Below are 288,358 nucleotides of genomic sequence, written 5' to 3' on the forward strand. Positions count from 1 at the left end.
GACTGCAGCCTCTTCCCTTTTTACCTTGCCACTTGTCAGTGTGCTCCCTTTCACACCTTCTTGTATGATCTAAACGTATTTTCCTTACACTTGGACGCTTCGAAATAATTAAAAACTAACGTTTTAAATGTTTGTAGTTTTCTCACTATCATCCATCCTTTCTTACGAGTGTATTAGTTTTATTCCTCCGTGAATCATGTTTTGCTGTAAACGGTTTGCCTTGGTGAATGTCAGAATTTGTGTATGTGTGAGGATGTGTCTCTTGTCTGTTGGCTGTGTACGTAATGAAACTAGCTTACTGTGTTGGAAGGACTTCAGTATTGCAGATCGATCGTCAGACTCGATTTACACTGAAGAGCCAAAGAAACTGGTACACCTGCCTAATACTGTGTAGGGCCACAACACGACGTCACATGGACTCGACTAATATCTGAAGCAGTGCTGGAGGGAACTGACACCATGAATCCTGCAGGGCTGTCCATAAATCCGTAAGAGATCGAGGAGGTGGAGATCTCTTCTGAACAGCACGCTGCAAGGCATCCCTGATATGCTCAATTATGTTCATGTCTGCGGAGTTTGGTGGCCAATGAAAGTGTTTAAACTCATAAGAGTGTTCCTGGAGCCTCTCTGTAGCAATTCTGTACCTGTGGGGTGTCGCACTGTCCTGCTGGAATTGTCAAATGCACAATGGACATCAATGGATGCAAGTGATCAGACAGGATACTAACGTACGTGTCACCTGTCAGAGTCGTATCTAGACGTACCAGGGTTCCCATATCACTCCAGCTGCACAGGCCCCACTCCATTACAGAACCTTTACCACCTTGCACAGTCCCCTGCTGACATGCAAGGGCCATGGATTTATGAGGTTGTCTCCACACACGTACACGTCCATCCCCTCGATACAATTTGAAACGAGACTCGTCCGACCAGGCAACATGTTTTCGGCCATCAACAGTCCAATGTCGGTGTTGACGGGCTCAGACGAGGCGTAAAGCTTTGTATCGTGCAGTCATCGAGGGTACAAGAATGGGTCTTCGGCTCAGAAAGCCCGTATCGACGATGTTTCATTGAATGGTATGCACGCTGATACTTGTTGATGGCCTAGCACTGAAATCTGCAGAAATTTGCGGAAGGGTTGCTCTTCTTTCACACTGAATGATTCTCTTCGGTCATCGTTGGTCCCTTTCTTGCAGAGTCTTTTTCCGGTCGCAGCGATGTCGGGGATTTGATGTTTTACTAGATTCCTAATATTCACAGTACACTCGTGAAATGGTCGTACTGGAGAGTCGCCACTTTATTGCTACCTCAGACATACTGTGCTCCATTGCTTTGCGCCGACTACAGCACCATGTTCAAACTCAGTTAAATCTTGATAACCTACCATTGTAGCAGGAGTAACCGATGTAGCTACAGCGCCAGATACTTGCTGTCTTATATAGGCGTTGCTCACCGCAGTGCCATATTCTGCCTGTTTACATATCTCTGTATTTCAGAACGCATGCCTATACCAGCTTCCTTGACGCTTCAATGTATATTTGGTAACTATTTGTATGGATTTGGTGGACCGCAGTAGCGCACTGTTTACGGCCCGTCATGCGTGGCAGTCACCTCCCATGTGCCTCCTGCCTCAAAGGGAACAGTCAACATGCTGTTACCACATTCACCGGGTTTCTGAAACTTACACAGACTGACACTTCTACGGAGAGGGAATGTGCTGACATTTGTACGGAGCCCACGACACTGTAGGTAGTTGGCAGTGTGTTCCAGATGTAGGATACACCGGCCTGTCCACTGCTACCTATTCTGGGGAATGCCAAAGCCCATTTCCTGCATAAAGTTCCCTTTCCCTGCACCAGTTCGTGGTTTACGTGGCTTTCTCCCAGAGTTTAGTACTGCAGTTGACCTTTAACTGGCAAGTAGTATTACGTGTTTTAGTGCTAAGTTAATGGCGTTCACCGAGATCACCAAAGTGAAGCCTTTACAGATTGACAACGTGCGTCAGTATACAGTGGACTATACAAACAAACAAGAAACGACAGTCTGGCGTGGTGTAAACTTAAAAAAGATTGAATGCAATGGAAGACTATCCTCAAAAAACAACACATTTTCTGGGGAAGGTAGCCATGTTTGTATTCCAGATAAAGCAGCAAATTAAGTGCGAAAACATTTTGTCAGCACTAAGAAGCGGGCAAAAGAAACAGATACCTTAGTTTCATCCGTTTACGTTGAGGAAGTAGGGCAGCTCTTCAATCGAGGCTACGACCGAGTAACACTGTTACCATCGCACACGAGTGCGAAACAATTCTTACATCGCATTAGGCGAAGATATATGGGAAATACACAGGATATCACCGATTCTGCAGGAACATTCTTCCAAGAAAATTATTTACTGATGAATGATGGTAGCGGTTTTTTTCTTGCAGATGATAACAGGGGACCGAATGACAGAATACTGGTGTTTGCCAGCAAAAAGGGAAAAGTTTGTTAATCACACTGCGAATCATTCTTTGTAGATGGAACGTTCAAGAGTTCGAGCAAGCAATTTGGACAGTCGTTTGTACTCCACGCCGACCGTAATAGTTCTTGGGAGGGAACAAACACCATTCCAGTCGTTAACGCTCTGCTGTCAAATAGAAAGGGAGAAACATATGAAAGATTTTTTTAACTATTATACCTAACGCGCCTGGATGGAACCCTGCATCTATGATGATTGACCTATCGTCCAAGCAACTCTGGAACAGAGATTAGTGGTTGCAATTATCATTTTAATCGATGTTTGTGGAAGCAAGTTCAGTGTTGTGACCTCGTTCCAGCCTATAAGGAAAACAGGGAAATACACTTTACATAAGAATGTGTTCTGATTTAGCAGCTCTAGATTACTTCCTCCAAAAATTTCATTCAAGTGGTTAATATATATAATAAAAACGTTGGCACTGATCTGAAAAAAAAACAAAGTTATGGTAAATGGATTTTAACATTTTATCAAAAAATTAATGTTACTACAAGACACAGACCATTTAAAATTCACCGACATCATGACGTTTTCCTTTCTTGCTTATATGAGGTTCCTTCTTGTAATTTCAAAATCAGGGTAGCCTTTTTCTTGAATTTTCTGAGTAAAAGTTACTCACAACCTTCTTGAGGAGGTGTAGTGGTAGGGATACTTGATTGTATTTCCTTGGAGCTTGTTAATTGTACTGAACACGACTTCGGCGTATTCCCTAAATTTATATTTACAGAGTCAACAAGCAAAGTAATTGATTTCCAACGACTGGCTGCTAATTGCGTCGCTCCAGTTTCCCTGGAAATCTTGCAACGTGCTTTTCTCAGTTTGAGTTCATGCCAAATTCGGAGAAAAGATGGTTCTCTTTGATGGTGATAGAAATCAAAAATTATCTTTGGCATCCTTTGGTGTGCCACAGCCTCTTACACAGTCCGTATTTCAAATGTTTCTTATATGTACATGTAATATGGATACAGCAAAATCGTTTTGGGATCTAAGTTTAAACACTCCAAAGATATGAAATGGCCATTATATATATATATATATATATATATATATATATATATATATATATATATATATATATATATATATTTTTTTAAATTGAAGTTTTAGGGTGGTGTTCCCCCTTAAAATGGAGAGCAGCTTTTTTAAAGGAATGAAAAGTAGGACGTTGCCGAATTAGGAACTTCAAAGCGGTCAGACGCATTAACATCAACGTATCTGTGCAGGATACCTAGTCTTTATGTTTATTGTATGCGATGGTGTCTTCATACGTTTAGTGTTCTATTAATGTGCTTCAAAACTTTGAACACAAAGAAAAAATTCAGTTTACAACAACATTACTACAGATTTCATGCAAAGGATTAAGGACACTTGGAAGGCGAACAGCGAGAAGCCGATGCGCAAAAATTTTGAAAAATTTAAAAAACGCTTCTGAGCGATATGACTCAAGAAAGTATTCATCAGATGGGAAAAGCGAAATAAACGTCTCAATAATTTTCCCAAAATTTCGCTATTAAAATACAGTTTTGTTTTCAGGAGGAACAAAATGTTCAAATGTGTATGAAATCTTATGGGACTTAACTGCTAAGGTCATCAGACCCTAAGCTTACACACTAGTTAACCTAAATTATCCTAAGGACAAACACACACACCTCCGCCGGGACCAGCCGCACAGTTCATGACTGCAGCACCTGAGACCGCTCGGCTAATCCAGCGCTGCATCAGGAGGAACACTCAACGAATGAATCAACAGTTAGATCAAGTTACCATACTTCTTTTCAGCTTGCAAAGGGTTGTGCAGTTTCTCTGATTTTCGGGTTATATTGACAGTGTGTAAACTCGGCTAAAGCTACAACTTGTACACATACACTGTGAGGTTTGCGCGATTAGTTTCATCGCAAAATTAGTCTCGTAGATTTCTATCTCCCCATTGTAAATTTTCACAACTTTGCAAGTCTGTAGCTACGATTATGTCGCTGTTTAGACTCACATGTACAAGCTGCTTTTGTTACGCAGTGAAGAGAACGAAATCCATCCACAGAACCTCACTGGCGGACTTCAGCTTAAGAGCTAATCTCCGAATTAGCATTACTCTAAAAGTGGTACGAAACATTGATCCTTTAGTGAAAAGCAAAGTAAGTTACACTCATTGACATTGTGTGTTTTATGTTTAACGTTTAAACAGAATGGTAACCAAATGCAAAGTTGTCCTTTTAAATTTATGTCATCATAACGCTGCAACAGTCATAAGAAATACAATGTATCTTACTTAGCTGCCACCCGTCGTTTTTGCATCATTAAAATATATAGAGAAGTTGAATTTCATTATCAGTTCTCATTACGTTGAATTTCATTGTCATTTCTCATTAATACAATAGGCTTAAAAAATTTGCCACGAAACACGTTAACGAGCCAGCCTGAAGCAATATATGGTTACTCACTGCTGCGGTGTGAACGCCAGCCAGTTCCATGCAATATACCATTACTGATTTATGTGAAGACCAACACTAAGGACCTATTTACCTGAACCACTTGTTTGATACATTTCACACTATATCCGTTGCGCAACAGTTCTTAGTTCAGTATCTGAGGTCATCGAGGAGCGATCTGTCTTTCAATAGTCTAACTGATGCAGATCCTTATAGCAGCCACAGGGCTCGTGTCCTGTAGCTCGGTTGGCGTTTCGCAACTGTTGAGTGTATGAAGAACTCTGTTTATTTAATTAGTACCACTTCAGAATCAACATTTTACCAGAGCATTCAACTTGGCGAATAAAATAAACCTGCATCGTTTCTGTTAGGAGGTTCGTTGATGTTGAAGATGATACAGACCACTAAAAATTTGTTCCTCATTTAACAGACGTCGGCCAAATTATGTTCACAGTACGAACACTTTTAACAAAAGGAAACTATATTTACCCAGCATAGATTTGAAAACTAAAGAGAAAGATAATGCTGCAATAATTGATGTTTTTAATGCCGTAGTAGGATCCCATACAGGCAATGAGACAATAGTAAATTTAGCTTTCGGGAAACAAATGAAAGATGAAAATTTGATAGATTTCTGCAGTGAGGATGATATGTTTATTATAAACAAAATATTTGAAGTTCCTGTTAGAAGGCTGTAAACATAGGAGTCACCATTCAAAAGACGATTTCAGATTAGATTATATACTAATGAAGCAAAGTTACAGGAATTCGATAAAATCGTACCACAGTTAATCGGGTCCACACACAGATGTGACCATACACTTGTGTTAGCCAGGTGCAACGTTAGATTTAAAAGGAGACCTGTAATAAAGAAAGGGAGAATAGAAGGATTGAAAGAAGAAAGAATTGGGATGGCTTTTGAAGAAAGAACCAAGTAAAATAGCTAATGGAAGTGGTGAGTCAATACAGTGGAATAATATCAAGATGGGATAATTGAAGCAATAAATGAGGCTTTAGAAAAAAGGAAACTGGAACCCACAAGACCTTGATTGACGGAAGAAATACTACACCTAGTTCAGGGAAGGAATAAGCTCAGGAAGGAAAACAATGTGGATGCCCACAAAAGAATTAAATATCACATCACAATCAAATGCATAGAAGGAAAAGAGAAACGGACAAAAACATCGCTGAAGAGATAGAAGAAGGTCAGAAAAATGGAAAACAGGATCCAGTTTATAAGAAAATTAGAGCCCTTCACTACAAACCGAGAACGAAATCAGTAGTAGTTAAAAGTAAAGGAGGAATGTTATTGGCAGACAATGAAGAGATATGTGCTCGTTGGGTAGAATACACAGAAGAACTGTGTAATGATAAGGGCTTCAAGAATGAAAGTAATCTAATAAAAGACATCACTGAGTGTGAAAGAGAAGTGCAAAGTCCTTCAATCATTAGACATCAAATGGAGTTGACTAGATAGAAAAATGATTAGTCAACTGTATCAGAACCAAAGCAAAAAAGTAAACATTAATAACGTAGGGAAAGAGGCCAAGATTTAAAAAAAGGAGTTAGGTAAAGATATCCACTCTATCCAAATTTATTTAATGTGTTCATTGAGGAAGCTATTCAGAGCATGAAGGAGAAGAAACAGCGAATAAAAGTCCGTGGTGAGAGGATACCATTGTATAAGATTTGCTGATGGCATTCTAATAGTTGCAGACTTCGAAAAAGAAATGAGTAATATACTGAAAGTTCTATCAGTCTTAAACTATGGAAGTTAAAAGTGAAGAAATGGAAAACAAGGTAATGGTTTATGAAAAATATAGGAGAAGTTAAAACCGATATAAAAGTCAATAAGGTCACAGAAATGAGCGGGTGAAACAACTTTGTCACTTCGTTAGTATAGTCTCAGCAGGGATTTTTAACTAAGAAAAACATTTTTACTAGGAATATTAATATACACTGACGAAAAACATCCGAAAACCAAGAAGGAGTTGTGTGAGATAAACCAAAGTTGGTAGGCGTGTTTCTACATCTGAAAGACGACCTCTGTTTTAATTTCGGGCCAGTCGCATTAGACTGCCGCTAGTAGCGCCACTATGAGGATTCAAATCAGGGTTGCTTGAAATATGTCCTGTAAAGGTCGTGGGCGTTAGTTGTCTTTGAGGATGGATGTAGTGAGATGTTAATGCGACGAAGCCATTGACAGCTCACCAATTTTGAATGAGGTTATGTAATACCGCTAAGAGAAGCTGCGTGTTCCTTCTGCGATATTGCAGAAAGACTTGGCAGGAATAGAGCCACTGTATATGATTGGCGGCAGCGGCGGTTACGGGAAGGTACGTTCGCAACAAGACCGAGCTCCAACCGACAACGAGGCGCTACGTAGTGGGAAGACCATCGTGTTCGGTGTACGGTTCTGTTGCATCGTCTGGTTTTCAGACAACTCAAATCTGTACTAATTACATGAAGCGGAGACTTACTTTATGTCACAAGGTCTCGAAACGTAAAACGTTACTGCAAGACGATGCTGTATCCTGGCACCTTCAGATAACTATGAATACCTGAGTGGATCGCGAGGGACACCTTTATGCAGTTACCATGTGATGTGCAGCCTTTCAAACAGAAGTGCCCGCCATTCCCCTATCGCTTTCATTGAGAAACTCATGAGGAATATGCAGTAGTTCCAACCTGCCATAAGTACAATTCAATCATTGTGTCAAATAGACCTTCTTTGGGTACTTCAGCAAAAAGTCTCTTCGTCGGCTTCTTATCTGGGAATAAGAAGACGGTGAAGAGACTTCGTACATGAGCAGCTGCACCACCTAGACCTTACAGGCTACCTAAAGTCCACAAAGAAGGAATGCCATTCTGTCTAATTGTTAGCAACATTGTCGCACCAACATATGTATTAGCGAAACAATTGACAGTCCCTATGTGGGAAAATGCCAGCACCACATACATAATTCGGAGCATTTCATCCAGCAGCTCCACAACTACTGACTGGGTCAAGAAGACCTCATGGTGAGCTTCGACGTGGAATCTCTCTTTACGAAGGTACCCCCAAGAGACTCCCTATCCCTCATGGCAGAAAAGTTTAGGCCAGCACTGACGAAACAATTTGAATTGGTGATTACATCGATCTACTTTCAGTTCGACGGAAATTACTGCGAACAAACCGACTGAGTAGCGATGGGGTGCCCCGCTATCATCAGTGGCGACCAATACGTTTATGGAGGCATTTGAAGAAGAAATCCTGGAGTCGTCAGTTTACAATATGCAGATAATACGTTTGTAATCTGGCCGCACAGATGACACCAACTACATGATTTCCTGCAACACTTGAATTCGCTGCATCAGAATATCAAGTTCATATGAAAATAGAAGAAAACAAGCAACTTCCATTTCTGGATGTGTTCGTCAAGCGACGACCGGATGGCACACTAGGACACAACGTCTACTAAAAACCAACATATACAGATATGTACTTCCATGCTTCTACCTGTTATGCCCCTTCTCAACTAGGTGCCTTAATCACAGTAGTCCACAGAGCACGCGAAAGATCATTGTAGCAGCCGAATTATAGCACCTACAGGCCGTGCTCTGTACAAATGGTTACAGATACCGCCAGATACTACATGCCTTCAGATCGAAGAAACCGACACCACAGCCTGCTGAGAATGAAGAGAAATCTGTTGCGACGGCTATTATCCCATACGTTGGGAACACGCCAGCAAAAATTGGAAGAATACTCCGGAAATTTAAGGTGAAGTCTGTGTTCCGCCCACCAGCCAAGAAAAAATCCTTGTTGGGCTCAGTCAAGGGTGACCGAGGACTACGGAATCCGGGAGTCTACCGCATCCCCTTGCCAGTACGGGAAAATGTGTGTAGGCCAGACTATCCGGGCCGGCCATTGTGGCCGAGCGGTTCTAGGCGCTTCAGTCCGGAACCGCGCTGTTGCTACGGTCGCAGGTTCGAATCCTGTCTCGGGCATGGATGTGTGTGCTGTCCTTAGGTTAGTTAGGTTTACGTAGTTCTAAGTTCTAGAGGTTCAAAATGGTTCAAATGGCTCTGAGCACTATGGGACTCAACTGCTGAGGTCATTAGTCCCCTAGAACTTAGAACTAGTTAAACCTAACTAACCTAAGGACATCACAAACATCCATGCCCGAGGCAGGATTCGAACCTGCGACCGTAGCAGCCTTGCGGTTCCAGACTGCAGCGCCTTTAACCGCACGGCCACTTCGGCCGGCTAAGTTCTAGAGGACTGATGATCTCAGATGTTCAGTCCCGTAGTGCTCAGAGCCATTTGAACCAGCCAGACTATCCGGACGGTACACGGACAACAAGCAACCGACAGTCTCCTGTGGCAGACCACTGCATCTCGCACGGACATGCAACAATGCAGCACCTACTGGGACTATATTCTAAAAGAATAGGAATCCGACTACATGACGAGAAATAAATAAAGACAGTTATTTTCAATTAAGCACGTCTTGGACCCAGCCTTGAGCACGGTCAACATAGCGGCAACCTTCGTGGAAATCCGCTCCCGTCACGGAAATTGAAGAAGACGAGGACGCACTGTTGTCACGCCGGCATAAACCAGTTTTCCGGCGACGATGGCATCGCTGCTGAAGACTCTGGATCGAGCCCAGACGCTGTACTTTTCACTCTCCCCCCCCCCTCACGTGCCCCTCTCCCCCCCCCCCCTCCCGCACCCCATCGCAACAGGTTTGCGGTTTGCGCCTGGAGTCAGCCGGCTACAAAAGCTTAAGTCCTACTCCTTCTTTAAATTATGTTCTGTATATTCAGAATAAGAAAAATTATATTAAGTTATTAATTGTATGAATCCAAATAAAGAAAAATGTTAAGAAATAAAACCGCAAAACTATGGCCCCTATGCCGAGAAACACATAAAATCGGCTATATAATATAGATTTATACAGTGTTTTTCTTTAAAAATTATTCACACTCACATCTTAGCATAAGTCACTTTTCTCCCGGGATATTTATGACGTTGTAAATTTGTTCTTATGTTAGTCTGTTTTATGTTTATAAAATCTAATCCAAGCCATAAAATTATGCTTTTCCTAATACTAATCACAGCTTTATATCCCTGTCAAATATTTGTGTCTGAAATATAACGAATACTCCGTCAGCATATCTATTGCATAATAATAATAACTTTCTCACTCTAGCCAATCAATCCACTTAACATATATAATAAAGCATATTATAGAATTGGAACGTGCACACCATAAGAGCACATCTATTCAGTCATCAGTCTTCAATCGCAGAGAATGATCCTGTAAATGTTCTTCTTTTTCTTTCGTTCAATGAATAGACAGTTCGCCTGTTCTGTTCGAAAAAGAAGTTCACGTCAGCCTTCTATAAATTGTTCCGACCGACAGATTATACAACTAATTGTAATCGAACACTGCATGCAACCCATGGGATAATCCTACTACAAAGATGCATTTGTGAGAAAGGTGAGAGAAGACAGCTGGACGAGTTGACCGCAAAACATGGGTCGTAAGTATCTCGCGCATGTCTGTGACGAACCGAAGAGAATCATCTGCAGCACTCCACTTACAGCACAATGGCAGCAGTGCCTCTGCCTTGTCTCCACCATTCGCATGCATCTTCTGCACCAAGCAATGTGTGCACACATTCTTTCGTTCAAGATGTATGAATATCGTCATTTATGATGGGTATCATTTCGGTCTACACTTTAACGATGACCATATGATAGTGAGGCGATCCACTCCTCAGCAACTTCACTGAGGATATACGAAGGGCGTTCAGTAAGTAATGTAACATATTGTTTTCTGAAAGCAGATTGGTTTTATTCAGGATGCCAATTCACCATATTATTCCCCACTCTTCTGGCTGCAAAACCCTGTTTTTCAACATAGTCTCCGTTCAATGCGACGGCCTTAAGCCACCTTACTGTGAGGGTTTCTATGCCCGCATTGTACTACTCTATTGGTTCACGTTAGACCCAACGTCTTGCTGCATCAAAAAATCTCCCCGTCATCCACGTACTGCTTCCCACGGAGTGCACCCTTCTTTGGGCCAAAGAGATGGAAATCAAAAGGTGCAAGGTCTGGGCTGTAGGGTGCATGAGGAAGAACAGTCCAGTGAAGATTTATAAGGTCCTCTCGGGTGCGCAGTACTGCCAACAAAGACGTCAAATTAAGCAGCGGGAGGTTTGATTGTGATACGTCGATAATCTCGAATGAGAGTGTCCGCACGTTCCAACACTGCAGGAGTCACGTCTGTGTGCGGCCAGCCGGCACGAGGGAGATCGGACAGGCTAGTGCGAGCTTGTTGCGACGATGACATGTGCCTTGTCCAACGACTTACCGTACTTTCGTTTACTGCCATGTCTCCACAGACATTCTGCAAGCGTCTACGATTATCTACGATGCTCTGGTTCTCCGCCAAAAGAAACTCAGAGATAGCTCTGTGCTTGGAACGCACCTCCGTTACAGACGCCATTTTGAAGGCTACGTATAGCACTACCACTTATCGAAACTTCATGAAACTATAGGGGCTGAAGTATGCATTTTTTAATCGCTACTAGCCGAGAAAAAAAGGTGTTGCATTACTTAATAAACATCCATCCTATTATGCAATGTCTTCCTCAGATAAACAGGTTGTTGGGTTACGCAGTTCTGAATGCTACTATCGTTGTGTTACATTAATAATGCCATGTAACATGGTTTTTTCACAAGTTTATTACGAAAGTGTGTGTTAAAAAAAAGAAAGGAAAGAACGCCAGATATTAACGTCCTGTCCATTTCGACTAGTTGGAGATACAACACTAGCTTGGAATTGAAGAGAGTGGACAAAGGAACCGAAAGTGGTCTCGTTTAAGGAGTCATAGTGATTTCCCTCTAGACTTATTTGGGAAAACTACTTCTTTTCTAGCCGAGCCGGGTAGCCGAACGGTTTGGAGCGTCGTATCACGGTCCGCACGGCTCCCTCCGTCGGAGGTTCGAGTCCTCCCTCGGGCATGGGTGTTTGTGTTGTCCTTAGTGTAAGTTAGTTTAAGTTAGATCAAGTAGTGCATAAGCTTAGGGACCTACGACCTCTACAGTTTGGTCCCATAAGACCTTACCACAAATTTCCAAATGTTTCTTCTTTTCTATACCAAACATATCGCTGTTTCTTTGAGCTTGTAAGACGGTCGGTATAAAAACATCCGAAGACGTTAGGAATTTCGTAAGGTTGGAAGTGTCTAGTGTCACTTGTCTGGCAACCGATACTTTTGAACTGTATCATACACAGGATATCTGCCACGTCAAGTGGCCGCCAGGTTTGAGGCGCCATGTCACGGATTGCGCAGCCCCTCTCGCCGGAGGTTCGAGTCCTCCCTCGGGCATGGGCGTGCGTATTGTTCTTACCATAAGTTAGTTTAAGTTGTGTGTAAGTGCAGGGACCGATGACCTCAGGAGGTTGGTCCCTTAGCAAGTCACACACACACAGGATATCTGGGTTTCCTTTGCTCAGCGAAACATTCACATTATGTTTCAATCGCTACATCATATACACTACTGGCCATTAAAATTGCTACACCAAGAAGAAATGCAGATGATAAACGGGTATTCATTGGACAAATATATTATACCAGAACTGATATGTGATTACATTTTCAAGCAATTTGGATGCATAGATCCTGAGAAATCAGTACCCAGAACAACCACCTCTGGCCGTAATAACGGCCTTGATACGCCTGGGCATTGAGTCAAACAGAGCTTGGATGGTGTGTACAGGTACAGCTGCCCATGCAGTTTCAACACGATACCACAGTTCATCAAGAGTAGTGACAGGCGTATTGTGACGAGCCAGTTGCTCGGCCACTAATGACTAGACGTTTTCAGTTGGTGAGAGATCTGGAGAATATGCTGGAAAGGGCAGCAGTTGAACATTTTCTGTATCCAGAAAGGCCCGTAAGGGTCCTGCAACATGCGGTCGTGCATTATCCTTCTGAAATGTAGGGTTTCGCAGAGATAGAATTAAGGGTAGAGCCAGGGTCGTAACACATCTGAAATGTAACGTCCACTGTTGAAAGTGGTGACCGAGACGTGTAACCAATGGCACCCCAAAGCATCACGCCAGGTGATATGCCAGTATGGCTATGACGAATACACGCTTCCAATGTGCGTTCACCGCGATGTCGCTAAACACGGATGCGACCATCATGATGTAAACAGAACCTGGATTCATCCGAAAAAATGACGTTTTGCTATTTGTGCACCCAGGTTCGTCGTTGAGTACACCATCGCAGGCGCTCCTGTCTGTGATGCAGTGTCAAGGGTAACCGCAGCCATGGTCTCCGAGCTGATAGTCCATGCTGCTGCAAACGTCGTCGAACTGTTCGTACAGATGGTCGTTGTCTTGCAAACGACCCCATCTGTTGACTCATGGATCGAGACGTGGCTGCACGATCCATTACAGCCATGCAGATAAGATGCGTCATCTCGACTGCTAGTGATATGAGGTCGTTGGGATCCAGCACGACACTCCGTATTACCCTCCTGAACCCACCGATTCCATATTCTGCTAACAGTCATTGGATCTCGACCAACGCGAGCAGCAGTATCGCGATACGATAAACCGCAATCACGATAGGCTACAATCCGACCATTATCAAAGTCGGAAACGTGATGGTACGCATTTCTCCTCCTTACACGAGGCATCACAAGAACGTTTCATCAGGCAACGCCGGTCAACTTCTGTTTGTGTATGAGAAATCGGTTGGAAACTTTCCTCATGTCAGCACGTTGTAGGTGTCGCCACCGGCGCCAACCTTGTGTGAATGCTCAGAAAAGCTAATCATTTGCATATCATAGCATCTTCTTCCTGTCGGTTAAATTTCGCGTCTGTAGCACGTCATCTTCGTGGTGTAGCAATTTTAATGGCCAGTAATGTAGCTTTATTGAATATGGAAGATTCACTGTCGTTTTGTGTCACTATAGGCCAGACGTATATTTCCAACTACAATGAAGGACAAAACTGTGAAAACACAAAAATACAACTCATTAACATGCATAATAAAGTGTGAGAAGACCGTTTTCAAGGTAATCTTATATCACTCTTCCTGCAAAATAGCGACATTTTCAGGTAACGATGATGGAGGTGGATCGCAATCATGCACCCTTATTTTCAAAATAGACGACAATGTGTCAATAATTTTGAGAGCTGCTGACTATGATGATCAGGGGATATTCATTGTCGTGCTCACAAAACCAGTTCTGGACGATGCGAGCTTTACGAACAGCACTTCTGTCGTCTTCAAATGGTTCTGAGCACAATGGAACTTAACTTCTGAGGTCATCAGTCCCCTAGAACTTAGAACTACTTAAACCTAACTAACCTAAGGACATCACACACATCCATGCCCGGGGCAGGAGTCGAACCTGCGACAGTAGCGGTCGCGCGGTTCCAGACTGTAGCGCCTAGAACCGCTCGGCCACCCTGGCCGGCCGTCTGTCGTCTTGAAACACAGCATCGTCATCGCGAAACTAACATTTTACCATGAATGGACCTGATCAGCGAAAATGGTCACGTAATCCTTGACTAATGCTACCTTGCAGAGTGCCCATGAGGCCCACGGAGTACTACGACACGGCTGCCCAAATCATCACCGAACGCCCGCCGTGTTTCACTCCGGGGGCGTAAACTCGGATAGAAGATGGACACGGCGCGCAACAGTACTCATGCGACCAAACGACATTCTTAGATTTCTCCGTAGTCTAAGTTTCATAGTTTCAGCAACTCGTTTTCCGGTTACGGGCGTTTGCATCACTGATGTGTGGTTTTCAAATTCCAGTTCGCTACGCAATTCCATGCTTATGGAGCTCCCTTCGTGTTGCTTGGTGCTGAGAGGGTTCGTGAGTGCGACATTCAATGCTGCAGTGACTTTTGCAGCTGTCCTCCTCTTATTCTTTGTCACAATCCTCTTCAATGACCGTCTGTGCCCATCAATCAACATACACCTCCGTCCGCGCTGTGACTCAACGGATGATTCATTATTGAAGATATTCAGCCCAGTTGTCAATCTTGTGATTATTGTGGTAATAATAACGAGACTGATTGACTGATTTAGGAGGAGGGGGCGGGTTATGGGACTAAACGGAAATCACACGATTGACAACTGGACTGAATATCCTCAATACCGCTTGAATAACAGTTGTATGATGGCTTTACATAAGTTATCCTTAACGAATGATGTTGTTCTGTTTTCCCTGTGTCCATTATAAACCTTCGACGCGAAGGCCCTTGAAATACCGAACACCAGGTACATAATGCACTCTCAACTACACAGAACTCTGTTCTGACCACGACTGACACTTACAACGTATTTACGACATTGCAAAGGTGCCGTTCATAGTCAAATGAACAGCGTAATGTGCAGGCTTGAGTAGTGTCTGCATTTATGTTCAATAATGCATTGATAGTGTCTCGCCGGCCGGAGTGGCCGAGCGGTTCTAGGCGCTACAGTCTGGAACCGCGCGATCGCTATGTTCGCAGGTTCGAATCCTGCCTCGGGCATGGATGTGTGTGATGTCCTTAGGCTAGTTAGCTTTAAGTAGTTCTAAGTTCTAGGGAACTGATGACCTCAGAAGTTAAGTCCCATAGTGCTCAGAGCCATTTGATAGTGTCGCCATATTTTTGTCCAACCTCTGTAATTCTTTACCATGTTGATCGTTTCTTATTTTCCAATTTAGTAGAACGATTTCGTAGTTTACGATTGTCTTGTAAGCGGGCAACACATTCAGAAGCTTGTGAACAAATATTGCGGAGCCTTCACAGCCAGTGTTGTTATACATAGAAACTATTGCTGTATGCTTTTCCAATTCTCATAGATATTGGGGATTTATCCTCGTTTCATCCCTGACTTTCTTCTCACAGTCAACGTGTCGGCAACGTTTGAAAGTTATTTATTTATAGGAAAAAATCTAGTTTCACTGATCTTCAGCTGTCAGCTTAAAACGTCCTTCTGCCACTGGCTGGGAGAGCCAATTCTTAAGGTCATAGGAAATGCAAGTGCATGAAATTCCCAATAGAACCATAATTAGTAAGAAACTGTGATGTTAAAAATAGAGTTGCTCTCTACCAACACTATGGTCCGGCAGTTTTGGTACGCTACGAAAATGGTAGGATTAACGCTAGTTCTGGGAGCATCGGTGGGGAAATAAACATAAATGAATTTGTATGAGATAAAATGGGAACCAACGACTTCTCTCCGTTTTCTTTTTGTTTATTTGGTGTTTGTTTTGCACATAACTAGAACCGCACATCATTCAGTGTTGGTCCATTGTGTATTTCATATCGTTACAGACCGTAAAGTACGTTTTATAAATAATAAAAATTAGTTGATCGCGTAACTTCTGCGCTTTTGTATAACGAAAACAATTAATTTTCATGCAAGAACAGCTTACATGCATAAACATAAAAAATATATGTAATTATTGCTGTGACTTTGTGCCCGATAGAACGTTCTTCGCCGGCCGCTATGGCCAAGCGGTTCTGGACTCTTCAGTCCGGAACGGCGCTGCTGCTACGGTCGCAGGCTTTAATCCTGCCTCGGGCATGGACGTGTGTGATGTCCTTAGGTTAGTTAAGTTTAAGTAGTTCTAGGTGTAGGGCACTGATGACCTCAGGTGTTAAGTCCCGTAATGCTTAGAGCCATTTAGAACGTTCTTCATCGTGATCAAAGGCAAGAGTTTCTTGTTAATATTGATAAATGCGAAAGTTATTTATAAATAACAGAAACATGTTTTACATAAGTTCGCCAAAATATTGAAGCGATGTCTGGTATATTTTTGTCTTGTGGTTTTTTTATTTTACCTTTTTTTTGGGGAAATTGCGCTTTCTAGCGCTATATGAAAAAAATTAAATGATCGTATGACATTGATGGCCAGGAGCCCTCCCCCCCCCCCCCCCCTCCTCCCCTTGGGAATTTCGGCTACCGAGTTTCAGGTTTTATCAGTTGACGCCACACTGGGTGACTTGCGTGTCTATGATGATGAAGTGATGATGATGAGGACAACAGAACACCCACTCCCAGAGCGAAGTAAATCTCCGACCCAGGTGGGAATCGAAGCTGGACTCCCTGCATGGTAGTCATATGTGCTAACCACTTTTTTTGCGATCTTATTTTGTTCTATATTGTTCGTTGAATTTGTTCGGGGCGAATGTCCGGTGACAGCCGTGCAGGTTGTTCGTTGATCTGTTCACTCCCTTTTTTTTATTGCAGAACACGCTGAGCTACCGTGCTTGCATCACTCAGCTAAGGGAGTGGACTGTATAATAAAGTTAGTTAGTTGGTTACGTGTTCCACTGACCAATCTCACGGTAACCGTTATGATATGGAACGTGTCATGTGCGTAAGAAATGCACAAATGAATCAAGGTCATTAAAATAACTTAAAATTTTTGTTACCTATCCGATTCCCTTAAAGGGCACAAAACGCATATGTTATACCTATAGATTTATTTATTCCTATTCAAGAATTCATCTGTGGTATAGAAGGCGTCGTCAAAGAGATACGATTTCAATTTATTTTTGAAACTATTACTCCTGTCTGTCAGACATTTTATTTCATCTAGTAATTTATCGAAAAGTTTCACAGCAGCATTTTTTACCCCTGTCTGTGGCAAAGATAGGTTAAGTAGTCTTTCTTTCTTCTGGTATTGTAATCATGAATGTCACTGTTGTTTTTAAACTGGTCAATGTCGTTGAGAACAAATTTCATTACTGAGTAAATTTACTGTGAGGCTGTTGTAAGAATTCCTAACCTTTTAAACAGCTGCCTATAGGGTGTGAAACCAAGACCCGCACGCATTATTCTAACCACTTTCTTCTGAGCAGTGAATACTTTTTACCTGAGTGTTGTCCACCTGCATAGCTGGGTGGCACCTTGCTCGCCTCCTGTGCAAGTGGGCCTGGGTTCGATTCAAAGGCTGTGTTGGAGATTTTATGCGCTAGGGGACTGGGTGTTGTGTTTTTACGCAAGAGTTGAGTTACCCCAAAATTGTACTGTTTTCTTTATTTTTATTACAAAATTCCTCTTTTTCACGTTACAAATCAACGATTATCGAATAAACCTGAATTAGACGTTGACAGTTTCAGTTTTGGTACAAAAAAAATGTCGTGTGACGAGGGCCTCCCGTCGGGTAGACCGCTCGCCTGGTGCAAGTGTTTCGATGTGACGCCACTTCGGCGACTTGCGCGTCGATGGGGATGAAATGATGATGATTAGGCCAACACAACACCCAGTCCCTGAGCCGGGAATCGAACCCGGGCCCTCAGGATTGACAATCTGTCGCGCTAACGACTCAGCTACCGGGGGCGGACGGTTTTGGTGTGAATACTGTTTATTCTTAAGTAACAGTCAGGAGAATTACTATATAAAAAACTAATATTCCGTAGGTTACCCAGCCATTTCCTCAGTCAGTTTCTGGATAGTTCGCCGGAGGAGGAGGAGGATATTGGTGTTTAACGTCCCGTCGACAACGAGGTCATTAGAGACGGAGCACAAGCTTGGATTAGGGAAGGATGGGGAAGGAAGTCGGCCGTGCCCTTTCAAAGGAACCATCCCGGCATTTGACTGGAGTGATCTAGGGAAATCACAGAAAGCCTAAATCAGGATGGGCGGACGCGGGATTGAACCGTCGTCCTCCCGAATGCGAGTCCAGTGGATAGTTCACCGCTTCCAGCTTTTAGGGAAATCTAATTAACACTGATCGCATATGTAAAGCAAGCGATCTTTATCAAGTAGGCCTAACGCCCAAGAGATATGTAAGACACCCAACGTACAGGTAACATGGGTACGAATTTAACTGAGCAAAGCTACTAGGAAAGCTACACTCCTGGCCATTAAAATTGCTACACCAAGAAGAAATGCATATGATAAACGGGTATTCATTGGACAAATATATTATACCAGAACTGATATGTGATTACATTTTCAAGCAATTTGGATGCATAGATCCTGAGAAATCAGTACCCAGAACAACCACCTCTGGCCGTAATAACGGCCTTGATACGCCTGGGCATTGAGTCAAACAGAGCTTGGATGACGTATGCAGGTACAGCTGCCCACAGTTCATCAAGAGTAGTGACTGGCGTATTGTGACGAGCCAGTTGCTCGGCCACTAATGACCAGACGTTTTCAGTTGGTGAGAGATCTGGAGAATGTGCTGGCCAGGAAAGCAGTCGGACATTTTCTGTATCCAGAAAGGCCCATACAGGACCTGCAACATGCGGTCGTGTATTATCTTGCCGAAATGTAGGGTTTCGCAGGGATCGAATGAAGGGTAGAGCCACGGGTCGTAAAACATCTGAAATGTAACGTCCACTGTTCAAAGTGCTGTCAATGCGAACAAGAGGTGACCGAGACGTGTAACCAATGGCACGCCATACCATCAACCCGGGTGATACGCCAGTATGGCGATGACGAATACACGCTTCCAATGTGCGTTCACCGCGATGTCGCCAAACACGGTTGCGACCACCATGATGCTGTAAACAGATCCTGGATTCATCCGAAAAAATGACGTTTTGCTATTCGTGCACCCAGGTTCGTCGTCGAGTACACCATCGCAGGCGCTCCTGTCTGTGATGCAGTGTCAAGGGTAACCGCAGCCACGGTCTCCGAGCTGATCGTGCATGCTGCTGCAAACGTCGTCGAACTGTTCGTGTAGATGGTTGTTGTCTTGCAAACGACCCCATCTGTTGACTCGGGGATCGAGACGTGGCTGCACGATCCGTTACAGCCATGCGGATAAGATGGCTGTCATCTCGACTGCTAGTGATACGAGGCCGTTGGGATCCAGCACGGCGTTCCGTATTACCCTCGACCAACACGAGCAGCAATGTCGTGATACGATAAACCGCAATCGCGATAGGTTACAATCTGACCTTTGTCAAAGTCGGAAACGTGATGGTACGCATTTCTACTCCTTACACGAGGCATCACAACAACGTTTCACCAGGCAACGCCGGTCAACTGCTGTTTGTGTATGAGAAATCGGTTGGAAGCTTTCCTCATGTCAGCACGTTGTAGGTGTCGCCACCGGCGCCACTCTTGTGTGAATGCTCTGAAAAGCTAATCATTTGTATATCACAGCATCTTCTTCGTGTCGTTTAAATTTCGCTTGTGTAGTCCGTCATCTTCGTGGTGCAGCAATTTTAATGGCCTGTAGGGTACCATAGTCTACGCTTAGTAGCCTACGGTATTTTTACAACTCTAGTTACAAACGATCTTCGGAGTTACTTTTAGTGTAAAGAGTCACTGTTTTCTATTGCTGCTTCAGTACTTTCTACCGGTTTACGAGTGCTGTCTGTTAGCGGTTGTAGGAGGAACGACTATGTTGTGGCTGCAGGGGCTGCCGGCCACGTGAAGTCTGACTGCTGCAGGGCGAGCGAAAAATTGGCAGAGGCGCTGGGGAAGCCTGTGAGGTGCGTGTGTGTGGCGCCGGGTCAGCCAAGGTGGGGGCCGACTACCCGGGGGTCCCGCGGCAGTAGGCAGTAGGTACTGCGCAGCCACCGCCGCAACTCGCCATTCGAGAGCACCGCGCTGTCTCCACTCCACATCTGCTGTGTCTAACCTACGGTACGTATCACAGAAATTGCCTAGCTACTCAATAAATAACGTAACATTCCAGCTACCAATTTTGGAGTCACTACTCGAGCGGTTTTTGCAGTGTCCTATGGCGTTCGTGTGAAACCTATTCCGGACTGACGCCCCGCGAAAGTCAGTTGACCTATCGATGTATTGTTATGAAACTAGGACTTTGCTTGTGATAATCTGCAGTTGTGACCGCTACTTCTCAGAAAGTATCTCTTCACCTGCCCCACTTTTACATGTTTATTTATTCTACATTGTACTACTATTCTACAATAGGATGTATTTTCTCACTACAGATCTATTCCTACATCCAAATCAGTTCACCGCAAAACTGGGCAACTGTGTGTCTTATACAGGGTGTTTCAGAATTCGTGTTACAAACTCCTAGAGGTTGTAGAGTGGACTTAGCAGATCAAGTTTTACGTAGGACTCCATGTCCGGAAACGTCATCCAACGCTACAGAGTGTCAAAGTTATAGGCACCGGCATCTGTAAATGTATGTATAGGGTGTCCGGAAATTTCCGTTACAAACTTGTATGACTTCTCAAGAGGGCCGGCCTCGGTGGTCTAGCGGTTCTAGGCGCTCAGTCCAGAACCGCGCGACTGCTACGGTCGCAGGTTCGAATCCTGCCTCGGGCATGGATGTTTGTGATGTCCTTAGGTTAGTTAGGTTTAAGTAGTTCTAAGTTCTAGGGGACTGATGACCTTAGAAGTTAAGTCCCATAGTGCTCAGAGCCATTTGAACCATTTTTCTCAAGAGGAAGAAGTACTTAATATTTTGAATAGAGATCCGTGTCCAGAAACGTACCGTTTCCGTTATAAGACGGTTTCTGTCCAGATGTTTAACTCATTCTTTTCTGCTCGAGGAATTGAAGTAGACGTGTCGCAGTTCAGTTATTAACAATTCGAAAGGAAACATAATGAAACATTCATTTACCACTTAAGCACATTTGTTTGTATTAACACTTAAACATTATGTGTTTAAATTATTCCAAAACAAAAGAGAACCCAGCATACAGCAGGCGTAGAACATAATGTTCAAAACAGTTCGAAAGGAAACATAACGAAACAGCCATTTATCACTTAAGCAAGTTTGATTGTATTAACACTTAAACATTGTTTAAATTGTTTCAAAACAAATGAGAACTCAGCATACACCACGTGTAGAACATAATGTTCAAAACAATTCGAAAGGAAACATAACGAAACAGCCATTTACCACTTCAGCACATTTGTTTGTATTAACTCTCAAACATTACATGTTTAAATTGTTCCAAAACAAAAGAGAACCCAGCATATAGCACGTGTAGAACATAATGTTCAAAACAATTCGAAAGGAAACATAACGAAACAGCCATTTACCACTTCAGCACATTTGTTTGTATTAACTCTCAAACATTACATGTTTAAATTGTTCCAAAACAAAAGAGAACCCAGCATACAGCACGTGTAGAACATAATGTTCAAAACAGTTCGAAAGGAAACATAACGAAACAACCATTTATCACTTAAGCACGTTTGTTTGTATTAACACTTAAACATTACGTGTTTACAATATTCCAAAACAAAGCAGAACCCAGCGTGCTGCAAGTACAGAGCGTAATGTTCAAGTGTTAGTACAGACAAATCTGCTTAAGTGATAAATGGATGTTTCGTTACATTTCCTTTCGAATTGTTACCCAATACTTATACTGCATCACGCCTAATTCATTCCTCCTGCAGAAGTGGATGAATTAAACATCTGAACAGGAATCGTCGTAGAACGGAAAGGTGACGTTTCCGGGCATGGATTCCTATTCAAAATATTCTGTACTCACTCCCCTCTACAAAGTCCTAGAAATTTGTAACGGTAATCCTGTATGTACAGGATGAATCCGTAATGATGTTACAAAATTTCAGAGGTGATGATGAAAGATAAATATATCAGTTTAAGGTAAGGGTTCCCGTATCAGAAACGAACGAGCCGAAAGTTATAAGTGAAAACCATTCTGATACTTCTGACAGACATGTACCGGTACTGTTGTTGCTAAGCTTGCAGGGTTGGCAACTTTCAGAGGTGGTGATATGGACCAAAACAAAATATCTAGTAAACATGGGCTCTAAAATGGATACCTTAATAGCTATGAGTACTTGTTCAATAAAGAAGATGTGTTTCACACTAGTGAAGATGAAAAAGTGCTCATAGCTCCTCAGGTTTGCATTTTAGAGTCCATGTTTACTAGACTTTTTTTCTTGCCGTGTTCCGTACTACCACTTCAGAAATTTACATACCCTACATTCTTAGCATCAATAGTACTGGTACATGTATTCCAAAGTCGGAGGTATCAGATTGATTTTCGCTTGTAGCTATCGACTCGATCGTTTCCGAACCAAGGACCCTTACCTCAATCTGATACATTTATTCGTCTCCGACGTCCTTGAAAGACTGTAACATCATCACGGAATCCCCTTGAATGTACATACATTTACAGACCCCCGCGCCTACAACTTTGAAGCTCTGTAGCATCGTCGGATGACGTTTCCGGACATGGGTTCCTATGTAAAACTTGGTCTACTAATTTCCCTCTACAACCTATAGAAGTGCGTAACATGATTTGTAAAGCACTCTGTATATTACTTTGTAACAATAGCACGCTGTGGTATTTTATTCTTAAATGCTGTAATTGGGGTCAAAATTCAACATACAGTTCCAATATAGTGAGCTAATGAGCAGTGCTACAATTAGCGATGGGAGCTACAAGCACAAGCGTTACACTTGAGTGGTCACAAAACCATTTTGTTTATGGATTTTTTGGATGCTTTCTCCTACTGCCGATAAAAATGAAGAACTGAGTAACTGATGGTAAGATAACATAAGTAAGTTACATGTGCAGACCACTGTGTATAATATTTAAATTTTACAAAAATTTTCCACAGTCACTGGAAAGGGGAAAAATTATTTCCATAGATTATAGGGGTAGCTTTGTGACAGCACACATACCTGCAGAAACAAGTGTAACGGGTTAAACTGTAGAAAACAAGTCTCGTTAATTTAATTAGGGACATTTGGAACGGTTTAGTTAAAAAGACAAAGTTTTATTTCGCATTATAACTTCGTTTATAAATGTAACACGCACTTGTTCAGAATGTAGTATTAAATGTGTCACGAATTCGTTTCTTCGTACCACTGAACTTGTAAGTGTCTGACAGTTTGAAGCAACTGCCTAGATTGTGTTAAATGCAAATTTTGTGACCTATTTATTTATCACATGGTTCAACTGATCAGATGCATAAATAAGTATATAAAAGTTTCGTTTAATCACCTTACTTATGCAGTTAAGTTTTTTCAGTTTTATTTTGTTCCAGTGAGGATAGGTCTATGATTTTCTATACGTAGACTGAAGCAACGAGAGGAAATGTGTGCCAATGTCGGGGATCGAATCCGGATGCGGCAATTTTTTTTGGTTTTGTTTTTCTTTTTATGGATAGGGCCTCCCTTGCACTCTGCAAGGGTGCCTTCTTCGGCGAGCTTCACTGCTTTATGTAAATTAACATATAGATATCATCTTCCGACAAAGGATGATCATAATCTTTCCACCTTTAGAGCAATGAAAACAAAATCATGAAATAAATGAAATGAAATTGTAGATGTTCCTCATGGTTCATGTTCCGTGACGGAAGTTCCTTGTGGTGAAATAAACCTTCTTGATATATAGTGGAACAGAAAGTGTATTTCTTCATGAATCAGACTTGAGAAATGAATATCTTGACTACTGTTCCTTTTCTCAAAACCAAATAAAGAACGAAGGACAAAACCACAACGTGCAGCAAATGGACGAATTGACAGTTCGGCAGTAGAGTTTAAAGCCTGTAGCCTTACTTTGTAGGCAAACAAAAAAATAAAACAGTCACTGGCTGCTGCAAAAAAGTAATAGTCGTTCTCGAAGTACTTAGTCACTAACAAAATAATTGTCTTCTAAATCGGAAGCACCCGATGGAAATATTGAAAACAAATTAGCTGAACTTGGCATCAGACATCCTCACTGACACTTAAAATTAAAAGTTCATCCCCAGAGGTTACACCCTGTTGTAAAATCAAATAAAAATGTACCTTAAGATTAAGGAAATAAAAGTTTCTTCCAGCTGTTCTGCAGGTCCGGTCTTAGGCAGTGTCATTCAATACACAAGCCGCCTAGCCCCAACACACAAGGAGACATGCATTGGAATATCCACAACACCAAGCAAGTCCATAACACTCCTGAGACAAGGCTTCCTAAGTCTGTTTTCAGTTAGTGCTCTTCTAACCAAAGTTACATAACGAAAATATGCAGTTCATGGAGTGTAGGAAAGTAAATAAGGACTTCAGGCAGCACAGTAAATCACGAAATCACATTAAATGAAAAGAAAAGTTAACACAAAAAAAGGGGTAGAACAAGTAAAGTCATAGTCCAGTATCACCATACGCTTTTTGCAATGTTATCTTCAGGATATTGGCAAACGTGTCACTATGTTTCTGTCGTGTTTGTTCCTTTCCATGTTCGTTCCACAAATACACCAGGAAATCCAATTTATCAGCCATTTTTAAGGAAAATATTGCGTAAATTGTATATCCTACAATCCAGGTCGTGGCATTTTTCAGTGTTCGGGGATAGGGATTCCATTGTGATATGATGGCGTCTGACACCGTAATGTGATTCACAGCAACTCTGTTTATCAATCGCAGCATGTCCCTTGCAGTGCCCCAGATGATACGAAATTTGCGGCACGCAAAGCGATCTTCAATTGCGTTCTCTTCACCACACACTCACAGTCACTGGATCGGAGTAGGAGAATTGAGGAAAGTTTGGGTTTGTTGGAATAGTGCGATTGTCGACCTTGTACCACGTTGTGCGCACACTCACAGTTAGAACCTTGGAGGCTAGGTTTTGCCACACATTGTTCCACTTGTGTTGTGGCAGTCGCAACTCCCATTTATACCGAATTGGAGATCCACGAAGTGGATGTTGCGGCTCAGGTCACTATTTAGAAGGTAGCTAGTGTCGAGGTAAAACCGAAGGGCAGAGTTTAGTGCAGAGGGGATGCTGCTGATTTGGATGGGGACTGTGGTGTCACCGCCAGACACCACACTTGCTAGGTGGTAGCCGCTAGTATACGTCGGACCCGCGTGTCGCCACTGTCAGTGATTGCAGACCGAGCGCCACCACACGGCAGGTCTAGAGACACTTCCTAGCACTCGCCCCAGTTGTACAGCCGACTTTGCTAGAGATGGTTCACTGACAAATTACGCTCTTATTTGCCGAGACGATAGTTAGCATAGCCTTCAGCTACGTCATTTGCTACGACCTAGCAAGGCGCCATTATCATTTGCTATTTATCTTGTGATGCATGTACCGTCAGACCGATGTTCACCAATTATGGATTAAAGTTAAGTATTCCAGCAGCTACGTATTATTTTTACTAGACTCAACTCCTTTAACTGTTCCAGACCTCACGCCAGCCTGCGTGAGCTTAAACGCGTGCCTTTCGGCTACCGGTAATAGTGGCTTGGCTGTCTTGCCAAGTCACAACAGGGACATCCAGTGATTGTGACTCGATATTACAGAATATTTTTCAATCACTCATTTGGTGCGTTTGATGAAAAGCGCCGCATATTTGGCTTGGAAATCTATTAACCCCAGCCCGCCATCTTCATGACTCAGTTACAAGTTTGCACAGAGACCTTGAAAATTTGCCCCCCCCTCCCCCCCCCCCCCCCCCACCCAACATCCAATATACGGCCTGTTTAATCGTGCATGCTATTTGTTTGGGTACTGGCAGAACTTGAGCCAGATACCAGGCCTTCGCTAGGATGTAAATGTTAATGATCTCCACCTTTTCGTGAAGATCCATGGCCCTGACCGAAGATTTCTGCCTACCGCTCTGATTGTATGCAGAGAGGTACGACAGTTGAGCGCCTCCTTTGTCTGCAGGTAAAAAATGAAATGATAGTATGGCATTATTGGCCGGGAGGCCCCATCCGGGGAAGTTCGACCGCCTAGTGCAAGTCTTATTTCAGTCGACGCCACATTGGGCGACTTGCTTGTCGGTGATGAGGATGATATGATGATGAGGACAACACAACACCTAGTCCACGAGCGGAGAAAATCTCCAAGCGGGCCGGGAATCGAACCCGGGCCCACTTGCTTGGTAGGTAAACACGGTACCACTCAGCTAAGCAAGCGGACTGTCTGCAAGTTAAGAGACATGACGACTCCGAGGACTTCGTGCTGTCTCTAGTCACAGAACCAGTTCCGCTGAATATTCCACCCGGGACGCGTGAAGGGGAGTAACACTGTCTTCTTGGGATTGACAATCACTCCGGTTGCCTTCTCGTACTGGCGAGCCTGTCCACATTTGCTCGCTGTTCCATGAAAACTCCGAGGTCATCAGCATAAGCCCTGCAAATCAGCTGGTCGTTGCCTATTGCGACCCCACGGCAATCGTTGGGCGTATGTCGGAGGAGTGGGTCTAATGCTATGGCGCACAAAGCCATTGACACTGGGCGTCCTTGCCGTACTGACGCGCTAGTAACTAAGCCACTGTGGCGGAGCGGCTCGCAAAAATGTGTCAAGGACACCGTGCTGGCCTAGCCGCCGTCGCGCGCGGAGCTCGCCGCGAGTGGGGCGCATCGTCGGCCATATATCCATTTAGCTTCTGAGTACGACATAGCCATCCAGCTATGGAAGCTCAGAGTAGGAAGTCTACGATGATGTTTTCGTTTCTGTTCGGATATGACAGGCCGAAAGTGTTTGAACTCGACGATTGGTTGTTCGAAAAGATAAGTTTACAAGATGATGACGTTCACGGTTTGACGTATGATTTACTTGGTAATGCAGCGTATGTTAAAGTGCGAGACGCTGAAACATGTACCCGGATTATGGCAAAAACAGGCGATTTCCAGAACTTTCTTCGTTCCAGTGGCGAATCTAGTTCAACTGCGACTAGCTATGCTGGTTTAGGGGTTGCGATCTGTGCGTGTATTCAACCTCCTTTTGAACTGAAGTTCGATCTCATCAAACAAGCGTTGACGTCTTATGGCACGGTTTTGCAGATTATGAGAAATGGACGGGCAACAAACATTTCACTGTTGACAATGGTGTGCGAAATGTTAAAACTGATCTTCATGAGCATATCCCGTCGTATATTATGGTTCAAGTCTTCAAAGCCTTAGATGTTTATGTTTTCCAACGGAGGACTTGCGTAGTATTTGGACCCACTGATCATCTTAAGGCAACGAGCTCCCGTGTTAAATCTTTACGGAGGGAAAACCAGGCATCCACCTCCGTGGGCGAACTCCGACATCAACAAAAACCGACGTATGCGCAGACTTTGTCAGCCCCATTGCAGGAAACCGGGAATTGGCAGGATCCTGACATATTGCGTTGAGGAGAAAATGAAGAGAATTAGGACTCAGCTGCACATTGGGTGATGACGAACGATTAGAGTCCAACGGTTACCCTGCCAAAATGTTCAAATCAGGTCTCTGCAGGAGAGACTAATCTCAAGACATTAGACGAAAGCTAGACATTTGTAAAGGAAAGTATTGCGGTTGTGAAACATCCCGAGGTACCATTAGGCGGCAATCCATATGATGTTCCACTGAGCGACATGCTAGCTGACTAGGACACATACTAAAACAACCCAATTTTCAACGACCGGTCTGATCATCCAATATCAAGTAAGGACAATTCGAAAAAATCGTGTAAACAAACGAAATGGCCTCCTAGAATACAAAGTCAGGAAGAGGCACAAGAATTAGAAAGGAAAAGGACACACACCAGAGAAATGCTTAAGAAATCTCAACAGGAGAAACGTTAGTGGCTGATGCAACGAGGATAATGGCTCCCATTCAGGATGGGGATGTTCATGTGCACAGTCACATGAACACAATGGTGTTCGCAACTTCCCCGTCTCTTCGGGATCCGAGCATGCTTTGGTCGGAAGATACTGAGCAATAGGAAGCATTTATATGCAGACCTACAAGCTGGCTACAATCAATGTCTCCCGGATAAGTTCGGTGGTAAAGTTACTGTGTTTGAAGGATTATCTTTATGTCGCTGATACATATGTTTCCATGTTACAAGAGGTTGTAGCAACTGAAGTAGCGGAAATAACAGGTTGCGAAACCATGGTCAACATCCTAAATGAAGGAGGAGCAGCAATTTTTTTCAAAGAGGGTATCGGACGTCGAGCTCAAGATATTTTAGAGACGGATCGGGGTATATGCGCCAGATAGGACTAACGAAAGACAGCATATAGGTAGCTTTTATCGGAACTGGATAGTTGAAATGCTAGCGAACGTTGAGGCCGCCACCATGCTTGCCGGAAATTTTAACTGTGTGCTGCGCTGTGAAGACCAGGCGCCTAATTTTAACTCGTGTCAAGAGCTACAAACATTGGTGAATGAATTAGAACCGCAAGACACCTGGACTTAGTTGAATGCCCACCATACCGGTTATAGTTATGTCAGTAGCACATCAGCAAGCAAGTTAGACAGAATCTGTGCTGCCAAAGAATTCATGCGCAATATCGATGACAGAGATATGACCTATCAGCTTCTACGACCATTGTGCATACCATATATTTCACTCAGGTAATCCGACAAAATCTTTTCGTGGCCGTGGAGTATGGCAACTTAAGATCTCACTATTGAAGGAAGCTGAATATAAGCACTAGATCATACCAACTTGGCAGAAATGCTTACGCTCCCAAACTAAGTATCGGGAGTGAATAATTTGGTGGACCGAACATGCAAAACCTTTCATTCGTAAATGCATTGTACAGTATGCAAAGGTCCAAGCGTAATGGCATAAACAAACTTCTCCTGTTTGCAACACCTTTGTAAACAACCAGATGGCCTTTCGGCTAATATAATCAAGTTGAAACGCTTTTAAGTCGAATGTAATCGCTCTAGTCCAGCAGCGTCTGGACAGGGTGCGTAGCGAGCCCGAGGTAAGGACGATCTTATGCCGGAACGTACGTATTAATACCACGTAAAAAGGGAGACAATCAGAGGGAAACAGAGAATAATAACCGCGCTGGCGGACGATGGAAGAGGAGAACACACTATTCAGACCGCCATAAAACAATATATACGAAGTATTATAGGGGTACCTACGCTGGAACGCAAATAGATAGATCGGACCAACTTGGTAGAAATGCTTACGCTCCCAAACTAAGTATCGGGAGTGAATAATATGGTGGACCGAATATGCAAAACTTTACGACGGGAATTCGTGAGGAGGACATTGCCAGTCTAATCGAACATATAACCCAGGACGAAATAAAAACCATAATTAACGACGCTACGAGGAACAAGTCAGCATGTCCCGATGGCCTCCAGGTCGACGAGTTATGAACCAACAAGGCGTTACGTGCTACATTTGCGGAGGGAATGATTGTAAATAACCGATGATGATGATGACTAGTGTTTTAGGGCGCACAACAGCGACCAAATAACCGAGCAGCAAGAGGATCCATGATTTACGACCACTCACTTTACTCAACGCTGACTTTAAAATTCTCACTCGTATTCTGAATAGATGGTTGAAGCCCCTCCTGAAAAATGTCATATGTCGTTACCAAACGAGTGCAGTAAAAGGAGTACAGGAACGTAATAGACATCACTTTGGTAAATGACAGTAGTCTTTCCTTATTGTTTTTAGACTTTGATGAAGCCTTTGATAGGATCAATCATGGCTTCTTACTCAGCACCACGCAGAAAATGGGTTTCAACGACCACTTTATAACTGTCATACGTAAATGTATCGGTGGTGCTTTCTCAAGGGTTAAAATCAATGAACAACTGACTGAAGCATCTCCAATTCAACAATCAATACATCAAGGATGCCCCCTGTCTATTATGACATTATATTCGATCGCGGTGGAATCTTTGCTTTATACACGGCACCACAAGTTGAGAGGACTACGGGTCTTCAGTACTAAGACAGTCTGTCACGGTTATGCTGATGACATTATTTCGAACAGTGACGTCGATGAAGTGCGACGTGTGATAAACCAATACTCACGATCCTCTGGCACAAAACTGAATCCTCAAAAATCCAAAATAATGCATCTTGGTTCTTACAATAGTGCAGTAGGTGCGCATTGGTTAGATGTAACTCAAGAGAGACGCCAACACGGGTTGTGTTTAGGGACGAATCCCAAGCTCATGGCTATGAACAATTGGGAGCGGAAATTTAATATCATCAGAGCCCTGCTGAAGCAACATAACGCCCGATCCTTAGATCGTTTACGGAAAGCTCAGTTTATAAATATATATAATTAGCAAAATATATCATGCTGCAGCAGCGTTACCGATACCGCACCTCGTTGCACAGAAAATACTAGCAGCTGCGTGTTCGTATGTGTGGAAACAACATATCTTCAACGTACTCTTCCACAAGACGACTTTGCACAGGCGCAAGGAGGAACTCGAATTAAAGACGTTACATCTAGATGTGACGCACTGTTTCTAACTCATGCTTTCACACTAACACGTGCCACTAAGGCAGGCATTACGAAACTTCAATTCCTCTCGTTAGATCCTGGGGAGAGAAACGCTCCCGTTGATGCAGCACATATAGATGCCAGCCTAGATTACGTCCGAAAGTACTATGTCGATTGGAGCTATCTAAGACTTCCTCCAGCACAATGCAATACTAGAACCGTCTATGATTATATTACTAGAAATAATCTTCACAACCCAACTGAGGTAAAATATCCTGCGAAAAACTGGATGAACATTTGGATAAATATCAACAATAAAACTCTACCAACTAAAGTCAGTGCCATATAGCATGACGTCGTATACGAAACGATGCCCACAGCGGAACGATTGTACAAAAACAAATTGAGACCGTCTCCATACTACGACAAACGTCAGCGTGTAGAAACTGTATTATGTGAAAATAAAATCAGAATTTGGAACTGGACTAGGAAGAAGTTAGCATTTATCAAAAGAACCACAGAAAATCATATACCAATAGACTGAAGCTTTACAACCCGACTGGAAATGTTACCCGTCCGCAAAGAATAACAGTTATTCGTGGCTTCTGCGACAGTTTGTGTTTTACGTGTTAACAGACAAAACGTCTAACTTAGAAGAGTGCACGTTTTATATTGCAGAAGAACATTTTGAAGTTGCAAAAGAATAATAAATATGATTTATTTCAAAACTTTTTATCTTTTGCTTTATGTGGGATACTATAAGGAGGACAGTTTTGCTAATTGGAAGCGGAATACTTATTCTTTCCTCTTCTATTATTACTCTGGAAATCTTCTTCTACTATTCACCGATTAAAACTCATCTATATAACTTCAGTCACATTTTGCTAATGACGATTCAAAAATTATCTATATAATTGTTGCCACGTTCTGCTAATGACCAATCAAAAACAATCTATACAATAAAATGAAATTTAAAATTTGATCTTACCTTTCCATATATTTTAATATTTTTTATTTTGTTTTGCTTACTATTTTATTTCTTACTTTTTTCTAACTCTCCTCAAATACACACATAAATATACAGTCATAGCACATGAAATTATTATTCCGTTTATTCCATGTTTAGCTTTATTCTTTGAATAATTTAATACTTTCGCAAATATCAAATTGTCAAATCAACAAGACAGCATATGTGAACCAACACGAATAGATAACACAGATTTATGAACGATACCACTTCAATACTTATGGATAGTTTTCTCTTGCAGAATCACGAAATCATTTGAGAATGGTCTAGAAGACTGAAACTAGTTGTGAATTATTAAAATTATTACAGGTAAAGTGGAAAATGCCACCTTCTTTTAGTAACTTCATTGCTGTGGTACCCACTATGAAGAAAAGATGGTAGGTTCGAGGCTCGCCGTAGGCGTAGATGTGGCTTTCAATGTTCATCATATACAGAGTGTTTCATAATGACATTTTAAAAATTTTGGGATGGGTTTCTTACACCAAAACAAGAAAAAAAAGTCCAGTAAACATGATAGATAGTGTCGGAAGTTCCTTGCGGCTTTTCGTGGATGATGCTGTAGTATACAGAGAAGTTGCAGCATTAGAAAATTGTAGCGAAATGCCGGAAGATCTGCAGCGGATAGGCACTTGGTGCAGGGAGTGGAAACTGACCCTTAACATAGATAAATGTAATGTATTGCGAATACATAGAAAGAAGGATCCTTTATTGTATGATTATATGACAGCGGAACAAACACTGGTAGCAGTTACTTCTATAAAATACACTCCTGGAAATGGAAAAAAGAACACATTGACACCGGTGTGTCAGACCCACCATACTTGCTCCGGACACTGCGAGAGGGCTGTACAAGCAATGATCACACGCACGGCACAGCGGACACACCAGGAACCGCGGTGTTGGCCGTCGAATGGCGCTAGCTGCGCAGCATTTGTGCACCGCCGCCGTCAGTGTCAGCCAGTTTGCCGTGGCATACGGAGCTCCATCGCAGTCTTTAACACTGGTAGCATGCCGCGACAGCGTGGACGTGAACCGTATGTGCAGTTGACGGACTTTGAGCGAAGGCGTATAGTGGGCATGCGGGAGGCCGGGTGGACGTACCGCCGAATTGCTCAACACGTGGGGCGTGAGGTCTCCACAGTACATCGATGTTGTCGCCAGTGGTCGGCGGAAGGTGCACGTGCCCGTCGACCTGGGACCGGACCGCAGCGTCGCACGGATGCACGCCAAGACCGTAGGATCCTACGCAGTGCCGTAGGGGACCGCACCGCCACTTCCCAGCAAATTAGGGACACTGTTGCTCCTGGGGTATCGGCGAGGACCATTCGCAACCGTCTCCATGAAGCTGGGCTACGGTCCCGCACACCGTTAGGCCGTCTTCCGCTCACGCCCCAACATCGTGCAGCCCGCCTCCAGTGGTGTCGCGACAGGCGTGAATGGAGGGACGAATGGAGACGTGTCGTCTTCAGTGATGAGAGTCGCTTCTGCCTTGGTGCCAATGATGGTCGTATGCGTGTTTGGCGCCGTGCAGGTGAGCGCCACAATCAGGACTGCATACGACTGAGGCACACAGGGCCAACACCCGGCATCATGGTGTGGGGAGCGATCTCCTACACTGGCCGTACACCACTGGTGATCGTCGAGGGGACACTGAATAGTGCACGGTACATCCAAACCGTCATCGAACCCATCGTTCTACCATTCCTAGACCGGCAAGGGAACTTGCTGTTCCAACAGGACAATGCACGTCCGCATGTATCCCGTGCCACCCAACGTGCTCTAGAAGGTGTAAGTCAACTACCCTGGCCAGCAAGATCTCCGGATCTGTCCCCCATTGAGCATGTTTGGGACTGGATGAAGCTTCGTCTCACACGGTCTGCACGTCCAGCACGAACGCTGGTCCAACTGGGGCGCCAGGTGGAAATGGCATGGCAAGCCGTTCCACAGGACTACATCCAGCATCTCTACGATCGTCTCCATGGGAGAATAGCAGCCTGCATTGCTGCGAAAGGTGGATATACACTGTACTAGTGCCGACATTGTGCATGCTCTGTTGCCTGTGTCTATGTGCCTGTGGTTCTGTCAGTGTGATCATGTGATGTATCTGACCCCAGGAATGTGTCAATACAGTTTCCCCTTCCTGGGACAATGAATTCACGGTGTTCTTATTTCAATTTCCAGGAGTGTATCTGGGAGTATGCGTGCGGAACGATTTGAAGTGGCATGATCAATTAAAATTAATTGTTGGTAAGGCGGGTACCAGGTTGAGATTCATTGGGAGAGTTCTTAGAAAATGTAGTCCATCAACAAAGGAGGTGGCTTACAAAACACTCGTTCGACCTATACTTGAGTATTGCTCATCGCCGGCCGGAGTGGCCGAGTGGTTCTAGGCGCTTCAGTCTGGAACTGCGGGACCGCTACGGTCGCAGGTTCGAATCCTGCCTCGGGCATGGATGTGTGTGATGTCCTTAGGTTAGTTAGGTTTAAGTAGTTCTAAGTCTAGGGGACTGATGACCTCAGATGTTAAGTCCCGTAGTGCTCAGAGCCATATTGCTCATCAGTGTGGGTTCCCTACCAGGTCGGGTTGACAGAGGAGATAGAGAAGATCCAAAGAAGAGCGGCGCGTTTTGTCACATGGTTATTTGGTAAGCGTGATAGCGTTACGGAGATGTTTAGCAAACTCAAGTGGCAGACTCTGCAAGAGAGGCGCTCTGCATCGCGGTGTAGCTTGCTGTCCAGGTTTCGAGAGGGTGCGTTTCTGGATGAGGTATCGAATGTATTGCTTCCCTCTACTTATACCTCCCGAGGAGATCACGAATATAAAATTAGAGAGATTCGAGCGCGCACGGAGGCTTTCCGGCAGTCGTTCTTCCCGCGAACCATACGCGACTGGAACAGGAAAGGGAGGTAATGACAGTGGCACGTAAAGTGCCCTCCGCCACACACCGTTGGGTGGCTTGCGGAGTATAAATGTAGCTGTAGATGTAGATGTAGATGAGCACCTGTTCCTCGTCGGTACTGCGAAACACATCCCTTCTACTGCAAGCTCTGTGCTTTGCATGTTCTGGGAGGAGGTAGTGTGGAAAAAAAAGAAAGGATGCCCAGTTAATATCGGTTCTAAAGTGCATAATTTAAGGCTACGAACACTTGTTTAAGATGTGTTTCAAAGTAGCCAAGAAGAACCAGCCCTCATAGCTCTGAAGGTATGCACTTCAGAGCCCATGTATGCTGTACTTATCCTTTCTTGTTTTGGTACGTACTGGCTCCTCCCAACACATGGAAAGGAAAGAGCTTGCGGTAGAAGAGATGTGTCTTGCAGTTTTGAACATGAACAAGTACACATAGCTTTTAAGATGTGCGTTTTAGAGTCCATGTTTACTGGACTCAATTTCTTGTTTTGGTGTAAGGAACCTGTCTCCAAATTTTTAAACGACCTTCTGAAACACCCTGTATATGATATCCGATATTGTTATTTGGCAACAGATATGCGTAATATTGTCCGCTCTAAATTTGTAATGTAGCGATGTGTGAGGGTCTATGGATATTTATAATAGCATCGGAGAAAAGATGGATATCCCGCCACCGTAGTGTATGGTATGGCGCTCGATCCTGCATTACTCGGTCTGAACCCTGATATTAGTAGAAATTGTTACTGAAACTATTTCGTCATCAAGTGAGGGTGTACAATTCTTGTTCACCACACTATGCCCCGATGTTCTCGGTTACATCTTAAGAACTCTGCTCGGTGCCTCATGGAATGAGGGCATGAAGCACTCTTGATCGGAAAGTTCAACCCGGTGGTCCTCTCGAGTGTTCGGGACAAGCAGGCTTCGAGTCGGCAGCGCGTTTCACCTTCTCCCTTCACTTTGCCGTCAACACTGCAAACACTACCCAGCCACGCTCACGCACCATACTCGCCTACAGTAAGGAGTTTCACTTCGCACCGTGCAACGAAATAAAGACAGTAGGTACAAATACAGAATCTTCCCCGGTTTAGGAGACTTAACCCCTTGCGGGATCAGCCAACTCTGCCGTGCATCATGTATGTTATTTCTTCGAGTGGTCCTGCAGGTTGCTGATTCTAAAACCTTTTCACATTTTTCTCTCTCAATTGCACTTTCTATATGATACCCGTATCGCAACAGAACCTTTGCATAAAAATATTATTCATTCTGTATGTTACTTATTTTCAGTTATGACGCTGCTGTATTAACGCATTATTGGACTTGAACTTAGGACCAGTCATTTTGATTTCAGTTTTTTTATAATTTTTATGAGTGTTTAAAACTGATTTCAGGGATGTTTCCACCAGTAAGATCAAGATGGGTTTCCTCCTATGTCTTCGAGAAGAAGGAGCGAGTAGTCCTTCACTTATTACGTCAATGATGGCTGGGCACTAAAGCGAAACAATAGGTAGATGCGTTTGCGAGTAATTTGTACAGTATCACATCCATTAAACGTGTTAAATATTGCAATAGGAAGGAAGGAAGATTAGGGTTTAATGTTCCGTCGACATTGAGGTCATCAGAGACAAGAGCACAAGCTCTGATTTTTCAAGGTTGGGGAAGAATATCGGCCTTGCCCTTTCAAAGGAACCATCCCGGGATTTCCTTGGAGTGATTTAGGGATATCGTGGAAAACCTGAATCAAGAAGGCTGGAAGCGGATCTGAAAAGTCGTGCTCCCGAAAGCGAGTCCAGTGTGTTAATCACTGAACCACCTCGCCCGGTTTAATTACTGAAGAATCGGTACTACACCTTGAAATCGTAGGTCATAAAGGTTTGTTTCAGCAGGCGAAAACTGATATCAGGATAACTAAAAAGATTAAAGACCACAGGAACTTTTCTTGCGCTCCTCTTGAAGATTATGTAATTTCATCTTACTTGAATGAACAAAGATGGGATGATGACAACATAATAAGTGACCTTCGGATACCGAATTATTTACATTGTTGCAGATCCTCCGACCCATAAACCGCCGATAATTATATCCCGCAGGGTACGGAAACTGTTGTGTAGCTAATTACTTTATTGCTGTTTTTACACGTGTTGACTTAAGACTATTCCGGTAGAAGTTATTGTCTAACTATGGGTAAATCGTCATACTGTTGTATTACATTAATATCGACTCACATCAGTAGCTCACCAGAGATATTAGAGCAGAGATAGAAAAAAAAGAAGGAAGCATGGGGTCTTATGCCCCATCAAAATAGAGCTCATCAAAAATGGAACAGCAGCAGAGGCTGATGAGAAGCTCGGATTAGACAAGATTGGGAAGGAAATCGGTGGTGCACCATTTGAGGGAAACATCCGAGGATTCATGTTAAAAAGTTTATTGGAGCTACGGAAAACCTAAATATGGACGATTGGATGGGAGTTTGTACTCCGTACCTCCCGAAATGAATCTAGTGCATTAACAACTGCACCATCTCATCCATTGATATACTTGATGTATGCTCCTCCAGAACACACTTCGGTCTCTTGAACACTGCATCATATTGTTCAGCAAAACAGGTTGGTAATGTTATGCACTTTGAAACAAACACATCAGACACGGATTCCCATTATGATACGACTTAACATTTGGAGCCACCTCAACGACGTCGTATAATAAAAAAAAAATCAAGAAATTTATGAGGGTATTAGATAAAAAGTTAAATGTGAAACGTCCCCTTTGAACAATTTATATATGAGACTGTGCTTATTCTGACACACAATATTTTTAGCGCAACGCAATCTGACTATCAAAGATCCCTGCAAAAGAATGGCCCTGACTAACATTAAACTATACCTTTCACAAATCACTTACCTCACAAAAATCTTCGCTGCTCAAGCTACTGCAATACAGCGAGCGCCACTACTGCCAGCTAAATAAAAGATTCAAACTATGGAAGGCACTAACTACTGATAGGGATAGTTAGCAAATGAAAGATATTAATAGAGAACAAACAATGTATTTACCTTAATATCATCACAAGTCATAATATATATATCAGTTCATGACAAATTACAAATCTCCGCCATCTCTCTCCCCACATCCACCACTGCTGGCGGCTCACCTCCAACTGCGCAACGCTACGCGCTGTTCACAGCCAGCTGCCTAACACTACAATGGCGAGTATTACAACAATGCAAAGCAGCCACAGACTGCACACAGCACAGCCAGTGATTTTCATATTGAGCGCTACGTAACGTTGCCAATAAGAAAACATAAACAGCCTACTTACATACTGAAAACATAAACAGCTTACTTACATAGCCCCCATGCTCCCCACAAAAAATTTTACAAATTTTTTTTTTTGGGCAGTGGCCAATAATGATTTGATAAAATTTTTCATAATTACAATAACAAAGAAATCAAATGCACACACTTATTGATACAATGTTGGTCAAAAGCTAAAATTGTCTCACAGTCCATAAAGACAGTCCTAATCGTACATAACAGGAGAATAGCAGTGTTTTTCTCAAAGTCTGAGCAGTAAAAGAAAATGCACACGGAAGTAGTGGATTTCCATGGAGTCTTGAAGAAGCAGTGTTGTCCTCCCAACGGAAAGACAGTGCTGACTCTTGACATGCATACAGGTAATGGGCCACAACAGAGCAAACCCACAGCAGAGTCAGTCGTAGTTTGGAAGAATATTGGTAGGTAGGTCATCACAGAACAGACCCACTGTAGTCCTGGTAGAGATTACGGTATTGGTGGGCCACCAGAGGTGCAGACCCACTGCAGTCCTTGTAGAAATAATGGTATTGGTAGGTCATCATAGATGCAGACCCACTGTAGTCCTTGTAGAGATAATGGTATTGGTGGGCCACCAGAGGTGCAGACCCACTGTAGTCCTGGTATAGACGGCCAGCAGCCATCCGTTGCGACTGTGCAGGTGCACAATCACCATCGAAGATTCTTGCAGAGAATATAGCAAGTCCATAAACCACCACTTGTGCACTCAGAAAGTTTTTCTTTTAATTGTCCTTAGAACCAGCAATGCTGTTATCCAGTCCCTTGCTGAATTACCAACACACGTGCAAACACTATCAGTCCCTACTTCTCACATATTGTCCATGTACTATGACCAACAGAAACGTGTGCAGTGAAATGTTACTTAATTTGAAGAACTGGTAACAATTACAATTTGGTAACATAAAAATACAATAACAAAGGTACAAAATACATCATTAAAGAACATAATAATACAGATAACATTTGTATAAAAATGAATCGAAATAACATATACATCAATGTTACCGGAATTATGACATGAGTACATACATAAAAGATCAGAATAACTTGCGAAACATCAACTTCACACATGAGCATTTAAACAGAATGAATAATGTCTAATATCTTTACAAAGTAAATAACATATTATTAATGCCAATTATATTTGAGGATAACAGTATTCCTCATCATAGTGAATGTAGCTTAATATTAAAAGAAGAAAAAAATTCTATGAAACTACACAGAGACAGGAAGAAAACAAATACACAAGGGTACACAAACACGTACTGGGATAACACAAAAGGAAAGGACAGGGTTCGTTTTCAGTGTAACATTTGGTACTGCAGTCCAACCTAAAACTTCATATATCTTTCCTTTTATTTCATCCGTTGTTTCCACCAAAAAAATTCTATCTAAGCATGCTTTCTGTATTTAAATGTTCACACATTTCGTACCTCAACATTTATTTCCAAGAAAATCCTACCTAAACCTGTTTTCTCAATGCATTTCTTCCAATTCATCGCAACTCATTCTCTTAGAGGCTACCCCCTCTTAAGCTAACTTAAATCTACTGAGCTCAGATGCTAAACTAAGGGACGAGGCAATGCAGCATCACATAACAAATCAACACAAACAGCAATGCAAAAAAATGCAAATTGGCAAAGCTAGCAGCATAAATGAGCAAAAGTCAAATTCAATAACACTATGCCTGGCAAACAGCAGCAACTTATACCTAAACATGACATAGCGCAAGCAGAAAAAATATTACACTAAAATGGCCATGTCTAATACCTATGTCACATCTTAACATTAGAGTGATGCATCACAAAAACTTACGCTAGTAGATAAGTTACCAAATCGTAAAAAAATTATTTATGCAATTCCTGTGAAGGGAAATTTCTTTTTGTGCTCCCTCATTTGTTTTGGATGGATCATAAAATTATTTACTGGATCTGTAGGCATAAAATATTTATATTAGTACATATATTAAATTTTATTTTAACCATTGCTGCAGTGCAGCTAGAAACTTGATATTAAACAAAATGTGTAAATAAATACATAAAGCAAGCCATATGGCATTTTTCTTAACTAGCAAGACAATAGCTGTGAAATGTTTCTCATCGTTTCATTAGGCATTTCAGTAAATATCATAAATTACGAGCTCCACAGTATGCTTTCAACAAGGAGATGTCAGTAGCGCGTACAATGGCCTTCCCTTTCTTTTTTTTTCTACCTGTGCCACTGAAAAGGGCTCGCAATAATGGCTTTTTCTCCAGGCATCTGACACAGCTGGGTGCCCACGACGCATTACGTGCAGGTGGTCACTTAACTTTCTTATGGAAATATTTACCGCTAAAGTGACAGTCTGATATAAAAATATTTCACAGGTCAAGAATTTGCGTTACAAATCTGTAGAAACAACATGCTATTGATATAACAGTGTCCAAAAAAATTTTCGTCTGCATTGTAATACATTCACGCATATACACACACATTTCATAACTCTTAAAGTACGTTTCTTGGTTTCCAACATCCTTTTCATAAATCAGAGTCCCTAACCACTATTCATTATTCCTTACCTTATTATACATATACATATTCGTCGACACTTCTTCAATATTTCATCCTGAGAAACATGTAGCATAATCAAATTCCTCATATACGGTATCATCATCTTATTGATCATAAACATACCTCAACAGCATAATACACATCGTCGTCGTAATAATAACATCATAACACCTCAGTCAAATCTCAAAAACGTCGTAGCTTTCTGCAATAATATCAAAACCTAAAAAAATTCTCTGCTCATGTCAAAAGTGTCAGCTTCCTCAAACGTACTTTAAAAATCATGATCTCATACCAAATACATCATTCAAAGCTCTCATAGTATCACAATGGTTCCGAAAAAATATGAAGAGTTCACACAGTACAGACAAAATACAATTTCGTAAGTGTGAAGTTATCCAACGGTGTAATTACGTAAACATCTGTCACTGATATAGTAAAATAAATGTTTGTCTCTCTCAGTTACATGATCAGATAGCTGTGTAATTTGTGTGTTAGAGAAATATGGTACCGATGTGTAAAGTTGTATAAGCAAATACCATATTAGCTAGGGTTCCTTGTGGTTGCCACACACATGGTACACAAAGTAGACGTGTACCCCCCCTGAGGATTAATGTAATTATACCCTCAGGTGTTACAGATTACAGGAATAGAATGAAATATATCACGGAAAACTTTCTTTGTAATTCAAAAATCTTGAAAAATAAATGGCTTAAGTACAAAATCTCTCAAATGCGTGTCCTGTAGCGCTAAATGTGCGTCTTGCTGTAAGATAATTCTGTGGAACTGTCGTAGTTATCGTCCTCTGTAAGCAAAGTTCTGCTAAAGTCAATGTACTTACCTCATGATACACAAAAGTGAAATGCTTTACGTATAGATATCTTAGTTATTACGCTTATTGCCGTGATGAGGAAAGTACTGTACAGTAACGTATTGTTATGCCACGAAAAAGGCTGTCTCATTGTTGCTATACCACAAAAGTTACTACTAAAACATGTTTTTCTTCCTAGAAGAATTCAGAAAACTGTGCAGATATAAAACAGATACACCGCAAAAGTAACATTGTAAATTGTCACTCATTAGTAGCGTCGTGATAAAAATCGTGTAGCTGTCACATAAACTAACCTCTGTGTCATCTGGTATCTCTCAGAAAGTACTTTAAATCCGGAATGTATTTTCAAGTAAACCAAAATGTTGCATTAAAATCTCATTAGCAGTACTGGTAAATGTTCTAATCGTACAACTAACAAGCAAGAATGTACACACACAATTACACTGTGTCGTCTGTTCGCAATAACAATGCATTCGTCATTTCTGTTTAAATAAGTTTTCTTGGTTCTTGATTGGATATTTAACTTCAAACATTGTTGTATGTTAACAGTTTCTAAAGCATACTAGTAACGTGAAGTGAAACGTTATATGACAAAGACAAAGTTAAAAAGCAGATTATCTTTCAATAAACGGTTTTACATGTGGAATGTGGTGTAAACCTTTACTCTTCATAGTACTCAGAGTTTGAACTTGAATGCAATTGTCAGGCGGTATACGTCGGTAAAGAATACTGGAGTTTTTCTCAAGGTTAGCGTCTACGTTATTTTTCTCTGAGCCACCTGGCGCACGCGGCTGCCTGCTGTGCGAGTCATTGTCTGTCTCTTTGTTGGCGCGCGTCGTTATTGGGATTAGGAGACCTAACTTCTACAAATTCACCGTGACGAGAGGGCCCTGCTCTGTTTGAATCCCGCCAGTTCTGATGCAATTCAGGTCTGTCGTTACGATCATATCGTCTGTCGTCATGTCGGTAGATTCCATAGTTTCTTTCTTGTCGGTCACATGGTGGAGAATTTCTCCCTGAATCGTAACTGCGCGCTGGTCCGTTGCGTCTAAAGTTATTCTGTCTCCCTTGATAGTATTTATTTTGGTTCCCGTATTGTCTGTTTATCTTATTGTCTCTGTGATAGTCATTACCACGGAGAGGTGATCTTTCCCTGTAGTTATTACTACTCTGCCAACGGTTGTCATACGGGTGGTGTCTGTTTTGGTCACGATTTGTGTTGTGAGAATAGCCTTGTCGTGTCCAGTTATTGTTTCTGTCGTCACGGAATTGTGACGTATGTGACCTGTAGTGATTGTTTTCCTGTTTTCGCATCCGGCGACTGTCAGTGTCAATTTCTAATTCTTGTAAGAGTCCCTGAAATGCTTCAATGTCGTCTTTGCAACGTCCTGCCAAAATAATATGTCGTAAATGTTCAGGCAGTTTGATTAAGCAAATGCGGATGAGTTCTGAGGGGCTGTATGGGTTTGAAAGATACTGATTCTTATGCAACATGTCTTCAAAATATTTCATAAGACTGGAAAATTCAGATTGTTCGAAACGTTTCATCATTATGATGCTATGTTTTACACGGTCTTGTGTGGCTTGAGACCAATATGCTGAGAGGAAGGCATGGTAAAACTCTCCTTCACTGTGGCAATCGTGAATTACCGATCGCATTCTTACAGCTGGTTCATTCTCCAAGTAGCCACACATAAATTCTAATCTGTGTTCTAACGACCAGTTGGGAGGAAAACAATGAGAGAATTGATGGAGCCATGCTTGTGGATGAATGTCGTTGCCAGAATTCTTAAATGTTTTGAATTTACGTGTAGTAATGAACAGCTTATAGTCAAAATCGTCATGTCGGCGAGTCGCATGTCGGTCATTGTTACTTCGTTTCGGCGGTTCCATCTCAAAATCCAATGCGCCTTGCCAATTTCTTTCACAATTTCCGAAGTGCCCTGTGTTGTTATTTTGTGTCTGTTCCGTATTTGTATGTCCCTCTTCCCGTATTGGGGCGCGAGTGTCCTCTGAAATACGTAATTCTTGTACTACTTGTGCCAACTGATCTTGCACTTCCCGGATTTCTCTTTTGTACTGTGTATTGATTTGATTTTGATTTTGTTTGAATTTTCTAATTTGTTCATACTCTTCTGTGTCAGTGAAGGCTACAGGTGTTGTGTCATTCAGATCATCATCTACCTTTGTAGATAAGTTAGTGAACTGATCTGAAAGTTCGGCTACTTTATCCGATAGTGAAATCATTTCCTCTGTATGTTTTTCTGAACCAAGTTTCAGAGTGTCCATTTGTGTTGCAATCGTCTCTACTGTGACCTTTAAGTTTTCCTGAGTTTTTGCAAGTTGCGTAACCGAATCGGTAGATGCAACTGAGTCAATTTTAGCTTGCAAGGTGTTGTGATTTTCATGAAAAATAGTTTGCAGTTCTTTTATGGCTGCTTCATGATTCTGTAATGCATTTTCATGCCGCGAAAAAATAGGTTGGAAATGCTCACAAATTTGTGATTTTACGTCATTACAGACTTTTTGACATTTCGATTCAATGTTATGTAACTCACTAGTTAAATCTTCACGTGTTTGTTCAAGTGTGGTGTCTAACTTTTGAAGATTTTGTTCCATTGTGTCTAACTTTTTGAGATTTTGTTCCACTGTGTCTAACTGTTGCTGTGTTTGTCTCTGATTTTGTTCCATTTGTTGCATTAATTGCAATAACAATGCACTGGTGTCTGAAACATGTTCCTCAGTGCTTTTCGGCAGTGAATTTACACCGGAAACATTCACATTTTGACAAGCAGAAAATGTGTCTTGACTTATTTGAGAAAACGGTGAGGATCCAAAACCTGAATCTACAGTATTTGCGAGATCGTATCGTGTCATTTCGGCTTCCTGAGGCGAGCTATTGCCGACCGATCGATCGATAATGCTTCCCTCTTCACTAATTGTTTCACTGTCCACGCCATTGTTTGACGCCCGCTCCATTTCCCTGTGCACAGTTACCAAATTACTACTTTGAACATTAGTAAATTCATTACTCGGTGGCGCTAACACACTACTTTCATTTTCACTGTCATTTCTCAGTTTACTTTGGAGCCTAGTATTACGTTTTTCACACGCCATTATTGTCACAGTATTTCACACGACAACACAGAAAAACACAATTTGAAGAGCAAAAATAAGAGAACACATTAACATCACTGAAAATAATATCTAGTTAATTACAGCTGCGAAATACTTGGTGCAAATCTATATGCATGCCACAACTGTTTTACTGTACAACAATGAAAGACTGCAACTACAAAGGAGATTTTCTCTACAATTACGCGCTAGCAATAAACAAAATCTACACTAATTACACAAACTACAAGAAAAAATCAGAAGATTCCAGTGAGGTATCCTAGGCTAAGGGTCGCCATATGAAACGTCCCCTTTGAACAATTTATATATGAGACTGTGCTTATACTGACACACAATATTTTTAGCGCAACGCAATCTGACTATCAAAGATCCCTGCAAAAGAATGGCCCTGACTAACATTAAACTATACCTTTCACAAATCACTTACCTCACAAAAATCTTCGCTGCTCAAGCTACTGCAATACAGCGAGCGCCGCTACTGCCAGCTAAATAAAAGATTCAAACTATGGAAGGCACTAACTACTGATAGGGATAGTTAGCAAATGAAAGATATTAATAGAGAACAAACAATGTATTTACCTTAATATCATCACAAGTCATAATGTATATATTAGTTCATGACAAATTACAAATCTCCGCCATCTCTCTCCCCACATCCACCACTGCTGGCGGCTCACCTCCAACTGCGCAACGCTACGCGCTGTTCACAGCCAGCTGCCTAACACTACAATGGCGAGTATTACAACAATGCAAAGCAGCCACAGACTGCACACAGCACAGCCAGTGATTTTCATATTGAGCGCTACGTAACGTTGCCAATAAGAAAACATAAACAGCCTACTTACATAGTGAAAACATAAACAGCTTACTTACAAATGTACTGAGTCAGTGACAATTGATTTTTAGTTGAAGCTTGTGGCATAATCGGTCGATACATTTGTAAAATGAATCTTGTTGAATTGCACGAGTGTACGAGTGTTCGCGACGGGTGATGACAACTTGACGCTTGCAAATATAAATCAGTATGAGTGGGCTTACGACAAACTGAACGCCCCAGAGAGCCTCATTCTTTCGTCTAAGACATTCAAGAAAGGCAGACTACCATTTCTCCATTTCCATAGTCAACCAAATGTTGTTACGAATGGAGCTGAGGTGGTGAAGAAACTCCATCAATTTATCTTCTCCAGGAAGCCACACTATGAAGGTATCGACCACATACTTCCAAAATACAGTTACTTTATTGGCAGCTGACTCAAGCGCTCTCTCTCTTCGAAATCCTCCATAAAAATGTTGGCCACCAAGGGAGACAGACGGCTGCCCGTGGCGACGCATTGAGTCCGTTCAGAATATTCTTGGTTGAATATAAGATAGGTTGAGGATAGAGCATGCTGAAACGAAGCAGTGATTTCCACCTGAAACTTTTTGCCAATTAGTACCAAAGAATCAATGTGACGGTCCTTTGTAAAAAGTGGTACCACATCAAAGCTAACCAAATGATCAGAACTGCTTAGACGGAGAGCCCCAGTCTATTGATTAAGTCAGCAGCGTTACGGATGTGATGTCGACATTTTCCCACCAACAGTCTCAGCAAAGAAGCGAGATTTTTGGCTAAATCATATGTAGGCGCTCCAATGATGCTTGTTATTGGACGTAATGGAACCCCTTTCCTTATGAATTTTTGAATGACCGTAGAGTCTTGGTGGTACAGAATCATGTGGTCATAAACTCTCGATGATCTCTTCAGGTGAGGAGGAGAAACTCATTAGCGTAGAGGTTTTCCGTTGTACACGTCCTGCAGGGTCGTAATCAATCCTCCTATAGGTTAAGTCACTTAGCGGACCATACATCTTACCATCATACACACTACGAGGTAACAAAACCGTTGCATTACCTTTGTCGTCCTTCAGTACCACTACATCAGCGTCCTCTCGTATATTTCGTAGTGCAGCCCCTCTTGCAGAGGTTAAGTTACTACGTTGAGAAGGAGCTTTCGAAAGAACATTAAAAGTTTCCCTTCTTATTTCTTCTGCAGCATCCAAAGGAAGGCGTTGTACGGCTTCTTCAACACCCACACAGAACTAATTAAAGGCAGAGTTCTAGGTTTAGGTATGAAATTGAGCCCCTTGCTTAATACGGACAGCGTCGCATCGGTCAATTTTTCTCCGTGAAATTGACAACGGAACATCGTGAAGTTACGTCTTGCGACGATGACCCCTGTGGCAACAGATGATCAAATTTTGACATCTGCCGTAAACTTGCATCCTTATGGATCCAACCGAACTTGAGCAAAGCCATCCATCAACTCAATTCCATGATACAGAAGAGCGATGTGCTGCAACCTTTAGATGTAACTGGTACAGTTCTTCTGAAATGGCATCTAGTCTTCGTCTTGTCTAGCAAAGAAGAGGAGAACACGCCAGCAAAATCTTTAGATTTTCTTCCTTTTGCGGGCAATGCTTCGTTTAAAATAGCAAGAATCCTCTGTAAATTTCAGGCGAAAAAGATTTTCCGTCCACCATCTAAGACTGCAGACCTTTTGAGATCGGTGAAGCATACTTTGTTATTTAGGATGACCGGGATTTACAAAACACCTTGTAAGTGTGGTATGGCTTACGTAGGACAGACACAGGCACTGTGAAAGAACGCTTCACCGAATATCAACGTTGCATTCTCCTTTTTGCAACCAAGCAAATCCGCCACTGTCGAACACTGTGCTTCCATTAGACATTCAATGGAGTATGATAGAACTATGGTTCTGATCACAGCAACATTTATTTGGGACTCCATTATTAAAGAATTGGTGGAAATATGCCTGGCGGAAAATCTGACGAACCGTGATAGCGGCTACCAGTTGGACAGTGCGTGGAATCCCATCATCTCAATGACAGGGTGCGCAGAGTATAGCTGAGTTCCGCGGTTCCACCAGCGAGGGTGCTGCCGCCGGTAAGTGTTGTCCGTCTATAACCTCGAATTTTGACGCATGCCTGAAACACTCGCAGCTCGCTATAAATGGCGGCACGGAGGAAGTCTTCATCAATCTTCGAGGGCTCACCTGAAATTGACCGGCTGGTGTACAGTCGAAATGTTATGCGTTGACTTTAACATTTAATTCGACGGGAAAATTTTAAAATTCACATCGGTATCAACTTTGTTTTTTCGTCTCGTACTATAATCATTTGTGCTGCTAATATCATGCACGTCAACAAGGCAAAGCCAATCGCGTTAACACCCTTCGATGTCTGACAACTAGTCTCGGAGAAATTAAAATGCACTGAAGAGCCAAAGATACTGGTTCAAGCACTCGTATTCATATACAGATATATGTAAACAGGCAGAATACGGCGCTGCGGTCAGCAACGCCTATATAACAAGTGTCTGGCGCAGTTGTTAGATCGGTTACGGTTGCTGCAATGGCGGGTTATCAAGATTTAAGTGAGTTTCAACGTGGTGTTACAGTCGGTGCAAGAGCGATGGGTCACAGCATCTCCGAGGTAGCGATGAAGTGGGGATTTTCAGGTTCGACCGTTTCACGAGTGAAACGTGAACATCAGGAATCCGGTAAAACATCAAATCTCCGACATCGCTGCGGTCGGAAAAAGATCCTGCAGGAACGGAACCAACGACGACTGAAGAGACTCGTTCAACGTGACAGAAGTGCAACCCTTCCGCAAATTGCTGCAGATTTCAAAGCTGGGTCATCAGAAAGTGTCAGCGTCGCGCAAACCATTCAACGAAACATCATCAATACGAGCTTTCGGACCCGAAGGCCCACTCGTGCGTGTACCCTTGATGACAGCACGACACAAAGCCTTACGCCACTCCTGCGCCCGTCAACACCGACATTGGACTGTTGATGACTGGAAACATGTTGCCTGGTCGGAGGAATCGTTTGAATTTGTATCGAGCGGATGGACGTGTATGGGTATGGAGACAACCTCATGAATCCATGGACCCTGCGTGTCTGCAGGGGACTGTTCAAGCTGCTGCAGGCTCTGTAATGGTGTGGGGTGTATGCAGTTGGAGTGATGTGGGACCCCTGATACGTCTAAATATGACACGTGACACGTATGTAAGCATCCTGTCTGATGACCTGCGTCCATTCCTGTCCATTGTGCATTCCGGCGGACGTGGTCAATTCCAGCTGGAGAATGCGACATCCCACACGTCCAGAATTGCTACAGAGTGGCTCCAGGAACACTCTTCTGGGTTTAAACACTTTCGCTGGCCACCAAAGTCCCCAAACATGAACATTATTGAGCATATCTGGGATTCCTTCTAACGTGCTATTTAGAAGAGATCTCTACCCCCTCGTACTCTTATGGATTTATGGACAGCCCTGCAGGATTCATGGTGTCAGTTCCCTCCAGCACTACTTCAGACATTAGTCGAGACCATGCCACGTCGTGTTGCGACACTTCGGCGTGCTCGTGGGGACCCTACACGATATTAGGCAGGTGGACCAGTTTCTTTGGCTATTCAGTGCATTAGAACATTGGTTTATCTGTTTTGCGCAGCAAACGGAGCGCTGTCGTATACAGAAGTTCTTATGCGGAACGATTGCATTCGATTGATTGGACGCTTTAACTTGTCGCCGCTGAAAAGGCCTAATCAACAATTCATAGCAGTTGTGAATTTTTTTATTTGAAACCGACACTAATCATACTTGATAGTGTAGGAAAAGATAAATCGTCACTTACCGTAAAGAAGATTTTTTTAATGGACGTATAGTTCCGCAAAGAAGACACGTTAACTTGTAGACAGACGCAATTAAAAGACACTTACATAAAGCTTTCGGCCACAGGCAAAAGAGTGGCACACATCATTCAGACACACGGCGAGCACACCTTACGGGCACATGACAACAAACTCCGGCAACTCGGTCTGGAATGCTGATGGCTTGTGAATGGTGTGCGCTTCTCTTTTGCTGATGAAGGCTTTAGCCGAAAGCTTTATGTAAGTGTCTTAATTGTGTCTGTCTGCAAGTTAACGTGCCTACTTTACGGTAAGTAGCAATGTATCATTTCCTACATTGTTGATATTCCCATCCTGATTTCCCATTGTCTGAATAATCACACTTGGTTAAATGTGGTTGAACCAATAATACAACAACTGAGAGGCAAAGGACACAGCAACTAAGGAACAGTCATGAGTTAACTATAATAACAATTATGCTTTTGTATCTGGAAGATAGGTGAATAATACAGACTGAATGGATTTATAAAACAGGAAACTGAGTAAAAAGATCATTAAACAATAAATTTGCATGAAATAAAATATTAGTATTTTGAGATGTACACTTACATTGAAAAATTATATCAGAAACAGCAGCGAAAAAAAATGACAAAAGAAAGTGTTCAGAAACGCTTCCATAAAATTCTGTTTAAATCATCAATCTTTCAAAATGTGCACCGTCTACTGCTGCAAGCTTTATCAGTCGCTGGTTCGAGGATTTACTGGGCAGACTGAAGAGATTCCTTTGTTATCGTTGCTCTCTGTAATAGTGCAGTATCTTAAATCCTCTTATGATTCCGGAACCCATGAACAGTTTTCACCTATGCGTTTACCACAGAAGAAATAGCCAGTCCCATTTCAGACGAATGTGCACACAAACTGATAACGCCTTCACGTTATATGTACCGACCAGGACAGAGCTGGGTGAGCGCTTTCCTAGCCACAGCAGACAGTAAGTATTGTGCTGGTACCACATTCATCTACTAATTGTAAGTGGTACTTCCTCTAGGAGAGTCGGTAGCACTTCGGTAAGAAACTCTGCGTCACTGTTACTACGTTTCTTCAGTCAATGAAGAAAAATTGCATAATCTTCAATAATTTCACACCAAAAGTTCACACTCAACGTCTTTTTTTGTTCAAACTGCTTCAGCCAATGCGAATTCCAACGGTCTAATGATGTAATGTCTTACTTCCAACGTCCTATGACGTGAAATATCAATTCCTCGATCAAGAAAATAATTTGAAGGAAGAACCTATTGTCCTTGTGTCGCTTCAGAACCAGATGGCAAGATTCCCTGTGTCCTCTGAAATCCCGCTGATTAATCTGCTGATGATGTGACATGATACTGATGGAACCTTTTGGCACGTAAAATTCGAGCAATTACGGATTGAATTATTCCAGAGGCTTTTCTCTGGACTGTATCTTGTGAATTATGAGCAAAGAATGCCAGAAGATCTATTTAGTTCAGTTAAGTGCCCCTCCCAGTAACTCATTTTGGACATTCAGAGAGTTATTCTTGGTGGACATGGAAATGAAGTGTCATGCTTCTTGACAGAGCGTAGGGGAACGATGCGGGAGACCCGCACCGTCGTACTAGGCAAGGTCCTAATGGAGGTGGTTTGCCGTTGCGTCCCTTCGACCGTAATGTGGATGAATGATGAAAAAGAAGACGACACAACAACACCTAGTCATCTCGGGTCAGGTGAAAATCCATGACGCCGCCGGGAATCGAACCCGGGATCCCATGCTCTGGGAGCTAGAACACTATCTAATTTCTCTTGGTCTGTGATAAACATTTTTAATTAATTAATTAATTAATTAATTTTTTAACGTGATCTGATTAGGGCCACAAGGCCTTCTCTTACATCAGACCAGGGTTTCAAACATTCAGTATCTATTACGTCATACTTTCCTACGAAGTAACAATTTTAATATACCAACTAGTGTTAAAATAACTGTCTCAAAGTTGAAGTGGGAGTAAATTACGAGCATACTGACTATGAACTACAAAGTCAATAATGGAATTACTTGTGCGACTGCAGCTGCAACCACAAATAGTGATAACAATGATAATGATAATGGCAACAATTACGACATTAATAACAATAATGATATTGATAGATGTAAGAAGAATTAATAGGTCTACAAAATAGATGTTTTCTGAAGCAGCGAGTTCTGGGAAAAGGAAATTTAAGGAGACTACATCGGCGAAGAATACTGGGAAATATGGGAGGACAATTTGGAAAGAGGGCACAAGGGTAACGAGTGTGTTCAGGGACAACGATAATCTTATTGTTGCTTTAATGGATATGCGACTGCCTGTCTTCTGAAGCTGAGAGTGTGTTTCAGTTCTCTAAAATAATACGGTAGGTTATTTCAGAGTCGGGTTCCTGCTACTCAGAAGGATTCCGAGAAGGTAGCTGGACAATGGAGTGGGAGAGAAAGGATTTTGCTCTGATGAGAACGGGGGTTTCTGCCGTGTTGTTCAGACAAGAGCGTTAAGGTGGAGGAGGGGTATGAGAACAGTGTTCATTGATTAGACAGTAGAGAAGATACAGGGTATGGAAATCTCTGCGCTTGTCTGCCTGCAGCCCGGACAGCTGTGCATATGATAGTGAAATGTGATAAGGTATTCATAACCAGTTTTAGGTGCCGTGAGCTTTCCTGAGAAAAGCCATGCAGGCCAATTTAGATTTTCATCTATTATTACTCCTAAACTCTACGAACTTGCAGCATGCCACAGGTGAAAAATAGATCCGCAACTTGTCTTATAATTGAAATAAATTGCTGTAGCAGCGACATAAGTTGCATTGAGAAGTATCTTATTTCCTTATTTCTTGATGGAGATTAGTTTCGGACACCTCTGTCCATTTTCAAATTACCCGTGTCGTGAGTGTGACAAATACAGGCAATAGCCTATATACAAATCTCCTGCTGCAGTGATGATCAACGACGCTAGCAGACGCAGCTATAGTCCCCCGTTTCTGCGCACGCTGAGTGTGCGACATACTCGGAAATATAGACTTCCACACTCGGCACAGTCTATTGATCACTGATGTCACAGACACGCTCGCGTTGTGGTTGGTTGCTGATTAACACGCAAGCATGAAAGGCGCACACATTTCGAATAGTCGATTTTGACCAGAAAGTCCCTCATGTAAATGGGGCTTACACCACCGATTGTCCGAAGTGGCTCTGTGGAGCGACGTGACGTTCTTTCGTCAAACACTTGTGATCGGCCTGTCCGGTGGTTTACTCCATTGAACATTCTGTCTCTGTAACACTGGAGATCCACCGCAGACGCCGTTGTCCGCGGAAACCCAAATTCACCAATTGCACCGGTTATCATCCCACGCAGAAAGTCGGCTGAATCGCAACGTGTTGCCGTGTTTACTACACTGCTGTCTATGACAGACTTCTCAGGTATCGTGTTTACGCTCTCGCCGCACGCCCCACCTAACCTAACATTCGGGTGACGAACAAGGCACAGCTGCAAATGAGACAACGTGTTACGTGACTTTTCACCACTCAGTTAAAAAAAAGATTTTGTATTTGTCGTTGGTTTCTTCTAGTTTGCGCAAAAATTCTCCTTATCTTTGACGGTGCTGCGTCGCGCACGAAGATCATCGGTCCGCCTGAAGCTTACGTGAAATACTTCTGGTGTGAATGTTGTGTAGAAACGGCAATGAACCAGGCCCTTCTTTTGACTTCTTCAACGGCTGTTTCTTTCTCAGAATGCCACGCAAGACCCCCTGTTTGGACCACAACCTCATTGATTGTTTAAAATTGGATTTCTTATAATGAAAGGCGCACTGTAACCGATTTTTTTTTCAGATACGATTACCATGCTGTGGTGCCGTTGTAATATTTCTCGCAATGCAGCCTTCATATTGAGCTACGAGAAGCTCACCTTAGAGCAGCTGAGAAGTCAGCAGTGACAAGATGACATCATGTGGTTTGAGGTACCGATGACAAATGGTTTGTTAGGTACCGGTAGCCCGTGCAGTTAGCCGGGCGGTCTAACGCACTGCCTTCCGAGCGGGAAGGCGTGACGGTCCCCGGCACGAATCCGCCCGGCGGATTAGTGTGGAGGTCCGGTGTGCCAGCCAGTCTGTGGATGGTCTTTAAGGCAGTTTTCCATCTGCCTCAGCGAACTCGGGCTGGTTCCCCTTATTGCGCCTCAGTTACCCTATGTTTGCGATTGCAGCGCAAACACTATCTCCATGTACGCGTACACCATAAATACTGTACCACCCAAACATTTGGGGTTACACTCATCTGGCGTGTGACGTTCCTGGGGAGGAGGAGGAGGGGGGGGGGGGGTCCACTGGGGGCCGAACCGCACAATAACCCTGGGTTCGATGTGGGGCGGCTTTGGGGTGAGTGGACTGCTGTAGCCTGTTGTGGGGTTGTGACCCACTGAGGGCTACTACGGGAACGAAGCCTCTCCGTCGTTTCTAGGTCCCCAGTTCAAAACAATACAATACAATAGATACGGGTATCGTGAGGAACACCGCCTAAATTGTGGTCCTTCTCCGCGATTGGCTGCTGCGTTCGGAAGTTGCGCGCCAAAATGATATTCTTCTATTATTAATATTAGACAAACTAAACAGCGTATCTACTTACATTTTAAATTAAAGCATCTCTCACTAGCGTGCTGTTCTTCCATTGTTTCACAAGTGTCAATAAAAAAATGGCTCTAAGCACTATGGGACTTAACATCTGAGGTCATCAGTCCCCTAGAACTTAGAACTACTTAAACCTAACTAACCTAAGGACATCACACACATCCATGGCCGAGGCAGGATTCAAACCTGCGACCGTAGCAGCAGCGCGATTCCGGACTGAAGCGCCTAGTACCGCTCGGTCACAACTTGAGAAGTTTTCGAGCTAAGGGGCTTACCACATATACACGTTTATATCTCCCTCCCTTTATCTTTCAACTTGCCGTACATGGCATCCCTTGCTGGAATAATCTTTGAAATCGAAGTGCTTTGGAATTATGAGGCTAGATTTTAGTGATGCGGTTTTCCGATATCAGTGATTTCTGTGAATGCTACTTTTCAGTATCTGTTATTCTTAACTGTGATTTGTCGCAGTTAAGAGTCGCAGTTAAGGAACCTAGGTCGCGTATCCCTCCGCCACTGCTATTTCTGCGATTTCTGCTTCTTCCGCGATTTCTGCGACTTCTGCTACTTCTGTGACTTCTGCTACTTCTGTGATTTCTGTGACTTCTGCTACTTCTGCGATTTCTGCGACTTACCACCGTATGAAAAAGCTACATCTGTCCACACAGAAAATTGCATCTCAACAAACTTGTCATTGGTAAGTATGTTTTACGTTTGTTCTTCCGTTGGCTTTAATTTTGTATTAAAGAAACAACTGTGAGAATATTAATAGTGTAATTAATATGTAAGTAGCCATACAGTACCGTAATAGTTCGTGTTTAGAAAATGAATTCTAACATATTGTTATGTTCCCAGGTACCCGAACTACATTTCAGTTAGTAAAGTAATAACTCAAAATATCATTGTCAGCGGATCTGGAGAAATTGCCACTGCGTCTTTAGACCGTTTTCGTCAAACGAGAGGTTAGTTTCTAAGTATTTCGATGGACTTAATTATTTAAGTGAGATCGTTCTTGCAAATGTGAAATATACCCCATTGAGTGGCTTTCATTACAGCAAATATTAGCAATCTACTCTGTCAATTATATTGCTTGTAATTAGTGATAGCAAAAATTGTTTAATAATCCTTGTGATTTTGCAGACACAGTTCTGGTTGCTGTACGTATCTATCCACATCAAGGCTGTTGGGAGAGACTCGTGAAAATTCAAGAGAGCTCTTAGAGGATTTGCAGTTTAAAAGTGACATTATTGCGAAATAAGTGTGCAGATGAGTGATTAAACTGTGTTTTATTGAAGTTGTTGTGCGATTTTAAAGGAATAATAAATGTTAAATACAGTGAGTGAATAATGAAAATCTCATTTTCCAAATGTTAAGCCGTCCTATACCCGCCCTAAACACTTGTTGGAGAGTGACATGCCGCCCCCCCCCCTTTCTTTCTCCACAATCTTGGAGTGACACTGACCTGTAACATATCCCGAAGTCTACAATTGCATTTTGAGGCTGTTGATACGAAAGTGGGAAGTACAGATCTTACAGTTAAATCAGGAATAGCTTAAGTGCATTACTTGAAAGTAACACAGGAAAAGCTTACTTATGTAGGTGGTGGTAGTGTCAGCAAAAAGTTCTTGTGTATGAAGTTGCCATGTAGAACACCAGGAGTAAAACTTTTCTCCCGAGTCTTGAACTGTGTCGGAACAAAAGTGAGGCATTCATATGACACAATAATACTGTTTTTATTTCACTACACTTACACAGGTGTCTGAGTTCTGCTGTGTTAACATTGCAAAGTCCTGTAGGCATGTGGAGTATTAACCAAAACCGTCATATTGGAAGCAGAATCAAACACATTTGTTACGTTACTTGATATTTTCAGGAGAAAAAGGCAATGTTGCTTCTTATTAATATAATACATTCAGAATCACAGCTGTGTTTGACCAACCATAACTGAAGCTGAATGTGCATGTCGTCATATAATATGAAGGGCTTACTTCAATAGTGGTACAAGTCAATTACCTCCACTTTTCTGTCTATAATGCTTCTGAAATTAATGATCCAAACAAACATAAATAAAGGTTCATCTCTAGCAAGAAGCCATATGCTTGAATATTTCAGGTATCTCAACTGCAGATTTTTCAGCACTCATTTAAATTTACGACTCTGTATCTCAAAATGAACAAAAGTGGACTTGTACCACTATTGAAATAAGCCCTTCATATGCAGTATTATGCACACAGTCACACACAGCACGTCGATCTCGTGAGGCACAAGGCTCTCATAACGAAGTACGTACGTCGGTCAACAGATGGCACTAGGATAAGAATGTTAACTGCGCTTTTTAGTTGCTACTTGCGACTCTTAGTTGCGATTTGTCACAGAAATCGCAGTTTGACTCGGTAGCGAATAGCGTAGTATGAACTTTGCTCAACAGATGGCACTGCTAACTGCGCTTTTTAGTTGCTATTTGCGCCTCTTAGTTGCGACTTGTCACGGAAATCGCAGTTAGACTCGATAGCGTGTCGCAGAGATGAGCGTAGTACGAACTTTGGTCAACAGATGGCACTGTTAACTGCGCTTTTTAGTTGCTACTTGCGACTTCTAGCCGCGATTTGTCATTGAAATCGCAGAAAGCAGTACGGAATTCGGCCAACAGATGGCTCACGTCGTTGAATGTGAAATGCTACTTGCGACTGCTAACTGTGACTGAAATCGCAGTTAGATTTTGTAAAATTGTTATTGTGATATCTGTGACTTCTCAATCACTGTGATTTCTAACAGATTCGCGATTTCCTGCCCACCACTACTAGATTTTATTAGCGAGAGCTGTGAATTGTAACCGACCAGCGAAATATGTAAGGACTGTGACACGTGTGAACTGTGAACGACCAGAGAACTGCATGACAATTGTGATTGGTAGGCTTTGAACATTGAACTTTTTTTGAACTTTAGTTGAACTATAATATCTGATGCTGCAAAATCAAATTCATCGTTACAGTGAAAGTTCTGAGGTATAGGAAGTGCTGAAGTGCTATGAAAATAAAAGTTAACGTTTTGTGCGTGGCCCATGGGACTACGTTAAAATTCGTCACTTCAAATTCTTCATGCTACGAGTCGGCGCAGCGTGCAGAGCAGGGTACAAAGCAGCCACAGACAACAGGTGCGGCGATAGCAAGCAGCGGCCGGCGCATTTAGCAACACAGGGAGCGTTTGAAGCTCCAGCTGCAGCACACCACAACAGCGGAGTTGCAACCAGCGGTGCAGCCCGTAGCTACGAGAATCAGCGGCAGTACGTGGTGGAAGAAAAAGTAGTGTAAGTGTTACTCTTGCATATAGCAGTCTAAGATTTGTAATTAGAGTACTAGTATTAGTATAATATCTGGAGAATAGGAAGTAAGATACGCTCTCAGAAGTACAGGAGTTCAGTCTCACAGTGGTAGTGACGATCCAGTGGGTCGGATGCAAATAAATGGTAGTGAAGACAGATATCGGTTTAATGATACGTCAAATTTAGTCACAAATAACGCAAGTGAAAATGTAAATTCAAACTTTGGTGATGAATCCGAAATAGTAAATACAATACAACCAATAATCTCATTGAGAATTCTGAAGTAGCCATGAATGATTTCATTGGGAATGTAAGATTAACTAATAATGAAAACACTGAAAATGTAGATTTAGTGGGAAACAGTAGCAATGTATGTGGTACATAGTCAAAATGAAATGATGGATTGAAATGACGATTCCAGGGAAAATGACTCTGACGTCGACATTACTAACGAGCCAACAGATGAGTTACATACATTAAGTCATGGTACAGCATCAGCTGACACTTTACCAATCAGGATATAAGGTCTATGCTAAAATTAATTTTACAAGAACAAAGAGAGGCACAAAAAGGATATAAGGAGAAATTAAGAAAAGCAAAAAAAGAATACAAAGGTGAATTAAGAAAATTAAATTTGCGAGAACAAAAGGAAAATAAGGAGAAATTAAGTAAAACTAAAAATAAAATAGATAAAGGGTTCACATTATCGCTAAGTTCGATGCTCTGAAACAAAATCTTGAAGCTAAAGCTGAGGGAGTTGCAAAGAGATGGATCATGAAACAAAAGAATGGCGTAAAAAATTAGAAGTTTGTAAGACAGCAATGACTCAAAAGTTCGACCACGAAATCAAAAAGTTAGATAAGAATTTGCAGGACCAAAGTGAGAATACAAACGGCAATTAATGACATTAGTAATGTAAGACAAGAGCAAAGCAAAGCAAAGTTATCACGAATAATATAAAAAGTATCAAAAACGACCATGGAATATTTAATCGTAATATTTCACATGTAAAATCCTCTTGTAAAGGCAACACAGTTGCGATTCAGAGCAAACTGAGAGAAAGTACTTCATGAGATGTAAGACAAAATAGAAAATGAAGTTAAACAAAAAGTACAAGAAAGAAAGGTCTTACTCATGTAAGTGACATAGCAAATTTCGCTAATGCATTTAAATTCCATCATTTATCTAGTAAGGGAACTATACAGCTAGTAGCCTTTATTAGAGAGTTCGAGAGCATCATTCCTAAAAACATGTTTTAACAACAAAAAATCGAATTCGTGGCCAGTAGGTCAAAAGGAAAAGCTAAATCACGGGGAACAGGGGTGACTAACACATGCAAAACGTATAAAGAATTTGTTCAAGCATTCTTGAATCAAGACTGGTCTTGGAGCACGCAAAACAGCGAAAGGTGAAGTATTTGTAGACAGAAGGGTTGATAGTGAAAATGTCATTAGAACGCAAATGGTTAGGAGTAAGGTACTATATGATCCTTTACCGAAGTTCAATGGCGTCAAGATATCAATAAACATAGTCTTGACAGCCAGCTTCTCTCATAGGCCGCTAGCAAAAAATGGTCAAATGTATACTGTATTCGTCTGTGGGAGACAAAGTTATCAGTTCTCTAATCAGGTAGATTACGTGGTTGAATTTGAGAAATTTTTGAATGAAGGGCCTCATTCTGCCACGGAAATACTGCCACAACAATTATATATGAAATCTGAGTCAGTGACAAGAAAAAAATATTATAAATACTAACCTCAGGGGCAATAACGTTCTTTGTATTGCTAGGTAATTGGCGATTACCAGGTGCCCGAGTTAACTGACAGCATACTTCATCTTCTTATCCTGCTGTTAGTTCTTCCCCTTCTTTCATTCAGAACTAAATCTGTTTTCTTTAACGCTCCTCACTATCAAGACTAAGATGAGCAAATTTTCCTACAGGAATGTGATAATAAAGAAACAAGCTATGACACAAACAAAGTAACCCAGCAGAATAAACTACTGCTTAACATGGATGAAAAACAGACATTTACTGGAATTACGTGGACAGGCCTGAGTTTAGCAATATAGGATTACAGATACACCAGCAAGAGAAAACAGTATATAGTTACAACAAGACACAACGACCATATTAACGCACATAAAAAATATAAGGTACGTAGTGGGACAACTTTTAGATATTTACAACAACGATACATAAACCTTTTATGATTAGGAAAGCAAGAGATAACACAGATGAAATAATGCATGAAAATAAGCTGAGGCCTGCAGAAGAAGAGGGTGATGCTAAACCAGGTAAGTGAATATGAAAATATACCATAGCAGAAATTCTGGAGGCAAAAAAAAGAAAAAAATGGAAATAATTAAATGCTGTCTTGAGATGACGTACAGATTGTGTCAACATAGACATCGTTACTTTTTAGTATGAATTGAAACGGCGGCGTTTTTTCCACTGCAATGATTAATGATACACTGATAGGCGAGGAATTGTCCTGCCAAAAAGGTTACGGTTATCAGCCGACAGAAAATCCTGCCAATCATTTACAAAGACAGGAAAGAGGTAAACTGCGAGTTACAGAATAGGCGACAGAAAAGTGGGCCAATTGTGTACATAGAAAGGGAAAGCTGAAGTATTATTACTGGGCGACAGGAAAGTCGGGCAGTCATTTATGAAGAGTGAGGGAAGAAACGCAAAAGGCCACATGTAAGTCTGCCATTAAGTAGTATTTATGGGCAAAGTGGTTTACGCCAACTATTTTATTAAGTACAAGGGAGTAGACACATTGTCGACATAAGACCCAACATTGACGTGGAAATCTCATAAAACATAAACTTAGAAAATAAGGCTTAGACAGAAGGCCATGTAATATGAAGTATAGAGAGTAATAACACACACTGGTTTTAAATATGGAAGGAATGTTGAATAAAGGTCTAGCTAAGAATAAGGTAATTGGCCCCTACATTACACAAACTCACATACCGTTCGTATATGAAAGTCAGTAGAAAACACACAGTCATTACATAAATAGAGTTCCACTAGTACTTTTTGTAGCAACAGTGACACTCAAATGTAGAAGGAATGATGGCTCATAAAGCGCAATGAAGCAACGATTTGATAAATGAGGTTTTGTGCACTATGTACGAAACAAGATTCTAAAAGGTTCTCTCGATATGTCTGTGAATCGCAATTGTAAGCCTCCGTAGATAAGATTTAAAGAGCATAGCAAGTGACGCCTGCTAGCGGCGTGAGTTATTAGCGAATCAGGTCATTAGTAACAGATGGTGCGAGCAACAACAGAGCTCTTCAAGAGTGCGAATCTGCATATAGCTACAGCTGTGATCAAAACAAAATTTCTGATGTACCACTGTCGATGTAAACAGTGATGTTGTCTATAAACATCCAAACTCAAAACAATATATTACGTATCATGTATTTATATCGTAATAGTGTATGGAAACATGTTTACTTAAAATTTGTGTAAAATTATTAGGAAAGTAACTTAAGGCATTTTGTATTGTTTCATTGAATTGTACTGGAGCTGTATGCTGAGGCTGGAGATGGGAGAATGGACTGACAGTTGTGGAACTCTACACCACTTTGGAAGTCGGCGATTTCACAAAGCAAGATCACATCATGGACAACAAAATCTTGTGTTGTTTTATTTGTAACCATTTGAAGTGAACGTCTTTACGATGCATTCAAATATAATTAAGTACAGGACGCCATGGTGATGAAAAGTGAAAAGTTTAAAGAACGATTCATCGAATTTAATGGACTGCAGTGCGCCGATAGTAGTTTAAGAGCATTATAAAATTTTGTGATTGAAACTTGGCTAGGAGATAGCGGACGGCTATAGAGTATTCTGGCAGAAATAAAAGATTGTAACTAAAAAAAGACCGTCAATAACATAAAGGTGCAGAATGACGCAACTTTGAAAATCGTCACTATTTAAACAATGATGTAATTAGTATAGAAAGTGTAACTAAAGATTTATGATTTTGGGATATAAGGTGGTACACGAATTTATTGAGGGTAAGAGTCAGTTATTTCTAATTACAAATTAATTAAATCTATGATTACAAATGTTGATTAATAATCTGAGAATGAAAAAAATATAAAGTAGACTGTGTTTTTGAAAAACGCGAACGAAATACAAGTATTGTGGAATGATATGGCTCTTGAGAGATGATAACTAAAAATTGACAAAAATTGGAATAAAAATTTGTTTATTTCCAAAATTGATTGTTGTCTGCGAGAACATCCCAATTTTTCGAAATCTCAGAAGGAGGGGGAGGTGTAATATTTCTGGCTTTGGAGCTATCATATTTAGCTACTAGAAGCTATTCTTAGAGCAATTGAGAAGGCAGCAGTGGCAAGATGACGTAATGTGGTGTAAGGTAGCGATGACAGATGGTTTCTTAGGTATGGGGATCGTGAGAAAGACCGCCTAAATTGTGCTCCTTCTCTGCAAATGGCTGCTGCGTTTGGAGGTTGGGCGCACAAATTGATAATCTTCTGTTATTAATATTAGACAAACTAAACAGCGTATTTACTTGCATTTCAAATTAAAGCATCTCTCAATAGCGTGCCATCCTTCCGTTATTTCACGACTATTAATAACCAGCAGAATAATAAACAACTGCTAAACGAAAAGGTAGACGAAGCTCGTCGGTGATCCTCGGATCGCGCCTAACTTGGATGGAGGACGAAGTGGTTCGGCTGTAAGATCAGAGCTGGTTCGGCAGTCTCGGAAGACAGACATGTTGTCTGCCTCGGTCGGTATCAGTTAAGGCTTTATTAGTAATTTCTGGTCATTTGGACATGTAGCTGAGAACAGTGTCATAGTAATTACGGAAATACTCAGTTCATTATTTTGTTGAAGAATGGAAATTATTTGTGACTCTAAAGTGGAATGTAATTGTGCAGTTTCTCTTGTTTTGCTAATTAAAAACAAGTGGCATCCCGTATAAACAAAGCAATGGGAAATTTAATTATTTGGAAAACATTTGTTCCTCGCTAACAGTTTATTGCAGGCTCAAGATAACGGATTCACGACCTACGAGCTGTTTTTTGCGCAACTGTAGAAGACTGCGGGTTGGTGAACATATATTAGAACTTATACATTCCACTCAGGGCGGTGGCAGCAAATAGGCACCTCGCGTATACTGTACTCGTAGTACCTATGAGATCAGTGACACCTCATATATGATGACACAGACATTTTCGAGGGAACGGGTTTATCATATACGCACGTATATGTCTCCCCCTCTCTCTCCCTCTCCTTGCTGTTTTGAAATACGACTACTACGAAGAGAGAACCGGAAACAGAGAGAATAACCAAACTGTTTTTACACAGCAGTAAACGTCAACGAATTGTAGCATCTATCTTGAGAGCTTTTAATGATGTCTGTTGCAGCAGGTGACGAAACATGCGGTAGAAAATTGTGCCTAAAACCACGGCTCCCAAAAGCCGTGGCTTATTATTTAGTTCTCCAGTGCGGCTTTTATTTACTCAGTTTCAGCAGAGCCACCGCAGGTTACGTCACACACCAGCAGCCTACTGTGTTGTACGAAGTTTTTACCAGTAAGACCTGCTGCTTGTTCTCGATTTCCAACTGGAAGATACGAATCACCTGATGATGTTTTTGAATGTGCCTCATGAATTCGTTACTCTAAACTTTAGAATATGCATAATGAGAGATTGAAACGTATTCGTTCACTTGACGTTTGTCCAGAAAATTTGTTCAAACAAGAATATACTCTGAAAATTTGAGAATCCGTTGTAAGTCTCTCTTACATGGGTGAACAAATAGCATCTGAATCGGGACTGGTTAGTTTTACCAGTCCCCCATCCCATAATCTCCGTCCGTGCTTCAGTAAACACTCTTGGGAACGGTAGAGGAACATTGTTTCCTTTAGAGAAGGAAGAAGTTGTTTACAAGAACTGAGTCGTGATGGTAGTGCATCTTTACGTAGGAGGTGATCGTGTGTTGATGCGAAATACTCGTTAGCGTTCAATTTCTGGAGTAATACAATACGTTAGTTTCTCATCATAAACAGACAAGGGGGATCTATGACTAACTGTCCCCTTCCTGCATTCAAAGGGGACTGAGGCAAATTTCAGGATGCAATTAAATCCATAAATAAGCCCTAGAATGAAACCATGACAACTGAAATTACAAGACCAGGACAGATGAGAACATTTCTCTAAAACAAAAAACAAAACAAAAAAACTATTCTTAGAAATATTTCTACAGCAGTTGGCTACATACGTCTAGGTTATAATAACGGGTCTGCTATGAAGCTATTGCCAAATTGAAAAAGTGGAAGAAATTCCCAACTGAATGAAACATTTGCTAATTCAACAGAAATCTGAAAAAGACAGCTGCATACAAGAACATAACGGCCCCATTATTTGCCTTATTGTTTGTTTGTATATGATTTATCCTTTGTAATGCCGGAATCACTCACAAATTTCATTCTAATTGTGGGAAACGTGATACAGTTGTGTGGTCTCAAAAATATGTGATACCTGTTTGGAGCACATGTCTGCTTGAAGTAGAGGTTAAAGCTATGATGAGAAATAAAAGTTATCTAAAAAATAACACTTACTAAACACGATCATACGCCAGAGCCAAGAAACTAGTCAACAATATACAATCTCTAACATCAACTCGTCCACGAAAAAGTCTGCAGTTAATGTATTTGAAAGAAGACGGAGAAGAAAAGTATCTTAAGTAACTTCTTTCGTTGTAGAAGTACATACCACTAAGATGACCCTGGTGATAGACTATTTTAACCCCACAAGTCTTCACCGAGCGAGATGGCACAGTGATTAAGACACTCGATTCGTATTCGGGAGGACGATGGTTTAAATCTGCGCCCAGCCATCCACATTTAGATTTTTAGAGATTTCTCAAAATTTCTTAAGGATAATGCCCGGACGGTTCCATTGAACGGGAACGGCCGTCTTTCTTCACCATTGTTTCCCTATCCGAGTTTGAGCTCCGTTCCCGATAACCTCATCGTCGATGGGACGTTAAACCCTAATCTTGCGCCGGCCGCGGTGGTCTTGCGGTTCTAGGCGCTGCAGTCCGGAACGGCGGGACTGCTACGGTCGCAGGTTCGAATCCTGCCTCGGGCATGGATGTGTGTGATGTCTTTAGGTTAGTCAGGTTTAAGTAGTTCTAAGTTCTACGGGACTGATGACCTAAGATGTTAAGTCCCATAGTGCTCAGAGCCATTTGAACCTAATCTTGCTTTTCAATTCCATACGTCATCCGACGATATACAGCCTCATAAAAAACGAATTTGCTCAATCCTGCGTCTTCTTCATCCCAGTACAAATAGAGAACTGTGTAGAAGCAGAATGTGAAAACAGATGGACAGGAATAATTGCAGAGACTAGGAAGCCAGAAATAAAAAAAAAACATGTATCACAAACGTCCATCATTCAGAAAGAACAGAGAGAAGGTGAACAGTGCTTGAGAAACTGGACTTGTATGCAGGATGAACAGATTTTACACCTCCGTCTGCTCATCGTGATACAGATTTTCTGTGGTTTACCTAAATCAAATAATGCGAAGGCTCTGATAATTTCTTCGAAACGTCCACAGTCAATAGCCTTCTCCTATCTTTATTCAGTCTGAAGTAATGGTCTGTTTCCAATGAGCACGATATCGACAGATCATAACTTTCTTCTTTCAGAAATTGAAGCTGTTATCAGGTTAAATGATCTTGTCATTGCAGTCCTTGCCCAGCCTTCTTGAACTCCTCACCATAATGGAAAGAGAAAGAAAGAAAGAACGGTCGCTAATGGAAGACTCCTGCACTACAGTGAAATACGCTGTAAGTAAAATAAATTTCTTAGCTACCTGAAGGTTAGTTTAAAAAGCAGTGCTTTACTTTGCACGGTCAAATTGCAGACAGTATGCCATTACCTTCCTCCGACCGTTGGACTGTCTTACACAACAAGTTATACGAGGACCTACAGTTAAGCGCGGGGTCTTAACTGTGGAGCAGCTCGGCAATTTTCAAATTATAAAATGGTTGTCAGAAGTGAAAAAAGGGATGAGTGACATACAGGAATCCTTTGATTTTCTGCGGTTCAAATCTCAGGCCCCACTGGGCCAAAATCTCCTGTGCTGGGAATTTCCGCCAGCCGCTGTGGCCGAGCGGTTCTAGGCGCTTCAGTCTGGAACAGCGCCGCTGCTACGGTCGCAGGTTCGAATCCTGCCTCGGGCATGGATGTGTGTGAAGTTCTTAGGTTAGTTAGGTTTAAGTAGTTCTAAGTCTAGGGGACTGATGACTTCAGATGTTAAGTCCCATAGTGCTTAGAGCCATTTTTTTGGGTATTTTCTTGAGGAAGAAATATTTGAAAAACCAAAGAAACTCTTCTTGTGGAACAGAAATACCACAGGAAAATTACCTTCTTCGAAGCTAACGACAAATCATAGTGTAATCTACTATGGTCACGAAGTGAATATAGATGTGAAACTGTTATGTATAATATATTTCAACAGAACAACCGTTCAGATTCATACATCGCTAAAATAAACAAATGAAAGATATTAATTTCTTTCTTGATCTCGTTCATTTGGCAGCGCCTTATTTCGATTAATTTTGAAACTGTCTTTTAGGATGCCGTCAGCAAGCCACCGAGCCACAACAATGGCCTAAAAACTCTCGCGAATGGACAAAGTCTCCTAGCAAGTACTTCATCTATATATATGTATCCATTCAAGAAACTCGCTTGTACCTTCGTAACATCCCGGTGCTACAGAGTTATTATCTACACAAGAGGGGTGACCTAAGTGTAGGAGGGGATAGGAGGGAAATGCAGAAATGTATATATCACTCGTTATCTTTCTCTCTGAACCTCACTCAGTCACCAGTTACTGTTGTGGGATTGCGTCATTTTATTTAACGGTCACGGCCACGAAGGTAATGAGGCATTCCTGGAGTCACAGCTCCAATAATCGTATTTCTTTATAGAAGATATTACTGCGCTAAGTATTCTATGCAAATATTCGTCTACCCATTCTTGGCATCGAGTGTTAGAGTGTGTCTTATATTCAAAAGGCATTCATTTTCTTGGTATAAGAGAGACAACGTAATTTGGAGCGGGAAATGGTCACCTTCCACCACAGTCTAGTCGTTGACGGATATTCTGAAAGGCTGACTGGTGCCTGTGCACACACATCTCATCAAAAGTATCCGGACATCTATTAGCGTACATTGGTATGAGGAGTGCCGACTCTTCGTATTTATGGCGGTTTGAATTCTGCTGGGAACACTTTAAATGACATGTCTGAACGTCTGTAGAGGAGTGGCACGTCATTCTTCCTCAAGAGCTGAAATCAGAGAAGGTTGGACGCTGGGGTCGGAGCGAAATCGACGTTCTAACTTATCCTAAAGGTGCTCCAGGCCTGTTGATTTTAAGAATGTTAATGTCCACAATTTATTGCTTCAAAAATGTTATTTTATGAAAGGGTGCAATGTCACGCTGATACAAAGAGTCACGGTCTCCGAGCTGTTTCTTTAACGTACGCAGTGCTCATCTCTGTGAAATGTGTTCATATCCTTCTACATTTAGCATTTTCTTTAGGACAGTTAGCTGTAAACACGTGGAAAAATACTAACAATTTTCATAAAATTTACGTGGCTCTAACTAAAACACGTGAATTCTTCGTAGGATGAAAATGTAGGACAATAGGAATGCTTCTTGCTGAACTGTTTGATACACAATTGATCACCTTAGTTCTCATATCGACTTTAGTACAATTTTTTGTGAATATAAGTAAATTTCTCGTTCTGTTTTCCGGTCAATGCTTGGAATCTATGCCCTGACTAATTATCTTACTTAGATACTTGAAACTTTACGTACATGTTAACAACATGTCCATCTAAAAAGCAGAATACTATCATGTCATTCCTATCACAGTTTTTTTTATTCGAGAAATATTGACATCCAATAACCAGATAGGTTACTTACCTATGACTAATCAATAAGTATTTTTCTTTCTGTTGGTAGTACGTTAGCATCTATAGTCTGCTTTACTCCAAATAGTATCCTGAAAACTCCCAAAAAATCTCAAACCTCTTGCTCAAGTACATCTTTTGTGCACAAAATAAACATTTCAGAAAGTATGACACTCAGGTAATTCAATTCAAAGCTGTATTTGATCTATGGAACATCTCTGTTGTTTCTAATACACTCCAGCTGCATAATCTTCTTGGTTTACATGTTCTTCATCTTCTCTCATCATTCCTTGTTTGTCCTTGTTATTCTTGCCTCTTTAGTTGCCTCAAAGTCACACTTCTCAGCTTTGGCCACTCTCACGGAACCAACTGTCACCAATGATTGCCTCACACTGAACCTATAATATATTCCTAGCGACTCTAGAACTCCACACCAGTACTAAAACACATTTTTGAGGCATAATAACTTTCGAGAGTGACAAAACAGCAAAAACTCGAACTATAGAAATGTTAATAAGCAAAACAAGCGAAATAATGCTCGAAAACTGAAGATGTACGAGACAAAACATAAGAAAGACTTGCACCAGGCGATCAGGTCTACCCGCTGGGAGGCCCTCGCCACACAACCTTTCATTTCATTCGGAAAGCGTATCTTCTAACAGAGCTACTAACGCGAGAAACAGTTGTATAGTATGTCTGTCCAGAATGGGAGTCTAATGACAACATTTGAAGTGTGAAAGCAATGGGAACATTGGTAGGCTGCACTCCGAGAAACCCTTAAATTGGTTTAAAATAACTTCCTGGTGACCTACTCAACTCTTTTTAACTACCATTTTGTTCAAAAAACTCTAAGCATATAACCGATTTTTTGAAGCGGATTTACAAGCAAATGACCTTAAGCGTAATATGGAGATCACTACCTAACCACGAACAACACCCCAACCATACTTCGCAGTTGTCGCTACATATGATGGGAGGTGACGGTCTACAGGCATTGGCCAAACCCAAAACGTTCCATCGGATTGCCATAGGGTATAGAGTGATTCATCACTCCACATCACTCGTTTCCAGCCATCTTCAGTCCAGTAGCGCCGCCCTTTACAACATGTCAAGCTTCGCTTAGGATTGACAACCGAAATATGTGACCTACGGGGAGTTGGTCGACCCTTGTACCGCATTTTTTCTAGGTCCCTACATACAATCATTGCCGCTGGACTGCCGCTAGCACTTTTAAACCCACGAGTGATTGCTTCCGCTAAGTTCATGGGACGGTCCATGTTCGGCGGTGCGTGTCATCTGCATTGTCTTCATTTAACTTTATTTTTTTTTCTTTGTTGTGATTTCATTTCCCTACCCAAGGCCGTCAGCGGCACAATCCACCGCTCTTCAGACTGAGTGATGTGACAGCTAATACAAGAAGAAAATGTTACATTCAAAGACGATAAAAAAGGAGGACATAAAACAGAGTAAGGGGAGGTAATGGAGGTAAAAATACACTCACATGGAGACATTTGTGTGGGGACAATTAAAAAAGTCGATATAAAGTCAAAAAACACGGTTGGCGATTCGTAGAGCACAAAAAAGACACTGAAGTCACACACACAGGTTAAAATTTGGCCACAGTAATAAAAACACTCCAGAACTACACACTTTAAACCCACTTGGAGCACACACGATGAAGAATAAAACTGCCAGGTGGGACCTGCCGAGGGAGAGGCCTGAGAGGATGGAAAAGGAGGGGAGAGCAAGGGGCAGCAGGGGAGGGGGCGGGATGAAAAGAGTAGGGGCATCAGGGTGTGCACCAAGCAAGAGACTGGTGGGGCAGGAGATGAAGTGGGAAGACAAGGCGGGAGGAGTGCAGAGACACTGAAGGGGAACACAAGAGAGGGATGGGGCGTAGGACGGGAAAGCCGCTCAGAATGGAGGGGGAGGAGAGGGAGCCCTGAGGAGGAGGCAGGAGGAAGATGGGGCTAGAATTGGTAGGAAGGTTAGATGTCAGGGCGAATTGGTTCAACTTTAGTTGTTCCTTCGTGTTTCCACTTCACAATCACATCACCAACAGTCGACTTGAGCATCTTTAGAAGGGTTAAAATGTGGCTATTGAATTTGTTACACAGGTGACGACCAATGACTAGTCTACATTTCAAGCCAATGAGCTCTCCTGATCGACCAATTCTGCTGTTACTGTTTCTCTACTCACAATATAATATTCCCCACCTCCTTTTATACTCGCAGGTTCGCCTCTCACGGCATCTAGTAGTCAATTCCACATCACATGCGAGTGTTCTGATACTTTTGATCACATGGTGTCTGTTCGGCTGAGTCTAAAAAATTAATTTAGTGTTTAGAGTAGAATAAATTGCATAATGGAAGTAACTGGCAATATGATTAACGTAACAATGAGAATTACAGCCTATTATTTGTTAGGATGAACTTTGAAGTTCTGCAATAAGATTTGGTCGTGCAGCGATAGAGAGACTCAGGTGCGGTCCAACTGTAGGCGATGTGCCAGCTTTTAGATAGCGTGGGCTGATCCCTCTAAGACCACTTGGCAATACGACATGGAGCCATGCTGCGAGTTTCTGACGTCCACAAATCATTTCTGTACTGCCGCTAACCTCTGGGACTAAGCAAGTAATGTTTCTGGGAAAACTAAAACATACATATTAAATGCCATAATGGGTAATGTAGTCCTAAGAATAATATTGTAAGAGGCTGCACAGACAATGGCGCATATTTTTACATCGCATCATTGCTGAGCTTAGGTTCAGTTTTTCAGACCTTGCAAGAAGAAATGTCATTCGGATAAGCTGCCGTCGTGGGAGGGCTGGGGGGCTGATTTAGATATCAGGAGGCACCTTGGATCGAGTAATTCAGTACCAAACAACAAATTATTTGCATGATAGTACAATTTCTGAGTTCCAGAATGTGGATCTATATGCAAAGTGTGTCTTTAAAATTTGATGAATGGTTCATTATCTACATTCTGAAGTGTATTATCACGTGTAGATGCACAGAAAAATACTGTAAAGTGTTGGGTATACTAAGCTGAGACAGATTTCTTTTCTGTGGCTAGTCGAATATAGTGACTTCGAAGACTTCTGATATAACGATGTGGAGAATCTTAAATACCAAAGATTTCCTTATGGACTGACGGAAACAGAAGATGTTACATCATGAACATCTTGACTGAAAGCTACCAGACTGTTACTCCAATATCTCCATGCTTCAACAAGCGATGTCGATTTCACTACAGAAAAAAGTCATTCCTACAATTGAAGATGAGGCATTACCAGACAACCTGCCCATGTAACATATAAATACCTGTCGAAATCTGAGAAAGGTCGAATTATTTGCAGTAGGGGAGCATTATACCGACAGTTCGCATAGACAGTTGGCAGTAGTGCAATGACTGCAAAAACAGTGTCTGGTATCACGTAGGCCTATAAGTAATACCCTACGGGCGTCAAGGTTGGTAACGGAATTGCCAGTTTCCATCAGACGCTGACAGCGGTCATACAGGATCCGGCAGACCCTGTGGAGCATGCCCACAGTGGCTTAGTACAACGAGCTCCGTCCGCTGCGACTTGGCAGAGCCTCTTCCCCATGACACCATCGTTTATGCTTAGTTCAGAAACCTTCCTGGTTGACATTGTGATAGCTGGACTCTGTTTCTTGCTGCGTTATTTGTAATTGGTCTTCATATGCTTGGAGAAATACTTACTTAAGTAAATCTTCTGTTTAATGTGTGACTTCTTCACTGATCATTTCTGCTCCTGTCCAGGTTTGCTATGACGACAATTGTCACGCCACTCTGCAGCCCAGTTCTCCTTACTATTGTGTAGGAAGTTGTACACAACAGAGTGTTGACGAGACAGACTCAAAGTGTGCCAAGAAGAGTAGACATGGGCCCTTCGAGATGAACTGCACCAAAAAAATGATCGTAGGATTGGTCGACTGGCTCTTACGAATAAACAGCTACAATCTGGGTAGACGTTAAAGCAGTGTGTCGTCAGTGGCAAAGCATCCACTAAGGCTCTAAGGCTGAGCCTACCCAAAAAATTCCAAAATAGTTCGTCGTGGCCGAATTTTATGCGATTTGATCACATACCCTCGTTTTTTTTCCATATGTGATATGGTACAATACAGCATCACCAGTCTGTCACGGTCTAACTTTCTTGGTGAGGCGTCTCTGCAATACAATTTGGAGGTGTGGCGGTGGGACTTGGAGTCCCATACCACCCTCCAACGGTGACGGTACTCATCAGTCAGGCATAAAACTTAGTCCGACATGGGCAGGGATGGTGTGAAAGTAATGGACGTAGAATGGGGTGCTTGTCCTGCCAAAGGATACATCCGTGGTGGGAGTGCCAGGCCTATCGTTAGCCGTGGTCGGAATCCCATTCCTCTAGGATGGTTAGAGGAGCCGGATGTCGATGCCAGCGGCGTGGAAATGTGGTCCCAACATGGCGTAGCTTATGGACAGTGTCCCGCAGGCACCCACTTTCTCATAGAGCCACCGCGCACATACCCTCGTAATTTTCTTCAAATATTTTACGTTTGGACTCCGTATATGCACCTGCCAGGACAATGCATCACTCCTCTATCTTTACAGTCAATAGCGACTCAGAAATTCGTGCTTGTTACGAGCATGTGCGGCAAGCCCGTTCTTTCACGCGGCAGACTGGGATTTCTACAGCATGGATACAGTTTTTAAAAGCTGGCCTTTGATTTGTTTTTACTTCTCGCCAGTAGTGTGGCGTACCCTTAGAAAAATTATGAATGACTGTGCTAGTAAACTTCTACGTTATTTGATACAAAGACGGCTGATTAAAACTGAACGTACTCCGACAGTTCTCTCTTTACTTATTCTGATCATCACTAAACTGACACACAATATTTTTTAACGCAACGCAGTCTTACTTTCAAAAATCCCTACAAAAGAATGGCCCTGACTAACAATAACCTATACCTTTCATGAATCACTTACCCCACAAAAATCTTCGTTACTCGAACTACTGCAATACAGCGAGCGCCAATACTGCTAGCTAAATAAAAGATTCTAACTACTGAAGGCACTAACTACTGATAGGCATAGTTAGCAAATGAAAGATTTTGATATAGAACAAACAATGTATTTACCTTAATAATATTCAAAAGTCATCATATATATATATATATATATATACACAGTCCTGGAAATTGAAATAAGAACACCGTGAATTCATTGTCCCAGGAAGGGGAAACTTTATTGACACATTCCTCGGGTCAGATACATCACATGATCACACTGACAGAACCACAGGCACATAGACACAGGCAACAGAGCATGCACAATGTCGGCACTAGTACAGTGTATATCCACCTTTCGCAGCAATGCAGGCTGCTATTCTCGACGATCGTAGAGATGCTGGATGTAGTCCTGTGGAACGGCTTGCCATGCCATTTCCACCTGGCGCCTCAGCTGGACCAGCGTTCGTGCTGGACGTGCAGACCGCGTGAGACGATGCTTCATCCAGTCCCAAACATGCTCAATGGGGGACAGATCCGGAGATCTTGCTGGCCAGGGTAGTTGACTTACACCTTCTAGAGCACGTTGGGTGGCACGGGATACATGTGGACGTGCATTGTCCTGTTGGAACAGCAAGTTCCCTTGTCGGTCTAGGAATGGTAGAACGATGCGTTCCATGACGCGTTGGATGTACCGTGCACTATTCAGTGTCCCCTCGACGATCACCAGTGGTGTACGGCCAGTGTAGGAGATCGCTCCCCACACCATGATGCCGGGTGTTGGCCCTGTGTGCCTCGGTCGTATGCAGTCCTGATTGTGGCGCTCACCTGCACGGCGCCAAACACGCATACGACCATCATTGGCACCAAGGCAGAAGCGACTCTCATCGCTGAAGACGACCCGTCTCCATTCGTCCCTCCATTCACGCCTGTCGCGACACCACTGGAGGCGGGCTGCACGATGTTGGGACGTGAGCGGAAGACGGCCTAACGGTGTGCGGGATCGTAGCCCAGCTTCATGGAGACGGTTGCGAATGGTCCTCGCCGATACCCCAGGAGCAACAGTGTCCCTAATTTGCTGGGAAGTGGCGGTGCGGTCCCCTACGGCACTGCATAGGATCCTAGGGTCTTGGCGTGCATCCGTGCGTCGCTGCGGTCCGGTCCCAGGTCGACGGGCACGTGCACCTTCCGCCGACCACTGGCGACAACATCGATGTACTGTGGAGACCTCACGCCTCACGTGTTGAGCAATTCGGCGGTACGTCTACCCGGCCTCCCGCATGCCCACTATACGCCCTCGCTCAAAGCCCGTCAACTGCACATACGGTTCACGTCCACGCTGTCGCGGCATGCTACCAGTGTTAAAGACTGCGATGGAGCTCCGTATGCCACGGCAAACTGGCTGACACTGACGGCGGCGGTGCACAAATGCTGCGCAGCTAGCGCCATTCGACGGCCAACACCGCGGTTCCTGGTGTGTCCGCTGTGCCGTGCGTGTGATCATTGCTTGTACAGCCCTCTCGCAGTGTCCGGAGCAAGTATGGTGGGTCTGACACACCGGTGTCAATGTGTTCTTTTTTCCATTTCCAGGAGTGTATATATATATATATATATATATATATATATATATATATATATATATATATATATATCATTTCATGACATCCATCTTTACAAATTTCCTTTTTCTGGCGGACACACGTCCAGATCGTCCGCTTACAGTAACCTCTCAAAACTCTGGCATCTCTCTCTCCACATCCACCCCTGCTGACGGCTCACCTCCAACTGCCTAACGCTACGCGCTGTTCACATCCAACTACCCAACACTACAATAGCGAATGTTCCAACAATGCCAACCAGCCACAGACTGCATACAGGACAGTCAGTGATTTTCATACAGAGCACTACGTGGCGTTACCAACATAAAAACCTAAACAGCCTACTTACAGTAGGTAGATATATGCTTGAGTGGAGTGACAAGTCATTCAGCAGTTCCCTAATACATAGCGCTACTTCGCATCGTCTAGCACGATAGCACGAAGCCGGGCAGAATGGGAAACCATTAACTCTTAATTAAAGTGTTTATTTATAATACAAAGAACAAGAAGACATTCGTAATTCGTAGAAAATAAACGTGAATACATCATTGTATGATGTTGCAAGATGATAGGAAACAGTCTATGTATTTTCAATGTTACTCAGATTAAAATTTAGTATCCTTACTTATTTCAAACGTTGGTGGTTCCATAGTTTGTCTGTAGGTTCTCGTATCAACGGTAATAGACGTACTTACGGTGAAACCTGGAACATGACTTTTGTTGTTGAAATGTAGTAAGTAGTGTCAGTGGTTAATTGATTAGCGACGTTTATGTCGGTGTGCCTGTCACATGTGAGGTGCCATCGTCAATTTGTCTTGTCATTGTGTTGTCGAAAGAAACATTGTAAGTTGTCTAATATACAAATCATTATCTTGTAACGCATGGTATTGCTAACTACCTCAAACTGCCATGGATGTGTTTATTTCATCACAAGATCCACTGAATTTTTCAATTGAAACCTCTGCATTCTTCGTTCGCCTTTCTGTGAAAGGTAAACTATGGTGAAAGAACTAAAGCTAACGCCAAGTCTGTATATTAAAGAATCTTATGGAAAATTTATAAGACACTTCCAGACACAATGATAAGTTCAAAACCATAGTTAAGTGGCAGCATTGTAAGGAAGAAACTTTTTTTATTTTTCCTGCGTACTGTTTGAAATGGGTAACGACAGTTTTGAATAGAATAAGTGGGGAATAGGCGAAGAGAGTCTTCAAATTTTGTTTACGAAAGCTAAGAAGCGTGAATATTCCATTTCACATATCACAGCGGCTGTTAAATACAATCAGCTAGGTACAGCAAGAGTTGACCATGCTCTTTCAGAAGCAACACGATTGGGAGCTTTGAAACATAACGAGAACGTTGATCGAAACAGAAATATACTGAAGAGACTTATTTCCACTATCTGCTTTGTTGCACAGCAAGAATTAGCTCTTATAGGTCGTGACGAATCTGAAGTGTCAGTAAAAAAAGCAAATTGTTTAGAGCTTTTGGACTTCTTGGCAGAAGAAGAACCTTACATGCAAGATCATTTAGCATCCAATGGAGTATTTAAAGGCACTTCCTCTGACACTCAGAACGAATTAATTTCTTGTATTACGGATGTTGTTGAACAAATTTCAAATTAAGTTAAAAGAAAAGTCCTTCTATATCAGTACAAGTCGACGAAACAACGGATGTCTCAACCAGAAGTCAAATGAGTGTAGTTTTTCGTTTTGTAAAAAACGAATCAGGAGAAATACAACAGAGATTCATAGGGCTTTATGAAGTATCCAAAGACCAGAGTGCACAAGGCGTAGCCACTGTTTTCTTCCAATAATAATAATAATAATAATAATAATAAGATGCATAACTTATCTGACAAAAGAAATAATTATTTTTGTGGAATTTTGTTGTTTTGTACGTAACAAAATACAGTCTAGGGCAGTAACGAAATAATTTGTAAACTTTCACAACTCTCTATTTTGTATTTTTGTGTAATTGGGAGTTTTCGTGCTTTTCCGTTTTTCGGACAAATGTACAAGTTCCCTAACAGATGTATTAGTTCACCAATTTGCTTCCTGGCTGAAAATCAGGTATTCTTACTCTGCACCCGCACAGCAACTTGTGCTAACTGTACACTTCCTTGTTAAATGTTCGCTTCTAGTCATGCTTATTTGATTTCGTCACTCTCTCAATCAAAGTATCTGTTCTTGGAAGCCCTAGTTCCTTTGCGGCTAACTTTTCCTGGTAATTTACTTTTCTGTTCCGAGAATGAGATTTTCACTCTGCAGTGGAGAGTGGAGAGTGCGCTGATATGAAACTGCCTGTCAGATTAAAGCCGTCTGATGTACTGAGACTCGAACTGGGGACCATTGCCTTTCGGAGGCAAGTGTTCTAGCGACTGAGCTGCCAAGTATGGCTCAAGACGTGTTCTCACAGCTATACTTTTCTGTCAGCTTTAAAAATAGATTCATCATAGTTCATGTTTACACCGCACACGAAAGCTGAGTTCTATGTAGTAAACAACTTACTCCAAACACCAAAGTGCCATTTGTGGAAATGATTAAACTCAAGTAGTAATGTGTACCAACCTGGTCACTTGACTAGAATACAAATGCGACGCTGATATCCATAACGTTCTAAAGCATACCGCTATCGTCCAGGCTGTCGTAGCTGAGTCGTCACGGTCTTGGACTAAAATGTAGCAGATCTGTGTTCGAATCTCTGTTGTGCCAATAATTTTTTTCCTTGTTAGCTGCATTCAGATTTGTGTCTGTGTAACGTCCGTTTTCAACAATGAGGTGTAAGGAAGGGACCTATGATGTAAGTTGATTCTGCACACCTACTCTGTTAGCACCCGAAAGGAAGTCGCTGCTGAACGGGAACCGCAAACGTTTGGTGCCAAAACGGCAAGTCGACCGAATCCTCATCTGGTGTGTGATACACGGCAGTAGTGACACTATATGTGTCATACCGACGCACCTAATTTGTACGCCTGGTGAATGAGTGAGTGAGATATGCCTCCTTGCCCGATTTAGGTGTTCGTATGAATGTGAATATGGCCACACCCAAGGAAATGATGAAAACTTAATACGAGGGCAGTTCAATAAGTAATGCAACAAATTTTTTTTCTCGGCCAATTTTGGTTGAAAAAACCGGAAATTTCTTGTGGAATATTTTCAAACATTCCCGCTTTGACTCGTATAGTTTTATTGACTTCCGACAGGTGGCAGCGCTGTACGGAGCTGTTAAAATGGCGTCTGTAACAGATGTGCGTTGCAAACAACGGGCAGTGATCGAGTTTCTTTTGGCGGAAAACCAGGGCATCTCAGATATTCATAGGCGCTTGCAGAATGTCTACGGTGATCTGGCAGTGGCCAAAAGCACGGTGAGTCGTTGGGCAAAGCGTGTGTCATCATCGCCGCAAGGTCAAGCAAGACTGTCTAATCTCCCGCGTGCGGGCCGGCCGTGCACAGCTGTGACTCCTGCAATGGCGGAGCGTGCGAACACACTCGTTCGAGATGATCGACGGATCACCATCAAACAACTCAGTGCTCAACTTGACATCTCTGTTGGTAGTGCTGTCACAATTGTTCATCAGTTGGGATATTCAAAGGTTTGTTCCCGCTGGGTCCCTCGTTGTCTAACCGAACACCATAAAGAGCAAAGGAGAACCATCTGTGCGGAATTGCTTGCTCGTCATGTGGCTGAGGGTGACAATTTCTTGTCAAAGATTGTTACAGGCGATGAAACATGGGTTGATCACTTCTAACCTGCAACAAAACGGCAATCAATGGAGTGGCGCCACACCCACTCCCCTACCAAGAAAAAGTTTAAAGCCATACCCTCAGCCGGTAAAGTCATGGTTACAGTCTTCTGGGATGCTGAAGGGGTTATTCTGTTCGATGTCCTTCCCCATGGTCAAACGATCAACTCTGAAGTGTATTGTGCTACTCTTCAGAAATTGAAGAAACGACTTCAGGGTGTTCGTAGGCACAAAAATCTGAACGAACTTCTCCTTCTTCATGACAACGCAAGACCTCACACAAGTCTTCGCACCCGAGAGGAGCTCACAAAACTTCAGTGGACTGTTCTTCCTCATGCACCCTACAGCCCCGATCTCGCACCGTCGGATTTCCATATGTTTGGCCCAATCAAGGACGCAATCCGTGGGAGGCATTACGCGGATGATGAAGAAGTTATTGATGCAGTACGACGTTGGCTCCGACATCGACCAGTGGAATGGTACCGTGCCGGCATACAGGCCCTCATTTCAAGGTGGCGTAAGGCCGTAGCATTGAATGGAGATTACGTTGAAAAATAGTGTTGTGTAGCTAAAAGATTGGGGAATAACCTGGTGTATTTGAATGCTGAATAAAACAACCCCTGTTTCAGAAAAAAATGTGTTGCATTACTTATTGAACTGCCCTCGTAGTTTGTCACATAAGCTGCAACAAATGAATGCCACAATTTCTCAATCACACAGTTTCTCTGTCCCCTGTAAAAACATACGGTTTTAACGTTTATGGAGCTGTGTTTCGATTTGGGAGTTTTGACTCTTTTAATTCCTTTGTCGTAACATGGTTCACTCCCGTTTACTTGTCGTTTTCATTTCTGTGATACCTCTATGTGGTATCTCGCCTGCTCACACTATCCATCACATTTACTTGCGGCGGTAAGGTATTCTTACCACATGACTCCTATTCTATAACCAATGTATAGTATGAGAACTGCCATGACTATAGAAAGAGAACAAACATTTCAGTGGCTGTACAAACAGTTCATAACATTGTGAAAAAAAGAAAATAAAAATAAATGGCAGGAGGGAATTTAGAACCCAGGTAGTGCACTTCGCAGTCCGACACTTAACCATGACGTCATAGACACTCTTTTTCGCTCGATGTTAAACTTGGACCAAAAAAAAAAATGGTTCAAATTGCTCTGAGCACTATGGGACTTAACTTCTAAGGTCATCAGTCCCCTAGAACTTAGAACTACTTAAACCTAACTAATCTAAGGACAACACACACATCCATGCCCGAGGCAGGATTCGAACCTGCGACCGTAGCGGTCGCGCGGTTCCAGACCGTAGCGCCTAGAACCGCTCGGCCATTCCGGCCGGCAAAACTTGGACCTCTTACTGTTTGTATTTTGCTTTTTTCCAGAGTTCAGTACACCTTCTTCCTGTTTCCATGGCCGGCCGGAGTGGCCGTGCGGTTCTAGGCGCTACAGTCTGGAACCGAGCGACCGCTATGGTCGCAGGTTCGAATCCTGCCTCGGGCGTGGATGTATGTGATGTCCTTGGGTTAGTTAGGTTTAGTTAGTTCTAAGTTCTAGGCGACTGATGACCTCAGAAGTTAAGTCGCATAGTGCTCAGAGCCATTTGAACCTGTTTTCATGCTTGATCTGTGTTCAGTTTTTGATAGGCTATCTACTAGGCCATCTTGCCACTAAATCTGAGGGTGGTGTGATGGGGAGTTTCCCTTGCCAGCGCCTCAAATGGAGTACTGTATAATAAAATTTATAACTTAGTATACGATAACTCATTCAGCACGTCACGAAATAGCTTTACCGTCAGTACAACTTTAACATATACTGACGTCTGATCTAATTTTGCTACAGTATGTAGTAAGTGAGTTAACATGTCTGAGGAGTGTAGTTGAGTGTTAAGGGCTAGCTGTGCACATCTGAACGCTGCACGTTGCTTATCAAATGCGTATGTATTTTGCCCATACGGCACTTAAACCACGCGACTTGCGCATGTGCAGAAGCTCCTTAAAACGTGCACAACTGAAGGTGTGCTCGCGACCCTGTTGCCAAGTTTCACGCACTCTAGAGGAGCAGCAGCACGGTAGATTTAAGTTCCTTATCTTTCAGACTGCAGCATCTATGTTACGCTTAACAGCACTCAAAGAAATATAACCAATAAATCCGCAAGGTGTCGAAAGTTAGGGTGTTCATGTGTTCTTGTGCTCTTACACAGCAGCCACCACTGGATACACTGGGTAGGAGGATTACCCTGAAACTGAGTTGTTAAAAATTTTTAGTCAAAAATCGCCACTGATGACGCTTTTCGAAAATTGAGAGGGTAACTAGTCAGGCCAAAATAAATCGTTCCTTTTGTTGCAACATCTTTCTAATAAGGAACCAGAGATACTGAAACTTAGCAAATTATTTTCTTTCTGCACCTTAAACCTCCTGAAACAGTGGTTTATCAAGTAAGGAACTGAGAAAAAACCAGGACAAGTGCTTATCAAGACGTATGCCCTCGATGTAAAAGTAAACGTGCACTTACTTCACTTTCGTTGTTGTAAGAAGCGACAGCAAATCTCGTTTCATCACCTATCGGTGGCCAATAAAATTTACCTTGTTTCATTACATTATGAACCGCTGGACACTATTCATTAAATTATAAATATATATACTCTGTCTTTAACGTATTAAAAGACAAATATGGTGGAGAAGTTCATCACTTCACTCTGAATGGCGATAGGAACAGAAATACGGTACACTATTTGCTGCGAATTATTTTCACATTCTTCACATGAAAAAGGGGAAGAAAATCATGTAGTAAGTTTCCGTTCCAGTCGTTCACTATTAAAAATACGGTGCATTACAGCATTCAGCCAAAACTGCGAAAGAATTGATCATTTATTTTTGTCCAGATTGTCATTTGCAGAAGCTTCATTAGACATGAGTAATGGCTACATTTTTCTTGTTGGTACATTTAATTTTACTTTTTTTTGGCAAAGCCCAGTATAAATTGCACAAACTCCCTTGGAATAGCTATTGCGACAGAATCTTGAAACAAAGTGTCTTATTAAACAAGCAATATGGGGCCAGAGTGGTCAATGCCTTACGGAAAACGTCATTGTGTCGGTCTGCTGTAACATAAGATAAGAAATTTCACTTTTATTTTCATACTAGCAAATTCTCTTGTCATTAGCTACCAACGACATTTTAAAAATTACAAAACTAGACTGAAAAAAAAACTGTAGCTTCGGCTATATTGACGTAGCTTGGGAAGTTTCGTATGTTAACCATATGGCAAAAAATTCTCCTCGTTGTGTGCTATCACTTGCCAAAATCTCGTTTCGATTTCTCGAACGGTTGAGGAGACGTGAGGCATGTTACTAATATTTCATTTTCTCTCGGGTGCTGTCGGAAGTGAACCTGTTAAACAAATTCCAATTACTCGAGATTGGAGACAGATAGAGACCTCCTCCCAAGTCCACAGAAAAATTCAGTATATTAGCTAAATTTCATTCGCAGCAACATATGAGCTGACATATAAACCTATACACAACGCGACAATCACATTTGTTTGATGAACAGTTTCTTTAAAATCGTGTGAGAAAGACTACGGAGCTAACTGATTCCGCATGACCTTCTACCCGTAATGATGCTGCTGCATCTTGACTAGGAGGCTATCCAGGGTTCTGTGTGCACCCGTAGAAACATACAGCTGCGCTGGACAGCGTGGGGTGTCGGTGCAACGACTACCGGCTCTCTTTCTGTTCTTACACTAAGATGTGAGGAAATTATTCTGAAATGCATAGAGCCCTATAAATTCAGCAGTAGTATCTGTAATTAATTTTAACAGATCAGAAGCAAGTATTCAGAAATTGTGAAGGCTAGCAAGAAAATGGCTCTGAGCACTATGGGACTCAACTGCTGAGGTCATTAGTCCCCTAGAACTTAGAACTAGTTAAACCTAACTAACCTAAGGACATCACAAACATCCATGCCCGAGGCAGGATTCGAACCTCCGTCCGTAGCGGTCTTGCGGTTCCAAACTGCAGCGCTGAAGGCTAGCATTCGAAATAATTGACACAATAGTAGTAAACATGGAAACATGATTCCATGTCTTTCATGAAACAGATTTTACAGCACTTGTAAAAGAGGAAAAGTTCTCAGCCTGAAAAGCTGTAGGACAAACAATTTTTCGATACGTGAAGTTGAAAACCTACTTAAAATATATGAAGGTGGTATCTGTTCTTTCGGACAAGAACAGGTACCATCTTCATATAGTTAAGGCTAACCGGCCATTAACCTTCTTCTTCTGTGCTGGGTGCACACGCATTTCCAAACTCTTATGGGACTCGGTAAGATTGTCTGTCGCGAGTAATGAGTGTAATGGGCAGGGTCACTACGAATGTAGTGTGTGTACATTAAGTTGGGAATGTGGGTCTCACGGGGAGCGTGCAAGGGACAAGTCCCTGCAGTCGCACTATCCTCTGTGCCCTCGATAGCTCAGATGAATGTCGTCACGGTAGCTCAGCTTGTTCGGTCAGAGGGCTGCTCGCCCTCTGTAATAAAAAACTGAGTAAAGGAATCAACGATCAAGTTAAACTGATGTCTTGTGACGTCCGCCCATACCAAGCGCAACGAACAATACCGAACAAAATGAAAAGAAGAAAAAAAAGATGGATAGAGCGTCTGCCATGTAAGCAGGAGATCCCGGGTTCGAGTCTCGGTCGGGGCACACATTATCAACTGTCCCAGTTGATGTGTGTCAACGCCTGTCGAAAGCTTAGGGTCTCGATTTAATTATCATTTTATACTTAAAATATTTCCTTTCTTTGACACCGAAAAACTGAAAGGAGAACTTAGGATTATTTAGAGCAGTGAGGATAAATGTCTACAGCCTAAGGACCTCCTTATAAAACATTATAAACAATCGATTTAAAAAAGTGTTCTATGAATGTGTAAAATTACTGTCGTTGGTTCTTCCAATTCCAGCAACCACCGCGACTTGTGAATGAAGCACAAGTGGGTTAAAACGCTTTAAAACCTACCTTCACAACACAATGACACACTGTGAAACTTAGCGTTTTTGGCTATAGAGAAGGGAACTATGAATCCTTCAACGAAACGGCTGGAGTTCATATCTCATTTTATCGATGTTAACGCCCAGAAAAAGGACAGTAAGATAAAACTAATTTATAAAAAGATTTAACGGTGAGTTACTGTGTGCTATATTTTTATTGATGTGTAGTTGCTTAATATTTTTATGAATTTATTTATAACAGTTTCTTTAGTAGTTTTAATCTTAGTGGAAATATGTAACCAAGCTACTTTTGTAGTGTTTCTATTTTACAAGTTTTTTTTAAGATTTTTTCTTTTTTCGAGAGTCTTCCCATACGTCGGTCAGGGGCCTGAAGATGGCGTAGTAAAACGCAGTAAAACGCTGAAACTGGTAGCCAAATAAAACAAGTTTGGAAACTAGACGGCTGAAAGGTGTTTAATTTGATATCCACTGTCACAAACGTTTACTAAATATTCTGACTGTCATTTTTCAAATGGTTCAAATGGCTCTGAGCACTTTGGGACTAAACATTGGAGGTCATCAGTCCCCTAGAACTTAGAATACTTAAACCTAACTAACCTAAGGACATCACACACATCCACACCCGAGGCAGGAGTCGAACCTGAGACCGTAGCGGTCGCGCAGTTCCAGACTGAAGTGCCTAGAACCGCTCGGCCACAACGGCCAGTAGTGTCATTTTTTTCTTTTATTCATTGCATTGTATTACAACAGCCTTAATTTGATAGCAAATTACTTGCTACAAATATGAACAGCATTTTAAAATGACCGTCTCTATAACGCACTTTCGGAATCCATGTTAATTCCCTTTGACATTTATAACAAAGCATGTGATCGGTGCTAGTTGTCCACGCTCTTGAGTTGTCAGCATTGGAAGTCGAATTATAAAATATGCCCCCTCTCACGTCTATCAATCCTACAGTGACAGCGCAAGCGACAAACTTTACTTAGCTCACTTACAAATTCACTGTGGTATCGATAGCTACGATGCCACAACGTAGGTGCGCTCTGCTAGGGTGGGTGGCACTGCGACGCTGACACCGACGACAGCGCCCTCTAGCCGGCGCTGTGCAGCACTACGAGCGTCGCTCCGGATTCAGCCCATTTGATTCCGAGTAGACGACCAAGCAGCATTGTTTCTATTTCATAGTGGACGCGCCATTACAGATTTTGCCTGTGTAACTTCTTGGAGCTTGAGACATTCGGCTTCGCACCTACGTGCTCCTCAGTGCAAAGTTATGTATTCATCTTCTTGCTAAAGTAAAGGTGATTTAAATTCACACTGCAGTACCGAGATTTCTACCTCGCCTGCTCCTCCTAGCTTCCTACATTCTGCCTACCCTTCAGTTTTCAGGAGCAGACCCAAGCGCCACCATCCAGGCGGGATACAAGATTCACCAACATCAGTTAAAATTACGCACATCTTAAAATAATACTAATATAATGTTATAAAATACAGCTGAGAACCGCGGACCACACGAATCCTTGGCCTAAACACTTGTATTCAGAAAGATTTAAGTAAAAGGTGCCACTTAAATAGATTGATGACCAGCTAGATGGAAATTACTGCAGATTTCACTGACATATGGAACAGAGATGAACGCATTATACACCGAAGAGCCAAAGAAACTGGTGCACCTGCCTAATATCGTGTAGGGCCCTGCGAACACGCGAAAGTGCTACAACACGACGTTACATGGACTCCACTAATGTCTGAAGTAGTGCTGGACACCATGAATCCTGCTGGGCTGTCCATAAACCCGTAAGAGTACGAGGGGGTGGAGATCTCTTCCGAACAGCGCGTTGCAAGGCATCCCAGACATGCTCAATAATGTTCATGTCTGGGGAATGTGGTCGCGAGCGGAAGTGTTTATACTAGGAAGAGTGTTGCGGGAGCCACTCTGTAGCAATTTTGGAAGTGTAGGGTGTCGCATTGTCCTGCTGGAATTGCCCAAGTCTCTCGGAATGCACAATGGGTGTGAATGGATGCAGGTCATCAGATAGGATGCTTACGTTCGTGTCACATGTCAGAGTCGTACCTACACATATCAGGGTCCTATATCACTCCAACTGCACGCGTTCCACACCATTACAAAGCCTCCACCAATTTGAACAGTCCCCTGCTGACATGCAGGGTCCATGGATTCATGAGGTTGTCTCCATACCTATACACGTCCATCCGCTTGATACAATTTGAAGCTACAATCGTCCGACCGAGCAATATGTTTCCAGTCATCAACAGCCCAATATCGGTGTTGATAAGCCCAAGCGAGGCGTTAAGCTTTGTGCTGTGCAGTCATCAAGGGTACACAAGTGGGTTTTCGGCTCTGAAAGCCCATATCGATGATATTTCGTTGAATGGCTCGCACTCTGACACTTGCTGATGGCCCATTCTGAAATCTGCAGCAATTTGCCAAAGAGTTGCACTTCTGTCACGTTGAAAAATTCTCTTCAGTCGTCGTTGGTCCCGTTCTTGCAGGATCTTTTTCCGGCAGCAGCGATGTCGGAGATTTGATGTTTTACTGGATACCTCATCTTGACGGTACACTCGTGAAATGGTCGTATGGGAAAATCCTTACTTCATCGCTACCTCGGATATGCTGTGTCTCATCGCTCGTGCGCCGACTATAACACCACGTTCAAACTCACGTAAATCTTGATAACCTGCCATTGTAGCAGCATAACCAATCTAACATCTGCGCCAGACACTTGTTGTCTTATACTCCAGGTACTACATATCAGATACCTCATCAGTCATTAGACATCGTGAGAAAGCAGAATGGGGCGCTCCGCGGAACTCACGGACTTCGAAAGTGGTCAGGTGATTGGGTGTCACTTGTGTCATAAGTCTGTATGCGAGACTTCCACACACCTAAATATCCATAGGTCCACTGTTTCCGAAGTGATAGTGAAGTAGAAACGTGAAGGGACACGTACAGCACAAAAGCGTACAGGCCGACCTCATCTGTTCACTGACAGAGACCGCCGACGGTTGAAGAGAGTAGTAATATGTAATAGGCAGTCATCTATCATGAGCATCACACAGGAATTCCAAACTGCATCAGGATCCATTGCAAGTACTATGACAGTCAGGCGGGAGGTGAGAAAACTTGGATTTAGTAGTCGAGCGTCGTCTCACAACCACACATCACACCGGTAAATGCCAGATGATGCCTCAGTTGATGTACGGAGAGTAAACATTAGACGACTGAACAGTGGAAAAGTGTTGTGTGGAGTGATGAATCATGGGACACGATGTGGCGATCCGATAGCAGTGTGCGGGTATGGCGAATGCCCCGTGAACGTCATCTGCCAGCGTGTGTAGTGCAATCAGTAAAATTCAGAGGCGGTGGTGTTATGGTGTGGTCGTGATTTTCATGGAGGGGGCTTTCACCCCTTGTTTTTTTGTGTGGCACTATCACAGCACAGGCATACATTGATGTTTTAAGCACCTTATTGCACATCACTATTGAAGAGCAGTTTGGGGATGGTGATTGCATCTTTCAATATGATTGAGCACCTGTTCATAATGCACGATCTGTGGTGGAGTGGTCACACGAGAATAACATCCCTGTAATGGACTGACCTGCACTGAATCCTGGCCTGAATCCTATAGAACACCTTTGGGATGTTTTGGAACGCCGACTTCGCGCCAGGCCTCACCCACCGACATCGACACCTGTCCCCAATGCAGCACTCTGTGAAGAATGGGCTGCCATTGCCCAAGAAACCTTCCAGCATCAGATTGAACGTATGCCTGCGAAAGTGAAAGCTGTCATCAAGGCTAACGGTGGGCCAACACCATAATGAATTCCAGCATTACCGCTGGAGGGCGCCACGAACTTGTAAGTTATTTTCAGCCAGATGTCCGGACACTTTTGATCACATAGTTTATGTCTGCTGTGTGTCGTTGCTTTCAACACTGGTCCGTGGAACATTCCTACTTCTGTGGACCAGGTTCTGAACGTCCGCGTAGGACAAAGATACGTCAAGATCGACGCATTGTCCGAGCAGCTGTGCCCGACCGAGTATCATCCAGGGATGAAATCTGGGTACATGTCGCACATGCTGTGTCGTCAGGGACGAATAGAAACTCTCTGCTTCCAGCAGGATTAAGACCAGGTGCGCATCTGGCCAGGGTACCACTAACTGATGCCACGCCACCGCTAAGCGTGTCTACACTGATTTCGATAAAGAGTTGACTGTAGAGTGGAATGGCGCTCTATTGTCTTCAGTGAGGACAGTAAGTTCTGTCTGTATGCGAGTAATGGACGTACATGTATATGGACCAGACCTCGAGAGCTGCCTATTCCAGAATGCTTACGACCACGACACACACGTCCCAGCCCAGGCTTCATGGGGTTTCTGCAGGGTAATGTAACCAGTGCCCTCTACACGCCAAAAGCTGTTATCACAGTGCTACTACCATTTCTTCGACAGGAAGGTGACCTTCTCTGTCAGCAGAACACTGGACGTCCACATACGGCTGCTGCAACGCAACGTGGTCTTCGTGGTGTACAACTGTCCTGGCTACCAAGATCATCAGATCTCTCGCCAATTTAACGAGCATGAGACATGATTAAGTTGGAACTTACTCGTTCTCCAGCGTCTGCAAGAACAATTGCCGAACTGCAACAAACGTCTCAAGGTGCTTGGGACAGTGTGTTGGAGGATGCGGTTCGGCATTTTCGTGATGCGAAAATAACCGCCAGCATTCCCACGAGAGAGGAGGTACACTGTGTACTGCTGCAACTAGCTGGGCTCCCTTTACTGTGACGCGTGTTTCATTTAGTTTGAATTTGTTATCATATACTCCTACAATGATGAACTACCTGTCACCTAACTTCTCAATAGAATGACCTAGTCCCGGACTGTGGCGCATTTTTTCTAGTAGTTTACGGTTGAAATGGCTCTGAGCACTATGGGACCTAACATCTGAGGTCATCAGTCCCCTAGAACTTAGAACTACTCAAACGTAACTAACCTAAGGACATCACACACATCCATGCCCGAGGCAGGATTCGAACCTGTGACCGTAGCGGTCGCGCGGTACCAGACTGAAGCGCCTAGAACGGCTCGGCCACAGCGGCCGGCGGTAGTTTATGTTAAACATCCGTATTCGACCTTAATATCTCTTTTACAACTGACCGTATTGTTTTAATTTTTTTATGAGAGCTGTCTATTCTCTTGTCGTAATACAACTTATTTCCACAGGATCATCCTCGCCGAAAATTACTTACAGTATCGAGTCCGAAATACGTTACCAGACCATTTTGCTTATTTTGGACGGTATTCCTCGAGATGATCCACTTACTTGTTACTTCCTTTATAACAGAGAGTAGCAGAAATTTATCCATAATTAAGATCCCTATGAGGAGTTTTTGGTTATGGACGATCCGTTTATTTTTCTCCTTCTTTTAGTCTTGCAACTGAATCCCGTTAATAGACTAAAAAAATGGGATTTAGGAACAGAGCGTGTTTGAGATAAATTGTTTTGAATAGTTCTCAAGTATTCAACCGGGGGACGTCGTCCATTTGGTGTGGTATTTCGGAAAGCTGCCTTGTTGCGATCTCCAGGTAGTCCTGTTCACTTTTTTTCCACCGGCCGCCGTCTTATACGTAGGGTCTTCAGAAAGTAAGTTAACACATGTCGTTCCGCGCTAAGGCCAGTCGTAACAAGCTGGCACACTGTCAGAAGAGTACATGTTTCAAGCGTCCGGCACGCACCGTTCTGCTGCGGTACGGATAACAGGTGCATCACAGTGTGGGAGTGAAATGTAGCGGCAATTGGAAACGTGCTCCAAAGTTAAAGTAAGCGAGACAGTACGGTTCTTCTGGGTAAAACGTCAAATTTTTACACAGATTCACCGTGAAATTCTGGCGGTATATGGAACAAATACACTACTCGCCATTAAAATTGCTACACCACGAAGATGACGTGCTACAGACGCGAAATTTAACCGACAGCAAGAAGATGCTGCGATATTTGCTTTTCAGAGCATTCACACAAGGTTGGCGCCGGTGGCGACACCTACAACGTGCTGACATGAGGGAAGTTTCCAACCGATTTCTCATACACAAACAGCAGTTGACCGACGTTGCCTGGTGAAACGTTCTTGTTATGCCTCTTGTAAGGAGGAGAAATGCGTACGATCACGTTTCCGACTTTGATAAAGGTCGGATTGTAGCCTATCGCGATTGCGGTTTATCGTATCACGACATTGCTGCTCGCGTTGGTCGAGATCCAATGACTGGTGGCAGAATATGAAATCAGTGGCTTCAGGAGTGTAATACGGAACGCCGTGCTGGATCCCAACGGCCTCGTATCACTAGCAGTCGAGATCATAGGCATTTTATCCGCATGGCTGTAACGGATCGTGCAGTCACGTCTCGATCCCTGAGTCAACAGATGGGGACGTTTGCAAGACAACACCCATCTACACGAACAGTTCGACGACTTTTGCAGCAGCATGGAGTATCAGCTCGGAGACCATGGCTGCGGTTACCCTTGACGCAGCATCACAGACAGGAGCGCCTGCGATGGTGTACTCAGCGACGAACCAGGGTGCACGAATGGCAAAACGTCATTTTTTCGGATGAATCCAGGTTCTGTTTACAGCATCACAATTGTCGCACCCGTGTTTGGCGATATCGCGGTGAACGCGTATTGGAAGCGTGTATTCATCATCGCCATACTGGCGTATCACCCTACGTGATAGCATGGGGTCTCATTGGTTATACGTCTCGGTCACCTCTTGTTCGCATTGACGGCACTTTGATCAGTGGACGTAACATTTCAGATGTGTTACGACCCGTGGCTCTACCCTTCATTCGATCCCTGCGAAACCCTACATTTCAGCAGGATAATGCACGACCGCATGGTGCAGGTCCTGCACGGGCCAGCACATTCTCCAGATCTCGGACCAACTGAAATCGTCTGGTCAATGGTGGCCCAGCAACTGGCTCGTCACAATACGCCAGTCACTACTCTTGGTGAACTGTGGTATCGTGTTGAAGCTGCATGGGCAGCTGTGCGTGTACACGCCATCCAAGCTGTGTTTGACTCAATGTCCAGGCGTATCAGGGCCGTTATTACGGCTAGAGGTGGTTGTTCTCGGTACTGATTTTTCAGGATCTATGCACCCAAATTGCGTGAAAAAGTAATCACATGTCAGTTCCAGTATAATATATTTGTCCAATGAATACCCGTTTATCATCTGCATTTCTTCTTGGTGTGACAATTTTAATGGCCAGTAGTGTACAATGCGCGCACACCGCAGTGAAATGATGCCAACTACTTGGCCAATGACGCACAGGCGTGAGTGATGGTGATTGGCAATTCGAGATTTTACACAATGCAATATCCAACCTTTGGCAAGCCGAAAGGACACGTGGGGGAAAGATGAAAACGTTCACACAGCGGTTTTTGAATAGCTCTGTGCCCAAGAAACAGATTTCTACTTCCGAGGAATTGAACGACTGGTAGAACGTTGTTTACAGAGACTTGATGACTATTTTCAAAAATGGTGTGATGTATGTGGGTCAGTTTGAAATGTGGTGTAGCACTCAATAAAGTTTACTTGACCTGCTGTGATAATTTGCAGCTTATTTTTTGAAGCCCCCTCCCACACTCGTCCCTCCTGCTGTCGCCAGCTGGGCCAGGCTACTCCGCTGGCGAAGTGGCAGTGGAGGGTGGTGTGGTGGGAGTTGGGAGAGTTGCGCAGTCGGGACCCGAGCCGCAGTCCTCAGTGTGTGTGCTGCCACCGCAGGTTTCGGGACGCGTCTGCGTGGTGTCGTCTCTGCTCTTCAGTTGGCGTAGCGTGAGTGGATCTTTCCACCGACTGTCGTTGCTGTGTCCCAAGTCTTACTTAGACGAGAATATGGCAAGTGCCATCATACAATTTCCCAGAAACTTTGCTCAGATTAAGAGGGGCCAAAATAACGGAACATGTCTCACGGCTTATCCGTAGATACTCCACCGTTTCCAAGACGACGACGGTCGAAGTTTCCACCGCTGTTTATATGCTTTTTAGTACACAGTAGCTTCAGCCAAAGCGGTGGAACAGCGGATAGCGTCGTTACTAAACACTTTCGCGACCCGTGTTCGAAACCCAGTTATGGCTTTTTTGTTTTTCTTTTGATTACCCATCCATGTCCTTGGAAGGCTACTGCAAGAATGCTTATCAAATTAAGGCGTACAAGGGCGTTATATTATTGCAAAAGTACAACTGGGTTTCACAATGAAGGGTCGTACATAACGCAATATATGTGTGTATAGTAGTTTAAGAGGTTAGAATTTTTTTTAATTCTCATATTCTTATGAAACTTCCTTGCAGATTAAAACTGTGTGCCGGTCCGAGACTCGAACTCGGGACCTTTGCCTTTCGCGGGCAAGTGCTCTACTATCTGAGCTATCCAAGCACGACTCACGCCCCGTCCTCACAGCTTCACTTTTGCTAGTATCTCGTCTCCTACCTTCCAAACTTCACAGACGTTCTCCTGCGAACCTTGCAGAACTAGCACTTCTGAAAGAAAGGATACAGCGGGGACATGGCTTAGCCATAGCGCCTGGGGGATACTTCCAGAATGAGATTTTCACTCTGCAGCGGAATGTGCGCTGATGTGAAACTTCCTGGCAGATTAAAACTGTGTGCCGGACCGAGACTCGAACTCGGGACCTCTGCCTTTCGCGGGCGAGTGCTCTACCAGAGATACTGGCAGAAGTGAAGCTATGAGGACGGGGCGTGAGTCTTGCTTGGGTAGCTCAGATGGTACAGCACTTGCCCGTGAAAAGCAAAGGTTCCGAGTTCGAGTCTCGGCCTGGTACACAGTTTTAATCTGCCAGGAAGTTTTATATCAGCGCACACTCTGCTGCAGAGTGAAAATCTCATTCTAGAAACATCCCCCAGGTTGTGGCTAAGCCATGTGTCCGCAATATCCTTTCTTTCAGGAGTGCTAGTTCTGCAAGGTTCGCAGGAGAGCTTCTGTGAAGTTTGGAAGGTAGGAGACGAGATACTGGCAGACGTGAAGCTGTGAGGAGGGGGAGTGAGTCGTGCTTGGGTAGCTCAGTTGGTAGAGCACTTGTTGCTCGCAAAAGGCGAAGGGCCCAGTTCGAGTCTCTGTCCGGCACTCAGTTTTAATCTGCCAGGAAGTTTCGTGTCAGCGCACACTCTGCTGCAGAGTGAAAATTCACTCTGGTCTCATATTCTTATATTTCATTCTTATAGCAGTTCTTATATTAATTCTTACATTTCATTCTTTATCAGTTCTTATATTAGTTCTTACATTTTGTTCTTACGTTTATTCTGCAGGAAGATTTGGTACATTCCCATGGGTGATAACAATCGTAGAAACGGTGGAAACATACAAATTCCGAAGACAGCGGGCATCGCGCGAAGGTAGGTTTACCGCAGCAACATTTCTTCATATGAATCTCTCGCAGGAAAGGAAAGTCGCTAACACTGCTGAAGATTTCACGCGTTGGTAATAATTTCGCGGCAAACCACACCTAACGGATCATTTTGCAGGAAACTGGTGCTCGTAGGTGATTATGAATCAAGATACACTACAGTAATTTCACCGAAAAATGTTCAAAACTGGATTATTATTTTATTTTTGTTTCTATTTTTTATTTACTTGACCAAGTCCGTAGAAGATTACTACACGACCGTTTCCCAATGTATGCTGAAACAACGTTGTCCTTGTGATTCTTGAGTTTCTCCCGGCGTATTTGATAATCAAAATATCCACGGGTGTACTTCCGGTCTACAGTGTCTAACGGGCACAATATTTCGGCGATCATACATGTCGCCATCATCAGCTGCCTGTTGGACACTGTAGACCGGAAGTACACACGTGGATATTTTGATTATCAAATACGCCGGGAGAAACTCAAGAATCACAAGGACAACGTTGTTTCAGCATACATTGGGAAATGGTCGTGTAGTAATCTTCTACGGACTTGGTCAAGTAAATAAAAAATTCTTGTGTCCAACGGGCACAATATTTCGGCGATCATACATGTCGCCATCATCAGCGGCAGTACATCCGTGGATATTTTGATTAACGTTGTCCTTGTTCGTCTAGCAATTGCCTGTCTGGTAAATGAATTAAAAAATAAATGAATTAGATAATCATTTGAAATTGTTTTCGGTGAACTACTAGTAGTGTATCATGATTCATATTCAACTGCAAGTGACAGTTTTCGGAAAAATTATCCATTATGCGTGGTATACCACGAAATTATTACCAACGCGTGAGATATTTAGCAATATTAACGACGTTGCTTTCTCGAGTGAAATTCATACGAAGAAATGTCGCTATGATAAACTTGTCTTCGCGGGGTTCTCGTGGTGTTCGGAATTTGCATGTTTCCAGTCTTTCTACAAAGGTATCATCCAAGGGAAAGCAACAAATTTTCCTGAAGAATAAACATGGGAATAAAATGTAAGAAGTAATATAAGAACTGATATAAGAATGAAATATAAGAATTTGAGAATTTAAAAAGACTGTAACACCTGAAAATACCATACATACATATATTACGAAATATACGACATTTATTGTGAAACCCAACTGTAATTTTACAATTAATATAACGTCCTTGTATCCCTTAATTTGATAAGAAGCATCATGGGTAGATAAATTAAAAATTAAAAAAATAAAATTACTATGAAATAAAATAGAAACAATAATTGGATTTCGAAAACGAGTCGCAAAAGTGTTAATCTGTGACGCTACCTACTGTGTCACCGCTTCAGTTGAATTTACTGCATGCTAAAAGGCATATAAATTACGGCGGAAACTTTGACCGTCCTTTTCTCAGAAACGATCGAGTATCTACGTATAACCCGCGACCCGTGTTCGCTTATTGAGAGTCCTCTTCCACTAACCAACGTTTCTTGGAAATCGGGTGCTGCCAATTATCGTGTCCTCCTCGTTAACAGGAATCCGCTGTCTTAATTCACCACGTAGCCACAGCGCAGCAGATTTTTTTAAAACGCAATCCCAGTGTATGGTGGCCTGTTTTAAGAACCCGTTGCCGTCAGAATACACGCTATGTCCTTTAGAGATGCAGTTTGTTTTTTGACAGCTGACTGCTGGTTGTTCATTATGTGTGACACTTGTGCTCCACGCATTTTTCCTGTGCCATCCGGATGGTCTTACTTTTTCCCCTCTTTACTTATCTCGACTACGACTGAGAGATATTTCTTTGAGTTTAAAACGGTTTCGTGGCAATAAAATATTATGTAGCACTCGAATTCCAAAAATTACTAAGAGTTTGTGAGAGGTGGATTGACATGAGGTTGGATGGAAGGGAGGTTGGGTAGATACATTCAATTTTAGCGGAACAATAAAGTTTATTTCAGTCAAATGATCGCACAAAATTCTGTAATACTTAAAGCGGTTTCGCCTAGTGATAGTAACAAATCAGTCGAAACCGGTTTTGTCATTAATGAATTTACTAGAGAACTTGATTGAAATAAACTTTGTTGTTAAAAGTAATGTACTCGCTGGAGTTATTTCACGATAACATGACAAATATGAACAAGATTACAATTAATCGTGTAACATCAAAGTTTCAAACAATTTGATGTACTATCAACATTCTGAAGTGCAGGTGGACATATATGTTTTTCTTTTATTGTTTCGAAACATAATTCATTATTATTTCTTTGAGGAGGGGAGATAGTTAGCAACTAAATTTGCTCATCCATCCCACCAGCTGAGGGCTGGAAAAACTATTCAATACTTGTAAATAGCAAATAAAACAATTTCTACCACATAGGAGTTCTACAAACTACTTAAAAGTCAGAACTACGAGGGGGCCCAATAAGAAAGTTTCCCTGTTGTTATAAAAGGAAAAATATTAGACAGAATTTAGCATGTTGAAATAATTTTATTGACACTGTACAATGCATCTGTTACTTTTCTACATAGTCACCATGGTTTTCAAAGTACGTATGGTGAGGTAACAAGTTTTTCCAAACTAGGTTGGGGCCTCCGCTACTAACCATCTGTTCACTGTTGATGTGACTTCATCTTCTGTTTGAAGTTCTTGCCTCCTAGATGAGGTTTGAATTGAGGGAAAATGTGAAAATCACTTGGGACAAAATCTGGCGAATATGGAGGATGGGGGAACACTTCCCAGTTGAATGTTCCGAGCTCTGCCTGAGTCGTTGGACATGTATGAGTCCGAACATTGTCATGAAGAAAGAGAACTTTGCGAGACATAAGTCCAAGAAGTTTTATTTTGATGGAAGCTCGCAGATTCCACAAGACGAGCGCAGTACCCGACCTCATAAACATTAGCTTGAAAAAGCATGTGTCACGTTACCAAAAATACTTAGAAAAACATGGCGACTACGTAGAAACGCAACAGATGCATTGTACAATGTCAAAATTTTTTTTTCAAAATGATAAATTGTGTGTAATGTTCTTTATAAAATAGAGAAACTTACTTACTGGATATCCCTCGTAAATGGTGTCTCTACTGGGCAGCAGAGCAGATAGAATTCTACGGAAATTAAATTGTTCAAAATGGCTCTGAGCACTATGGGACTCAACTGCTGAGGTCATTAGTCCCCTAGAACTTAGAACTAGTTAAACCTAACTAACCTAAGGACATCACAAACATCCATGCCCGAGGCAGGATTCGAACCTGCGACCGTAGCGGTCTTGCGGTTCCAGACTGCAGCGCCTTTAACCGCACGGCCACTTCGGCCGGCAAATTAAATTGTCACATAGTGTAAACGGTGAACCATATGTCCCTCTGCTCCTCTGCTAACCATAATCTTGCTGTTGACGAAATCTATCACGCATGAGTGTGAATCCGAGTGGTGTCAGGAGCTACAAGATAAGAAGAAGTCCGTCTGACCCAGTTGCCAACTCGGCGTTCTTCTCTAACACGTGACTTTCTCTTCCGGAGAAAGGATTCGTTGTTTTTCGCTACGTGTGGTTCCGCTTTCACTGCTGTACATTTTACTTACTGCATTTCATTTGCGAAGAACAAGACAAGTCTAATTGTAGATGTATAATTGTACAGCGACATGCGACAAGACACTAGTACGCCTTAGAAACAGACACAGTTGTACGAAGGAAACTGCTGACTGATCCATAGGTTCACAAGAAGTCTGTTTCGAGGTCATCGTAAATTAATCTATGATTACGTCATCCTCAGTATCTTTATTGATTAGTCCAGCCAACAGGGTCACAGCTTGTCCCGGTTTATTTTCGAACACACATAAAATAAAATAATTGAATACAACTTTATGAAACTGCTGTTCTATTTTTTTGCACGTCCTATACATAGTACTGATGATGTCCACATTGTCACCTGACATTTCAATGAACGCAGTCAATTAAGAGGCAAGTGAAGTCATGAAACGGAAAGAAATTAACTGATTACTTGAAAGACACGACATTCACTGAGTATCACAAGCACCGAGGCGGCTCCCGGGAGTGGTATCGTAAGTACTCTGACGTCACAACTCGTGGAGACAGTAGATAGTGTACGATGTCTCGGTAATATAACAGAACAGAACACACAGCTTCGTTTGTTGTTGCCACGGACATCCAATCTCGCACAGTAACAGGCTGAGAAAAATGGTCAAAGTTCGATATGAAAATTTTAGTTCTCGCAAACTAGCCGAGGTGAACGTTTTGCGATATCATAGCAAAGTGAAAACCTAGCGAAACAACCACGACCAAAACGAAATATACCAACATTACATTTTGGTCTTCAACGGCTAAATTTTCTATTTCGGCAGTGACAGAGTCGTCGTGAAGGCGAAATGTGGGACTGCTGTATATCAGCACCAATTAGTAACAATGCGTTTTATAGGACGCTTTGCTAAACTTGTAATGTGTAGCGTACGTTCTTGTGCGGTGGTTCACTTAAAAATGCCTTATGTTGCAGCTCGAAGAGGATGGGCATTGTGTTTAGTGGACGATGCTACAGCAAGGCGCGTCTCGACAACAAAACGGCCATCATCACTGGCGCCAACACAGGCATCGGTAAAGAGACTGCGTTAGACCTGGCCCGCAGAGGTAAGTCATCTTGTTCATTTGCAACGTGCTTGTAAAAAAAACTCAAAATGTAATCACTGCTCCTTCATTTACAAATCTTTCGCATGAGTTACAGGTAGTTTTTATTCTTTGGTTTATATGAATAACGCAGACCAACACATGTAACTTCGTATTTAATACTGTTATATTTAGTGACACCATACTAAAAAGAGTGAACGTGCGGACAGAATAATGAAACAATGCGAACAAAATACACTCTTAAGACAGAAAAAAAGACGCACTACGAAGGAATTGTCCGAATGGGACGGAAATCAGTAGATGTGATGTATATGTGCAGAAAAGTTGATCGTCGGTAAAGCAGGTTGCAGACTGAGATTCATTGGAAGAATCCGAAGGAAATGCAATCCGAAAACAAAGGAATTAGGCTACAGTACACTTGTTCGCCCACTGCTTGAATATTGCTCACCAGTGTGGGATCCGTACCAGACAGGGTTGATAGAAGAGATAGAGAAGATCCAACGGAGAGCAGCGCGCCTCATTACAGGATCATTTAGTAATCGCGAAAGCGTTACGGAGATGATAGATAAACTCTAGTGGAAGACTCTGCAAGAGAGACGCTCAGCAGGTCGGTACGGGCTTTTGTTGAAGTTTCGAGAACATACCTTCACCGAGGAGTCAAGCAGTATATTGCTCCCTTCTACGTGTATCTCGCGAAGAGACCATGAGGATAAAATCAGAGAGATTAGAGCCCACACAAAGGCATACCGACAATCCTTCTTTCCACGAACAATACGAGACTGGAATAGAAGGGAGAACCGATAGAGGTACTCAAAGTACCCTCCGCCACACACCGTCCGGTGGCTTGCGGAGTATGGATGTAGATCTAGATGTAGAAAAACAAATGATTACAATTTCAGAAAAATTGGATGATTTATTCAAGAGGAAGAACTTCACAAATTGAGCAAGTTAATAACACGTTGCCGGTCCTTGTGGCCGAGCGGTTCTAGGCGCTTCAGTCCGGAACCGCGCGGTTGCTACAGTCGCAGGTTCGAATCCTGCCTCGGGCATGGCTATGTGTGATGTCCTTAGGTTAGTTAGGTTTAAGTAGTTCTACGTCTAGGGGACTGATGACCTCAGATGGTAAGTCCCATAGTGCTTAGAGACATTTCAACCATTTCTTAATAACACGTTGCGCCACCTCTGGCCCTTATGCAGGCAGTTATTAAGCTCAGCACTGATTGACAGAGTTGTTGGATGTCCTCCTGAGGGATATCCTACTAAATTCTGTCCAACTGGTGCGTTAGATCGTCAAAATCCCGAGCTGGTTGGAGGGCCCTGCACATAATGCTTCAAATATTCTTAAATGGGGAAACATCCGGCGACCTTCGGGCCAAGGTCGGGTTAGACAAGAACGAAGTCAAGCAGCAGAAACCCAAGACGTGAGCGACCGGGTATTATGTTGCTGAAATGTAAGCTCTGGATGGTATGCCATGAAGGGCAACAAAACGAACGTACGAGGATGAGTCAAATGAAAACCTTAAATTTGTAATAAGAAATCGAAATTTCGTGCCGTTATCCTGTAAGTTGGTAAGCTACAAACAGCGTGCAGAATCGCCTGTAGATGGTAGCATAGTGCAGATGCACTCATAGCGTCGCAGTATCAGTATAAAGATGGCCGCCCCACTTGCGACTTGCACCAGGGAAGAACAGCGTTGTGTTATTCGGTTTTTGCGTAGTGAAGGTGTGAAACCTATTGAAATTCATCGACGAATGAAAGTTCTGTACGGTGATGCATGTTTGTCACAGCAGCAAGTCTACGAATGGAGTAGGAAGTTCGTAAATGGTGTGACTTCAATGGAAGATGCTCCTCGTCCAGGTCAGGCACAACGAGTTGTGACTCCACAGAACATTGCAGCAGTTGAAGCCATAGTGAAGGAAAACCGCCGAGTGACACTGAATGACATTGCAGCATGTTTACAGATTAGTCATGGGTCAGCACACCACATTGTGCATGATGTGCTCCAGTTTCACAAAGTGTCTGCAGGATGGGTGCCACGGCAGCTGACTCCTGAAACGAGAGAACGACGTGTTGATGCTTCTGAAGAACTTCTTCGGCGCTTTGAACGAGAAGGTGATGGCTTCCTTGCAAGAATCGTTACTGGGGACGAAACCAAGGTTCACTTCCACCAACAGGAAACAAAGAGATCGAGCAAGGAATGGCACCATTCCTCATCACCAAAACCAAAGAAGTTTCTAACAGAACCATCAGCAGGGAAGGTTATGCTGGCTTTCTTTTGGGACGAAAAAGGCGTCATTTTGGAGCATTACATGCTTAGAGGGACTGATGAAGAGGTGCATGAGTGGTTGTGCGGACTATCAAAAGAATTTTTTTTCTAAAGGAATTTAAGTACTTTGCAAGCGCTGAAGGACCTGCATTGAGCGTGGAGGAGATAATGTTGAAAAGTGATACAGCTTTGTACCACTTCTGCACAATAAATGATATTTAAAAAAGTATTTAAGGTTTCCATTTGACTCACCCTCGTACAATATCGTCATCGTACTGCTATGCTGTAAGGGTGCCGCAGATGACAGCAAGAGGGGTCCTGCTATGAAAAGAAATGACATCCCAGTCCATCACTCTTGAATGTCGGGCCTTATGGCTGGCGACAGTCAGGTTAGTATCCCACCACTGTCCGGGCCGTTGACCCATACGTCTTCACTGGTCATCGGGGCTCAGTTCGAAGCGGGACTCATCACTGAAGACAATTCTATTCCAATCAATGAGAGTTCAGGCCGAAGACGTGTCTGGAGACGCTCCAGACAGCGGTGGGATACCAACCAGACTGTCGCCCGACATACGGCCAACAACCGGGAGTGATGGTCTCGTATACCTTTCCTTTTCATATCAGAACCCCTTTGGTTGTCATCCGCGGCATGCTTACAAGACAGCAATACGTCGACTGTATTCTATGTCCCGTTTTGTTGCCCTTCGTGCCAAACCATGTTGGGCTTACATTTCAGCAAGATAATTCCCGCCCGCTCACGGCTTCCGTGCTTTCAAACCTTGCCTTGGTCAGCAAGGTCGCCGGATCTCTCCTCAATTGAGAACGTTTAGAGCATCTCGAGATGTTTACGATCTAACATGCCCTTGGACAGAACTCGACACGATACCCCGCAGGCGTACATCCAACAACTCAATCAATGCCAAGCCGAATAGTTGATTGCGTAGGGTCCAGAGGTGCACCAACGCGTTACTGACTTGCTCAATTTGTGAGGCTCTTTTTCTCGAATAAGTCATCCAATATTTCTGAAATTGTAATCATTTGTTTGTCTGTATATGTACATCACATCTACCGATTTCCGTTCCTTTCGGATAATTGCTTCGTGGTGCATCTTTTTTTGTCCTAGAGTCTATAACGGAGAAACCTCGCTACTAGCGAAGATCGAACTGAAATATAAATTTCAAGAAAATAAAACCTGAACTTTCTAAAGTGTCGCTGTACTGTTATGACATCTAATACGCTTTACATGCAAACTCATTCATGCAGTACGTTTTGTCTTGAAGTGAGATCGATGCCGTGCTCTAAACAAAAGGCAACTCAGCCACTGATTGTGACAGGCGCAACACATATGAAGAACAAACTTACGAAGGTCGTTTCTCATTAAATGTAACTGAAAATGGCATGTATCGTTGTGCTAACAACATACTTATGAAGGCCAGATATTGGACTCTCATTCGGAATGAGCAGGAGAAGCGACTCACTACTAAAATAACATCTAGTTCTTTGCCGGCCGGGGTGGCCGAGCGGTTTTAGGCGCTTCAGTCCGGAACCACGCGACCGCTGCGGTCGCAGGTTCGAATCCTGCCTCGGGCATGGGTGTGTGTGATGTCCTTAGGTTAGTTAGGTTTAAGCAGTTCTAAGTTGTAGGGGACTGATGACCTCAGAAGTTAAGTCCCATAGTGCTCAGAGCCATTTGAACCATTTTTTTTTTCTAGTGCTTTCCCAAGACTTTTGTTCACTCGATACATTTATTTTCTTACTACAGAATGCTCTGTTATCTAGATACTAAGATAAAAGGTGTATTTCATACACATTAAAATTACACCTACGCAAAAAAGGAACAAGGCTATTCGCATCCGTCTTCGTTTGGAATTACAATGAGGTGACAAAAAATCGTGGTACAGGGATATGCACATATAATGATGACGGTAGTATCGCGTACACAAGGTATAAAACGACAGTACATTGGAGGAGCTGCCATTTGCACTCAGATGATTCACGTGAAAAGCTTTCCGGCGTGATTATGGTCGCACAGACTTTGAATGCGGAATGGTAGTTTGATCAAGACGGAAGGGCATTCAATTTTGGAAATTGTTAGGGAATTTTCGAGACTCACTGTGTCAAGAGTGTGCCGAAAATACTACTCTTCAGACACTACCTCTCACCACGAACAACACACTGGCCGACGGCCTCTACTTAACGACCGAAAGAGTGGCGTTTGCGTAGAGTTGTCAGTGCTAACAGGCAAGCAACACTGCTTGAAATAAACGCAGAAATCAATGTCAGGCGTACGAAGAATGTAACCGTTAGGACAGTGTGGCGAATTTTGGCGTTAATGGACTATGGAGCAGACGAGGAACGAGTGGCTTTGCTAACAGCACGACATCGCCTGCAGCGCCTCTCCTGGGCTCGTGACTACGTCGCGGGGCCCTGGATGACTGGAAAACCGTGGCCTGGTCAGAGGGGTACCGATTTCAGTTGGTAAGAGCTGCTGATAGGGTTCGAGTATGACACAGACCCCACCAAGCCATGGACACAAGTTGTCAACATGGCACTGTGTAAACTGACGGTAGCTCCATGATGGTGTGGGATGTGTTTGCATGGAATGGACTCGGTCCTCTGGTTCATCTGGAGCGATTATTGGTTCAAATGGCTCTGAGCACTATGGGACTTAACATCTGTGGTCATCAGTCCCCTAGAACTTAGAACTACTTAAACCTAACTAACCTAAGGACATCACACACATCCATGCCCGAGGCAGGATTCGAACCTGCGACCGTAGCGGTCACGCGGTTCCAGACTGAAGTGCCTAGAACCGCTCGGCCACACCGGCCGGCGAGAGCGATTATTGACTGGAAACAATTTTTTTTTAATTTGTGGTAAAGTCTTATGGGGCCAAATTGCTGAGGTCATTGGTCCCTAAGCTTACGCACTAGTTAAACTAACTTACGCTAAGGACAACACACACACCCATGCCCGAGGAGGATTCGAACCTCCGACGGGTGGAGCCGCGCAGAACGTGACAAAACGCCTTAGACCGCGCTGCTATCCCGCGGGAAACAATTATGTTCAGATACTTAAGACCATTTGTAGCCGTTCGTGGACCTCATGTTCCGAAACAACGATGTCATGTCACTGGGGCACAACTGTTCGCGATTGGTTTGAAAAACATTCTGGACAATTCGAGCCAACGATTTGGCCACCTAGATCGTCCAACTTGAGTCCCACCAAACATGTGTGGGAAAAAATCGGGAGGCCAGATCGGGCACAATATCCTGCAGTGGAAACACTTTCGCAGTTATGGACGCCTATAGAAGCAGAATAGCTCATTATTTCCACAGTGGACTTCCAACGACGTGTTCAATCCATGCGGCGTCTAGCTGCTGCAATACGCCGGGCAAAAGGAGGTCCGACACCATATAAGGCGATATCCCATGACTTTTGTCACCTCAGTGTATATGACATGTCTTTCAGAGTTACAAAATTTTGTGTCACACGATTTGCACTGGTATTTGCATATGGTACTATTCAGAGTGATTCGTTTTTCCGGATAGGACCCCGCGGTGGTAGAGAAGAGGAGGCTAAGTGCAGGCAACGGATTCCACCCTCTCCCGCCGGCCGCGGTGGCCGAGCGGTTAGAGGCGCTCAGTCCGGAACCGCGCGACTGCTACGCTCGCAGGTTCGAATCCTGCCTCGGGCATGGATGTGTGTGATGTCCTTAGGTTAGTTAGGTTTAAGTAGTTCTAAGTTCTGGGGGACTAATGACCACAGTTGTTAAGTCCCATAGTGCTCAGAGCCATTTTGAACCACCCTCTCCCATTTCCTCTCTCTCTCTCTCTCTCTCTCTCTTTCTTTCTTTCTTTCATCGCATCTATTAGACAAACACACCACAAGAAGTCTACTGGTACATATACGGTCTCCTGCACGGGGCAGATACACTTAAGACACAACACTCACTCTACGCGAAGGGAAGGCGACGTTTTACACTAGGAAGGAAAAACTTTCTAATCAGAATGCTGAATAACCTCTGAGGGCCTCAGCCACCCGTGTTATCAACGTCGTATGAATTTGCTCGTTGTTCGCACAGCCTCATTTCTCCGTATTCGTTTTGTGATAGCTTGTAGCATCCTTGCACTCTCAAAACTTCGACAGCTACTGTGGTTGAAAACATGATGTGCTCTATTTTCCGGAGTAATCTCTTCGTGTATGCGGCCAACGTTCAACCGCCTCAAGTCCTGCTTGTACGCATGACTGGCAACATGTAGTGCAACTCATCGACTTTACACTTTTAGCACATTTAGATATACGCATAATTTGAGTGAAACATAATTATTCTACCTCTAAGTTGAAATTAATTCCAGCCCCCATTTCTATCCAAGAATTTCGTGACGTTTCTCTTAGTTGTAAGGCAAATGACGGAACTGGAGACACTTTCCGAAACTATACGCTTGTTCCATTCATACCTCACTGGAATCTGGATGTAAAGAGCAATGTTCCAAGACTGCCCGCTTTTTCGACTTGGGCGGAAAATTAAACATAGAAATAAAAACATAGTAAAGCAGCACACGTGTTAGCAGAAGTCACCAAATTTATAACGTCTGCCGTATTTCGGCCATACGTAGTATGTTCGTTTCGATGAGGGTATTAGTCTGTCGTGCTGTGCTGTGAAATGAAAGCAGCGGACTCAGTTGGATACTTAGGGCAAATGGATGGTGAAACAGTCGATATTTTTGTCCTTGGTAGGCAAGGAGTACAAATTTATAGGGAACAAGGAAAACTAGATATTTTATTTTCCGTTTTTAATGTATAAATTATGGCAATGTTGCTCAGTAGGTAACTGTCGAACTGCAAATCGTAACATGTGGGTTTCTTTTTCAGTCACTTATCGCATCTTTTACGCTTGGTAGTGATATATAGATCTGAACGTAAAAGGCTAGTTACTGCGTGGTTCGGAGTCCACGTTACACTATAGGTCGCCCTATAATTGGCAGCGTAAGTCACTTCAGAGGTAAGAGGGGGCGACAGCATGCCACCCCCTACAAGATCATGTCTGATAAAATTCCAATTCTTTATCAGAATGGACTGTAAGTGTTGGACGATAAAGTTTAGTTCGGAAATGAGTCAATATCGCTCCGGACACACACACACACACACACACACACACACACACACACACACACACACACACACACACTCACCTATCCACCCACCCACCCGCACACACACACTCACACACACACTCAAACTCACACACACACACACACACACACACACACACACACACACACCAGTGAGCCTAAATTCTGGGGAGGCCAGGAAACATTTTGGAAAATCCCCTTTCCTTCCCTTTGGATGTACATACGGGTATATCTAGGATTCCTAACGACCTCTACCACAACCACTACTAATAAGAAGGCGACGACGACGACGACTATCACTACTTCTACTACTGATGATAATAATAATAACAATAATAATAATAATGATACTTTTATTTACAAATGAACTGATAGAGCGGGCGTTTCACTAAAACTATTTAAATCGACAATATTCTTTCTTTCCGAATCTTTCAGTGACATCGTCATACCATGTTCTCGACTTTCAAGTGTTTGCAGTATTAGTTTTTCAGTTGAGGTACAAGCAAGAGCTGATCAGCGATACTGGGCCATAATGTCCCTTTGATACGTTTTTACGCGCTTTGGAGAAGAAAAACTCCTTGCGACTTAAGCACTTGACGTAGAAATGATAGAAATTAGACAAAATAGTTTGAAAACTTGTGGAAGAATTTGGTCCACTTCATTCTCAATAATTCTTTTGATAACCTCTCCAAAAGTGATGTATTTATATGTTTCCTTATGCTGGGAAGAAAATACAGCCTTCAGTTCTACACGCAACTGCGAGCGACTGAAGGACGCACCGTACTTTTGCAATAATGAATCCGTACCGTCTACAGGGAAATGCTGACAATAATTAATGAGTAGTATCGCCTAATTTAAGAAAGAGCAGTTTATTACAATGTGAAAATCTTGTTTCCAGTTGTGTTACAACAATATTATCTAATAACTCGAAGTACAACTGTTCGTGTTATGACATCAGTGGATTGCCAATGTATTCATCCGTCATTTCAGCTCTATTCAATGAAGTCCCAGCTTGCGATTTAGACGAGCGTTTCGTCGAATTTAAGAAGTCTATCCCTTTATCTTCATTTATTATTGCATCATGAGACGGCATTGTTGCAAAACTCTGAATTATTGTTTTTTTTCTGAAGAATGCCTTTAAAAATGTGCTATGAGAAGCAGAGAAAAGGAAAACAAAGTCAAAGTCCAGGAGTCTATTTTTGAAACCACAGGTTTCCCTTTTGGTCGTTGCACTAGACTCTGGACAGTCAATCATTTAATTTAAAGCCTCATTTAGACCAGGACGGTTTTCGTGAATGGCAGATATTGTTCTGGCGTTACAGTTCCCTCTCGTTTCACTGTTCGAAGGAATCTGTTTACCAACAATACTGTCGATAATTGCAGTGCGATTGTAAATCCGCTGGCAGAAAGCAGTGATAACCTGAAGCGTGGAGAAAAAATTCTTATTGGTTTTGTGCAAGAACAGCTCTACTGCAAAAGTATATCTAAGTAATTTCAAAAACAGTGAGTTAAAAAAGCTTTGGGAAGTGGGGGAGGGAGATAATTTCATGGACATTAGCTTGCACTTCATTTAATTCTCTTGCCAGAACAGAGCCACCATTATAGGTTTGGACCACCGGTTTCTTCTTCGTATCATAATTAAAAAATACGCCACTCAGTACAGTGAATAAAGCAGTAGCCGTTCTAGCTTCGCTAACATCATGAGAACCAAAGAAATGTTTTTAAATGTCGCCGTTGGAGTCCACTAGTCCCACAACAACGAAGGAAGCACTGTGACTTTTCTGAAACTTCTGTCGCTTCATAAACAACACAGATATGAAACAAGGTTCTATCCAAATCTGAATGTATGTATTCACACAAATCTCCTGATTTATACATTCAATCAGTTCGTTCTGTACGGTTTTTGAAAATTGCCAGAAACAGCCCTTTTTTTCTAGTATGCTTTCAGATCTTCGTTTCTCTTTAGCGCACGTTTAAAATGGCTGTGAAATTTCCGGGATTTAGGGAATCTTCTGTCTGAAAGCAGCCTCATACTTACACAAGAGACTTCTGGCGTCAATTAGAATTTTCTTGGGGTCTCTGTTGGCTTTCACTTCATTGTTGTGTCTGTTTTTCATCAGTTTTTAATGTTCATTAAGTAGCTCTTAAATACTAAACACTTGTTTGCATGGTACTTTGTGTGAAATAAAATTACTTGCATGATCTTTAGAAGAAATGTGCCGCACTAAACCTCTAGACAGATTCTTCAGATTGTCGAAACCTTAAGTGGACCATACAGCTTTTCTTGCGCTTAAAAGCAAACATGGGTAGCTGAATAATTTTCCCTTTGTTCAAATGGATCAAATGGCTCTGAGCACTATGGGACTTAACTTCTGAGGTCATCAGTCCCCTAGAACTTAGAACTACTGAAACCTAACTAACTTAAGGACATCACACACATCCATGCCCGAGGCAGGATTCGAACCTGCGACCGTAGCGGTCGCACGGTTCCAGACTGTAGCGCCTAGCACCGCTCGGCCACCCCGGCCGGCTTTTCCCTTTGTTGGGCTAGCACATAACCACTTGTGCTGCTCATAGCATGAACTATGGAAGGCTCGTATTTTATAACTTATCTTTCTGAAAAAGGTGTAACGCCGATATTGGACGTCCTTTCTTCAAAATTTCACGTCGTTCAATTTCACACCTCCTTGAAAATGACAGCTCCTGCAACGTAGTAATTATGTACTCACTCGAAAGAGTTACATCAGTACTTATGCGAGGTAGAGTTTATCCATATTCACTGCGTGCGGAATAACTGCAGGACACGGGGCAACTAACGTAAGACAAACGTAGAGAGGCGGCACGGCAGCAACTGGTCTCCCGTCCTCGGAAGCACACAGCAACGACACCCTGTATCCCCTCTGTTCCTAGTAGTGACGTCATGGTTACCACGGCAACCGAGCGTTTACAGACGATCTGAAATATACTTGGCCTTCTCGCCAAATGCTTCGCTCCTTCGTGTGCCTTCGGTTACGGTGAAATGAACGGTAAAGCTTTCGCACTTTGACTTGCTCTTTAGTGCGGGCGGTTTAGAGGGAATCACGCCCGCTGACACAAGTGGATAAAGGTTTATTGTAAAAATAATTATTGCTGCTACTACTACCAATTCTACCACATAAATGTGAAGAGGCCCGACCTCCGTTATCTCCTCTGATCAACCGCCGCCACTGACACACACACACACACACACACACACACACACACACACACACACACCTCGTTCGGCTGAGCTCGACACTCGCTGTATTCAGTCCTGCAGAACTTGCTCGCGTCACAACTTCCCTGGCGCAATGTGGAATTATCTCAACAGTTACACTAACTTCCATGTAGACAACTGATAGTTTTTGTTCACCTTTTCATTTATCATATCGTTACCCGTGTTTTTTTCCTTAGATCTAAACACCAGATGCCTGATATACTAGATTTTTCTTTGTCTGATAATCACTGTTATGCAAATATGTTGTCTTGTAGTGTAATAAAATGGAATAAGATAGTGACAAAGGCAGTTGAATGTAGTCGAAGTAAATCAAGAGATGCTGAGGGAATCAGATTAGTAAGTGAGACACTGGAAGTAGTAGATGATTTTTGTTATTTGTGGAGAAAAATAACTGATGATGGTTCACGTAGGGAAAAATAAAGTACAGGCTAGGAATAGCAACAAAAATGCCTGAAAAAGAGGACTTTGTTAACGTCTAATATAAATTTAAGTGTCAGGCTGCCTTTTCTGAAGGTGTTTGTCAGAAGTGAGGCCTTGTATGGAAGTGAAACGTGGACGATAGGAAAATCAGACGGGAAGAATATAGAAGCTTTTGAGATATGGTGCTATAGAAGAATGCTGAAGATCAGATGGTTAGATCGAATAATATGCGAGGATAGTCTTCTTCTTAACTGTCACTATGACCTGGGAGACCATTTGCGTTTTCTACATTCCTCCACCAGTCATTTCCGTTCCTTGCTTCTCGTGGTCCATTCTCCTTTTCTCAGGCGAGTCGCCTCCGTATCCCTACTGATATCATCCTCCCAACTTATCCGTGGCCTTCCTCACCCCCTTCTGCCTTCCACGGATCCTGAGAATGATATCTGTGGTAGTCTTTCCTCTTCCATCCTTATTAGGTCTCTAGCCCATAACAGATCTTCCTCTCTTTATCCTTCGGGCAATTTCAGCTTGCGAGTATATATCAGCCAGTTCCTGGTCGTTTAATATCCTCCATTCCTGTCACTGGGCGTCCCTCTCGGGGCCATATATTTTCCTTTCTGTAGACAGTCCTCACCAATGTATTTTTTTGGGCGAGCGGAGATGTAACCCTCCACACAACCCCCACCTGGTGGACCATCAGCATTATGTTTGGCTGCCCGTCCTAGAGGCGTTTCCTTCTCCACAGCTTTTGACCCACCCCTGGCCATGAGAAGATACTGAATAGAACTGGGGGAAAAAGAAGTGATACAACTTGACTAAAAGAAGGGATGGATTGATAGGATACATCCTGAGGCATCAAGGTATTGTCAGTGTAGCAATAAAAGTGTGGGGGATAAAAATTGTAGAGAATCGTAGAAGGAGATGAAAGCTCGAATATAGCAAAGCAGTTTCAAATGTAAGTCGGTTGTGGTAGTTATACAGAGATAAAGAGTCTTGCACAGGATGAACTAGCATGGACAGCTGCATCAAATTAGTCTTCGGATTGAAGACCACAACAAGAACAACACTGGTAAAAAGTTTCGGTGATGCTGAGCTACAATCATACAGTACATTTGAAGCATTACACCGACATTTGATTGTATATATCTGTATATTTCCAGTGCACCATCTAGATTTCGTCTTTCACGCCACTTTCGAGTACAATGATCTTAGAACATTAACGTATTTTGCTGTGTACTGTGCAGAATGACGTATGTACAGATCAACACATTTACTTAACATGATATGAATGGTATAAAATTAACGTCTTGTAGTAGCGTAGCACATTACCGTACAAGCACATTATGTCAGGGAAAATCAGCCCAAAGCAGGTGAACAGGTGTTTACCTGCCTTGGGCTGATTGTCCATGTATGATGTGACTGTAGGATAATGTGTAGCATTCCTACAAGACATTAATTTTGTACCATTTATATAGCAGAATACATGAATGGCCATCGTACTCGATAAGGGCGTGAAAGCCTAAATCTATGATATTCCAGCCGGAACATAACGTCATTTTGACACAATATTTGGGCGGCCCCCCTGGCCGCCGTCTTCAGCTGAGTAAACCGTCGCAATAACTCGCCGGAACTGAAATCAAACATACCGCGGCGACTCCTTTATACACAGTCTGCAAGGTCTCGCGCGTCCCCTAACATAACTGCCCTCTGCCACCGGTGGTGAAAAGCCGCGGAAACTATAAATCGATATCGAACACTACTGACAGCTTTCTACGACCGAAACAAACATCGTTGTTTTTTAATGACAAACAAAATAGAGTTCCAACTCTTTCTTAAAGGATACCCCTTATCTCTGTTTATAATATTGCCAGGTAGCCGGATTTCAATAGCATAATTCACTAAACATTCCCACTTGTGTATCATCGTACACCATTTTATGTCCTTCAGTTAGACAATGTTCCGCAACCGCAGATTTTTCTGGCTGAAGTAAACGCGAGTGGTGATGGTGCTCCAAGCATTGATCCTCGACCTACGAATCGTTTTTCGAATATATGCTTTCCCGCAATGGCAGGGAATTTTGTAGACACCGGGCTTCCTCAAACCGAAATCATCCTTCACTGAGCCCAACAAAAAAATGGTTTCAAATGGCTCTGAGCACTATGGGACTTAACATCTGAGGTCATCAGTCCCCTAGAACTTAGAACTACTTAAACCTAACTAACCTAAGGACATCACACACATCCAGGCCCGAGACAGGATTCGAACCTGCGACCGTAGCGGTCGCGCGGTTCCAGACTGAAGCGCCTAGAACCGCTCGGCTACACTGGCCGGCGAGCCCAACAAAGCTCTAGACTTAGCTGGCGGACGGAATACGCTTTTAATATCAAATCTCGTTAAAGTTCTTCCTATTTTTGAAAAGATGCTTCTACATCTATATATCTACATCTGCATATATATTTCGCTAGCCACCAAGCGGTGTGTGGCGGAGGACACTATTCGAGCCAGTCATATTTCCCCCTGCCCCCCACCCCTTTCTGTTCCGCTCGCGGATCGCGCGAGGGAAAAACGACTGTCTGAACGCCTCAGTACCAGCTTTAATTTCCCTTATCTTGAATGGTGATTATTTCGCGATATTAAAGTTGGTGGTGATAATATATGCTCTACGTTCTCGGCGAAGATCGGATTTTGGAATTTAGTGAGCAGCCCCTTCCGTTTAGTGCGTCGTCTATCTGCAAGTGTGAACCACTTCAAACTTTCTATGAGATTTGTAGCGCTCTCGCGATGGCTAAATGTACCAGTTACCAATCTTGCCGCTCTTTTTTGGATCTTCTCAATCTCTTGGATCAGACCCAACTGGTAAGGGTCTCAAAAATGGTTCAAATGGCTCTGAGCACTATGGGACTCAACTGCTGAGGTCATTAGTCCCCTAGAACTTACAACTAGTTAAACCTAGGTAACCTAAGGACATCACAAACATCCATGCCCGAGGCAGGATTCGAACCTGCGACCGTAGCGGTCTTGCGGTTCCAGACTGCAGCGCCTTTAACCGCACGGCCACTTCGGCCGGCTAGGTAAGGGTCTCATACAGACGAACAATACTCTAAGGCTGGACGAACTAAAGTATTGAAAGCAATTTCCTCTGATGAAGGACTGCGTCTCTTCAGGATTCTACAAATGAACCGCAATTTAGAGTTCGCCTTACCATTTACTTGTGTAATCAGATCGTTGCATTTTAGATCATTTCGAATAGTCACACCCAGATACTTGACTGATGTTACTGCTTCCAAAGACTGGGCATTTATTTTGCACTCGTGCATTAATTGGGATTTTCGCTTTGTTATACCCAGTGGTTTACACTTACTAATATTGAGAGATAACTTCCAGTCATTAAACTACGCGAAATGTAGGAATACCACCGATTTGCTTGTATGGTCTGTTGGTTCCCGCGAAGATCCAATCTGTAGAGCACGACCGATCTGATTGTCGGTATAATCAGTCTGCTTGAACACAGCTTTTAAATGATCCAGTTCTTGTGTCAAACTATCTGAATCTGAGATGGCGCAAGCTCTTTTTACCAATATACGTAGGACCCCATTGCGTTGATACGATGGATTACAACTTGATGCGTGAAGATATCAATCAGCATGCGTGGGCTTACGACAAACACTGTGTCCCAGTGCCCCACCATTCCTCCTGCAGACCAAGGCATCTGAAAACGGAAGTCTTCCATTTTTTCAACTTCCATTGTGAACTTAATATTGGGATTCTGACAATTAAAATTATCTAGGAAACGATCCAGAGCCTCCCTCTCATGTGGCCATACCATAAACGCATCGTCGACTTATCTCCAAACGGAGCCACAGCCTAAATCTAGAATGTACACGGGAAATGTAGTCAAACAGCGGTTTAAAAACAGTGGTGTCTAGTACATTCAGTGTATTTCTATTGTCGGGAACACAGATAATTTTTTTTATTATTATTATTACCCGGTTACGGGTTCCCAAGCTGCAGATGGTGGCCCACAAAGATTGTATATACCTCGAGAGAAACAATGATATGATTTGTGTTTGCAGGAGCGACCGTGGTGCTAGCATGCCGAGACGAGCAGAAGGCGGAAACAGCGGCGGAGGACCTTCGGAAGCGGTTGCAGAGCTGTGAGGGGGCGGGGCAGGTGCACGTCCAGAGGCTGGACCTCGCATCTCTCACTTCAGTTCGCGCCTGCGCACGACGGCTCCTGGAGCAGCACCCTAAAATACACCTGCTCATCAACAACGCCGGTAACAACAACACTCTCTTTGATGTATGCCGCAGTAAGATGATATTACCATAGGTTGACTTCTGGAGGAGGCCGATGGATGACAACTTGATGTATGAAGATATCCGTCTGTATGCGTGGAATTACGATAAACACTGTGTCCTATTGTCCCATCATCCCTCCTTTAGACCAATACATCTAAAAACGGAAGTTTTCCATCCTTTTCAACTTCCATCGTGAACTACAGCACACGTAAAAGATTATTTTACTTTAGTAAAACTCTTTAAGAAAGAATAGTTAATTTATGTGCAATCCTTGTCCACATGAAAGACAGTATACAGGGTGATTCTTACTAACGTTTAAAAAACCCCGAAGCTACATAGATGACGACACTATATGAAATAAAATCGTCGTAACTTCTGAACGGTTTTGCGCTAGGACGCTGAAGCTCCACGGTTGGCCGCGGTGCATGATGGGAATTAGTATGCGCATGCGTGCGCACCTTGTTGTCGGCCATTTGTACACGAAAATGTCACGAGGATACAGCGTACCTGAGCGTATAGCGCTTATGAAGGCCTACTACGCGAGCAATACCAACCCAACTCCGGCTCAAAGGAAGTTTGCGACCGAGTTCAAGCTGAAGACAACCGGTCCAAGTGTGCTAACAATCAAGAGTTTGATTCGCAAGTTTGAGAGAACGTGTAGTGTTCGTGATGACAGTGGTGGCAATGTCAGCCCTCCAAAAAGGATGAAAACGTCTAAAAATATCGAGAAGACACGTGCTGTGTTTCAAACCAGCCCCAGGAAATCGATCAGACGAGCTGGACAACAGGTGGGAATCAACTGGGAGACACTGCGACGAATTGTCGTTGAAGTGAACTCTGCGGCTGGTCCCGGCGGAGGTTCGAGTCCTCCCTCGGGCACGGGTTTGTGTGTGTCCTTAGGATAATTTAGGTTAAGTAATGTGTAAGCTTAGGGACTGATGACCTTAGCAGTTAAGTCCCGTAAGATTTCACACCCATTTGAACTTTCTTTTGTCGTTGAAGATCTGTATCTCTTCCCATACAAAATTCGAACCCATCTGCTATTAAGTTCCAGGGCCATGTAACAGCGGCTGTGTTTCACCAACAGTTTTGTTCACGGAATTGACGAACAGGATTTTGACGTGAATATGGTTTGGTTTAGCGACGAAGCCTACTTTCATTTGGATGAGTTCGTCAATAAGAAAAATTGGCGCATTTGAGGGACTGAGAATCCGTATTTCGCGATCAAGAAGTATCTTCACCCTCAACGGGTGACGGTGTGGTGTGCAATGTCCAGTCACGGAATAATCGGTGTGATATTCCTCGATGGCACGGTGACTTCCGAACAGTGCGTGAGAAACTTCCTGGCAGATTAAAACTGTGTGCCGGACCGAGACTCGAACTCGGGACCTTTGCCTTTCGCGAGCAAGTACTCTACCATGTAGAGCATCTACATCTACGTGGATATTCTGCAAATCACAGCCGCCCGGGGTTGGCAGCCGGTTCTAGGCGCTACAGTCTGGAACCGCGGGACCGCTGCGGTCGTAGGTTCCAGTCCTGCCTCGGGCATGGATGTGTGTGTTGTCCTTAGGTTAGTTAGGTTTAAGTAGTTCTAAGTTCTAGGGGACTGATGGTCTCAGCAGTTAAGTCCCATAGTGCTCAGAGCCACACAGCAGTACTCCAAGAGCGGATGGACAAGTGTAGTGTAAGCAGTCGCTTTAGTAGCTCTGTTGCATCTTTTAAGTGTTCTGCCGATAAAATGCAGTCTTTGGTTCGCCTTCCCCAGGAGATTTTCTATTCCTAGGCATTGAGGTATCTTATGTAAATCGTTGCGCAATTTGTCAGAATAAATACACCAAATAGCTGCTTATAGTAGTAATCTTTATTTACGACAGATTATTTCAGCTTAATCGCCATTTTCAAGTACTTGTAATTACAATTTTTGGGAGAATAGGTATGGATGCTGTGGTGCGCGTACTGTAAGGCCTTCGGTACACACACCATCAGATTATTTGACTTGTCGCTTTAACGAAGTAGGCGAGTGTCAGCGATATGTCTCGTGGTCTTATCGTGGTGTGTTTATCTTCTGCCGTTAGGTCAGACAATAGAAATGCCACTTGCACGCTTAGAGTAGCAGATTGACGGTAACCAACATTAAACAGTACTTGATTAATTTTCAGACACATTTATTAAAATAATAACAAGAATAAAAATTACTTAACTTGGTTCTGGATGCTATTTACAATTGACAATCTGAAGTTCCTTTGGTATTGGTTCGTTAATCTTATTCTCACATATATCTCTGATACTTGACAAAAGTGTCTATACATTTATCTTCATGGCTATGTACAGGAGTATGGTAACCTTATTAGGCGCAGACTGAAACTTGACTATAGACTGGTACAGAGAAATGTAGAACTCATACAGCCTGGTGCAGACAAATGCAGACTGACTAATCGGAGGTCTGTACACTCGTAGTGCCGAGACGGACGAACGCTGCGCCTGCGCTGTTGTGCTTAGCAGGGCGAGCTGTAGTGGGAAAGTTGTGTTCGCGCTGACTATGCGGAACTACACTCCTGGAAATGGAAAAAAGAACACATTGACACCGGTGTGTCAGACCCACCATACTTGCTCCGGACACTGCGAGAGGGCTGTACAAGCAATGATCACACGCACGGCACAGCGGACACTCCAGGAACCGCGGTGTTGGCCGTCGAATGGCGCTAGCTGCGCAGCATTTGTGCACCGCCGCCGTCAGTGTCAGCCAGTTTGCCGTGGCATACGGAGCTCCATCGCAGTCTTTAACACTGGTAGCATGCCGCGACAGCGTGGACGTGAACCGTATGTGCAGTTGACGGACTTTGAGCGAGGGCGTATAGTGGGCATGCGGGAGGCCGGGTGGACATACCGCCGAATTGCTCAACACGTGGGGCGTGAGGTCTCCACAGTACATCGGTGTTGTCGCCAGTGGTCGGCGGAAGGTGCACGTGCCCGTCGACCTGGGACCGGACCGCAGCGACGCACGGATGCACGCCAAGACCGTAGGATCCTACGCAGTGCCGTAGGGGACCGCACCGCCACTTCCCAGCAAATTAGGGACACTGTTGCTCCTGGGGTATCGGCGAGGACCATTCGCAACCGTCTCCATGAAGCTGGGCTACGGTCCCGCACACCGTTAGGCCATCTTCCGCTCACGCCCCAACATCGTGCAGCCCGCCTCCAGTGGTGTCGCGACAGGCGTGAATGGAGGGACGAATGGAGACCTGTCGTCTTCAGTGATGAGAGTCGCTTCTGCCTTGGTGCCAATGATGGTCGCATGCGTGTTTGGCGCCGTGCAGGTGAGCGCCACAATCAGGACTGCATACGACCGAGGCACACAGGGCCAACACCCGGCATCATGGTGTGGGGAGAGATCTCCTACACTGGCCGTACACCACCGGTGATCGTCGAGGGGACACTGAATAGTGCACGGTACATCCAAACCGTCATCGAACCCATCGTTCTACCATTCCTAGACCGGCAAGGGAACTTGCTGTTCCAACAGGACAATGCACGTCCGCATGTATCCCGTGCCACCCAACGTGCTCTAGAAGGTGTAAGTCAACTACCCTGGCCACAAGATCTCCGGATCTGTCCCCCATTGAGCATGTTTGGGACTGGATGAAGCGTCGTCTCACGCGGTCTGCACGTCCAGCACGAACGCTGGTCCAACTGAGGCGCCAGGTGGAAATGGCATGGCAAGCCGTTCCACAGGACTACATCCAGCATCTCTACGATCGTCTCCATGGGAGAATAGCAGCCTGCATTGCTGCGAAAGGTGGATATACACTGTACTAGTGCCGACATTGTGCATGCTCTGTTGCCTGTGTCTATGTGCCTGTGGTTCTGTCAGTGTGATGATGTGATGTATCTGACCCCAGGAATGTGTCAATAAAGTTTCCCCTTCCTGGGACAATGAATTCACGGTGTTCTTATTTCAATTTCCAGGAGTGTATGTACACAACAGATACCAATTGCAGGTACTTGAAAATGGCAACTATGCCAAAACAGCCTGCCGTAACTAAAGATTACTTATTATAAGCAGCTGTTTGGTGTATCTACTCTAACAATCATGCTGTTACCAGACATATACTACACTGCTGGCCCTAAAGAAGAAAAATTGTTTCGCAATTTGTTTATAACTTATGATGACTTACTAGACAGTAAACGACAGTATCATCCGTAAACAACGTAAGACGGCTGCTCAGATTGTCTCCTAAATCGTTTACATAGATATGCAACAGATCATTTATGTACACAGAAAATAACAGCGGTCCTATCACACTTCCCTGTGGCACTCCTGACGATACCCATCTCCCTGATGAAGACTTGCCGGCGAGGACAACACACTCTTCGAGCCACTCAGATGGCTGTTTGCAGCAGCATAGGTATCCACACGGACAGTGCGACAACGTTTGGAGCACCGAGAACTGCAGCAGGGCGACCATAGTTGCGGCATCCCTTGACGTGGCATCAGAGACCGACTGACCGACAGGGTTGCTTCAGCGAGAACACTGGAGACGGGAGTGCCGCACGTATTTTTTTCATACGAGTCCAAGTTGAGCGTACAGCATTACGGTAGATGTATCCATGTGTGGTGGCTCCGAGGAAAACAAACGTTGCCAGACTGCGTTCGTCATCGTCATATGGGTCTAGGACCTAACGTTAAGCTATGGGGATCATTACGTACTCAAGACGACTGACTACCTCCGGTTCGCACAGCCGATACATGTCAGATTTATTAAGTCCGTGGCTGTGCCATATCTTTTATTTAATGAAATTCTACGATTCCTCCATATTCTAAAAATATATACTTTATGTTAATAACTTGAATACAGCATATTAATGTTCCAACCCACCAGGGTAGCAGAGAGCGTTTACACGCTGCTACCTGGACTCAGGTAGGCGAGCAGGCCCCAGATCGAATCCGCCTGGCGGATTAACGACGAGAGCCAGTGTGCCGGCCGGCCTGGATACGGTTTTTAGGCGGTTTTCCACATCCTGCTAGGAGAATACCGGGCTGATCCCCACGTTCCGCCTGAGTTACACTGCTCGCAGATATCTGAAGACATTCAAACTATTCCACGGATTACACTAGACGCAGACAGTTGGGGTACACAATTTCCTTCCCGGGGGGCACAGGGTGGCGACAAGAAGGGCATCTGGCCACCACTTCAAATTAACATGCCACATCCGGTTAACCAGCAGACCCCGCTAGTCGGGATTAAATGCTAGGAAAGAGAGAGAAAGAGCATATTAATGTTCCACAATAATATTTATTAGTTCTTTATGATCCGGCTTTCGGCTTCTTAGACCATCGTCAGATACCTTAATGTTGAACAGATAGTCCACACAACTTCAGCGAGAATTCATAGCTGTACAAATAATGCTGTACAAAGGTATGTGACATTTTATGACTATATCGACCCAAAACACAAGCATGATGTACTGCCTAAAGAGACACTGAACAAATAAATCTTACATTACAGTATATTCAAATATTAAAACGACGTGAGTTTATGAAACAGAAATGTTCTACAAGTGAACAATGGCACAGGCTACTATGTCATATGGACAAACTGGTGAATGTGATGAACAGACGGAATAAAGGGAGATTATTAGCTAATGGTGAGAGAAATAATAATTGGCTTCTACTTTAATAAGAGTGAGTAATGGAACTGTCTTTGGTCATTAAGGACCAGGTCAGAATTCTCTGATTGGTCTTTATTAATGGCCAGAATTTCAATTAATGTTAGTCTTCTCCTTTTAGTTCCTTTATGGATAACATCACATTTTACATCATTTGAATGAACGTTTCCAATGGTGGCCTTGTAAAGTTGCTGGCTGGCCGGCGGCGGCTTGCTGTGAGGACAGTGGCATCCAGGGAACGAACCCAGGCCCCGGCATCCGGCTGCCTGCGCTTGCTGAGTGGGAAGGAGCTAGTTCGGCCCTTGGCCCTTCAGAGCTGATGCTGATCCATACAGCTGACGGACCCATAGGTTGATGGACGATGGTGATTGCACCAGGCCACGTGGCGGTAGCCAACTCCACAGCTGTCACAGATTCGATGCCTCCTGACGTTTGGGCATTCAGCAATTTATACGTGCCAGGGCCAGGTGTGTTGACATGCAAATATCCAGGCATCCAAGTAGCTCACCTGCTGCAACGCAGCAACGCGCTGGATTGATAACACCGCTGACTGCTGACCGAGTTGTTGTACCAATGTACGGCGACGGGCCACGATGGTGAAATACTGCACCAGATGGTCACTGCCATTAGCGTGATTACTGCGTGGCCTGCGCCAGGCAGCGCCGCTATACTACTATACTGTATACACACAATAAGAAAAAAATCGTTAATTATTATCCCTCTTGATGTTCCAATGTTAATGGCTAGCAGTTTATTATGGTGGTATGACACTGAGGTGTTGGGTGTCATGGGATGCCTCCTAACATCGTGTCGGACCCTCTTTTGCCCGGCGTAACGCAGCAGTTGGATGTGGCACGGACTCAACAAGTCTTTGGAAGTTCCCAACAGAAATAAAGAACCATGCTGCCTCTGCATCCGTCCATAAGAGTGAAAGTGTTGCCGACACAGGATTTGTGCACGAACTGACCTCTTGATTATGTTCCATAAATGTTCGCTGGGATTCATGACGGGCGACCTCGGTGGCCAAATAATTCGCTCGAATTGTCGGAAGTGTTCTTCAAACCAATCGCTAACAACTGTGGCTCAGTGACATGGCGCATTGTCATCCATAAAAATGAAGTCAATGAATGATTGCAGATGGCATCCATGTAGCTAAAATAACAGGCCAGTCAATGATAGGTTCAGTTGGAGCAGAGGACACAGACCATTCCATGTAAAAATAACCCACACCATTATGGAGCCACCACCAGCTTGCACAGTGAATTGTTGACAAACTAGGGGGTTGGCTTGGTGGGGTCTGCGCCACATTCGAACTCTACCATCAGCTCTTACGAACTACAGTCGGGACTCATCTGACCAGACCACTGTTTTCCAGTTGTCTAGGGTCCAACCGATATGGCCACAAGTCCAATATCGGTGTTGCAGGCGATGTCATGCTGTTACCAAAGGCATTCGCGTCGGTCGTCTGCTGCCATAGCCCATTAACGCCAAATTTCGACACACTGTCCTAATGGATACATTCGTCGTGCGTCTCACATTGATTTCTGCGGTTTTTCGCGCAGTTTTGCAGGTCTCTTAGCACTGACAATTCTACACAGACGTCGCTGGTCTCGGTCGTTAAGTGAAGGCCTTCGGCCGATGCGTTGTTCGCAGTGAGAGGTTATGACTGAAATTTGGTATTCTCGACACACTCTTGACACTGTGGACCTCGAAATAATGAATTTCCTAACGATTTCCGAAATAGAACGTGCCATGCGTCTAGCTCGAAATACCATTTCGCGTTCAAAGTCTGTTAACGCCCTTCCTGCGCCCATTATCGCTTCGGAAACCTTTGCATATGGAGAATATGAGTACAAATGACAGCTCGCCAATGTGCTGCCCTTTTATGTTTTGTGTACGGGATACTATCACCATCTGTATAAGTGCACACCGCTATACCATGACTTTTGTCACCTCAGTGTTGTTGCTGTTGTGGTCTTCAGCCCAGAGACTGATTTGATGCAGCTCTCCATGCTACTCTATGCTTTGCAAGCTTCTTCATCTCTCAGTACCTACTGCAACCTACATCCTTCTTAATCTGTTTAGTGTATTCATCTCTTGGTCTCCCTCTACGATTTTTACCCTCCATGCTGCCATCCAATACTAAATTGGTGATCCCTTGATGCCTCAGAATATGTCCTACCAACCGATCCCTTTTTCTAGTCAAGTTATGCCACAAATTTCTCTTCTCCCCAATTCTATTCAAAACCTCCTCATTAGTTATGTGATCTACCCATGTAATCTTTAGCATTCTTCTGTAGCACCACATTTCGAAGGCTTCTATTCTCTTCTTGTCTAAACTATTTATCGACCACGTTTCACTTCCATACATGGGTACACTCCATACAAATAGTTTCAGAAACGACTTCCTGACACTTAAATCTATACTCGATGTTAACAAATTTCTCTTCTTCAGAAACGCTTTCCTTGTCATTTCCAGTCCACATTTTATATCTTCTCTACTTCGACCATCATCAGTTATTTTGCTCCCCAAATAGCAAAACACCTTTACTACTTCAAGTGTCTCATTTCCTAATCCAATTCCCTCAGCATCACCCGACTTAATTCGACTACATTCCATTATCCTCGTTTTGCTTTTGTTGATGTTCTTCTTATACCCTTCTTTCAAGACACTGTCCATTCCGTTCAACTGCTCGTGCAAGTCCTTTGCTGTCTCTGACAGAATTACAATGTCATCGGCGAACCTGAGTTTTTATTTCTTCTCCATGGGTTTTAATTTACTTTACTGCTTGCTCAACATACAGATTGAAAGACATCGGGGATAGGCTACAACCCTGTCTCACTCCCTTCCCAACCACTGCTTCCCTTTCATGCCCCTCGACTCTTATAACTGGCGTCTAGTTTCTGTAAAAATTGTATGTAGCCTTTGCTCGCTGTGTTTTACCCCTGCCATCTTCAGAATGTGAAAGAGAGTATTCCAGTCAGTGTAGACCTAGCATATTTCACAATCCTAATAAAATTTATAACAGAAATCATCTCCTACACTCTTGCCCTCTTCCAGTCACGAACGGAGAATTCGAAAAAAAGTTGTGCGAATGTCTCCATATGCGACCTTGTCTCGCTTTCCTTGCTGGTGTGGTGTTATCACGAGATGTGTGATGCAGGGAGAGGAATAGCTATATAGCTCAGAACGAGTGAAATGGCTCGACGGATTCTCCATTGGGAGGAGAAGGGTTAAAATACCTCGATCTACCATCCAGATTTAAATTTTCCTAAATCTCTTAATGCAAATATCTACATGATTCACTGAAAAACATATGTCCGATTTATATCTCCCATCACAGAATCTGTAACAACCTCGTCGTCTCTTTTCATTCTCTCAGGAGCAGGAAGGGAAAATCCACGTCCGACTATACAGCTTTAGGAAGCCTTAGCTCGAATGAGGCTAATACCGGTACGGTTCCTTTGAAACGGCCACCATCCACTTCCTTCTCCGTCCTAATCATATACGAGCTTGTGCTGTGTCTCTAAAGAGCTCATATCCTACAACGGGTTAAACCATAATTTTCGGCAGTGTATTAGTCCTTCAAACTAGCCAAATACAGTTTCGAGAAAAGACCACCCTCCCCCCCCCCCCCCCCCCCAAAGAACCGCGAGTATCCTCGTAAGACTCCCGCACAGATACTCCTCCTTCAACTGGACTGGATGATAATACAAATTGCGTATTCCTACTCGTGAACTGGCCACACGAGAGTATTATTCCCGGTTTCCTTTGCAGCTGCACGACATTCTCTCAGAATTTTCCCTTTAAATTAATTTCCCAACCCTACATCTGATTTAATACACTGACATAGAAAAAAACTGGAACACCAAGAAGGACTTATGCGACATAAACGAAAGTTCGTAAGCGTGTTTCTACATCTGAAAGATGACGTCTATTCGCATTTCGCGCCAGTCGCATAAGAGTGGCGCTAGTAGCGCCACAATGAGGCTGCAAATCATGTTTGCCTTAAATATACGCTGTAACGGTCGTGATCGTTAATTACCTTCGAGATTGGACGTGATAAGTTAATGTTAGTAAAGAATGTTTTTATGGTGACAAAGACGTCATTATCAACACCTCTCTGAGTTTGAACCAAGTCGTGTGATAGGGTTACGAGAAGCTCGATGTTCCTTCTGCGATACTGCCGAAAGACTTGACATGAATGTAGCATCTGTACATGATTGCTGGCAGCGGCCGTTACGAGAATATTCGGTCGCAAGAATACGGGTCTCCGGGTGACCACGTGGCAGCAGTTGGCACCAAAGTGACACAACGAACTGTTACAAATCGGTTACTTCAAGGACAGCTCCTAGCCAGAAGCCTTATAACGTTCATTCCACTGACCCCAAACCACCGCCATTTGCGACTTCACTGGTGTCCAGCGAGAGCTTAGTGGAGTGTAGAGTGGAGGTCTCTTGTGTTTTCTGATGAAAGCTAGTACTGCCTAAGGCCAGTGTTGGTTAGGAGGAGGCCAGCTCGGAGCCTGCAACAAACCTCTACATCTACATGGTTACTCTGCAATTCACACTTAAGTGCCTAGCAGAGGGTTCATCGAACCATCTTCATATTACTTCTCTACCATTCCACTCTCGCATGGCGCGTGGGAAAAAGGAACACCTAATTCTTTCCGTTCGAGCTCTGATTTCTCTTATTGTACACTCCTGGAAATTGAAATAAGAACACCGTGAATTCATTGTCCCAGGAAGGGGAAACTTTATTGACACATTCCTGGGGTCAGATACATCACATCATCACACTGACAGAACCACAGGCACATAGACACAGGCAACAGAGCATGCACAATGTCGGCACTAGTACAGTGTATATCCACCTTTCGCAGCAATGCAGGCTGCTATTCTCCCATGGAGACGATCGTAGAGATGCTGGATGTAGTCCTGTGGAACGGCTTGCCATGCCATTTCCACCTGGCGCCTCAGTTGGACCAGCGTTCGTGCTGGACGTGCAGACCGCGTGAGACGACGCTTCATCCAGTCCCAAACATGCTCAATGGGGGACAGATCCGGAGATCTTGTGGCCAGGGTAGTTGACTTACACCTTCTAGAGCACGTTGGGTGGCACGGGATACATGCGGACGTGCATTGTCCTGTTGGAACAGCACGTTCCCTTGCCGGTCTAGGAATGGTAGAACGATGGGTTCGATGACGGTTTGGATGTACCGTGCACTATTCAGTGTCCCCTCGACGATCACCAGTGGTGTACGGCCAGTGTAGGAGATCGCTCCCCACACCATGATGCCGGGTGTTGGCCCTGTGTGCCTCGGTCGTATGCAGTCCTGATTGTGGCGCTCACCTGCACGGCGCCAAACACGCATACGACCATCATTGGCACCAAGGTAGAAGCGACTCTCATCGCTGAAGACGACAGGTCTCCATTCGTCCCTCCATTCACGCCTGTCGCGACACCACTGGAGGCGGGCTGCACGATGTTGGGGCGTGAGCGGAAGACGGCCTAACGGTGTGCGGGACCGTAGCCCAGCTTCATGGAGACTGTTGCGAATGGTCCTCGCCGATACCCCAGGAGCAACAGTGTCCCTAATTTGCTGGGAAGTGGCGGTGCGGTCCCCTACGGCACTGCGTAGGATCCTACGGTCTTGGCGTGCATCCGTGCATCGCTGCGGTCCGGTCCCAGGTCGACGGGCACGTGCACCTTCCGCCGACCACTGGCGACAACATCGATGTACTGTGGAGACCTCACGCCCCACGTGTTGAGCAATTCGGCGGTACGTCCACCCGGCCTCCCGCATGCCCACTATACGCCCTCGCTCAAAGTCCGTCAACTGCACATACGGTTCATGTCCACGCTGTCGCGGCATGCTACCAGTGTTAAAGACTGCGATGGAGCTCCGTATGCCACGGCAAACTGGCTGACACTGACGGCGGCGGTGCACAAATGCTGCGCAGCTAGCGCCATTCGACGGCCAACACCGCGGTTCCTGGTGTGTCCGCTGTGCCGTGCGTGTGATCATTGCTTGTACAGCCCTCTCGCAGTGTCCGGAGCAAGTATGGTGGGTCTGACACACCGGTGTCAATGTGTTCTCTTTTCCATTTCCAGCAGTGTATTATGATGATCATTTCTCCCTACGTAGGCGGGTGTCAACAAAATATTTTCGCTTTCGGAAGAGAAAGTTGGTGATTGAAATTTCCTAAGTAGATCTCGCCGCAAAGACAACCGCCTTTGTTTTAGTGACTGCCACCCCAACTCGCGTATCATATCAGTGACACTGTCACCCCTATTGCGCGATAACACGAAACGAGCTGCCCTTCTTTGCACTTTTTCGATGTGCTCCGTCAATCCTACCTGGTAAGGATCCTATCCGCGCAGCAATATTCCAGCAGAGGACGAACAAGTGTAATGTAGGCTGTCTCTTTAGTAGGTTTGTCGCATATTCTAAGTGTTCTGCCAACAAAGCGCAATCTTTGTTTCGCCTTCCCCACAATATTATCTATATTGTCTTTCCAATTTAAGTTGCTCGTAATTGTAATTCCTAGGTATTTAGTCGAATTGACAGCCCTTAGAATTGTGCGATTTATCGTGTACCTAAAATTTATCGTATTTCTTTTAGTACCCATGTGGATGACCACACACTTTTCTTTGTTTAGTGCCAATTGCCACTTTTCGCACCATACAGAAATTCTCTCTGGATCATTTTGTAATTGGAATTGATCGTCTGATGATTTTACTAGACGGTTAATTACAGCGTCATCTGTAAACAATATAAGGGGGCTGCTCAGATTATCACCTAGATCATTTATGCAAATCAGGAACAGCAGAGCGCCTATGACACTACCTTGCGGAACGCCGGATATCACTTCAGTTCTACTCGATGATTTACCGTCTACCACTACGAACTGTGACCTATCTGAGAGGAAATCACGAGTCCAATCACACAACTGAGACGATACTCCACATGCACACAATTTGATTAATAGTCACTTGTGAGGAACGGTATCAAAAACCGTCTGGAAATCTAGGAATATGGAATCGATCTGAGATCCGTTGTCGACAGCACTTATTACTTAATGGGAATAAAGTACGTTGCACAAGAACGGTATTTTCCGAATCCATGTTGGTTATGTATCAATAAGTCATTTTCTTCAAGGTGATTCATAATGTTCGAGTACAGTATATGCTCCAAAATCCTGACTGCGTGCTAAACACACTGGACCGACGCCTGGAGTTATGGTCTGGGATGCGATTTCGTATAACAGCAGGAGCACTCTCGTGGTTATCCCACGCACCCTGACTGCGAATTGTATGCCATTCTGGTGATTCGATTTGTTGTGCTGCCATTCATAAACAGCGTTCCAGGGGGTATTTTCCAACAGGACAACGTTTGCCCTCATTGCGCTGCTGTAGCCCAATAGGTTCTACAGAGTGTCGGCATGTTGCCTTGGCCTGCTCGATCACCATGTGTCTCCAATCGAGCGCACACCATACTTCATCAGACGACAACTCCTGCGTCATTCACAAACAGCATTTAATCGTCCCTGTATCGACCGACCAAATGCAACAGGCATGGAACTCATCCCACAAACCGTGCAACACAATGCATGCATGTTTGCATGCTTGCATTCAACATTGTGGCTGTTAGACCGGTTACTAATGCACCAGAATTTCACTGTTGCAATGACTTATCTGGCGCTTACTTTAACCTGTGATCTTGCAATGTTAGTCACTTAAATAAGTTACCTAGAAAAATGACTTCTCGAAATTTCATTCCTCTACATTAATTATTATTTGGTGCCACGATTTTTTTCCTTCAGTGTATTTTCGAAACACGTTATTCTCTCGACACTGTTTTGCCTAAGTCGATGTGACTTAGTACAGTGGCATCCCTATAACAACCTGCTCAAAACCTACGCGAGTCCCCCCCCCCGCTCCCCCGCATTATACATGATTTGTGAAAGTAGCTAAATAAGTTGTAGGAAAGAGACTGAGATGTAAAGACGTCGAAATTTACGTGCCCTTTGCAGCTTCCATTGTGGTTTTTCTATGAAGAGCTGGCTGGCTTTGTACAGTAGCTATATCTACACACAAATGTACACTCACACATTTATTGTACAGTGGTGATTCCTGGACGTAAAAGTAGCAATCCCTGGAAGAACTATAGTTATGCACCTGGGAATTACAGCAACGCTTTTGTTGGAACTAAGGCAGCCAGTTAAAACCATATTTGCCTGTTTATCAGTCACACAGACCTGTTCTTGGCAAGGCTGTCAAGCATCTGAACAGTATCAGGAATAAGTTCGAAGAGAGTGCTGCAGGTACTCAGTACGTTCCCACCATTCTCCCAAGATATCTTGAAACGTCCCCTTAGCACAATTATACATGACTGTCCTTAAACTGACACACAATATTTTTAGCGCAACGCAATCTGACTTTCAAAACTCCCTACTAAAGAATGGCCCTGACAAACATTAAACTATACCTTTCACAAATCACTTACCTCACAAAAATCTTCGCTGCTCAAGCTACTGCAATACAGCGAGCGCCACTACTGCCAGCTAAATAAAAGATTCAAACTACTGAAGGCACTAACTACTGATAGGGGTAGTTAGCAAATGAAAGATATTAATAGAGAGCAAACAATGTATTTACCTTAATATCATCACAAATCATAATATATATATATCAGTTCATGACAAACTGCAAACCTCCGCCATCTCTCTCCCCACATCCACCACTGCTGGCGGCTCACCTCCAACTGCGCAACGTTACGCGCTGTTCACAGCCAGCTGCCGCTGCCCAACACTACAATGGCAGACAACAATGCAAACTAGCCACAGACTGCACACAGCACAGCCAGTGATTTTCATATTGAGCGCTACGTAACGTTGCCAATAAGAAAACATAAACAGCCTACTTACATAGAGAAAACATAAACAGCCTACTTACATACAGAAAACATAAACAGCCTACTTACATAGCCCCCATGCTACCCACAAAAAATTTTTACAAATGGTGTTGGGCACTGGCCAATACAGATTTGACAAAAATTTTTCACAATTACAGTAACAAAGATATAAAATGCACACACTTATTGATACAATGTTGGTCAAAAGCTAAAATTTTCTCACAGTCTATAAAGACAGTCTTGATCATTCATCACAGTGAAACTGCCGTTTCTTTTCTCAAAGTCTGAGCAGTAAAAGACAATGCACACAGAAGTAGTGGATTTCCATGCAGTCTTGAAGAAGTAGTGTTGTCCTTCCAACGGAAAGACAGTGCTGCCTCTTGACATGCTGACAGGTAATGGGCCACAACAGAGCAAACCCACAGCAGAGTTCATTCGACGTTTTGAAGAATATTGTTAGGTAGGTCATCACAGAGCAGACCCACTGGAGTCCTGGTAGAGATTGTGGTATTGGTGGGCCACCAGAGGTGCAGACCCACTGCAGTCCTTGTAGAAATAATGGCGTTGGTAGGTCATCATAGATGCAGACCCACTGTAGTCCTTGTAGAGATAATGGTATTGGTGGGCCACCAGAGGTGCAGACCCACTGTAGTCCTGGTAGAGACGGCCAGCAGCCATCCGTTGCGACTGTGCAGGTGCATAATCACCATCGAAGATTCTTGCAGAGAATATAGCAAGTCCATAAACCACCACTTGTGCACTCACAAAGTTTTTGAAATTGTCCTTAGAACCAGCAATGCTGTTATCCAGTCCCTTGCTGAGTTATTAACACACGTGCAAACACTAACAGTCCCTACTTCTCATATATTGTCCACATACTATGACCAACAGAAACGTGTGCAGTGAAATGTAACTAACAAGTTAATAATGTCATGAACTGGTGACAATTACAATTTTATAACATAAGAATACAATTACAAAGGTACAAAATACATCATTAAAAACATAACAATACAGATAACATTTGTAGTAAAACAGGCGTTACAAAAGAATAGAAATAAACATATACATGAGTGTTACAAAAATAGTGACATAAGTACATACATAAAATAATGAGAATAGTTTTCGAAACATTAATTTCACACATGAACATTGAAACAGAACAGAATTGTAAACAACTTTACAAAGAAAATAACATATTATTAATGCAACTTATATTTGAGGATAACAGTATTCCTCCTCATAGTGAATATAGCTTAGTATTAGAAGAGAAAAAAATTCTATGAAACAGTACACAGAGACAGGAAGAAAACAAATACTCAAGGGTACACAAACACATAGTGGGATAACACCAATAGGAAAGGACAGGGTTCGTTTTCAGTGTAACATTTGGTACTGCAGTCCAACCCAAAACTTCATATATCTTTCCTCTTATTTCATCCTCTGTTTCCACCAAAAAAAATTCTATCTAAGCATGCTTTCTGTATTTATATGTTCACACATTTCTTACCTCAACATTTATTTTCAAGAAAATCCTACCTAAACCTGTTTTCTCAATGCATTTCTTCCAATTCATCGCAACTCATTCTCTTAGAGGCTACCCCCTCTTAAGCTAACTTAAATCTACTGAGCTCAGATGCTAAACTAAGGGACGAGGCAATGCAGCATCACATAACAAATCAACACAAACAGCAATGCAAAAAAATGCAAATTGGCAAAGCTAGCAGCATAAATGAGCAAAAGTCAAATTCAATAACACTATGCCTGGCAAACAGCAGCAACTTATACCTAAACATGACATAGCGCAAGCAGAAAAAATATTACACTAAACAACAATGCAGATAAGGGAAATGTATATTCACATCTTAATGTCTATGTAATTAAAGTGGTGCACCACAAGAAGTTATTCTACCAAAAAGTTACCAATTACTTGAAAAGAAAATTATGAATGCAGTTACTAGTTCCTTCTTATTGTTCTTTCCTGTCCAAGTGCTCCTTTTTTAAAGAATGTGGATCATAAAATAATTATTTAATAGATCTGTTGACAGAAAGTGTTCACATTAGCAAATGCATTTCATTTTATAAAAGCAATGCTGCAACACAGCTGGAAACCAGATATCAAATGAAATAAGCAATTACGCAAACCAAAGCATAAAAACATCATTCAATAGCTATGTGGCATTTCGTAAGTCAGTAGCTCTCAATTCTCGTAGAAAGACACTTGTCATTATCAGGTTTGCAGATGTAAGAATATTTCCAAGGATAATGGCCTCCCCTTTTTTTTTGTGCTACCTGTGCCGCTGAAAAGGGCTCGCAATAATGGCTTTTTCTCCAGGCGTCTGACACAGCTGGGTGCCCGCGACGCATTACGTGCAGGTGGTCACTTAACTTTCGTACGGAAATATTTACGACAGGAGATTCTGCTACCGTGGTAGTCTCATATAAAAATATTTCACAGGTCAAGAATTAGCGTTGCAAATCTGTAGAAACAAAACCCTATAAATATAACAGTGTCCAAAAAAATTTTCAGTGGCATTGTGATACATTCATGCATATACACACACATTTCATAACTCTTAAAGTACGATTCTTGGTTTCCAACAACCTTTTCATAAATCAGAGTCCCTAACCCCTACTCCTTATTCCTTACCTTATTACACATATACATATTCGTCGACACTTCTTCAATATTTCATCATGAGAAATACGTAGCATAATAAACATTCCTCAACAACATAATACATATCGTCGTCGTAATAATAACATCATAACACTTCAGTCAAATCTCAAAATCGTCGTAACTTCCTCCAATAATTTCCAAGCCTAAAAAAATTCTCTGCTCATGTCAAAAGTGTCAGCTGCCTCAAACGTACTTTAAAAATCATGAATCCATACCAAATATCTCAAAGCTCTCATAGTATCACAATGAATCCGAAAAAATATGAACAGTTTACAAAGTACAGACAAAATACAGTTTCATAAGTGTGAAGTTATCCAACTGTAATTGCGTAAACATCTGTCACTGACGTAGTAAAAAGAATGTTTGTTTCTCTGTCAAATAATCAGATAGCTGTGTAATTCTGTGTTAGAGAAATATGGTACCGACGTGTAAAGTTGTATAAGCAAATACCATATTAGCTAGGGTTCCTTGTGCTTGCCAAACACATGGTACACAAAGTAAGCATGTACCCCCCTGAGGATAAACGTAATTATACCCTCAGGTGTTACAAATTACAGCAATGGAATGAAATGTATCACGGAAAACTTTCTTTGTAATTAAAAAATCTTTGAAATTAAATGTTTTAAGTATAAAATTGATCACTGAAATGCGTGTCCTGTAGCGCTAAATGTGCATCTTGTTGTAAGATAATTCTGTGGAACTGTCGTAGTTATCGTCCTCTGTAAGCAAAGTTCTGCTAAAGTCAATGTACTTACCTCATGATACACAAAAGTGAAATGCTTTACGTATAGATATCTTAGTTATTACGCTTATTGCCGTGATGAGGAAAGTACTGTACAGTAACGTATTGTTATGCCACGAAAAAGGCTGTCTCATTGTTGCTATACCACAAAAGTTACTACTAAAACATGTTTTTCTTCCTAGAAGAATTCAGAAAACTGTGCAGATATAAAACAGATACACCGCAAAAGTAACATTGTAAATTGTCACTCATTAGTAGCGTCGTGATAAAAATCGTGTAGCTGTCACATAAACTAACCACTGTGTCCTCTGGTATCTCACAGAAAGTACTTTAAACCCAGAATGTATTTTCAAGTAAACCAAAATGTTGCATTAAAATCTCATTAGCAGTACCAGTATGTGTCCTAAGTATGTAACCCTGATAGTCGTTACGTAATCGTGCAACTAACAAGCAAGAATGTACAAATACAACACTGTGTCGTCTGTTCACTATAACAATGCATTCGTAATTTCTGTTTTAATAAGTTATCTTGGTTCTTGATTGGATATTTAACTTCAAACATCGTTGCATGTTAACAGATTCTAAGTCTGACAAGCATACTAGTAATGTAAAGCGAAAAGTTTTATGGCAATGACAAAGTTAAAAAGCAGATTATCTTTCAATAAACGGTTTTACATTTGAAATGTGGTACAATCTTTTACTCTTCATAGTACTCAGAGTTTCAACATCAACCCAGTTATCGTGCGGTATACGTCGGTAAAGAATACTGGGATATTTCTCAAGGTTAGCGTCTTATGTTATTTTTCTCGGAGCCAGCGGGCGCACGCGGCTGCCTGCTGTGCGAGTCATTGTCTGTTCCTTTGTTGGCGCGCGTCGTTATTGGGATTTGGAGACCTAACTTCTACAAATTCACCGTGACGAGAGGGCCCTGCTCTGTTTGAATCCCGCCAGTTCTGATGCAATTCAGGTCTGTCGTTACGATCATATCGTCTGTCGTCATGTCGATAGCTCCTGTAGTTTCTTTCTTGTCGGTTAAGTGGTGGAGAATTTCTCCCTGAATCGTAACTGCGCGCTGGACCGTTGCGTCTAAAGTTATTCTGTCTCCCTTGATAATAATTGTTTTGGTTCCCATATTGTCTGTTTCTCTGATTGTCTCTCTGATAGTCATTACCACGGAGAGGTGATCTTTCCCTGTAATTATTACTACTCTGCCAACGGTTGTCATACGGGTGGTGTCTGTTTTGGTCACGATATGTGTTGTGAGAATAGCCTTGTCGTGTCCAGTTATTATTTCTTTCATCGTGGAATTGTGACAGATGTGACCTGTAATTGTTGTGCTCCTGTTTCCGCGTTCCCCGATTGTCAGTGTCAATTTCCAATTCTTGTAACAGACCCTGAAATGCTTCAATGTCATCTTTGCAACGTCCTGCTAAAATAATATGTCGTAAATGTTCAGGCAATTTGAGTAAGCAAATGCGGATGAGTTCTGAGGGGCTGTATGGGTTTGAAAGATATTGATTCTTATGCAACATGTCTTCAAAATATTTGACAAGACTGGAAAATTCAGATTGTTCAAAGTGTTTCATCATCATGATGCTATGTTTTACACGGTCTTGTGTAGCTTGAGACCAATATGCTGAGAGGAAGGCATGGTAAAACTCTCCTTCACTGTGGCAATCGTGAATTACCGATCGCATTCTTACAGCTGGTTCATTCTCTAAGTAGCCACACATAAATTCTAATCTGTGTTCCAACGACCAGTTGGGAGGAAAACAATGAGAGAATTGATGGAGCCATGCTTGTGGATGAATGTCGTTGGCAGAATTCTTAAACGTTTTGAATTTACGTGTAGTAATGAACAGCTTATAGTCAAAATCATCATGTCGGCGAGTCGCATATCGGTCATTGTTAGGTCGTGTCGGCCGTTCCATCTCAAAATTCGGTGCACATTCCCAATTTCTTTCATTACTTCCGAAATGCCCTGTGTTATTATTTTGCAGCTTTTCCGTGTTTCTAAGTCCCTCTTCCCGTGTTGGAGCGCGAGTGTTCTCTGAAATACGTAATTCTTGTATTACCTGTGTCAGCTGATCTTGTACTTCCCGGATTTCTCTTTGGTGTTGTGTATTAATTCGATTCTGATTTTGTTTGAATTTCCTAATTTGTTCATACTCTTCTGTGTCAGTGAAGGCTACGGGTCTTGTGTCATTCAGATCATCATCTACCTTTGTAGATAAGTTAGTGAATTGATCCGAAAGTTCGGCTACTTTCTCTGATAGTGTACTTATTTCCTCAGCGTGTTTTTCTGAACCAAGTTTCAGAGTGTCCATTTGTGTTGAAATCGTATCTACTGTGTCTTTTAAGTTTTCTTGACTTTTTGCAAGTTGCGTAACCGAATCGGTAGATGCAACTGCGTCAATTTTAGCTTGCAAGGTGTTGTGATTTTCATGAACAATAGTTTGCAGTTCTTTTATGGCTGCTTCGTGATTCTGTAATGCATTTTCATGCCGCGAAAAAATAGGTTGAAAATGCTCACAAATTTGTGTTTTTACGTCATTACACACTTTCTGACATTTCGATTCAATGTTATGTAACTCAGCAGTTAAATCTTCACGCGTTTGTTCAAGAGTTTGTTCCAATGAGTCTAACTTTTGAAGCTGTTGCTGTGTTTGTCTCTGATTTTGTTCCAGTGTGTCTAACTTTTGAAGCTTTTGCTGTGTTTGTCTCTGATTTTGTTCCATTTGTTGCATTAATTGCAATAATAATGTATTAGTGTCTGGAATCTGTTTCTCTACGCTTTTCGGCAGTGCATTTGCACCGGCAACATTCACATTTTGACAAGCAGAAAATGTGTCTTGACTTATTTGAGAAAACGGTGATGACCCAAAACCTGAATCTACAGTATTTGCGAAATTGTGTCCTGTCATTTCGGATTCCTGAGGCGAGCTGTTGCCGACCGATCGATCGATAATGCTTCCCTCTTCACTAATTGTTTCACTGTCCATGCCATTGTTTGCCGCCCGCTCCATTTCCCTATTCACAATTACCAAATTACTACTTTGAACATCAGTTAATTCACTACTCGGTGGCGCTAACACACTGCTTTCGTCTTCACTGTCATTTCTCAGTTTACTTTGGAGCCTAGTATTACGTTTTTCACACGCCATTATTGTCACAATATTTCACACGACAACACAGAAAAACACAATTTGAAGAGCAAAAATAAGAGAACACATTAACATAACACTGAAAATAATATCTTGTTAATTACAGCTGCGAAATACTTGGTGCAAATCTATATGCATGCCACAACTGTTTTACTGTACAACAATGAAAGGCTACAACTACAAAGGAGATTCTCTCTACAATTACGCGCTAGCAATAAACAAAAGCTACACTAAATACACAAACTACAAGAAAAAAATCAGAAGATTCCAGTGAGGTATCCTAGGCTAAGGGTCGACATATGAAACGTCCCCTTTCAACAATTTTACAGGACTGTGCTTAAACTGACACACAATATTTTTAGCGCAACGCAATCTGACTTTCAAAACTCCCTACTAAAGAATGGCCCTGACAAACATTAAACTATACCTTTCACAAATCACTTACCTCACAAAAATCTTCGCTGCTCAAGCTACTGCAATACAGCGAGCGCCACTACTGCCAGCTAAATAAAAGATTCAAACTACTGAAGGCACTAACTACTGATAGGGGTAGTTAGCAAATGAAAGATATTAATAGAGAGCAAACAATGTATTTACCTTAATATCATCACAAATCATAATATATATATATCAGTTCATGACAAACTGCAAACCTCCGCCATCTCTCTCCCCACATCCACCACTGCTGGCGGCTCACCTCCAACTGCGCAACGTTACGCGCTGTTCACAGCCAGCTGCCGCTGCCCAACACTACAATGGCAGACAACAATGCAAACTAGCCACAGACTGCACACAGCACAGCCAGTGATTTTCATATTGAGCGCTACGTAACGTTGCCAATAAGAAAACATAAACAGCCTACTTACATAGAGAAAACATAAACAGCCTACTTACATACAGAAAACATAAACAGCCTACTTACAATCTAAATCTTCCATTTGCCTTCCCCGCTACTGATTTTGTGTGTTTGTTTCATTTCATATCGCCTCCTGTAACTACCACCAGATATTCAAACGGTGTGACAGCGTGCAGAAGTTTACCACTAATACCGCAATCGAATACTGTTTTATCATTATTTCTGGTTGATGTGTACTATATGGAATTTTTTTGTAGACGTCAGTAGGTTCATTTAAGGAGTAATTTGAGATTGCTGCTAACAGATTCTGAAAACTTATTTCGATACACTGAGAAAAATTGTTGATCATTGGCTCTGCCCTGGTTTACGGCGCAGTGTGAGGAATTCCATTAGATGACAACCATAAAATAATTTCATCCTTTCTGGTATTTGAAGTAGGAGCCATATTCACTTGCACAGAGTGCACACTTGCATTTTCCACGACAATAACAGAATTCTGCCGGCCGCTGTTGCCTAGCGATTCTAGGCGCTTCAGGCCGGAACCACGCGGCTGCTACGGTCGCAGGTTCGAATCCTGGCTCGGGCATGGATGTGTGTGATGTCCTTAGGTTAGTTAGGTTTACGTAGTTCTAAGTCTAGGTGACTGATGACCTCAGATGTTAAGCTCCATAGTGCTTAAAGCCATTTAAACCATTTCTTTTAAGCTTGTCTTCGGCCTTCAACAGTTACACTCGTCGATTTTCTTTTGAACTCCATTTAAAGTTTGACTGCTATCCGTAAAAACATGTAAAATTTCTTTCGTATTTGTGCTAGTCAGAATTCTGTCTTCACTTTTGAAAAATTAGTCATTCGTTCATTCCACATGAGACGTCAGTTATAGCAGTGATTAAATAGTCTAATATCTTCTTCGAAAATTTTTGTTGGAAAGATTATCTTGCTTTCGCCAAGATTAGCCTGAACAAACAGCGAGTGGAAACCTGTTTTATGTTATGGTAAAAACTATGTACAATGGAAACAATATCGACAAAAGTTATATTCTATTTGTTATGAGTGAGGTGTCTACAAACAGAAAACGCAGTTTTTAATAATGATTTTTAGTGTGTGTCAGACTTTTTTTATTTTCTGAAGTAAGATTCTTTCAGCTGTAATCCGAAAAGATACTGTACATCTAGATCGCTCAGACATTTGCATATGGTTCAAATGGCTCTGAGCACTATGGGACTTAACATCTATGGTCATCAGTCCCCGAGAACTTACATTTGCATAAATCATCTAAAAATGGCATGTATAAATTTCATACGTGCAAATATTTCCCACGAAAAAATAGATAATTGAGACTATAGTTTTTAAGCCATAACAAAGGAAACGTGATCTTTGGGTTCGGAAGAGAGAGATAAATGCTCGTAAATGCATCGCAGTTTTTCCCAGTAATCACAGGTTCGAATCCTGCCTCGGGCATGGATGTGTGTGATGTCCTTAGGTTAGTTAGGTTTACGTAGTTTGAGTATTATAAAAATCGTTTAAGGATGTCACTGCTGGTCCAGAACGTGACAATAAATATACATTTTTTGCTACGTTTCTTTTCTTCTCTTTTTTAAATTTTATTTTATAAGACATCACAGAATGTGCGGATTTTCTTAGTGTTAACGGGAAAGATAAATACGTCGCTACTTTTTCCAATTATTCATCATTGTATTTTCTTGCACTGATCGACGGAAACGACAAATAAAGCCGATCTGTCTGTTATTGTTGTCACTGTTCATATTATTAGCATGCGTTGTTGTTTTTCTACGTTACAGTTTTTATACAGCCCCATATTTAACAGGCACACAGTATTATAATGTGACCTTCCTCACAAAGGCGTAAATCATTGCGCTTGTCATCCTTCTTGTACGGGTACGTAACTTCGTTGGGCTGAGTGCAGTAGGCGAGTGCCAAACGGAAAGCAGCTCGCGCGGTCTGGCGACATTGCAACACGTGGCTCCCCCACCACTACTAACAGCTGGCTGTGCCGAAGTCTCTGGCCACCCGCCAAGTTACGTGGCGTGCAGTCTAATCTTTTGAAAGACGCTTTTCTTTTGTCTTGGCAAGGGTTCCACGTTTGATTCCCTGTGGGGAACATAGTTTCAATCCTCCTGGAACTTTCATTCCACCGCACACAGAGTGAAAAATTCATTCGGGAAACCTGCGCCAGGCTGTAGCTAAGCCATATCTCCGCAATATACATTCTTCCTAGTCCTGCAACTGTCGTAGGAGAACCTCTGTGGACTTTAGAAAGTCCGCAGCTCGTGGTCGTGCGGTAGCGTTCTCGCTTCTCGCGCCCGGGTTCCCGGGTTCGATTCCCGGCGGGGTCAGGGATTTTCTCTGCCTCGTGATGACTCGGTGATGTGTGATGTCCTTAGGTTAGTTAGGTTTGAGTAGTTCTAAGTTCTAGGGGACTGATGACCATAGATGTTCAGTCCCATAGTGCTCAGAACCATTTGAACCATTTTTGACTTTAGAAAGTAGTAGATGATGTATCGACACAAGTAAAGCTGCGAGGACAGGTGCTGAGTCGTGCTTGGGTAACTCAGCCGATAGAGCATTTGCCGCCGAAAGTGAAAAATTTCAGGTTCGAGTCCTTGTCCAGCACTCAAGTTTTAACCATCCAGGAAGTTTCACATTGTTAAACACTCCGATGTAGAGAGAAAAATTCTGATATTACTCTGTAACTTATGGGATCGGTGGAAGAAAATCGTAACCTACAAAAGCGTTTTTTGAATTACTTCATATTACAGGTGCAATGATGGCGAATGGCTCTGAGCACTATGGTACTTAACATCTGAGGTCATCAGTCCCCTAGACTTAGAACTACTTAAACCTAACTAACCTAACGACATCACACACATCCTTTCCCGAGGCAGGATTCGAACCTGCGACCGTAGCAGCAGTGCGGTTCCGGACTGACGCGCTTAGAACCGCTCCGCCACAACGGCCGGCAGGTGCAATGAAATTGAAAGACAAGACGCTGGGCACAGTAAGGTTAAAGACAACGTGTATAACAGAATGCGATTTCTTGCGCTACATATCTAAAATACTCATGTTCAGAAAAAATAGAACACCTGAATGACTAGAGATAGGACGTTCATATTCACAGCACATGTGCATTACTATGTTCTACAGAAATGATTAGCATTTGGTCCATGTCGGCCCGCGGGTTCAAGGTCAACATCGATATCGCGGCGCAGTACCACCCAACGGTAAAATGTGCCTGCAGCTCTCGTTGTCGCTATGAACCGAAGGTAATGGATCAGTGCGACTTGAGCAGACGTGCAGGATGCCTCGGAGACGTATGCACGTTCAGTAAGTTTGAAACGGGTCGCATTATTGGCATGAGAGAATGTGATGAATACACCCGGAAAATTACTGCTCGTGTTTTGGAAGTGCAACGGGAGTGTGCAGAATGGTTCACAGAAGGCGGTAGAACACGACGAGATACGTAAGGTCGCACAGCCCAGACCCCCCCCCCCCCACCTGCCCCGAGAAGATCGACATCTTATCCTAATGGTATTGCAGGACAGATCTAAGTCCTCCTCGGTTCTGGCACAACAGTGTAACACATCGTATACCATCAAGAGCGACAGTCCGACGCCGTTTATGACGGTACGAGTTACGTGCGCGTCGTCCACTTCGTCACCTACCTTTGAAGAATGTGCAAAAACGTGATAGATGGCAGTGGTGCGTGGAACGACGTCAATGTGGACAGGAGTGGCTTCAGATAGTGTTTTCGGACGAATCCAGGTTCTGTTTGTTTGAAAATGATCGCCACATTTTGGTTAGCCGCAGACAGGGGAGCGTCATCACAGTATTCACCCAAGACATACAGCGCCAACTCTGAAAAGGGATACCGACGACCCACATGACGCTACTGTGGTCGTACCTGTCTGAACGAAACTTCCGCGTGAGGGCTGACGACGGTACGTCCACAGACCGGAGATACGTGCAGGGGTGCCGCAGGGGTCGGTCCTCGGCCCCTCGCTGTGCTCCCTCTACACTGCCGACGCCCCGAAAGTGGCAGGAGTCGAACTGACGCAGTACGCTGATGATACAGCCCTGTTCACTCGCAGCATCAACGCCCAAGTGCTGAGAAACCGCCTCCAACGCGGGTGCGACGCCTTGGGCTCGTGGGCAACAAAGTGGCGGCTGAAATTCAACGCCATGAAGAGCCAGGCAGTCGTCTTCACCCGAAGACTTCTGCCGCCAGGGCTTACGCCAGTCGAAAACTTGGGAGTACCTATCCCATGGAGTGGGACGGCGAAATACCTAGGGGTTACCCTAGACCGCAGGCTCACCTGGAAGCATCACATCCGTGATGTGAAAGGGAGAGCAATTGGACGCCTTCGTGCCCTGTATCCTCTGCTAAATCCGCAGTCGTCATTGCCACCGCAACATGGCATTACGCTGTACCTAACATTGGTTCGCCCACTGTTAGAGTATACGGCCGTGGTCTGTGGGAAAGCCGCAGATGCTCACATTGAGACTCAGCAGCGGATACAGAACCGCGCCCTGAAGACTGCTATGCATCTTCCGAGGCGCTTCTCGACGCGCCAACTCCACGAGGACACCGGGATCCTGCCTCTCCGAGACAGGCTTCGCGCCATCGCCAGGAAGTTCTACGAGAAAGCGGGACACTCCCACAACCGGCTCATCCGTGGACTGGGGCAACAACACCATCACAGGCCAACCACACGTTGGCCTGACCTGCTGAGGGATGAAGTTTTACTAATCCCCCACCAGAGTGTGTCTTTCTCTTTTACAGGTTACACGGCTAGAACCAATCAACAAGAGTGGTAATATATTTTCCTCCCTTTTATGAGGTGCATTCAAGTTCTAAGGCTTCCGATTTTTTTCCTCCGGACTGGAAAGAGATAGAAACATGCGCATTGTTTTAAAATGAGGCCGCGTTCATTGTCAATACGTCCCAGAGATGGCAGCACCGTACGGCACATGGAACTTTACCACCAGCGGCGAGACTGAGAACTGTTTTAAATGCTTAAAATGGCGACGTTTTCCTTACTTGAACAGCCTGCAATCATTCGTTTTCTGAATTTGCGTGGTGTGAAACCAATTGAAATTCACCGACAGTTGAAGGAGACATGTGATGATGGAGTTATGGATGTGTCGAAAGTGCGTTCGTGAGTGCGACAGTTTAGTGAAGGCAGAACATCGTGTGACAACAAACCAAAACAACCTCGGGCTCGCACAAGCCGGTCAGATGACATGATAGAGAAAGTGGAGAGAATTGTTTTGGGGGATCGCCGAATGACTATTGAACAGATCGCCTCCAGAGTCGGCATTTCTGTGGGTTCTGTGCACACAATCCTGCATGACGACCTGAAAATGCGAAAAGTGTCATCCAGGTGGGTGCCACGAATGGTGACAGACGACCACATGGCTGTCCATGTGACATGTTGCCAAGCAGTGTTGACGCACAACGACAGCATGAATGGGACTTTCTTTTTGTCGATTGTGACAATGGATGAGACGTGGATACCATTTTTCAATCCAGAAACAAAGCGCCAGTCAGCTCAATGGAAGCACACAGATTCGCCCCCACCAAAAAAATTTCGGGTAACCGCCAGTGCTGAAAAAATGATGGTGTCCATGTTCTGGGACAGCGAGGGTGTAATCCTTACCCATTGCGTTCCAAAGGGCACTACGGTAACAGGTGCATCCTACGAAAATGTATTGAAGAACAAATTCCTTCCTGCACTGCAACTAAAACGTCCGGGAAGGGCTGTGCGTGTGCTGTTTCACCAAGACAACACACCCGCACATCGAGCTAACGTTACGCAACAGTTTCTTCGTGATAACAACTTTGAAGTGATTCCTCATGCTCCCTACTCACCTGACCTGGCTCCTAGTGACTTTTGGCTTTTCCAACAATGAAAGACACTCTCCGTGGCTGCACATTCACCAGCCGTGCGGCTATTGCCTCAGCGATTTTCCAGTGGTCGAAACAGACTCCTAAAGAAGCCTTCGCCGCTGCAATGGAATCATGGCGTCAACGTTGTGAAAAATGTGTACGTCTGCAGGGCGATTACGTCGAGAGGTAACGCCAGTTTCATCGATTTCGGGTGAGTAGTTAATTAGAAAAAAAATCGGAGCCCTTAGAACTTGAATGCACCTCGTACAGGAACCGCAGGAATGACAAATTTTGTCCAAACTGCACCACCTCGAGCCAAGGATAGACTCGTCTTTTCAGCGTCAACAGCGCCAACTCGAGGCCTTATGGTATGGGCTGCTATTGGGTACACCCACAAATCACAGTTGGTGCGTGTCCAGGGTGCTGTGACCAGTGTGCCCTACGTTAATGACATCCTGTGACACGTAGCCATTCCCTTTCTGCACAACACCCCAGACGCCTTTTTCAGCAAGACAATGCACGACCACATATTGCTGTACAAACACGGCCCTTCTTGGTGTCACAGGACGTCAGCCTTTTTCCCTGGCCCGTAAGATCACCAGACTTGTCGCCAATCGAAAATGTGTGGGGTATAGTGAAACGACGGGTGCAGAGCTGTGAGCCAATGCCGACCATCACAGATGAACTTTGGAATCAGGTGTATGCAGCGTGGATGGCTATACTACATTCGCACCTGATACGCGTTGACGCCATCACCCATGGAACAAGTTATCAGGGCCCATGGCAGACCCTGTGCCTACGAGGCAACAGGACACATGCTGAACGGAGGTGACTGAAATGCTAATCATTTCTACAGAACATACTAATGCACATGTCCTGTCAATACGAATATTCTATCTCTTGTCGTTCAAGGTGTTACGTTTTTTTTCTGAACATAAGTGCATCTGTTACTAGCACGTGGAGGAGTGAAAACAATACACATACTAGATCAGACTAACATTCACTACATTTCTTCCGTCGACCTCTTCAATTGTGCGCTTGTATTATTTCATTCTTTCTATACACGAAAGACGTCTGTCCTCTTTGCTACAACCCATCGTTTTGTGAGACACTTTCGACCAATAAAAGTTAAGAGAAAAGCTTAAATCCTTAGCGAACTCACTGTAGAAGCTAAAAAGTATTTCAATAGGGACTGGCGCCGTACTCGATTCCTATAGTTGCAATACCGTATGTGTTAACTTCACTGCCATCCACTGGTAAGTAAATATGATGATATAACGATGATAATGAGCTGTAAGCTCTCGTCTTTCATTTTTATTTATTTCGGCATTAGACTGATTAATGAGCTACTGGATGGAATCTATAGAAACGCTGAAAGATTTTACATGGGACTAGGAATTTTTAGAAACCTCCGAAACACATTTTGCTATGGAACGACTAAGACAATTGTAGGCCTTACGCGCGGTTTTTTACTGTACTACCAATGTATTACTGTCAGTCTAACTACATTCAAAATATAATATCTTACAGTGCTCTGCAGAGTCATTTATAATGAAATAAAGTTCCTCGAATGCTCGCTTCTACTGTAGGTTAACGACTACTACGCCAGATATCCTAAAATGCAATGGTAGTGAGATTCAGGGCACTGCACGAAATAGGGCCTTATGTAACTCTCCCTGCTGCAGTGTACTATGAACATTTTTACTGGAGACGGTTGTAAAACCCTAATTGCAGTACGAATCACATTTGCTCTGATGTACAGAACAAAAATGGCATCTACGATCATTCGCGTTAACAGCACGCGATGTACAGGAAGTTCGACATAATTCCACAGGTACAGTGACTAGTGAATTATGCAACTGGGCGCTGTTCGTGTGTTAGAAACGGTGCTTTATTCAAACCAAGAACAAAGAGATGAACTGTTGATGTAAGGTCGTGAAAGTGGCAATTACAGTGAAGTAGCACACCTGCAACGGGAATACATTCCGTACAGACAGCAACTGTGGTGCAGGATATTTGGAGCACGGCGTCGCCACGAGTATGTTACGACATACGGACAATAATCAAGGTACAAATACACGACAATTGGCCCTGAAATAAATGATAATTACGTGACTGTCTGGTGAATTTTACATGACTATACGTTGTTGAACAGACAAACGTAGGTACAAGTAAGGTAACTGCGAAAAAACCATGGGTAACAGAAGAAATACTTCAGCTGATCGATGAAAGAAGCAAATACAAAAATGTTCAGGGAAATTTAGGAATACAGAAATACAAGTCACTTAGGAATGGAATTAATAGAAAGTGCAGGGAAGCTATGGCGAAATGGCGCAGGAAAAATGTGAAGAAATCGAAAAGAAATGATTGTAGGAAGGACTGACTCAGCATTTAGAAAAGTCAAAACAACCTTCTGTGAAATTAGAAACAAGGGAGGTAACGTTAAGAGAGTAATGGGAATTCCACTGTTGGAAATGCCGTGTGGCTAGGGCCTCCCGTCGGGTAGACCGTCCGCCTGGTGCAAGACTTTCGAGTTGACGCCACTTCGGCGACTTGCGTGTCGATGGGGATGAAATGACGATGAGAAGGACAACACAACACCCAGTCCCTGAGCGGAGAAAATCTCCGACCCAGCCAGGAATCGAACCCGGGCCGTTAGGTATGACATTCCGTCACGCTGACCACTCAGCTACTAGGGGCGGACATTCCACTGTTAAATGCAGGGGAGAGGGCGGCTAGGTGGAAAAATTGCATTGAAGGCCTCTATGAGGGAGAGAACAAGTCTAATGACGTGACAGAAGTGGAAACAAGAACTGACAGGAAAGAGGTAAGGGATCCAGTATTAGAATCGGAATTTAAAAGAGGTTTGGACGACTTAAGATCAAATACGACATAGGGGATAGGTAACAGTACATCTGAATTTCTGAAATCATTGGGGAAAGTGGCAACAAAACGACTATTCAAGTTAGTGTGCAGAATGTATGAGACCGATGATATACCACCAGAATTTTAGAAAAACATCATCCACACAATTCCGAAGATAGCAAGAGGCGACAATAGCGAGAATTATCGCACAATCAGCTTAACAGCTCATGCATCCAAGTTGCTGACAAGAATAATATACAGAAGAATGGAAAAGATAATTGAGGTTCTATTACATGACGATTAGTTTGGCTTTAGGAAAGGTAAACGCATCAAAGACGCACTTCTAACCACGCGGTTGATAATGGAAGCAAGACTGAAGATAAATCAAGACATATCAATACGATTTATCGACCTGGAAGCAGCATCCGACCATGTCAAATGGTAGAAGATGTTCGAAATTCTGAGAAAAATAGAGGTACGCTATAGGGAAAGACGGGTAATATACAATATGTATAAGAACCAAGAAGGAACAATAAGACTGGAAGACCACGAACGAAGTGCTTGGATTAAAAAGGGTATAAGACAGGGATGTAGTCTTTCACCCCTACTCTTCAAACTCCACATCGAAGCAGTAATGACGGAAATAAAAGAAAGGTTTAAGAGTGCGATTAAGATTCAAGGTGAAAGGGTTTCAGTGATAAGATTCGCTGATGATATTGCAATCATCAGTGAAAGTGAAGGAGAGTCACAGGATCTATTGAATGGAATGGGCAGTCTAATGAGTACAGACTATGGACTGAGAGTAAATCGAAAAAAGACCGAAGTAATGAGAAGTAGCAGAAATGAGAACATCGAAAAACTTAACATCTGAATTGAGGATCATGGAGTAGATGGCAGATGAAGTTAAGGAATTCTGCTACGTAGGCAGCAAAATAACTCATGATGGACGGAGGAAGGACATAAAAGGCAGACAAGCATTGGCGAAAATGGCATTCCTCTCCGAGAGAAGTCTGATAGTATCTGACATAGGTCTTAATTTGAGGAATAAATTTCTGAGAATGTACAGCATTGTATGGTAATGAAACAAGGACTATGGGAAAACCGGAACAGAAGAGAACCGAAGCATTTACGATGAGGTGCTACAGACGGTTGTTGAAAATTAGGTGGACTGCTAAGGTAAGGAATGAGGAGGTTCCGCGCAAAATCGGAGAGCAAAGGAATATGTGGAAAACACTGATAAGGAGAAGGGACAGGATGATAGAACATCTGTTAAGACATCAGAGAATAACTTCCATGGTTGTAGAGGGAACTGTAGATGGTAAAAACTCTAGGGGAAGACAGAGATTGGAATACATCCAGCAAATAATTGAGAACGCAGGTTGCAAGTGCTACTCTGTGATGAAAAGGCTTGCACAGGAGAAGAGTTCGTGGCGGGCCGTATCAAAACAGTCTGAAGAATGGTGACTCAAAAAATGTTTTAAAAAATCCTGCAATACAACCAACAAAGAGCCCAGGGCAAAATTCTACCGGTAGTTTCTTTCCGAGCCACTATAGTGACATTTGCGTCGTTCGTTTTGTTCACCACCGGGGCCACATTTCGACGAGGTAGCACCTTAAAATCCCGTAACACTCAAACTTGAGCAATATGTACAGGTTAAACTATCACTACGAAAACACAGAAAGTACACGCACTAAGACAAATCAGTAGTTACCGAATGTTACGAAGAGCGTAGGCAAGATATGTACTCTCAGTAAGTCTCACATTATGCAGGGAAAATCCAATCCAGGAACGACACATGAATAATGAAACGATGTTTTAACATCAGTGTGTCCAGTGTGCGATTTGCAGGGGGGGATGAAAGTTTACTATTAATACTATTAATATGATTACTTATTAATTTTGAAAAAGTGTTATGTAGTAGTTAAGCATTTCAAAACAGTTAGAACTAAATGACAAGACGACGCACGCCACATTTCCGTAGCATGCCACAATGTTGCAAGACGTCGCCCCAGTGTAAACGAGGCTTTAGAGCCAGGTCTGTATTGTATGGTGGATGTGATGTGTTGCGTACGAAACTAAGACCTGCAATCAGATCCAAACGTCGTGGAAAACTGTGAAGAGGTGCCATCCTGCAGCAAGATAACGCTCGCCCACATTCTGCCAAACGGACAGCAGACGGAATAAAGGAGTTGAGATTCGAGATGCTGGAACATCCACAATACAGTCCAGATTTTCACATGTTTGGACCCTTAACGGAAGCACTACAAGGAAGAAGATTTGAAAGTGATGAAGACGTCATTGCTGCGGTGCAAAATTGGTTACAGATGCAACCGATAAACGTATTTTCTGATGAAATAAAAAAACTCGTAAAACGTCGGGAAAACTGCATTGAAGTCCAGGGAGGTTACGTAGAAAAATAACGCATGTTTCAGTTTTCTATCATCAGAATAAGTACAGCTTTTCACAAATGTGCCTTTACTTTTTGAATACCTGTATGTAGATGATTTTGTTAATAAGCTTTACCTGTAATGTACTTTTAAAGATATAACAAGGGATGGCTTTCCTGATAGTGCAGACGCGTGAATAGTGAGTTTCGGCATTAACATCTATTTGTAATTAACTGTTTAACCATGGGTAACGCCACGGTCCAAGCTAGTAACATATATAATTATACTAACCCCCTAAGACATCCCCCCCACTGGTAAAAGCACAAATCGCACACTGAGTGTGTCCGCCAACTGCTTAGTTCTGGCAGAGTAGCTAATCATCGATTATGCAAGTCATTTAGGGACGTAAACAGGTAGGCCTAAAAAACTGCCACGTCGGTTATGAATTGTCCTCCGTCGTAGCTGAGTTGGCAGCGAGGCTAATTTGTCATGCGTATGACCCGGATACGGCCCTGTAACCGGTATTGCCAGAGATTTTGTTTGGTGCGAGGAGTGAAACGAAGTCCATTAAGGCTCGTGATTACAACTGAAAGCTACTTGAATAAGAAGTAGCGGCTCCAAGATCTGCAAAGCCGACAATGGCCGGGACAGCTGCGTGCTTACCCAACGCCTCTCCATACCACATCCGAAGGACACCATCGGCTGAAGATCACGTGGAGCTCGGTCGGTTCTGACTGACCCGTCTGAGGCCAAAACGACGTAGCTTGAGCTGTAAATTTCACCGTCTTAATAACCCATTTGTCGATGAGACGCAAAGCCCTCTTTATAGCATTTCGTACCTCAATTGGTAAAAACAGAACCCTTACAGAATGACTCTGTTTTCCGAGTTTCTGTCTGTCTGTCTGTACGACTGACAGTAGCCGTTTTTCTCAGGAACGAGCGTACGTTTCAAGTTGAAATTTACGCTACATACTAAGACCTTCGGGCCCTTGCCAGTGAAAATATTCAAGCTTCCAAGTCAATGCAATCAAATGATTTATGCCCCAGATTTTGATACTCACAAACTCGCCCATCAAAACCTATAGGATACTTTCCATTGACCTGAACCACGAAGTGTGGCAATAAGCAAGGTTTAACAGTACAAGTAAAGGAAAAAACCCGCAAAATTGTTAATTTGTAATTAAATCACACGAAAAAATATTTTTACCATTTTTATCCGTTTGTCTGTCTGTCAAGACCCTTTTCCTCATCAGGAACGAAAAGGCGTATCAATTTAAGATTTATGTCACATTCTAAAATATGCAGTCCCTTGGCGGCGTAAAACATTAAAACACCTAAGTCGATGTAATCAAAAGATACGGCCATTCGTGACACATTTTGATACTCGCAAACTCACTCATTAAAACCTATGGAGTAGATCCCGTTGACCTGCAATCGTGAAATTTGGCAGTAAGCAAGGTTTCACAGTGCAAGTGAAGGAAAAAATTCGAAAATTGTCAATTTGTTATTATAAGACACGAAAATGACAAATTTTTGCGAATTGTTTTCCGACTTTCCATCCCTCTGTTAAAACCCCTATTTCTCATGAATTTTGACGTATCACGTTGAAATTAGTCATTTGGCGGTGTCAAAAATATAAGATTCTAAGTCAACGAAATTAAAAGTTACGACCATTTATGACACATATTTTAACACTCGCAAACTCGCTCATCAAAACCTAAAGTGTTCTTCCCGTTGGCCTACAATCATTAAATTTGGCAAGGAGTAAGGTTTCAAAGTACAAGTAAAAAATCCGAAAATTCTTAAATTGTAATTAAATGCCCTAAAAAAACCTTTTTGCCGTTAGAACTTACATTCCATTCATCATCCTTCAGAAACGTGACGGAAAACTATTACTGCATGCAAACGTAAAATATAAGTTGTAGTCATGTTTTAGCAAGTAAATAAAAACACGTTATTAAATCTTCTCTCTCTACATATACAAACTGAAGTCCCCAACTCGCTTCTTTTTGTATGTCCGAGCTAGCCTCAGGAATTACTGCAAAGATTTTGATACTGTCTTGCTATTTCCAGGACGATATCTTGCCATTGTCGATATCAATAATAGGAAGGAGAAATGGTCGAGATTCTCGAGTCCCAGGATGGATGAACTGTCTATTCTTTCTTTCGCTTGTGCCTTTTTCCTGCAGGGATGCAGGGTCAGCATGGTTAATCGGATTTGGCAGTGTTAGATTAAGGGGTGGCCGGATGCCCTTCCTACCACCCCGTACCCCTCGGGACGGAATTAGTGTACCCCAAATGTCTGCAACTAGTGTACTCAATGGAATAATGCGAAAGTGTTCAGGTGTCTGCGAGCCGTGTAACTGAGGCGGGACATGAGGACCCGCCCGGTATTCACCTAGGGGGATGTAGAAAACCGCCTAAAAACCACATCCAGGCTGGCCGGCACACCGGCCGTCGTCGGTAATCCCCCGGGCGGATTCGATCCGGGGCCGGCGCGCCTACCCGAGTCCACAAAGTAATGCATTAGCGCTCTCGGCTAACGTGGCGGGTCAATGGATGAACTGTCTATATACATCATTAAATTTTTACGGAGCCCTCAGTGCGCGAGTCCTACTCACACTTGTCCAATTTTTATTTTTGATTTTCGTAAATTGTAAAACATATTGAGAAAACAGTAATTTAATCGTTTTGGTATTATACGCCTTACAGCCTAAGTTACTGCGCATCATACACCAATGTAGCAAAAAAAATTACATTAATATCAATACTATCTCCGTGACAGACGGAGAACTTTACACTTCGCTTTCATACCCAGAAATGAGTTTGTTACGTGTGCACTGGCTGCCAATATGTAGTGAGACAGCACCAGCTCAGAATATGGTCATGCATGAGGAATCTCTCCTGTCCTTAGTATACAGAGGCTGGATGAAAATATGGAAACACCTCGAGAAACGCACGCTTGAACATAAATGGAGATGATAACCAAGTCTGCAGGTTGTGCTGTTGTATCTGACAATGAACGGCACCTATGCAATGCCCTCAATACACTGCAAGTGTCATTCGTGTTCAGAACAGTTTTCTGTGTTTGTGAGTGCATTACGTCGGAGCTAAGGGAATTCGAATGTAGGAATATTGTTGGAACTCTAATGATGGGTGCTTCCGTAAGCAAGGCACCCGAGGTGTTTGAGGTTTCAAGAGGCATCATGATGCAGATTTACACCGCAGCGGAGAAACGTGACCCAATGAGTCACAACGCTGGCGAAAGTTTGTTCTGAGTGATCGTGACAGAAGGTCATTGAAGAGGATTGTGACGACAGATATAAGAGGAAGAGAGCTGCAAAGTTTTCTATCCTGCGTCGCGTAGGTAGAGTGTTGATTGTCACTTGCTCCAGTGACCACAAAGAAACGAACACGCGTTCCTATACGTCCGCAATAGACTGAATTAACGAAGTGAACGAAGCACTAGCAAGTCCGGGACGTAGCGAAGACAACGACTAGTTCTTTTTTTGTTTTTTTTTTTCCTTTATTGAGATTCGATTCCCCCAGGAGGGAGCGGACTGGCAGCAGCTTAGTACGCCGCTCTTCAGCCTACAGAATTTGTTTTAAAAAATGAAGATAATAAATAATAAATGCAGGCGATAAAATCGGTGACTTAAATGGTAAATAGTCGGAAAATTGTGGAACTTAAAACATAAAACAAAGGGTCGGTGATGCGAATAAAATACACAGGAAGCAGGTAGGTAACATAATGTACAGACGATTAAAAAACACGGCGACAGTCTGGTTTCTGTTCGCAAGAAAAAATGGTTCAAATGTCTCTGAGCACTATGGGAATTAACATCTGAAGTCATCAGTTCCCTAGAACTTAGAACTACTTAAACCTAACTAACCTAAGGACACACACATCCATGCCCGAGGCAGGATTCGAACCTGCGACCGTAGTGGGGGAGATGGACGACTAGAGACAGAACGTTCATATATACAGGACATGTACATTAATAAGTGTGTTCTGCAGGAACGTTTAGCATTTCAGTCACCTCACTTCCTGTAACTTGTTCCATGCGTGACGACATCGACATGTATAAGGCACGAATGGCGTCCTGTGGTATAACCATCCATGCTGCATTCACCTCGTACGGTTCACACATAGGTCTACGAGGCATCCTGCACGTCTGTTCAAGCACACTGATTGCCTTCGGTGTGTAACGACAACGAGATCCGCAGGCACATTTTACCGGTAGATGGTGATGCGCCGTGATTAGCTGTTGACCTTGAACCCACATGCCGACATGGCTCAAATTTCTGCATTTCTGCAGAACGTACTATGTACATATCTTGTGAGTATGAATGTCCTATCTTTATTCGTTCAAGGTGTTCTGTTTTTTCTGAACATGAGTGTACAACAGCCAGACCAGTAACCACTCGAGACTGGAAAAGAAACTCAGTCACATTGGCTGTGCAACGGCGCGATACTAACAACTACAAAGTACAGCAAGCTATGAGATGCGCCGTCAGCCAGGGCCACAGGCTCAGTGGCAGACAGTCGCGACACGTGATGTGCATACCTCGGCGGGCGCTCCCCTTATACGACGGCGGCCCGCAGTCGCCGCTCGCAGCCTTAGTGCCTCCGACATAGCCACGTCCTTGCTAGGCAGGGAATCTGAGGGTTGGGTTGGGTTATTTGGGGAAGGAGACCAGACAGCGAGGTCATCGGTCTCATCGGATTAGGGAAGCAAGTCGGCCGTGCCCTTTGAAAGGTACCATCCCGGCATTTGCCTGGAGCGATTTAGGGAAATCACGGAAAACCTAAATCAGGATGGCTGGACGCGGGACTGAACCGTCGTCCTCCCGAATGCAAGTCCAATGTCTAACCACTGCGCCACCTCGCTCGCTCAGGGAATCTGAATGAGTGTCGCATACAAAACAAATGGCACTGCAGAACTGAATGTCGCACTCGCGAACCCTCTCAGCACAAAACACGAAGGGAGCTCCAAAGGCTGGGAACTGCAGAGCTAGCTGGAACATCAAAACAACTCATCAGTGATGCAAATTCCCTTTGCAGGAAAATGCGGTGCCGAAGCCTGAAAACGTGGACCATTGAGCAACGGAAGAATGTCATTTGGTCGGGGTTCAAAAAATGGTTCAAATGGCTCTGAGGACTATGAGACTTAACATCTGTGGTCATCAGTCCCCTAGAACTTAGGACTACTTAAACCTAACTAACCTAAGGACATCACACACATCCATGCCTGAGGCAGGATTCGAACCTGCAACCGTAGCAGTCGCGCGGTTCCAGAATGAAGTGCCTAGAACCGCTCGGACACTGATGCCGGCATTTCCGAGTTTACGCTCCAAGAGTGTAACATGGCGGTATTCTATTAGGGCAGTCGCATCGTGGTACTCCATGAGACCCATGGTTACCCAGAAAGGTCGTATTTTGGCTGATCATGCCCATCCCATGGTACAATTTTTGTTCTCCGCTGGTGGTGATGGTGTTAAGTCCAGCCTAGTCGTCAAATATGGAGTATCTAGGAAACCTGCTTTCTCAGATCGCTAGACAACATTCAAACAAATCGTATTAATGAGTTTTATTACAAAATGAAAAAAATTCAATACTTAATCTGGTGTTACACAGATGTGTCGTAAGATGTTGTGTACATAGTTCTGCGTAGTCTGCGCGTACACAACTTTCCCAATAGAGCGCGCCCCGCTAAGCACAAGAGTGCAGACACAGCGCTCGTCCGTCTCCGCACTACGAGATGGCTCTGCCATAGAGACGGACCAAGTTCTGCTTCCGATGATCCGAGTATTAACATATAACGCAGCCAATGAGATTGCTGTTAACGTAGAACCTTTTCTCCTCATGGATCACACTCGCGCAGTGATACATGGACACACGAGGTATTATAACGAGTGTACAGACCTCCGATTACTCAGTCTGCCTTTGTCTGCACCAGTCTACATTTGTCTGTACCAGTCTATAGTCAAGTTTCAGTCTACGCCTAATAAGACTACCATATTCCTGTACATAGCCATGAAGATAAATGTATAGACACTTTTGTCAAGTATCAGAGATATATGTGAGAATAAGATTAATGTAACAATACCACAGGAACTTAAGATTGTCAGTTGTAAATAGCATCCAGAACCACGTTAAGTAATTTTTATGCTTGTTATTATTTTAATAAATGTGTGTGAAAATTAATCAAGTTCTGTTTAAAGTTGGTCCCCGTCAATACCACAGGAACTTAAGATTGTCAATTGTAAATAGCATCCAGAACCTAGTTAAGTAATTTTTATGCTTGATATTATTTTAATAAATGTGTGTGAAAATTAATCAAGTTCTGTTTAAAGTTGGTCCCCGTCAATACCACAGGAACTTAAGATTGTCAATCGTAAATAGCATCCAGAACCTAGTTAAGTAATTTTTATGCTTGTTATTATTTTAATAAATGTGTGTGAAAATTAATCAAGTTCTGTTTAAAGTTGGTCACCGTCAATCTTCTACTCTAAGCGTGCAAGTGACATTTCTATTGTCTGACCTAACGGCAGAAGATAAACACGCCACGATAAGACCATGAGACGTATTGTTGACACTCGCCTACTTAGTTAGAGCGACAAGTCAAATAATCTGATGGTGTGTGTACTGAAGGTCTTACAGTATGCACACCACACCAACAAAGGGCGGCAGACAAAATAAGAAATCTCTTCAGTAGGCCTATAACAATTCCCAAATCCGTGTTACATAGACAGTTCAAGCGAGTGATTAGAGTTAACGCTTCTATAGCGTCTGTAGAACTGGGCAGCGACCATCCGAGCGCGGCTCTTATGTTCTCTTCATACAGAGGCCGCTGCTGTCGCGTTGTCGTCCTGGAGATGAGTCGGACAGCGTGCTATTGGCTAACGTCTTCTCACAGCCATCTTTCCTCTCTCGTTCCCGACTGGCGTGCCGGCTCCTGACTTTCCGCCGTAACAGATGCCGTGTTCCAAGACGACAGCACCCCCTTCCACACTGCTCGCATCGTTTAGGACTGTTTTTGTGAACACGAGAATGAATTGTCGCATCCGCCCTGGCCACCATAGTCACCAGATCTGAATTTTTTTGAGTCTTTGTGGTCTACTTGAGAGAGAAAGGATCGTTATCGCTATCCACCTCGATCATCGTTAAGTGAACTTGCCATTATTTTCCAGGAAGAATGGTAAAAGATTCCCATGATAACCACTCAGAACCTGTATTTAATTATTCCGAGAGGACTAGAAGACGTTCTTACAGCCAACGGTTTCATTCATCGTACATTACTGGCCATTAAAATTGCAACACCAAGAAGAAATGCAGATGATAAACGGGTATTCATTGGACAAATATGTTATACTAGATCTGACATGTGATTACATTTTCACGCAATTTGGGTGCATAGATCCTGAGAAGTCAGTACCCAGAACAACCACCTCTGGCCGTAATAACGGCCTTGATACGCCTGGGCATTGAGTCAAACAGAGCTTTGGTTGGTTCAAATGGCTCTGAGCACTATGGGACTTAACATCTATGGTCATCAGTCCCCTAGAACTTAGAACTACTTAAACCTAACTAACCTAAGGACATCACACAACACCCAGGCATCACGAAACAGGGCTTAGATGGTGTGTACAGGTACAGCTGCCCATGCAGTTTCAACACGGTACCACAGTTCATCAAGAGTAGTGACTGGCGTATTGTGACGAGCCAGTTGCTCGGCCACCATTGACCAGACGTTTTCAATTGGTGAGAGATCTGGAGAATGTGCTGGCTAGGGCAGCAGTCGAACATTTTCTGTGTCCAGAAAGGCCCGTACAGGACTTGCAACATGCGGTCGTGCATTATTCTGCTGAAATGTAGGGTTTCGCAGGGATCGAATGACGAGTAGAGCCACGGGTCGTAACACATCTGAAACGTCCACTGTTCAAAGTGCCGTCAGTGCCAACAAGAGGTGACCGAGACGTGTAACCAATGGCGGCACCCCATACCATCACGCCGGGTGATACGCCAGTATGGGGATGACGAATACACGCGTCCAATGTGCGTTCACCGCGATGTCGCCAAACACGGATGCGACCATCATGATGCTGTAAACAGAACCTGGATTCATCCGAAAAAATGACGTTTCGCCATTCGTGCACCCAGGTTCGTCGTTGAGTACACCATCGCAGGCGCTCCTGTCTGTGATGCAGCGTCAAGGGTAACCGCAGCCACTGTCTCCGAGCTGATAGTCCATGCTGCTGCAAACGTCGTCGAACTGTTCGTGCAGATGGTTGTTGTCTTGCAAACGTCCCCATCTGGTGACTCGGGGATCGAGACGTGGCTGCACGACCCGTTACAGCCATGCGGATAAGATGCCTGTCAACTCGACTGCTAGCGATACGAGGCCGTTGGGATCCAGCACGGCGTTCCGTATTACCCTCCTGAACCCACCGATTCCATATTCTGCTAGCAGTCAATGGATCTTGACCAACGCGAGCAGCAATGTCGCGATACGATAAACCGCAATCGCGATAGGTTACAATCCGACCTTTATCAAAGTCGGAAACGTGATGGTACGCATTTCCCCTCCTTACATGAGGCATCAAAACAACGTTTCACCAGGCAACGCCGGTCAACTGCTGTTTGTGTATGAGAAATCGGTCGGAAACTTTCCTCATGTCAGCACGTTGTAGGTGTCGCCACCGGCGCCTACCTTGTGTGAATGCTCTGATAAGCTAATCATTTGCATATCACAGCATCTTCTTCCTGTCGGTTAAATTTCGCGTCTGTAGAACGTCATCTTCGTGGTGTAGCAATTTTAATGGCCAGTAGTGTATTAGGCATATAAATGTGTTGCGTTTTTGTTGACTCCATATTTTTGTCCACACCCTGTATTTTCCTTTAATCGTAATCGCCAACCCAGCTTACACTCGGTCTGTGTTGCAGGCATCATGGCGTGCCCGCACGCCGTGACGGAGGACGGCTTCGAGATGCAGCTGGGTGTCAACCATCTCGGCCACTTCCTCCTCACGTGCCTCCTGCTGCCCAGGCTTCGCGCGTCTGCTCCTGCCCGCATCGTCAACGTCTCCTCGCTGGCGCATTTAGGTTGGTGGCATTTTACACTGCACAGTGAAGTGTGTCTTTCTGTCTGTCACTGTCCCGCAGTGAGAGTGGTGGGGGACAGGGAAGTGGGACGGGAGAGAGTGAAAGTAGAGGGTATTGCACATGTTGTTGCGGTCGACTTCAGACCGAGGACTGATTACCTGAAGCTCTTCATGCTAACGACGTCCAAGTGTATGTAAATGTCAGCCCAAGAAAATCACGTCTGCCACTCCATGCACAAATTGAGATCTCTGTTTTTTGCCGAAGTGGGTAGAAATTTTAGATCTCAAACTGAAACGTTACGAGTCTCAGCTGATACTCGTATTGTATAGATCAGGGGTTCCCAACAAAATTTTCTTGAGGACCCCCTCATCGAGCATGATTGGTACCTTGTCGTATCACACTATCAGGTACCTAAAAAAGCCAAATTAAGAGTCTTTTTATACGTTTTCTATTTTTGGTACTTAGAAAAAAACATTGACATATTCGTTTTTGAAAAAATATTGAGCTTAAAACTTTTTCAATTTAGCTATCATTGTTATTGTTAAATTTTTGATTATTGCTCAAAATCTTTGTCTTCAAATCAACCTCCTTAAAAAAATAAAAACTGAGTATGAACTGAAAATGACAGGAAAAAATTAAAACTGATTGTATTGGTCTTTCAAGTGTACTGCACTTGAGGTTGCATGGAGTAGGCACGTGTGAAGAATAAAAAAACACTAATTTCATACAAGGTATTATTTATTTGAAACAATACAGTTAGAACACAGTACTCAATCAGTATACAGTTAGTTTTAATTTTCAGTTCTTAATGAGATGAGTTCAATCTGACCTTTGAGTCCATTATTCCTGAAACATTAGGTTCCAAACTTGAAACTTTCACTCTGAAATCCGACCGCATGTCGAGCCGGTTCCTATATTTGTTTTTCATGAACGCTTTACAAACACTACTGTTTCAATACAGAATATTGAATATGTAAACAACACGTTCTGTGAAAGAACTGGCAATAAATTAACAATGGCCGATTGTCGTCTGAAATGCGAGTTTCTGTGTAAAGCGACTGTCAGTTGTCAGCTGCAAAGAGGCAGCGCGCGCAGTCTAACGGCATACAGCAGAGCTATTTGCCTCTATCTAATTCTAGTTTTGCGCTAGAGTGTGCTAGTGTCAGTTGGCTCTAGGAAGACGCTAGACGCAGAAGTTAGCGTCTGCTAAAGCTCTGCCCATGCAGGAAGCGACCAAAACAAAAAATCTGCATACGAAATATATTTAATATATTTTTTATTCTAAGCGCATCTTGCGGACCCCTCTGGCATGGCTCGCGGACCCCTAGGGGTCCGCTGACCACCTGTTGGGAACCACTGGTATAGATAGTTGATCAGTGAACATTTTCATAAAGCATTTGCATTTATATGCCTCTGACAGCACCTCGTTACCTTAAGAAAATGAAAACGATATCGGCATAGGATGAGAATGTAAACTGAGGCGAATAGACTAAGACTGTTTCCAGAAAATTTCTCTTTCACTTATACGCATTACAAAAGTATCGTACCTGGTGGCCTAACAGTACAGCATTTGCCTGGAAAACGAGAGGTCGAAGGGCCGAATTCCGACCAGAACATGGATATTTCACGCTACGTTTTATTCAGTCTTCACCTTCCCACGACGTAAAGAGTTACTAGGAACGGCATGTGGTACGGATCCTGTTTCCCCTTTACCTGGTTGGGTAACTGGGGTAAATTAGGGACACGCAAGTGGCCGAAGAGACGTCCAATTGGAAGTCTCGCATTTGGCCACTGAGCCACACCAAATTATTATTATCATTATTACACTAGAAAAGTAAAGCAATAATTAGTCTAGTTACTATTACAATGCAGTTCAATTCAGAACAAATACACATAAATACAATATTGAGGTGCCTGTGCTCGTAGGATGTACGACGCAATGTTCTTCCGGACATGCATGCATATCCGAAGGAACAGGCACAGCAGCAACTACAGCTGTTATAAAATACAGGAAATGTGTTTGCAGTTGCTAATACAGGCAACCTTGACTGCAGAATGGAATGACGACATTGAAAATTTGTGCCGGACCGGAACTCGAACCCGTATTTGCCACTTGTCGTGAGCGGTTGCATTCACCATTTCGGCTATTCGTGCACGCTTCACGGTCGAAATCACACTTCCATATGTCGTCATCCATGTCTCATTAGCCTGTGTTCGTACATTTAACCGGAATTCTCGGACAAGAGAAACAGTTAATCGAAAGTCGCTAGCCTGGTATCAGCGGATAAGTACGACATTGCAGTGCCTGTGTTTGTAAATAGTAGGCTGAATTCACTTGCCGTAGAACAAGTGCAGAGAGCACGTGTAGACCAACGACGGACTTGCTGCCAGATAAAATAAAAAAATGGCTCTGAGCACTATGGGACTTAACATCTGAGGTCATCAGTCCCCTAGAACTTAGAACTACTTAAACCTAACTAACCTAAGGACATCACACACATCCATGCCCGAAGAAGGATTCGAACCTGCGACCGCAGCGGTCGCGCGGTTCCAGACTGAAGCGCCTAGAACCGCTCGGCCACACCGGCCAGCGCTGCCAGATTAAGCTTGCAGGTCTAGAGAAAGATAATTTCACTTTTGCACTGAATGTAGAGGGCAGGCTAAACTCAGAATCTCCAGCAACTACTGCTGCCACCGTCTACATTCGCACTGCAAGAGTGTGGTAAGAATGGGCCGTCACTGCCACCACTGTTTCAGTAAGGAAGCGATGTCATTCATCGCCCTACAGGAACCAACAGCACAGTTTCAACGCCTTGCAACCAGCTAGTTGCTTTCATGATGCACTTCGGCGATCTTACTGGTGTTTGTACATACTTTCCCATGTTTTTTCTTCAACCATTAACGACTCTTACAGTCATTGGTCATATCTGCAATTTATTCTCATAATTACGCTTTACTCGTGCTCACCCATCTATGTCAAGATTTTAGTTTACGACTATAATTCTTTGTCCGCTTATTAAACGATCATTCAGTTACATCAGTAGGTAACTGACATGTTAATGCTCTACGATAATAAATCTGATAACCATTTTGACCACCTATTTCTGTTACAGACAGATGAACTCCCCTTATTAATATCTCTGTGTGCACGGTTTGGCAGCCATATTTTCATGCTTGATTCGGCCACTTCTATTAGAAAAATGGTTCAAATGGCTCTGAGCACTATGGGACTTAACATCTGAGGTCATAAGTCCTCTAGAATTTAGAGCTACTTAAACCTAACTAACATAAGGACATCACACACATCCATGCCCTAGGCAGGATTCGAACCAGAGTAGCGGTCGCGCGGTTCCAGACTGAAGTGCCTAGAACCGCTCGGCCACATCGGCCGGCTCATTATTAATCCTCTGTCTGAAACACAACACCTCTCTTGCAGCGATTGTCACTGGAGTTTGTTAAGCATTTGCATAACGTCCTGCGTTGACTAAACAAACCAGTGACAAAACGTGCTGATCTTCGTAATATCTTATCCATCTCTTCTGTTAATCCTACACTGAAGCGCCGAAGAAACTTGTATAGGCACGCGTACTCAAACACAGAAATATGTAAACAGGCAGAATACGGCGCTGCGCACGTCAACCCCTATATAAGACAGTAAGTGTCTGGCGCAGTTGTTAGATCGGTTACTGCTGCTACAATGGCAGATTATCAAAATTTATGTGAGTTTGAACGTGGTGTTGTATTCGGCGCAAGAGCGATGGGACACAGGATCTCCGAGGTAGCGATGAAGTGGGAATTTTCCCGTACGATCATTTCACGAGTGTACCGTGAATATCAGTCCGGTAAAACCTCAAATCTCCGACATCGCTGCGGCCAGAGAAAGATCTTGCCAGGACGGGACCAACGACGACTGAAGCGAATCGATCAACGTGACAGAAGTGCAACCCTTCCGCAGATTGCTGCAGATTTCATTGCTGGGTCATCAACAGGAGTCAGCGTGCGAAACAGTCAACGAAGCATCATCAACATGGGCCCTCGGAGCCAAAGGCCCACTCGTGTACCCTTGATGACTGCATGACAAAGTTTTACGCCTCGCCTGGGCCCGTCAACACTGACATTGGGCTGTTGACGACTGGAAACATGTTGCGTGGTCGGATGAGTCTCGTTTCAAATTGTACCAAACGAATGGACTTATACGGGTATGGAGACAACCTCATGAATCCCCGGACCCTTCATGTCAGCAGAGGACTGTTCAAGCTGGTTGAGACTCTGTAATGGTGTGGGGCGTCTACAGTTGGGAGTGGTATGGGACCCCTGATATGTCTATTTACGACTCTGACAGGTGACACGTACGTAAGCGTCCTGTTGATCACCTGCATCCTTTCATGTCCATTGTGCATTCCAATGGACTTGGGCAATTCCAGCAGGACAATGCGACACATCACACGTCTAGAATCGCTACAGAGTAACTCCAGTAACAGTGTTCCGAGTTTAAACACTTCCGCTGGCCACCAAACTCTCCAGACATGAAGATTATTTGGCATATCTGGGATGCCTTGCAACGGGCTGTTCAGTAGAGATCTCCACCCCTCGTACTCTTCGAATTTGTGGAAGTTCTGCACAATTCATGGTGTCAGTTCCCTCCAGCACTACTTCAGACACTAGTCAATTCCACGCCACGTGCTCGCGGGGGCCCTACACGATATTAGGCAGGTGTACCAGTCTCTTTGGCTCTTCAGTATATTTAGTAAAGGTTCAAGACAGGTGAAAAATGCTCAAAAATCAGTAGCACAAATATTTTATAAGCAACTGCTTACGTGGATGAATTACATTTTTCTTAAGTTATTCCAATGAGTCTCAGCGTGACATCTGCCTTTCCTGCTATCACTGTTACGTGGGCATTCAACTTTTGATAGCTCCATACTGCTTCTCCTAGGTATTTTATGGTTGTCACAACTTTCAGCGAGTTTTCATCAACAGCGTAATTGATCAGAAATGGATCTCTTCACCTAGTTTGGGTTATATCAAACTCTTTCAAAGCGAGCCTTTCAGTTGTACAGGATTTTTCCGTGATGATGATTCGAAATTTCACGGATGACGGAGACAGTGAAATGTATCGGTGCGAAATAAGAAACCACGGTCCAGAAAGAACTGAGTCATTCGGAGAAGGTTCTGGCAGTGGAGTACGAGACCTTATTAATTAAATTTATTTATCTGTGTTGTAGCTAATACTGAAGGGTCGTCAAACCGTACCAAAATATGGACGTACATCGTGAAACATATATACAGAAAACTGTAAATGCACTGCACATGACGTGATGGATGTACGTCGTTTCGACGTGATAAAAGTCCCAACTCGTTTTGTACAGCTTGTTAGTAAACATCTGTGTCACACTTTCGCTGAAATGTAGACAGAAAGAGGAGCCTTGTATAGTGGACAGCTCATCCTCCCGATCTGACTCCACTTGGTTTCTTCTTGTGGAGTCATGTCTAACGTCTTGTGTACGAGACGCTTGTCGAGACTGCGGAGGATCTCCTGGCAAGATGCCCTTAAGGCAATAGACCATATATAATGCAAGAAAACCAACCGATTTGCTCCATTTGCCTAAGCCGGAGAAAGAGTGTAATAGTCAAACTTTGATCCTGTGCTGTCGAACTGTTAGAGTGAAACGACCCTTCTGCTTGTATACTAATGGTCACCTGCCCAACGACTATCCATAACACTTGACGCTATAGAACCCGAGGTATGAACCTCAGAAAAATCTCGTTTCTATGCGCGGCATTTTGCAACATACACTGAGGTGACAAAAGGCATAAGATACCTCCTATCATCATGTAGGGCCTCCTTTTGCACGGCGTAGTGTAGCAGCTCGACGTGACATGGACTCAACAAATCGTTGGAAGTCCCCTGCAGAAATATTGAGCAAAACTGCCTCTATAGCAATAATTGCAAAGTGAAACTTCCTGGCAGATTAAAGTTGTGTGGAGGACCGAGCCTCGATGTTGGGACCTTTGCCATTCGCGGGTAATTACTCTACCGATTGAGCTACCCGAGTACAACTCACCACTCCTCCTCGAAGCTTTACTTCCACAAAAGGTAAAGGTCCCGACTTCAAGTCTCGGACTGACACACAGTTTTAATCTCTCAGGAAGTTTCATATTAGCACATACTCGGTTGCAGAGTGAAAATTAATTCTTGAAACAACACCCCAGGCTGCGGCGAAGCCATATCTCGGCGATATCCTTTCTTCCAGGAGTGCTACTCTTGCATGGTCCGCAGGACAGCTTCTGTGAAGTTTTGGCGGTAGGTGATGAGGTACTGGCGGAAGTGAAGCTGTGAGGACGGGTCCTGAGTCATGCTTGGGTAGCTCAGTCGGTAGAGCATTTGCCCGCGAAAGGCAAAGGTCCCGAATTCGAGTCTCGGTCCGGCACACAATTTCAAGCTGGCAGGAAATTCCATGTTTGTCTGGGAACGTGAAGTCCATGAATGGCTGCAAATGGTCTCCAATCAATGATCGGTTCAGCTGCACCAGAGGACCTAGTCCGTTCCATATAAACACAGGTCGCATCATTCTGGGCCACCACCTACTTGCACAGTGCCTTGTTGACAATTTGGGTCCATGTCTCCGTGGGGTATGCGCCACACTCGAACCCTACCGGTAGGGCCTATCAACTGAAATCGGGACTTATCTGACAAGGCCACGGTTTTTCTAGTCGTCTAGGGTCCAACCGATACGGTCACTAGTCCAGGAGAGGCGCTGCAGGCGATGTCGTGCTGCTATCCAAGGCTCTCGCATCGGTCGTCTGCTGCCGTAGCTCATTAACGCCACATTTCGCCGCACTGTCCTAAAAGAAACGTTCCTCGTACGTCCCACATTGATTTGCGCGGTTACTGCAGGCAGTGTTTCATGTCTATTAGCTCTGACAACTCTACGCAAACGCCACTGCTGTCGGTCATTAAGTGAAGGCTATCGGCCACTGAGTTGTCAGTTGTGAGAGATAATGCCTGAAATTCGGTATTCTCAGCACACCCTTGACATTGTGAACCACGGCAAAATGAATTCCCTAACGATTTCCGAAACTGAATGTCTCATGCATTTGGTTCCAACTACCATTACAAGTTCGAAGTCTGTTGATCCCCGGCGTGCGGCCATAATCACGTCGGAAAGCTTTTCACATGAATCATCTGAGTACAAATGAGAGCTCCGCCACTGAACTGGCTTTTTATAACTAGTGTACGCGATACTACCGCCATCTATGTATGTGCGTTTCGCTGTCCCATGAGTTTTGACACCTCTGTGTTCCAGATAGCGAATGCTGTCGCATGCTTATCGATTTAAAATGAAAATGCCATTCCTGCTGAAGGCAATTTACTCCATCTCAGCTGTAAATGTCTTAAAAGCGAATGTAGCACGTTCGAAAACGTAGTACTTACGTGAACGCATGTAGAGACATGGAACGCAATAAAGGCTGGATAAAGAAGATGGAATGAAAAGTAAGATCGTAAGAATCCTAGTTTATCCATACACTTAATGTGTTGTTCAGGAATCGGAAACAAAAATCTCATTTTTCGTATTCAAATCCTTGACAGCAGACTACATCCCTTTACATGATCATCCGTATACAATTGACAAAGAAAATCATATATTAGCGTTAACGCCTGCACTATAGTTTGATGAGTGGAACCACGAGATAAAAACCAGAAACCTCGGATGACGGAGTAAAATTTTGGATATTGATTCCCACGTGTTCTAACAAAGTTGTGAACTCGAACAAAGCCCTAACGTGTCCCGCGATAAACAAGACCGCAATGTACACTACTGACCATTAAAATTTGTACACCAAGAAGAAATACAGATGATAAACGGGTATTCATTGGACAAATATATTATACTAGAACTGACATGTGATTACATTTTCACGCAGTTTGGGTGCATAGATCCTGAGAAATCAGTACCCAGAACAACCGCCTCTGGCTGTAATAACGGCCTTAATACGCCTGGGCATTGAGTCAAACAGAGCTTGGATGGCGTGTACAGGTACAGCTGCCCATGCAGCCTCAACACGATACCACAGTTCATCAAGAATAGTGACTGGCGTATTGTGACGAGCCAGTTGCTCCGCCACCATTGACCAGACGTTTTCAATTGGTGAGAGATCTGGAGAACGTGCTGGCCAGGGCAGCAGTCGAATATTTTCTGTACCCAGAAAGGCCCGTACAGAACCTGCAACATGCGGACGTGCTGAAATATAGGGTTTCGCAGGGATTGAATGAAGGGTAGAGCCACGGGTCGTGACGTCCTCTGTTCAAAGTGCCGCCAATGCGAACAAGAGGTGACCGAGACGTGTAACCAATGGCACCCCATATCATCACGCCAGGTGATACGCAAGTATGGCGACGACGAATACACGCGTCCAATGTGCGTTCACCGCGATGTCGCCAGACACAGATGCGACCATCATGATGCTGTAAACAGAATCTTGATTCATAAAAAAATGACGTTCTGTCATTCGTGCACCCAGGTTCGTCGTTGAGTACACCATCGCAGGCGCTCCTATCTGTGAGGCAGCGTCAAGGGTAACCGCAGCCATGGTCTCCGAGCTGATAGTCCATGCTGCTGCAAACGTCGTCGAACTGTTCGTGCAGATGGTTGTTGTCTTGCAAACGTCCCCATCTGGTGACTCAGGGATCGAGACGTGGCTGCACGATCCGTTACAGCCATGCGGATAAGATGCCTGTCATCTCGACTGCTAGTGATACGAGGCCGTTTGGATCCAGCACGGCGTTCCGTATTACCCTCCTGAACCCACCGATTCCATATTCTGCTAACAGTCATTGGATCTCGACCAACGCGAGCAGCAATTTCGCGATACGAGAAACCGCCATCGCGATGGGCTACAATCCGACCCTTATCAAAGTCTGAAACGTGATGGTACGCGTTTCTCCTCCTTACACGAAGCATCACAACAACGTTTCACCAGGCAACGCCGGTCAACTGCTGTTTGTGTATGAGAAATCGGTTGGAAACTTTCCTCATGTCAGCACGTCGTAGGTGTCGCCACAGGCGCCAATCTTGTAAATAGCTCTGAAAAGCTGATCATTTGCATATCATAGCATGTTCTTCCTGTCGGTTAAATTTCGCGTCTGTAGCACGTCATCTTCGTGGTGTAGCAATTTTAATTACCAGTAGTGTATCTCGCGGTTAGAAATCAAATGTTCCACTATCTCAAATGACATGTAACGCACAATCACATACGTGAAGCAGAGGCAAACAGCCGGCAACCATCTTACTGTAAGGCGGAAAGAAGTCGTTCAATGTGCCCATGTCATTATCACAAAGCAAATAGTCTATGCTAAATAGATGAGCATGTTGTCCCAGCAACAAATGAACTTCGCTAACCAATTCTGCCTCCGAAACTTTTCTGTTGGCTGGGTGACATCAAAGTTTAGACCATTTGCTATGACATACCTTACAATTTTCGCCCAGTGTTTGGATAAAAATATGGAGCACCGCAAGAAATGTGTACTTGAACATAAATACGGATGATAGCCAAGTCTACAGGTTGCCCTGTTGTATTTGACCATGAACGGCACCTGTGCAAAGATCTCAGTATGTTGCAAGAGTTTGTCGTTGTCAGAACCAATGAACCTAAAGTGTTTGTAGCTGCAAGAGGCACCGCATCGAAGATTTGTTACGCATACAGGGAAAGCGGAGAACATTATCCGCCAAATCACAACGGAGACGAAAGTGTGAACTATGGGAGTGTGACGGACGAACATCGAAAAGGATTGTGACGAAGCATATGAGAACGACAGCTGCAAAAGCCACTGCAGTATTGAATTTTATAGTTGCTAACCCTGTCAACACGATAGGAGCTTCATATTCAGGGAATTTCAGGGCGAGCTGGAATTTCAAAACCACTCATCAGCGATGCAAATGCGCTTAACAGGAAAACATGCTGCCGAAGACATAAAGCCTAAAGAGCAATGGAAGAATGTTATTTGGTCGGATGAGCTATGTTTCACACTGTTTCCAACATCTGGCCGAGTTAACGTTCCAAGGGTGTAACCATGTTTCAGGTGATGATTTGGGCAGTCATATCGTGGTATTCCATGGGCTCCATCGTTATTCTGCAAGAATGCATTACCTCCAAGGGTTATGACACTATTCTTGCTGATCATGTCCATCCCATGGTAAAGTGTTTGTTCCCCAGTGGTGATACTGTGTTGCATGGCATCAGATCCCCGTTTACTCAGCTTATATAGACCAGGATTGGTTTTGTGAACACAAGGATGAATTGTCACATCTCCTCTGACCACTACAGTATTATTGAGCCTTTTTGGTCTACTTTGGTTAGAAGTGTGAATGGTGGCTACCCACCTTCCTCACCGTTAGCTGAACGTGCCACCATTTTGCAGAAAGAATGGTAGAAGATGCTCTTGGAAACTATACAGGACATGTACACTCATTCTCATCATGCTGATACATGGTGAAACAACGCTCTGGTGGGCAGCTTGCTGGTTTAAATCATCTCGGGGTATGACCATGCGGTGCATTTGACCTGCGGTCGTCGCACGGTGGCGCTGGCAGCAGTCCACATACGCAGAGGTGTGTTGGTACATGTCAGAGTACGGTGCAGTGAGTAAGTGCGCAGATGTTTTCAGATGTGCTAATGGTGGCTATGCGTTGAAAATGTCTCAAAGAACACATACTGATGACGTTATGAGGGGTAGAATACTAGGGCGAGTGGAGGCTGGTCAAACACAGCAGGTCGTAGCACGGGCCCTCCGTGTGCCACAAAGTGTGACCTGAAGATTATGGCAACGATTCCAGCAGACAGGAAACGTGTCCAGGCGCTACAGTACGGGACGTCCACAGTGCACAACACCACAAGAAGACCGATATCTCACCATCAGTGCCCGCTGACGGCCACGGAGTACTGCAAGTAGCCTTGCTCGGGACCTTACCGCAGCCACTGGAACAGTTCTCCAGACATCCAGACACACAGTCTACAGACGACTGAACAGACATGGTATCTTCACCCGGAGACCTGCAAGGTGCATTCCACCGACCCATGGTCGCAGGAGAGCCCGTAAAGCCTGGTGTCAAGAACACAGTACATGGTCATTGGAACAGTGGTCACAGGTTATGTTCACGGACCAGTCAAGGTATAGTCTGAATAGTGATTCTCGCCGGGTTTTCATCTGGCGTGAACCAGGAACCACATACCAACCCCTTAATGTCATTGAAAGAGACCTGTATGGAGGTCGTGGTTTGATGGTGTGGGGTTGGATTATGATTGGTGCACGTACATCCCTGCATGTCTTTCACAGAGGAGCTGTAACAGGTCAGGTGTATGGGGACGTCATTTTGTACCAGTATGTCCACCTTTTCAGGGGTGCAGTGGGTCCCACCTTCCTCCTGATGGATGATAATACGCGGCCCCACCGAGCTGCCATCGTGGAGGAGTACCTTGAAACAGAAGATATCAGGCGAATGGAGTGGCTTGCCTGTTCGCCAGACCAAAACCCCATCGAGCACGTCTGGGATGCTCTCGGTCGACGTATCTCTGCACGTCTTCAAACCCCTACGACATTTCAGGAGCTCCGACAGGCACTGGTGCAAGAATAGGAGGCTATACCCCAGCAGCTGCTCGACCACCTGATCCAGAGTATGCCAACCCGTTGTGCGGCCTGTGTACGTGTGCATGGTCATTATATCCCATATTGATGTCGGCGTACAGGCGCAGGAAACAGTGGCGTTTTGTAGCACATGTGTTTCGGGACGGTTTTCTCAACTTACCACCAACACCGTGGACTTACAGATCTGTGTCGTGTGTGTTCCCTGTGTGCCTATGCTATTAGCGCCAGTTTTGTGTAGTGCCACATTGTGCGGCACCACATTCTGCAGTTATCCTTAATGAGCATGAGTGTATTTATCCGTCCGTATACGTCCGGAATCTGTTTTGAATGCCAGTGTGTTTCCTACACCGTATTCTACATCTACATCTACATGGCTACTCTGCAATTCGCACGTAAGTGCCTGGCAGAGGATTTTTCGAACCACCTTCAAACTACTTCTCTACTGTTCCACTCTCTAACAGCCCGTGGAAGAAATGAACGCTTAAATCTTTCAGTACGAGCTCTGAGTCCTGTTATTTTGTTATGATGACACTTCTCCATACTTAGGTTGGCGACAGTACAATACTTTCACATTCAGAGGAGACAGTTGGTGAATGAAATTTAGTGAAAAGGTCTTGCCGCAACGAAAAACGCCTATGTTTTAATGTTTATCATACCAAGTTGCATATCATAACTGTAACACTGTCTCCCCTATTTTGTGATAATACAAGACGAGCTGCCTTTATTTGAACTTTTTCGATGTCCTCCGTCAGTCCTATCTGGTAAGGATCACGTGCAACACAGCAGTACTCTAGCAGAGGACGAACAAGCGTAGTGTAGGCAGTCTTTGGTAAACCTGTTTCATCGTCTCCGTTAAAACTTAGTGTTTGGTGTGCCTTCTCAACAACAGTATCTAAGCGGTCGTTCCAAATGAATTTTTCGTAATTGTAATTCCCAAGTATTTAGTCGAATTGACAGCCATTAAATTTTTATGATTTATTGTGTAAGGTAATGTAACTGAATTCTTTTTGTACACATGTGTCTGACCTCACACTGTTCCTTATTGAGAGCATTGCCACTATTCGCACCGTTAATGTCTAAGTCATTTTGCAACTGGTTAAGATCTTCTGATAACTTTACTAGACGGTAAATGGCAGTGTCATCTGCAAAAAATCTAAGAGGGCTGCTTAGGTTATATCTTAAACCGTTTATGTTTATTAGGAAGAGCAGAGGGACTGTAACACTTCCTTGGGGAACGCCAGACATCACTTTTGTTTTACTCGATGATTTACTGTGTATTGTGACCTTTCTGAGAAGAAATCTCGGATCCTGTCGCACAACTGAAGCGACACTCCATAGGCATACAATTTGATTAGAAGTCTTTTGTGAGAAACGGTATCAAAACACTTCTGGAAGTCTAGAAATAGAGAGTCAATTCGAGATTCCCTGTTGATAGCACTCATTACTTCGTGAGAATAAAGAGATAGCTGAGTTTCACAAAAACAATATTTTCTAAATCCGTGCTGACTATGACAATAGACTGTTACCTTCGAGGTGATTCATAATGTTCGAATACAGTATATGTTCCAAAATTATATTACAAATCGACGTTAGTGATAGGGATCTATAATTCCGCGTACTATTCCTATTCCCTTTCTTGAGTATTGGTGCAACCTGTGCAACTTTCCACTCTTTGGTACGAATCTTTCTTCAAGCGAGCGGGCATATATGATTGCTGTGTATGGGGGTTATTGTATAAACATGATTTAATCTTCTTCACTACACCGAAGATATCTGCTTCTAAGTTGCTCATGTTGGCAGTTGTTCTCGATAGAGTTTTGGACTATTTACTTCGTCTCCTTTGGTGAAGATATTTCGGAAAACTGTGTTTAATAACTCCGCTTTAGTGGCGCTGTCATTGGTTATATTGCCATTGGATTTGCGCAGTGAAGGTGAAACGTCCCCTTTTTTGAAGAATTATACAAGACTGTGCTTAACCTGACACACAATATTTTTAGCGCAACGCAATCTGACTATCAAAGATCCCTGCAAAAGAATGGCCCTGAGTAACATTAAACTATACCTTTCAGAAATCACTTACCTCACAAAAATCTTCATTACTCGAACTACTGCAATACAGCGAGCGCCACTACTGCCAGCTACATAAAAGACTCAAACTACGGAAGGCACTAACTACTGAAAGGGATAGTTAGCAAATGAAAGATATTAATAGAGAACAAACAATGTATTTACCTTAATAGTCATAATATATATAGCAGTTCATGACAAATTACAAAACTCCGTCATCTCTCTCCCCACATCCACCACTGCTGGCGGCTCACCTCCAACTGCACAACGCTACGCGCTGTTCACATCCAGCTGCCCAATACTACAATGGCAGACAACAATGCAAACTAGCCACAGACTGCACACAGCACAGCCAGTGATTTTCATACAGTGCGCTACGTAACGTTGCCAATAAGAAAACATAAACAGCCTACTTACATAGCCCCCATGCTCCCCACAAAAAATTTTAAAAATTTTTTGGGCAGTGGCCAATAATGATTTGAAAAAATTTTTCATAATGACAGTAAGAAAAATATCAAATGCATACACTTATTAATACAATGTTGGTCAAAAGCTAAAATTTTCTCACAGTCCATAAAGACAGTCCTGATCATTCATCACAGTGAAACTGCCGTTTCTTTTCTCAAGGTCTGAGCAGTAAAAGACAATGCACACGGAAGTAGTGGATTTCCATGCAGTCTTGAAGAAGTAGTGTTGTCCTTCCAACGGAAAGACAGTGCTGACTCTTGACATGCTGACAGGTAATGGGCCACAACAGAGCAAACCCACAGCAGAGTCAGTCGAAGTTTTGAAGAATATTGGTAGGTAGGTCATCACAGAGCATACCCATTGTAGTCCTGGTAGAGATTATGGTATTGGTGGGCCACCAGAGGTGCAGACCCACTGTAGTCCTGGTAGAGATTGTGGTATTGGTGGGCCACCAGAGGTGCAGACCCACTGCAGTCCTTGTAGAAATAATGGTACTGGTGAGTCAGTAAAGGTGTAGACCCACTGTAGTCCTTCCAGAAATAGTGGTATTGGTGGGTCATCAAAGATGCAGACCCACTGTAGTCCTTGTAGAGATGGCCAGCAGCCATCTGTTGTCACTGTGCAGGTGCACAACCACCATTGAAGAGTCTTGCGGAGAATATAGCAAGTCCATAAACCACCACTTGTGCACTCAGAAATTTTTTTTTTTTTTAAATTGTCCTTAGAACCAGCAATGCTGTTATCCTGTCCCTTGCTGAATTATTAACACATGTGCAAACACTAACAGTCCCTACATGTCACATATTGTCCATATACTATGACCAACAGAAACGTGTGCAGTGAAATGAAACTTACAAGTTACTTAATTTGATGAACTGGTGTCAATTACAATTTTATAACATGAGAATACAATTACAAAGATACAGAAAACATCATTAAAGAACATAACAATACAGAGAACATTTGTAGTACAGGCTTTACAAAAGAATCGAAATAACATATACGTCAGTGTTACAGGAATTATGACATAAGTAAACATATAAAAGATCAGAATAACTTTTGAAACATCAACTTCACACATGAGCATTAAAACAACAGAATAAATAATGTCTAAACACCTTTACAAAGTAAATAACATATTATCAGAAAAATTCTACAACATAACTCTCATCAGAGAAACACATAAAGACAGGAAGAACAAAAATACCCAAGGGTACACAAACACATAGTGGGATAACACAAGAAAAGGACAGGGTTTGTTTTACTGCAGTATTTTGCAAACAAAACTTTCTTTACTTCTCGGAGATCTCCCGTCATTCTTCATTATTTCCAAAAAGTCCTATCTATACCTGCTTTCTGTACTTTTTTCGTATTTCTTTCAAAATAATTATTTCTCAGTGTACAATACTCATTTTGGCCCAAATCTTTTTCATATAACTTCTCCATAGTCAGTTTCTTATATAGTCTATCCCTCTTAAGCTAACTTAATTCTACTGAGCTCAGATGCTAAACTAAGGAACGAGGCAATGCAGCAGCACAAAACAATTAACACAAACAGCAATGATCAAAAATACAAATGGCGAAGCAAGCAACATAAATTACAACTAATATAAGGCAATGAGCAGCAAACAAGAAAAATAAATCAGTAGTAAACTGGCTTAGCAGAGTAACACAAATTAAAATTCAGTAGCACTATGCCTGGCAAACAGCAGCAGTAAATGCTATAACGTATACATAAGCATGACAAAGCTCAAGCAGAAAAAATAGTACACTAAAGACAACAATGCAGATAAAGGAAATGTATAATGCATCTTAATGTCTATGTAATTAAAGTGGTGCACCACAAGATGTTATTCTACCAAAAAAGTTACCAAGTACTTGAAAAGAAAATGATATATGCAGTTACTGTTATTAGTCCCTTCTTATTGTTCTTTCCATTCCAAGAGCTCCTTTTTCGAAGAATGTGGGTCATAAAATAATTATTTAATAGATCTGTTGACAGAAAGTGTTCACATTAGCAAATGCATTTAATTTTATTTTATGAAACCAATGCTGCAAGACAGCTGGAAACCAGATATCAAATGGAATAAGCAACTATGTACAAAGTAAAGCATAAGAACATCATTCAGTAGTCATGAGGCATTTCATAAGTTAGTAGAAATTCTCTCAATTCTCGTAGATAGACACTTGTCCTAATCAGGTGTGCAGATGTAAGAATGTTCCCAAGTTATGAGCGTGTCGTATTTGCGATGCTTTCTACAAAGGAATGTCAATAACGAGGATAATGGTCTCCCTTTTTTTTCCACCTGTACCTCTGAAAGGCACACGCTAATGGCTTTTTTTTTCAGGCGACTGTCGCCCAGCTGGGTGCCCACGACGCATTACGTGCAGGTGGTCACTTAACTTTCTTACCGAAATATTTACGACAGCAGTTTTCGCTACAGTGACAGTCTCATATAAAAATTTCACAGGTCGAGAATTTGGTTACAAATCTGTAGAAACAAAATCCTATTGATATAACAGTGTCCAAAAAATTTTCGTCGGCATTGTGGTACATTCACCCTTTTACATACATTTCATAACTCTTAAAGTAAGATTCTTGGTTTCCAACAACCTTTTTCACAAACCAGAGTCTCTAACCACTATTCATTATTCCTTACCTTATTACACATATACATATTCGTCGACACTTCTTCAATATTTCATCATAATAAATACATAGCATAATCAAATTCCTCATATAGCATCAGCTTATTGATCATAAACATACCTCAACAGCATAATACACATTGTCGTCGTAAAAATAACATCATAACACCTCAGTCAAATCTCAAAAACGTCGTAGCTTTCTGCAATAATTTCAAAACCTAAAGAAAATTCTCTGCTCATTTCAATAGTGTCATCTACCTCAAACGTACTTTAAAAATCATGATCTCATACCAAATGCGACATTCAAAGCTCTCATAGTATCACAATGGTTCCGAAAAAATATGAACAGTTCACAAAGTACAGACAAAATACAATTTCGTAAGTGTGAAGTTATCCAACTGTGTAATTACATAAACATCTGTCACTGATGTAGTAAAATAAATGTTTGTCTCTCCCAGTTAAATGATCAGATAGCTGTGTAATTCTGTGTTAGAGAAATATGGTACCGATGTGTAACGTTGTATAAGCAAATACCATATTAGCTAGGGCTCCTTGTGCTTGCCAAACACATGGTACACAAAGTAGGCGTGTACCCCCCTGAGGATTAATGAATAATACTCTCAGGTGTTACAGATTACAGCAATGGAATGAAATGTATCATGGAAAACTTTCTTTGTAATTCAAAAATCATGAAAAATAAATGGTTTAAGTACAAAATTAATCTCTCAAATGCGTGTCCTGTAGCGCTAAATGTGCGTCTTGCTGTAAGATAATTCTGTGGAAGTGTCGTAGTTATCGTCCTCTGTAGGCAAAGTTCTACTGAAGTCAATGTACTTACCTCATCATAAACGAAAGTGAAATAAAAGTTACTACTAAAACATGTTTTACTTTCCAGAATAATTCAGAAAAACTGTGCAGATATAAAACAGAAACACCGCAAAAGCAACATTGTAAATTGTCACTCATTAGTAGCGTCGTGATAAAATCGTGTAGCTGTCACATAAACTAACCACTGTGTCGTCTGTTCACAATAACAATGCATTCGTAATTTCTGTTTAAATAAGTTCTCTTGGTTCTTAACTGGATATTTAACTTCAAACATTGTTGCATGTTAACAGTTTCTTAAGTCTGACAAAGCATACTAGAAATGTGAAGTGAAAAGTTTTATGGCAAAGACAATATTAAAAGCAGATTATCTCTCAATAAACGGTTTTACACGTGAAATATGGTGCAAGCCTTTACTCTTCCTACTATGCAGAGCTCCAGCTTCAACGGAATTATCATGAGGTATATGGTACATCGGTAAAGAATGCTCAAATTTTTCTCAGGGTTAGCTTATGTTATTTTTCTCAAGCCCAGCTGGCGCACGCAGCTGCCTGCTGTGCGAGTCATTGTCTGTCTCTTTGTTGGCGCGCGCCGTTATTGGGATTAGGAGACCTCACTTCTACAAATTCACTTTGACGAGAAGGCCCTGCCCTGTTTGAAGCTCGCCAGTTCTGATGGAATTCAGGTCTGTCATTTTGTCGGTAGTTTACACAGTTTCTTTCGTGTCGGTCACGTGGTGGAGAATTTCTCCCTGAATCGTAACTGCGCGCTGAACTGTTGCGTCTGAAATTATTCTGTCTCCCTTGATAATAATAGTTCTGATTACCATATTGTCTGTTTCTATGGTTATCTCTGTCATATTCATTACTACGGAAATGCGATCTTTCTCTGTAACTATTATTACTCTGCCAGTGGTTGTCATATGGGTGGTGTCTGTTTTGGTCACGATTTGCGTTGTAAGAATAGCCTTGTCGTGTCCAGTTATTGTTTCTGTCGTCACGGAATTGTGACGTATGTGACCTGTAGTGATTATTTTCCTGTTTTCGCATCCGGCGACTGTCTGTGTCAATTTCTAGTTCTTGTAACAGTCCCTGAAAAGCTTCAATGTTGTCTTTGCAACGTCCTGCCAAAATAATATGTCGTAAATGTTCAGGTAATTTGATTAAGCAAATGCGGATGAGTTCTGAAGGGCTGTATGGGTTTGAAAGATATTGATTCTTATGCAACATGTCTTCAAAATATTTGACAAGACTGGAAAATTCAGATTGTTCAAAGTGTTTCATCATCATGATGCTATGTTTTACTCGGTCTTGTGTAGCTTGAGACCAATATGCTGACAGGAACGCATGATAAAATTCTCCTTCACTGTGGCAATCGTGAATGACCGATCGCATTCGCACAGCTGGTTCATTCTCCAAGTAGCCACACATAAATTCTAACCTGTGCTCCAATGACCAGTTGGGAGGAAAACAATGAGAGAATTGATGGAGCCACGCTTGTGGATGAATGTCGTTGGCAGAATTCTTAAATGTTTTGAATTTACGTGTAGTAATGAACAGCTTATAGTCAAAATCATCGTGTCGGCGAGTAGCATATCGGTCATTGTTACGTCGTGTCGGCGGTTCCATCTCAAAATCCAATGCGCCTTGCCAATTTCTTTCATAATTTCCGAAGTGTCCTGTGTTATTATTTTGTAGTTGTTCCATATTTCTATGTCCCTCTTCCCGTACTGAAGGGCGAGTGTCCTCTGAAATATGTAATTCTTGTATTACCTGCGTCAACTGATCTTATACTTCCCGGATTTCTCTTTTGTACGGTGTATTGATTTGATTTTGATTTTGTTTGAATTTTCTAATTTGTTCATACTCTTCTGTGTCAGTGAAGGCTACAGGTCTTGTGTCATTCAGATCATCATCTACCTTTGTAGATAAGTTAGTGACCTGATCCGAAAGTTCAACTACTTTCTCTGATAATGTACTAATTTCCTCCATGTGTCTTTCTACTGTGTCCTTTAAGTTTTCCTGAGTTTTTGCAAGTTGCGTAACCGAATCGGTAGATGCAACTGAGTCAATTTTAGCTTGCAAGGTCTCATGATTTTCATGAACAATAATTTGCAGTTCTTTTATGGCTGCTTCGTGATTCTGTAATGCATTTTCATGCCGCGAAAAAATAGGTTGAAAATGCTCACAAATTTGTGTTTTTACGTCGTTATAGACTTTTTGACATTTCGATTCGATTTTATGTAACTCAGAAGTCAAATCTTCACGTGTTTGTTCAAGCGTAGTGTGAATATTTTGTTCCATTGCGTCTAATTTTTTAAGATTTTGTTCCACTGTGTCTAACTTTTTAAGATTTTGTTCCACTGTGTCTAACTTTTGAAGCTTATACTGTGTTTGTCTCTGATTCTGTTCCATTGTGTCTAACTTTTGAAGATTTTGTTCCATTGTGTCTAACTTTTGCTGTGTTTGTCTCTGATTTTGTTCCATTTGTTGCATTAATTGTAATAACAATGCACTGGTGTCTGAAACATGATCCTCAGTGCTTTTCGGCAGAGAATTTGCACCGGCAACATTCACATTTTGACAAGCGGAAAATGTGTCTTGATTCATTTGAGAAAACGGTGAGGACCCAAAACCTGAATCTACAATATTTGCAAAATTGTGTCCTGTCATTTCGGATTCCTGAGGCGAGCTGTTGACGAGCGATCGATCGATAATGCTTCCCTGTTCACTACCTGTTTCACTGTCTACGCCATTGTTTGCAGCCCGCTCCATTTCCCTATGCACAGTTACCAAATTACTACTCTGAACGTCTGTTACTTCATTACACAGTGGTGCTGGCAAGCTACGCTCGTCGTCACTATTATTTCTCAGTTTACTTTGGAGCCTAGTGTTACGTTTTTCACACGCCATTATTTTCACAATATTTCACACGATAACACAGAAAAGCACAATTTGAAGAGCAAAAATAAGAGAACACATTAACATAGCACTGAAAATAATATGTAGTTAATTGCAAGCGCAGCTGCGAAATACTTGGTGCAAATCTACATGCATGCCACAACTGTTTTACTGTACAACAATGAAAGATTGCAACTACAAAGGAGATTCTCTCTACAATTAGGCGCTAGCAATAAACAAAAGCTACACTAATTACACAAACTACAAGGAAAAAATCAGAAGATTCCAGGTTCGAATCCTGGCAGGGTCGCCATATGAAACGTCCCCTTTTAAGAATTATACAAGACTGTGCTTAACCTGACACACAATATTTTTAGCGCAACGCAATCTGACTATCAAAGATCCCTGCAAAAGAATGGCCCTGAGTAACATTAAACTATACCTTTCAGAAATCACTTACCTCACAAAAATCTTCATTACTCAAACTACTGCAATACAGCGAGCGCCACTACTGCCAGCTACATAAAAGACTCAAACTACGGAAGGCACTAACTACTGGTAGGAATAGTTAGCAAATGAAAGATATTAATAGAGAACAAACAATGTATTTACCTTAATAGTCATAATATATATAGCAGTTCATGACAAATTACAAAACTCCGTCATCTCTCTCCCCACATCCACCACTGCTGGCGGCTCACCTCCAACTGCGCAACGCTACGCGCTGTTCACATCCAGCTGCCCAATACTACAATGGCAGACAACAATGCAAACTAGCCACAGACTGCACACAGCACAGCCAGTGATTTTCATACAGTGCGCTACGTAACGTTGCCAATAAGAAAACATAAACAGCCTACTTACAAAGTTACTGACTGCGTCTTGTAGGTAGTGTACTTTACATACTGCAAGAATATCTTTGGAATTTCTGTCAGATTTCGAGACAGAGTTTCGTTGTGGAAGTTATTAAAAGCATCTCATACTGGGGTCCGTGCTAAGTTTAGAGCTTCAGTAAAACATCGTCAATATTGGAGACTGTGTTCCTTTACATTTGGAGTGCTTCTTTTGGTTCTTCTACAACAGTGTTCCGACCTATTTTGTGTAACATGGGGTATCAGCACCATCTTTTATTACTCTATTTGGTATAAATCTCTCAATTGCCTCAGATACTCTTTCTCTGAATTCGAGCCACAAAATGAATTTTACATGAGAGTGGTCGAGAGTCCTTTTTACATTTACGTGTTATAATTTTGAGGTGCTGCAGGAAATCGAAGATGTACTTCCGTTTCTCAAACGACCAATGTAGAGGCAGGATAGCGCTCCGCCATGGGCCGTATGTGGGACGTGTTACGTAAGACCCGCGGGCAAACGAGATTATCTGGCTGCCCAGGTGACGGCACTGCAGCAAGAAGTTACTTCCTTCTTGTCTTCCGGATTACTATGTGCCCTCTTAAGCCTTGCATCTGCATCACGAAAAAAAAAAAAAAAAAGAACTGGACGTTCACAAATTTAGATTCTTGCTCGGTTCTATTTGTTGCTTCTCCATCAACCTGAGACAAGAAAGCATTGACCATGTTCTTCAAATGGAAGGCAAGTTATCCTGTTTTGTATGACATCCAATTAATTAAATTTAGATGACGATGTGTAAGCGAGTCAACATTCTCCAGGATAACTATCGTAAATGTCGAGATAGCTGTGCGGCAGGATTCTAATCTTAGACACCAACTTCACTGTCAATTTCTCTCCGGGTTATTAGATATTTGAATCGTAGTTCTGTATATATATATATATATATATATATATATATATATATATATATATATATATATATATATATATAATGTGTGTGTCTAATTATGGACGATTATAAGTATGAAACAAAGAAATGGAGATGACGAAATTCGATCCTGGCACATAGCCCACCACTCCAAAATAGAACGAAGAGGCTAGTCGGGCATAACGTTACAATAACGTCGTATGCCCTCTCATCATAACACGTCATGGATAGATTTGAAATTTAGCCCACGATATTGACATACAGTCTGGTAATATCAAATTTTACACCATATTTTCTCTTTCGAGTGACGAAAATGTATCCAACCACCATAATTAGACGTTTAATTTTTTTTAAACATAATACACTGTCTTAAAATATGATAACTAGATTATGTTTTTCATACAACCAACTTCAGTTCAGTCATGGTAAAGCACTATGTCAACACGTAGAATACAGATGAACCGCGACATCTGTATAACTTGCTATATGCTCATACAAAACTTGCTATATGCTCATACAAGAGACAACTTTGATAAAATGCAGGCTATACAAATAAGATAAAAGGCTGATCGTAAACTATGCTCAATAAAATAGCAGTCAAGAATAAAATATTTAGACTTCATCGTTACAAATGTCAACTTATGAAAACCGATCATATTACATGTAGGTATCCTATGCTGGTCAAACTTGACGGTTTAGGATCAGCCTTTTATCATGTTTGTATAGCCAGCATTTTATCAAAGTTGCCTCTTGGATGAACTTGTACCAAGTTAAGAACCCTAAAAAGTTTTGGTCATGTGTAAAATCGGTAAGCGGATCTAAATCCCCTATTCAGTCACTCGTTGACCACGATGGCACCGAAACAGAGGACGACCGAAGAAAGGCAGAAATACTGAATTCAGTGTTCCGAAACTGTTTCACTGCGGAAAATCGTAACACGGTCCCTGACTTCAGCCGTCGCACTGACGCCAAAATGGAAAATATTGAAATAAACGATATCGGAATTGAAAAACAACTGCTATCACTTAGTAGCGGAAAAGCATCCGGACCAGACGAGATACCCTTAAGATTCTACAGTGATTATGCTAAAGAACTTGCCCCCTTTCTATCAGCAATTTATCGTAGATCGCTGGAAGAACGTAAAGTACCTAGCGACTGGAAGAAAGCGCAGGTCGTTCCCATTTTCAAGAAGGGTCATAAATCAGATGCGAATAATTATAGGCCTATTTCGCTTACGTCAATCTGTTGTAGAATAATGGAACATGTTTTGTGTTCTCGTATTATGACGTTCTTAGATAATACAAATCTCATTCATCATAACCAACATGGATTCCGCAAACAGAGATCATGTGAAACTCAGCTCGCCCTATTTGCCCAAGAAATTCACAGTGCCGTAGACACTGGCGAGCAGATTGATGCCGTATTCCTGGACTTCAGGAAGGCATTTGATACGGTTCCGCACTTACGTTTAGTGAAAAAAATACGAGCTTACGGAATATCGGACCAGGTTTGTGATTGGATTCAGGATTTCCTAGAAGAAAGAACACAACATGTCATTCTTAACGGTTCAAAATCTGCAGATGTAGAGGTAATTTCGGGAGTACCGCAGGGAAGCGTGATAGGACCTTTATTGTTTACAATATACATAAATGACTTAGTTGACAACATCGGTAGCTCCGTGAGGCTATTTGCAGATGACACGGTTGTCTACAAGAAAGTAGCAACATCAGAAGACTCGTACGTATTCCAGGAAGACCTGCAGAGGATTAATGCATGGTGCGACAGCTGGCAGCTTTCCCTAAACGTAGATAAATGTAATATAATGCGCATACATAGGGGCAGAAATCCATTCCAGTACGATTATGCCATAGGTGGTAAATCATTGGAAGCGGTAACGACCGTAAAATACTTAGGAGTTACTATCCGGAGCGATCTGAAGTGGAATGATCACATAAAACAAATAGTGGGAAAAGCAGGCGCCAGGTTGAGATTCATAGGAAGAATTCTAAGAAAATGTGACTCATCGACGAAAGAAGTAGCTTACAAAACGCTTGTTCGTCCGATTCTTGAGTATTGCTCATCAGTATGGGACCCTTACCAGGTTGGATTAATAGAAGAGATAGACATGATCCAGCGAAAAGCAGCGCGATTCGTCATGGGGACATTTAGTCAGCGCGAGAGCGTTACGGAGATGCTGAACAAGCACCAGTGGCGGACACTTCAAGAAAGGCGTTACGCAATACGGAGAGGTTTATTATCGAAATTACGAGAGAGCACATTCCGGGAAGAGATGGGCAACAAATTACTACCGCCCACATATATCTCGCGTAATGATCACAACGAAAAGATCCGAGAAATTAGAGCAAATACGGAGACTTACAAGCAGTCGTTCTTCCAAGGCACAATTCGTGAATGGAACAGGGAAGGGGGGATCAGATAGTGGTACAATAAGTACCCTCCGCCACACACCGTAAGGTGGCTCGCGGAGTATAGATGTAGATGTAGATGTAGATGTTACACAAATGTTACAGTGCATCTTTATTCCATATGCTGACTCACTACTTTATCATGAATGATCTGAATGATCTTAAGATGGTTGTATGAAAACCTGAAACTATTAAATGTTAAAATAATATATTATTTGAGATCCAGACAATTATAAAAAGATGTACAAGTTTTAAAAATATTTTTAAACCATCTTCAAGATTGTTTTTGTCCACTGTTGACAACATCAGGTATTACTAATAACTCGAATTGGCCACCTCTGGGTCACGCATCACAGCTGTAGAGTGCATTAGTGAGCTGGGAGCCGGCCGCGGTGGCCGTGCGGTTCTAGGCGCTGCAGTCCGGAACCGCGGGACTGCTACGGTCGCAGGTTCGAATCCTGCCTCGGGCGTGGACGTGTGTGATGTCCTTAGGTTAGTTAGGTTTAAGTAGTTCTAAGTTCTAGGGGACTGATGACCTAAGATGTTAAGTCCCATAGTGCTCAGAGCCATTTGAACCATTTTTGAGCTGGGATGCGGGTATGGTATTACAGTGGTAAATAAGAGAAATATTCGAAGCCTGTTACTTGAATTCTGCAGAATCAACGTAAAATTATTTCACGCTGCAAAATCCTCATAATGCTAAGCTGATACAATTCTAACTGCCAGCTTCATTAAAGACGATCGTTAAGTAAATCGTCGTGGCATGGACTTAACAAGTCGTTGGAAGTCCACTGGAGAAATACTGAGCCATGATGCCTCTATAGCCGTCCACAATTGCGCACGATTTGCATGATTTTGTGCACGAACTGGTCTCTCAATTTTGCCCATAAATGTTCGATAGCATTCGTGTCGGGCGATCTGGGCGGCTAAATCATTCGCTGGAATTGTCTAGAATGTAATTCAGACCAGTCGCAAACAAATCTGGCCCGGTGACATGACGATTGTCGTCCATAAAAATTCCAGGAATGGCTGCGTATTATCTCCAAGCAACCGGACATAACCATTACCAGTCAATTATCGGTTCAATTGGACCAGAGCATGCAGTCCGTTCCACGTAAACACAGCCAACACCATTATGCAGGCACCACCAGCTTGCACAGTGCCCTGTTCACAACTTAGGTCCATACGACATTGCAGTGCTTGTTTTACTCTGATTACGATACAAAGTTCACTTGGACTTGCATGCATGTCCAGAGGAATAGGCCCTGCGGCGACCACTGCCGTTACAAAACACATCAAATGAATTCGCAATTACGAATAAGGACTACCATCAGCTGTAGAATGGAATGACAATGAAAATGTGTGCCGGACCGGGACTCAAAGCCATATTTCCCTCTTGTCATGAGCGGTCGCCTTACCACTTGGCTATCCATGCACGACTCACGACCAGACCCAGACCCCTATGTCGTCAACCACGTGTCTACTATCTGAACTCGTACATCCATTACGTATATTCCCGTGAAGGTCAGACGTTGTACTGGATAGTCGCCTGCCCGGTGTTGGCAGATAAATAAGATATCGCAGTTCTGTGTCCTTCTGATTACGATACAAAGCTCCTTTGGACATGCATGTCCTTCGTGGGGTCTGTTCAAAACTCGAACCCTACCATCAGCTCTTACCAACTGAAATCAGGACTCATCTGATCAGACCACGGTTTTCCAGTTGTCTAGAGTACAACCTATAAAGTCACGAGTCCAAGAGAGGCGCTGCAAGGGTTCTCGTGCTGTTAGCAAAGGCACTCGCGACGATCGTCTGCTGCCATAGCCCATTAACACCAAATTTCGCCACACTGTCCTAACGAATACGTTCGCCGTACGTCCCACATTGATTTCTGTGGTTTTTCGGGCAGTTTTGCAAGTCTGTTAGCACTGACAACGCAAACGCCACTGATCTAGGTTGTTAAGTGAAGGGCCTCGGCCACTGCGTTGTCCGTCGTGAGAGGTAATACCTGAATTTCTGTATTCTCGGCAAACTCTTAACACTGTGGACCTAGGAAATTGAATTCTCTAGCGATTTCCGAATTGTAATGCCCTATGCGTCTAGCTCTAACTAACATCCCGCGTTCAAAGTGGCCATAATCACATCGGAAACCTTTTCATATGAATACCTGAGCACAGGTCTGCTCCTGGCAGCTGAGTGGTCAGCACGACGGAATCTCATACCTAACGACCCGGGTTCGATTCCCGGCTTTGTCGGAGATTTTCTCCGCTCAGGGTCTGGGTGTTGTGTTGTCCTTATGATCATAACTTCATCCCCATCGACACACTAGTCGCCGAAGTGGCGTCAACTCGAAAGACTTGCACCAGGCGAACGGTCTACCCGACGGGAGGCCCTAGCCACACGCCATTTCCATTTACCTGAGTACAAATCACAACTCCGCCAATGCACTGCCCTTTTACACCTTGTATACGCGATACCACTGCCATCTGTGTATGTGCATATCTCTGTCCCATGTCTTTTGTCACCCCAGTGTATTTCAAAACTCTCTTCTGATTGTGAGTGCAGTGGAAAGACACTGGGCCCACATTCTCGATGGCGGTAGTTCTGATCCCAGTCCAACCATCCAGATTCAGATTTTCCGTATTTTGCCTACGTCACTTAAGGCAAATGCCGGGATGGTTTCTGTGAATTGGATACGGTCCCTTAATTCTCCACCCCCCCCCCCCCCCCCCTCCCGGACTTTGTCGTTGACAGAACATTTAACTCTAAGTCTGCCCTCTTGCCTTCCCTTCACTTAAAATGACGTCTGTAACGCAACCCGTCTGTAACTTCACTAGCCACCTCTTGTTACTACATTAGGACCGGAAACAAAGGTTTTAGTTTCTTCCTACCCTATAAGTACCACCATGTTGAAACTATGGACCCTCTGAATCCAGTTCAAACGAGATTTTGGCAAGGGTCTATTTGGTAACATTGCAGAAGTAATTCCCAGCCAACTTTTGATGTATCAGTTTGACATAATAAGCTCAAACTATGCGCAGAATGGTAGAATATACGCTTATAAACCTCAGATACCACTAAATGAAATATCCATTTTGTAAATAAAAAACCACCAAATAAGTGCCTAACGCCTACTTATTTGTGTACTACGAATAACTACTTGATTAGAGGTTTAAGCAACTACATATATTTTACAGGTATGTGTATCACATCTTTTCTGTATTGGAACAAAATAATTTTCTTAGTTTTGCTGAGAAACCGAGATTATACTTCAATTCTTTATCTATTAATGCTGTTACCTTCCATTTGTGGATTTGTTCCTTAGTAAAATTGTTGCAATGAAAGTTTATTTTAAGTACTTCAACGTGTCTGTATTGCTTAAGAGATTTTCACCACTATAATGTATAGAATCTTTATTAAAGAAAGCATATTTCACTAAAAAGTCAACCACGCCATAAAGTTTGTTCTGATTTACAGGTGGTTCTATCGACTTCGACGACCTGATGTGGGAGAAATCATACAACGCGACTTTCGCTTACGCGAGAAGCAAGCTTGCCAATATCCTGTTCACCAAAGAGTTGGGTAAACGACTTGAAGGTTGGTAGTATCCCAAAAATGGCAGCTCAGCACTCAAAACGCACATTGCTCTGTAGGTTTAGCAAAGAACGCCCCACAAACTTTTTTGTGTTTTACCTGTGCTCCGAGCGTTATCGTAATGTATTGTTGTGCAGACGCAAGAAATATTTAGTTTTTAAATCCACCGTTTTCTATTCTCTCTCTTGATTCACTAACGCAATTTTAACTACTTTGTCTTCCTCCATTTCTACCACTTTTGGTATAATTTCCTCCATCTACGAAATGCTAATCCCTTTGCTTGTTCACGGTACACTTCCTCCTTCGACTGATTTACATATATTCCCTATTTTATTGTAATTCCGTAAGTTCCTCGAAACGCGAACTCCCAGAGCTTTGAATGATATACAACACCTTGCACTGCGGCACTCACCCAATTTGCGCTTCATTATGTTTCATTGGCAGTTTTTGTTGTCGTTTAGATGTCACTTTTGCTCAATTGTGCCAGTTTCGTTTACTGTAATGACACAGAGTGTAGTTTATTCCAGGCCATATAATTAACTTAGATAGTGATGTTTAATACTGAACGCGAAGTCAAAGGCCCCAAGGTGCATACATAGCACCTAACTTTACCACAGTCCCCTTCTTTGTTACGTGTTTTCTGACCCAGTTGCTGCGGGCTGATTTCCCTTTTATGTTAGCGCTCGTTAACACGTTTTATTCACACACATCAGTAGACTCCTACGGTTCAAGGTCATAAGCGGAGAAACGTCGGTGCTGAAATCTCCAAAGGCGTGAAGGTTCTAGTTTAACTGCAGTATTTGCACACTTAAAACTACGCAGAAATCGATTTTCAACTGGGTAAAACTTCCTTAACCACCAAACATGTACAATATCCTGCAAGTTTCACTTCCAATAAATTTCCAACACCAAAATAATGTGAATGACGAACATCAAACAGTGTGTCTGCAAAGATTCAACGAAATAAAACGAAGGAAGGTTAGGCTTTAACGCATCGTCAACAGGAGGAGCACAGTTTCAGATTTGGGAAAAATAGGACAGAAAATCAGCTGTGTTCTTTTTCAAAGTTATTTAGGGAAACTACCGACCATCTATAATTGGATGGCTGAACAGTAATTTAAACCGCCCTAATTCTGAATGCGAGTTCATGTATTACCATTGTGCCATTTCGCTCAGTTTCTAATGCAATATTGTGGCCTATGAAAAAGGAGAGAACCTTTTCCGGGAGTAAAAAAACATTTCAGTTTCGGCAAAACTTAAATCTCTATTTAAAGACGTTGGTTTTAACTCCACTGTTTCTGATCCAGAAATCCAATGAATTACAGTAAAACTTCATTTATACGTTTTTCAACGGACTACAGAAAAAAAGTATAAGTGTGAAAAACATATATATGAATTATAGCACCATACTATCAAATTAATTGGTAAACACAAAGGAAAAATCTTGTAAATAAAAAAATTACATTCCACAAAACGTTATATAGGCTTACTAGGTACCATACTTAACAAAGACATAACAAAAAATGTAAACCTCTACACAGAAGGAAACGTCATTTCATAAAAAGTCCGTAATTTTTGCTTGTTTTTTTTCCTTGACGTGGCAATAGCATACACTGTACCCTCAAAACATGATAACTCTGTCAGTATTTCGTCAGAAACATCGTGGCGCGTCACAAATTGTTTAATTATTTCTAACGCATTTACTGCATTGTTAAACGTCACGGAGGAATGCTGAGGGTCTTCTGTGTCATCCTCATCGTCAGTTTCTTCCTCGTCCAGGTCCCGCAATGCACATTGAACTATCTCAGCGATAGTCATGGATTCTGTAGTGATGAGGTTTTCATCAACGTTCACGTAATGCTCAAATGATGCCTGCTCTTCAAGTCGATTCCATTCTTAATTATTAGGTGAAGTAACGTCAGTATGATCATTTCCGCCATGATCATGGATTTAATTTCCAAATCCGGCTTTTCCAAAACAGTTCCGAATGGTATCGTCTGAAACTCTGTGCCATAAAGCTGCAATGTAGTGTATTGCCTATCAGAAGAAACAAATTCATTAACAATTTCTCGAAGTGTTCTTTGGTTCCAGTAGCACAACATGAAATAAATGGCAAGTAAATATCTTACCTGTAAAATGTTTATTTTCATTTCTTCCTTTTTTTCGATATTTACCTGATGGCACTCTGAAGGAGCATTTTGCGATAATGCAACTTGAAATTATGTATTACTCCAAGGTCAAGTGGTTGAAGTTCACTCGTGCAATTCACTGGAAAGAATTCCACGGTCACGTTTCTCAAATAGGAAGTGTAACAGGATGACTGGAGCAGGTGACGTGGTCGGGGTTGTAGGGTGTGGCTGGGTAGAAGAAGGTGGCTGTTTTTAGCAATCTTCCTCTTTATTGTTGGTTCTTCCAATACGTTTTCCGGTAGCTCAGCCCCACCACTCATGTCGTGGTGGAGACATGCTGATGCACGCAGTCAGGGGAACGCGACGCTGCGCTCGGTCAGCGGCTGCGCAGGTGGTTAGAGGTTAGCAGCATGAGACCCGGCCCAGCTCGCAGACGCAGCGGCTCGTGACGACGCCAGGAGTCGCCGGTGCAGCAGCGGGCAACGCCCTCCGCCGGCAAGTCCTCGGGGACAGCGTCACTGATGACGACGACGGGACAGCGACCGAACGCCCAATCAGTCGAACCGAATGCCAACGCCCACCTCTGATGCCCTTAAATAGTGCAGGCCGTTGCTGAATCCGCCGGTTACGAGGCGGCGTGTCTATTAGAAGGTTCTCGATGAGTTGGCTAACGCAACCGCGCCACACGCGGCCTGCGCCTGCGTAATTCTGCTAAAGCTGCGTTCTGATGACTGCCACACATGTACACACATACCGACGCTCGTAGCAAAACTGTGTCACCTGCATAACGCGCCGGTCAGCCTTCATCCGCCGTCTGCCGTGAGGCTGGCGCATCGCACACTTAAACACACTAAATCACAGTTTCCCACCGTATTTCCTAAAAATAACCCCTTGTCCTCTACAATTCCTCCCTCATACAAAAAGAATTCGTCCCCGAATTCAACCAAAAAGTCAAAACAACTACTGTTCGCTTCACAAACATCACAAAATGCGATTGATTCACTATTTACACTGTTTTCATTCACTTCTACCTCAGTCTAATCTTTGTTCATAAACATTACTCAGTGTTCTGCTGCAGTGCCTCACAACTGTTCAGTGATTTTGTCTGGCCCTCAGGTTAAAGGTTAGAAGGGGTGGGATTTGGGCTACCTTCCTCTTGAGCCGATAGTACACTAATCCTATGACAAAGATAAAAATACAGGTGGCGCTAGTAAGCGTTGCTTAAGCTCATTACGGCACTCATGCACTTGTTGAAAAAGATGTTCCATAGTTATACGTCCATTCTGAGATGCTAGCGTACGGTCCAAAGAGGCGAGCAAAGTCGGGTCTAATGTGCTATTCAAAAGAGTGAGATTTACTTTTGTGACGAATTGGACCGGTTGGTCGGGAACATAGATCAATGTGCGTGTTATGTTCATGATTGTAGCTCCAGTAATCACGGCTGGTAAACAGAAGGTTGGCCCTGAAATGTCACACTGTGTGCCGTTAATTAACAGTCCCTGCCCCTGCAATTCTATTCCTTGCGTACTCCCTTGCTTACCCTGCTCGTAACAAACGCAAATAACGACTGTGTTTTCCATTACTGAAAATACCCAATGTGGACCCACTTGCTGAAAGAACTGCACTGTGCCTGCTATAATTTCCTTAGGGCACTCAGCGACTGGTTCTTGAGAGCGAAATAGAGAATACTCACAAGATTTGGGAATAGTGTGTAACAATTTCGCGGGGCAGATGGTAACTGGACCTGTCGACAACGCAGCAAGTCTTGTGCAGTGTGGAACGCATGAGCTTGTCTGTTACGTGCCACAGTATTTCCTGTATGGTTAATTGTACGAATTTCTTCAAAATTTCCCACTTCACTGGATATGTATGCAAAGCGTAACACTCAAATTTACAATCCTTACATGTTAATGGTATTATGATATGAATCCTCAGCAGGGTACCCGTCCGCGTACTGGTAACAGTGGCCATTTTGTTGTACAGAGATAAGTGTTCGTCTGTTAATGTCTTCAGTAGCTCCAGGGGTGCATGCAGTTCCAATTGAACTTTCCGTAATCCTTCCTGAAGTTGTTCCGAAGGTAACAGTACCGGGGTTAGGTGCCCGTGCATTGCGTGCAACAAACCTTCCTGTAGTTCCGTGGCTTCTATGCATGCTTCCGTAATACTATCAGCAAGAAAACGGAGCAGCTTAGCGATTATCAGCTGTGAATCGATGTTATCCAACCGGTACTTGATTATACCCAAGTCATGATTGGTTGTGTCGGCTATGACCTTAATGTGGGACATCAAGGTCGTGGCCATAGCTCGAAATTGGCGCGTATTATTAACTACATCTTTCTCCAAACTCTCTAATTGGGTTGTGTGAAGATCTAGCATACCCTGGTTGCTATTCACATCATCCTGTACCTGCTGTAGCGTTTCATTAATACTTTTAATATCTTCCGCGTCAGCGGTCCCAAAAACAGTTTTTAGGATATGGCCACCTGCATCCAACCATCCTCTTTTCCTATGGATATGCGGGATTAACCCTGCAGTTTGCCGCAACTGAGCTTGTAAGCGTGCAAAAGCTGATTGTAGTAGCTGATATTCCCCCTGTGTGTCATTAAACCTTGACTGATTAGCCACCATGGAATGAAGTTCATTAAATGTATCCTCTAATTTACAGATTTCGTCTTCAAACACCCAAATATTACAGTCCACCCTTAAGGTCCATTGATGTCTGGACATAATTACGTCCGCTTGTTGCAAGAACAAAACACCACTTGATATAGGACATACCTTCAGGGCTTCAACTAAGTTGCAACAACAAAACAGAATTACTATGCTGAGAGATAGTGCACACCTTCCCTCTTCCCTCTTCAGTGCAACCCATGACGCTGGAACTGCTGGTGTTACCAGAACGTCACGCCTCAAAAGAAAAACAACTCACATTAGCTCTTCCTTTTTACGCGTGGCCTAAGAGAATAATAGCATGTCTGATCGCTTCCACAATTAACTTGGTTCTCTTGTTTATCTACTCCTTTCTTATTCTTTTTCTTAGATTCATCTTTCTCTCCACTAGAAGTTACTGCAGACAATGAAGGAAGTTCCTCAAAATTCCCCTTGAAAGGCCTAATTCAGCTCACATGCACAATAGTAGGTCGAGTTGGAAGCTGTAATTTTACATTCACTGGCGCTGTAATCTCGATCACCTCGAAAGGACCTTGATAATGGGATACAAGTTTTTTCGTTTTGCCTTTTGGCACGTACAGATTAGTCATCATCACCAATTGTCCTACATGATATTTGGGTAAAGCCGCCTTTCTATTGTGAACTTTGTCCTGTCTCTCTAACGCTTTAGTGTTCATTTTTTTCACCTTCCACCAGATTGTTTTCAACTTTGTGGATAAATCCTTAACAGCCGAAATATCGGTTCCTGGTGGGGTCTTGAGCAATTCAAACGGAGATGGCATCTTCCGACTGAACAGTACTTCATACAGAGACAATCCTGTACTTTCATGCACTTTTGAGTCATACGCCGTGGTTACAAACGCCAATTGGGTATCCCAATTGTTGTGTTGCGAATTTACATAATAACTTAACATCTTAGCTATTGTATGATGAACTCTCTCAGTCCGACCATTAGCCTGTGGGTGTAACGCGCTCGTTCTCAATTTCTTTACATGCAACAACTTGTGTAGCTGTTTCATCAAATTAGACATAAAGTTTGTCCCTTTATCTGTAATTATAGTTTCAAGTGTTCCGAATTTCAATATCTATTGATGTACCATTGCGCGAGCCACTGTTTCGGCTCACTGGTCCGGAATAGCTGTCATAGACACATAGCGCGAAAAGTGATCTATTATTGTTAAAACATAGCGATTACCCACTGGTGTTTGCACAAACGGTCCCAAGATGTCTACGCCAAGTAATTGGAGAGGTCTGTCCGCTTCCGGTAGTTGTTGCAACACAATTTTCTGATGACTCATTTCCGCCCGTTGAGCACACGGAATGCAATTCTTTACATACTGATCGACATCTTGCCTACCTGCTGACCACCAATAACTCTATGCTACCCTCTTTTCCGTTGCTCTTCGACCCGAATGACCAGAAAACATAGAATTATGTGCTTGCCTTAAAATTTCGCTTCGCAATTTTTCTGGTACGACTATGCGTGGACCGTTCCTAGTTTTACGGTACAATATCCCGTCTTCCACGATGAACTGTTGCTGCGAGGTAAATCGTTGATAATCTGTGCCGGCGGTTTGTGCCTCCACCCATTCGTTCTCATTTATTCCTGTACATTCCATGGCACATACTTTACGACTCAGACCATCCGCGTTTCCATGCGATTTACCCGGTCGATGAATCACTTCAAAATCGTAATCACTAAGATGCAAACCCCACTTAGCTAATCTACTCGTTGGGTCTTTAAGCCCTAACAACCACTTAAGTGCTGCATGGTCAGTAATCACCTTGAAACGTCGTCCACACAAATAACACCGGAAATAGGTTATTCCGAAAATTAATGCCAATAACTCTTTCTCGGTTGTTGGGTAATTTTTTCTGCATTGTTTAGCTGTCTGGAAGCATATGCTATCAGGTGTTCCTTCCCATCTATTTCCTGAGATAATACAATACCCAAAGCAAAATTGCTATAGTCACGAGATAATATAAACTGTTTACTAAAATCTGGAAAAGCCAAAACCAGACTAGATGTTAACAAATTTTTTAACTCTTGAAAAGCCTCTTCGCATTCTGTGACCAGTGAAATTTTTCTCCCTTCTTCAACAACTGCGTGAGGGGCCTTGCAATTTCCGCAAATTTCGGAATATACCTCCTGTAAAAATTGCTGAGACATAAATAAGACTGCAACTCTTTTACTTTTGTACATGTTGGAAAATTCATTACCGCCTCTACAAGTTTTGAATCCGTGAGGACACCCTCCTGTCCTATAATATGACCTAAATAACGGACTTCTTGCAACAAAAAATGACATTTTTCCATATGAAGAGTTAACTGCGCTGCTTTCACACGATCGAAAACTTCGCGCAAACGGCGCACATGTTCTTGCACGTCCTATGAGAAAACAATTCTGTCGTCCAAATATGCCATACACTGATTAGGTTGCAGCCCTCGTAACACGCTATCTAGTAACTGTTGGAAGGTTGCCGGAGCATTTTTGAGTCCGAAAGGCATTCGCCGATACTGAAAGTGACCTGTAGGTGTTGAAAAAGCTGTCTTTGGTCGGTCTTCTGGGGCGACCTCCAACTGGTGGTGCCCGCTTCGAAGATCCAAGGTCGTGAAGTACCGACACTGACCCGAATTATCCAGAGTTTCAGTGATATTAGGCATTGGGTATGCATCCAATACTATTTTTTGATTCAGGAAACGATAAACACAACAAAAACGATATGCCTTGAGTCCACATCAGGTGATTTTTTACCCACTATTACTACAGGAGCGGACCACGGACTACTACTGGTTTCTATTATCCCATCCCTAAGCTGTTGATTAATAAATTCTTCCATTACAGGCTGTCAACTTTTTGGAACCCGATATGGACGTTGATACACCGGTGCTTCATTCCCAGTGGGGATGTAATGCTGAACTAACGGTGTGGCGGGCAGTGGACCATGAGAATTAAATAACTCTTTAAATTCCGTCAAAAGGTTCTCCATGACTTCCCTTTCTTGCCCTTCTAAATGTGCTACTTTAGCCCTCAGTGTCCCATCCGACCACATCTGAAACATTTTATTTCTGCATTAAACACTGCTTTCCTGTCCCGCGTCTTTGTTCCTGCTTCAACTTCTTCTTACGCCACAGCGATTCTGACTGCCTCATTGACAGTCTTAGGGAATTCCATCCTAATCTTGCGGGAGGTTTCGGGTTGTATTCTCCGCAAAAATGCGTCTAGTGCCCTCTGCTCAGCTTCCTGCAGAATGGCTTCATTATTCCTATCAGAATCTGTTAGCTCATAGGTATTAACACTAATTTTTCGAATTCAATCTACAAAAGCTTCTATTGATTCCCCATTCCTTTGATACATTCTATTCAATTGTTCCCGATAATATTTAGACTATTTTTCCTCCAATACCTTTCCAGCAACCCTTTTTTGAATACTTCAAATGTCCGAGCATCCCTTAATTCTTTATGGAATGTAACGTACGCTCTGGCATCCCCAGATACTTTCAACTTAGCCACATTCAAAAGTGTTTCTGCACCCCAATTTCCCAATTTAGCGGCCGTGCTAAGGTCCTAAAAAAAAAAAACCATAACATCCTCCGCAGCCTTTCCCGATAAAGGGGTGACCAAAGGCACAGCGTTAGTGTCAAGAATTACTGCATTAAGAGGAAACTGTTCTTTGCTCACTTCTTTTGACCGAGCAAGCTCTATCTCTAATTCCGACACTCGCTCAATTAGCTGCTGAATAGCCGCCTCGGCTGACACAGACTGCTCCATCACTACCAGCTATCGAATCAAGGCTACAGTAAGCCCAGAAAGAAGAACAGTAAGGGAAGATGGACTATGCTACAGGTTCAGACAAACCACCAAACGAAAAATTGGCACTTACTTGTCATGTTGCAGGAGTTGCTGATCCATTGTTGCCCTTCTCAGGTACCACATACCCTCATCGATTACCAGCCACAATTTCCTCCAAATCCAGGGAGAAGACCACTACTGTCACCAATTGTAACAGGAGTGTGTGAAGCACAGGTTGCCCGACTGACACCCCTTGCAACAGGATGACCGGAGCCGGTGACATGGTCGGGGTTGTAGAGCGTGGCTGGGTAGAAGAAAGTGGCTGTTTTTAGCAATCTTCCTCTTTATTGTTGGTTCTTCCAATACATTTTCCGGTAGCCCAGCCCCACCGCTCGTGTCGTGGTGGAGACGTGCTGAAGCACGCAGTCCGGGGAACGCGACGCTGCGATCGGTCAGCGGCTGTGCAGGTGGTAGGAGGTTAACAGCACGAGGCCTGGGCCAGTTCGCAGATGCGGCAGCTCGTGACAACGCCGGAAGTCGCTCGTGCAGCAGCGGGCAACGCCCTCCGCCGGCCAGTCCTCAGGGACAGCGTCACTGATGACGACGACGTGACAGCGATCGAACGCCCAATCGGTCGAACCGAATGCCAACGCCCACCTCTGATGCCCTTAAATAGTGCAGGCTGTTGCTGAATCCGCCGGTTACGAGGCGGCGTGTTTATTAGAAGGTTCTCGATGAGTTGGCTAACGCAACCGCGCCACACGCGGCCCGCACCTACATAATTCTGCTAAAGCTGTGTTCTGATGACTGCCACACATGTACACACATACCGACGCTCGTTGCAAAACTGTGTCACCTGCATAACGCGCCGGCCAGCCTTCGTCCGCCGTTAGGGGAGGATGTGCTGCACACTCGTCTACGAGCAATAAAATCTTCCGGCCTCCTGCACCCATTTTCGCATCGACACTTCGAAGCCAGCTTTCGAAAGCTTTTGTCGTAATCCACGATTTCTTGTTACTCGTGTATTTTGTGGGAAACGTTACAATGTTCTTAAAACAACGGGGCCTGGCAAATTTCCCGATCGTAAGTGGGGGGAGTTTCTCAAAAAATATGGTTCAAATGGCTCTGAGCACTATGGGACTTAACTTCTGACGTCATCAGTCCCCTAGAACTTAGAACTACTTAAACCTAACTAACCTAAGGACATCACACACACCCATGCGCGAGGCAGGACTCGAACCTGCGACCGTAGCGGTCGCGCGACTCCAGACTGTAGCGCCTAGAACCGCTTGGCCACTCCGGCCGGCGGAGTTTCTCACTCCCATCACTGTTAGCACATAACAGCACTGTTACACGTTGTTCACTTTGTTTTCCTCCGTGGCAGTTCTCGCCTTTGAATGCCATTGTGCGGTCAGGCATTACATTGTAAAACAAGCCCGTCTCATCCGCACCGAAAATGTTTTTAGGAGCATATTGGGATGTCAGTTTTTTCAAACGGGTTTCCTTCCTATCTCGCACTGTCTCAGGTTCGACACCTTTGCTTTCGCCACATACATTCTGACAGCTGATGCCATGTCTTACCTTAAATTTGTGCAGGCAACCTGATGAAGCACTGAAATTTTCCACACCGAGTCGAATTGCAAATTCATTTGCTTTTTCACAAAGCATTGGGCTGCTAATAGGAATGCCTTCTGCTCTATGTTGTCTGAACCACTGCAACAAACAATCTTCCGCGTCTTCATATTTCCCGCCCTGAATGGGTGTCCGCTTACTAGTAGAAATTCCGAACACACATGCACTATCTTCAATTTCCTTTGCCTTTGCTACTACAAAATTTAAAGTAGACGCACAGATTTATATTTCTTTGACATTATCCACTCGCTTTCGATTACTATTTTCCTTCATGACTCTCAAAATTCGTAGCTTTTCAGCGATAGTAATGCTTTTCGTTTTTCTTCCACTTATGTTACCAGTTCTAAAAATAATTAGAAATACAATAATACGGTACTATAGCCTATGCAGTATGAGGTGTGGTGAGTTTCGGGATTCCCGGGTGACATGCAACAATTCTTGTCCAGTTGTGCCCTAGTTCAGCAGAAGTCGTGTAATTTCTGGAAAACAAATGAGTGCTACAACTACTACCAACCTTCCATATGGCTATCACCAGTGCCGTAATAGTAAGCTTTATTCGTTATACTGTACTTTCCAATACTGTACAGCCTCTGTATAACATCTGGTTTTTGTGACGACTCTATTATTGCAGTTTATACTGTTGTTGCGTATCTGTCAATCGATAAAACAATCTCAAGTCTGTCACGTTAAAAATTAAGTGTTAGTTGGATTCGGATGCTGGCAACAAAGTGATTTTCTAGTTGGCAACCGCGGTGCCGTGTTAATAATTGGAGCTTAGGCCGGTATTATACTATCAAATTTTCTTTGTCGTGGGGCAAAAGGCGGCATTACAGTGTCATCAAATATTTCGTCAAAGTTCCTTCATAACGGCCGACGACGACTTAATACTGTTCTCTGCAGTTCAATTTTACTTTCGGTATGGGGGGGTGTAGTGTGCTGATGTTGGCAACACCATCTGCATATAACGCAAATGTTTTGTTATGAAATGTTCATTTTACGAGTAAACTAATTTACTTAGCGGACAAGGGTACATACAAGAATCTGTCAACCATAGAGCAAGAACAGATTTAATTATTCACTTCTTGGTGAAATGAATTCCCAGCAATGAATGGTCGTTGCCAACATCAACACACTACGCTACCAATGCCATAAGTAAAATTATACCTGGTCTGCAATTGCCTGCCCTCCAGTTGCATTTGCAAGAGAAGCAGAAGAAAAGGAATCATACTTGGGTGAAGCCGTGGACTTCACGGCGAGATGCGAAAGATATACAACAAAATTTGCTACGGGAGCTGCAGGTCGAGGACGTAAAGTTGCATGAAAATCCTTTTGGGAATGAACGAGAGTACATTTCAATATGTGCTCAAGGAAGTGGCTCCTCTTATTACGAAGCTGAACACTCTCCTACGAAACGCTACACCCGCAAAAGACAGACTTACCGCAATACTGCGATTTCTAGCAACTCTGCTGGCCGCTGTGGCCGATCGGTTCTAGGAGCTTCAGTCCAGAACCACGCTGCTTCTGCGGTCGCAGGTTCGAATCCTGCCTCGGGCATGGAAGTGTGTGATGTCCTTAGGTTAGTTAGGTTTACGTAGTTCTACATCTAGGGGACTCATGACGTCAGATGTTAAGTCCCATAGTGCTTAGAGCCATTTGAACCATCTGAACCATCTAGCTACTCTAGTTTACATTACCGGTATAGCGCTCTTATGCTGCAGTGCACATTGACGAAAATAATACCAGAAACGTTTGAAACTATTTATTACGCACTGAAGGAGGAATATGCGAAGGCAAATAAATTTAATACTTACTGCAGTCATAAAAAAATTTTATTTCCAGGGAAGTTGTAGATTTTCTCCTTTATATTCTCGGGGATATATCCTGGCCGTATTTCAAGACTAATAGTATCCGCATTATTTTTATAGCTCTCACTTTTTATTCTGTTTTTGTCTTCGGGATGTCGTAAGCTACACAGTGCTTCATCTGCCCCGAATATTTCTATCAATTTTGTTATATATGCGACGCTCCATGTAAATTTGGGAGTTATATTGATAAACATTATCTAAATCTAAGGCGAGGTGCTAGATTTGATAAAAGAAAATTTGACAATTGCCTAACTTTGACAAAGTTTCTTATTACACTATCAAATTTTGTTATAGTCTAACATCGGCCTTACCAATCCACTTCCCGGCAACCCACTCTGAAACACTGCATCATAACTTGTGCACACTGTGGATATTTCGCCGGGACACGAAAAAAAGTATAAGTGAGAAAAACTTATAGGTGGAAAACGTATAAATGAAGTTTTACTGTAATCATTTCCCTTCCTACACTGAGGTGACAAAGCCATGGGACAGCGGTATGCATACATACAGATGGCGGCAGTATCGTGTACACAAAGTATAAAAGGGTAGTGCATTGGCGGATCAGTCATTTGTACTCATGTGATTCACATGAAAAGATTTCTGACGTAATTACGACCGCGCGACGTGAATTAACAGGCTGTGATCGCGGAATGGTTGTTGGAGCTAGACGCATGGGACATTCCATTACGGAAATCGTTAGGGAATTTAATATTCCGAGATCCACAGTGTCAAGAGTGTGCGTAGAATACACAGTTTCAGGCATTACCTCCCACCACGAACAGCGGCCGACGGCCTTCACTGAACGACTGAGGGCAGCGGCGTTTGCGTAGAGTTGTCAGTGCTAACAGACAAGCAACACTGCGTAAATAACCGCAGAAGTCAAAGTGGGACGTACGACGAACGTATAGGTCAGGACAGTGCGACGAAATTCGTCATTAATGGTCTATGGTAGCAGAAACCCGACACGAGTGCGTTTGCGAACAGCACGACATCGCCTGCAGCCCCTCTCCTGAGCTCGTGATCATATGGGCTATGCCCTAGACAACTAGAAAACCGTGGCCTGGTCAGATGATTCCCGATTTCTGTTGGTAAGACCTGACGGTAGGGTTCGAGTGTGGTGCAGACCCCCACGAAGCTACGGACGCAGGTCGTCAACAAGGTATGTGCAACTTCCTGGTAGTTTAAAACTGTGTGCCGGACCGAGACTCGAACTCGGGACCTTTGCCTTTCGTGGGCAAGTGCTCTACCATCTGAGCTACCCAAGCACGACGCACGGCCAGTCCTCACAGCCTTACTTCTGCCAGTACCTCGTCTCCTACCTTCCAAACTTTTACTTCCTGGCCGTGAGTCGTGCTTGGGTAGCTCAGATGGTAGAGCGCTTGCCCACGAAAGGCAAAGGTCCCGAGTTCGAGTCTCGGTCCGGCACACAGTTTTAATCTGCCAGGAAGTTTCATATCAGCGCACACTCCGCTGCAGAGTGAAAATCTCATTCTGGAAGGTATGTGCAAGTTGGCAGTGGCTCCATAATGAGGTGGGCTGTGTTTACACGGGATGGACTGCGTCCTCTGGTTCAGATGTACCTATAATTGACTGGAGATGGTTACGTTCGATTGCTTGGAGACCCTTTGCAGCCATTAATGGGGTACATGTTTCTAAACAATGATGACTTGAGTCCATACCACGTCGAGTTGCTGCCCTACACCAGGCAAAAGAAGGTCCGACACGATATTAGATGGTATTCTATGATTTTTGCCACCTCGGTGCACTTGCTAATATTATTTATTAAAAAAGGATTTTCAACTGCTATATTGGAATGAAACTGTGTTAGTTATTTTTGTAATACAGAGGACGGTCCGTAGGCTACATGACAGAAACTGAAGCTGCTGTATTTATTGTAAACGACAACGTTTTCTTCTGCCTTTACACCAGTGAAGTTTTATGGTGGCATCTACTATTGCGAGTTTGTTTGCTTATTACTCACTAAAAATGTATGTTGAGTAGAATGGATCATTGATAATGTAGTGTTTTTCTTATTTACGTTAATCAGTTTGATTCTGCAATTTCCTTATATTTTAGCACTGAAGATAGCTATTTATAATCGATATCTGAATATACAAGAATACCAGGAAACCAATGAGGTAGCGAGTGATTGCTCTGTTTCTACCCTTCCTTATAATAGTCTACGGTCATTGCGCACAATGGTTACTTATGAAATAAAAGGCAGAGGAACGAACTTTTCGTCTGTGATATACGGCTACGAATAGTGGATAATGAAAAAGGCTGTCCGTGGAAGAATTCATGCACTTGAACCAATCTGATGGAGAAGTGTGGTCACAGTAAGGATTTCAGTTGCAGTAGATCCCCATCAACCATCTGACGTTGCCGTTGGTGGAGTGGCTTGCGTGACTCAGCGCTACAATTAGCCGTACCGTGTGTGCAACCACAACAGAGGGGTATCTGTTGAGAGGCCAGACAAACGGGTGGTTCCTGCAGAGGGGCAGCAGCCTTTCCAGTAGTTGCTGGGGCAACAGTCTGGATGATTGACCGATCTTCCTTCTAACGTCAACCAAAACGGCCTTGCTGTGCTGGTACAGTGAACGGCTGAAAGCAAGGGGAAACTGAGGCAGTAATTTTTCCCGAGGGCATACAGCTCTACTGTATGGTTAAATGATAGTGGCATATTTTTGGGTAAAATACTCCGGAGGTCAAATAGTCCTCCATTCGAATCTGCGGGCGGGGACTACTCAAGAGGATGTCATCAGAAGAAACAAAACTGGCGTCCTACATGTCGGAGCGTGGAATGTTAGATCCCTTAACCCGCCAGATAGGTTAGAAATTTTAAAAAGGGAAATGGATAGGTTAAAGGTAGATACAGTGGGAAGAAGTGAAGTTTGGTGAAAGGAGGAACAGGACTTCTTTTTAGGTGAATATAGGATTATAAATACAAAATCAAATGGGGGTAATGCAGGAGCAGGTTTAATAATGAATAAGAAAATAGGAATGCAGGTAAGCTATTATGAACAGCACGGTGAACGCATTATCATAGCCAAGTAAACATGGAGCCTACGCCCGTCACAGTTTGTACGCCAGCTAGTTCCGCAGGTCATGTAGAGAATGAAGAAATATATGATAAGATGGAAGAAATTTTTAGATAGTTAAAGGAGACGAAAATATCATTGGGTTAGGGGACTGGAATTTGACATTAGGAAAAGGAAGAGAAGGAAGAGACCATGGACTGGGGTAAAGGAATGAAAGAGCAAGCTGCCTGGTAGAATTTTGTAAATAGCATAATATCATAATCACTAACACTTGGTTAAAGAATCATGAAATAAGTTTGTATACGTGGATGAGACCTAGAGACACTGTAAGGTTTCAGACTGATTATATAATCGTAAGACAAAGATTTCGGAACCAGCCTCTAAATTGTAAAACATTTCCAGGGCAGATGTGGACTCTGCCCGTAATTTATTGGTTATGAACAGTAGATAAAAACTGAAGGAATATCAAAAAGGTAGGATATTAAATGGATGGAACCTGCATAAATTGAAAGAACCAGAGGTTGTTGAGAGTTTCAGAGGGAGCATTAGCCAACGATTGACTAGAATAAGGGAAAGGAATTCAGTAGAAGACGAATGGTTAGATTTGAGAGATGGAATAGTGAAGGCACTAGAGGATCAAACAGGTAAAAAGACAAAGCCTAGAAGAAATCCTTCGATATGACAGAAGATATTGAGTTAAGCTGATCAAAAGAGAAAGTATAAAAATGCAGCCAATGAGGTATTCTAAAGGGAAAACAAACTTCTAAAAAATGAGATTACATGAAGAGCAAATGTAAGAATTTAGAAGCGTATTTCACTAGGTGAAGGATAGACACCGCCTACAGGAAAATTAAAGCGGCTTTTGGAGAAATATCAAGTGCTCAGATAGAAAGATAGTACTGACAATATTATGGAAAGGGAAGAGCACGTAGATGAGATAGCGGATACGATACTGCGAGAGTTTGACAGAGCAGTGAAATACCTAACTCTAAACAAGGCCCATGGAGTAGACAACAATCCGTCTGAACTACTGATAGCTCTGGGAGAGCCAACCATGACAAAACTATTCCATCTGGTGTACATGATGTATAACACAGACGAAATACTCTCAGACTTCAAGAAGAATGTAACACTTCCATTTCCAAAGAAAGTTTGTGCTCATGTGAATATTACAGAACTATCAGTTGAAACAATCATGGTTGCAAAATATGAAGACACATTCGTTATAGAAGAATGGAAAAACTGGTAACAGCCGACCTCAGGAGAATTCAGTTTGGAACATGCAAGGCAATACTGACTCGACGACTTCTCTTAGAAGATAGGTTAAGGAAAGAAAATGGTTCAAATGGCACTAAGCACTATGGGACTTAACATCTGAGGTCCTCAGTCCCCTAGACTTAGAACTACGTAAACCTAACAAACCTGAGGACATCACACACATCCATGCCCGAGGCAGGATTCGAAGCTGCGACCGTAGCAGCAGCGCGGTTCCGGACTGAAGCGCCTAGAACCGCTCAACGGCCGCGGTTAAGGAAAGACAAAACTACATTTACAGTATTTGTAGACTTAGAGAAAGCTTTTGACAATGTTGACTGGAATACCCTCTTTGAAATTGTGAAGGTGGCAGGGCTAAAAGAGTGTGAGCGAAAGGCTGTTTACAATTTGTACAGGAACCAGACAAATGTTATAAGAGTGAAGAGCATGAAAGGGAAGCAGTGGTTGAGAAGAGAGTGAGACAGAGTTGTAGTATGTCCCAGATATTATTCAATCTGTACATTGAGCAAGCAGTACAGGAAACCAAAGGAAAATTTGGAGAAGGAATTAAAGTTCGGGGAGAAGAAATGAAAATTTTGAGATTTTCCGATGACATAATAATTCTGTCAGAGATAGCAAGGGACTTGGAAGAGCAGTTGAATGGAATGGACTGTCAAGAGAGGAGGATATAAGGTGAACATCAACAAAAGCAAAACAATGATTATGGAATGTAGTCGAATAAAATTATATGATGCTGATGGCACTGGATTAGGAAACGAGACACTAAAATTAGTAAATGAATTTTACTATTTGGGCAGAAAATTAACTGATGAGGGCCAAGTAGAGAGGATATAAAATGTAGACTGACAATGGCAAGAAAAGCCTTTTGAAGAACAGAAATCTGTTAACATCGAATATAGATTTAAGTATCAGGAAGTCTTTTCTGAAGGTATCTGTGTGATGTATGGACATGTGTGGACGAGAAACGTGGACGATAAACATTTTAGACAAGAAGAGAATAGATGCTTTTGAAATGTGGTGCTACAGAAGCATGCTGAAGATTATATAGGTAGATCACGTAACTAATGAGGAGGTACTGAGCAGAGACAATAAATGTTCGGCACAACTTGATTAAAAGACGGGTTCTGTTGACAGGACACATCCTCAGACAACAAGGGATTACCGGTGTAGTACTTAAGGGAGGTGTGGGGGGTACAAATCATGGCGGTTGACCAAGAGACGAATACAGTAAGCAGATTCGGAAAGATGTGGGTTATAGTAGTTATTCAGGCATGAAGGGGCTTGCACAGGATATAATAGCAGCTAGACCTACATGAAACCAGTCTTCGGACTGAAGACCACAATAACTAAGAAACGAATAACGATAGCCCACTGGGAGGTTGAATTTTGGGCCGTAAGCAAAAGTAGTTTGACCAAATTACGCACAGAAAAAATCCACTACAGGAGTGTCTTACGCCCGCAGTTGTTAATAGGGAAAGGAACAGAAAACGGCTGAGCAGAATACTGGTTGACCTAATTAAGGTAGTAACTAGCCTTTACGTGGATCCTCCCCAGGAAGCAACACGAAACCAAGGAAACTGTTGAACATTCTTTCACTATGTTGCGGAGAGCCTTAGGTAACTTAAAAAGTGTCAGAAAATGCTGTGATTGTTTTATGAAATTGATACTATGGTTTCGCTGAAATCTCAAACCAGTTAGCTTTGCGTATTCCCTAACTATATGAAAGTGGCTTACAAGCTCCTTGAGAGCGGACTATCGTAATTTTATATGGATTCAGTGCCCTTTAACAAAACCGCAGGAAACGTTGAAAATGTAGCTACAAAAATATAGCTTATAAGATAAAGAGCCCACGTCACGTCAACGAAAGTATAGATTATATCTAAGTCACATTTCAATTGGAACAAAAAGTCTCTATGTATCGACTAGCCATGGATATGTTTGTCACTATCTTTCAGTATTGGCTTGACAATAGATTAATGATTGCACAATCTGTAGGGTGTAGTAAGTAGTCCAAGAGTAAGAGTATTTGCAATTAGTTGCGCAATGTTAGAGTGTGTGTTCGTTTATCATCTCTAGTGTCTTTTTATTAGTCTGTTTCTTTAGATAACATTCTTAAGACAGGCTTCTTTTCTTTACAGTTGTCCGGAATCCTATAGGTGGGTAACATTTCTGTTATATTCGTTATTACAAACTGCAGTATTGTTCGGTAGCCACTGCATGTGTTTGTGTATTTATTTATGTATACATTTTGAAAAAAAAATGCATGTTTGTAATTTTTAATGTATTAAATATCACTAATCCCTAAGCTCTAGGCGCTACGGTCTTGAACCGCGCGATCGCTACGGTCGCAGGCTCGAATCCTGCCTCGTGCATGGATGTGTGTGATGTCCTTAGGTTAGTTAGGTTTAAGTAGTTCTAAGTTCTAGGGGACTGATGACCTTAGAAGTTAAGTCCCATAGTACTGTGAGCCATTTGAACCATTTTTGAACCCTAAGTGATTTTCCGATATCGTTATACGGTGTGAGTCAATAACTATTGCCACCTAGAATAACTCCGAAAGTATGATAGGAGCTGAAACGTTTGTGGCACAAATGTTGCATGGGACAACGGGGGCCATAATATGAGGTTGGTTTTTTGTTGCTAGGTGGAGTCGCGTCGGAGATATGAAGGTCAACTTTTTTTTAAAAATGGGATGCTATATTTTGGCACTTGTTTTCTGATAGCGGCTATCGAGACGAATCCAATGATGTGTAATAGTAAGGTTTTTGAAGGTCAACGAAGGTCAAAAAGGTGGCATGAACGTCCATTTACAGATGAGTTATTACTCAGGGAACATACACGTTGAAAGCACCGATGATGGCTGTTAATCAGTTAAAATAGATTTGCAAAAGTAAATAAGGAAAACATGATCTTGCGACTGGGTGCTGCTTATTTGGTAATTTTATGGATTACGGTCGCTGCACAACTTGGGAACTATATGGAGCCCCCCATTCAGAAGAATGTGGTATCAACACGATGGGTGCCGGCACATTTTTCGCTGATGGCTAGAAATGAGCTGCAGAGACAATTCCCAAATTGTTGGATTGGACGCAGAGGAGATGTGTCGTGGCCGGCTCGTTCGCCGCACTTGATGCTTCTGGATTTTTTCTTGTGGGGATTCGGTAAAAGACATTGTTTATAAAGACGTTCCAACTATACCTGAAGATATGCGAGAGAGAATTGTCAGAGCATGTGCTTCGATAATTGCCGATGTGATAAGGAATGCCACCCAATCCAGGATAAGAAGATTGCAGCACTGCATTGATACGAGTGGTCATCACTTCGAATACCATCTGTAAATGGACGTTCATGCCACCTTTGTGACACTCGTTGACTTTCAAAGACCTTACTATTACACATCATTGGATTCGTCTCGATAGCAGCTATCAGAAAATAAGTACCAATCTATAGCATCCCATTTAGAAAAAACAAAGTTGACCTTCATATCTCTTTAGCGACCCCACCTAGCAACAAAAAACCAACGTCATATTATGGCCCCCGTTGTCGCATGCAACATTTGTCCCACAAATTTTTCAGCTCCTGTCATACTTCCAGAGTTATTCTCGGTGGCAATAGTTAGTGACTCACCCTGTATACTATTTTACCTTGACGTTCCACCAAATTTGGTATAGGATATCTCCAGTGCTTGCATTTTAATTCTCAATTACAGGACTTTATTGTATGTGTTGCAATTATTGGGTTACATTAATAACATTCTATAAGAAGATAGCTGACCCCAAGCTCATACATAGCATCATATGCTGGGTCTTTAAATAGATATAAAAAAAAGAATGCAAGTACAATAAATTAGATTTTTTAAAAGAGCGAAAGGCTGTGTGATTGCAGACAGGGTTAGAAGTGAAACAATAACATATGAAAAATTACTGCCTCAATAAAAGAATATGCCAGAATCAGTTAATCTGGAATGAGAATCTCTAGAAAGAATGGCCAATCGAAGTTTACTCATGGAACGTCAAAACTGTTGCATAATCAGGCAGAAAAGGGTGGGATCACGACGCAACAACTGGGTAAAGATACAGGCTACATTTTCTAATATTTAATGTGAGGAGGAGGAAAAAAAGAAGTATCTCCCTCAGGATGGCAGTAGTTTGGACTCAAAGCTTTTCTTCAACAATATCTCAACGTTCCTGTCCACAGATAAAGAACCAATGCTTCGCGTTTGCATAAAATCTTGTGTATTGGTTAGACTGGCCTACTGAAGTCAGTCGAACATATCGGGGTGTAATCGAAGGAAGTGTTCTGACAAGGGCTTACTACGCAAGAAAAATCCCGGAGATAGATGAACAACTATAAACACTTTTTTAGCAAAAGCAAAGTCGCTTCTCATTAACCCACAAGGGCTGTAGTTGATTAAATCACAGAAACCCACTCCTTTATCAATCGGAAAATCGTCAGACCGTCTTATAAATATGCATATAACCACTGACAAGTGTGAAATTAGAGGTTCGTAGTGAAACATTATCACGGTGAACTTAACAGTGAGTTCTGTTCCAGACAGGTCACTGTTAGGACGGCTGTCCGGAATCCACAATCACAATGAAAAACTCATGGCGCTGGAATCCGTTGACATCAAGGCTGCAGAGAGTTGCTCGTGGTGAAGTACCGGCTGCCAGAGGCGATGATTCCGCAATCCTGCGTTGACTTCAATTGGCCTGACTGTGACCGTGAGGCGTCCTAAATACAGTCGCAGTGGAAGGACACGACCAGGACTATTTTCGGCCACATGACCGCGGATGCAATAGCCGCGCCTCCTAGGCGATGGGGATGCCGCCTGTTGGTGAAGCGAGCACCTCAAATCGTAATGACGGCTGTCGGAGCTTCTCGGACAACAAACTGTTCATGTTGACATTCTTTGGAACTTTTTGTTTTGGCTTACGTTACGGTGGCACATAGAGGGTGGTTCAAAAATGGTTCAAATGGCTCTGAGCACTACGGGACTTAACAGATGAGGCCATCAGTCCCCTAGAACTTAGAACTACTTAAACCTAACTAACCTAAGGACGTCACACACATACATGCCCGAGGCAGGATTCGAACCTGCGACCGTAGCGGTCGCGCGGCTCCAGACTGAAGCGCCTAGAACCGCTCGGCCACTCCGGCCGGCATAGAGGGTAGTGTTTCAGCCATTAGTCTCACTGGCCTGTTATACTGATGGACTACACGTGCCGCCCGCCTTGTGGCCGAGCGGTTCTAGGCGCTTGAGTCTGGAACCGCGTGACCGCTACGGTCGCAGTTTCGAATCCCGCCTCGGGAATGGATGTGTGTGATGTCCTTAGGTTTAGTTCTAAGTTATAGCGGACTGATGACCTCAGATGTTAAGTCCCATAGTGCTCAGAGCCATTTGAACCATTTTTTTGAACTACACGTTCCAACACAGCATGTACCGGGTGGTTATAATTGAAGTGCAGCTGTTGACAGAGGTCCAGTGTGAACTGTAATTATCGGATGGCAGTGAAACTTGGTAGATATTTTAATGCGACAATGCGGAACAGATTGACAGTGGAAAAAAAAATTAGTTCCAATTTTGGCCACCAGGTGCAAATCTGGTGCTCTACACCGTTTGTATGACGGTATATCATCCGCACTGTCATTTGATAGGCCAGACATGAGTGAACAGTATGGCTATTGAGAAGAGAGACCGAGTGCTGCTAGTGAAACTGTTTTATGTGAACGGTACCAGTTGCTGTGTTACATTGGGAGAGTATCGCCAACTGAAAGGTCTGAGGAGAGGCCACATGTCATTAAATAGTTTAAAGAAGATGATAATAAAATTGGAAAACATTGCTGAGCTTGGTGTGGCCCTTGCAAGAGGAATGTGTCCTATCCCAGTGGAAATTATTGACAAGGTTGCTGTTACTGTAACTGACTATGCTGCATGTGTCCCAGACAGCGCTAGTGCTCGTGCAGTGTCACGAGAGAGGTCCATTCCTTGGTCAATAGTACGGAAAGTTTTTCTGTCTATTTTACACTGATACTCGTACAAGATCCTGACGCAACAGCAACTGAAACCTCATGATGAGCAGCAACGTTCTCAGTTTGCAGTTCGGTTTCTGGCAGGGATCAAAGTTGAGAACATGTGGCCGGGCAATATTCTATGGAGTAATGAGACACATTTTGCACTACAGGGTACGGTGAATATACAGAACTGCCGAATTTGGGCTACTGTTAAACCATGTGCCGTGAACGAATAGTCATTGCGCTCGTCGCATGTGACTGTGTGGTGTGGATTCACAAGCTCCTTTATTCTCGATTCGTTCTTCTTTGAAGATAATACACCCAGAGGGCCTTTCAGATGTACCGTGACGTCTGCACATTATCGAGACATCCTTGAACAGCATGTGATTCCTGCTTTGGAAGAGCGCAACTGTGTGGAAACCTCTGTCCTCATGCGAGATGGGATAACACCCCATGTTGGCTGCCCAGTGAAAGTTCTGCTTAATGGAACATCCCACGAACGTGATATCTCCAGAGGTTTTCCAGGTGCAGATCATATTATCTGAATCCAGGCGACTTTTGGCTCTGGCGGTATCTAAAAGAACGCGTTCACCAGGGACAGATTAGGTCTCTGCCTGATCTGAGAGCAAGTATACAGGAGCACCTTGCTCAGATTGAACTGGAACTGCTGCAAACAACAGTTGATAACGTCGTTCTACGTTTGGAACATCTCATCGACGTTTCAGATGTTCATACTGAACAAATTGTGTAAGCGATGGTTAACAATAACACCAACATTATGCTTTTCTCACTTGTTCGATCTTTTCTCCCACGTCCCATTTTTAATCCATTGCATATGGAAACATTTCTATACAGCTTTCTTGTACTCACAGCTCAGATTTCGACCTTGTGGCCAAAACTGGAACTAAATTTTTTCCGTGAATTTTATCCGTAATGGATGCAGTTGAATTGCCTGACTGTTCGTTTATATGGTGTAGAACAATAACCGCTACCAGGCACAATAGAAAATAATTTTATTTACTATAGAATCAGTTTCGGGGTTATGCCCATCTTCAGGTGGTTTTACATTCAATTCCATGTTTTAGTGCTCAGTGTTGGAGATCACTGTTCGAATATAAAATCTACTCTTGAGTAAATCGAGCAAACGTATAGGTGTGACGACCACGGCGGAAAGAGCCATCACTCCGACGTCATCTCAGACGCCGTCGCAATCTGTGCCACCGCGCGACCGTGGCGCGGGAAGCGGACAGCGGAGGGAGCGCGCCGCGGGCGGAGGGTATTTAAATCGGCCGCCGCCGCGACTGAACCCAGTTCCCTCTGAGCAGCCATAGCGTACGGATCTCCGTGCCGGCACGTTCACAGGAGCTCAGTCCGTCAGTTCACCTGATGATAGTGACATGTATGATCGCCGAAATTTTGTGCCCATTGGACACTGTAGACCGGCAGTACACCCGTGGATATTTTGATTATAAAATAATATGGTTACAACTAAATAGATTTAACTGAAACAACTGGAAGTCGGTAACCGAGATATGTTGTGAAGTATTATATTACTTACGTGCAGCTGGAGCATCTATGTCGTTTGCACATAAAATTCATAACACTTTTACAAAGGCATAATATTAATAACATCTGCTGTATCGAAGGCATAGCGTATCAAAGGCGTAGCATGGTAGTACCAGTATTTAGCATGATGTATAGTAACAGTTAATGCGTAAAAATCAATATATTATTGTAAAAATGTGAGGAATGTAGTGTGGAAACGACATGGATACCCCAGCTCTATGTAAGTACTATAATACATTATAAAACATGTTGCTTACCAATTTCCAATTGTTTCAGTTAGATGTATTTAGTCATCATCACATTATTTGTTTTTTATTTAAAAAGTGATTCCAACACTGAGTACGACCAAACCTGAAATCAGTCATACATTAAATAAAATCACCTTCAATTGTGACTGGCAGCGGATATTATTCTACACCCTATAAATTTTTTCCGATGTAAATCGGTTCCGCATTAACGCGTTGGAACATCTACCGAGTTTTTCTGCCATATGATAATTACAGCCGATTGGTTGGTTGTTTTGGGGAAAGAGATCAGACAGCGAGTTCATCGGTCTCATCGGATTAGGGAAGGATGGGGAAGGAAGTCGGCCGTGGCCTTTCAGAGGAACCATCCCGGCATTTACCTGGAGTGATTTAGGGAAATCGCGGAAAACCTAAATCAGGATGGCCGGACGCGGGATTGAACCGTCGTCCTCCCGAATGCGAGTCCAGTGTCTAACCACTGCGCCACCTCACTCGGTAATTACAGCCGACACTGGACCTCTTTGAGTAGCTGTACTTAAGTTACAATCACTCGACAACATGCGGAGGTTGCACAAAAATATGGAAACACCACGAGATGCTTGAACATAAATGCTGCTGCTAGTCAAGGCTGCAGGTTGCGCTGTTGTATTTGACCATGCACAGCAGTTGTGCATTGTCTTCTAATCAGAACAGTGTTGTTGAGAGTGATAAGTGGATTCAAACGTGGGGAAATTATTGGTTTTCATGTGGTGGGTGCTTTAATAACCAAGGCAGTCGATGTGTTTGAAGAGGCAACGTATCGAAGATTTGCATCGCATACAAAGAAAATGGAAAATATCATCCGCTAAGTCACAACACGGACGAAAGTCTGTGCTGGGTCATCGTGACAGACGGTCAAAAGTCACTGCAGAACTGAACGTTGAACTCGCGAAACCTGTCAACACCAAAACAACTCAAGAGAGTTCCTCAAGCTGGAAGTGAACATGTGCCGAAACCATAAAAAGTGGGCTATGCTGCAATGGTCCAACGGCCTTGCCGCAGTGGAAACACCCGTTCCCGCAAATCGCCGAAGTTAAGCGCTTTCGGGCTGGGCTAGCACTTTGATGGGTGACCATCCGGTCTACCGAGCGCTGTCGGCAAGCGGGGTGCACTCAGCCCTTGTGAGGCCAACTGAGGAGCTACTTGATTGAGAATTAGCGGCTCCGGTCTCGTAAACTGACATACGATCGAGAGAGCAGTGTGCTGACCACATGCCCCTCCATATCCGCATCCAGTGGCGCCTTTGGGACTAAGGATGACCGTACCGTTGGGCCTTCATGGCCTCTTCGGGAGGAGCTTAGTTTATGCTGCAATGGAAGAAAGTCATGTGGTCGGATTAGTCTTGATTCACACTGTTTCCAACTTCCAGTCAATTTTACATCTGGCATACGCCGTCCCAAGACCACAACACAGACTGCTTGCTGCCAAGAGTGAAAAAATGGCGTGGGTTCGGTGCTGATTTGGGCACCCATATCGGTGTATTCCATGAGCCAAATCTTTACTTTCCATGGTAGCATTACTATGAAGGATTATGTGACCGCCGGCGGTGGTGACCGAGCGGTTCTAGGCGCTTCAGTCCGGAACCGCGCGACTGCTACGGTCGCAGGTTCGAATCCAGCCACGGGCATGGATGTGTGTGATGTCGTTAGGTTAGTTAGGCTTAAGTAGTTCTAAGTTCTAGGGGACTGATGACCTCAGATGTTAAGTCCCATAGTGCTCAGAGCCATTTGAACCATTTTCGATTATGTGACCGTTTTGGCTGTTCAGATCCACCCTATGGTACAATATTTGTTCTCCAATGGAGATATACAGTATATACTAAGATGGTATCTGTTCTTTCGGACATGTCCGAAATAACAGATACCATCGGTGACCATGCAGCTCATTAGAATGAAATTACAATGAAATGAACACCCTCAGCTGCCATGTCAGCAGGAGATACCGGGTTCGAGTCTCGGTCGGGGCACACATTCTCATCTGTCCCCGTTGACGTATGTCAACGCCTGTAAGCAGCTGAGGGTGTTCATTTAATTGTAACTCCAATGGAGATGCTGTATAACAAGACGACACAACCTCTGTCCACACGGTTCGCATCGTCAAGGAGTGGTTCTGTGAATGTGAGGATTAATTGTCACATCTTCCCTGACCATCACAGTCACCAGATCTCATTATTATTCAACCTTTGTGATCAACTTTGGAGGAAGGTGCGTTATCGCTATCATCGTCCATCGTCGTTACCTGAACGTACCATTACTGTGCAGGAAGAATGGTTAATATCCTCTTGAAAACATTGAAGGACCTATATTTATCCATTTAGAGATAACTGGAAGCTGTTCTGAATGCCAACGGTTTTTCTACAGCGTATTAGGCATGATACTGTGTTACGTTTGTCGTGTTGCCATATTTTTGTGCTCCCTCTATATACAGGGTGAGTCACGAATGACGTAACATCCCTTTTTCTTCTCAAGAGGTTCCAGATATCGAACCAAGATTTCCACAAATGACAGTGTGCTGAGATGCATCTAATGTTTTGCACGGCTAACGCTATGAACTCTGGTTGTTGTTGTTGTTGTGGTCTTCAGTCCTGAGACTGGTTTGATGCAGCTCTCCATGCTACACTATCCTGTGCAAGCTTTTTCATCTTCCAGTACCTACTGCAACCTACATCCTTCTGAATCTGCTTAGTGTATTCATCTCTTGGTCTCCCTCTACGATTTTTACCCTCCACGCTGCCCTCCAATACTAAATTGGTGATCCCTTGATGCCTCAGAACATGTCCTACCAACCGATCCCTTCTTCTGGTCAAGTTGTGCCACAAACTTCTCTTCTCCCCAATCCTATACAATACTTCCTCATTAGTTATGTGATCTACCCATCTAATCTTCAGCATTCTTCTGTAGCACCACATTTCGAAACCTTCTATTCTCTTCTTGTCCAAACTATTTATCGTCCATGTTTCACTTCCATACATGGCTACACTCCATACGAATACTTTCAGAAATGACTTCCTGACACTTAAATCAATACTGGATGTTAACAAATTTCTCTTCTTCAGAAACGCTTTCCTTGCCATTGCCAGCCTACATTTTATATCCTCTCTACTTCGACCATTATCAGTTATTTTGCTCCCCAAATAGCAAAACTCCTTTACTACTTTAAGTGCCTCATTTCCTAATCTAATTCCCTCAGCATCACCCGACTTAATTAGGCTACATTCCATTATCCTTGTTTTGCTTTTGTTGATGTTCATCTTATATCCTCCTTTCAAGACACTGTCCATTCCATTCAACTGCTCTTCCAAGTCCTTTGCTGTCTCGGACAGAATTACAATGTCATCGGCGAACCTCAAAGTTTTTATTTCTTCTCCATGAATTTTAATACCTACTCCGAATTTTTCTTTTGTTTCCTTTACTGCTTGCTCAATATACAGATTGAACATCGGGGAGAGGCTACAACCCTGTCTTACTCCCTTCCCAACCACTGCTTCCCTTTCATGTCCCTCGACTCTTATAACTGCCATCTGGTTTCTGTACAACTCTGGTATCAACCGAGATATTGAAACAGGTATGGTTTTTTTGTTTACGAGTGAAATCTTGAAGAGAAAATTAAACTGATACAGCGCTTGTTAATATGGATGTTGGAAGCTTTCGCAAAAGAATCCGAGAAATGCATTGAAATTGGAAAGCAATGCGGCCAGAGTCGGGTACTGCAGTGGAAACACCGCAAAGAACATCTTTAATGCCAAGCTACGTCGTTATATGCACCAAGACAGACCTACGCTACTACGATCAAACTTCATTTCCTTCAAGATACAGATACAGGATCAGTTATGATTATCATATATAGAACTACGGGACATGCTAGCTTCTAGTGCATCAGATGGGGTTTAGGAAAGCTATCTCAAATTCGAGGTTTTTCTTGGAAATGCCTGAATGCTTCTTGAAGGTAAAACACCCGCTGTTGGACAAATGTATATACAGGTACTGCTCGAAATTGTGGTTGTATGGGATGCACTTCAAATGAACTAAACATTTTATTCAGAACGACTGACAACATGTCACCCGCAAAGCAAATACACTCCTGGAAATGGAAAAAAGAACACATTGACACCTGTGTGTCAGACCCACCATACTTGCTCCGGACACTGCGAGAGGGCTGTACAAGCAATGATCACACGCACGGCACAGCGGACGCACCAGGAACCGCGGTGTTGGCCGTCGAATGGCGCTAGCTGCGCAGCATTTGTGCACCGCCGCCGTCAGTGTCAGCCAGTTTGCCGTGGCATACGGAGCTCCATCGCAGTCTTTAACACTGGTAGCATGCCGCGACAGCGTGGACGTGAACCGTATGTGCAGTTGACGGACTTTGAGCGAGGGCGTATAGTGGGCATGCGGGAGGCCGGGTGGACGTACCGCCGAATTGCTCAACACGTGGGGCGTGAGGTCTCCACAGTACATCGATGTTGTCGCCAGTGGTCGGCGGAAGGTGCACGTGCCCGTCGACCTGGGACCGGACCGCAGCGACGCACAGATGCACGCCAAGACCGTAGGATCCTACGCAGTGCCGTAGGGGACCGCACCGCCACTTCCCAGCAAATTAGGGACACTGTTGCTCCTGGGGTATCGGCGAGGACCATTCGCAACCGTCTCCATGAAGCTGGGCTACGGTCCCGCACACCGTTAGGCCGTCTTCCGCTCACGCCCCAATATCGTGCAGCCCGCCTCCAGTGGTGTCGCGACAGGCGTGAATGGAGGGACGAATGGAGACGTGTCGTCTTCAGCGATGAGAGTCGCTTCTGCCTTGGTGCCAATGATGGTCGTATGTGTGTTTGGCGCCGTGCAGGTGAGCGCCACAATCAGGACTGCATACGACCGAGGCACACAGGGCCAACACCCGGCATCATGGTGTGGGGAGCGATCTCCTACACTGGCCGTACACCACTGGTGATCGTCGAGGGGACACTGAATAGTGCACGGTACATCCAAACCGTCATCGAACCCATCGTTCTACCATTCCTAGACCGGCAAGGGAATTTGCTGTTCCAACAGGACAATGCACGTCCGCATGGATCCCGTGCCACTCAACGTGCTCTAGAAGGTGTAAGTCAACTACCCTGGCCAGCAAGATCTCCGGATCTGTCCCCCATTGAGCATGTTTGGGACTGGATGAAGCGTCGTCTCACGCGGTCTGCACGTCCAGCACGAGCGCTGGTCCAACTGAGGCGCCAGGTGGAAATGGCATGGCAAGCCGTTCCACAGGACTACATCCAGCATCTCCACGATCGTCTCCATGGGAGAATAGCAGCCTGCATTGCTGCGAAAGGTGGATATACACTGTACTAGTGCCGACATTGTGCATGCTCTGTTGCCTGTGTCTATGTGCCTGTGGTTCTGTCAGTGTGATCATGTGATGTATCTGACCCCAGGAATGTGTCAATAAAGTTTCCCCTTCCTGGGACAATGAATTCACGCTGTTCTTATTTCAATTTCCAGTAGTGTATTTTCCTTAGCGAAAGATAGTTTCACACTGAAGCATGTGTTCAAATTGTTTACCATCGACTGCAAGACACATTTCAAAATTCCGTTCGAGAGATAAATGAAAAGTTGAAAGTACGTTAGATGGTATTTCGTTGCATACTGTGGCGCTTCGACGGCGCATATCACCTGGCGTAGTTGGGGCTTCATCATAGACGGCATCTTTCTTTGCTCCCCATAGAAGGACATCAAGAGGAGTGAAATCAGTGGCCATGGCCAGCCATTGTACTGCAGCATTCTCTTCTGTCCAACGCCCAGGAAACTTATCATTCAACATTTGTGTTCCAACCGCGAAGAGTGAGCTGGGCAGCCGTCGTATTGGAATCACATACACTGTCCCACATACACTGTTCTTCTAGAAGAACAGGTACGATGTTGGTAAGAAAGTGTGCTCATTTTTTTCCATTTGACACCACTGGAATGACGTAAGGTCCCACAATGGAATTTCCTATGTTGCTGCACCATACATTTACGGTTACGCTGACGAAGCCAGCGTGGATTTTCCACTTCCAAGTAGTGCAGGTTCAAATGGCTCTGAGCACTATGGGACTTAACATCTGAGGTCATCAGTCTCCTAGAACCTAGAACTACTTAAACCTAACTAACCTAAGGACATCACACATATCCATGCCCGAGGCAGGATTCGAACCTGCGACCGTAGCGGTCGCGCGGTTCCAGACTGAAGCGCCTAGAACCGCTCGGCCACAACGGTCGGCCCAAGTAGTGCAGGTTATGTAAATTTACATAACCGTGGTTAGTAAATGTTGCTTCGTTGGTAAAGAGCACACGTTGGAAAAGTGTAGTACTGCAGAGTACACCGATAAAATTCTATACGACGTTTGAAATCACGCCCTCCGAGTGCCTGATTTTGTGACAGATGACGAGGGTGGAATTTATGTCGATACAAGATGCAAATGACACTCGTCTGGATGTTTCCACATACAGGGTGACAATTATTGAGCTATATGAAAAAAGTAAATTAGTTACAAACTAAGGCCTGAACACACTTTATTCAACATGTAAACATCACTACAGGTATTCGGATTTAGGTTATGACATGTTCGATATGCCTGCCATCATTGGCAATGATGTGGCGCAGACGAATAGCGAAATTCCCCATGAGTCGCTGAAGTGTCGGAACATCGATGTTGTTGATGACTGGCTGTTTTCAGCTCAGCAATAGTTTAAGGTTATTACTGTACACCTTGTCTTTAATATAGCCCCATACAAAGGAGTTGCATGTGTTCAGATCTGGAGAATATGACGGTCAATCAAAGTCCATGTCAGTGTCCTCTGGGTACCCCAGAGCTAAAATGCGGTCCCCAAAGCGTTCCCCCAGGACATCAAACACTCTCCGGCTTCGATGGTGTCGAGCTCCGTCTTGCACGAACCGAATATTGTCGAAATCAGAGTCATTTTCGATAGTGGGTATGAAATCAACTCCCAAAACCTCCACATACCTTTCGGTAGTCACCGTGCCATCAAGGAATTTCGCACCGATTATTCCGTGACTGGACGTTGCACACCACACAGCCACCCGTTGAGGGTGAAGAGAATTCTCGATCGTAAAATGTGGATTCTCAGTCCCTCAAATGCGCCAATTTTACTTACTGACGAACCAATCCAAATGAAAGTGGACCGACAACAACAAATCGGGTGCGCATGCGCATACTAATCGCCGTCATGCAGTTTGAATATCCTTTCGTAAACAGTTCAGAAGTTATGACGATTTTATTTCATATAGTTCAATAATTGTCACCATGTGCCTTGGCAGTATGTCTCGCGCCACCATTTTGTTTTCGTCCTTGTCCTCTAACGTTGAAACTGCTTGTTTACAGTGGACGTAAAATTTATTTTATGTCGGAGATGTGCTCTTTGTTAAACCGATGTAACTTTGTACCAGCCGGCCGAGCGGTTCTAGGCGCTACAGTCCGGAACCGCTCGACCGCTGCCGTCGCAAGTTCGAATCCTGCCTCGGGCATGGATGTGTGTGATGTCCTTAGGTTACTTAGGTTTAAGTATTTCTAAGTTCTAGGGGACTGATGACCTCAGAAGTTAAGTCCCATAGCGCTCAGAGCCATTTGAACCATTTAACTACGTACCATGGTACGACTTAAACTAACGTATACACTGAATTGTCAAACCAAACTGTAGTATAACATTTCCAGTGCTGAGACGGCTGTATGGGAACGTTCCGAAAGCCAATTGAAAGTGCTGTCTGTTCGTAATAGTGATCTAAGAATTTGTTCATGTGGCTGGTGCAATGGACAGCTGCGATCAGGACAGACATCCCTATACCGCCGTACTGCTTCGACATTCGCCGTATGACGGTAGCACGTTTAACGTCTTCTCATTGGTGTGCATGCCTGCAGGCAGCGTTGAAGCAGAAAAGACCTGCGGATAGACAACACAGCCGGCCGGAGTGGCCGTGCGGTTCTAGGCGCTACAGTCTGGAGCCGAGCGACCGCTACGGTCGCAGGTTCGAATCCTGCCTCGGGTATGGATGTGTGTGATGTCCTTAGGTTAGTTAGGTTTAATTAGTTCTAACCTCTAGGCGACTGACGACCTCAGAAGTTAAGTCGCATAGTGCTCAGAGCCATTTGAACCATAGACAACACAGCTCCTGATAGTTCTGCAGTGCAGTCAAGAAATACTCTCGGATTCTTTCGTGAGAGTTTAACCTTAAAATTAACAAGAATTATATCACTGTATTCACTTTTTCAAGCGCTTTCGGAGGCCCGTTAAAAATGTCATTCTGTTTAAAAAGTCATACTTGCTTCACTATCTCTTTCGAGACAAGAGTTAAGAGTACAAAAGTGCGTGCCCTTTCAGCGTATGATCAACAGCAGAAAATCTCGTTTCGATATCTGGAACCGTTCACGAATAAAACGAGTGTTATGTCTTACGTGACTCACCCTGTATATGCCATAAAATTCAGCAACACCGGTTCACCATGGTTCAGAGATCGTGGGAATAAATTCCACCTTTAGTGTATCAGAACTGGCAGAAATTCTCTCAGCTTCAAACGCTGTAACAATAGCAAGAGATCCTAAATACATTAAACTTCATAAATGGCTTTGAAACTAACAGCAGTATGTTTCTGGAGAGATTTAGCTGCATGGTGCACGTCTAGTTACTCTGTATCATACTCACGAACTGCTAATGTTGTATTGTGTCCCATTTTATTAACATTTACTTCTATGATACTTGAATCTTTACTATTTACGTTGCTTTTTTAAAGGGAATGAAAATAAAGTGTACACCAACTATCTCTGTTTTTTCGCACCTTGTCTTTCAGAGCAACAGCAGTGGTATTAAAAACAAAAACCATTTGTAGCACCAAATACACATCTAAGAGCGAGAGGAAAACATGTTGAAAATAGAGAGTGGCTGTCCACCATTGCAATTGAGTTTTATACAACCTACAGTTTACAGGTGTTCTACAAACATTAGTCCCTTTCCAAAAAAAAAAAATAGTACAAAGAAATGAATAGGTTTACTCGCTAGATGAAGGCAGAAATTGTTTTCTGCACCTTTAAATTGAATATTAGGAATAGAAAGCAGTCATAGAACAATCTCAAATGCCAATAGCAAATGAAATGGTAAAAGAAAGCTTTTGCACCATTTTCATGACTTCTGTAGTTTGTGTTTTTAATTTTTTTTTAAATTATCATAAACTTTTTCCTCGGTATAGTACTTCTTTACCTCAGAAAATTAGTACTTAAAGAAGCCTATCTATGTAAAGGAGGGAAAAATAAACACTGCTGTTGTTGCATCTGACAGTAGGGATGTGAAATGGGAGAGGTGTCAAGGGGTTGCCTATCTGCAAGCGCCTAGGACTCAGTCACGGTTTGTCTCCACACAGGCACATTTTAAACTGCTCGACAAAGGCAGGAGGGTGGCACCGAGGATGTTGCCGAACTGGAGGGAGTTAGAGGGACCCCATGCCGTTTTATTCATGCATGTGTCAATGTCACAACCCTCCGCGATCACGCCACAGGAGGCCGCGAAGCAGGAGGGCTGAAAAAGCATAAGCACTCTTTGCTGCTTCGGATCGCTTTCCAATTTCGTCGAAGGTTTTGAAGTGTTCCTAATGGTTCTACCTTGTACACTAGAGCAAAAACTGCGGTCGCACTGCACTCCAGTGGGCTGCTATCACCTTCAAATGTTGTCAATAGCGTCGTACTGTTGTTCATCGCACTGCGAACTATCATTCTCGACGGCGAAATGTGTGTGAGAGTAAACGTCCTAAAGAAAGGGGTGGTTTCATCGACGCCATTTATGCCCCCCATAAGGCCTTTTCGTGTCGATTCTGAGCGGCAGTGTGTCTGAAATGTTTTCCTCTGCCACCCATAAGAAAACTGCGTGATTTTAACGCTGGGCCTCGTTGTTCTGACCTCCATCGCAAAGACGTCAAAAGAAAGGGTGAAATGGATGTAAGGCGAGATGTGACGACCTTCCCATTGTGCGACGCCTCCACGGTGGCACTGGATAGCATTGTGATGAAATTTGGTGCCAAAGTGACAGCATTAATCCACCTTACACCTCACATGAACTTCTGAGTTCTGGTCTTTTCTTCGCATGTGTCGACACCATGGTTGAAACGGTGACGTCGCAGGGCACCATGCATTTGCATCACTACAGAACAATGTTGCAGCCACCTTTCAACCAGGTTTCAAACTTCTACGTCGCAGTGGGAGACAATCACAGCGTTTAAAAAAAGTGATCGTTTAATTCTGTTGCACAGTGCAGGTAGAAGATCCTTAGTGTTGATACGCTGTTTTAACATGGGCAGCTTGGTCTGTCTTTTCAACAATCCCGATCTGAAAGCATCCAAAAGCTGAAGCAGAATGGCTAACAATCGCCGACGTTGTTCCTCCGCCAGGACAGATTCTATTGGCAATTCAGTAGTAGCTTCTTCCCTGCATTGTCTGTAGTGATTGCGGGGCACTAATCGGCCCTTACTGGATTGGTTTGGTTCTTCCTACACACATACCTTTTAGGGATGAGTTGTGCCTGCTCATTACAGTTCGATCATGGCTGGCTTTTCGATTTCGTATGTAATCCTGAGTACATTTTTGCAATCGGAACAAGCTCCACAAATTAACTGAGCATCTAGACTGACGACTGGGACTCGTCTCATTCATGACGGTGGGATAACAACATCTTCAACGGCAAACAACCGCCCAGAGCAGTCTTTGTTATGCGTGATTGTTGGAATAGCTTCGTCAGTCTGGAACTCCCACAGTCTATGAAAGCTTGTGATGTCATTGTGAAATCCCATCCAAGACTAAGATCATGACTTCATTCTGTTAAAACATTAAATTCGTTGGACTGTGTTTTGTTACTGATAGTTACTCGTGAAGTACATGTTCCTGTGCGCTGGACGTATTTCCCATTTGCGACTTTCAGCGAAATCATTCCTATTATGGAACATAGTGTTCTTTAGGTGAAGGCGATAGGCATTCGACATTACGGAAAAGAAGCCCCTTGGTCGACAAGTATACTGAAAACTGCACCCACTGAAAATTGCGCCCAGTGAAATTTGCGCCCAGAAAGGGTGTAGGGATGGTCCACTAGTCCCCTTGCCCGGCCGGTAGAAGAGCTGAGGGACGCTACCTGGAGGCTTTCGGGCTTGGGTTTTCAAGCCGTACTACACAGAACGCTGCGAATTGAGAAGGTCATTGTAAAGATTGCACAAGAAATCAGTACACGTTGCAAAAGCATGAAACGTGTATCAGACGCTGTTTCAGATCCTAGTCATTTGATTAAAACTTCAGAAACGAAACTTCCCATTGTTATACAAAAGTCAGTTGACAATTATTATGAGTTTCCTTGCACAAATTTCGCGACTAAGAGGATTTTCTTGGGAACTGTTACCAAATTTATTTTGGCGCTAAGATTTTTTTTTTAACCTCGTGTGATTCGATAGCGTTACATAAGAGAATTCTTTTTTTTCAGAAGTTAAATTAATTAAGAATTACCTTGAGTCCCCTATGAATAAGGCAAAAGTGTCTAATTTAGCACTCAGTCAATAAAAAGTGGGTTAGCTAGAGGTATCAATATTGATGAGGCAATTTCAGAATTTGCTGTCGAAAAAGAATCAAGAAATTCTAAGCTACGTGATTCTAAGCTTCGGTTACTCGTTCTGCTTTCTTAATAATCAGTTAACTGTGTTTGTTTTTAATGCGCTTTACTTATTCGTTTTCATCTATAAGAAACTGTTTGCGAAGTAATTAACATAATACTTTGGTTACATAATGATGCATATGAAAAAAATCCTACAAACGAAAGTAGCATTTTATGCTTCTGTGAGGTTGGCAATTTTTTTGTGGTGGTGGGGGGTGGGGGAGGGGGTGCGGGGAGCGGGGTCTGACAAATTAAATCTGCACTGGGTACCAAAGTACTAAGCTACGCCACTGCGTAAACATCACTATGAACCAGAGTAAAATATTGGATGTATTCATGAGTAAGTTCTAGATCTTGCACTTTTTTCCAGAGAGCCATTTCAATGTGGAAATAACATCCACGCACTTCACCTGTCGGTAGTACAACTTCAATCGCAGAACTCGCCGCTGATTCGAAATCTGCGGTCATTCCAGTCTGGAATATTTTCAGCCAAATTTCGGAAAAGACGGATGTATGTCTCTATTCTTTTGTCGGGCAATAATGCAAAGACAGCTGGATATATGTTTGTCACGTTATATGTACTCCCAAAGTCGGCGTGAGTGATGTATACTTACGAAAACTGTTTGCTAAAGCACTTAAACGTGACAAAATTATACCCTCGATTATGCAGGCAACCCACCTCCTGTGAATATATTTTGGAAATAGAAGTCTCTTCCTCTTGTGCCCTTGGTTCAAGTCTTCCTTACTTTCAACCGAGCGTTATCCGGAGCTCCAAACTGATGCTCGAGTGAAAAAGCACCGTCGAATCCTTAGTTTTTAGCATTCCTCGGCAAAGGTCCATTTTCTGTTTTGAACAGCGCCACGCCACAGTCCCATATTTTTTCGTTCTCTTCCTATGTAAGAACAACCTTCGTAGTGGCAACAGAGCTTACCGTGGTTGGTCATTGAAATTCCATATCGGAACTATTGCGACAGAAATACACAAGTCGCACGATGTTAACTCTACGACACCGAGAGCGATACCAAGACTGGTTTCTTCAGACAATCGGCTACTGTGATAGAGGAGGTCTACCACAGTTTGGCTGTGTCTAGGGAGCAGGCAGTTGAGGGTAATTACGACTGTCCGGACGCAAGGGTAAGCGGTGACACAAAGGGAGAAGGTATTTCACAGATTTCTGGTTGGGTGTAAATATCACTGGGCGTAGTTTTCATGGATTCGGTCGACTAATGTCCGGACAGGCTGCGAGATTTCCTGACATTTTGGCGACTGTCTTCCAAGGAGGATGTTGGTGATGTCGCCTCCATGGTTGGTAGTCTCATTTAGATTTCCTGAATTCGGCGGCCAGGCAAGCGGATGGAATCTCTTGACGGCGATGAGGAACGACTACGGCGCGTTGGGGAGCGACCTCGTTCAGGGTGCGGCTTCGTCACACAGGTCTACTATAATTGTCCGCAGCTGACTGGCGTGAATAGGATTGGTGTGATGGTTGATGTCTTGGGGTGTGATAGTCGTCGAAGACTCGTCGTCTTTCTCTGTAGTAGCGTACAACGTGTCCACGGCGTCCACAGTGGAAACATACTGGCGTGTTGGCTTCCATCCCCTAAATACCTGTTCGTCTGTGAGGCGTTTTAAGTAGCGGAGAAGTTTGTTTTACCTGCTTTGGTCGAATCTAGGTTGTCGTTTGACGGCTGCGGCCTGTGTCCGAGTTAGCCCAGTCCATTCTTCATGGCACGTTCGAGTGTTGGCGGAGATTTGACATAAGAATTGACATATCTGTTCAGCATTATCTGGTACATCCTGACGCATGGGTTCGACATTTATGGCTGCTATCTCCTGTGCTCCGTCCGAAATTTCTGGCTGCCACAGACTGCTGTATTGTTTCTCTTACTGGCTTCGTATGAGAGGGGCTCATGGTGGTCTTCCACATATGGGAGCCGATCATACCTCTTTCGTCCGGCTCTTTTTCTGTTGTGTTGCTTCGATTCGCTTGCACCGCTTACTGAATTCCTCAATTTTTTGGGACATCCTTTACCAGAAGAGCTTAGTAAATGACTTCTGCGACTCCTTTCAGGAAGAGTGACATTTTCTTGGCTTGTCATATTCGGATTCACAGTGTGGCATACGGCACAGTGTTTTCATACAGAACTGGGAACAGCTATGTAAGCCGAAAAACATTGCAGTATAATGCGCAGAATTCTCACAAACTGTTTTATGCTGTCAGCTTAGAAACTCTCAAAGATGACTTGCAAGTAAGACTCCTTTCAGGAAGAGTGACATTTTCTTGGCTTGTCATATTCGGATTCACAGTGTGGCATACGGCACAGTGTTTTCATACAGAACTGGGAACAGCTATGTAAGCCGAAAAACATTGCAGTATAATGCGCAGAATTCTCACAAACTGTTTTATGCTGTCAGCTTAGAAACTCTCAAAGATGACTTGCAAGTAAGTTAAAGGTTGAAAGCCTGTCACTACTTTATACCTTAGCCTGCGATTTCATAAGAGACCTTGACCCCGGTTGTAATGCCCCTAAACATTCCCATTTGTATTAAATCTGACCCGTAAGTGGACAAACCCGTTCTGAATAACGTTGTTTTAGTTTTAGTAGTAACAGGGAACTTTCTCATAGTGCAACGGAATAATTAAAGGAGGTGTAACGTAAGCTAAGCCGCGACAAAACTGAAACCATTAGCCTTACAATAGATATCAAGCAGCTATTCGCTGTGTCTATGAATTACATAAGATAAGCGTAATTAGTGCAGTGCAAACGTGTTTGTCCTCTGTATCCCAAAACATCTAATAAACTGAAAGGAGTTAAGCTAGAGTGATACTAAAATGTAGAAGTCTCTCTCAGTGCAACCATGTGCCTTGTAGCTCCACTGTAACACGACCCTATCTGACTGGCTGTAAATTTCATTTAAAAATAAGAAGGGATTATATCTTTTGTAGGCTGTTTATTCTTTCTCTTCTAGACATATAGTAAAAGCGAAATATATTTCGTTCGACAACGTAGTTATTAAGTGGACACATGAAGGATTTAAATAAAGACCAGAGGAGAGAAAAGTAAGTACATAAAATCCCAAATTCTATGAATAGTGAATATATATTACTCAGGAAATGTATGCAAAATCTCATGTTTCACATAAAAGTGCCCTTCAACGGACCATGTGCTTTTATGTGAACTCAGACATATAAAAGACAAGGAAAATCACCCCATATTAGTATTAACAACCATGATATTACTGATGAGTGAAAAAGCTTTGGGAACATAAACTTACAAACCCAGATGATTGAACGGAAATTCGGTGTTGATTCCCACGTGTTCTAATAAAACTGTGAACTCAAACAAAGAACTAATATTTCCCAAGTCAAATACGACTGCTAAGTATCTTGTGTGTGTGTGTGTGTGTGTGTGTGTGTGTGTGTGTGTGTGTGTAAAATAAAAAAAATTAAAAAAGAATTCTCCACAAATCAGAACTACGCATGTGCAGCCCAAGCAAGTAACAATAATATGTATTACTTCTCAAGTCAACATTCCTCACATTGCATACCGATTTTGCACTAAAAATTACTATTTGTGGAAAATTTTAACATAAAGGAGACTTTTAACTATCAGATGAAAAAGGAAATCATGGATGTCCAGCTACACACCTATATTTTACGAAGCTAACTTATTAAACACGAATCAGAGACTCCCTTTTCATATTATCTTATTACAAATACCATTTTATTTATTTTAAAGTACTTATAAACTGGATAATTTGTATACAGCATTGTCATAGATAATTGCTGTAGTCCATTGCTGTAGTCCATTATCTCTTCCCGTTATACAAATATACAACTCTAAATGAATGTACTTTCTGAAACAACAGACATATTTGTTATTGTCGGCTGGAATTGTGATTTACCTATTTATACTACGGCCTAACGTGCTTATATAAACTGCGAAGTTCATACATTTCTCATTTATTTATTTCTTTGTATTTTATATTCGTATTTCTCATTAAACTCCTTTTCAACAACAGGTAAACGTAAATATTACGGTAGAAAGTTAGAAATTATAAGTAGTACTGGTATGTCATTATTTAAAACTATAAAAGTACGAAAGTTTTGCATGGGTCCCTTGGTCTCATTATAATCCAGAACGATGTCACTTCAGCGCACCCATTTCCTTATCACTAGACAAAGCGTGTTACTACACAGATCAGCACGTCATCACAGCAGCAAAGGGAAGAACAAAGTGTTTGCTTTGCCCACTGACCATGCAGTCCACGTTGAACTAGTCTGCCCGCCAAGAATTTTCATTGGCTGGCTCATCTCAGAGTTTGGGTGACCTGCTTAAGACACATAAGCGTTTATAGATGTGTACATGAATACCTGACATTAATGGTGTCAAAAATCAGATGACTTTTCAAGGTAAACTGCTATCTTCTTTTTTTGAACTGCGAATACAATAATAAATTTTTATTGCGGATTACATATACGTGTAATAAGTTATTGTACAAGGAACTGGGAGCTAAGAGGATTTTCTTTAGAAAATGGTAATGCTATGACGAGAGGTCTTGCTAGTAATGAGTCATCAAGGGATATAAAACCATGTGAACAGATCTCATATGGGCGGCGATGAAGAAAAGACGATGCATAAGGAACCTCAGTCTAGTTGGACTACAACAAAGGAAACAAAATTTGACAGTCCCAAAGCTTACATCGTGCATGTTTACAGCCAAATACAGAGGCAAGCGATATATGTATATGGGACACAACCAATGATTACTGAAAACACATTAATTTGAGCTGTTGGCATTTTCATTCCCAAACGTAGTAAGGCCATATGGTGGCTTATTTTCGCTCACAACTATCATTATCAAAGCCACATGTATGATATTGTCCCTGAAGCCATTAGAAACGAGAGATAAAACTGGATTTTGCTTGTCGGAACTGGCAAGACTAGAGAGATGTGATCGGTTGCAGGTACTGGCGTGACAGCATACAGCTTGCACCCAGGAGTCGTTGCGACTGAGCTCAGCAGACATTTCGACTCGGCGTACTTCCCTGGGGTGACCTGGCTCTTTAACAACATGGCGCGCTTCGTCATCAAGTCTCCTGAGCAAGGGGCGCAGACCTCCATCTACTGCGCTGTCGAGGAGAGCCTCAGCAAAGAAACTGGACTCTACTACAGGTATACCCACTTAACATCATATCACCACCACCACCGCTACGACTACCACCCTACCACAACTACAACCATAATCACCACCACCACTATCATCATCATCACCATTATCATCATCGTGGACTCTTAAATGAAGGCTTATTGCAGACTTCTTAACATGTTACAATTTTCCGGTCCACCAATCTGCTTTAGAGTTTCATAACGTTTCGTTATCCTCGCTCATTTACAGTGATGAGCCAAAACATTACGACCACCTGCTTAATAGCTTGTTTGTCCGTCTTTGGAACGAAGTACATCACTGATTCTGCGTACCAGGGATCTGACAGTTTGTTGGTAGGTTTGTGGAGGTATGTGGCATTAGATGTCTAAGCACAGGTCATGCGATTCGCACAAATAACGGGTCGTTGATTTGCACACGCGGTGATGGTGCCCGGTAGCGACCCAGATGAGTTCCGTAGTATTTACTTCAGACGAATTAGGTAGCTGAGACATCAACATGAGTTCACTATAACGGCCCTCAAACCCCTGTAGTACGGTTCTGGCTCCGAGACGCAGACAATTATACTGCTGAAATATGACGTCGCCATCGAGGAAGCCATTAAGTACGAAGGGATGCAGATGGGTCGCAGCTGTCAGCGTGTCTTCGATTACTTCCACAGGTCCCACGCAAGCTCAGGAGGATATTTTCCATAGCATAATACTGCTCCCACCGACCTGCATCCTTGGCGCGCTGCACGTTTCGAGCCGCCGTTCACCGCGATGACAGCATTTGCGGAGACGACCATCGGCCTAGTGTAGCAAAACTGTGATTCACCGGAAGAGCCAACACATTCCCATTGAACGATGGTCGAATCCAGATGGTCACAGCGATTGTAATTGACGATGTCATTGGGTCAACATCTGAACACGTAGGGGTGGTATGCTGCGGAGTTCCATGTTCAACAGTGTACGATGAACGGTGTGCTCCGAAACACATGTGCGTGCACCAGCTTGTGCTTTGTCGGGAGAGGTACCATCTATCTATCTATTTACAGAGCAGATAAGCCTCCGAACGCCACGTTTTGTGAAGAGTTGTGGAGTTCCAACAATTTGGCGCCCAGTGGTAGCTTCACTGTCCTTCTGCCTCTTTCCATAAATGCTCACAGCAATATCTACATATATACTCCGCAATCCACCATACGGTGCGTGGCGGAGGGTACCTCGTACCACAACTAGCATCTTCTCTCCCTTTTCCACTCCCAAACAGAACGAGGGAAAAATGACTGCCTATATGCCTCTGTACGAGCCCTAATCTCTCTTATCTTGTCTTTGTGGTCTTTCCGCGAAATATAAGTTGGCGACAGTAAAATTGTACTGCAGTCAGTCTCAAATGCTGGTTCTCTAAATTTCCTCAGTAGCGATTCACGAAAAGAACGCCGCCTTTTTCCAGAGACTCCAACCCGAGTTTCTGAAGCATTTCCGTAACACTCGCGTGATAATCAAACCTACCAGTAACAAATCTAGCAGTCCGCCTCTGAATTGCTTCTATGTCCTCCCTCAATCCGACCTGATAGGGATCCCAAACGCTCGAGCAGTACTCAAGAATAGGTCGTATTAGTGTTTTATAAGCGGTCTCCTTTACAGATGAACCACATCTTCCCAAAATTCTACCAATGAACCGAAGACGACTGTCCGCCTTCCCCACAACTGCCATTACATGCTTGTCCCACTTCATATCGTTCTGCAATGTTACGCCCAAATATTTAATCGACGTGACTGTGTCAAGCGCTACACTACTAATGGAGTATTCATATATTACAGGATTCTTTTTCCTATTCATCTGCATTAATTTACATTTATCTATATTTAGAATTAGCTGTCATTCTTTACACCAGTCACAAATCCTGTCCAAGTCATCTTGTATCCTCCTACAGTCACTCAACGACGACACCTTCCCGTACACAACAGCATCATCAGCAAACAGCCGCACATTGCCATCCACCCTACCCAAAAGATCATTTATGTAGATAGAAAACAACAGCGGACCTACCACGCTTCCTTGGGGCACTCCAGATGATACCCTCACCTCCGATGAACACTCACCATCGAGGACAATGTACTGGGTTCTATTACTTAAGAAGTCAATGCGATAGCACATGAACATTCCACCAGCTCCGCCGTTTTCAAGATAATCGTTCGTAGACTCTGCATAATGATAGCCTGCCCTTTGTAAATGTCGCATATCTTAATGGATTTCCCCATTTACAGCCCATATCTTCGCTAAGGTGCTCCCCCGACCGTGTATGCTCAGCCTGTATACTTTTGTTACCGCGTCACAGACCTGCGACGCCACCAGGCGGCATCCATTGTCGCGGTGGGCAGTGGTCATAATGTATTGGTATATCAGTGTAAGTTCCATGTATCATTAACGTAGGTTAGAACTGGTCAAACACATTGGTTAGATTCTTCGTTTGAGACACATGAAAAATTCGTTTTCTACAACGAGTAGCAAGAGATTTCATTCTCTTATTCATTTCTTTCGGTGTTCATCCACTCGTTGCTTTCTTTTGTTATAAGTACACACATTCATCAGCTCGTTAACTAAGGTCATTCTTAACCTTCACAATCTTTCTTTCAGCATTATAAATTGCCTGACAAAAAAGTGAAGCACTCATAAGGGGAGGAGGATATAAAATGAAACTTCATTTGTTGAGAGGCGATGTGACGTTACCTCAGTGATTACAAAATCGAGTCAAATTTACAAAGAACATAGCAGTTTGAGCCCACTTATCAGTATGACGTTGCATCCCCGCTGACATCGATGTGTGCAGTTGGGAAGGGTATCAGAGAGCCATCGTATCATTTCCTGAGGCCGACAGATTTATGTCCGTGCTCGTCTCACACATGTTCTGCCTGCCACAGATGTGGGGATCCTGTTGACAGCGAGAGTACCTCAACATCACGCAGACAGTTCGTAGAAATGGCTCTGAGCACTATGGGACTTAACATCTATGGTCATCAGTCCCCTAGAACTTAGAACTACTTAAACCTAACTAACCTAAGGACATCACACAACACCCAGTCATCACGAGGCACAGTTCGTAGAGAGATGTGCCATGTGTGGTCGAGCATTTTCCTGCCGAGAAATGGCACCACAATAAAGTCGCACAAGAACTACTACATGAATACACAGGATGTCCTGACGTAAGGTTGAGCCATCAGAATCCCTCAGTCACTGCCAGCCATTACCTGAATTTATACCAGACGTCTCCCTATACCATGAAGCCAGCAGCAACACCGCAGTGCCTCTCCAAAACAATGGTAGAATGGGACTTCTCCCATTTTGATGCCATACTCTGAGGTAGTACAGAACTGCAGTACATCTCTGAACACAGTCGGATGCAATTCATCACCAGTCCGTGATTTCCGGTGGTGGTAAAACACCAAATGCATCCGTTTTTGTTGTAGTGTTAACGACAGCCTGGACGTGGGAAAGTAACTTCCTAGTCTGGCAGGTATTGGTCTCTGACCAGTGGTTCAGGATAACAAAGAATATTGTAGGGAGTCTATTACTTGTTCTCAGATGGCAGGAGATGGTGTGTACATGTTACAATGTGTCTGGTATATAATACGGCGATCCTCCCTCGTGGTGGCCAAGCTTGTTCGAACGGAACCTTGACGATGAGTGTGTCTATCTTCCCATTCCCACGCAGTCCAACAGTGTCTTCTTGTCATATACAAACGACTCCCAAATCTGGCTATTGCATAATACGACCAGCAGCCAAATGGAGATCCACAGCGAGCCCCCAATCAGACAGTCAGGTGCTGATAAAGCTGCCTCACACGAGTACGTGGCATCTCCGTGTCCTTCACGGTGATCACTCAACGAAAATGGTTCAAATGGCTCTGAGCACTATGGGACTTAACTTCAGAGGTCATCAGTCCCCTAGAACTTAGAACTACTTAAACCTAACTAACCTAAGGACATAACACACATCCATGCCCAAGGCAGGATTCGAACCTGCGATCGTAGCGGTCGCGCGGTTCCATCACTCAACAGCTTACGCTGTTCAGGCCCATTATATTCCCTACCAGGAATCATGAACTGCTGATGAATTGCGTCAGCAATTGTGTTCAACAATGGATCACGGTTCTGCACTTCCACAGACAGCCCCTACCGTCAGCGATGGCGCGACACGGCGAGAGGTAACTTCCCCCAATGTTTTGGAGAGGCACAGTGGTGGTGTGCCTGGCTTCATGGTTTAGGGAGCTGTAGAGTTTAGCTTTAGGGCATGGCTGGTAGTGACTGAGGGAACCTTGATGGTGCAATCATACATCAGGACATCCTGTATCATCATGTGTGAGCTCTCATGTGGCAGAATTGTGTTGCCATTTTTCAAGGGGACAGTGCTCGACCACACGTGGCACTCAACTCTATTAACTGTCTGCGCGATGTAGAGGTATTCTCGTGGCCATCAAGATGCCCAAACCTGTATCAGACAAAACATGTGTGAGGCCAGTTTGGAAATTGACTCGGTCCCATTGCCGGTATCCAGGACATCAACGACCAAAAAATGGTTCAAATGGCTCTGAGCACTATGGGACTTAACATCTGTGGTCATCAGTCCCCTAGAACTTAGAACTACTTAAACCTAACTAACCTAAGGACATCACACAACACCCAGTCATCACGAGGCAGAGAAAATCCCTGACCCCGCCGGGAATCTAACCCGGGAACCCGGGATCAACGACCAGTTACAACAGTTGTGGACCAGCTTACCTCAGGAGAGGATACAACAGGTCTGTGACACACTTCCCAACCGCAAGCATATATCCAGTTGAGACGAGCTGCAACGTCATACTGATAAGTTTGTTCGTACTGCTAGGTGGTTTTTTTTTTTTTTTTGTAATTTTGACTCGATTTTGTAATCACTGAGATAACATCACATACTCTCTCAACAACTGAAGTTTGATTTTACTTCCTCCTCTCCCTTTTTGCCATGCAGTGTATATTGTTATGGGAATGTAGGGTATCGTGACAACATCCTTGAATTAAATTCTCTCCTTTTGCTTGCCTCATTAGATTTGAATGTTGTCTCAAGCATTCGACGAGTTCCCCCACTGACATCGTCATGAGCTGGCTGTCAAAACTAATGCTGTGCTGGTATTATGTACATTGTTTTATTGCAGCAGTTGACAGCGACCATAGAAATAGAATTTCTGATTTGGAGACTAGAGACCTAAACTGAAAAGAAAAAAGTACTCTCGTGGTCTTTGTACCGTCCTCTCAAGGAATGTTGAATGTGATTTTTAAGCGTCTTGCAGAAGTAAACATTAAGTGAGATATTAATAGAACTCATCACAGAGTTTTGGATTGGCAAATGCTCGACATTTCTGATTGCCGTTTGTCTTACTGTAAAATTGTAGCCCATACTGGGTTTGGTGCGACAAATGTTCGACGTTTCTGAACGCCATTTGCCTTATTGTAAAATTGTAGTTCATACAGGGTTTAGTGAAACTAAAATAAAGTATTTGCTGCAGTTGTAGAAAAGGAAGTATGCATCCGATATGTATGATCACTGTACATGTCACAAGCCACAATTTAACACTGACTGGCAAAGTCATCTATGTAATCTAATATGGACAATGATACCAGGTGACGAATTTCTTCATTTTCCCCTTTGGGGTTTATGGGCTCGTCAGCATTACCCACTGACCCACACGTTACTCCAATAGCTTAGCATTTCACTGCCAATCCCTTCCTGACGTTCAGTGTCCTTGGTATTCTCTCTCTGTGTATCAGCTTCCATATCTCTCGCAGTGTCTTTGTGAAATTTCGCTCTGGCTCACCATTATCCCCACCTTAGGTTTTTATTCTCTCAAATGTGAACGGCATTTTGCGAATGTACACTACTTCATAAGACGATGGGCCTGTGCCTTCACAGATTATTGAATTGTAAGCCATGACAACATGTGCCAATAAAGCATCCCAGTCATTGTGTGGCTGCTCACATAGTGGTTTAACATTTTTCTTATTGTTCCATGTGCACACTCCACTATTCCATTCGCCTGTGAGTGTAATGAGCTTATACTCAGCTTATGAACATCTAATAAGTGACACAACTGCTTCATCAGTGTTGACCAGATCAGTGATTAACATTTCTGAAACACTAAATTTTAGTAACCATTTATTCACCACTACCTGTGCTACCGTGTCACTTGCTGATTTGGGATACTGTTGATTCCTATATCATACAAGAAATGATCCCTTATGGTCAGAACATAGTGGCTCCTGTTCATGTCTGTCTAAAAGACCCAAAAAGGCCCATGGCAATCAATTCAAAAGGTTTACTGGCTTCCAGTAACCTTCACCATGGATGCACTGATGGCTCAGCTCTGTCTGCTGTGTATGTGGCACACAGTTTTTAACATACATCTCCACATTTTGTCTACATGGACAACACTAGTAATTGATTAACATCTCATGGTCGAGGTCCACAGTCATGTAGAGTTTTTTGAAGGACGTCATATTCGCTATTGACTGCAGAAATTGTTTATTTATTTCACAACTGCAATTTCGGCCTTTGGACCATTTTCAAATGATACTGAAAAAGATTTTGCTTCAGTACATGTCATATTTGAAAATCCTCCGATATGTATACATGTCATCTTCAAAAATTGGCGTTTTCGCAGTGGAAATACAGTAACATCAGACAAGTGCGAAGCTCTGTACATTGTGAAATGATGTAAATTATGTCAAATGCTACCAATGTTAATATCATTCATGTAAATCGCTACAAATCAATTACCACTTGCAAATGGCCCAAGGGCCGAAACTACAGTTGTGAAATAAATAATTTCTACAGTCAATGACGAATATGATATCTTTCAAAAAATCCACTAGCGAGGTCAGATTAATCTGTACTCTGTGGTCCTATGCCCCCATGACTGGATAATACATGATTATGCCACTGTTTTAAAAGTCCTTATCACAGTGTGACTGACACCACAACTTGCAGTCCAAGCCTCGATGTCTTACACAACACACCGTTGTGTACAAAAAACTGCGACTGTGTTGCAGACTGTTCAACTCCTCACCAGCAGCTTGTACAATCTGCCACTCCAAAATGGTACAACCTGCTGTCTGTAATATGCCAGTCTTCCTACTGACGTCATTTGCATTACAACTTAATGAAATACTACGAAATCAAACTCACTCACTTTTGGTTAGTTTTGCACACGGCGCAGCAGTTGTTATAATACGTTATTATTGGTTTTTCTATCGTAAGCTTAGTACAACTGCGAGCAGTAACATTAATATGTGGTGTTAACTCCACTCATCTTATAGATACGTTTTCGGAGAGATAGATCTTTTTATTGTACTTTCACAATAGAGATATACGCTAGCGAAATTCGTCATAAAATACCCATCACTATTTGAAAAAGATAGTAATGCCCATGTATAAAGCGCTAGAAGAAAAAGTGACCTATATTACCCATTATGAAAGCTGTCAATGCCTCAGGAAGGAGTTCAATATCCATCATCAAAATTTTTTGATCATTTGCCCATAAAATACACTGAGATGACAAAAGTCATGGGATACTTCCTAATATCATGTCAAACCTCCTTTTGCCTAGCGTACTGCAGCACCTTGATGTGGCCCATGCTGCTCCTATAGCCGTCCATAATTGCGCGAGTGTTGCCAGCACAGAGTTTTGTGCACGATCTGACCTGTCGATTGTGTCCCATAACTATTCAGTGGGATTCATGTCGGGTGATCTGGGTGTCAAAATCATTCGTTCGAACTGTCCAGAACGTTCTTCAAACTGGTGACTTGGCCCACCGTCAGCCACGAAATTTCCATAGTTGTTTGGGAAAATGAAGTGCATGAATGGCTGCAAATGGTCTCCAAGTAGCCAGACATAACCATTTCCAGTCATTGATCGGTTCAGTTGGACAAGGGGACCCAGTCCATTCCATTTAAACACAGTCTACACCATTATGGAGACACCACCAGCTTGCACAGTGCCATGTTGACAACTTGGGCCCATGACCTCTTAGGGTCTGTGACACACTCGAAAACTACCATCAGCTCTTACCAACTGAAATTGGGACTCATCTTACCAGGCCACGGTTTTCCAGTCATCTAGGGTCCAGCCAGTATGGTCAGGAGCCCAGGATAGGCGATGTCATGCTGTTAGCAAAGACTCTCGCATTGGCCGTCACCTGCCATTAACGCCAAATTTCGCCGCGCTGTCCTAACGGATACGTTCGTCGTATGTCCCACATTGATTTCTGCGGTTACTTCACACAGTGTTGATTGTCTGTTAGCACTGACAGCTCTACGCAAACGCCACTGATCTCGGTCGTTCAGTGAAGGCCGTCGGCCGCTGCGTTGTCCGTGGTGAGAAGCAATGCCTGAAATTTTGTTCTGGGCACACTCTTGAGACTGTGGATCTCGGAATATTGAATTCCCTAATGATTTACGAAATGTAATGTCCCACGCGTGTAGCTCCAATCACTACACTGAAGCACCAAAAAAACTAGTATAGGCATGGGTATTCAAACGCAGAGATATGTAAACAGGCAGAATACGGCTCTGCGGTCAGCAACGCCTATATAAGACAACAATTGTCTGGCGCAGTTGTTAGGTCGGTTACTGCTGGTACAATGGCAGGTTATCAAGATTTAAGTGAGTTTGAACGTGGTGTTATAGTCGGCGCACGAGCGATGGAACATAGCATCTTCGAGGTAGTGATGATGTGGGGATTTTGCCGTAACGATCATTTCACGAATGTACCGTGAATATCAGGAATCCGGTAAAACAGCAAATCTCCGACATCACTGCGGCTGGAAAAAGATACTGCAAGAACGGGACCAACGACGACTGAAGAAAATCGTTCAACGTGACAAAGTGCAACCCTTCTGCAAATTTACGCAGATTTCAATGCTGGGCCATCAACAAGTGTCAGCGTGCGAATCATTCAACGAAACATCATCTATACAGGCTTTCGGAGCCGAAGGTCCACCCGTGTACCCTTGATGTCTGCACGACACAAAGCTTTACGCCTCGTCTGGGCCCGTCACCACCGACATTGGACTGTTGATGACTGGAAGCATGTTCCCTCGTCGGACGAGTCTCGTTTCAAATTGTATCGAGGAGATGGACTTGTACGGGTATGGCGACAACCTCATGAATCCATGGATCCTGCATGTCAGCAGGGAACTGTTCAAGCTGGTGGAGGCTCTGCAATGGTGTGGGATGTGTGCAGTTTGAGTGATATGGGACCCCTGATACGTCTAGATACGACTGAGACAGTTGACGACACGTACGTAAGCATGCTGTCCGATCACCTGCAGCCATTCATCTCCATTGTGCATTCCGACGGACTTGGGCAATTCCAGCATGACAATGCGATACCCCACACGTCCAGAATTGCTACAGAGTGGCTCCAGGAACACTCTTCTGTGTTTAAACGCTTTCGCAGGCCAGCAAACTCCGCATACATGAACATTATTGAGCATATCTATGATGCCTTGCAACGTGCTGTTCAGAAGAGATCTCCACCCCCTGGTACTCTTACGGATTTATGGACGACTGATGGTGTCAGTTCCCTCCAGCACTACTTCAGACATTAGCCGAGACCATGCCACGTCGTGTTGCGGCACTTCTGCGTGCTCATGGGGACCCTACACGATATTAGGCAGGTGTAGCAGTTTCTTTGGCTCTTCAGTGTATTTCGCGTTTATATTCTGTTAATTCCTGTCGTGCGGCTGTAGTCACGGCGGAAACCTTTTCACGCGAATAACCTGAGTACAAATGACTGCTCCGCCAGTTCTCTGCCCTTTTGTGCCTCGCGTACGCCATGCTACCACCGTCTGTATACAGGGTGAAAAGTATTTAAAGCGACAAACTCTGGGAGGTTGTAGGGGACATCAAAACAAATAATTTTCTCTAATGTCATTTTTTCCTATGAGGCTTAATTAAACCGATGGAAGCCGTATTACGTTCTTCAGTTGTTAAGAGGGCGTATTACGCTCTTCCGTTGTAGGCAACTGCTGTCCACCAGTGTAGTAGTGCATTGTCTCTGTTTACTAATGGAACGATACACCGGGAGTGAGTACACTGATATGGTTGGTGCGTACTACGTAGCACACCACAACGGACGAGCTGCACAGCGGGTTTATCAACAACAATATCCTAATGGCCGTATCCCCCATCATACGACCTTTGCTGCTGTGTACCAACGTCTGCGTGAGACCGGGTCATTTAGCAGATTACCTGGACAGGGACGCCGTCGCACGGTAAGGACGCTGCAATTTGAGGAAGCTGTCTTGCAGCACGTGGAGTGGGATCCTTCAATCAGCACTCGTGCAATTGCACGTAACATGGGGACGAATCAGACGAATGTAACAACAGTCCTTCGAGATCAATTGTTACGTCCATTTCACTTACAGAGTGTCCACAACCTGGAACCAGTTGATTATCCACCCAGAGCACAGTACCTGGAAGAGTGTGAAATGCATCCTACATTTCCATCCTCTGTGTTGTTTACCAATGAAGCAACGTTCGGACGTGATGGAGTCTTCAAATGGCTCTGAGCACTATGGGACTTAACATCTTTGGTTATTAGTCCCCTAGAACTTAGAACTACTTAAACCTAACTAGCCTAAGGACATCACACACATCCATGCCCGAGGCAGGATTCGAACCTGCAACCATAGCAGTCGCGCGGTTCCGGACTGAGCGCCTAGGGAGTCTTCAACATGCACAATTCGCATGTTTGGAGTGAGGATAACCCACATGCCACAGTTACTAGCGCTCATGAAGAGCGGTTCTTCGTTAATGTGTGGGTCGGTGTTGTTGGGGACTGGTTATTTGGGCCGTATCTGCTACCTAGGCCATTAAACGGCAGGCACTATTACAATTTTCTCGCCAGAGAATTGCCAGAATTGCTGAAAGACGTCCCGCTCCCTGCAAGATAACGCATTGGTTCCAACATGACGGGGCGCCGGCACATTTCACTCGTCGTGTGCGTCGATTCCTGGACCAACGGTTCCCAGAAACGTGGATTGGCAGAGGTAGTGTGGTGTGCGTACTGTAAGACCTTCGGTGCACACACCATCAGATTATTTGACTTGTCGCTCTAACGAAGTAGGCGAGTGTCAGCAATATGTCTCGTGGTCTTATCGAGGCGTGTTTATCTTCTGCCGTTAGGTCAGACGATAGAAATGCCACTCGCACGCTTAGAGTAGCAGATTGACAGTGACCAACTTTAAACAGAACTTGATTAATTTTCACACACATTTATTAAAATAATAACAAGCATAAAGTTACTTAACTTGATTCTGGATGCTATTTACAATTGACAATCTGAAGTTCCTTTGGTCTTGGTACGTTAATCTTATTCTCACATATCTCTGATACTTGACAAAAGTGTCTATAAATTTATCTTCATGGCTATGTACAAGAATATGATAATCTTCTTAGGTGCAGACTGAAACTTGACTATAGACTGGTACAGACTAATGCAGACTGGTACGGACTGGTGCAGAATAATGCAGACTGACTAATCGGAGGCCTGTACACTCATTATAATACTTCGCGCGTTCAGGTATCACTGCGCGAGTGTGATCCGCGAGGAGAAAAGGTTCTACGTTAGCAGCAATCTCATTGGCTGCGTTACATGTTAATACGCGGATCGGCGGAAGCAGAATTTGGTCCGTCTCTAAGGCAGCGCCATCTCGTAGTGCGGAGACGGACGAGTGCTGCGCCTGCGCTGTTGTGCTTAGTGGGGCGCGCTCTAGTGGGAAAGTTGTGTACGCGCTGACTACGCGGAACTATGTACACGTCAGGTAGTCCTGTACCATGGCCTGCTCGATCCCCAGATATGTCCCCTCTGGACTTTTTTGTGTGGGGAGAGATGCGCAACCTTGTTTACGCAACTCCTGTTGCATCAGAAGAGGATCTGGTTGCCCGGATATTAGCAGAAACAGGAACAATTCAGGATACTCCTGGGGGATTTGCCCCTGTCAGACAGAACATGGTCCGACGGTGTAACCTCTGTTTACGTGTCAATGGAGGCATTTTCGAAAATCTACCGTAATTGAAATTGGGTTGTGTTAATGTGTTGTCTCTTGGTCATAAAAAATGGAAAAGTGTTTGTTGGTTTAATTAATTCGCCGCCAGAGAAATTTTCCTCGACCGGTTTAAATACTCCTCATAGGAACAAACGACATTAGGGAAATGTGGTGTGCGTACTGTAAGACCTTCGGTGCACACACCATCAGATTATTTGACTTGTCGCTCTAACGAAGTAGGCGAGTGTCAGCAATATGTCTCGTGGTCTTATCGTGGCGTGTTTATCTTCTGCTGTTAGGTCAGATGATAGAAATGCCACTCACACGCTTAGAGTAGCAGATTGACGGTGACCAACTTTAAAAGAACTTGATTAATTTTCACACACATTTATTAAAATAATAACAACCATAAACATTACATAACTTGATTCTGGATGCTATTTACAATTGACAATCTGAGGTTCCTTTGGTCTTGGTACGTTAATCTTATTCTCACATATCTCTGATACTTGACAAAGTGTCTATACATTTATCTTCATGGCTATTTACAGGAATATGATAATCTTCTTAGGTGCAGACAGAAACTTGACTATAGACTGGTACAGGCAAATGCAGACTGGTACAGACTAATGCAGACAAATGCAGACTGACTGATCGGAGGTCTGTACACTCGTTATACACTCCTGGAAATTGAAATAAGAACACCGTGAATTCATTGTCCCAGGAAGGGGAAACTTTATTGACACATTCCTGGGGTCAGATACATCACATGATCACACTGACAGAACCACAGGCACATAGACACAGGCAACAGAGCATGCACAATGTCGGCACTAGTACAGTGTATATCCACCTTTCGCAGCAATGCAGGCTGCTATTCTCCCATGGAGACGATCGTAGAGATGCTGGATGTAGTCCTGTGGAACGGCTTGCCATGCCATTTCCACCTGGCGCCTCAGTTGGACCAGCGTTCTTGCTGGACGTGCAGACCGCGTGAGACGACGCTTCATCCAGTCCCAAACATGCTCAATGGGGGACAGATCCGGAGATCTTGCTGGCCAGGGTAGTTGACTTACACCTTCTAGAGCACGTTGGGTGGCACGGGATACATGCGGACGTACATTGTCCTGTTGGAACAGCAAGTTCCCTTGCCGGTCTAGGAATGGTAGAACGATGGGTTCGATGACGGTTTGGATGTACCGTGCACTATTCAGTGTCCCGTCGACGATCACCAGTGGTGTACGGCCAGTGTAGGAGATCGCTCCCCACACCATGATGCCGGGTGTTGGCCCTGTGTGCCTCGGTTGTATGCAGTCCTGATTGTGGCGCTCACCTGCACGGCGCCAAACACGCATACGACCATCATTGGCACCAAGGCAGAAGCGACTCTCATCGCTGAAGACGATACGTCTCCATTCGTCCCTCCATTCACGCCTGTCGCGACACCACTGGAGGCGGGCTGCACGATGTTGGGGCGTGAGCGGAAGACGGCCTAACGGTGTGCGGGACCGTAGCCCAGCTTCATGGAGACGGTTGCGAATGGTCCTCGCCGATACCCCAGGAGCAACAGTGTCCCTAATTTGCTGGGAAGTGGCTGTGCGGTCCCCTACGGCACTGCGTAGGATCCTACGGTCTTGGCGTGCATCCGTGCGTCGCTGCGGTCCGGTCCCAGGTCGACGGGCACGTGCACCTTCCGCCGACCACTGGCGACAACATCGATGTACTGTGGAGACCTCACGCCCCACGTGTTGAGCAATTCGGCGGTACGTCCACCCGGCCTCCCGCATGCCCACTATACGCCCTCGCTCAAAGTCCGTCAACTGCACATACGGTTCACGTCCACGCTGTCGCGGCATGCTACCAGTGTTAAAGACTGCGATGGAGCTCCGTATGCCACGGCAAACTGGCTGACACTGACGGCGGCGGTGCACAAATGCTGCGCAGCTAGCGCCATTCGACGGCCAACACCGCGGTTCCTGGTGTGTCCGCTGTGCCGTGCGTGTGATCATTGCTTGTACAGCCCTCTCGCAGTGTCCGGAGCAAGTATGGTGGGTCTGACACACCGGTGTCAATGTGTTCTTTTTTCCATTTCCAGGAGTGTAATAACTCGCGCGTTCAGGTATCACTGCGCGAGTGTCATCTGCGAGGAGAAAAGGTCCTACGTTAGCAGCGATCTCATTGGCTGCGTTACATATTAATACGCGGATCAGCGGAAGCAGAATTTGGTCCGTCTCTAAGGCAGCGCCATCTCGTAGTGCGGAGACAGACGAGCGCTGCGCCTGCGCTGTTGTGCTTAGCGAGGCGCGCTCTAGTGGGAAAGTTGTGTACGCGCTGACTACGCGGAACTATGTACTCAACAGGAAAAATATTTGTTTTGATGTCCCCTACAACTTCCCAGAGTTTGTCAGTTTAAATACTTTTCACCCTATGTGTGTATATCGCTCCCTCCTGACGCTTGTCACCTCAGTGTTAACTGAGGTATTCTGAGTATGCGTGTGTCCAGCTGAGTGTTGACGAGATGAGTTTTTTCCAGCGACTGCCAACGGAGGATGCCGTCGAGGCGAGCTCGGGACGGGGAGACGGCGCGTCGCCTGTGGGAGGAAAGTGCGCGACTCGTCGGCCTCAAAGAGTGGGACCCGTGCACCGCGCCTGACGGCTCGCAGCCCTTCTGAGCGCTTCTGCAATTGACTCTTACTCAGCTCTCACACCGTCACACAGCTAGTGATGAAACATCGGCAAACAGGCGGAAAACCGTCCTCATTCTAGCTTTCGGGATGAAGGGACTTCCTCTGTCACGAGATAAGGGAGTAAGAGCACACAATTCAGTAACCGAAATCGGAACTCATCCGTAAGCCGACCATAAACAGTATTTTACGGTAAAGGATTTACAGTCCAAAGGTTGTGCATATATGATCGAGGATAAGTGGAGGAAAGGCGTCCATGTGTGTGTGTGTGTGTGTGTGTGTGTGTGTGTGTGTGGGTGTGTGTCAGGAACAGAAAGCCGACACTTCTCTGTACCTCCAGTATAAACTGTATAGGCTTTCTTACGAAAAAACCCTCTCTCTCTCTCTCTCTCTCTCTCTCTCTCTCTCTCTCTCTCTCTCTCCCTCCCTCCCTCCCTCCCTCCCTCCCTCCCTCCCTCCCACTCTCTCCCTTCCATTCCTATTAGGTAATAACGTATAGCGAGACAATATTAATCGACCTGCATTTTTACATCAAATTAACGTCACCTGCTATTTGCGTATGCAACAGAGATCGAGCGATGTTGCTTAACTGTATCTACCTGTTTCTAATAAAAAGGGAGTGTCTTATACTGTACACAGAGAATCTACTACTTACACGATAAGTTTCATATATGAACTCAACCATGACACACGTAAGTAACGGTCTTTCATACAGTCAGAATTGCTCTAGCGATTAAGTTACCTCTCCACCAGCACATCTGCGCTGAAGAGACAAGACTCTTGGCGTTCAGATTGTGGATTTAATCATCAGACGAGCAAACGATGTCATCAATGTGCGAAATGAGCGAGAATGTTTATTAAACAAAACATTCACGTCACGCTGATAAATGACTATCCTACGAATACCAATTCGTCAAGCAGATGCAAGTGCCAAATACGAGGTCGGTTCAGAAATTGTTTGCGACATGAGTTTTCAGAAGACGCTACTACTCGTACAAGTAACGACTTTTAATATTTGTTTTAACTCTACATTCTTAAGCCACTACACAACAAAATTTCCTGCAACTTAACGGGATTTATTTTAGCTATGGACAAGCTTCAATATGCAGTCTCGCCGTAGAAATTTGCCACTAGCGGCCTTAACCATCATTTCATGAATTAATGAAGTTTCTCATCGTTTGCATTAACAGTAACATATGTCCTGCCTTATCTGTTTGCCCAGTAGGTACATTATTGTCGGCTATCGACATACATTTTATTTTCTGTCAGTTATTCCAAAGTTTCGCTTGCGATACGTGTACCATAAAGAAAAGAATAAAAAACGTATATATGTATGAAGCATGCATTTCCCAAATAGAGTAAAAATTAATAATATCATGATGACGTTTGGTTTGTGGGGCGCTCAACTGCGCGGTCGTCAGCGCCCGTGCAAAGTCCCAATCTTTACACAGTCCAACCTCGCCACTTTCACGAATGATGATGATGACATGATGAGAACAACACAAACACCCAGTCCCCAGGCAGAGAAAATCCGCAACCCGGCTGGGAATCGAACCCTGGACCCCGTGATCCAGAGACAGCAACGCTAGCCACTAGATCGTGAGTTGCAGACTAATAATAAAATTATGCTATATTAAATGTTACCTCTTATATCAACATTTTTAAAATCAACCAGTTCCAAGATTCGTAATTTTGCTTTACTAATTAAGATGAGTCCCCACAGTTAACACTTACTGTAAATATTATTGTTCTGTACATGAAACTGTTCTTAGCCACCTTTTTATAGTAGCGTTTTTAATTACGAATCTGCGCTCTCCGTTTGTCTACATCTACATCCATACTCCGCAAGCCACCTGACGGTGTGTGGCGGAGGGTACCTTGAGTACCTCTATCGGTTCTCCCTTCTAATCCAGTCTCGTATTGTTCGTGGAAAGAAGGATTGTCGGTATGCGTCTGTGTGGCCTCTAATCTCTCTGATTTTATCCTCATGGTCTCTTCGCGAGATATAGGTAGGACGGAGCAATATACTGCTTGACTCCTCGGTGAATGTATGTTCTCGAAGCTTCACCTCTCTCTCTCTCTCTCTCGCCCTCTGTGAATGTGTGTGTGTGTGTGTGTGTGTGTGTGTGTGTGTGTGTGTGTGTATTATACTATACATTCCAGAATGCAAGACGGCCTTCATGCACATACATATAGTGAGCAAACATGGTAATGGACCTTAGCAACTATCATAAACTGCGCCCGTGAAAAATATAATCTCCTTTTCTGTGGTTATCTTATGTCTTTTTATAAACACAGAAAAGCTGCTAGATTTAAGATAAGTTTCATATGAGGTATTAAACCTAAAACAAACACTCATAGTTGTTTGCACATTCAGAATAGTCCTTATCGTCTCTGTTACCTCTCCATTTAGAACCCTTTCTCGAGAGGACCTGATTCGTAGTGCTCCGACTCTGTAACAAAGCATTACACGAATCAATATGTGTGACAAGTGAAGATATGTAAACATATTATTAAGTAATTTATATTTCCATCTTTCACTGACTTCTCGTTATTTTTTACTCGTCATAGTACGCGACACCGCAAGCTACTGGTCCGCACTAAATTTATTTCCTGCAGTGTTTTATAAGAATTATTTCATATTTGGTATAGTTTAATAAGAACAGAAATTTAGACAAAAAGGTACTAATGAATCGTTAGAAGTTGAATAAACGCTAGTGTATTAAGTGATGTAAGTTGGCAAAGACATCGTAGGTGCATTAAATGCATTTTTTCGCAACAGTTGCTTCACAATACTTATCTGTGAGACAAATGGTTTGGTATTTGTTAACCTGCAGTATCAGCATTACTTGTAAGAGAAAGATACCAATTTTGATTTCCATTTGATGAACATATACTTTTGTTTCGGAATTCAGTTACGGAAATTGAATTTTCACTTCGTCCAGTTGTAAGCAGTTTTTACCGTATATCTTTCTAGCATATCAAACAAAGTATATGAAGAACCATAATGTGCTATTTACGAGAGTCGAACTTTTGTGTACAGTCATACAAGTGTTGCACTACTATTTAATAAAGTGTATAAATATGTATGATGTTGTGTTGCACATAGTGTAAATATCAAAATGACGTTTTATTTAGAGTTTTCTTTGTCACTGGAAACAAAAAGTTATTTTTTGTTGCACTCACATCTGTTATTGTGTCCATTGTCATTTTCCTTTTCTAGCACAAATAAAATCAAGAAGAAAACCAAATTTTCTTACCGGTCTGCTTATTATTCTTGTGGCAAAAATACATACATTGTAAGCAAATATTTAATTATTGTAAGTAAAAGTACAGAATAATCACGTGACAAAATAAATGACTATGACAACGCATTGAGGACAGACACGTGTAAAATAAAGAAAAAATACAGGTGGAGCAAAACGAACAGTCTGATTATTACTAAGCACGTGCTTCAGCTTTCTTCATGCTCATGTTATGTCTTCAGAGTCCCTTTAAATCATTAACCGCTCTTGGATTTCAGCAACCATTTTGTTGAATGTTTGAAGATGTTCACTGGAAGCAGGACAGCAAAGCTGCAAATAACTAACATAACATGGCTAAAAAATAAGTTACGTAAAAATGCTATAAGGGAATGCACTTAACGGTACTTTACGGCGAATGTGTGTATGAAAAATCCATCTTCCTTTGACTGCGAGCAGAAAACCTGTCACTGACGGATTTTTTGAATTCTTTCCCGATGGAAATCACTGCTAGTGCTGTTGGCCTGACTCACGGTGATTTGTTGAGAAGTTTTTTATTCTTTTCAGAGTGGAGGAAGATAGCTCCGCTTAAGACTTTGTCATCGGCGTGTTATTGCTTTGCTAAAAGACTCCTGCAAACTACTTTAGAGCAGGAACCACAGTAGTGGAATAGCACCTGCGAGAGTTCTAAAATCTTTATTCGTGTAGACTATCTGAATCTCCGTTCTCAGCTTACAGCATTCAAGGAACATACAGAGTGTACAAAAACTAAGTATATAAATTTGTAAAGTTATTAGAGGAGATAAAAAGAAACACATCTATTATGTGACACAAATGTCACAGGCGCACATGGTCCCATGGGTTCGTGAAAGGTCTGACATTGGATTTCCCTTAAGCCGACGTTCACAGTTGTTTTGATTTCTTAGTATGCAACACATTGACACTAGAATCGGATCAGCAACACTGTCACATCTTACTACTATGAAGCATCGTCCACGACCCTGGATAAACAATTACATTATTATTCTTTATGTCACGTTGTGTTTACATGAAAATTTCTACTGATGTTTACAGGTTCTTGATGACTAAGTAGATTCTAAACGAATTAGCTTAGTGAGAGGAAGAGGAGGAGGAGGAGGGAACTAGTGTTTAACGTCCAGTCAACAACGAGGTCATTCGAGACGGAGCACAAGCTCTGAGTAGGGAAACACGGAGGAGATCGGCCGTGCCCTTTGCCCTTTCAATGGAACTATCCCGGCATTTGCATTAACCGATTTAGGGAAATGACGGAAAACCTAAATCTGGATGGCTGGACGCGGGTTTGAACCGCCGTCCTCCCGAACGCGTATCCTGAGTGCTAGCCAGATGAAGTAGCTTACATGCATCTCATTTATGAGGAGACACGATGCAACAGACGAGCAGCATAGCGTCTGTATGCAGAACTATTTCCAGGGAGTAGGTTAGCAAATCATGTAACCTTTGAAAGATTTGATGATCATCTTCGTGAAACAGGTTCCCTCAAACAATACTGACAGGAAGTTGGCAGACTTCGTAGTATGCGAACTGTTCAGTTTGAGAAAGCTGTATTACAGCGATATGAGGTCAGGCCCAACACAAGTACAGGTTCCATAGCCGAGGAACTAAATACCTCCAATGCCAGTGTGTGCAGCGTCCTCCACGGGACGGGTACGCATTCATTCAAGTATCAGAAGTTACGTGACCTATAAGCTGATGACTTTTCCCAGCGTGTAAAATCCTGACAAAGGTATTATACCAAATTGTAAACTTCCTTGCGTTCTCAACGCGTATTTTGTTTACTGACGATACTGCCTTCACAAGAGAAGAAATATTCACCATTCACAAAAGCCATATCTGTGTTCCAGCAACAGAGAATTACCATGAATTTTCGGGCATGTAATTTTCACGACGACTGGTTGCGCCGTACCTTCTGCTCAACACGCTCGGTGGAAGAAATTACCCAAATTTCCTTTAATTTACGTCTATGGTCACAAACTTTTTGTTCACAGATTACCGGTTTCGGTCTATAGTGACCATCTTCAGATCTGTGTTTTATAAAAACAGTGTCCCAATGTACTGCAGCTGTAGTGACATCGTCAAATGTTAAATGTAGTGCTACTGACAACATGACTCGTGCATATGCTGTTATTATATATATTTAACGATGCTGGTGTTGATTTTGCATTTAACATTTGCCGATGCCACTATGGCTGACGTACATTAGGACACTGTTTTTATAAAACACAGATCTGAAGATGGCCATTATAGACCGAAACCGGTAATCTGTGAACAAAAAGTTTGTGATCATAGACATAAATTAAAGGAAATTTATTCTATATATGAGTCACTGTTTTATTCACGACAATGTCGCAGCTTGAGAAATTACCGTGTCTTTCTCCTTGAACTACTGTCATAAATGTTGGAGAATGTCCCTCTGTGCTAAGTGCCCGAACCAAATAAGTTGAATAATTTACACCGTCACTGTAGAAAAACTGGAACACCACATCATATCGTTCGGCACTTTATTCATTTCAGAGACGTAGATCAACAAGAAAGAGTTGAAATAGGGGATGAAACAATATACAGGATAATCAGAAACAGCCTGAAAAGATTATAAGGGTGTTGCAGGATAAGTTGGGCTGAGAAATAATTTAAAAAAATACGGTACGTTGCGCCGTTCCCGAGTTAATTAGCTTCTTTGAAGTTAGCCAATTAGGCCGTTGTACGGCCAAATTCGAGCGGCCCGCCAGATACAGCGTCACCAAACATGTGTACTTCGTTTGGTTTCCTAATACCGAACGAGAGAGCCATACAAAAATTGGGGTCGTATGGTAGTAAGGATCGAACCCGGGCAAGAAACTGAGCAATCACATACGCTGTCATCTATGCTATGAGAACAACTGACACTAATTTATTGTATCTGGCGGGCCGTTTGAATTTGGGCTCGCAAACGTCTGATTGGCTAACTTCAGTGCTAATTAATTCTGACACGGCGCGACGTATCCTATATTTAACATTTATTTCTGAGCACAACTTACCCTGCAACACCTTTACAAGCTATTAAGACTGTTTCTGACCACCCTGTATAACAATGTAAGTTAAAAAATATAAAAGAGAAAGTCCGCAGGAGGGGAGTGGAAATATAGTTCCAAGGAAGAAAGATGATAATGTCTGACTCACCACAAATGATTAATTATACAAACAAATGTAATAAAAGATATTATTGAAGACATATGTTGACCTTCATGTGGTGCGGCGATAAGCGTTGGCTGGCCAGTGTGGCAGAGCGGTTCTAGGCGCTTCAGTCTGGAACCGCGCGACCGCTACGGTCGCAGGTTCGAATCCTGCCTCGGGCATGGATGTGTGTGATGTCCTTAGGTTAGTTAGGTTTAAGTAGTTCTAAGTTCTAGGGGACTGATGACCTCCGATGTTAAGTCCCATAGGGCTCAGAGCCATTTGAACCATTTGATAAGCGTTGAGGAGTGGCAGGAGTTATAAACTGACGTAACAAGGTCATGGGATACCTCCTAATATCGTGTCGGATCTCCATTTGCCCGGCGTAGTGCAGCAACTCCACGTGGTATGGACTCAAGACGTCGTTGGGAGTCCCCTGCAAAAATACTGAGCCATGTTGCCTGTATAGCCGTCCATAAATGCGAAAGTGTTACCGGTGCAGGAGTTTGTGCGCGAACTGATTTCTCGATTACGTCCCATAAATGTTCGATAGGATGCATGTCGGGCGATCTTCATGGCCAAATTATTCCCTCGAATTGTCCAGAATGTCCTTCCAACCAATCGCGAACTATTGTGGCCTGGTGACATAAAAATTCCATCGTTGTTTCGGAACATGAAGGGCATGAATGGCTCCAAATGGTCTCCAAGTAGCTGAACATAACCGTTTCCAGTCAGTGATTGGTTCTGTTGGACCAGAGGACACAGTACATGGCCGCGCGGCGCTGCAGTCATGGACTGTGCGGCTGGTCCCGGCGGAGGTTCGAGTCCTCCCTCGGGCATGGGTGTGTGTGTGTTTGTCCCTAGGATGGTTTAGGTTAAGTAGTGTGTAAGCTTAGGGACTGATGACCTTAGCCAGTTAAGTCCCATAAGATTTCACACACACACAGTACATGTAAACACATCCTACACCATTATGGAGCCGCCACCAGCTTGCATAGTGCCTTGCTGACAATTTACATCCATGATTCCGTGAGGTCTGCATCACATGCATCACACTCGAACCCTACCGGCCGGCCGGAATGGCCGAGCGGTTCTAGGCGGTACAGTCTGGAACCGCGCGACCGCTACGGTCGCAGGTTCGAATCCTGCCTCGGGCATGGATGTGTGTGATGTCCTTAGGTTAGTTAGGTTTAAGCAGTTCTAAGTTCTAGGGGACTGATGACCTCAGAAGTTGTGTCCCATAGTGCTCAGAGCCATTTGAACCATTTCGAACCCTACCATCAGCTTTTACAAACTGAAATCCGGACTCATCTGACCAAGCGACGGTTTTCCAATCGTCTAGGGTCCAGCCAATATGGTCACGAGCCCAGGAGAGGCGCTTCAGACGATGTCGTAGTGTTCGCAAAGGCACTAGTGTTGGTCGTCTGCTACCATAGCCCATTAACGCCAAATTTCGTCGCACTGTCGTAACGGATACTTTCGTCGTACGTGTCACATTGAATTCTGCGGTTATTTCACTCAGTGTTGCCTGTCCGTTGGCACTGACAGCTCTACGCAAACACCACTTCTCTCGATGTTAAGTAAAGGCCGTCGGCCACTGTGTTGTCTGTGGTAAGAGGTAATGCCCCAGATTAGGTGTTCTCGGCATACTCTTGACACTGTGGATCTCAAAGTACGAAATTGTTTATTTATTTCCGAAGTGGAATGCCCCGTGAGTCTAGTTCCAATTACCATTCTGGGTTTGAATTCTGTTCATTCCCGTCGTGCGGCCAAAATCAGGTCGGAAATCTTTTCACATGAATCACCGGAGTGCAAATGACAGCTCTGCCAATGCACTGGCCCTTGACACCCTGTGTACACGATACTAGCGTCGTCTGTATATGTGCGTCTCGGCATCCCGCAACTTTCGTTCAAATGGCTCCAAGCACTATGGGACTTAACATCTGAGGTCATCAGTCACCTAGACTTAGAACTACTTAAACCTAACTAACCTAAGCACGTCACACACATCCATGCCCTAGGCAGGATTCGAACCTGCGACCGTAGCAGCAGCGCGGTTCAAGATTAAAGCGCCTAGAACCGCTTGGCAACAATGGTCGGCACTAGTCAAGGTCTTCCACATGCCAGAAACTAGTGGCGGAGGCCGCAACCTGGTGGAATGTACAGTCGGCGATAGAATTCGCTAGACCCCTCGCCTACTCGTTATGGTCAACTGCGAAGCTTTGCTGTCTGGTGCATAGCATGACAGGCTACGAGACACAATGCTACCAACACACAGTCACATGAGTAGCTACACTGGTGTCCTAAATTAAAGCAACAAACCACTGTTTCCCCGTCCTGTGTGTAATTAACGAATATAAACTGTCAACACATGTCCGTACGATCGTGTTTTGCACGGAAAATGGCATTCTGGTCAACGGACAACCACGCCAACGATGATGGCAGGGCACCTATCAAACGGCATAGTGTTTGCTGGGTAGTCTTACATCCACAATCGCTTTGTACACAGTCACATACAGTGCAATATGGCACAGAGAAGACGCCTGCGGTGGAGGCCCGTGGGAAGAATGGAAGAAGGATAGTGGCAAACTAATATGGCCCGATGGTTTAGTGTGAATCGCTTTGTTGTTTTTCGGATGTGGCGACAGTTTATAGAGATCGACTCCGTAGCCCGAAAATCAGGGCGGGTCCGACCACGTGCAACATCAGAAAGAGAGAACGGTTATTTGGCTGTAAGGACACGATGGTACCGCCTTAAGACTGCGCGGTAACTGGCGAGGTCATTGCAGCATCCACTGGATGTGTTGTAGTGAGGCAAAAGGTGTACAAAAGGCTTCGGTAGAGTGGCCTATATTGTCGGAGATCTGCTGCGTGCGTACCTCTGACGCGTCTTCACAGAAGAGGACGTCTAGAGTGGAGACATCAACATGCCACCTGGACGGTCGAACAGTGGGTCAATATTCTTTTCAGAGATGAGTCTCGATTTGATTTGGGCAGTGATTCTTGACGGATTCGCATCTGGAAGAAACGTGGAACACTATTTCGGGACCCAAACATTGTGGAAAGAGTCTGATATCGAGAATGATAACTAATGGTGTGGGCAGGGATTATGTTGACCACTCGAACACCTTTTCATGAAACTGTACGGTTAAATCGGCGAGGTTTAACTGCTATCAGGTATCGTGACGACATCTTTGGACCTCATGTGCGGTTGTTCCGAGGTGCTGCGGGCCCAGACTTTGTATCGCTGAACGATAATGCTCGACCTCATAGAGCACGCGTGGTTGGTGTTTTCTTGGAAACGGAAGATATTGCGTGCATGCCGTGGCCTGCTCGCTCTCCCGATTTGAATCCCATAGAGAAAGCCTGGGAAGCACTGCAGGGGGACAAGGGTTGCGTCACGTTAGCATCCACGAACCACTCTCCAAGACATGCAAGCAGATCTGCAGGAAGAACGGGCGTTATTGCCTCTGCATGACATTGGTGACATCATTTGCTGCATATCCGCCCCGATAGCTGAATGGAGCCGACACGGTAACTTGGCGTGTTCGGTCAGAGAGCAGGCTGGTCTCTGTAATAAAAAAAACTGAGTGAAGGGATCAACAACGAACTTCAACGGATGTCATGTGACGTCCGCTACGACCAAACACACAAAAAAAAGAGTGGTCAAAGGGGTCAGCGTGACGGACTGCCGTCTTAGGGGGCCCGGCTTCGATTCCCGGCTGGGTCGGGGATTTTCTCCGCTCAGGGACTGGGTTTGTGTTGTCTTCATCATCATTTCATCCCCCTCCGGCGTGCAGGTCGGCCAATGTGGCATCGAATGTAATAAGACCTGCACCAAGGCGGCCGGACCTGCCCTGCAAGGGGCCTCCCGGCCAATGAAGCCAAACGCTCATTTCCATTTTTTCATTTGCTGGATGCCCCAGCGTTGTCAGGCCTGTACTGATGCCAGAGGTGGGCACACCCTATACTGAGCACATTAACTAGTTGTCGGAATGTGTGTCTAAATCCGTTAAGTTGGAAAAAAAACGAAGAACAACTTTGTCTACCGTTATGCATAGTGCTGTTGTGTACGTTCTGTATTCTTTTATTGTATCTACTTCACTATCACCTAATTATACTGTTTTGTGACACAATAAACGCAACTTTGCAAAATTTCTGTTTGTTTCTCTAATTTTGGACACCAGTGTGGTAAATCTTACACGAAACGAAAGCTGAGATAAAAATAGTTATCTAGACGATCACAGCCAGAAAAACAACTCACGCATTTTTCCTGCGGTGGACATCGCAAATGGATTTTTAAACTGCTTTGCACGTTTCACAGCGGTGTTATACGCTAAGCCAGGGGTCTCCAAACTGCGGCCCGCGGGCCGAAACCGACCCGGGAGAGCCGGCAAACCGGCCCGCGTTAGCTGGCCGGACATCCCTGGTGTCCGGCCCGCCAAATATTTGAGGTGGTACCTACACTGCCAACAATTGAGTTTCGAGGCCTATCGCGACCAATACACCGCGACATTGGCTGTGCTACTCGCTACAAGACTACCATAACGAAACTTATTGTTGCGCCGTTTGAAATAACAATGCGTCGACATACTCTACCTCTGTTACGTCTTGCAGTAATAGTGTTGCTAACAATGATTTTGAGATTTCGTTAACTTTGCAGTGCGCTTTCGTGAAGAATGTGCAGTGACATACTTTTTTGTTGGTGAAATTAGCCAGAATAAAATACGCCAGAATTTCGGTCAGGTACGTCCAGCAATCAAAATTACGTAATTAAATAAAAATCGTAGTTCGTTTCAGTGCTAGCTATTCCCACAACCTTAGATTTTTGCGATTTCATCTTTCCTTTAGCCTTACATTACGGTGTTCATGGAGTGGTAGGGTGCTTTAATCCCACTAGGTAGATCTTGGCCCTTATGACTTCGTGGAGGAGTCAATGTGGCCCGCGGACTAAAAAAAGTTTGGAAACCCCTGCGCTAAGCAATTCACGAATGACACGTTCTTTTATCCATCCCTTTTGTCGTAGTTTCAGTGAATGATGACATTAATAAACATTGAGATGTTACACTTCGGGCAACATTATTCTGATGTTTCTGACACACTAGAATGGAAAAGGTGCCTACATAACACGGAATTCTGTGAATTAGATGACGGAAATGAATTATGGATCACTTAAAGAAGCCTTGATTGCACCAGATGGAGTCGACAGATGTTTAATGGGAGCTACACGGGCACACACGCTGGAGCTACGCTAACGACACTTATTCGTTGGCAGGACAGACAAAATGGGTTCTGTTCTACACTCTTTGTTACGAATCGTTAAGGACCACACTGTACCACGATGTTCGGACAGACCTTGCGACGATTTCCGCCCACCAGCTTTGTCAGTCGATAGAATGGCGACAACGGTTTGGCGTGACGTGTCGCTGGTGGTTTTCTCGAGAGTGAAAAGCTCGTTCTAATGGTCTCCTCCACTGGTTTCAACATATTCTACTGATGTTGCAACTAAAATATTTGTGTAAATCTAACAAATATAACCAAGCCGTGTTAGCACAAGCGACAGTTCACTCTGTAGACAAGTAATTAACATAATAAGTTACCGGGTGTCATGGACCGATCTCTAAACAAGCGTTCTAACGGTTCCCAAAGAAAAATAAACCATCGACTTTCAGGGTAGAGAGGTTATTAATTTTATTAATAGCGTGTCTTAAGTGCACGTATTGTAGAGGATTACTCGAAATACAGTGTCAAAAGTAAGACCACATCTTGCTTATAATACCCATATAAAACTACTAATGTCTACAATAGATTGTGAATCTTTTCAGCTAATTTATCCAAATTCGGTGTCTTATAAAAATAATCAACGATCATCTGTTGGAGCTTAATGCTAGCACACACGATTATTTCAAACGAAAACTCTGAGCGTCAAGTTTTGCTAAAAGATAAGATTATTTATTAAGTCTGATCAGCTGACATACCACTGGCCAGCACCGTTCGAATATCCTCTTTGTCATTTTTTCTTGCGTTTCTACATATGTCGCATTATTTTGTTTCCTCATAAAAAAATTCCATAAAAAATTTCAATAATAACGAGTATCGCAAACAATATGACGAAATTATTGTTGTCGTTTATAGTCACGTTCTATAAAATTCTAAAGTCTGAGTAGCAAGAAAAGAAGTATGTGCAACAGAGAACAGAGTTGCAACTAACGAATTTCTCGAAGCCATCGTATCAAAACAAATAAAGATAATGATTCCAGAATGAGATTTTTACTCTGCAGCGGAGTGTGCGCTGATATGAAACTTCCTGGCAGATTAAAACTGTGTGCCCGATCGAGACTCGAACTCGGGACCTTTGCCTTTCGCGGGCAAGTGCTCTACCATCTTTTTTTTTTTTGGATGGGAAGGGGAAATCTTTTGTGGGAATTATTGTTTATTTATTTATTTTTATTTACTGTTTTAATACATTCTTAATGTGGTTTTACTTTATACCACAACAAAAATAAATGTATCTAGCACCGCATCGTGCTCTGAGAAAAAGAAAACAATATCTCGGCACGTTCCTACACCGAGGTAATGTATATGGGGAAAACGAAAAAAAAAAGTGCTTCATACAGGATACAGAAGGGTGTGTCGCTACTCTCCTTACGCTTCATCATCCAGGTACGTCTTCACGTATATCATGTTGTTCCACCGAGAATCGAACTTAGTCATGTCAGCTCACTCAATGGGTATCTTCTCCTACCTGTTGATGATCCAGCTGCGCGGAGGGTCGCGTAGGGCACTCCCCAAGTAATTAGAAAAATACTGTCTGTATTTTGGGTTCCGAACGATCTTGCAATGACGTTCTTGTAGGTAGTTCCAAAAGTCTAATACATCTTTAGGTCCATCGTGAAATAAGTAGTGTACCGCATGCGCACGGATCCACGTGACAGCGTTGGTCTTGGCGCGCGGGAAATACTGTTGATCCGGAAATAGTAGAAACCGAGGTGTAATGTGTTCCGGAGTCACTCGTAGAAAATACGACAAAATTTGTCGCACCAAGCGCCATACGTCTTCTGCCGCGCCACGTGTAAGACGGTGTTCGTCCGTGTCTGGTATCCCGCAGTCTACGCAGAGAGGCGATTCCGCCATGTTTATCTTGTGGAGGCGTGATCGGGTGATCTGTTTACCATTGACTGTGATGTACCATATGGATCGGACGGCTGTGTCCAGTGGAATCGCGTGAATCGTCTTCCACACCATCTTCCAATTAACCTGAGGGCTTTTCGTCTCCACGATGTTTGGTGGGCGCCTCTGCTGTAGGACATGATATATATCCCGCGCCGACGCCTGTTTCGTCGGTGGTACTGCGATACGGAAATAGCTGTGTTCAATGTAAAAGTTCCCGAAGTAGTAGAAGGGTGGGGGTATGTCTTGCGTCGTCAGTGGGGGCATAATGGACGGCGGAGCTAAGGACTCCAACAGCAAACCTGTCAAACTTTCCGGGTGGTGGCGCCACAGCTTGATGTGTGAGCTGACATACAGGGACACAGCTCTGTCGTGGACATGGACTAGGCCAAGACCTCCCCTTTCTGGGGGAAGGGTCAGTGACTCATAACTGACTTTGAAGAGCATGCCTGTACTGACGTAGGCTCCGAATGCCGCTAATAGACGTCGAGCCATCAGTAACGGTATTGGGAGAACACGCGCTATGTGTGGAAGGCGCGATGCGAGGTAAACATTAACGAAGTGTGTCCTTTGGAGAACGTCGAGGGTCCGCAGACGAAGGTTGAAGATCTGGACCCGAATTTGTTGTAATAAGCGGCGGTAGTTAAGAGCCGCGGTGCGCCGTATGTCGTCGTGAAACTCTATTCCGAGACATTTGATAGTGCCACGAAGCTGTAGGGGTTCGACACACGCTGGGGTCAACCCGTCTCCTATGGCCATGGCGACCGATTTGGCGACGTTGAGACAGCTGCCGGAAGCCACACCGTACGTGGTAATCCATTCTAGTGCTCTGTTGACATCATCGCGATTGCGGAACACGAGAACCAGGTCGTCTGCATATGCTGTACAGCGAAATGTGACGTCGCGTAGGGTAAGACCGGTGAGGCGTTGACGGAGACCACAGAGGAGCGGTTCCAGTGCCAGAGCATATAGTAACGTCGACAAGGGGCAGCCTTGACGGACGGAGCGGAAAATCGGGAGGGACGGCGAGAGACGCCCGTTAACGAGCACTTTGGAAGTCGCTCCTCGGAGTAGGCGCATCACGACGGCTGTGAATTGCTGTGGGTACTGCATGTGCTGGAGAACGGACGTTAGGTATGCGTGATCCACTCGATCAAACGCTTGGCTAAAATCTAGTGATGCAAGCGCTCCCGGGACGCGGCGTGCCCTGGCTAGGGCTATTAAGTCACGGTATCGACACAGTGCTGTGTGGATGTTGTTGATACCCCCTAGGGAAGTCTGATCTGGCGAGATGACGTAAGGTAGGGTCGGTCGTAGACGGTTTGCTAATAGTCTGGTGAATATCTTCATGTCGCTGTTGACGAGTGATAGCGGGCGGTAATCTTGTATTCGAGCCCCACCTTTAGGCTTGTGAACCGGTATAATTATTCCTTCTACGAAGGTCGCAGGGAGCGGCACCGCGGGGGACATAAGCTCCCGACAGATGTCTGTTAACTTGGGAGCCAGTAAATACTGAAAAGTTCTATAAAACTCCACAGGGAGCCCGTCGGGGCCAGGAGACTTATTCGCCGCTCCTTTATCGATGGCGTCGATAACTTCGTCTTCCGTAATGTCGTTCAATAATTCAGTTTGTAAATCCTGTGGGACAATGCCGTAAACCAGTTGTGAGACTGCTGTCACCGTCATCGGGTCGGAACATTGAGCAGAATAAAGTCGTGCGTAATGGTCGAAGAAGGCTGCAGCAATATCGCGTTGTGTGGTGTGATGAAGGCCGTCTTCAGTGGTGATGGCATGTATCAGCGCCCGTCTTCGCAGTGTACGTTCTCGGATGACGTGGTACATGGTGGGTCGTTTCGTTGCGAGTCTGTCTTGTGTCCGCGCTCGGACGATCGTCCCTTCGAGGTGTCGGCGCATATGGGCTACGATCTGTGCTTTCGCACGCTGAACTGTCAGCTGTCGTTCCGGTGTGGGTGGCAAGGAGGCGCATTCGCGAAGGACGGTGAAAGAAAAATCAAGGGTCTGCCGCCTCCAAGCAGCAGTCTCACGACCATACGTAATAAAGGTTCGCCGTAGGGCCGGCTTGGCGCAGGTTAACCACCAACTAATCGACGTAGGATACGTTGGGAGGCGGCGTACGCACAAACTCCACGTGTCTTCGATGGCGCGTCGACAATCCGGAGAAGCGATATGAGCAAGGTTTAATTTCCAGGGATGTCGGCTGCGCCACACCCGTTGGCGACGAAGGGTGACGGCACATATATAGGCCTCGTGATCAGAGAAGGCTACTGGCCACACCTCCGCGTCACTCACCGTTGCCGCGAGAGAACGGGAGACGTAAATCCTATCGATGCGACTAGACGAGTGACTCGTGAAATGGGTGTATCCCGGTCTATTTCCTCGGACATGTTCCCATGTATCTACTAGCTGAAGATCGCCGATGAGTGTCCCAAGTTCGGGGCACTGTGAATGGCGTGGCAGCTGATCTTTAGGTGCTTGGGTGCAATTGAAATCGCCCCCTAATATCAAGTCATCGTGCCGGCCCTGAAAAAGCGGTGCTATTCCTTCTGCGAAGAAGAGCGATCGGTCACGACGGCGATTCGTTCGGGAAGGGGCGTACACATTGATAAACCGGACGCCTTGCACCGTTACGGCCATTCCTCTAGCGTCGGGGAGATATCGGACTTCGTCCGCCTCGAGGCCCTCTCTGAGGAGAATGGCGACTCCACTGTTAGTTGGCGAGGCGTGGGACACATGAGCCGTATAACCATACATACCCGGGAAATCTTCGACGAAGACTTCTTGGAGAAAGACAATGTCAACGTCTGCTGCATTGAGCATGTCTTGGAGCAGCGACAACTTCGTACGTGTCCGAATGGTGTTAATGTTGATGGTCGTTAAGCGATAGGTTTGTAGATCGTCTCCTGCGGTGGGGGCTGCCGTCAGTGTCGCCGTAAAAGGTGGGGCCTGTGATCTGCTGGCCGCGTCCGCGCCGTCATCTGTTGCTACTCGGGAGGGGCCGAGGTGTGGGAGGAGAGACCCCTCTCCTCATCCACCACAGCGGCCGTAGAATCGTCTTCAATGTCATCCGCCCAAGGTCCGCAAGTTAACGGTGGCTGCGGCAGAACACTTGTGGGCTGAGTGACTAAGGGTGAATCCGCAGTTGTGTCCGGTTGTGTACCAACGGCAGGCGCTGTGCTGGCCATCCGTTTGTCCGAGGGAGCGGAAACGGATTTGTCAAAATCAGAGAAAGTGACAGGTGAGGGCGATCTCGTGTCATCCATTCTCCTCGTCGTTTCGTCGGCCGTCCGGTCGTCAACTGGAGAAGACGTCCGCTGGAGGCAATCGTCTGAGGGTGTGCGACGTCGCTTTTTATGTTTTCTCGGTGACCTTTGTTTGCGGACGTGGGTTTCTGAGTCCGAAAGAGTTTGTGGTTCCCGTATAGCATCCCCCTCAGGGAGAAAGGCAGAGGTCGGTACAACCCTAGCGTCGAGTTCCATTCTCTCGTCCGAATCTTCTTGTGGAGTCGATGGGCGGCGTTCTTCAACCCCTGCAGACACCGTAATGGTGTTGGTCAATCCAGGACCGGCGGCAGGTGCGCATTCTAACGCTTCCTGTCTTCCGGGGGGGTTGTCGTCTGTCATGACGGTCGATCGTGTCACCTCTGCGTAATTGAGGGGGAGGGCCGTGAGCGCAGGAGGTGGTGTCGTGTCATGCAATGGAAGTTGTGTAATCCGACGTTGAATACACGCCGAGCGGACATGACCCTCCTGGCCGCAACCAGAACAAGTACGAGGTTGGCCGTCGTACATTATTATTGCTCGACAGCCACCTATGACTAAGTAGGACGGCACATGTTTCTTTAATTCAATTTTCACTTGTCGGACGCCGTTGAGGACTTGGTACGTCTCGAAGGTGTTCCATTTTTCGGCCACGTGGCTAATAACCGTCCCATAAGGGCGGAAAGCTGAGGTAACGACGTCCGGTGGTACTTCGAAAGGGAGTTCGAAGACTCTTAGTGTGCGTAATCCTAGTCCAGCATGGTCAACAGTAACCTCTCCGATGTGACCATCGGAGTGTTTGAACTTCAGAGTGTTCGCGCATCTGTTCACAACTGCGTGACATAACTCGTCATCGACCATCTTGACGTAAACGACGCTGCTTGTGATGGATAGGTGGATACCGACGATGTGCTGTGTTGGTATTTGAACTTCGTCACGGATAAATCGTTCGACTTCAAAGGCTCGTGGTCGTGCGTAGTCGGGTTGGAAGCTGATCTTGATGGTAGCTTTTCTGTACGAATCAGCCATGGCGACTCAGTGTTAACGGACGCGAGTATTAGCTGCGGCGAGGAAGTAAACCAACTACGCGCGCTCGCGACTCTGCCGACGGGACCGCGACACTGCGGACGGGACGTAAACAAGACGTCCTCGCCGCTCACCGGCCGAAAGCAGACTGCGCCCATCTGAGCTACCGAAGCACGACTCATGCCCGGTCCTCACAGCTTGCAACCATTCCACAAATTGCCGGCCGTAGTGGCCGTGCGGTTCTAGGCGCTACAGTCTGGAACCGAGCGACCGCTACGGTCGCAGGTTCGAATCCTGCTTCGGGCATGGATGTGAGTGATGTCCTTAGGTTAGTTAGGTTTAAGTAGTTCTAAGTTCTAGGCGACTGATGACCTCAGAAGTTAAGTAGCATAGTGCTCAGAGCCATTTGAACCCATTCCGCAAATTGCTGCAGATTTCAATGCTGAGCCATCAACAAGTATCAGCATGCTAACTGTTCAACGAAACATAATCGATATGGGCTTTCGGAGCCGAAGGTCCACTCATGTACCCTTGATGACAGCACGGTACAAAGCTTTACGCCTCGCCTGGGCCCGTCAATAGACTGCTGATGCCTGGAAATATGTTGTAGGGATGGGCTATGATCGCGCTCGAGAAACGCGCGACGCGAAGGCAATTTCTCAAGAATGTCTCCGGTACGCTCGAGAAGTTGACAGTGCTGCGCTCTCTGAGAAATTGCGCAAACCTTCAGTACACGAAGCACTGAGCCGGAGCGGTCGTACTCGTCGTACGTACGTGCACGGAAAGCTTTGAAATTCTATGACTGACATCAACTGTACTACCGTTATTAATGTGTACTGAAGTATTAGTATATGTCTCATAAGAGAAAAATCATAGAATTTTAGTTTAAAACAAAGCACAGAATTCGCATGAAACAGAAGCTTTATCCTTACAAAATAAATTACCTTGTATATTCTGCACGTATTTATGCATACTTAAACGTAAAAGAGAAGTGCTATAGCCTTTTACATACAGAAACTGCGTACATGTGTTTACTTACTGAAAAAGAAAGGAAACAAAAGTTTTTCAGCAGAAGTCGTATTTACATCCCGTCGATATTTGTTTAGAAATATCATTTTATTAACCAATTGGCCTTTTAGTCTGCTTCTTTGTTTGTTTATAAGTAGTCCTGTTTTCGAAAATATTCTTTCACTGGGAACACAAGTTGCAGGTATTGCAAGATATTTTTTTGCCTCGACAGCTAGGCTGTAAAGGATTATCCGTGCGTTGTAGGTACTGTTCTTCCAAATATCGTTGTACCTCCAGGTCTATGCTATCACAACCGCTTTTCATTAGATTTTTATAGGAAACCTCTTCATCGAATGAAGCCCATAAGGAACTACTGGCGTTTTGTACGAAATGGTACTCGTGGCTAGTGTCGTTAGCAGCCGAATGAGTAGATCGTACGGTCTCTACCACGTTTGTGCACTCTGCAATTAGGCTTGCAACACCATGTTTTGAATGAATGGGATTCGTAAATGGTAACGTTTTGAATCTTGGGTCGAGAACTGTGGCAACGGTATGTACTTTGTTTCTATTAATCCTAGCCGGGCTATTAGTGAGTTGTGCAGATGTTGCTGTAGCTCTTGCACTGTCGTGGTGGCCCACTACCCATTGCATACGGTTAGGATTAGCTGTCTGAGTATTGGAATAGCTTTCGAAAGAAAGGTATAGTTTTCAGTTGAGATTTCACTCATTACAACTTCAAATGGTTACAATACACATAAACATTCGCTCAAAATTCGCCACTCGTCAGCTGTGAGGTTCTCTACACCTGAATACAAAGATGATAAACAGGCTGCAACGCATTCCTTTTGCGCCACTAGACGTTGTAGCATATAAAACGTACTGTTCCATCGGGTTCAGAATTTGAAAGAGAGTATTCCAGTTAACATTGTCAAAAGCTTTCTCTAAGTCTACAAATGCTAGAAACGTAGGTTTGCCTTTTCTTAATCTTTCTTCTAAAATAAGTCGTAAGGTTAGTATTGCCTCACGTGTTCCAACATTTCTACGGAATCCAAACTGATCTTCCCCGAGGTCCGCTTCTACCAGTTTTTCCATTCGTCTGTAAAGAATTCGCATTAGTATTTTGCAGCTGTGACTTATTAAACTGATAGTTCGGTAATTTTCACATCTGTCAACACCTGCTTTCTTTGGGATTGGAATTATTATATTCTTCTCGAAGTCTGAGGGTATTTCGCCTGTCTCATACATCTTGCTCACCAGATGGAAGAGTTTTGTCCTGACTGGCTCTCCCAAGGTCATCAATAGTTCTAATGGAATGTTGTCTATTCCCGGGGCCTTGTTTCGACTCAGGTCTTTCAGTGCTCTGTCAAATTCTTCACGCAGTATCTTATCTCCCATTTCGTCTTCATCTACATCCTCTTCCATTTCCATAATATTGTCCTCAAGTACATCACCCTTGTATAAACCCTCTATATACTCCTTCCACCTTTCTGCCTTCCCTTCTTTGCTTAGAACTGGGTTGCCTTCTGAGCTCTTGATATTCATACAAGTGGTTCTCTTCTCTCCAAAGGTCTCTTTAATTTTCCTGTAGGCAGAATCTATCTTACCCCTAGTGAGACAAGCCTCTACATCCTTACTTTTGTCCTCTAGCCATCCCTGCTTAGCCATTTTGCACTTCCTGTCGATCTCATTTTTGAGACGTTTGTATTCCTTTTTGCCTGCTTCATTTACTGCATTTTTATATTTTCTCCTTTCATCAATTAAATTCAATATTTCTTCTGTTACCCAAGGATTTCTGTTAGCCCTCGTCTTTTTACCTACTTGATCGTCTGCTGCCTTCACTACTTCATCCCTCAGAGCTACCCATTCTTCTTCTACTGTATTTCTTTCCCCCATTCCTGTCAATTGTTCCCTTATGCTCTCCCTCAAACTCTCTACAACCTCTGGTTCTTTCAGTTTATCCAGATCCCATCTCCTTAAATTCCCAGCTTTTTGCAGTTTCTTCAGTTTCAATCTGCAGTTCATAACCAATAGATTGTGGTCAGAATCCACATCTGCCCCTGGAAATGTCTTACAATTTAAAACCTGGTTCCTAAATCTCTGTCTTACCATTATATAATCTATCTGATACCTTTTAGTATCTCCAGGGTTCTTCCAGGTATACAACCTTCTTTTATGATTCTTGAACCAAATGTTAGCTATGATTAAGTTATGCTCTGTGCAAAACTCTACAAGGCGGCTTCCTCTTTCATTTCTTCCCCCCAATCCATATTCACCTACTATGTTTCCTTCTCTCCCTTTTCCTACTGACGAATTCCAGTCACCCATGACTATTAAATTTTCGTCTCCCTTCACTACCTGAATAATTTCTTTTATCTCTTCATACATTTCTTCAATCTCTTCATCATCTGCAGAGCTAGTTGGCATATAAAGTTGTACTACTGTAGTAGGCATGGGCTTTGTGTCTATCTTGGCCACAATAATGCGTTCACTATGCTGTTTGTAGTAGCTTACCCGCACTCCTATTCTTTTATTCATTATTAAACCTACTCCTGCATTACCCCTATTTGATTTTGTATTTATAACCCTGTAATCACCTGACCAAAAGTCTTGTTCCTCCTGCCACCTAACTTCACTAATTCCCACTATATCTAACTTTAACCTATCCATTTCCCTTTTTAAATTTTCTAACCTACCTGCCCGATTAAGGGATCTGACATTCCACGCTCCGATCCGTAGAACGCCAGTTTTCTTTCTCCTGATAACGACATCCTCTTGAGTAGTCCCCGCCCGGAGATCCGAATGGGGGACTATTTTACCTCCGGAATATTTTACCCAAGAGGACGCCATCATCATTTAATCATACAGTAAAGCTGCATGTCCTCGGGAAAAATTACGGCCGTAGTTTCCCCTTGCTTTCAGGGGTGTTATATATTGGGACTGGTAGTACTTTGGCAAGATCTTAAAAATATAGCTTGAGATGCAGTGTAAAGAGTATAGATAAAACATAGTAAACAGAACAGGTGATGGGATTATTTTTCAGTCAGTTAAAACATCAAAAGCAGCTGGGATCGACCCCAGGACCCTCAGAGAACAAGCTTACACCACAGACACCTCCCGCAAAATACCTCTAATTGTTTCTCATTAGACAGTCATTCTTCCTCACATATCAGCTATTGACAGTCCTTGGTCACACAAGAAACAATTGAGTTTAATTTAATGATGAGATAGCTGATTCTCTGTTCATCTCTGTATATTCGAACAAATCGTCTGGTGACCTTCGTTTTACCTCTGCAAATTCTTAAAAATTTCGCGCAGCCATGTACTCAATTTCGTGCAGCACAGTAAGTGTGACAAATAACGAAAATAAATTCAGAGCTTCGCATGTTGGACACCCGAGTGTATCGCCTGCTGCGGCTCGTCGCACTCCCAAACACAGCACACTCTTGGTCGCTTTTGACAATCACGTAGGCCGCGACCTTGCCGTGTGCTACGTAAGCGACATAAGCGACCGACAGCGAGCGACTTCTGGATACGCAACAGTCCAGCGACAAGCAGCATCATCGGGCGATAAACTCGAATGTTCTGCGTGCGAGAAACCATGTCGTGCTACAAGATGGCTGCTTAAAACCAACCAGCTGTTTCTATAAAACGGAGCCCCAAAACTGCAGAACACTGTAGCTGGAGAGTAAGTCTACAGAATTAGGTTTACTTAAGAAAATAGAGCGAAAAGGAATTCTGTGCATGAAATTTACAAAGGGAGGAACCTCAATGGAGAATTTCATAAACATCATCAACTACGAATATCACCAGACTAATTCTTCGAAGACACATGAGTTAGCAGAGAAGCATTCGACTATCTCATCAATAAATAAAATACGAATGTTTTTTACATGATCAAGAACTTTTAACAGCCAATAACTGTCGAAGAATGACTGACTACATGACGAACTACCCTAAATGCACGGATTGCTAGGCTGTTAGTAGAGATACCTGTGGCGTAGTGGTAGCAAGACAGTTCGCTCTGACGTGCTTTTCAACGGTCCTCGAGTCGCTTATTGGTTCTGCTTACATTTTACCTGACACAGTTACAATTCTGTATACTAGGTTTTATGTATGCTGTTTACACTGCATCGCTAAGTATATTTTTTAGGGTCTTGCCAAAGAACTTGATATTTAAGTGTATACACACCTATCTCAGAATAGCATACACATTGTCCTAATAAATTACAATGAACCATGAAATTTTACAGATATTTGAAGTTGCGAACGTAACTCATCAGCAGTCAGTGTTAAGGCCAAGCGTTTCAATTACTTTAAATGGTCTGCAAAAGTAAAGCTTACAAAAGTTTTGAAAAGTAAGACAAACGTTTTGTGTAATGATTTGTGTAAGAGTATGAAATAAAAAATATTAGGGAAACATTTCTAGCACTTCATTTTCTGTTCATGATTTTGAGCATCATTCAAAGGCACGTAGAACGTTTCTCTGATCTACTTATTTCTTTTGCACAAATGATTTCATAAAATATTTGACTGATTTCTTCTATTTTCGAATTTCAAGTTTTATTCAGAAAGTAGGATCTTACTGACTCCTCGTTTGCCTTCCTGAAGTATTTGATTCGAAGGAAGCCTTTATGACATTTAAATACCGCACCAATGCATCTTTTTATGTGCAAAATAGCTAGGCATTGAACAGATCAAATTTTTGACACTTCATTTACGTAGTTTGGCAGCAGCTTTACGTGAAGTATTTCAATTTTTCCTCAACTCATTAATTAAGTTTCCGTTAATTACCCTTATTACGTTCAATAAGTTAAAAATTTTCAAGCAAAACTCGACCTCACGCTGGACACTTTGATACCGCGCTTACCTGTTTCTCTCCCTTTGTTTGGCTCTGAAAAAATGGTTCAAATGGCTCCGAGCACTATGGGACTTAACTTCTGAGGTCATCAGTCTCTTAGAACTCAGAACTACTTAAACCTAACTAACCTAAGGACATCACACACATCCATGCCCGAGGTAGGATTCGAACCTGCGACCGGAGCGGTCACGCGGTTCCAGACTTTAGCGCCTAGAATCGCTCGGCCACCCCGGCCAGCTTGGCTCTGAAAATTCGGAGAAAACCTCATGGTGTAATTTGTAGGGAGTCTTGCATTCACTCACGCATTTACAAAAACGTATCGAGTATTAATCATACGATAAAATAATCCTTTCTGCGTGCTGTCATTTCCAAAAATCGTCGTTTCGATATCTTGAACCGTTTATGAGATACTATGATTTTTACCATTTGATTCCCGAAGCGCAGGAAAGGTTATGGGGTATTGTCTCAGTTGTGCGACTGGATTCGTGATTTCCTGTCAGGAAGGTCGCAGTTCGTAGTGTTTTTTTTTTTTCTGTTCCGGTTTTCCCACAGTCCATGTTTCACTACCATACAATGCTGTACTCCAGACGTACACCCTCAGAAATTTCTTCCTCAAATTAAGGCCGGTAGTTGATATTAGTAGACTTCTCTTGGCCAGAAATGCCTTTTTTGCCATAGCGAGTCTGCTTTTGATGTCCTCCTTGCTCCGTCCGTCATTGGTTATTTTACTGCCTAGGTAGCAGAATTCCTTAACTTCATTGACTTCGTGACCATCAATCCTGATGTTAAGTTTCTCGCTGTTCTCATTTCTACTACTTCTCATTACCTTCGTCTTTCTCCGATTTACTCTCAAACCATACTGTGTACTCATTAGACTGTTCACTCCGTTCAGCAGATCATTTAATTCTTCTTCACCTTCACTCAGGATAGCAATGTCATCAGCGAATCGTATCATTGATATCCTTTCACCTTGTATTTTAATTCCATTCCTAAACCTTTCTTTTATTTCCATCATTGCTTCCTCGATGTACAGATTGAAGAGTAGGGGCGAAAGGCTACAGCCTTGTCTTACACCCTTCTTAATACGAGCACTTCGTTCTTGATCGTCCACTCTTATTATTCCCTCCTGGTTGTTGTACATATTGTATATGACCCGTCTCTCCCTATAGCTTATCCCTACTTTTTCCAGAATCTCGAACAGCTTGCACCATTTCATATTGTCGAACGCTTTTTCCAGGTCGACAAATCCTATGAAAGTGTCTTGATTTTTCTTTAGCATTGCTTCCATTATTAGCCGTAACGTCAGAATTGCCTCTCTCGTCCCTTTACTTTTCCTAAAGCCAAACTGATCGTCACCTAGCGCAATCTCGATTTTCTTTTCCATTCTTCTGTATATTATTCTTGTAAGCAGCTTCGATGCATGAACTGTTAAGCTGATTGTGCGATAATTCTCGCACTTGTCAGCTCTCGCCGTCTTCGGAATTGTGTGGATGATGCTTTTACGAAAGTCAGATGGTATATCGCCAGACTCATATATTCTACACACCAACGTGAATAGTCGTTTTGTTGCCACTTCCCCCAATGATTTTAGAAATTCTGATGGAATGTTATCTATCCCTTCTGCCTTATTTGACCGTAAGTCCTCCAAAGCTCTTTTAAATTCCGATTCTAATTATTGGATCCCCTATCTCTTCTAAATCGACTCCTGTTTCTTCTTCTATCACATCGGACAAATCTTCACCCTCATAGAGGCTTTCAATGTATTCTTTCCACCTATCTGCTCTCTCCTCTGCATTTAACAGTGGAATTCCCGTTGCACTCTTAATGTTACCACCGTTGCTTTTAATGTCACCAAAGGTTGTTTTGACTTTCCTGTATGCTGAGTCTGTCCTTCCGACAATCATATCTTTTTCGATGTCTTCACATTTTTCCTGCAGCCATTTCGTCTTAGCTTCCCTGCACTTCCTATTTATTTCATTCCTCAGCGACTTGTATTTCTGTATTCCTGATTTTCCCGGAACATGTTTGTACTTCCTCCTTTCATCAATCAACTGAAGTATTTCTTCTGTTACCCATGGTTTCTTCGCAACTACCTTCTTTGTACATATGTTTTCCTTCCCAACTTCTGTGATGGCCCTTTTTAGAGATGTCCATTCCTCTTCAACTGTACTGCCTACTGCGCTATTCCTTATTGCTGTATCTATAGCGTTAGAGAACTTCAAACGTATCTCGTCATTCCTTAGTACTTCCGTATCCCACTTCTTTGCATATTGATTCTTCCTGGCTAGTGTCTTGAACTTCAGCCTACTCTTCATCACTACTATATTGTGATCTGAGTCTATATCTGCTCCTGGGTACGCCTTACAATCCAGTATCTGATTTCGGAATCTCTGTCTGACCATGATGTAATCTAATTGAAATCTTCCCGTATCTCCCGGCCTTTTCCAAGTATACCTCCTCCTCTTGTGATTCTTGAACAGGGTATTCGCTATTACTAGCTGAAACTCGTTACAGAACTCAATTAGTCTTTCTCCTCTTTCATTCCTTGTCCCAAATCCATATTCTCCTGTAACCTTTTCTTCTACTCCTTCCCCTACAACTGCATTCCAGTCGCCCATGACTATTAGATTTTCGTCCCCCTTTACATACTGCATTACCCTTTCAATATCCTCATACACTTTCTCTATCTGTTCATCTTCAGCTTGCAACGTCGGCATGTATACCTGAACTATCGTTGTCGGTGTTGGTCTGCTGTCGATTCTGATTAGAACAACCCGGTCACTGAACTGTTCACAGTAAAACACCCTCTGCCCTACCTTCCTATTCATAACGAATCCTACACCTGTTATACCATTTTCTGCTGCTGTTGATATTACCCGATACTCATCTGACCAGAAATCCTTGTCTTCCTTCCACTTCACTTCACTGACCCTTACTGTATCTAGATTGAGCCTTTGCATTTCCCTTTTCAGATTTTCTAGTTTCCCTACCACGTTCAAGCTTCTGACATTCCACGCCCCGACTCGTAGAACGTTATCCTTTCGTTGATTATTCAATCTTTTTCTCATGGTAACCTCCCACTTGGCAGTCCCCTCCCGGAGATCCGAATGGGAGACTATTCCGGAATCTTTTGCCAATGGAGAGATCATCATGACACTTCTTCAATTACAGGCCACATGTCCTGTGGATATACGTTACGTGTCTTTAATGCAGTGGTTTCCATTGCCTTCTGCATCCCCATGTCGTTGATCATTGCTGATTCTTCCGCCTTTAGGGGCAATTTCCCACCCCTAGGACAAGAGAGTGCCCTGAACCTCTATCCGCTCCTCCGCCCTCTTTGACAAGGCCGTTGGCAGAATGAGGCTGACTTCTTATGCCGGAAGTCTTCGGCCGCCAGTTCGTAGTAATAGACGGCAAATCATCGAGTAAAACTGAAGTGATATCAGGTGTTCCCCAGGGAAGCGTCCTGGGACCTCTGCTGTTCCTGATCTATGTAAATGACCTGGGTGACAATCTGAGCAGTTCTCTTAGGTTGTTCGCAGATGAGGCTGTAATTTACCGTCTAGTAAGGTCATCCGAAGACCAGTATCAGTTGCAAAGCGATTTAGAAAAGATTGCTGTGTGGTGTGGTAGGTGGCAGTTGACGCTAAATAACGAAAAGTGTGAGGTGATCCACATGAGTTCCAAAAGAAATCCGCTGGAATTCGATTACTCGATAAATAGTACAATTCTCAAGGCTGTCAATTCAACTAAGTACCTGGGTGTTAAAATTACGAACAACTTCAGTTGGAAAGACCACATAGATCATATCGTGGGGAAGGCGAGCCAAAGGTTGCGTTTCATTGGCAGGACACTTAGAAGATGCAACAAGTCCACTAAAGAGACAGCTTACACTATACTCGTTCGTCCTCTGTTGGAATATTGTTGCGTGGTGTGGGATCCTTACCAGGTGGGATTGACGGAGGACATGGAAACGGTGCAAAAAAGGGCAGCTAGTTTTGTATTATCGCGTAATAGGGGAGAGAGTGTGGCAGATATGCTACGCGAATTGGGATGGAAGTCATTAAAGCAAAGACGTTTTTCGTTGCGGCGAGATCTATTTACGAAATTTCAGTCACCATCTTTCTCTTCCGAATACGAAAATATTTTGTTGAGCCCAACCTTCATAGGTAGGAATGATCATCAAAATAAAATAAGAGAAATCAGAGCTCGAACAGAAAGGTTTAGGTGTTCGTTTTTCCCGCGCGCTGTTCGGGAGTGGAATGGTAGAGAGATAGTATAATTGTGGTTCGATGAACCCTCTGCCAAGCACTTAAATGTGAATTGCAGAATAGTCATGTAGATGTAGATGGAGATGTAGAAAGGTTCGGACGCGCCGGAGCGACCCGTCCGCGGATATAACAACCAATATCTCAAGAATGAAAAGAGACATCATTCCGGCTTCGACTTAACACATAAGTTCGATATATTGGTTACATTTCATACGCAATAACATATAGCCTTACATGATCTATACGGAAAGTCTACACAATGTGATTTTACCTCTGCAAATTCTTAAGAATTTCGTGCTGCCGTGTACTCAATTTTGTGCAGCACAGTAAGTATGACAAATAACGAAAATAAATTCAGACCTTCTATCTTTTAAAAACATCAAGCTATAAGACAAGGAAGAATCAAATTTTTTCACCGAATAGTTTTCTTAAAATCGGATGTTTTAATAGCTGCCGTCGCGTCCGCTCCACTGCTTTGCCAAGAAGACACGTGGCTGTCGCTCTGCGGCGCGCGTGCTGCAGCGACACGATTCAAACACGTTTGAATTCAAACGTCGCCAGTTGCAGCGGGAGACAGGCAGCGACACAGATGTCGCTCACGTAGGACACTTCCATAACTACACCAGTGGTTGCGTTTGGTCGCCTGAAGCCGCCGCGCGCTGTCAGTCGCTTCTGTCTCTTAGGCCGTCTCCTACGTAAGTGACAGAAGCGACCGACAGCGCGCGACAGCCGGATTCGCGACATTCCTGCTACAACTCGCTTCATGCGAGGGTGTCCTGTGTGCGAGCGACAGACTGCCGCAAGCTCCAATCAACTATTTCCAAATCAGGGCGCCCACAAATTGTACAATTATGTTGTTGCTCGAAAGTACAGCAACAAAATTAATTGTAATTAGGAAATTAAGACGTCAAAGGAGCGCTGTACGTGAAATCTATAAAACGAGGAGTTTCCATGGCGAATTCCATCAATTATATCGTGAGTTACGACGATTACCAAACAAATTTTTTGAATATACGAGAATGAACACACATACCTCCGATACCTTCGATTATCTTATCAGTGGTTTAAAGATGTATATTTCACTGGCAACCACCAACTTTCAGCGGCCAATAAGCATGGAAGAAAGGCTGATAATTGCACTAATATAAGTTACTACCACATACTAGTATGTACTTTCAAAATGTAACATGAACTGTGTAGCATTGGATTTTTGTTTTACGTTTTTTTACTAATTTACTTCTTTCAAATCAGTGCTAGCGGATATTATGTTGCGTAAATTACGTCGACAATAAAGAGTGTTCTACGAATTGATGGCTAAATGGTTACATATTTGATAAACTCATACTGCAAAGTACCAAAATATTCTTTGTTAGTGTGACTGTCATAAAAGTTTATTTATGCTTTGCCTGTGGACGCTAGCTTACAATTTTCAGTTGAGAGTATAGGATGTGTTATACAAGTTTATAGGCACACAGATTAAGACAGATGAACATCTCTGTCCTGACTGCATTTACCATGTTACTTTACAATTTATATATACTGAGGAACAGAGATTTATTTTTTACAGGCTCATACGAGATTACTACACATTTTCTATCACACCATAAAAGTTAAATCACTTAAAAAATTCGATCTTTTTCTCCCTTGACTGATTTGATACCTTAATAAAAAAAAAACTTTTACTTGCTTAATCTGGAAATGTCGCTGTCAGTTTCAAATTTTGCTGTCTTATGTAATAATTTTCCGTTCCTCTTATGAAGTCTGTGTAGTCATGAGCCTACATTTTTATGTAGGAGTAATTTATCATTACTCTCATTGCACAAATATTCTAATTTTTATGTAAATGCACCCCACTGCTCTTTCTTGAGTTTTAAATATTTGTAAGCATGTATCTTGTACACTTCATCATATATGAACTGACTAGGACAGATGTGGGAATACAAGTCCATAGTACATTGTCCTGAGAACTTTATCATCCACAATGTATACTGTTTTGTACATGAAACTCTGCGTCTTTCCCTTACATGAAATAAAGAAAGGCAACCATTCCCCTACAGATGACTGAGTTGTGGGGCATAGACTGTTTTCCCTTGTATGTGTCTATACTCCACCCATCAGCCATCTATAGATAAGTGGTTCCCTTTTTTTTATTTTATGTATTATTCCATCCAGGAATTTCCGTTGTGTGTTTATCTTTTTACATAGTACGTATGTCCTCCCCCGAGTCAAATGCTTGTCTATAACAGTTCATAAAAAAATTGTGTTTTTTAGCCGGCCGGGGTGGCCGTGCGGTTCTAGGCGCTACAGTCTGGAACCGAGCGACCGCTACGGTCGCAGGTTCGAATCCTGCCGCGGGCATCTATGTGTGTGGTGTCCTTAGGTTAGTTAGGTTTAATTAGTTCTAAGTTCTAGGCGACTGATGACCTCAGAAGTTAAGTCGCATAGTGCTCAGAGCCATTTGAACCATTTTTTTGTGTTTTTTATTTCTTTAAATGTGTTCATTGAATTTAATATATTCATTCCACTTTTTCAGTTTTGAGCACTACATACATACATTGATTTATAAAATAATAGTTTTGTACTAGATACTAGGTTACAGATTCAATAGTTAGTAGTGCTTCCTCTTACTTTGCATAGTCAAATCGTCTGCTGCAGTTACAAAATGTCTGTCAAAGGTACTTGCTATGTCTACAAGATCAACATCACTTTTGCTATCTTTCAGTGAGCAGATGTCCTCTGCCCTTTTTGTTACTTTCTCACTTTTCATTGGTAAAGGAATGTAAGTCTTTTTGAGTAATTATCTCCTTTGTCTACTGCCATGTTAATGAATAATGTTTTTGTTCCTCTGCTGAAGCTGCAGTCATCTGTCTGTTATTTTGTACAAAAAATAATATGCGTCAGTGTTTCTTCGCTTAGAGAGGTCTTAATACATTTTCAATTTATTTGTTGTAGGTGTACCTCACCAGTCACCCATCTTTTTCTCTTTATGATACTAGTTTATTACCCTTCTGCTGACAGGAAATAAGGGTCTGTAGAGAAAGCTATTATTATAGAATACCTGTTCCAATTTAAGACATACTACTTTTACAAAGCAAAAACTGTATACAAACAAAGATTTATTCTTCCTTCAGGTAATATGCAACGGGAGTGTCATTTCACCAGCTCTCCTATTCCTTCAGGGTTGGCAAAACAACAGTGGAAAATATTGCGAAAGAAGTGTAGAGGACAAGGGGCTATTTTTAGGAAATATGGTGCGAAATTGTGATTTAGTGTGTTTCAGTGAGCGATGCGCAAACCTCACGGTAGTCGGCGGACGAAGGCTGGCCGGCGCATTGTGCAGGCGACACAGTTTTGCAACGAGCGTCGGTATGTGTGTACGTGGAAGGCAGCCATCAACAGCCAGAACGTAGCATTAGCATAATTACGCAGGCGCGGGCCGCGTGTGGCGCGGTTGCGTTAGCCAACTCATCGAGGACATTCTAATAAACATGGCGCCGCGTAACCGGCGGATTCAGCAGCGATCTGCACTATTTAAGATTTTAAGGGCATCACAGGTGGCTGTCGGCATCAGTTCGACCTACTGGGCGTTATGTCGCTGTTACGTCGTCGTCATCAGTGACGCCGTCCCTGAGGACCGACCGGTGGCGGGCGTTCCCGCTGCTGCATCGGTGACTCCCGGCGTCATCATGAGCCACAGCGTCTGCAGGAGGCGAGCTAGGCCAGGCCTCGTGCTGCTAACCTCCTACCGCCTGCGCAGCCGCTGACCGAGCGCGGCGTCGCGTTCCCCTGGGCTGTGCGCATCAGCAGGTCTCCACCACGACGCGAGCGGTGGGGCTGAGCTACCGGAAAATGTATTGGAAGAACCAACAATAAAGAGGTATTGCTCAAAACAGCCACCTTCTTCCACAAAGCCACACCCTACAACCCCGACCACGTCACCCGCTCCGGTCATTCTATTACAGAAGTCTCAAGAGCTCTGTGGTTATATTTACAACCATTACATATGCAACAAGCAACAGAAGAGTATTTTGCCAATACTGCAAAGAACTTTCTGGAAAAATGGCTGTTTCCACATTGCATTGGCAGTATAAATGGCAAACACATTCGAATTCGCAGCCCCTCTAATTCAGGAAGTCAATATTTCAATTATAAAAATTACTCTGCAATAGTTCTGCTGTCAGTAACGGATGCCACATATAGATGTGCTGTAATTGATGTTGGTGCATACGGAAGAGACAGTGATGCTGGAGTATTCAATAATTCAGTATTCTGTAGGAAAATTGAATCAAATGTAATAATTTTGCCTGGGGAATCATTCCTGCCAAATTAGAACATGAAAGTGCCACATGTGTTTCTTGGAGATGAAGTGTTCCCACTGTCATACTTAATGATACCATACCCAGGAAGAAATTTAACTGCTGAAAAGGCAGTCTTTAATGAGAGGCTTTCATGAGCAAGGAGAGTTGTTGAATTGGAATTCTCTCCTCAAAATGGAGAATCTTCTTGAAACCAATAGAAACGGATGTGGACAATGCAGTAGCCATTGTGAAAGCAACAACTGTTCTGCATAATATTATTATTGACAAATAAGGTGTCGACTCCACATTTAACACAGTCACTGAGTCAAGAGTGGGAACAAATATTCCTAGCTCAGTGAGGTTAAATTCTTCACGTCGAGAATCAACAAATATCAGAAATGCACTTCGTAATTATTTTAATAGTGTACAAAATGGAAATCTGGAATAAACTTCGTTTAAAAACATACTAGAATGTTTTCATTACAAACTAGTGAATAAATATATATCTTCACAAACATATTTACCAATGAAGAAAACTGTTAGCACTTTTAATTCATGAGAATGTTCATGTTCATCTTTGTATTATTTTCCACAGTGTCATTCTGTATGACAATTGAATGAGACTGTGAAAGAGTTACTGACAATTTAGTTCCAAATCCAACAACATTCAGTTATTTTGCTGTGAAACCTACAGTCAGTCATTTATCTGACCATGATATTCAAATGTTATCAATGAAATTTACTAGCCAGTTAGGCACTGATCATACCAAAACGAACACCGAGCGAGGTGGCACAGTGGTTAGCACACTGGACTCGCATTCGGGAGGACGATGGTTCAATCCTGTCTCCGGCCATCCAGATTTAGGTTTTCCGTGATTTCCCTAAATCGCTTCAGGCAAATGACGGGATGGTTCCTTTGAAAGGACACGGCCGATTTCCCTTCCAATCCTTCCCTAACCCGAGCTTGCGCTCCGTCTCTAATGACCTCGTTGTCAACGGGACGTTAAACACTAACCACCACCACCACCATACCAAAACTTTTATATCACAGTACCATTAACAATGACTATCACCATAGAGAGAAGTTATAGAAAGAATGTGGGGGAGAAATTTATAAAGCATGTTAATGGTAACTTTAACTCTTTATTAAATGTATTCCAGTAACAATTCCAATCTCGTTTTTTAATAATAAAACAAGGGCAAAACTTAAAAAAAAAATAAACACTGGATAACTCCTGGCACTAAAGTATCTTGTGGGGAGAGGAAAGCTGTGTGTAATCTAGTGGCTATAAACACAGAACCCAGAAATAAGAAGTGGAATAAAGATCCTTGTGCAGACAGTGTATGCACCAACAACAGTGTATATCTTGAGTTGCTCCACGTTCCTGAACGTTCTCCTCCCTGATGTAATCTATGGTACATGATGGTTGACAGAAAAACACCATCTCTTTGTCTCACTACAGACCAACAAAACTACTGCATTTCAAACAGTATCCAAAATGTGTCATATTCCCTGCTCCTGGTATATAAAACTGCCATCCTCTAGTAGAAATATTTGGCCTCAGTACAAAAACATTCACTATTCTTGACATGTACAAACAGTTATCCCAATATACCCGTGTACAAAGTCCCACAACCTTTTTGCCACACCCCTACATGGTCTACCTGCAGTTCAACTTACGGTATTTCAGACATGTGGCATTTTCCCCACATTTATTGCTAAAAACTGCAATCTACATGTTTAATATCTTGCCTCAGTCCAATACATTCTCCAGTCTTGAAATATACACACACTTATCCCAATATACTCACGTACAAATTCCCACAACCTTTTTGGCGCATCACTACTTGGTCTTCCTGCAGATCGGTTTACTTAACAGATTTAATCTATCCACAATGTATTGTACTACTTGAACCTAAGTTATATAAATCATGTCCTGTGTCTCGTTGTTTCGATAGCACATGACAACAAAATTCTGATAATGCTTTCTAATAGGAGCTTGTACAAATCTATGAAAATGCAAACAAACGGACCATCATGGTAAGTGCTTTTAAATTGTTGTGATTAATTTATAACAACTACATGCCACTAATAAAAACTATAATGGGAGTTACAATCGACAGCCTTGACTCACTGAAACCAGAATGGCAGGATACAATATACGGTTACCAACAAAAAAAGACACTTGTTTGTATTATGTTTTATTTGAAATTTTGCTTCTCAGTACATCAATTATCTGCCCCATTGCTTCTAATTTTTGTAGTGGTTCAATTTGCTTAAAATAAGGTACCAATGACAACAAAAACTTTCTGTCCTCACATTCGGCTTGTGACTCCAAAATTTTGATCTTTTTCGCTTCAATTTCCAGCAGTTCTCTCTCAAAACTAGCAGATTGTCTTCTCTTTGCTGACCGTGTCAGTGGCGGTGGAGGTGGTGATGTGGCAGCAAGAGAGTTATGATCTCCTATGCTGGGCAGGAACTCCTCAGTCACAACACAATCAACATTGCCATCGAAGACTATACTTTCACCAAGATCAGTGTCTGGCACTTCAGTGTCACTGTCACCATTTGATGACAGTGATTGTAGACATTCAAGTGCCACATTTGTTCCAGTCTCTCTTGGTGTCATTATGTCCTTCAGAAACATTAACGCCTGGAAGTAACACCACTTGCTACTCCATGCATTAGCTGCATCACCTGATGATGATATTGGTTTCTTCTTCAGTTCTCTCCGGAAACAGTCTCTCAGGGATTTCCATCTGTTTTTGGCATAGTCTTCTGAAACCAGATAAGCAAATATGTAATAAAAGTTATCTTTGGGACTGTGGATTTATATTTTCCATTTTATTATGTGACCCATTAATTATGCTAAGATTGAAGTAGGAATATGTAAAACAACTGCAGTATACCTGGAAATATTAGCCAAAATGAAAGGAAAATGTCCTCAGTTTTTCACTTGAGCAAAAATAGAGAATAAGATGAAAGTGAAACTTGTTAGTCTACAGATTATATACCACTTAATTTTTAAGTACCATTATAAAGTAGTGAGCTAATTATTTGGCTTCTTAATTATATGAAGCGTGTTTTTCAGGTAAGTACTGTTTTGAAATTAAAAAAAGACATGCTAAGATATCTCAATAATTTATTTTTACATGAAAGCCTGTACCTTAATCTACTTTTCTACATAATTTCCGTCAATATTGAGGTACCAGTTTTTGAACACCCTCCTCATAGAAGTCTGCCGCCTGACTTGTTAACCACTGCATCACCACTGTTTTGACTTCATCATCATCTTGAAGACGCTGACCTCCCAGGTGTTTCTTCAAGTGCAGGAATAGATGGTAGTCACTGGGTGCTAGATCGGGGCAGTACATAGGATGATCTAGAGTTTCCCATCGAAAAGATGTGATGAGATCTTTAGTCTGATTCGCCACATGCGGTAGGGCATTGTCTTACAGCAAAACGATGCCCTTGCTCAACTTGCCACGTCTTTTGTTCTAAATTGAACGGCGCAGATTGTGCAATGTCTTACAGTAAGCTGCTGCATTGATTGTCTCCTTATGAGGCAGAAATTCCACAAGCAATACTCCTTTTCTGCCCCAAAAAATTGTGCACATGATTTTCGGGGCAGAAATTGTTTGCTTAAGCTTCACTTTTCTCGGCGAATCTGAATGCTGCCATTCCATGGACTGTTGCTTTGATCCTAGTGTGTCGTAGGCCACCCATGTTTCATTGCCCATAACAATTTGGCTTAAGAAATCATCACCGTCGTTGTAGTACCGCTCAAGGAAAGTCAACGCACTGTCTAAATGTCAACATTTTCGGTACCCAGCGCGCACATAATTTTCGGTAATTCAAGTGCTCGGTCACAATGCCATACAAAACACTACGAGAAACATTAGGAAAGTCATCCTGCAAGGAGGAAATCGTAAAGAGTCTGTTTTCTCTCACCTTATTGTCCACTTCCGTCACCAAACTTTCATTAACGGCCGAAGGATGCCCACTCCGTTGTTCATCATGCACATTTGTGTGGCCATCTTTAAATGCTCTCACCCAATTTCTTACCATTCCATCAATCATAATGTTTTCTTCGTAAACTGCACAGATCTCACGATGAATATCGATCGCTTTTAGGGCTTTAGCACTAAGAAATCTTATAACAGCCCGTACTTCACAGTCGGCGGGACTCACGATTATCGGAGACATCTTAAACACTCCGTACAAAAGTAAACAAGGAAGAATCAGACTGTAATGGCGTCAGTGCGTAGACAACAGATGTAGGTACCCAGTGCGCATGCGCAGAACGCCGACCGCAGCGCTGCGGCCGCGGTGTGGCAAAACGGAACTTACATAAAAAAAAACACGCCTCGTACTAAGTAGCATAATTACAGTTTTCTTCACGTTGTCGAAAAAATAAAATATTTCATTACATGCACATTAATGAGACTGCCTACAACAATTAACGAACGGCAAACTATACCAGAATGTTCAGGAATATTTAAGAACAAGACAACTTTCTATTCCAGTCCTTACATTGTTTTTAGATAATAAAGAAAAAGAAAAGCAAACGTAGGGCAGGTGCCACGAAAAAAAGGAAAATCTTTTGAGTCAAGGATTTGTAAAGATGAAGAAAATCTGATATTGAGCGCAATGTCTACGTTTGCACAGCTCATATTCAGCATACATATCGTTATAAAAGTCAAAACTGAAGTGTATATTCAGAAAAGCTTTATTTTAATGATAAGTAAATCCCTTAAGTCTATTTTTGGGTGTATTGTGTAAATAAAATATAGAAAATTTAAGTGGTGCAAGTACGTAATTGCTACCTTCATCACAGACGCTAATGTCTTACATTACTATGTATCGTAATGTAAAATGGGTCTTAAACAGTAATTCTAATCAAATATTTAAAAATTCTCATACATATTTAATAACTTTTTGACAGTTGTAAAACGGAATCAGAAAAGAAAAGAAATAACTCCAATGATATGAACTTGTAACTGATATACGATCATAAACAATAAAACCAAGTTTTTTTGGATATCGTAATAACATAAATATGAGTATTAACACATACAAAAGAAAAAAAAACAATACTTACTTGTTGAGCCCACTGCATTGGCCACAGCCGCCCATTCTTGATCACATACGAATCTATTGTGGTAGTTTTTCTGTCTTATATCCCATAAACAGCGCCTCTTACTAACTTCTGCTATTAAAATTTCGGCGAAATCCGTCGACATGTTGTCTGCTGCCTCACAAAACCCTGTACAGTTTGGACTATGGCTGCCGCTGTCGCACGCGCTACAAGCGACAAGATTCAAACACGTTTGCTTTCAAACGTCACCAGTTGCAGCGGGAGGCAGGCAGCGAGACAGATGTCGCTCACGTAGGACAATTACGTAACAACACCTGCGGTTGTTTTTTGTCGCCTGAAGCTGTCGCGCGCTGTCGGTCACTTCTGTCGCTTACGTAGGACATAACACGGCAAGCGGGGATAAACGAAATTTCCTACTTACACGGCAACCTGCTGCAGCTAAAATTCATGTGGTGTTCTTCGGCATACCTCAGACGTTTCGGAAATGCTTCTTGCGTTTAGGTGTACTGGTACTATGAAAGTGCAAAACTGTAAAATGATAACTCATGGTGTCATAATATATGACCATGTTTCTGTGACCTTGACAGATATTTTATGAATAAATTGGTCTCTCAATATTATTGCTGTCAGGGAAAGTTATAGTAGAATGAATACCTCGATATGCTAAGTAAAATCTTTCTTGTGGGTGCTTCGAAACCCGACTCGCCAAATAAGTATACACTTTTTGTCCTAAGCCTTCCGTAACGTTACTGTGCTACTAACGCATGTGCCCTTCAACTATAGATAAATTTTCATTAACGAGACAGAATACCGTGAGAAACACGTCCATGTTAAAAAATTTAGATTCGTACCTGTTTCATTGATTCATCATTTGTAGACGTAGCAGAATATTTCTATCCTTATGAATTTAAAGTGAGAGATGTCTCAATTCGCGCAATTATTTGGTTAAGGCTGCGCATGTAAGAGGACGCTGGAGTTCACATTCCGAACATCTCTCAGTAAGCGGACCCCACACCATGAGCTTTTCACTCATTGAATTTTCATTGATAAGGAGGGGTGCGAAAGGATGCGAACTTTCCCTCAACGATCCATCCGTAATTCAGCATACGTAAAGTTCATAATTGTGGCGTCCAGTACGAATAAGTGCTTTTCGTTCTGGAGCAGTAGAGGCTCCGTGGTAAGCATTCCGCCTGTGAATGCGATGTCGGCGTTCTGGGTACACATTAGGCAGCTTTTTCATTACGCACTTATGTGGCTTAGTAAATTATATCTATATTGTGTTTGATATTAATAAATGTGTGTTATATGTGCCCTGAAGACTCTTTCAAGGACACTTTTTATGTAGAAATGTGTTTTCATGGACCATTCACATTATGATTCTTAGTATCTCTGTTGTTTTTTCTCGGTAGCAGTGATGATCTGCTCAGAACACCTGAGATTTTCAATTGGCCGTGGGGAGTGAAGTAACAACACAACCTCATCCAGCGGCTGAAAACTATATTTTGCTTACTCGTCCAACAGTTGTCACCCTGACTATGTGTATCATCATATGAAAGGGTTGAGTGGAGAGTTCAATTTTTAGATATTGTACTCCGTCGGAAAGTGGTTAATGGACACAAAACTTTTGTATTTGTGAATATCAACTACACGGATAGCACATTTTGTGACGCACAAGAGTGCTGGGAGACGGGCTCGATCCTAAGACCTCGTTTTACGCATCAGCATGTTTACAATTGCACCACCATCACCAAATATAATCTGAGCATATTATGTGTTTCGAACAGCACTGATAATTTTTGAATGTGATTTTCTAGAGGTTGGGCATAAATGCCACTTTATGCTTCTGTCTATTTTTAATCTAGGGCGTGAACTTGATTTATGTTTAAAAATGGATCGAATGAGTGAGGAAACTTACTATCCTTCTCCTATAAGAAGAAAAGCATGACCAATTTTCCATCTTCTGCCACAACATAATATTTTTGGAGAAGTGACAGACGCTATCCGGAAACCACACACCCTTTCATCACAGACAGGAGCCAGCAGTTTTGATTTCTTGGTACTGAGTCTCACAGTAGAATAATAGTGTCCAACTGCATCTGTGTTCATAGCAGAATTAGTGTTGGCTTCTATATTCAAGAGACTATCGTACAAAACATTTAGCCCTCCCATATTTCTTCCTTTTTAAGGTTTCGCACCTCAGTCGGTAAAAATGGATCCCTTATCGGATCATTCTGTTGTCCATCTGCCCCCCCCCCCCCCCCCCGCCTAGCCTGTCTGTCTGCCTGTACGATTCATAAGAGCCGCGCGATCTCAGGCGCCTTGTCACGGTTCGCACGGCTCCCCCCGTCGGAGGTTCGGGTCCTCCTTCGGGCATGGGTGTCTGTGTTGTCCTTAGCGTAAGTTAGGTTAAGTAGCGCGTAAGCTTAGGGACCGATGACCTCAGCAGTTTGGTCACGTAGGACCTTACCACAAATTTCCAAACTTTTACTGGTTTATAAGACTACTTTTCTTCAGAAACGGGTAAAGTTAACATTTTGAAATTTTTTTGACATACTGAGATCTACGGTCCCTTGGCGGTCTGTGAGATTTAAGCTTCAAAGTCAACGCAGTCAAAATATAGGGCCATTCATGTCACATATTTCGATACTCGCAAACTCGATCAAGACCTATCTGATACTGCCCAGTGGCCTAGAAGCATGAAATTTGATGAGAAGTAAGGTTTTACAGTATAAGTAGAGGAAAAAGTCGGAAAACAAATTTGTAACTATATTACATAAAAATATTTTTTGCCATTTATTGTCAGTCTCTCTATCTTTTCGTCTGTTAAAGCTGCATTTCCTTAGGAACGGATAGAAGCATCATATTAAAATTTATGTCAGATACTAAGGTCTATGGCCCCTTGGTGAGGTAAATAATTTAAACTTTAAGGCAATGCAGTCCACAGATACGGCCAAATATGCCGCATACACTGATAACCTCAAACTCACCTTTCAAAACCTATAGACCATCTCTCTCACAATATGTCGGTCCTAATACTGAATTCACAGCCGATATCCGTCGCTCAGCGGCGATTAACGGTAGGCGTTTGCTACAGGCCATCAGAGCTAGCCTTGCAGATCACCGGCTACGAGCCCTCGACGTTCTCCAACGCGCCCAATATGTGAACATCTATCATACCTCTCGTACACCACATGTGGCTCAGGTACTACCGATCTCAACTCTCCAGGTCCGACGTCTGTTGATGGCATTGGGCTCATTCGTCAGCTCAGGGATGTTATTCAAAGTGCAGTATGACTCCCTTGCACTTCCACGGGACCATGGTGGAGTGGGACTGATACATGTGCCGACAGAGTCACGGCACTGTACGTCAGCTCCCAACTCAAACTCTGGCATCGTTGCCCACAGAGCCTCAATGGACACTTATTCCAAGATTTTGCGCTGTACTCTTTGTCCAAACCCAATTTTGGTATCGACCATCCCATTCTCATTTTATCATATCCGGCGATTTCTCCTGAACTCCGGTTATGTCTACCGGTCTTTACCACTTACACGTTTGTTTGAGACGAAAATAGTTTACCAAATGTTACAATAGTGCTGCCCGCCCAACACCTTCGAAATTAAGCATCCCCAGTATGTGTGGCGACACATATGGAAAGCAGTCCAGTCCCGGTTTCTCGAATCCAACGTCCAATCAGAGTGGTATATCACACTGAATGGCAAACAAGCTAACCGACATCGACTGCATCGCATCCATCTAGCCGACTCGCTCTCCTGCACCCGCTGTGGAGTGGACGACACAGACGACCATCGGTTCCACTGTGCTCTTGACGTTTCTTACCCGCCAACGCCCGCTCAGATCGATATCCACACACTTTTATTCCCGGAGGGGACCTTTTATGCAGCCAACCAAAACTCACTCTGTCGATCTGGCCATAAATCAGTGCTAGGATATTGGAATTAACTCAACGGACGACACAGCGTCCTAACACGCAACCCACACTATCAGCAATACCTCTCCAATTTCAGAAGGAGCACCTTTAATAAATCGCCTCCCAGCTGGAACGTCCAAGCCATGAGAAGCTGAAAACTGATCTGAACATATCCGAACCGAACAGAACCGATAACGGAATCTACGCCCACTCGACGAGAAGATACGCTTGGACATGCTGGCCGAAGCAGGACCCGCTCCTCAAGGCGCTCGCACACAAAACAAAATAAATAAATAAAACGAAAAAAACTAATTATGTTTAATTTTCATGTCTCCCCTGTGGTTTCCTTTCTTTTATCCTTTCTCGTCCCTTCATAGCTCTAGGTTAGTCGTACTGGGAGTAGGATTAGATAGGGGCCAAAGACTGAAGTGGTGGTATGTTTTTTTTTTTTTTTGTTTTTTTTTCTACTTAGGGTAAAAGTGGTGGTGGCAATTTCCTTCCTTATTTTTGAATTCCTTTTATACTCCCCAGGGGCATTAAAGACATGGTGGTCTAGCAGTAAAGGGGATGCTTGGAATTCGACAGGTCGCTAGAACGATTCCTTGTCGACCCACGGAATTTTTTAGTCTCCGTTTTAACCTAGCCTCCACCTCTCAACGATGTAAAGAGTTGCCAGAAGCAACATGTGGTTCGTATACTATAGATTCCCTTTCCCCAGCTGGGTAATTAGACTTACTAGAGTACCGTAGGAACACCCAAGTCGCCGAAGTGGCGTCCAACAGAGAGATTGCCAACAAGCCACTGAGCCACACGAAATTATTATACACTATTACCAACATATATAGTTGTGTACGAAACCGCCAGAGGACAAATCTTACTCACACTTGTCCAGCTTTTCTCCTTATTTTGAAACAGTACGACTACTACTACTAAGAACGGACACAAATATTCGAATCTCAGGCTCGAATTTTTACTTATTACAAGTTACTCAATATCTTCGGTCTCGCTGTACACAGTATGAAATTAAGGCCTGCTCCTTGGAAATTATGTCCGAGTTCAGTGTAAGGCAATCGATGTGTTTCTGTTACATTTCTGGGTACAAATAGTCTGACGGTTGGCTTTGTCTCGTGTTCGACACTCACCAGCGACAATAATTTTTGCTCGCACCAAACGACCTCCTTCTCTTCTGTCAGTGCCAAGCGAAGAACCCTGGCACAGCCGTTACTCGGAATTGTTGTCAGACTCCACTGCCGACAGGAGTGAAATCGGTTTAGATTAGATCATGTCAAAGGCGAATGTCGCAGCCGTTTCAAATTCTTAATGTTCCCTACAGTCAAAATGTAGCTTTGTGTCATTGTCGAAAAATACGAAATAAAAACATCATATGTGTAGATACAATGGTTTCGAGAAATTCGTTTGGTGCATCACAATTCTGTTTCCCATATTTTTTTCCTTACTATCCAGATTGTTTCAGGACTTTGGAACAAGACTGTGAATTCCAGTAATAATTTAATCACATTGTTTGCGAAACTCATTGTTACTAAAATTTTATATGCATTTGTCTTTGTGACGAGAAAAAAATAATGAGAAATATACGAAGATGCAAGAAAATGAGAAAAAGACAGTACTCGAGCCATCGCTTGCTGATCAGTGGTTTGAGATTTAATAAATAAGCTTATCTTTTAGCAAAGATCTGTTCCTTGATTTGAAATTATCTTATGTGTTAGTATTAGGTCCCAGTAGGTTTTAGGACGCCTACCATTAATGATTTTAATAAAATACAGACTTTGGATCAATTAACAGCAACTGTGAAGGTTCCCAATCGATTGCCTACATTATTGGTTTTGGGTAAGTTTGCCATTCTTATCAGAGAAATTACAAAATTAGTTTCTCTATTACGTGTGTACTAAGGACACGCTATTAATAAAATTAATAACCACTGTAACCTGCACCTCGACGTTTTACTTTTCTTTGGGTACGGTTAGAACTCTTGTTTCTAGATCGACGCAAGACGGTCGGTAAATTTACTACATTCATAACGTCTCTACTGAGGGAAGTGTCATTAGAATTAATATTTATTAAATATTAATATTTTCATTGTAACATCAACCGAAAGTGTTACAATCAGTGGAGACGAAAATTAGAACCGAATCTTTACTCTCGAGAAAACTACCAGCGATCCGCCACACCAAACAGTTATCGCCATTCTAGAACTTGACCAAACTGGTGGGCGGAAACCGAACATCGTGGTGCATCGTGGCGCCTACACAGAGGGTGTAGAGCAGGATCCATTTTGTCTGCCCCGCCAACGAATAAGTATGTTAGCGGGGGCTCAGAAAGTGTCGTGCCCAGTGAAGCACTCACTGAACGTCTGTCGACTCAATCTCTTTGTTAGGAAGTACATCTACATCATACTCCGCAAGCCACCTAATGGTATGTGGCAGAGGGTACTTTCGGTACCACTCTCTGATCCCTCCAACCCTGTTCCACTCGCTAATGGTCCGTGGGAAGAACGATTGTCGGCAAGCCTCTGCATTGGCTCTAATTTCTCGCATTTTCTTCTCGTGCTCGATACGCGAGATGTATGTGGGGGGAAGTAATATGTTGCCTGACTCCTCCTGAAAAGTGCTGTCCCGAAATTTCAATTGTAAATCTCTCCGTGATGCACAACCTCTGCCAGTGGAGTTTGTATAGCATCTCCATAACGCTCTCTCGCCAGCTAAACTATCCCGTGACGAAAAGCCCCGCTCTTCGTTGGATCTTCTCTATCTCCTCTATCAGTACTACCTGATAGAGATCCCAGATAGATGAACAATACTCAAGAATCGGGCGAACAAGCGCCTTATAAGCCACTTCTTTCGAGGATGAGTTACATTTTCTTAAGATTCCCCCGATGAATCTGAGTATGGTGTCTGTTTTTCCCACTATCTGTTTTATATGGTCATTCCACTTATGGTCGCTCTGGATAATTACGCCTAGATATTTTACGGCAGACGCTGTCTCCAGCTGTTTGTCATCAATAGTGTAGCTGTACAGTAGTGGATTTCTTTTCCTATGTATGCGCAATATGTTACATTTATTTACGTTCAAGGTCACCTGCAAGAGTCTGCACCATTCATCAATTCTCTCCATGTCGTTCTACAAATTCTTACTATCTTCTGGCGTTGCTACTTTGGTATAAATAACTGCATCATCTGCGAATAGCCTTAAAGAGCATCCGAGGCTTTCTACTAGATCATTTATATATATTGTGAACAGCAACGGTCCTATCACACTTCCCTGTGGTACTCCGGATATTACCTTTACATTGGTAGATTTAGTTCTGTTAAGAGCGACGTGTTGAGTTCGATCTGCAAGAAAGTCTTGAATCCAATCGCAGGTCTGCTTCGGTACTCCGTAAGCATGAATTTTTTTCATTAAACGGCAATGCAGGTCGGTGTCAAATGCCTTACTGAAATCAAGGAACACGGCATCAACCCGAGCGCCGTTGTCCACTGCGCTGTCGATTTCATGGAGGAACAGAGCGAACTGAGTTTCGCAGGATCTCTGTTTGCGGAATCCATGTTGATTTTTATAGAGAAGCTATTCGTTTTCCAAGAACGTCATAATTCTTGAACATAAAACATGTTCTATAATTCTACAACAGACTGACGTCAACGATATAGGGCTATAATTGTGTGGATCTGTCTTACGGCCTTTCTTAAAAACGGGAACGACCTGCGATTTTCCAGTCATTGGGTACCTTTCGTTGCTCAAGCGATCTACGATAAATTACTGCTAGAAGGGGAGAAAGTTCTTTCGCATACTCATTATAGAATCTTATAGGTATCTCATCTGGTCCTGAAGCATTTCCACTACTAAGCGTTTGTATCTGCTTTTCAATTCCGGGATCGGTTATCTCTCAGTATCTGCCATTTAGACGTTCGCACGGCGATTGAAAGGAGGGACAGTGTTACGATCATCCGCGGTGAAACAGCTTCGGAAGACCGAATTCAATATTTCGGCCTTCTCTCTTTTATCTTCCGTTTCGCTGCCGGTGTGGTCGCTGAGAGAATGAACAGATGATTTTGACCCACTTACTGATTTTAAATACTACCAAAATCTCTTAGGGTTTTTACTCAGGTCGCTTGACAAGGTCTTACTTTCAAAATCATTGAACGCTTCTCTCATTGCTCTCCTTACGCTCATTTTCGCTTCATTTAGCTTTTGTTTGTCAGCTAGGTTTTTACTGCTCTTGAATCTGAGATGAAGTGCTCTTTGTTTACGTATCGCTCTTCTAACACGGCTATTAAACCATGGTGGATCTTTCCCATCCCTTAAAACCTTACTCGGAACATACTTGTCTAGGGCATATTGAACGATGTCTTTGAATTTTTCCATTTATTTTCCACATTTTCCTCCCCATCACCGAAAATTTGATGCTGACAGCTGAGATATTCTGAAATTCGTATCCTGCCACCCATACTGAGCAAATATATCTTCCTGCCTTTCTTAACATTCCTTGTAGGACCCGTCGTCATAGATGGTGTCACAGCCTTATGATCACTGATACCTTCCTCTACGTTAACTGATTCGATAAGTTAAGGTCTGTTCGTTGCCAGGAGGTCTAAGACGTTACCCTTACGAGTTGGTTCTCTATCTGCTCAAGGTAATTTTCGGACAGGACATCCAGAACAACGCCACACGATTGCCTGTCTCTGGCACCAGTTTTGATGGCATAACACTCCCAATCTATACCTGTCAAGTTGAAGTCACCCCCTATCACAACGGCATGATCAGGTAAATAACTAATGATATTCTGCAGGCTCTGTCTAAAGCGCTCTACAACTGCAGATACTGACTGACCCAGGTGGTCTATAAAAGCATCCGATCACCAGTTTTGACTGTTCTTTGATACTCAAGTCCACCCAGGTTAGTTCACACTAGGAATCCGTTACAACCTCACTAGATTTTAGCGATTTTTTTACTGCAATAAACACGCCGCCGCCATTGGCGACTAACCTACCTTTACGATAAGCATTCCATGCTGAACTTAGGATTCCGTTGCCACTGACGTCTGGCTTCAACCAGCTTTCTGTTCCCAATACTTTCTGTGCATTATAACCTTCAATAAGCGATACTAATTCTGGGACCTTTCCTTGGATGCTCCTGCAGTTTACTACAATCATATTAATCTTTTATATCTCTGATCTGCCAGGACCCAGATTCCCTGAGGTCGCTGCGGATGATTTAACAGACAAATCGTGTTTGCACCCAAAGGAGGGGTCCTCTAACCTAAAAAATCCCTATGTGCACGCCACACGTACTCCTCTACCCTAGTAGCCGCTTCCTGCGTGTAGTGCACGCCTGACCTATTAAGAGGAACCCTACAATTCTGCAACCGATAGCGGAGGTCGAGAAATTCGCACCCGATACCGTCGCAGAGCCGTCTGAGCCTCTGGTTTAGACTTTCCACTCTGTTCCAAGCCAGAGGACCGCGATCAACCCTCGGTACGATGCTACAAATAGACACCTTAGCCTGCTCTCCGCGTGCGTTGCTAGTCGCCTTCACCAAATCACCCAGCCGCCGAAAGGAGCCGAGGATGGCCTCAGGATCCAAGCGGCAGGCGTCATTCGTGCCGACATGTGCCACTACATGCAGCCGGTTGCACCAGTGCGCTCGATAGCCGCCAGCAGGGCCTGCTCCACATCACGGATGAGACCTCCCGGCAAACATACAGAATGCACAGTGGAATTCTTTCCCGCCTTGCCTGCTATTTCCCCAAGGAGCTCCATCACCTGCGTAACATTGGAGCTCCCAATGACTAGCATACCCACCCTCTGTACTTGTCCGGACTGGGCAGGAAAATCAACTGCTGGCCCAACAGGAAAGGCATCCCATGCTGGCTCAGAGTTATCATCAACACTGGAACGCACCTCGTACCTGTTGCTAAGACGCAGGAAGCCAGCCGCACGGCCTGCTCCATCTTTCGCTTTGCCCAGTGGCACGCGAACCCATCACTGTCTGCCATCCACTCTGGAGTGAGATCGGACCGGTCAGATGTTGCGTATCGGAAGTCGCAGGGATGTCCGGGCCACCAAGGGATTCCAGTGGCACCAAAAGTGTCGCAGGTCTCGTCACTGGCGCCCCGACGTCACCGCAACTTCGAGCATTAGCTAGAAGCTTGTCGACGGTAGCCAACGCAGCTTCCAGCTGTTTACAGACAGCAGCCAATTCTCCTTACGTCCGCTCACAGCAAGCACAGTCCCTAGCCATATCGTATTGTGTATAAAATAGATATATGGTCTCAAATGGCGCTACTGAGTTTGAAAATATACCAAAGGGAATAAAGTAACATTAAAAGTTGGTGCGCGGATTTCTCACTGAACTCTGCGACCGCAAGGTATTAAACAGAAATAAATTTCTCTACGCGGAAAATTTATACTAGGAAGCCGCCCTATACAAGGATATTCACAAGACTTACGTAAAAACAAAAACTACGATTAATTTTCTAACCATTAGTCTACACAGTAAAATACACACGTATAGTTTACTTCTTTGCAGAAGCACGTCAACAAAAAACAATCAAAAGCTAAATTACGAGGTGCATTCAAGTTCTAAGGCCTCTGATTTTTTTCTCCGGACTGGAAAAAGATAGAAAGATGCGCATTGTTTTAAAATGAGGCCGCATTCATTGTCAATATGTCCCAGAGATGGCAGCACCGTACGGCAGATGGAATTTTACCGCCAGCGGCGAGAATGACAACTGTTTTAAATACTTAAAATGGCGACGTTTTCCTTACTTGAACAGCGTGCAATCATTCGTTTTCTGAATTTGCGTGGTGTGAAACCAATTGAAATTCATCGACAGTTGAAGGAGACATGTGGTGATGGAGTTATGAATGTGTCGAAAGTGCATTCGTGGGTGTGACAGTTTAATGAAGGCAGAACATCGTGTGACAAAAAACCGAAACTACCTCAGGCTCACACAAGCCGGTCTGACGACATGATCGAGAAAGTGGAGAGAATTGTTTTGGGGGATCGCCGAATGACTGTTGAACAGATCGCCTCCAGAGTTGGCATTTCTGTGGGTTCTGCGCACACAATCCTTCATGACGACCTGAAAATGCGAAAAGTGTCATCCAGGTGGGTGCTACGAATGCTGACGGACGACCACATGGCTGCCCGTGTGGCATGTTGCCAAGCAATGTTGACGCGCAACGACAGCATGAATGGGACTTTCTTTTCGTCGGTTGTGACAATGGATGAGACGTGGATGCCATTTTTCAATCCAGAAACAAAGCACCAGTCAGCTCAATGGAAGCGCACAGATTCACCGCCACCAAAAAACTTTCGGGTAACCGCCAGTGCTGAAAAAATGATGGTGTCCATGTTCTGGGACAGCGAGGGCGTAATCCTTACCCATTGCGTTCCAAAGGGCACTACGGTAACAGGTGTATCCTACGAAAATGTTTTGAAGAACAAATTCCTTCCTGCACTGCAACAAAAACGTCCGGGAAGGGCTGCGCGTGTGCTGTTTCTCCAAGACAACGCACCCACACATCGAGCTAACGTTACGCAACAGTTTCTGTGTGATAACAACTTTGAAGTGATTCCTCATGCTCCCTACTCACCTGACCTGGCTCCTAGTGTCTTTTGGCTTTTTCCAACAACGAAAGACACTCTCCGTGGCCGCACATTCACCAGCCATGCTGCTATTGCCTCAGCGATTTTCCAGTGGTCAAAACAGACTCCTAAAGAAGCCTTCGCCGCTGCCATGGAATCATGGCGTCAGCGTTGTGAAAAATGTGTACGTCTGCAGGGCGATTACGTCGAGAAGTAACGCCAGTTTCATCGATTTCGGGTGAGTAGTTAATTAGAAAAAAAATCGGAGGCCTTAGAACTTGAATGCACCTCGTACGTACAGCTTATCACACAAGTGCTGCTGCTGCTCTACTGCGCGTCCTCTCGGCTCGGCGGCTGCCGCTAATGTTATAATTAGGGACTGGATTATATGAATCATAAAAACCTTCAAACATGCATGAAATATGCTAAGAAAATGCACTGTAATATTTTATTCAGAAAACAGCACACGGTCATGAATCTTTTGAAAAGCGTTAACTTGTAGTACTATTTGACCAAAGCATCATTTACAAATCATTTTACATTTTTCTACAATTGTAAACAT

General features: G+C 43.3%; 1 protein-coding gene across 4 annotated transcripts; it reads left to right on the top strand.

The window, feature by feature from the left end:
* The first annotated feature begins 20,490 nt into the window (after positions 1-20,490).
* LOC124721230 (retinol dehydrogenase 13-like) lies at positions 20,491-239,223 on the top strand. 4 transcript variants are annotated; one of them, XM_047246088.1, is made up of 8 exons: positions 20,491-20,569; positions 96,828-96,958; positions 112,107-112,310; positions 154,465-154,623; positions 182,857-182,976; positions 201,513-201,530; positions 223,873-224,080; positions 238,669-239,223. In XM_047246088.1, the coding sequence occupies exons 2-8, from the start codon at positions 96,838-96,840 to the stop codon at positions 238,805-238,807; spliced, it is 969 nt and encodes a 322-aa protein (XP_047102044.1). In that variant the 5' UTR covers positions 20,491-20,569; positions 96,828-96,837; the 3' UTR covers positions 238,808-239,223. The 4 variants fall into 4 exon arrangements, with proteins under 4 accessions (XP_047102044.1, XP_047102042.1, XP_047102043.1 ...); XM_047246086.1 differs by lacking the exon at positions 20,491-20,569 and adding an exon at positions 56,903-57,498; XM_047246089.1 differs by lacking the exon at positions 20,491-20,569 and adding an exon at positions 90,670-90,729.
* Positions 239,224-288,358: the final 49,135 nt, after the last annotated feature.

The sequence above is a fragment of the Schistocerca piceifrons genome, chromosome X (genome assembly GCF_021461385.2).
Source record: "Schistocerca piceifrons isolate TAMUIC-IGC-003096 chromosome X, iqSchPice1.1, whole genome shotgun sequence".
Taxonomy (NCBI): Eukaryota; Metazoa; Arthropoda; class Insecta; order Orthoptera; family Acrididae; genus Schistocerca; species Schistocerca piceifrons.

Excerpts from the sequence above, each read along its gene's own strand:
- LOC124721230 (XM_047246086.1), top strand. The coding sequence starts at position 57,290 with ATGCTACGAGTCGGCGCAGCGTGCAGAGCAGGGTACAAAGCAGCCACA. Across the intron at positions 96,959-112,106 it reads GTTAGACCTGGCCCGCAGAG|GAGCGACCGTGGTGCTAGCA; the intron begins GTAAGTCATCTT and ends TTGTGTTTGCAG. Across the intron at positions 112,311-154,464 it reads CCTGCTCATCAACAACGCCG|GCATCATGGCGTGCCCGCAC; the intron begins GTAACAACAACA and ends TCTGTGTTGCAG.